At 42.2% G+C, this 239,113-nt stretch overlaps 3 protein-coding genes and 1 pseudogene across 7 annotated transcripts; 1 reads left to right on the top strand and 3 right to left on the bottom strand.

Moving 5' to 3' along the window:
• Positions 1-20,780: 20,780 nt before the first annotated feature.
• Positions 20,781-154,198, bottom strand: SCY2 (SecY protein transport family protein). Of its 5 annotated transcripts, XM_087671147.1 has the most exons (16): positions 153,865-154,198; positions 141,110-141,159; positions 140,307-140,792; positions 130,803-130,891; positions 129,803-129,882; positions 92,274-92,363; positions 91,870-91,961; positions 42,890-42,970; positions 41,957-42,098; positions 41,729-41,845; positions 41,526-41,652; positions 40,954-41,077; positions 40,730-40,836; positions 27,294-27,607; positions 21,530-22,064; positions 20,781-21,445 (listed from the first exon to the last, which is right to left on the bottom strand). In XM_087671147.1, exons 1-14 carry the CDS (start codon positions 153,948-153,950, stop codon positions 27,602-27,604), a joined length of 1,677 nt encoding a protein of 558 aa, XP_087527273.1. In that variant the 5' UTR covers positions 153,951-154,198; the 3' UTR covers positions 20,781-21,445; positions 21,530-22,064; positions 27,294-27,601. The 5 variants fall into 5 exon arrangements, with proteins under 5 accessions (XP_087527273.1, XP_087527272.1, XP_087527268.1 ...); XM_087671146.1 differs by lacking the exon at positions 27,294-27,607 and having other exon boundaries at positions 20,784-21,445; positions 140,307-140,756; XM_087671142.1 differs by lacking the exon at positions 27,294-27,607 and having other exon boundaries at positions 20,785-21,445.
• LOC148010630 (uncharacterized) lies at positions 94,613-110,513 on the top strand. Its single transcript, XM_087671033.1, has 8 exons — positions 94,613-94,760; positions 94,867-95,001; positions 95,548-95,629; positions 95,704-95,800; positions 95,871-95,990; positions 96,236-96,292; positions 109,170-109,922; positions 109,961-110,513. The coding sequence occupies exons 1-8, from the start codon at positions 94,613-94,615 to the stop codon at positions 110,009-110,011; spliced, it is 1,443 nt and encodes a 480-aa protein (XP_087527159.1). The 3' UTR covers positions 110,012-110,513.
• LOC148010629 (uncharacterized) lies at positions 120,108-121,180 on the bottom strand (annotated as a pseudogene).
• A 31,189-nt stretch (positions 154,199-185,387) lies between the features above and the next one.
• On the bottom strand, positions 185,388-238,015 carry NPQ1 (non-photochemical quenching 1). Its single transcript, XM_087671740.1, has 5 exons — positions 237,833-238,015; positions 237,323-237,734; positions 219,527-219,623; positions 186,122-186,513; positions 185,388-185,992 (listed from the first exon to the last, which is right to left on the bottom strand). Exons 1-5 carry the CDS (start codon positions 237,861-237,863, stop codon positions 185,491-185,493), a joined length of 1,434 nt encoding a protein of 477 aa, XP_087527866.1. The 5' UTR covers positions 237,864-238,015; the 3' UTR covers positions 185,388-185,490.
• Positions 238,016-239,113: the final 1,098 nt, after the last annotated feature.

The following is a 239,113-nucleotide window of genomic DNA, read 5'->3' as shown; positions in this document are numbered from 1 at the left end:
ATAGTCATAGCTACTTTGCCTTCAAAGATGAATACTTCCTAGAATTTTCATCTTATGGGTGTAAGAGCAAAGCAAACGGATGTGAAACCCATAACTTGCTATAACAATTTTTACACCATAGAGGAAAGTTACTTGATCATGAAATGGGTGTAAATACTCTAAAAGAACGATGTACATGCTTGATAGTATGATATTTCCATGCCGTGGCAAGTATATGTTACTATAGGCCCTTGCTCTTCCACAAAATAAGACCTATGAATATGAACCATGTGTATTTATAGTGTATATCAATTCTATTTATGTGTCACTACAGTTGTGTATCATAAAATGTGATGTCTTCTATTATTTAAGCACTTTCAGAAAGATGTAAAGGTGCCTCCAAACCTCTATTTTAAGAGTTACAACTCATAATGTACTTGCCACATGTGTCATAATGTCACACAATTCCTTCCCATATCCCCAAATTGCATTCACTCATTTTTTTAAATGGTTTCCAAAAACTTGTCTAGCTTTTGAAACCCCATAAAGACATTTGCTAAAACATCTATTGTTTTCCCCAAACTAGTTAGAGCTTTCGTTGGGTGAACTTAATCCCACGAACATTCATCTTTAATAGTAATGCGGCATATTTACCAAGGTACTAATGTAACAAAGATATTGGTCTTATTGCATATGCATAATCAAGATACAACCTAAGAAGCTTATCAATTATATGAACATTCCTAAGAGAAATTGGAAGAATGGGACCCCATATGTTTGGTTTAGTTTTAAATTTTCTCAATTCTACAAATTCTCTCACTGGGATTCTTCTTTGTTGTCACAAATTTAAACCCATACTTTCCATGTAGTAAATGCAAGGAGGTCTTACATTCACCCCATTGCATATACCAAGCATGCATTTGATGGTCTTTATATCAACACCCATATGCCATTCTTCATTGAAACTGTTAATTTCGTAAGTTGCCAACATTCTTTGGTCTACTCTTTTACCCCACATTGTCCAATTAACTCAATTACATTGTTTATAGACATCTTTCTATCTCTTAATCCTATCAAAGTTTTCTTAAAGCATACTAATGACTCTCTTAATGGTTGATTAGGAGTTTCTAAAACCCCAACTTTGTAAATAAAAGAAAGGAAGGTTTTCTAAGCTATCAATAAAGTGTAAAGTCATGAACATTGAAAAATGAAGGAGCTCTATTGACAAAAGAATCCTTTGCATAAACATTTCAATCTATCTATAGATCTATTTTCCTCCTTTCTTTTAATCGTAATATGTTAAATTGGTCCTTGTCCAACATTGCTCGATGATATAGAATTTGCCAACATGAATATGCTTGATCTATTTAAATAGTAAGATTTTACTTGCATATGCCTATAATTTTTGAAGAGGTATTGATCAACATTCTAGGAAAGTATGATCTATTGGGCAAGAATATCAAGAAGGAAGGAAAAGGAGTAAAAGAGAGAATGATGTAACAAATGACTATGGAGAAAGAAACAAATATAGCATAGTGGAAAAATCTAAGCAATAGAAGATTTAACAAGCTAAAAAAGAAATAATAATAAGCAAAAAGTGGCTCAACATGAGTTAACATAATTTAATGTGGTTGACATCTTAAATGGACTATATATTCTCTCATAACTCACATGTGAATAGCTAAATTTGGACAATCCATTTTACTAAACATCATCTAATTAGAAACTTAATAATTTCCTTTACAAGGCCCTTTTATTTATTTTTGGTCCTAATACTTTTGTTTAAAAGAAAATCACAAGTTCCTTGAGATAGTTTGTTAGATTTATATAACTTATCCAATTTAGCCCAATCCTCCTCATCAAAGTTTTTGGACTTCACACCCTCATGTCTCAACAAAATCAATAGTTCATGTATCATAACTTGTCATATCTTTGACTTTTAGTAGCTATAATTAGTGCCATCTAATTTTTCAATGTTAAAGATAACATTGTCATTCATCCACCAACCATTATGTCTAAATGGAAGAAACACCAAAGTGTAGGACTATCCACTAATTGCCAGTAATGAACTATCAAATCAAATCATCTGCTCTCATAAATAATGCATAAAGTTGCAATTACAACATTGCTATAATAAATCTAGTAGTAAATCCAATATTAACTGTGGGCAATCCATTGAGGGAATCTAAGCTCACACTACTAGATATATCCAAGATATGTAAGAGCAATCAGTAGAGCGGAGATGCATACAACTAGTACCAAGATCTTTCACAACCTCCATGTGTTGATAAACCATACATCTAGTAGGCATAGACATAATGCATGTAGTAGGTCTTAGGAGGAATAAAAGAGAACTGCCAAATGTGCAATCGACTAAGCATCTGTAATGAAGCTCAATACATAGCCATGTAGTGTGTATACATCACTGATATCACTTTGATAGAAATAGGTGATAGGTCCAAAATATGAATCAAATCAGCCCACTAAAAGTTAACTACATCCAAGAAGAATTAAGAGAGCATATATAAAACTTGATGAGTTCCACAATCTCAATAAAAGAAGGTCAAGCTCAACTATATGAATCCAAAGCTCAATGCAAATATCCAAGTGTCAAGTGGCTCCCATTGAAACAAAAACGAATATCAACTGATCAAGACAAGTTCAATAGATCATATACATGACATTTGAGCATCCAAGATACATGAAGTATAAGCCGGGAGCATGAAACCCAATAAAATCTTCAAGCTCATAAATAGCTTTGTAAGCCACTGTAGCAACCAAAGCATGTAGCCACATCCAAGATGAATGCCACCAAGCTCAAAATTGAAGCTCAAAAGCTCTCAAGAGCATATTTGGGTGCATAACATCAATGTCATACATCAATACATCCAATGAAGTACTTGAATGGCACCAAAGAGCAATAGGCATATATTTTCCTTGTGTAAATGCTTCCTACCCTATTTATTATAGCAATGAAAATGATTGTGTAAACTGAGCAATCGAAGCTCAAATCAACATCATATGAGCATTAATAGGCATAGGTATGGCAATAGGTAAAATGGATATCCCTATTTTATGATAGCACATTATCCTTGAGTATCCAACCACAAATAGAGGTCTCGAAGCTCAAGATTAGTGCCCAATGATGAGTGTTAATGTCAGGAGGGTAGGTAAATAATGTTGAATAATCACAAAGTGCCAAAGCAAGCAATAGTGCTACTATGAATGATTGAGATGTTGCCATCTCAATAGGTACAATTCATCCTGAAATGGTTATGCTTGCTTACTACTATGGCTAACCCAAATGCTCACTATAGAGCACTCAAACAAGGCTCAAGAAAGCCCTGGAGAGTAAGCCAATACAAGTCAAAAAGAGGCAGGGATCAAACCATACCTCAAGAGGAAGAAGCCATGGCTACTATGAATGTTTTGACTGTAGCTATTTGAATGCAAGCTGAAGCAATTCTGACTATAGCTCCTCGATTAAGCTCTAATACTAGTTGAAGGGAGAAGCTCAGGTGGAAGTATGAGCAAGTGGAAGTAAGACAAGTGTAAGCTATAGAGGATGGAGCAAGAGAGCAAGAAAGAGAGACTCAAGATGTGGGAACTCAAGCAGTCACAATGTATTATTGACCTTCCCTTATTCATTAGTCAATGAAAGAATAAAGAATGAAGTGACAATGATGGGTGCCCACCACCTCGTATATACATGTATGCGGGTACTTTAAGTGTAGTGAATATAGGGGCAACATAGGCACATGCACCTTTACTCCCAACACTTCCTTGCAGGGTTCAACCTCCATCGATAAAGTTCTACATGGCTAAAATTGAGAGACCCAAGAGACTATACAACCTATAAAAGTAAAACCAAACATATAATAGCCCTCCTGGAGTCTACATTCCCTACAAAATGAGCATATACATATCCAAGAACAAATGCATTCTTTCTTTCGAAGCATATGCATATAGCTCTAGTGCAATTCAAGTATCTCATTATACTATTGAATGTCTCCCAATGCTTCTTGTCAAGATTTTCCATATAGGTGCTAACTACTCCTACTACATAGGTGAGGTTTGGACATATAGTAACCATGGCATACATGAAACTACCAACTATGGATGGATAAGAAACCTTGGCCATTCTAGCCTTTTGCACATCTAACTTAGGGTTGTCATTTTAGCTCAAATTCAAACATGGAGCCAATGGAACACTAATTTCCCTCCCCCTCTCCATGTTGAAATGCTCCAATATCTTCCCAATGTATTCCTTTTGAGACAAATAGATTATCATTTTCTCTCTATCCTACATAATCTACATGCCAATAATGTGATCAACATTGCCAAGTCCTTCATGTCAAAGGTTTCTTGCAACCTTTTCTTCAATACAAATCACATGCAAACTAATCTCCTAATAATCATCATGGTATCCATACAGAGAATCAAAATCATAAGACTACTATCCTAGCATTCCTAGTGTATAGACATTAATCAATCTCACTTCTAGTGTATAGATCCACTTACATGAGAGTGTATGTTTGCCCTTAGAAAGGAACTAACTCCCAAGTAATATCTTTTACCAAAGAATCCATCTCTAACTACATAGTCTTCTTTCACTTATGACTCTCATTCCTAGTCATAGCATCAACATAATAGACATGATAGTGCATGTTTGCCCTTAGAAAGGAACTAACTCCCAAGTAATATCTTTTACCAAAGAGTCTATATCTAACTACATAGCCTTCTTCCCCTTATGACTATCATTCCTAATCATAGAATCAACATAACAAGAAGATTGATCACATTCTGTAAAACCATCACATAGTCTAGAGACAAAGTGCATCTATCCGGTGATCTACAAACCCTCGTAGATAGGAAGAAATGTCTCTTTTCCATAAACCAAATCATATGAAGAAAATTGAGTTTCTTGATTGATAGTTTCATATAAGCCCATATAACCATAGGAAGTTCTAGATCCCAAGTAGTTCCATATCCTTTCATATTTTTAGTAATCATCAAAATGAAATCATTATTAAATCTCTCATTTATGCCATTACACTGAGAGTAATATGAAGTGTTATATCTATGCTTAATCTCGATATTTTAACAAAGGCACGAAGTGAGTTTTCCTCTAGATCCTCTTTCATTATCAAATACAATTTACAAAGGCATACCATACCTACAATATCTTCATAAATAACCTTTGAAACTTGTTTCTCATTGTCTTGATGTACTACATGGGCTTTTGTGCCCACTTAGACAAATAACTTGTAGCAGTGAGAACATAGTTTTTGCGTCTAGCAGTCATAGGCAATGGTGCAATTACATCAATTACCTACATTTCAAAATTTTCAAAGGAATAAGTACCTACCTTAACTCTAATTTCAAAACCTTTTTCCCATTTATTGGCATTGCAAGCAAGTCATACACCATTGAGCAATATCCTTCAAGGATGGCCATACATAACGTTCCATTAGAATATTTTGTGTAGTGGTTTTAAAAGCAAAAAGCCTTCCACATGCCCCTTCATGGTTGGCTTCTAAGATTTGTTTTAGTTCTATGTTCCAAGGCACCCATCTTAGTACAAAGTTTGAACCCAGCATATCCTAGTTAGTAGTCATCAATAAAGGTGCATCTATTTTTGTCCTAAGTAAATGTGATAGTCTCTCTCTGATGCTTAGATTTGAGATAGTTGAAGTAAAATTGATATGGATCATCTCTTAGGAGGTCCCACCTAACTTAACAAGAGGATTCAAAATTCAAATCAAATGTTTGAGCTATTAACATACAATGATAAGTAACAATGTCGATCAAGAGGCTGGGACCCTCAAGTGGTTAGCTGCTATGTGAAACTCCTTCTCGAGTAGGGTTTTATACAAGAGGGGGTGATGCTCTAATTTTGGATGTAGACTAGGTTACATTAGAGAATTATGGAGAGAATAGAGATGTTGTTGCAGTGAGTTGGATTTGATTGAATTGTTTTGGTGGTACATTGCTACTCTACATTGCTCATGATTTGACAATCCCTACAGGCACTGTCAACTCGATGCATATACGATTTCTTCTAAAATAGGCATTGAGAGTTGCATTTTTATTTGATTTCGTTGACTTGAAATTGATCCTGAATTTCTGTGACAAGTTGCATTTTTATACAAGAAGAATGATGATAGGCAAGAGAATGTTTAGGTAGATTTTGACCATACAAATGGAAACGATGATAGGCAAGAGAATGTAGGTGAGTTCAAAGCTTCACAAGAGACAAAGTAAGTATTTTATGAGCTAGATTGCTATTTCTGGATTATGCCAACACAATTTTTGATGCATTTCTCCTGAGATAATGAATATTCCCATGTAGTGTTGCCACCGTACTTTTATTTAAGTGTGAGTTGATAAGGTTTGATGTGGATATGAGATAAGTGTGTTACAATCTAAGGTTCATAGGTTGAGACTAATAGAAAAATGGCGATTTTGTGCTAGGCATTACATTAGGGGGCATGTATGCTAAGTGTGCTACGCTTGTAAAAGTGCAAGAAGTGTTCAAAAAAAGCTAACAGCACCACATGTAGTCTCTCGGATTGTCCTAATTGCTCGATATTTGGACATGGATGCCATGATAAAGCTTTGAAATGCTTTGGGCACATCCAAGGTGAAGGTCTCTCTCTAAAATTTAAATGCTCTTGTGTAGGTTTACACATTTACACGTTTCTAGGTCCATGAGTCAACGAACATAATTACACATTGTCTAAATTAGTGCTCAAACGCGGGAAATGCAAGGGGAGAGAGATAGATAGATATGAGAGATAAGTCTTTGAATGAACAAATATAAACACACATTTTCTAACTTAATGTTCAGGTAGCATAGGAAATGCAAGGGAAGATAGAGGAAGAGAAAGATAGATCTAGAAAAGTGTGTTTATTGAACTTTCCAGTGTGTGTGCGCGCGCGCGTGCACACACACACACACACACACACATGGAGAAGTGAGCTACCCATTCTTGCAAGTTGCAATGGTGGCCCTAAGGCTATTGAGCATGAAAAACCAAGATAGTGTGCAACATGAAAATTAGGTGCTCCTCTGCACTTCTCCAATCTTTGGAAGAATCTTGACAAAGATTCATCGATCAGTTGCCACCCAATGATAAGCTCCAACAACACCATCCCAAAGTTGACAACATCAAATTCAAAGATCCCTTGCAAGAGTGGGACAATCACAACATCAAGGTTAGTTTTTCCTAATATATTTTAGTATGAGTCATGACATATTCCACATCTACAAAACATGAAATCTTGTGAGCTCTCATAGGGACATGACTTTTTCTTTTGCCCCTCTTTAACCACCGGCCAATGCAAGGTCTCCAGTTTTCAAGCACAAAGTGATAGTAGATGCCTTGTGGTTGGATTGCCAGTACAATCCAACCTAGGTTTTTGAAAAGGTCAAAAATTCCAAATCAATGTCTATAATTAAATTGAGCAAAGGGGAGCCTCAAGTGGAAAAGGAGCTGTCTTTCCAAAGGAGACTACTCATGTTGTGGGACTGATGAAGGCTTGTGCAAGGCAAAAGGATCTATTCATGGGCATAAGGCTACATGAGGACATTTGCAAACGAGGGTTTCTTGAAAAAGCCCCTATGTTGCAAGCACTTTAATAACTATGTATGCTAAATATGGTGCTCTTGCAAAAGCATAACAAGTTCTTGACAAATATATTGTTCATGATGGATTCTCTTGGACTGCACTGATTGTTGCAAGAAATGCACAAAATGGTCATGGGTGATGAAGCTCTAAAATGCTTTGATAAGATGTGGCATTACCTTTCTCCATCTCAAAGCCAACATGGGCCCGTAACTAGCATGACCGGCACACATAGGGGGAGTCAGGATCCATGCGTGCATTTATACCCCCCTCTCTCTATACGATAATCAACCCATACACTCCCTCTCTCAAAATTAAAAAACATGAATTAAAAGCTCACACACACAAACACACACACACACACACACACACACATACACACACACACACACACAAACACACGCACCCCTCTCTTATTCCTTTTTTTTTCTTTTTTCGTAAAGTCAAAACCTTGATGGCTTATGAAAGCCATTGATATAGCTTTCTGTGTGTGTGTGTGAGAATCCATGGAATGGGGATGGAATGATCAAAACCTTAATGACTTATGAAAGCCATTTATATCACCTTCTCAAGGTTGTTTTCTAGCCCTTTCTTCCCATTCTTCTCAACCTCCTCTTCAATCTCTAGTGCTCCCTCTTTCCCAATTTATGATGCTTGCTTTAGTTTGATCACCTCATCCTCTCTTTCTATTGATGGTTGTTGACCTTGTGCTCTCCTCATGGTGGTGCTTGATTTTGATGATAGCGGGGATTTAAAAAATTAAAATTTTTTAATTATTTTTCTTCATTCCTAAGGTTTTACTCCTCTTTTCACTGGCCCCACTTTCACACCCATTATGCTTCTTTGTACACCCGCACTTGTGCTTTACTCACTTGGGCCTTTTAGCTTTTCAAGAAAGAGTCCTTGCATGATTCAAGAATATGGTATTGTGACCAAACATTAATCAAATCCTTGCAAAAATATATTTTGATTGCCCAACTCCATAGAACATTACAAAACAACAATCCTTTCCAAACAACATATAGCCCTTATCCTTTTGAAAAAACTTTATGTAACCATATCTTAACCTATCCAAGTGTTTTATTACCTTGCAATCTTCTTGACAAGGATTAGGTCTAAGAAATCTAAGGGTCTTACTAGTCAAGGGTTGCTTTAGAGCTTGTTACTCTAAATCTTCAAGCCCTCTAGTTCCTATTATGGACGTTTAGTCTCTAAGAAAGTATCTTTTTTATCAAGTTAGTATTTTAGAGGTATTTTGCAAATTTAATAATTTTAGGGTCCTAATCCCCCCTAGTATGCAAGGTTTTGTAATTGGAAAATCAAATAAGCTCTATAGTTATTGTTCACTTTTATTCTCCTTTTAGTGAAGGCTTGAGAGTTACTAGGAGATTGGTAGACTGGTAGTAAAAACTATTTAGGTTTTCTATCTATGGTGGGTTTGCATTGGATCTAGGCACACCTTGTAATAATATGATTTATCAATGAGATTTGAATTAATTTCATGGGTGGAAGTTTGCTTGCTAGATTTTCCTCCTTAGTTGGAAGGTTGTTAAGTGAGTAGTTGTACCTTCAAAAATGGAGGGAATAACTATTTTAAAATGTTTAAAAATTGAGTATATGCTCCTGATGTGTTTTAAACTAAAATCAAGAATGTAACATTGTTATTTTGAGTTTAATACACATAGCTAACATTGAACTCTATGGTACTATAGAGAAAGCAATAAGTATTAGTTGTATATCAGGAAGTATAACTTGGCCGGTTGGATGTTGCATTTTAGATTGTGTGGTTTGTTTGGTCCAATTTAGTTTTTAAAGGAAAAATGGGCTCAACTATAATTGGATATCAATGTAATATTTAACAAACATACAAAAGGTTTAAGCATGCTTGCAATGGGGTAAACTTGATTGAAAATTGAACTTGAACCTCCCCCCATTACAATTCAATCAATGACAACATGTTTCAAGGACCTAGACTTCCACAAGAACCTAATGGATTTTGAAACAAGAGCCTTGACTAAACATTCCTTGTCTACCCTCAAAATAGCCTTAGTAAATGACTGGATTGCTCTATTAGTAAAAGCCTGCAAGGAATCCAACACAATTATTGATCAACTTACAAAATTATTAGTTTCACTTCCAAACATAAACTGTGAAGATGCTTGTGACTACTTAGAATTTTATGTCTCCTCAGTCCTTGTCATAGTTAATAAGTTGTATTAGGTTAATGGTCTTCCATTAATCCCACAACCTTTTAATGTTATTGAGTCTCAAAATTTCTCTCTCAGAGTCCTTGATCTTCTTGACCTAAAAGAAGAAACATTCCATCTCTCACTAGAAAGGCAGTTCAAAAAGATACAAATAGAATTATTCCCTTGCCTTGGCTCGAGTGGTACCACCCCTCCTTCCTCCTAGACAATTAGAATTAGATTCTATTAGCTTGAGCACAAGTTGTGGGATTTTGAAGTAATCAATCAATGCGTTCCTTTTGCAAGCCAATCCTTAATATTCATGCAGCTATACCCCACAACAAAATGGAATTGCAGAAAGGAAAAATAGGCATATTGGAGAGGTATCTCGTGCCATGCTCAACAAAAAAGACTTGCCAGATTTTTACTGGGCTGAAGCAGTTGCTACAGCAGTCTACATAATGAACAAGACTCTCACTGCAGCAATACATGGGATGACTCCAGAGGAGAGGTATACTGGTAGGAAACCAGATATTTTTCATTTGAAGATTTTTGGTTGCATTGCCTATGTTCATGTGCCAGATGAGTTGAGATCCAAGTTGGATCCAAAAGCTGAGAAGTGCATCTTTATTGGTTACTCTCTGTAGCAGCAGAAAGGGTATAGATGCTATAACCCTTCTACTCGTAAGTTTACAGTGAGCAGAGATATTGTTTTTGATGAGATGAGTAGCTGGTATAAACCAGTAAATGTGATTGATGATGCAGATGCACAAAATGGTAATGCTGCACAGAATTCACAGCAGCAGTCACAAAATATTAGTGGACCTGGAGTGTCCTCTAGCAGTGGTTCACATTCTTCGCCATGGACAGGCAGATTGAGATCAGGAGAATCTCCTCAAAACAATGCAGATAGTGGTATGTAGGTTTCACGAAAAGGAAAAGAAAAGATAGATCAGCCCATGTTTGATGTGAATACAGGTCACTCTTATGTGGATGGTGAATCCAGTGGCTCAGAACAGAGCATTGATGACGAGTTGGGTATTCCTTCTATTGTTACACCTAGAGTATGGAAGACCAGGGATGTTTTGAGAGCACCTGGGAGTGAACCTACTTTGCGCAGGTCTACCAGAGCTAGGTATCCTGTGGATAGGCTGAAATATGATGGATTTATAACCATTCACTATGCCTATATGGTCAAAGTGATATAGGAACCAGAACCCACTTTTTTTGAGCAAGCCATGGGAAAAGAAAAATGGGAGAAAGCCATGGATGAAGAAATGGATGCCTTGGAAGCAAATGCTACATGGGAATTGGTACCTTTGCTTAAAGATAAGAATGCAAATTGTTGTAAGTGAGTTTATAAGGTGAAGCACAATGTAGATGGTTCTGTGAACAGATACAAGGCAAGATTAGTAGTCAAGGGGTATGCACAAACATATGGCATTGATTATGAAGAAACATTCAGTCTGGTTGCAAGGATGGCAACAGTAAGAGCAATCATTGCTATGGCTGCATCAAAGGAATGGTCTTTGCATTAGATGGATGTAAAGAATGCCTTCTTGCATGGTGATTTGCAAGAAGAGGTATATATGGAGCAGCCACCAGGTTATATGCATGATGTTCATCCTGAGTTTGTTTACAAGTTGAAGAAAGCCTTGTATGGCTTAAAGCAAGCACCTAGAGCATGGTCTGGCAAGATAGGACAGTATCTTGTCACTATTGGCTTTCAGATTTCCAAGGCAGATTTCTCACTTTATGTGAGAAAAATAGAGAAAGGTATTATGCTACTTGTCATTTATGTTGATGATTTGATTATCACAGGTGATAGTGATGAAGATATCCTTCATGTGAAAATGCTATTGAAGTAGAAGTTTGAGATGAAGGATTTGGGAGAGCTGCGTTATTTCTTGGGTATTGAGGTGATTAGATCACCAAATGGGATACGGCTCTTGCAGAGGCAGTATGGATTGGAAATACTATCCAAATATGGGATGACAGGCTGTAAGTCTATTTCAGTTCCTTTGGAGCAGAATGTGAAGCTGAGTACAGATACATGTGAGCTTCTCGAAGACCCTACTATGTACAGACGCATAGTAGGAAGTTTGATTTATATGACTATTACCAGGCCAGATTTGAGCTATGCTGTTGGATTGGTAAGTCAGTTTATGCAGGCTCCAAGGAAACCACATTTGGATGTGGCTCGACGCATACTCAGGCATGTGAAGTCCACATTGCAGTATGGACTATTTTATGAGACTGGGGTTCAGATACAGTTGCATGGATACACTGATGCTGATTGGGCTAGTAGTATTTCTGATAGAAGATCTACCAGTGAATGTGTGTTCTCTTTTGGGAGTGCTGCAGTCACTTGGAGCAGCAAGAAACATCCTATAGTTGCCTTGTCGAGCACAGAGGTTGAGTACAGGGGTGTAGCAATGGCTGCATGTGAGGTAGCTTGGTTGCATAAGCTACTTTATGATATGCATCAGCCTACAGATGGACTAGTTATTATTTATTGTGACAACATGAGCAGTATACACTTGGAAAATAACCCAGTCTATCATGCTAGAAGAAAACACATTGAGGTACATTACCACTATGTGCGGGAGAGGGTTTTACTAGGTCTTATTGATCTAGTTTATGTCAGCATAGAGGATCAGGTAGTTGACATATTCACGAAGGCATTGGGTGTAGAGAAGCTGCGCAAGTTCAGAGACCAACTTGGTGTGCGAGAATTGGGATTGAGCTCGAGGGGGAGTGTTGAGATATCGAGCTCCACTCGTGATATGCCAGGGTGACCGTTGTGCATTTATGTCACCGACTTGTTAGCTGTAGATGCGATTGGTATACTGCCCATGAATAATAGTTAGATGACAGCTATCCTTATCTACTCTAGTTCATGGCTCAGTTAGTATGCCACTGTAGTTAGTTGAGTTTGGTTTGAGACCCATATATAGGGTTCTTCTATTTCTATGTACTAGAGTTCTTTTTGGCTTACACAACTAAGAAGAGGAAAACTGTTTTCAGGTTCCACCTGTGTGTGTATTCCCCCATTGTGCAAGCAAGAAAGCTACAAGTGAGACTCCTTCCTTCTCTCCTACAATCGTGACAGTCCTAGCGCCTTGCCTGACTAGTGATTGTGCCTGCCCAACACCAAGATTCAATCACACATGAACCCAGGTTTGTCGTGAAGTGCTGCTACCTTGTGAACGACTCAAGGCCCTTCTTTTTTTGCCATGGCTTATTCTCATTTTTCCATTTGTGGTCATGGCTTTTTCCATTTTTGTCGTCTTTTGCCATGGCTTATTCTCCTTTTTCCTTCGTCTTTTGCCATGGCTTATCCAAAATTTCACTATGGTTGGCTGCTCGGGCTCAGAGTTGTGGCATAATGCATTTATTTAATGTTTGTCTATCCTGATATATTACGTTGTTCTCTAGGGACCCTTTGCTTTTGAGTACTACACACAGTATGTTACAGTTCTATACAGCCCTTTGATGACATAATCCTCTTCATTCTCAAATTCACAGAATCTATAGCATGATTTCGCTTTTGATAAGCTTATTGTTTTTTAAATGGTTTCTATAGATGGAGTTTCACATTGCTTATTGTCTATTTTGGGGTATTGCTCTCTTTCACCATTTATGCAATATCTGTTAACATTACCTCTCAGCAAAGTGCACTTAGTTTTATGGTTGATGGAATTGTTTTTATTAAAGCAATTGGTTCACTCTGTTTAGAATGCTCGAAATAAAAATGATAGCATATGTTAGGATTTTCTAAGTTCTAACCAGCAAAGCTCATGGATTAAAGGGCTATGCTCTTCTAGTGTCTAGATTGAGGTGCCAACAACCATTCAGTTTCTCATTATTGACCAATTGTCATCTTAGACATTGTCCCAAAGGTGATAGTGCAAGATTGTGGTTTCAATTGAGTCTTCTTTGATTTGTCACTTGGTTGCAAATCTTTTTCTGTATGGTGTGGGGGGGGGGGGTAAGCCTGGGCTCTTGCCCACTTAGACACTTGAAATTCTTAGTAGGGGTATTGAGGGGAAGGATCCCAATTTGCATGTTCATTTGGTTTGTGGTTATCATATCTACATATATAAACAATGCTAGCTTGGCACTTTCCTTGCCCCTTTGCCCTACCAATGTGGGGATGTGAATCTTATTTCAAAAAATGGTACCAGATTGTCTAATTTCTTTGAAAATTTAGGTAGATAGTTGGGGGAGTCTAACAATCTCAATCACTGGGTTCCTGGTTTAGGCTACCCCGGTCTTTCTTGAATCATACAACATGCATCTTTGCAATTATTTGTATATTTTTTCTTTCCAATTTAGGTTATGAAGTGGCACAACAATTGATTATAGTGTTGAATGAATGTTTTGTATGTGAGTTGTGTTTTATCTTTAGACAGCTGATTCAAGTGGTAAAATGTCATAAATATTGGACATTGTAAAACCATGATTTGCATAGTGGGCATGTTTATGAAGTTTGTGAGAATACTAAGAACTTTCTTGGGGACTTTTTTAGATAGAGATTAGTATGCATGTGGTAACTTTGGTTTTTCTACTTTTGGAGCTTCCTTTGAATAATGTGGTGAGCATTTTGTAGCTTATTAGTTAAGTGAGATAAGCATTTTCTACTATGTATAGTACACCTTTTTGCATGTCATATACCATGAATATATTTTGCAAAGCTTTATCATCACTAAAAAGCTAAACTCTTTTATGAACCCTTAAGAGCTAGTTGTGATCAATTCTGTGATAAAAATAGTGTTTTGTATTTATTACATAAGGATTCGCTAAATTCTTTTCTTTAAAAAATAAATTTACAGTAAGGGATTTATAACTTATGGTAAGAAGTTACAAAAGGGTTTTTAAAGAAACACAAAAAGGTTACATAGGGATGTATAAAACATGCCATGAACACACCTCATATATAGGATTCATACATAGTGACCCCCTCGAGAAAACCGCATATAGGTATTGAATTGGGACTTAATGCTAATGCAAGGTGGTGTTTATCATTGATAGTAGGATACCTTACCACATGTCAATTGTTTTCAAGAATACCCTTAAAAAAAGATGTGGTATGGTGCATGTGGTAGGAGAGGTCCATTGATTGGCATGTGTTGTGAATTCGGCATATACATGTCATGAGATAGTCCTTTCTTGTCACGATGTGTGCATGTATGTGTGTGCATGCATGTGTGCACATATTCACATGTGTGAGAGAAGAGGCTGTTTGACTGGCATGCACCATGAATTTGGGATATGCATGTCAAGAGAATTGATAAGGCAATCCTCTCCTATCACTCACTGTGCGAAGGTGTATAGTCTTCACACGCATGTGTATGGCAAGGGATCGTTGACTGGCATGTATGTGTGTCATGAGATGGGTCTCTTGCCATGCATTATTTGTATATTTGATTCTTTGTGCGTATGTATTTTGTAGTCACTTGTGAGATACGTGGATTGGCATGTGTCATGTATTCAACGTATACATGTCATGATACTTGTCTCGTGATGGGTGTGTGTGTGTAGGGCTGAAAGGTGCTTGCCAAGAAGGCACATAGTCGTGAAGTTGGCAAGTTAGTGTCTTTTGACAAGTATGTCACAATTGACTTGGCATTATGTCGTGAACTCGGCATGATGTGTCATTTTGATTGTGACACCCTCCCTTCTCCCTTGGGCATGGATGGGCACTTGGTCGTGAATTCAGCTAGATAGTGTCCTGATGGGCTATGAATGAATAAATAAGTGATGGTCATTTGGTCGTATTCTCGGCTACATAATGTCCTGACATGCTAGTTATTTAGTGTTGCTTGATGGGATGGGCATTTAGGTCATACACTCGACCATAAAGTGTCCTCACGTGTGTAGATCTTTAAAACTCTAGCAATCTTTTTGTGTATTTATGCTTTTATGAGAAAACAACTTGATGCAATCTATTTTGCATCTTCATTGTTCAATGTCTAAATGATATCATGTAACTTTAACTCAATTGAAGTCTACAATACTAGTATAATCGAAGACAAGGATTGTATATCAAATGCTTTTATTCAAGTGATGTAGTCTAACTTACAATTGGGAGGCAAGGTCTCTGGTGCCATGCTTATATGCTTTTTTTCCTTTGTTAGAGACTGGGGGAATCGGCCTTGTTGAGATGGCTCTTAACGTTGCCACACTCCGCATTTGCTTAATAGAGGCCATATCATCCAGTACAGAAGAGCAAATATCATTCATTAATAGCAACGATGTTGCGTTTGTCAACTTTTGCAATCGAGCATGTATAGCTATGTGTGCCTTGTTACAGCAACAAGGGCTTTCACACTTAGTTACTGATGTAGTCATGGATCCAGAGAAAAACTTGCACCTTTGTCTCCCATTGCTCGGAAATGCACCTAACATGCTTGAAGATCTTAGGGAGTTAGCACCATCATTTGTATCAAATGAGAAGTTGGCCTTGTGGAACACAAAGTGGAGAGAGGAGGTGGCATGTTCAAAGCGAGCGAATGACTTGTCTGGTGCCTCCTCTCTGCCAAAGCGTTTGAAGACTGCAATAGGTGCAAGTCCTAGTCCCAGTTCTATAAGATAGCAAGATGATCTGTTGGGGGCAAGAACTATGTGGCGGGCATTGAGGAATCACCAATGTGCACCAACAATTGGCATTCCTTTTGATGCAATAAAGCCAGGCAGAGACATAGGTGAAGGCTCCTTCGGGCAGTGTGTGAAGCCACAATAGATAATATACGTTATTTTCCTTCAAATTTGAAAATTTGTGTCAAAATGTACAAGGGCTCTAATAATGCCAAGTTACAACAATTTCAAGTGGAGCGTGGGATGCAAAAGGTCAATGCATCGATTGTGCGATGCATTGCCTTCACTTTTGAGCCCCCTTGGGTTACAATCTTCCCCTTGTTCAATGGTGGTACATTGAATGATGTATTGATATCCTGAGAAGGTGCCCAATGTAGAGGAGAAAGCTAGGATTGTGGGCATTATCAATAATATGCCGAATATTATTCATACACTAGTGGATGGGATGAAGGCTGTGTACATAGTGCCAGCATTATCCATTCAGACTTACATGTTAAAATCATGGTACTAGACTTTACCAAATAGAATATCCCTAGGGTTGGCATCATAGACTGGGGTCTAATGCTCATTTCTTGCATGACAAGATCAACAATCAATTATGGCGATCCAAATGATCCCATGCACCTCATAGATTAGCGTCAGCGGAAAGGAGAAGACGACCTTGGATTGCACCTGAGATCTACGACCCATTATGCCAGTCTACTTATAGCAAAGAGTCTGACATGTATGAAATTGGTTGGCTTATCATCTGTCTTATTGAGTTTTGGCACCTAGGCCAAAACTTGTGATTGTGCAGAAAGCCAAGGGATGCCCAGATGAAGTGATCATGCATTTGATAGAGTTAAAGGCAAGTGATCACATGTTGGTAGATGATAGGGTTGCATGTATATCCTTTGCAGACCTCGATGACTTTTTGAGGGTAGAGTATGGGATTGATCCTGCAACGGCACAGAGACCCCTTGTAGAGCTTGGTCCTATCTTAGCTCACCCCTTTTGAGTAACCCGACTCGCAGAATCTCTACTTGCATTTTGTAAAACAATCTATCAGTTTTTGGAGTTTCCATGACTTGTGAATCCAAACATGTCTTGAAAAGATTGACAACTTTGTAAAACTCTATATTCCATGGAATGGGACTTGTAATTTGTGCCTATAGATTAAGTAAGTTAAGTGCTTTTAATTGTTAGGAGTAATTATTCCAAGATTGCGTATCTATCTTATTCACGATTTGTTTTGTATGATTGATGGTTTTTTCAAGTTTTAAAATTCACTATTTACAATGTGTCATATTTTATATCATGATGAAGATTTGATATCTATAAATTGTTTCTAGTTAGCAAATGTGAAACACTAGTGAGTATTCCATTGCATATACGAGGTTTATGAGTGCGAATAATCATATCTTGATATTTACATCATAGACCACAATGCTTATCATAATGCACTTAGAAAATTTCATAGTCACTAGAATCACTGAGAGATTTTTATCAACCTTTGATAGCCACTTCGCGATTAATTCCATGATAAACTTGGATATCAAATTATTAACCATATCACATTTTATCTCCATTGAGCTAGTGTTATTATTTAGGAAGGTTTTTTAAAATGTGCAACCATATATGTGTACATGCGTGTATGGGTGTGTGTTATTCCTTTCAAATAAGATGCCTTAATCTAAAAAGCTTGAAACCAATATTTTATGGGTCATTGTTAAGTTGATCATGGTCTATATATTTCTTTCAATTTCAAGTTATACTTGCTTTTATATACAACTAGTACAAAATGTGCAAGGATGTGTATGTGCACACATTTAAGGGTGTTGTTTCTTGTTGCATACAAGGTGATTTAATCTAAAGACTTGAAACCAATCTTTTATGCGCCTTAGTTAAGTTGGTAATGATTTATATGTTTCTTTAAATTCCAAGTTATTTTTGGATTTATGTGCAATTGATATAAAGTGTTGATCATATGTGTGTATGCACGAGTGTGTTGTGTGTGTTGTTTCTTGCAAACAAGTTGCTTTGATCTAAAAGCTTGAAGCCAATCTTTGGTGAGTCGTAGTTAAGTGATAATTGTTTGTATGTTTTTTTAAATTTTCAAGTTATATTTGGATTTATGTGCAGCCGGTATTCTTTAAAAGCTGATATAATTTTATAGTAGCATTGTGAAGAAACAAAATCTTAGGTATTGTTTTGTGTGTTTTTCTTTAGGCATGGGTAGATTAAAGAAACAAAAAATTTGTGAGATTTCAATGAGAGATATTGCAACGTTTTTCGGCCATCAAATAAATACCCCTACAACCACAAATCTGATAAATGATTTGCAAACATCAATAAATCAACTAGATACATCTATTCTTGAAAATGAAGCAAATAATGAGATTGAAACACCATATCAAGAAGTAAGAGATTAACAAATTTGTGCCACTACTAGTGTTGGAGTAGTTGAAACACAAGTTACACCAATTGTACAAAATGCTCCATGTCAACCTATACAAACAAATGAAGAAGAGGTATCAAGTTCCTTGAAAAGCACATAAGCTAGTGAGAAAAAAAATAAAAAAATTTGAAGCCTTGCAAATTGTACATTTCAATTGGATTGGGTTAGTAAATTTCCATTCATTGAGCTAGTTATACCAATTGATGATTCTACTCCAACAAAGGCTCGATATATTAGTTGCTCATGGAAAAAGAGAGCTAATTACACACTTCAGCTCAAAATTGACACTATAGAGAAGCATGTAGGCAAGGTATATGAAAAATCCATTTTTGATGGGCAAGAAGTCAAGTCAAGTAAGATGAAAGTCTAGTGAGGAGTGTCTACATCTAAAGAATGCAATACTATTTGAGAAACATTTGCTTAAGCAAGTGCAACGTGAAAAGTTATCAATTAACATGTTCAAAAAAATGCAAGATAAGATCTTACAAATTAAAATCCTACAATTGAAGGTATTTTTTATCATTTATAATTATTAATACATTCATAATATGTTTTGTATTGTGTGATATCAAATTGTAATGGTTTTTTTTAACGTGCAAACTGTTTTTTATATCTTAAGGCGAGGAAGACCAATGATGGTCCATCTTGAGTATAAGGAATTCTTGTCACAATTTCCTATTGATAATTTTCCACAATCGCATTGGTCACACAGTAGTGCATGGAATTTGACGGAAGCATTAGATGAGGTTGTTAAGAAAGATTTGAGAGAAAAATTTAAATCTTCTTAATTTTTTGCTCTCTCACTAAACGAGGCCATATCTAGAGATAATACTAGTTGGATTTTTATGACTGTTTATATTGTGAAAAATCATGTTTGTTGTGCATATTTTCTTACAATAAACAAAATGCAAAAAGATGCCACAACATAGAACCTATTCTTATTAGTTGAAGAAAGCTTGTTGAGTATGTTGCAATTATCAAGGGTTGAGATTGCAAAAAAACTAATTTGTGTGGGAGTTGATGAAGCAACAGTTATGCAAGGCCATTGCTCAAGAATTTGTGTCCGCCTACAAACGTCTATAGCACTTTTCATGTTAGGAATTCATTGTATGGCACATGAAGTAAACTTGGCCTATAAAATAGTTTATGAGTCTGATAGTGTTGCAAAGGTGGAGCAGTTGGTCAGTACATCTAGTAGTTTTTTATTAGTTCCAAACGATATTTAAAGTTCCAAGAGATGACTAAGGGTTTAACGGAGGAAAGAAAAATATTGAAGCATGTAAATACAAGGTGGATCAACTTGTACTTGCCATCTAGGAGATTATTAGAGGAGTACCCATCTTTAGGACTCATGGATAGATTGGCGGCTTAGAAATCGAAGGAAATTGACAAGGCATTAGAGCTTTTAACAACTTTGACAAATTTAGAGACATTACTTACATTGATAGGTATTTCAATGTTTTTGGAGTCATTATATTGCTTGTACTTTTTTTCCTAATTTTGATATCTAATATTTGGTATCTTTATGTCTCCAGGAAGCGAGTTCAATGATGACTTGTTAGAAGACAGCCTGTAAAGATGGAAACTTTTGATAATGTAGTGGAGAGTGTTAAAATCACATTAGCACAAGTTGCACGGTCTGTGTCATAGGAAATAAGAGAATGATTTCCAAGAGATGAACTATTGGAGGCAATGTCAATAGTTTATCCACAATTTTGGAACCATAAGCAAGACTTGTTTGCTCTTCAAGCAGATTTCAAGAAAAGACTTCATGATCTTAAAGATCACTTTGGGAAAATGTTACAATTGCAAGGGTCTGATGCAACCTTCTCGTTTTCGGATCGTCTTCTAAAATGTTCCACGTTTTCGGATTGTCTTCTAAATTTCTAATTGTGGATAATTGGGGCCAAAAAGTCTCACCCACCCCAAAACGCTTGCCCCCACCCCACCTTAAAGGCTTTCCCTCAACAATATCTCTACAACATCGATCTCACCTCGAACTTGCTCAGGAAATGAGAAACTGTTCCTTCATTGATCCCTGTCTGATACCCATTTGTAAACACAAAAGGGTCTTCTCTGCAATTCTTTTGGGGGTTTTTTCCCTGAGTTTTTGACATGTCGGGCAAGTGGCATCTTGTGGCTCCATTCAGCACTTGTGAGGTATTGTGATATCCGAGAGTATTGGCTACATTACCCTTATGGTGTCCACCACTGTGTTGATGATACATAGTGACAGTAACAAGAAAACACTATTGCAGACAAGGACCTGCTTTCAAAACTTTGGATTTATCCAAATGTGATTTATTACTGCCATGCAAGCTGAATGCACGTAAAGTTCCTGACCCAACATGAAAACTTTGGATTTATCCAGAAGCACATCGAACAACGTGAACATGTTATAGTTAGATGATGGCTATGTGGCTATGTAACTTCTGTTGACATTTGTGATCCAAATGATTTTACATACAGGACCATAACTAGGGGTACATGGACCACCTCTACTCAAATGCATCCACAGGAAGTTGGGAAAAAAACAAGGCCTCTTCTTTGGCTGTCCAAAATGTTACCTCAAAAATCAACAGGAGACTCCCTTCTTTCTCCGATTGAGCCGTATGCTGAAACCCAGAATTCAAATAAAATTTAGATATCCCCTGAGATGTACAACATTTTTCCAAAGCTGTTACATGACTTCCAGGCACCTTGATATGTTGACAGTACGCAGATGAAAACCAGGGAAGCACTTTAACAAAAATTTAGTTCTAATGAGTATGACTCAGGATGTTCATAATGTTCAATCGCCATCCAACCATTACAGTGCCGCCTCTAGATTGGCAATGGCCCCTAACCTAACCAACCAGAGCTCAGTATTAACAATCAACCCCTTTCCAATGGCTCTCCACCTAAACAGTATTATACGGAGTTTTATCATTTTAGTCCATACACGAAGTACCAACTAGACATTTTTAAAAGTCAGTAAAATGAAAAGCTGCGGTTTCTTATTACTCCATTGAAAAAATTGAAACCTAACTGTTTACAAAAGCTTATCTTGAATTATCATGTAGATCAAGAGAAGAGTGCAGAAACCCATTTTAGTTTCTGCTATTCATTTGCATGCCATACTAGGAAAAGAATGGTGCCACTTTCTTATGCCTCAAGCCGCTTTAGAACTTTGCTGAGAGATGGCATAACATTGTAAGCCAAAAATGTTCTTCTTAGATCTAGAATGGCACCAACCTGCGAGTACATGTACCACATTAAATTCACACACACACACACACACTCTCTCTCTCTCTCTCTCTCTCTCTCTTTGTGAAGATAATTGAATTTAGTAAATATTTACATCAGATCATCAGGTCAGCATCGAAAATAACACACACACACAAACTCTCTCTCTCTCTCTCTCTCTCTCTCTCTCCACACACCAGCAGCCCCCCCCCCCCCCCCCCCCCCCCCCCCAAAAAAAAATTAAAAAAAACCAAAACAGCACCCCCATGCCAACAATAGTACATGGCCTATGGAACACACCTCAAAGTCGTGGAATTGTAATGGAGCAATGAGGATAGATGTGGGAATGTTTGAGGAGACCTTCAAAGGGAGGGACATCCTACTTTATGAAAAGACACATTAGGCCCCACACACCCACCTACCAGAGGTGAGAGAAATAGATGGGAGTCCACTTACCGCTCTCAACCACCATCATGAGGAGGCAACGGGGGATCAAGGAAAGGAGTTTTCCTATCCACTGAGGATCTACAACACATTATACAAGTTATGAGGAAGATGAGAACACTCCTGCATGGTGCAGATAAATGTTGCTAGGTGCCTAAGGCTCCCATGTATGCTACTCATGTAGAGAGGGAATACCATACCTATCATCATAGGAGGATATCATGCATTACTCTAGCTTGAGAATGTGTTGCTAGCAAGGGACTTACATGCGTGTACAAAACAACAATCAGATGCTTATTTTGAGAGTTGAGGCCATGTATCAAGATCTAGTGCTAGAGAAGCTGGAACTTGACTGGATCTACTTGAGAATGTACTACTAGCAAGGGACTTTGATGCACACATAAAGTACAATTGGATGCCTTATTTTGAGAGTCAGGAGTGTGAAGAAATACCCTAACATAGAAACACAAATAACACCGTACGACAAAGCATAGACTAATAGAAGAACATAGTTAGGGTTAGGGTAACATCGGAGACAATGAACACAAAGAATGAATGAAGTGATATGACTATTGAATATACAATGCTCATGCAACACACTATGTAGTGAATGAATAATGTACCTCGAACTCCTATATCTCAGGGATCAGGGCAGGGGTTATGAGCTAGAGTGTGTGTTGTACTCTAAACAAATTCCGAATCACAGCAAGGCAACCTTCGGATGTCGAACACCAACAAACGCAGCCAAGGAAGGCTGGATTTGATGCAAACGGCAGTGCAAGAGAGAGAAAAAATAAAAACGCAGGTGAGGAGAGAGAAAATACTAAAAAAACTGGCTGTAGGAGAGAGAAAACAGCAAACGCACACTGCAAGAGAGAGACTAAAAAAGCAGGAAAAATCAGCAACAGCAATCAGCATGCTGAAATCAGCTCCGAACAGTGTGTGGTAGGTCGAAAACAAGCACTAGACAGCTGTAGACAGCAACGGCCAGCTTGGACCGCGATGTCCTTCGCGTCTGAGGGTGTGGGCAGCAAGCTGAAATATCTCAAAAAAGCCAAAACGAGATTAAGGTTGAATGGAGGGCAGCATACCTATTTATAGAAAGTTTGGGCCCTCCTAAGTGTGTTTGTGCTTATGGGATACAAACACTCTCTAGGAACGCATTTCTTTTTAAATAAACAAGGTTTCTTCCTTAATTAAGCACGTTTTGGGGCTGTTTAAGTGAAGCTAATCCATTTTTAGCTCAACAAGGAGGTGATGTATCAAGATCTAGTGCTAAAGAAGCTCGAATTTGATAGGATCTCCCAAGAAGTAGAGTTTGCTAGATTTAGGAGGGGCACATGGACTAGCCACTTTCAAAAGCTTTGCTAGTTGACTAGGATCAAAAGCTTTCACTTGCTTTTTAAATAAGCATGCACATAGCACGAGACCAAGTATAATGGACCTGATAAGGCAATTCTCCCTCATAGCAAACGTATAGTTCTATACAATTTCACCACGTCCTACTGTTATAGCTGTTGACCATGCATACCTCTCCTTCAACATCACGTGCAGCTTGATCTAGCACCGCCACTGAGCATCCCCTATGAGACACTCCCAATACCACTTCACTAGGGTGACCACCCCCAACTATGCTAGCCATCTATAAATTGTTTTGCAAGATATGGATTCCCACGTGCCATTAGAGGGCTCCTCAACACATTTCACAACGCTCCATTTATTGGCTACCATGTATTTTCCCCATATAGTACGCCAACAATCACATCCCATAGCAAACCTCTTTGTCAAGTGGTTCTCTAAGGTTAGCTATGTAGAAAACCTCTTTATCGAGTGGTTTTCTAAGGTTAGCTATGAGGAAAACTTCACAGTTAGACTCATGAAAAAATGAGAAAACAAAGAGTCAAATGTGATTATGAGGCTAGAATACAAGGCTAATTCAAAAGAATACCTACAAGTAAATAGCCTTACCAAAAAAGTTGAATCAAGGGCCTCATCAATGGTATCTGAGATGAGTGGCCATATGAGACCATAGCTAGGAATTCTAGCCTCGTTCAAGGTGGTATGAATAAGGTCTTAAGTTGGTATTGTGATGAACACAAAGAAACTTGTGCCCTTTGAGCATGAGTTGTACCAAGTTCTCTAAAACAGGACAGCAAGCAGCCTTGTGGATTTTCGACCTTCCTCAAGTTCAAACACCTATTACATCACCGAATGCATAGCATAGTTATGCCACCTTGCTCTATCAAATATCAAGGCAAACCTCTTCCTTGACCACTGAAGAATTGACATATCTACTCCATCATCTTTACAACCATTATGACCCATGTGCCAAAAAGGGTTGCTTCGACCTTGCATGCTGTCTAGCAGTGCCACCCCCTGGTCTAGTCACCTCCGCCTCCCAATCCCAACCACCGTCACCACCTTGTCCTGCACCGCCTGTTACTTGTCCCTGCCGACGCCTCCCTATTCGCCAGTTCCTCCTCCAATCACCGCCAGCTCAATAGTCTCTCCCTTCGTCTGCAGCAACATCCCCCCTGGTATCACAGTAGCAAGCTCGGTAGGTCCTTAGTAGTGACACACAATGCAAATCTCTGGTGAGACGCCGGTGCATTTTGCGAGTGCCCTCCAGTCAAACACCTTACACATCGTCCTTTCTGAGGAACAACTCTTATCCGTCCGTGCCACACAACTGGAACTGAAAGAAACATCAATCTTTGGGCAGATTGTAGGACACTCTCCATCTAGGGCCCAGCTTTGGGACTGGCTTTACTCCACGCTACACATTGGCACAACGCAGATTGTGAAGGTAGTTCTCATGGGTCAGGGGATCTTCGTGGTCCGACTCACCTCTGCGGATGCTGCCAGTGAGCTAGTGGATAGCTCATCTTATGCCTCCACAAAGGGGGTCATCAATATGGTTCCCTGGTATAGTGGCTTCACAGTGGAGGACTTCGCACTCCACAACAGGTTTCCTAGATACCTAGTCACCCTTCTATTCCCTAGACTGGCAATAGAGTATCGTCGGTTAGTGGACTTTGGACGGCTTTTCCGTACAGTTCTCCCTCCCTCCTTCATAGCTGCAGTGACAACCGCAGGAGTCCTGAAGGTACGGGTGGCTGGTGAAAAATAGAAAGAACATACCTAAGTTTCTTGAGATTGAGGTAGATAGACACTCTTTCAAACAACAGGTTATTGTGACAGGGCAGCCTAGTTTGTGCCTGCGATGCCATGACTTTGAGCATTAGGCACCAGATTGCACACGTTTTGGAGCCAAAGCGGCTCAACCGAAAGACCCGCACGTGGATGTTGACGGTTTTACACAAGTCACAACGACCACACAAAGGGAGACAGTAGGGAGGCCTTCAACCAGCCCCTCAGACACATCCATGGCAACAGAGAGCAGGAGGGTAGGCGACAAGCCCCCATCAGAGTATCCCACAACCACCCCCCGCCCGATCCACCCAACAGGATCACAAGCCTCCACCCCCACCACCCACTGAGGCATCACAGCCCACCCCACCCAAGATCCCCCAACCCCCTTGCCCTCCCCCATCTCATGGATTGCCTCCCGACCATAGTTACTTGGAGTTTTGGAAACAGTGAAACGGAAACAGTGGGGAAACGGAGTTTCGTCTCTAGGAAGAAACGGGGAAATGGGAAAATGGGGATACAAGGAAATATGTAACCCCGATTTAATATATAATATAGATAATAGATGACAATAAGCCACACTTGTCACTTCATCGAGAAATACTTGACATACAACATATAATTGATTATTGACATTGAAATTTGATACTATCATACTAGGTCGGAGGTCCTAAATCCTAACTTCTATAACCTGTTACCTATAGCCTGCACCAATTTCCAAAATCGAAAGATAGATTAGGATTCATACAGTATACTTAAACTTTGAATTGGCAAGTGCCAAGCACACTCTAAAGATATTCATAGATTACACTTTAAAGATTAGATCATTACAATTTACATGTAACATGATAATAGATATACATGAATCACAAAAACACCTGGAGGTTGGATCATATTCATGAATCATGAAAAAAAGATACAAGAGCATAAAAGATAAGTTGATAACTAATGATCCATAAAACACCACGGTCCACTGAGTCCTCAGTTAATGACCATAAACATAAATGATAAGACACAGACACACAAGAGAGCATCTGTCTGAACTTTGAAGAGTCAAGACTCAAGTCTCATCAGTGATCACCCTCCTCGGCATCTACATCACTACCACTAGCACTGCCAGATGCACTGACAGAAGCAATATCTAACTTAGAGTGGTCATCGGCACTACTAAATGAGGGCGAGGGTACATTTGCTAAAGTGTTGGCACCCTTGCTTGTCGACCTTGACCTCCGTGATGAAGCTCATATAGCATGGTATAAATGTCTAGCTCCTCTCTAGGAATGTTTGGAATGTCCTTCATTTTCTCAATGTCAATCTTGTCAACATTCACTTGGCAGGGCTCAGGAGATGAAGATGTGTGCTCAAGGAGGTGAAGATTGCAATGACAATACACAAGTCTCTCAAGCTGTGCTGTAGTCAAACGGTTCCTCTTCTTTGTGAGGAAGAGGGCCCAAGTGCTCCAGTTTCTTTCACAAGGACTTGAGCTGTAGTCTTGTGAAAGAACTCGAATGGCAAGACGTTTCTCCCAATCACATGACAAAAACAAGAAAAAAATATTATAATTGATTCTTTAATCATGATTCATGTTTGTCTTGAAGCTTGAAAGTTGAGTCTAGACTATGGTTTATGGGTTAGCCTACTTACCAAGGTAGATGCGGATGTCCCATATTTCTCCCACCAAGATAGGCTGCAACTATGTCTCTCAAAGCTTTGTTGTAGGGCGACCAAAAGAGAGACTCCTATTTCGAAAGAGGAGAAGATCATTCTCTAGCCTTCTCAGCATTTGCACATCTCTTCCTGCCCACTTTGAGAAGTACTCCTCAATGCCATGCTCCAGCTCCTCATTCTCGTATTGCATCTCATCACGCCATAGAGGATGCAATGCGTGTGCAACAGCATGGATTGGTCTATGAAACCAATCCCATCGCGTGTTCCACACACATTGAAGCTCCTCAATCCTACATTGACACATGTATAAGTTTATAACAAATTACAATCATAAATACACACACAATTAGTGTCTTCTAGACTCTAAAAATAAGTTCACAACCACAATGGAACTTTAAAAGGAACTTACTTTGAGCGAGAAAGATAGGCATTGCTCTCAAAAGCCTCTCTGATCTTATCCATGTACTCATATAACAATCCCATGGTACTCCCCTCCATGTCAGTAATGCGTAAAATAGAGTAGATAGGCTTGATGGACTTCACAAAAGATTCAGCCTCCAAGAACCATGTCTCATCCATAGCCTGTCGTGCAAAAGCCCTATAGTGTGTATCTTGATGCTTAGGCATGGCTGACCACTCTCTGGACACAACTGTGTGCATCAAGCCATGGTGCACTCGCACAATCCGCTCAACAACTATAAACATATATGCAAAGCGTGTGCTAGATGTCTTCAGCAACTCAAGGTCATTGTGTGCACGATAGATGCTCAACACTTTAGGCCTCTTGGTGACAAAGTTCACCATGGACTTTGCAGTAGTAAGAATAGTATCTACCCAATTCAATTTTTGCAAGTCCTCCATCAATAAATCAAGAGAATGTGATGCACATAGAGTCCATCTAATCTTGGGATAGGCAGCCTCAAGCATTTGCCCCATGGAAACACAATTGGAACCATTATCCGTAATCACCTGCACCACATTTTCTGGCCCTATCTCCTCAATGGTTGTGCGTATATACCCATAGATGTACAAGCCTGTGATCACTGTACTAGGAGCTGAAGCATCAATGGCTCTCAAGAACATTGTCCCTTTGCATGAGGACACTAGAATGTTATAGACACTACGTTTACGTACATCTATCCACCCATCACATAACACAATACATCCATACTTTACCCAAGTGACCTTCAATGGTTCTAACTAAGCCTGTATACGCATCTTCTCATTTTTCAGTTCTCGTGTGCGCATACCATCATAGGATGGACCTTCCCACTCGCATCCAATACGGCTAATGGCCCTCATGGCTGATCTCCATCGTGGCATTCGCAATACATAAAAAGGTATAGCACACTGTATAAAGCAGCGAGTGAGCTCCCTAGTGGGTACATTTGGGCATGGGCATATGTCTTTATTTGCCACATGTGCAAGATGATATTTGATCCTTGTGGCTGCCCCTCCTCTTTCAATGCCACAATAATTACATCTCCATCACGTGGAATGATGCACTTTGATTGCCTAACCGACTGAGCTTCCACGCTTGAACAGAAGCCTTCACGTCTGTGGGTACATTTGGGCATGGGCCTATGTCTTTATTTGCCACATGTGCAAGATGATATTTGATCCTTGTGGCTGCCCCTCCTCTTTCAATGCCACAATAATTACATCTCCATCGCGTGGAGCCACCACCACCTCTATACTCGGTGAGAATCGTCACATGATCCCATGCAGCATCCTTTACCATGATGAGTGCAAGGCCCAAGCTACAGTATGAGATGGTCACAGCTTCTCGAATCAGAATCACGATTCACAGGCTACAACCTACAACCACACAGAAATTTGAGATAGAAGATTTGAGATGAGAGAGAGAGAGAGAGAGAGAGAGAGAGAGAGAGAGAGAGAGAGAGAGAGAGAGAGAGAGAGAGAGAGAGAACGTGCGTGGGGGGGTGTGTGTGTGTGTCGCTCTGGAGTCCTCAGTCGACAAATGAGCAGGCCCAACAGAGTGGAGAGAAGAAATGTAAGTAGGTGAAAAGTCAACTAGAATGTGGGAGTCTGAGGGCACTCACGTTCGGGCCAAAGTTTTGCCCCAGATCGCAGTCTGCAGAAACGCCGTTTCTTGGGCGTTTCCGTTTCTAGAAACGCTGTAGCGTATCTAAAATGCCAGAAATGGCGTTTCGTGTAACTATGCCCCCGACCCTATACCACAATCCGCCCCTTCCGGGCCACTCGCCCCCCCTCACACCCACCATATACTTCTGATCACCCCATCATCCCTCACTCTTCCTCTTCCCCACAATCTCCCCCACCGACGAGCCCCCTCATCAATATGGTTCCCTAGTATAGTGGCTTCGCAATGGAGGACTTCGCACTCCACAACAGGTTTCCTAGATACTTGGTCACCCTTCTATTCCCCGGACAAGCAGTAGAGTATCGTCGGTTAGTGGTGGACTTTCGACGGCTTTTCAGCACAGTTCTCCCTCCTTCGCGGATGCAGTGACAACCGCAGGAGTCTTGAAGGTACGGGTGGCTAGTGGAAAATACAAAGAACATACCTAAGTTTCTTGAGATTGAGGCAGGTAGACACTCTTTCAAGCAATAGATTATTGTGACAGGGCAACCTCATTAGTGCCTGCGATACCATGACATTGGGCGTCAGGCACCAAATTGCATACATTTTGGAAACAAGGCGTCTCAGCTGACAGACCCGTAGGTGGATGTTGACGGTTTTACACAAGTCACAGCGATGACACACAACACTCCTACTTGCTTATGTGAGCTTCTACCAACGCACCCTTGTTCCATCTCCCCCAACATCTCCAGTGCGCCCCCCGCTTTACTGGGACCTGGAGTTTCCCGAACATTTTACATGTAACGTTTTGGTCTCATAGGCCAACATGGCCTTTCGTAGACATTTTATATGTAACGTTTTGGTCTCTCTCTCTCTCTCTCTCTCTCTCTCTCTCTCTCTCTCTCCATGGAGTTTTATCTGCCATAGCATGTTGGTCCATCTTCATGAGCCTTATGCCCAACAGAGGGAGTTTGTCTCCCAAGAGCTAACTCATTCTTTGGGCCTATTAGAGCGGAAGACTCGTAGTGTAATCAAGATGGCATGGGCTATGATGAGGCATCAGTAGGCACCTCAATGTCTTTGGGCCGAAGTAGTGGCCACTGCTATCCACATCCTTAATTGATCCCCTCATTTTAGGGTGTTCAGGTGTGATGCATATGTTCACATCCCAAAAAAGAATAGGGACAATTTTGAGCCAACTTCCAAGAAATAGATATTCATGGAATAACACTCACAGTCCCAAGGATAGAAGCTTTATGATCTTGCTTTCCATAAGGTATACACAAGTCGAGATGTTTGATTCATGGAGTTTTCAACTGCAAAGGGAGGTGTTAAGTATTCCGTTCTCGGAGATCCAAGTGACAATTGGACACCTGCTCCAGTGCCTTTGGCGCATCTGTCGATTGAGGTTCCACCCTCAATGGAGGAGGAGATTGTTTCACTACTAGATTCACCTGTTGAGTTGACCCCGGTAGATATTCAAAGACTTTCGCAGAGACGGAGCGGTGAGGGGACTATTAGCCTCCTCGTTCAACTCATAATACACTTTGTGATTCAAGGATTCAGGGATTCAGGGAGTCCCTGACGAGTGGAAGCTGTAGGATGGTCCACGACGGTCTTTGAGGAACCAAGCTGTGACATTAATGTTACATTAAATATCACTTTAATGTCACATTAAAGTGATAAATGTGACATTAATGTGACATTAAAGTGATATTTAATGTAACATTAAGGTCACAAATATTGAATGTGACATTAAAGTGACATTTAATGTGACATTAAGGTAAATCTAGGGGAATACGCACGAGGATGACCGTCCGGGCTCTTGGGCGCCCGAACAGGGTTAAGGGGAGCCTAGAAATAAAGAGAGTCCAAGAATAGTAGGACTCACCAAGGTTTGACGGCTGGCAATCGGATCACGATAGTCTGGCCAGCAACATAGTAGGCAAGGCTGGGAGGTGAAAGGAAGGACTCGTGCTCACAGATTAGGATTGTTTTTCTTCTGGCTTCATCGTTTTGTTTTGGGCCATCGGACACAAGCACATTCCACCAAGCTTGTTTGTACTAACTATTGTTTGATGACTTTGCCATACACGGTATAGAGCCCAGCTCCATGAAGGAGGTGTTGGGTGTAAAGTCCCTTCGTCTCCGTTTAAATAGACTTACGGGTGTGAACACACCCTTAATGTACCCTAACATATAAATACATTCTTTTTATTCTTTGTGTACCCTCACAAACGGTACACCTATCTTTGCGTTCTCACTCTCGAACTCTCAACTCTGCTCCTCACGCCTCTGCCTCGCACTTCATTGCGCACACTCTCCCCTTCAAACAGGTATCAGAGCACAGAGTGCACGCTTCCCGAGGTCAGAGGAAGATCCAACGTGACCAGCGTGGACCAGCAAGAGTAGGCAGATGTGGGGTAGACAGTTAATGGTACTGTTGACTGACGGGTGCCAGGTGTAACTGACCAACGCATAGAAACTGCATGCGACAAAGACCAGGGAAACGGGCACTGTGGTGCTCCGGGTCGAGCGAGCAGCTAACAACCAGCATGGGCGAGAGCAGGCAATCAACGAGACTTAGTCAACAAGCGACTCGACACGTCACTAGCGACAGACCTGTCGAAAGACGTGCGACAGGCCGGCGGATATCCACAAACGCGACTGAGGGGTCGTACGTTTTGGCACGTGGAGCTGGACGACGGACTGACATCATCTGACAGGCAGGTCAACGGGCATAAGTACAAATTTCAGATTTGTGGATATTTATGCCCAAAAATTGGGGCCTTTTCATATTGAGTGTTGCTCATGCAAAATTGAGGCATCTGCGTCAGAAATTGTAGACATTGTGCACATTTGGATTGGGGACTTCGCCAAATTTACTGAAATTTTACTCATTTGAGTGAAATTCCTCAACATTAGGCCCATAAAATTTGGGGCTTTTGCTGTATTGGTGAAATTTTTGCTCAGATGAGTTAAATTGGCTGACATTGGCGCACATTTGGACCCGAGAAATTTGGAGCTTTTGCAAACATTTGTGAAATTTTGCTAATTTTGACCGTTTTATGCTTTCGAGAATATGAATTAATGCAATTGGGGCAAACTGGTCAATGAAATTTTGGGGCTTTTGCTGAAATTTGTGGAATTTGGCAAAGTTAATGAGTGAAATTCACATTGGGAATATTGCTGAAGCAATCTTGTGGTTATAAGCAGAGTGATTTGAGGATTTTTATCTCCCGCTTGTGCGATTTTGGAGAAATTGTAGAGAACTCTTGGTGTTTTGGGGTATCACAAGTTGATACGAGAACATATGTATGCAATACACATGTTGGGCAACTCCCATTAAGTTGATGTATTGCTGATTATTGATGTTGCAGCAGTCTTAGTGATCATTTGTAGATCTAGGATTGGTGCACATGTATTTATGGTGATATTGCTAAAGTGGGAGTTATCTGGCAGTGATGTATGCATTTATTGTATGCTGAAATTGCAGTCATACTGCTGAAAGTCATTCATTCTACTGCTGTACATGTACTTGGACTGAATCTTGCTATTATTTGCTAAAAAATTGGGCTGAAATCAGCTGAATATTCAGCTCATTTTTTGCTGTCATAAATTGCAGCATTGAATTTCTGGTGTATTGCTGAAAAATGGCTGCAAATGCTTCTAGCAGTAGTGACACAAAATCCCTCTTTGAAATCAAGAGGTTTGATGGCACTGTCTTTGACTTGTAGAAGGTTAGGATGCAAGGCATTTTGTTTCTCAAGGCAGCTATGAGAGATGTGGATTGGGCTAGACTTAAAAATAAGGCGATTGCATACATTAAGACAGCAGTATCTGATGTACTTACAGACAACAAGCGTCTTGATACAGGTTATGCTATATGGAAAAAGCTTAAGGACACTTATGAAAATACAACTCTTGTGAATCAAGTGCATCTTATGCGTAAACTTGTGAACATGGAGTTGGATGAGTCTAAGCCAGCATCTGAGCATTTGAGTACTTTCACAAGGGTTTTGAGTCAGTTGACAGACTCTGGTTTGACAGCTTTTGATGATAAATTGAAAGCTATTTTCTTATTGATGACTTTGCCTAACAGTTGGGAATCTTTGGTTATGTCACTTAGCAACAACCCCGCTTTGACTTTTGATGGTGTTAGAGGTTCAATCCTCAATGAAGAAATCAGAAGAAAGTCTAGTAGTAAAGGTAAAAGCAGAAGCAAAAGCAAGGGCAAATAGCAAGATGTCATATGCTATCAATGTAGGCGTAAAGGGCATAAAAAGCCCGATTTCTAGTACTTCAAGAAAAAGCAAAAAGAAAGAAATAGCAGGGTAAGAAAAAGAAAGATGATGACAACTCTTTCTCAAAAGAAGTTGCAAAGGCAAATGTTGCATCCAATGTGGTCATTGAAGAGCTTCCTGACACCGAAGAGATACTTGTTGTAGCCTCATCTAATGATGCAGATATTATGGTAGCAACAGGTCATATGCACATCACCAAAAAGGAAGTATGCCTTACTTTCAGCTCATGATGGGCTGTCACAATCATGGATAGTGGAAAACGGTGCTTCTTTTCATGTTATCCCCTCTTTGGAGTCATTTTCTGAATACACTGCAGGTTGCCTAGACAAGGTTTACTTAGGTAATAACTATGCATGTGAGATAGAGGGTGTTGGCACCATTCACTTGGCTCTCGAAAATGGCCAAGAGCTGATTTTGCAGTATGTCAAATTTGTACCTGTATAAAGAAGAGTCTACTATCAGTTAGGCAGCTTGATCCTAGGGTACTTTACTACATTTAGTGGTGGATCTTGGAAGGTCCATAAGGGCTCTATGCTGATTGTTAAAGGCAACAAAAGAGGGACTTTATATTACTTACATTGTAAAGCATTACCTGGCTGTGGCTAAAGTCAATTCATAGATGGAGCTTTGGCACAAAAGACTTGGTCATATGAGCCATACAGACCTTCAGGTTCTCTCCTCTTTAGGGAGATTTAATGTAAAAGGCTCTAGTCTCGAATTTTGTAATGATTGCTTATATGAAAAACAAGTGAAGTCTCCTTATTACTCTGGTGTCGTTAAGAAGTCTAATGCTCTTGACCTAGTACACTCTGATGTGTGCACTATGCCTGTTAATTCGTATGGGGGTGCACAATACTTTGTTACTTTCATTGATAATTTCAGTAGAAAGTCATGGGTGTATGCACTTAAGAGCAAAAAGGAAGTGTTGGATTCTTTTAAAAAGTTTCATGCTTTTGTTACCACACAAAAAGAGCTTAAGTTGAAAGCCATAAGAACAGATAATGAGGGTGAGTATATCTCAAAAGAATTCAACAAGTTTTGTGAGATGCATGGCATTAAGAGGGAGTTGGCAGCCCCTTATAATCCTGCATCAGATGGCGTGGCTGAAAGATTTAACCGCACACTTTGTGAGAGTGTCAAATGCATGCTGTGCACAGCTAATCTCCCGCAGCAGTTTTGGGGAGAAGCTCTTAAATCTGCAGTTTATGTATGCAATCGCTCTCCCAATAGTGCATTGGAAAATGGGATTCCCGAAGAGGTTTGGTCTGGCAAACTTGCTTCATATGACCATTTGCGTGTCTTTGGCTGTGATGCCTTTGTGCATGTACTTGTAGAGCAGAGAACCAAACTAGACATGAAATCCATGAAGGGTATCTTCATGAGATATAAAGATGAGGGAGAGATGGGTTATAGAGTTTGGCTTCCTCAAGACAGGAAGATGATACGCAGCCGAGATGTAGTATTTAATGAGGCAAAGTTGCTAAAAAATGATACACATGGTGATTTGGATAAAAAGAAGGTCAAATTTCAGCATGAACAGTCAGCCATTAGCTGAAAATTCTGTCCCTTTTGATGCTGAAAATGAGCAGCAACCTATTGTGCTACAGCCAAAAGATCATGGACAGCAAATAGATGCACAGGATGAAATAGGACAGCAAGAAGAACATGCTGAAAGCAGATTACAGCAGCAAGAAAATATTGAAAATCAGCCACCAAGTGATGGTGTGCACATTCCTCAAGATGTAGGCCCACTGCCTGATAATACAAATCATTGGGTAAAACGGTCTACACGTGTCAGAAGGCAGCCACAGAGGTTTCAGCCACCATCCTTGGATTGCATTTTGTTGACTGATGAGGGTGAGCCTTTGATATTTAAAGAGGCATAGTCATGTGAAAACAAGAGAAAGTGGGAGCTTGCTATGCAAGAAGAGATGAAATCTCTATATGCAAATAACACATGGGAGCTTGTACCTTTACCTAGGATAAGAAAGCTATTCCTAATAAATGGTTTTACAAAGTGAAATGTATTTATGGGAAGCCCAAGTATAAGGCACGTCTGGTTGCTAAGGGCTATACACAAAAGGAAGGCATAGACTTCTAGGAGGTCTTTTCACTAGTGGTGAAGATGACTACGCTCCGTGTTTTGTTTGCTCTCGCTGCATCCTTGGATTTAGAGTTGGATCAAATGGAAGTGAAGACTGCTTTTCTTCATGGTGACTTGGATGAAGAGCTGTACATGAAACAGCTAGAAGGATTTGCTATTCCAGCAAAGGAGCATTTGGTTTGTAAGCTGAAACGCAGCTTATATGGGCTGAAACAAGCCCCTAGACAATGGTACAAAAAATTTGATACCTTTATGCTCAGCCATGGATTTAAACGCAGTCATGCAGATCACTGCTCGTACATTTAAAAGGCTGATGATGGCAGGCTTATTGTGTTGGTTTTATATGTGGATGACATGCTCATTGCTGGACAACATAAGAGTACTTTGAATGCTCTTAAAAGGCAGCTGAGTTCAGCCTTCTCTATGAAAGATTTGGGGGCAGCTGAACACATTTTGGGCATGCGCATTAAAAGAGACAGAGGACAGCATTTGTTGTTTCTCTCACAGGACAAGTACATCAGCAAAGTACTTGACAAGTTTAATATAGCTGATGCTAAGCTTCTTGGTTTGCCCTTTACCGCCACATACAAAGCTTAGCAAAGCGGATTGCCCTAAGGATGATGTAGCTGCTAGTGCCATTAAGGGTATACCTTATGCATCAGCTTGTGGATCTTTGATGTATTCCATGGTTGCAACTCGCCCTGACATTGCTCATACAGTGGGAGTTGTTAGCAGATTTATGTCTAACCTTGCCAAGCCACATTCGGAAGTAGTGAAATGGATCGTGCATACTCAGAATGGCAAATATTAGCAAAACAAGGATCTAATGAAAATGAGTGGGAAGATCAAACAATTCGGAGAAGGAAAAATCTTTTGATTAGACGAATCAACTACAAACAATAAAGGTAAAATAGAGTCAATTATCCACCCAAAAGGATAAAAAATCCCACATACCATTTACAGTCACAAATAAAATTAATTTCATTTGGAATTGAAGCGACAATCCATTGATGTATCGGGTTGGTTACCCTCTCAAAGATACACTAAACTTCCTATTTGAAACCCTGGCAAGAATCAGGACAGAGAGATCGGATTCAATGCTAACAGATGGATTGAACCGAACTCAGGACCTTTATGATATAATTATTATATGTGGGCAACAGTCCGTACCAGCGGGCTCATTGACCGTTCCTTTCATAGAAAATGTAAATAGGTTCCAAAATCCATTTCGACGCCCTAGCCTCTGGGCACGTCGAAACCGCATAGGTTCACCGGGGTTTTTTTTTTCAAGCCAATAAACTTATTCACAAGAAAAGTATATATGCTATGGAAAGGGTACATTAGAGTTGCAGGGATTTTGTGATTCAGACATGGCAGGAGATCTTGACACTAGGAAATCTACCAGTGGGTATGTTTTTACTTTGGCTAGTAGGGCTATCTCTTGGTGTTCAAGATTGCAGAAAATTGTGGCACTGAGTACTACAAAGGCTGAATATATTTCAACCACAAAAGCTTCTAAGGAAGCTATTTGGCTTGGCCGTCTGGTCAAGGATTTTGGACTTTCTTCACGTACTCTAGTGCTTGGTTGTGATAGCTAGAGTGCAGTATGTTTGGCTAAGAATGCCATGTTCCATGCACGTACCAAACACATAGATGTTCAGTATCACTTTATTCGACAGGTCTTAGATGATGGTCTTGCCACACTGACTAAAGTCAAAACCCAAGATAACCCTGCAAATGTTTTCACTACGTCTCTTGCAAAGACTCAGCATGAGCATTGCATTCGTTTAGTGGGAGTTGGTTAGCTTAAAGGTACCACTTCGCACCTTTAAGAGGGAGGTTGTTGGGTGTAAATGGATGTAAAGTCCCTTCGTCTCCATGTAAATAGACTTACGGGTGTGAACACACCCCTAATGTACCCTAACATATAAATACATTCTTTTTATTCTTTGTGTACCATCACAAACGGTACACCTATCTTTGCATTCACTCTCTCAAACTCTCAACTCTGCTCCTCATGCCTCTGTCTCGCACTTCATCGCGCACACTCTCCCCTTCAAGAAACTTAATGGTCAGCATTGGAAGAAGGCTATGAAGTAAGAGTTGGATGCTATTGAGGAGAATAGAAATTGGGATCTTATGCCTAGGCCCGTTCATAGAAAGGTGATTAGTGTTAAATGGGTCTTTAAGACCAGGCACCACAACAATAGCACTTTGGATAAGCAAAAGGTGCGGCTTGTTGCAAAGGGCTTCACACAGCAGCCAAAGGGTGGATTTCCATGACACCTTTGCACCTATACCTCGAATGCCTACCATTAGGTCCATTCTTATCTTAGCTAGCTAGCTATAGGGGATGGCCACTTTATCAACTTGATGTGAAGTTTTCCTTTCTTAATGGTGATTTGAAGAAGGAGATCTATGTTGAGCGACCTCTTGGCTTTTCCTCATCTAATGGACAGGTGTACAAGTTAAAGAAGATCATTTGCATCCTCAAACAAGCTCCACATGGGCGTTTCTCTTCTGATCCCCAATTGTATGTCCATACCTCAAGTGGAGGGCACGCGTTGTTTGTGCTTTATGTGGATGATCTCATCTTGATAGGTGTGACGATGCCCAAAAGCTCAAGCAAATGAAGACAACACTACATGAGGGATTCAAGATGATGAATATGGGCCTTCTCCATTTCTTTTTAGGTCATGAGATTTCACAAACTCCAAGGGGGCTTTTCATCTCCCAATAGCAATATGTGCAAGAGCTCTTGGTCATGTTTGAGATGGAGGGATGTAAGGCCATTTCTACTTATATGGATCCAAATTGGAAGGCTATAGTCCATTCAGATTCCCTGGCGGTAGATACTTTCCACTGCATGCAATTCATTCGGTCATTGATATGGCTTCTTAACACTCAAGTTGATTTGTGTTTTCCTATAAGTTTGCTTGTAGGGTTCATGAGCAAACCAAAGGTGGTCCATTGGAAGGCTAGTATGAGGATTTTGTGGTTCATGAGTGGGATCCTTGATCTTGGTATTCATTATCCAACATTACCGATTGGACGGATTCAAATTGGACCAGAGATATTGACGAACAGAGGTCAACAACAAGATATTGCTTTACTTTGGTGCAGATGTTATCTTGTGGAGTAGCAAGAAGCATCCCACAATTGCCCTTTCTTCCACAGAGGTGGAGTCTCGAGTAGTGTCTTCTACCACATGTGAGTCAATGTGGCCTCGAAGGCTACTAGGAGAGCTTGACTACCCACGAATAGGTCCTATGATACTTCATCGCAACAACTAGATTGCATTGCTTTGGCACACAACCCTGTGTTTCATGCTAGGTCGAAGCACATTGAGATATAGTACCACTTCATCCGAGAGAAGATCTTGGGCGAGACTATTGATGTGGTTTATTGCAAGACACAGGATAATTTGGTGGATTTGTTTAAGAAGGTGCTTCCTCACTTTGTTCTCCGATAACACTCAAGATCCCCAAGCCTTATGCCGCATCCAAGATCTGAGAGGGGGTGTTAGAGGTTAGTCATCCCTTGGACTAGCATTCTTAGGCTACAATTGGTGCAATCAGTTCTCTCAGGTGGAGTTACAAAATTTTCCTGTCAAGTTTGGGTACTTTCAGCAGTCACCAGATGGAGTCACCGTTTCTCAAGCAAGGTAGACATTAGACACGCAAGCAATTATGCTATGTAGCAGCTACAGGACAGTCACTGATTATTTTAGTGTTTTATGCAGCAGTAGGCAGCATTATGATCACATTGGCCAGTTTATTAGCCACCTGCATTATTTTAGTGCCTCTTTTTGTGCTATTTATTGCCCGCACTTGTCTTTCAGGTGGTGAAGAGAGAAATCGGCCTGAGGAGACACTTTGACAGCCCCTTGTATATCTTCCTTCTTCATTTCAGCATTCATTGACTGCAGATTTCTATGTTCTTTTGTATCTTTCCTTTCTCCCTCTTCTCTCGTGTTCATTGTCTTTCAGTCTTGTCCATATGCTTCCGCATTCGCTGCACTTTGAAATTACCTGCATCTCAGTTTCATCTTCTATGATTATAGGCAAACAGCACATTTTGCTCGCACACAAGCTATATCATCCCCTTTTTTCAAGATGTGACCTTATTTTAGCCTTACTGCTTCACCACATGGACAGCCTATTGTTGCACAATTATCCAGCTCCAGCACATTTCTAAAGTAGAAACTATGTGCCTGCTCAGTAAACCTCATGTATACTCTGGAAAGTTACTGAGACGATACAGGCTCGATGGTGCCAGAGTGCTACAGAACTTTCATTGCTTTATGAAGACAGACCAGTCTTGTTGAGCATGTCTACCATATGCAAGAAATAATATCCACCATGGTGGTTATTTCTCCATCTGTTTTACAGTCATGGAATCTTGATCATCCTAGCTGCCCTGTAGAGTGGCTCTAGGGGAACTAGCTTCTTCCATTCCTTTTCAGATGTTTACATAAAATACATTTCTGTTTAAAAAGAAGCACCTCAGCATCCCAAAGATATCCCTTATGGATGGTGGAAGGTTTTTGCAACATAGCTGAATTGTGGGCAAGACAACGACTACAAATGCTGAGGTGAACACTAGAATATAATCTATGGTGAACAAAACAAGACACCTGATAATGTACACACTTCATTAATCAAACAAATAGATGTATGTCAATGTCACCTTACATATGCCCTTATATGTGTCTTTGGTGGCTTCAGAGAACAATTGTGACCAACTAGCATGTTCAGTGAATGCTTATATTCTAGTCAATTAAATGTGCTTCTCCACTGGGTTTGGGAAGGACATACCAATGCAACTAAGTCAGGGACCCTAGTAGCTAAGGCCTAGTTGTGCTCAAGTATTTGATGTTGACCAAGGAGCACATATGAGGAAGATGTTGAAACAGGCAAAGTCAGAAAGAAATGCTTACAATGATCAACATCGAAGTGAATCCAATTGAGTCGCCTTGGTGAAGATGACGGAACTCATTATCAACCAATGTAGATGCTGTGACAAGAAGGCTCAGCATCAATCCTCCTGTGAAAACAAAAATTCACAATGTTTTTAGACCTATATACATCATGTAATGTCAGGCCTTCTAAAACTCAGCATGCTAAATAGCCCAGAGCTTATAAAACAACTCCAATCACTAACCCCAGAAACGTGTTGAAGCTTGTACTCTTGTCAAATATTCAACAGTCTGATGTCCTGGTTTAACTCCAGGAATCCTTGCTCCAATTTTCATTAGATACTGATTAACTTCAACAGGAATATTTCCCTGCATTGAACATGCACACAGTTTATGTCATGAAATATCACCAGCAATTCAGAAAAACAATGCATATTGTTCATGTTCAATCTGAAGTGTTCCATCTTGGATCAGACTGGACTGCCAGTGTGGTTTGGCATGCATAATCTCAGAGAACTCAACCCCTTTTAAGTAAAGCATGCTCCATCCTTTGTCTGCGCTTTAATAACCATACAGGACAGCACGCACACTGGCATTAAAATTACAGGGGGTGTTTTTGCACTCCTCCCTATAATGCTGTGGAACAAAATGCACATGCTGATAAACAGAATTGTGTTCTCCTTGCTTCAATGCAGTTTCATTCCCTTTTTCCCAGAGAATAATCACCCATTTGAGCAATAGAAACAAAGCACAAACTTGAGAAATTTACTTCTGCGGTAATTTATGTCTACCAAAAGAAAAGGTCCTGCAGTCATACCAAATCAAGTATGTTGAACAGAAAGATGAAGAAGATTGTGACTGAATGATAAACAAAAGGATTGCAAGCAGCTGAGCCTGGTGTTAATGCTTCCTTCAGTGTTATCCAGAACTCATTCCTGTAAATCCTGAGTGGATAAACCATGAAATAAGTACAAAATACAGACTGAAAAATAATAATTACTAATGTAACTTTTCACCAACCTTGCAAAAAAGCTAGGTAGAGACATAAGAATCGTTGTGGCAAGCAAAGGTTGCATCCCACTGGGATTTATATTGAAAGGAATGTATGGTTCAACTTCAGTAAGAGATCCACCTGCACTGTGAGAATGGAGCCATACAGAACACATTAATTCAAGTGAAAACAACACCCTCGTAATAAACCTTCTGAACCTACATTCATACAATTTTCAATTACAACTACATACTTACCCTGTACTTGATGCAAGCTCAAAATTGTAATACTGCAATTTGACTTTGCGGTGCCCTGCAGATGTCAATACTGCACAGATCGTGAAGCATAATGAAAATCCAAAAAGTGCAATTACAGTAGGTCCCCAGTTTCCACCTCGATCTGCCAAAAAAATATGAAAGGAAGCGTAGTTAGAATTAGAATAGCTCTACTACTAGTTCCAAATTACCATTCATAAAAGAACTGAAAAACAAAGTGACAAAATGGCCTGCAGTCCTAAACTAACTAGTATACGGCTTAGAGACATATCACAGACAGGAAGTAAGAGATCCTGAAAGGCACACTGCTTGTTCAGGAGCGGGATTTCTCCGCTTATCATGAGTTAAAGTATGATCCTTGCACCAGATTGTCCTATACTTAGCAGTAGATACTAGTTACTACACGTGTGTGTACTAGCAATGTGTGTGAAAACACTAGAAATAATGCAGTTCCATCCTCACTTTGATTTTTCAATTGAGAGGGCTCAGTAAAAGCGTCAGAGCTACACAGCTATTACTTCATTCTTGCATAGCTTTCACTAAGCACGCCCAACTGAAGCGTGTACATATTATTTCCTTTGTTCCATTGTTACTTCATTCTGGGGCAGTTTCCAGTGAGTGCATCATGAGATGTCTGCAACTCATTTGTCCCAAAGTGGTAATTTGGTGATTTGAAATTGGCCATCCACTTTCTGTTCCTTTTAAACCCTTATCCTCTCAAATTTACCAAGTAGTGAGCCACAATATGCAGTCAGATCATGATAAAGCTGGAGAATGGTGTAACATCAGAACTCTACAATGAAATGATAAACAGCCCTTAACAACAGCCTAAAGGATGTAACATTCTGGCAAGTTCCCATGCAAAGAAGTTAAGACAGCTTTTGATCAACAATCTAGAAAAGAGCCAACACTCACGTATACTAGATACAACTTTGTAGAGTGAGTCTGCATAGCCCGTCAGAATGTTGACACAGATGAAGAGTGAAGGCCCCTGTCCTGTGCAACAGAATGCAAAGAAATGGATATAATCAGCGACTTAAATGTGCATCTTATTCCTATAAAAAATACAAATGATTTGAAATTTTGCTAGTATCAAGGCCTTCGTAGATAAATTCAGCACAGCTTCCAAGTATTTTTTCTAAAGAATCATCTTCAAATTTAGATACAGAACTACTTGATGCTAAAATTTAAGCCAAAACAGAAAGGCATAACAAGAAACCACCCAAGGAATCTGTATGTATGGATCCACAAACATCACTTTGTGTAACATGTTTCTTTGAAGCTCATCACATGGAAAAAAGAATCAATGCACCAATCATCCACATGGATGGTGATATGAACAACTAGTCAGCAAAGTACAAAATTAGCCTTGTAAGGGACTTCCAAAAGAATACAAATATAAAACAAAAAGGGAAGTCTATTACACAGCCTCAATAAATAACCAATCAAGACGTCTATAATGCCAAAGTGTATGATGTGAATAATCAGTGAGCACTAGGTACAAGTACTACTACGTAATAACTATCAACATCAATGAACAATCATGATATCATCATGTGCATGTGACATATGTAATGCCATTGGTGATTGGTAACTAGCAATGGCAATGCTAAACAGACCCTTGACTCTTGAGATATCATGAGTCTAATCCCTAGAGTCCATGAGCCATGACTTGTCCGGATTCTGAGGATCTGTGCACACTCTCCTTATCCGACTATGAGGACCCTTGTATCCCTTGATTGGATTGATTGTGCCTCCAAAACAGATGTGGCGCCACGATAAGGTATTGCGAAATAGGAATTCGCAAAGTTAAGAAGTAAAAGAAGTTTAAAGAAAAAGGAGGAGGACGAGGAGCAGGAGTCTAGAGCTGTAGGAGGTAATGTGCTTGAGCGAGAGGAGGAGATGGTTACACAAAAGACCCGAGCAAAACTGAAAACCGGTGTGCTTATCTGCCGCATGGTGCCGAAACAGCGTTTCATTGTTCCCATTTCGGTCGGCCATTCCATTTTGGTGCCGTTTCGAGGTACTATGCTGGAACTGGAATGGCAGCATGCTAGAAACCAAAACACAGGAGTCTTTAGGGCTAGAACTAGTAAACACAGCAATGTAAACTTCCTGAAGATGATGACAACTAATCACAAATGGTAGTGGGAGGCTGGGCGACAGCTGTGGACCATGTTGCAACAGTCGCTAGAGATTGGACAATTGACGGAAGACATTTGATAGCCAAAGCCCACACATAGGGGCCAAAAACCTACATAGAAGGATCGGGCTGAATCATGGGCAGCCTATCTATTTTTATAGATGCAAAAGGATACTCCCAAATTAGGGTATTGCATGTAGGACATAAAAACTCTCTAGAACTCCTTGTTTAATGACACTTTGGTGATTTACATGTTTTGGGGCTGTTTTGAAGAGCTAATCGGTATGGAATGATATTTCAGCTCAACAACCATAACCAATACCTAGCAAAGATGGGAGATCAAACAAGATGCTACCCTTACACCATCTCCATGGGGATGTATCACATACTCTACCCCCAGTCCCCACTAAATGGCTAGCAGATCTATAGATTCCGCCACTCTCTCTTTACTGTACAAACAGTACCTTGTATATTACCATGATCACAAATAACATCTTGCAATTATAGATGACATCTCAGTATGTCACACTTTGATACTCAATGATAATCATTATTGTATATAGTAATGTCTCATATGGCCGATTTTGGCCTTAGTAGACGTTAGATAGAGCTCTATGTTTTACACATAGTCATAGTTAGTTTCCTTTCTTATTCTGCTTGTGCTACATATTTTGCCCAGACAGTTGTACCATTATACACATGATTAACTCATGGTCTCATAGGTCATTTTGGCCTTTTGTAGACGTTAATATATCATTTTATTTCATTTCATCTCTCTCTCTCTCTCTCTCTCTCTCTCTCTCTCTCTCTCTCTCGCCAGGCTGCACACACGCTCACCATCGCTCCCTCTCTCTCTCTCTCTCTCTCTCTCTCTCTCTCTCTCTCTCTCTCTCTCTCTCTCTCTCTCGTCATCACCCGTCCGTCCCGCCCCGTCGTCACCCATCCCGAATCTCTCTCTCCCGTCCCATCATCGCCCGTCCGTCCCGCCCCGTCATCGCCCGTCTCTCCTCGCCGTCCGTCCCTTGCTCTCGATCTTCACCGGACAGGCCTTCAAGAGCTCCTTCACATCGTAGGCGACGCAGACCATCTCTCTCTCCCTCTCTCGCCCGTCAACGCCCGTCTCTCCTCGCCGTCTGTCCCTCGTCCGAGTCCCGCCCTCGTCCGAGTCCCGCCCTCGTCCGAGATCAATGCCCGCCCTCGTCTGAGATCAGCCCCCGTCCGAGTTCCCCCCCCCCCCCCCCCCAATCTCGTCCGAAGTTCCCCCCACATTCGGACGTCTCTCGTTCGAGCCCCGCCCTCGTCCGAGTTCCCCCCACAATCCCGTCCGAGTCCACTGAAAATCGGACGCCTTCTCGTCCAACTCGAACACTGCCACGTGGACTAAACTGTTCGAGTCTCCACAATCGGACGACGCTCGTCCGGGTCTCCGCCCTCATCCGACTCGGACACTAGTCCCTCGTCCGAGTCGCACAATCAGACATGCGCCTCGTCCAAGTCAACGACCCAACCATACCGTCCGAGTCGCCGGACCACGCACGCCAGCCTGCCCCGGCCATCGCCCTCCCTGCTCCCTCGACAGGAGCAGTCGCCATCTCTCCTCTCCTCGCAAACCCCGGCCTCGGCACCCATATCACCCCACCGCCACTAGCCCTGCCCATACCCGAATTTTCCGCCACCTCCCACCACTGCCCATTACGCATCCGCAACCACAACGAGGCCGGATGCCCACATCCCCTGAGCAAGCCCCGGAACCATGAGGAAGGGATGGGCTCGAACAAGACATCCCCGTCACCAAGCAACCGGACAAGGGGGGAGAAGAATGAGAAATACTCAGCGATTTGGAGCAGCATTGACAGGTGACAGATTAAAAAAACAAGGAAAGGCATGGAGGCCCTCCGAGATGTATGCAAGGCGCATGACCAAGACATCAGCAACATCAAGGAAATCATGGCAGCAATGTGCGCGGAAATTGCACACCAAATCAAGGAGGAAATAAGCACGAAAGTGCAAGAATGGAAGAACAAATCTACGCCGAGATCACATCACACTTCACCTCCTAGAAGGTGGACATTGAAACATCCCTCCAGGAGAGAAACAGGGTGATCGAAGAACTGAGGCATGAGCTCGATGAATATAGAAACCAGCTGGACCTACTCAAGAAGGAGGAAGGAGAAATCACCGAAACAACGCCCACCAAGGTGCAATCCGAGATCAACGAGCTGAAGACACAAGTAACAAAGGAGCTCAACACGTGGGCGAATATAGTGAAACAAGCACAAGCCGAAGTGGCCGAGAACTCCACATGGATTGAGATAGCCAAGAAGTCGCCAACAAAGAAGGAGGAGTTTGTGAATGCAGCACTGGAGGAGGAGAAAAGGAGAAAGCTTAGAGCACTCCACATCCGGGTGGTAGCCCCCTGGCAGATGCCCAACAGATATGTGGAAAGCTGGGAGTAGAGGACCCTCAAATAGTGGAGAATGCATGGCGTGTAGGGAAAGACCTCACCAAGGGAAGGCCTCTTATCCTCAAATTTGCCAACTTAGAATCCAGACGAGCCTTCCTCTCTAAAAGGACAGCTCTAAAAGGGAAAAAAGTCTACCTGGAGGATGACCTCACACCCGCACAGGTGGCACACCATAAAGAATACATGCCACAGATCCTAGAGGCTCGCAAAGCGGGAAAATGGGCAGTATACAGAGATGGTCGGGTCATCATCACAGATAAGCACCAATGAGGGGGCACGGCCTATGAGACCCGCCTGAGTTTTGCAGTGTGGAACAAAAACGGAGCTATGAAGACAGATGCAAGATTATTCCAAAAGACCTTCACCGGCAAGGACATCGTCCTCTACACAGAAACCCACCAAAGCCCAAGCACCTACTTACCAGAAGTAAGGGGATATAGATGGGAGACGGCATGCCGCCCTAGAGCCCGAACAAAAGGAGGGACCCGAGGGTCCGGAGGGGTGGCTGTGTTGTACAGGGAGGAGCTATAGCCCATGGTGCAAGTCATGCAGAAAGATGAGGAAGCCCGGTTCATGTGGATCTAGATACACACAGATCGCCCCCGAGACATATACATGGCGGTGTGCTATTTCCCACCAGCACACTCTCCATATGCACCACAAAAGGGAGAGTCACCATACCTACCACTGTACGAAGATATCATGCACTACTCCAGCTTGGGGGATGTCATGTTGGCTAGAGACTTCAACGCACGCACAGCACAAAGGCAGACCCCCTTCTTCGAGAGCGAAGACCACATGTACAAAGAGATTGCATCGGAGGAGATAGGACTCAACCGGGCGTCACAGGACACAGCTGAGTGCACCGAATATGGCGAACACCTACTAGCGTTAGGGGGGGCACACGGACTGGCCATCCTCAACGGCCTCGACAGATGGCCCGGGTCGGATGCCCTCACATGCTTCCCACACAAGCACGCGGCCAACTGCATCGGGCAGGGGGCACATGGAGCACCCACACAGAAACTGGGAGCAAGCACAGTGGACTATATCCTCGGCCCTCTATCACTTATCCTGGACGTCCAGTCCTTTAAAATATCACCTCGCCCACTCGCAGTGGCTGCCGACCATGCATACCTACAATTTGACATAACCTGCAGGTATGACCTAACCCCCCCAGCAAGCAACCCCCCAAGATTCCCCAGGTACCACTTTACCACGCTAACTGCGAGCGCATACTCCGACCATCTCTATTGGAGCCTGCAAGAAATGAACCCCCACGCACCCCTGGAGGAGGTCACAGCACAGTTGGCGGGCACACTACACACCTTAACTGCCGAATACTTCCCCACACATCCCCCTCCCCCCACCCCACCCCTTCGAACAAGAATGTCCCACAGAATAGCTGGTACGACGCAGAGTGCAGGGAAACCCGACTCTGTCTTCAATAGGACGAAGCACGGGGAGTACACACGCATAAACAGACACGCTTGATCTTCTGTCGCCTAGTGCAACGGAAGAAACGAGCCTACCTCTCCAAAGTGGAACACGAATTCTACCAGCTATTCTTAGGACAGGACAGCAAAGAGGCATGGAAGGCGTTTCAGTAACCCCGAGCCTAGACGCCCATCACGTCCCTGGACACTTGGCATGCATAATGCAACCTCACTATACAAAGTACCCAAGCAGCCCCAGCTACCCCGGCCCCCAAGGAGCAAACCAAAATCATCCACATTCTTCAGCATGGGGCGGGTTCGGAACGCCATTGACAGACTCCAAAACGGCCGTGCCTAAGACCACAAAGGCTTGGTAGCAGAGCATTTGACCCATGCTAGAGACATACTGGCACCTCTCCTAGCACACATGTTCAACAGAGCCCTATGCGAAGGCTTCCCAGCGAGTTGGTCAGCCAACACCATAATACCTATCTTGAAGGCCGGAGACCCCATGGTTCCCACGAACTACCGAACAGTCATGGTTGGACATGTACTAGCCAAGCTCTATGGATCCATACTGGACCACGAGCTGAGCAAGTGGGCAGAGCAACACCAACATCGAGCAGAAGGACAAGCAAGGTTTAGGAGGGGGTTCTGCACCCTTGACCATATCCTCACACTAAGAGCCATCATAGAGGAGGGCAGAGCACATGGAAGACAGGTGTACTGCTGCTTCGTGGACTTCCACAAGGCCTTTGACAAAGTCCCACGAGCGAGGCTCACGCAGAGACTACAGGAACTGGAGGTACCAACCGAAATACGATGGGGGATACTGGCACTATACGAATCGATAACGGGCCGAGTTCGGGCACCGGGAGGGCTATCAAAGAAGATCACCAGCACCATCGGAGTCAAGCGGGATGCCCAGTCTCGCCCACCCTATTTGGCCTCTACATTGATGAGATCTCAGAGTACATAGATAGATTGGGTGAGGTGGGATCGAGCCTGGGAGGGATACTGATACCTATCTTACTATATGCAGACGACATAGTCCTCATCTCCAGCACACCCAAAGGGCTGCAGCGCCAACTGGACGCACTACAGGCCTTCTGCCAAGACAAAGACCTAACTGTGAACCTGGGGAAAACCAAGGTCATGGTGTTCAACACGTCAACCCAATGGCTCCGTCGGTCGGTACCCCCCTTCACATATGGTGGAGAAACCGTGGACGTGGTCCAAAGATACGTCTATCTGGGGATTACATTCTCTGGACCGAGATTTACCCTGAGAAAAGCCGCCGAAGATAGACTAACCCGAGGCTATGCAGCCCTCGGGTCAATGGAGAACCAATGTGCCCGCATACAGTTCCAGGAACCCCGGACAAAACTCTGGATTTTTGACACCTTGGTCACACCAACCCTCCTGTACAGGGCTCCCATATGGGGGTCCAATCTCTACCACACGCGGAGGGCCCCACAGGATCAGCCACTGCCTGAGGAGGAGGCCACCTATGAGGGATGGGACCAGATGGAGAGACCCCTAGTACTTATGATCTCACAGATGATCCGAACAAGCCCTCCGTACCACACGAGATCATCCGCGCAGAGCTGGGGGCACCGCCCCTCGTGGCTGAGGCCCTCTTCCAAACCGACCTTCTTGCGCCGAATATAGGACCTGCCCCGGCACCGGTACCCCAGACTCGCCCTAAAGTCATCCAAACAGCTAGCAACACAAGGGGACACTGAGTGCTGGTATGCCCGAACAAAGACCTGGCTACATCTCCATGGCCTGCACATGGACCACCTCCCCCCACTACAATACAGCCTAGATTGCCCACACCTGGAGCTCAGTCGAGAGGTAAATCGCATCACCAGAATGGATATCATCTAGACAAACACCGCCACGACATGGGTGACCCTCACATCGGAACTAGAAACCAAGAAGGCTTTCTACCGAGAACACTTCCTGCATATCTCCCCGGACGGCTTCATCACCCGCCCAAGCTACATGGACACACACCTGTCTCACAGGGTCAGAAGAGCCATCAGACAGATCCGCACGTCCTCACACCAACTACGGGTCGAAACGGGCAAATACGGGGCCAAACCCCTCCCCCCAGAAGACCGAATCTGTCAGCTCTGCCATCTCGAGCCAAAGACAGAGGAACACTATATCTGTAGATGCCCAGTGTACTACGAAATCCGGGGACGCTTCCACTGTCTATTCAGCGAAGGATTCGGACCTCTCTCCAAGGTGATGGAATTCAAAGACCAGAGATGCCTGGGGCTCTTTCTACTGGAAATACGACGCCACAGAGACCACCTCCTACGAACCACAGAGCAAAGACAAGGAGCCACCAACCAACGCACACTCAACGACTTCTACCAAATACCAGCTACCCTCCCCACCACCGAGGCCCCACCAGCCCAACCGGCCTCCCGGCCCTCGAGGACCACCTTAGAAATAGCCACAGCAAGAGGTAAAGCCCGGCGACCACGCCCCGCTGGCCCCCATCCCCGCAGAAGACACTGGTCGAAGATACAAGGGATACTACACCGCCATCGGAGGGCCCTGCCCCGCCGCTTTAGCCTCTCCATGCTAGACTGACCCATGCGGGACATCTTAGGATGAACACCCCAGGAGCAGTTCCACACCGCACTAGGAGTACCTCTAGATTGTATCTAGTCCAGATATCATTTTGTACCTACTCAATTTAGTTCAACATAGCATAAATGTTAGCTTCACTGGGACTTTTGAAATCTCCCAGACATTTGTATGCAACATTTTGGTCTCATAGGCCAACTTGGCCTGTTGTAGACGTTAATATAACTTTCTTTCTTTCTCTCTCTCTCTCTCTCTCTCTCTCTCTCTCTCTCTCTCTCAAAAGGTCATGGTATTAATTATGGAAAAGGTACAAGATTACATGATTACAAAATGCACGATGGCTCTAGACCATTGCACATAGTCATGGTGAAGGTACAAAGGAAGTAGAGTGACTAAAGGGAGACAGAAGAAATTGCAATATCCCAAGCAAGTAGATCCTATCTAGAGAGAATATATGTTAACTCACTCAAGTCTAGCTGCCAATGAAGAAGCCCTTTCAAGCAAGCTATATGACTCCGCATACTCAATGAAGCATCAAAGATAAATGCAATCCTCATGGTCCATATATGCCAACAACCCTAGAAGTGTAAGAAAGGAAAGAGCACTTCCATTTCAATCTACATAAGTTTCACAAACTTGGGATGCTCAAAGACCTTGTTCTTTGGAGATATTGATAGCCCAACCACTCAGAACCAAATGGCCGATAGTAGTGACGAAACCTTCCACACGGGAAAGGAACTGATGACAAGGGGTTTCAACTTGTTAGATATGGAGCTCATGAAGATGGACTAGCACGCTATGGAGGGTGAAGCTCCATGATATGGAGAGAGAGAGAGAGAGAGAGAGAGAGAGAGAGAGAGAGAGAGAGAGAGAGAGAGAGAGAGCTCTTGCAAGTACACAAGCTAAATAGATTGATGTAATAGTTTGTGATGAAACTACAAGTGATAGAGCCTTGTTAAATGCTAAGTGGTGTAAAAGATGTTCACTAATAAACACACTTTCAAGCACAATAATGTGTATTCACACGCAAGGATAAATAAAGCTAACAAACCCCCCTTTGAGTCATGGGTGACTAAACCCATAATACGAATCATGTGAAAAAGGAAAAGGAAATATCTTATCTCAAAGAGAGAGTGTCTAATCCCGTATAATGATTTTGGAAAAGGAGATACATAAGTAACAGAGATACAACACGAGTAGGTCATGACATGATCTATAGACAAGCTCAAGGACCTGAAGTAAGACATGGTCCACAGGTGTGTGTGCATGGCTCGGAGGCTGACCAAAAAGCCGGTGTGGCTCAAAGGCAATAGGCACATGACAAGAGGCTAAATACATGGGTATAGCTTTCAGGATCAACTCCAAGGTCATGCATGAGTGGTTATAATCCCCCCTAAAATATAGCTCCTAATAAAATCATAAAAGAAAAGTACATATCTTTTTGGATAAAAATTTGGCAAGAGTACCCCACATAGTGAATGGATGTGTTTGGAAAGGTCTTAATACATGCATCAGCATGGTCAATGTCTAATTCCAAAACACATTATTTATTTATTTATGATCTGATTCAAAACACATATTGATAGGGTTCAAGATTGCCAAGAGACAATGATTGAACACATACATTAAGAGCCTTGTCAGAACTAGTAGGTTGCTCATCCAGGTCACTATCTATTAGGATATTAGCAACCGCATATTGGGTGTGTTGCTTGTCTTACTGCTTGTCTTCCTTCTTATAGCATTGGTCAATAGTGTGGCTAATACGCTTGCAATATCGATACTTGGGTGATTGTTTCTTGGTGTAGAAGGCTGCCAGTGCTATGTTAGTATCTTTGTTGTGCCTTTCATCATCCAAAAGGATGGCAACCACTTCTGCATATTTCGTCTCTTGAGACACCTTGAGAGCTGTCAAGGTTTCATGGAATTGTGCCTCTTCCATAAAGCTATTAACAAGTACAAGCTTTTTAGACGGCTATTGAGAATGATCATTTGTTGGTAAAGAAGACTTAAAAGATCGAGATGCTACATAAGAGTCTCCGAAGGATTGTAGGAGATACTAAACAATTGCATCTTTACAAATAATTTGGAATTATTACTATCTCCCCCAAATGTGGTTAGAAGGCCATCCCATACCTCTTTTTACGTTTTTGTAAGATCAAGGTGATGACGAAGGTGGTCAAAGAGATCAAACCTGGCGATCGTGAGTGTGCTTTTGACTCCCAATTTCATATGAACAGCCCCTTCATTCGGAGAAGAAATTTTGAGAATTCAGGCTTACATTGAAAAGCCCCAAATTTTGTTCATGAAATTTAAGGAATTTTTTATCACAGCTGAAAACCCCCTCTGTTGTGCATGAACTGCCCCTTAAAGTAAAAGTTTTAACCTTTAATTAATAAGGTTTTGACTAAAACCTTATCTCTAGTAGGACAAAAGGATCAAGTAGCATGTTGACCACAGACTATTTGCGGTAAGGCATGGTGCGTGGGCAGCTCGACAGGCCAAGTTTGTGTCCAACAAATGAAGATATTGGCAGGCAAACAAGCTGGGCGCAGGTTGCAGGGACAGGTCAAGCCACGTAGGCAGATTTGACAGGCACAAGCAAGGCTCACAGAACAATGACAGGCACTGTGGCAGCAGGTGACTATGCAAAACAGGGCATACATCTTCTCTTCTTCCTCTTCTTCTTTCTGCTCTGTGGCAGTAACATCTTGAGTTGTGTGCAGGCTGAGCTGCAGGACAGGGGCAGGTGGACTGCAGCGCTGGAAACTTCTTCTTCTTCTTCAGCAGATTCACTTCCTGTTTTGATACCACTGTTGGGTATGGAGCTCATGCAGACGGACCAGTAGGCTATGGAGGGTGAAGCTCCATGCTATATATATATATATAGAGAGAGAGAGAGAGAGAGCCCTTGCAAGTACACAAGCTGAATAGATTGATGTGATAGTTTGTCATGAAAGTACAAGTGATAGGGCCTGAATATAGGCTGAGGTATCCCATACACCTTTGATCCTTCTTAAATGCTAAGTGGTGTAAAAGGTGTTCACATCTAAACACGCACTTTCACACACAATAATGTGTGTTCACATGCGAAGGTAAATAGGGCTAACACAACTGATGTCTCACAAAAGAAGTAGCAACCATTGGAAATCCTTCACTTGGAAAACACCTGAGGCAAGAGAAAGAGCACCAATCAGCATTCACTAAATGAAGAACTTGGATCAGAAAGGCATGTTGTTAAGCCAACCTATCGTTACCACTATGCTTGTCTTTTCTAGAGACCCTAGATCGTATTGCCTTTTTGGACAAGCTAGTCCTTATCATGAACTAGCAAGTGATATATTTGATTTACCAAAGCAGTCAACCACTAATCATCCAATCTTGCCAAGGGGCCTCTTGTTCCAAAGAGGGGAGAGGCTACATGGCCTGTAAAGAGGTGGAGATGGGGTTCCACAAGCTGTAGCAGCCTCAGGGAACATGAAAGTAGCGCTCAACCGATTTGAAGAGCATAACAACCCCACTGACAAGTACAAGAGCATCAATAATATTGACGAGCCCCAAGTGCGCCATCCTATTCAACATTGGCCTTTCTTTGTCTTTGCCTTGCCAGGAGAGAAGCTTCGAAACTACCAACACTTCCACTTTCAAGGAGTTTGCCGCCTCCTGGTCCGAAGGTGCGGACTAAGAAAATTTAACAAGGACCAATCTCCAAGACTGGACCAAATGATTCAACAACATAGAAGACTTACGATGGATAGCTTGTTCAACATTAACCACATGCCCCCATGAAGCAGAAATCCTAATCTCAAGGAAGATCTAGCAATCAAGGACCAGGGTTGCCTACCCTCACACAAGGCCTAGAACAATTACAACAAAGAGCAATCATGTGTGTCTCCAAATCCAGAACAACCCCACCACCCATTCTTTTGGGAGTAATTTGTTGTAAATGATACTTCAGCCAAGGAAGCAAGGGAAAGTAATATGAAACCATCGCTATCATGATTGTTTACACTATTTTTAATCTCGTGTGAAAAGGCCAAGCTTGTGATTTTCAATATACAAACTTATCCATAAAACTCTAGGAGATCTAATATATTAGCAGTTTACATGAAACTTGCACTCCCAAGGGATAGCTCAAGTGCTTGAAAACATAGCCTTTAAGCACCACCTCACCTTGCCCCGAAGATCACTCTCAGTGCAGCTGATAAGCCACTTGGATGCATTAATGTATAGTCTTGTGGCAAGGGAAAATAAGTCCCATGTGGCCATTGCTCTTTGTATATTATTCGGATAGCAACAAACATATGTTGAAAAACACTTTGATTTTCAGCCCAATAATGAAGGATTGTTGCTTATGAAGTGACCTATGAGAAGGCTGCTATTTGCGAAGCTAAAACGGTCCCTAAATGGCTGTTAAAAACATTATGGGACAGCAAATAGCCCCTTTCTCTTCCCAATAGAACTAGAGCAGCCACTCACCACACACTTCGTAACTTCATTGCACGAGCACTTCTAGCTACTACATACAATGAAGAACCTGTAGGCTATTTCTTTACATGATGCTTTACAAAACGAACATTGGATGGCAGCTATGCAATCAAAGTTAAACTCTATTGATAAAAATGGCACATGGGAGTTATGGAACTTGCCTGTTGGCAAGCGTGCTATAGGTACTAAGTGGGTTTACAAATTAAAACGCACATCTGATAGTAGCATAATGCATTTATCAATACAAGGCACATCTTGTTGCCAAAGGGTATGACCAACAGCATGGGATTGACTATGATGCGATGTTTGCACCCACTTCACGTATGACCACCATTAGCTATGTTATTGCTTTGGCTGCTCATTATGATTGACATATGCATCAATTGGATATGAAGACTGCTTTTCTGAATATTGATCTTTATGAGAGAAGATTTATGTCACTTAACCTCTCGGCTTTGTTCAAAAAGCGTCAAAAAGCAAAGTGTGTCATTTGCATAAAGCCCTCTATGGTTTAAAGCAAGCAACTAGGGCATGGTATGAGAAGATACATGCATACTTGACTGCTCTTGGCTTTAGTAATTCACACACTGAGAGCACACTTTATGTCCTCCGCAAAGATGGGGATAGTCTCTTGATTCTCGTTCTTTATATGGATGATATGTTGTTGACTCGACCTCATGAGTCACATATTTCAGCTTTAAAAGCTGAATTGTAGCATGCTTTTGATGTAGCAGATCTTGGACACTTGCACAACAATCTTGGCATATAGTTTACTGTAGTTCAAGGGGGGCATTATTTTGCAACAGTCTAAGTACATTGGGTAGCTCCTTGAGCATTTTTAGATGTAAGACTACAAGCCTATCTCTACTCCTGTTTGAGACACGGCATAGGATTACACTTGAGGATGTAGGACAACCTTTTGATGCTTCTGCAGTTAAACATGTATTTCCTTATCTCAAAGGCACTCAAACATTAGGCCTTTTCTATCCTACAGGAACTACTCTTTACTTGCATGCATATACACTATGTGATTGGGCAGGTTGATTTGACATGAGGATGTCCACTAGTGGCAATTGTTTCATCCTTGGTGATCCATGCATCTTTTGGTTGAGCAAGAAGCAGTCTATAGTGGCAACATCTAGCTGTGAAGCTGAATACAATGCAACATTTACAACTACATTGGAATGTGTACGGCTCAAACACCTTTTGGTTGATCTTAGTATGGGACAACACTCATCCACTCCTATCTACACTGATAGTTAGAGTACCATGGCAGTAGCAAGGAATCCAGTTTTTTATACTTGCACTAAGCACATTGAGGTGCATTATCATTATGTTAGAGAGAGGCTCCATGCAAATGAGATTGACTTCGTTTATGCCCTACACACGACAACTTGGAAGATGTGCATACAAAAGCTCTTTCTAAAGAAAATTTCAAAGCCTTTCACAAGACTCTCCGATTGATATCGTTTGGAGATTGATCTACCTATTCCTTGTATACATTCACGTCATTCAGTCAAGGGGGGTTTGTTACACTTATCATGTTCCTCCTATGTTATGGTGTGAACGCTCCCTCCATCTCACCACCGTCTCACACTTCCTCTCTCGCACTGGAGAGTCGTGAGGGATGGCTTGGGACTACTCCTTGGCCAAAGGTTTGGAGTCAGAGTGTGAGAAAGAGGATGACTTGTCAGAGGAGTCTACATCCTACCTCCTCTTCTCCTTATTATTTTGTAAGGCTATTAACTCCCCATAGTCCTTCCATAAATGTCCATCCTTACCATAGTGATAGCACTTAGCCTTCGACTTCTTCTTCTTGTCATCCCTCTCTGAAGTTGTAAAGGCCTCATTGAAACCTCCATAATGAGATGGAAGCCTCCCCTATAAATGCAAACATATCAAGTAGCATCGAGGGCATATGTATGAAGCTCACAAGTGTGGATGATGCCTGCACCCTCAAAGCATTCGCCACATGGTCACTTTTTATCTCCTAGTTGGAGAAGGACTTTTTTCCCCGTGTGAACACCCGTCAGTGGGTGTGGTACTTAGTACCTTAGGGATTGTACTTTCATTCATTCTCACATAGTGGATGTGACCTTCCAACACTCTCCTCTCTCTTGTTGTTCACTTGTTCACCATGAGTGTGTGTGTATTGTTGAATCCTAACCTAACATGATGTTCCTCTTAATGTGATGAATAGTGCTGAGGGCAGTTGCATGAATGAAGGTGCGGGTAAGGATCTTCATGATAACTTATCCCCATATCCTGCATTGCAAAAGCAGCAATAGAAGGAAGACTAGAAAATAAAACTTATTTGCATTTCTCCAATTGAGATACAGTTGAATTGAAGAATTGTATGTATTTGGTGTGTACTCCTCCTATTGAGGAATCCGTACTCATATAAGGCTCCAACTGTCTTGCAAGTTCCCTCAGTTTGTAGACTTGGTCTATGAGCAAATAAACCAAAGGTGTTGTATGAGGTAAACTAGGATGGTCAGAGCTTTCTTGAAGGGCTTTCCTCACCTAAAGAATCAATCATAGCTCCTTTTGACATAAGCTTTGGACGAGATACATGAGAGTGCTACTCCTATTCAGCCATTATCATAGGTAGTGGAGACTGCTTTGGTGATAAATTGGTTAAAGATATATTCACTTCTACGTTCTAACTTCTCTTCAATGTCAAGCTTTGAAATCAAGGTTTAGGTATCTTCATAGGGTACCTAGCTCTAATACAATGTAAAGATATACTCTAATAAAGACGATAAACTCAAAAGTATATGATAGTAGCACAATGAACTCAATAGAAGTTGAAGGTGACAAGAACTCAGACTTAATGAACATGAATGATCATTAGACTATGCTGATGCAAATACAATGAACCATGAACCTCTGTGTCATGGGTGGACCAAGACAAAGAAGAGCTGGAAGAGGAATCTCTAAGAGCTCAGAGTGTGTTGTACCTCGAACAAATGCCAAAACACAATACACAGTCTCTAAAAGAGATCAGCAGTAGTAAACACAGAATAGGGTGTCAATCTGTCCAGACCAGGCTGATCAATGCACAAGCAGCATGCAGCTTGCTGGCTGATAAAAATGCTAGGCAGCAGTCCCAAAAGCAGCTACGAAACACAGCACTCCTAGGCTGGTCGACTACTCCAAAAGGTGACACGGGCTGGGCAGCAACTATAAGCTGCAAATGCAGCCATATGCTGATGTGGCAGGCAGCAGCCAAAATGATGGCTGAAAGCTGCAAACAGGGCACCTCAGCTACATATGGCTGGACAGCACTCCATGAACTGGGGTGACCATGCAGCTCATTCATTTATAAACAATGAACCAACCAAAGTTTGTGGGTTAGCTTATGGGACACAGAGACTTTGTAGCATTTTAAGTATTGGGGCTGTTTAGAATGAGGTGGTGAAGGTATTAATGCTAATGCAGCTTTTTTAGCTTAAGACCCTGCCCTCTAATCAATGGTCAAGATCTATGAAACACAATTCCTCTCTCTTTTGCGAGAGGAAAGTCCCCTTCCCCTATTGACTGCTAGGGACCTATGGACTATGCAGCCCATCTATTTAAAGATGATGAACCAGCTAAAGTTTGTCGGTTAGCTTATGGGACACAGAAGCTTTGTAGCATTTTAGGGATTGGGGCTGTTTAGAATGAGCTAATGAAGGTATTAATGTTAATGCAGATTTTCTAGCTTAAGACCCTGCCCTCTAATCAATGGTCAAGATCCATGAAGCACAACTCTCTCTTTTGCGAGAGGGAAGTCCCCTTCCCCTATTGACTGCTAGGGACCTATGAAGCTAAATTTGCTAAAAACTTGTCTGTTGAAGCCGTGGCTAAGGGGCTGACTGCTAGTAGCTAAGGGGAAAGGCAAAGATGCAAGTATATCTCACCTGCCCACTGGTGACTGCGGTGAAGAAGGACGTGTGGACTTAACTGTCTCAATGGTTAGTGAATGGGGACCTTAGGGTGTGAAGATAGCTCTCTCTACCACTGCTACTAGTTGGAGGACTCAAGGAGGCTTCTAGGAAGCCACTAGCTGAGGTGGGGCAGCTGCTGCTATCTCCTTATAAGCAACAGGCATGAGAACTCTCCACCATCTCTCCTGTTGCCTCTTTAATTGCTGCTCCTGTGACCTGTCCCTGTCGATTTTAACCTCCCCCTCCCTTGCCTCTATTGTTGTCTACTTGTGTCCATAGTTGTATAAATACTACACATGGACTGGTTCATTCCATACGGTTCATACCATACCGTACAGTTCATATCTATACCAATTCATACCAAAAAACAGGCTATTTTCTGCCCATGAAGACTGAACCACACAATATCTTCCAACTTCCAAGCCTTATGTTTATTATCATAATTTCAACTCTCCCTCTTGCCACACGTATGCACGGTTGGCCCTTGAGTCCTCCAAGCAGCTTGCCAGAGAGGGTGATACTTCATGTTGGTATGCAGAGATGTCGACCTGATTTGAGCTGCATGGCTTTAGCATGAACAAGTTAACCCCCTTCCAGTACTCCCTTGATGCACCATCTCTTGATCTGAGCAGGTTAGAGATTCGCAAGATCATCAGAATGGATCTTACCCAGTTAGATATCAGGCGGACATGGTTGATGCCAGGGTAGGAGCTAGGGACAAAGATGGCTTTCTACAGCAAGCATTTCCTTCATCCTACAGATGATAGATTTATCGCTCGCCCGAGCTACATGGACACCCACCTTTCCCATGGGATCAGATGTACTATTGGCCAGTTGCGCACCTCCTCACATCAGCTAGAGATTGAGACTAGCACATATAGATCCATCCCATTAGAGGAGCGCATATGCTAGATATGCCAATTAGAGCCAAAGACAGAGGAGCGTTATATTTGCCGCTGCCCAGCATATTATGAGGTCTGTGGTCGTTTCCACTGTCTTTTTAGAGACGGATTTGGACCACTATCCAGAATCATGGATTTTACCGATCAACGATGGCTTGGCCTCTTTCTTCTTGAGATACAACGGCTTCCTGGCATGCGCCTCAGGAGAACAGCTGCTCCAGGACACTGAGAGCCTCCACAGAGGCAGCTCACAGACTTCTTTGCAAAGGAGACTTAGAAGACTTCAATACAGTTATAGCCACAGTCCACACGAGAGTCTCTCTCACAGCCACAGTCCACACACAATCAAGGAGTACTGATTGATCGAGCCGTTCAGCTTAGCCGATCCAGACATCCTAGGCCTTGACATCGACACCGGCGACACCTTCATAGGCAGATACAAGGGATTATTGCTTGGGCTAGAGCTAGGCCCTCCATACCCACATGAGATTGTACCATTTAGAGCTCATTGTTACTAGATAGAGATCTATGTTTTACACATAGCCATAGTTAGTTTCCTTCCTTATTTTGCTTTGTGCTACATATTTTTCCCGGACAGTTGTACCATCATACACATGATTGTAACTCATGGTCTCATAGGTCATTTTGGCCTTTTGCAGATGTTAATATATCATTTCATCTCTCTCTCTCTCTCTCTCTCTCTCTCTCTCTCTCTCCCCAAAAAAAAAACCTCTTACAAACGTGGGAGCAAGCACATGGAGACACAACAGTGTACACTAATAGAGTTCTACAGAGCATTGACCACTTCCTCTACCATAGAGCCCCCATCAGACCAACTTGTGGCCCCACCCAAGGAGTCACCCTAGGCACAGTCATTGAGAGATGCAAACCCCATCTTCCACACCAAGCCTATCCATGCCCCTATAGGAGGCATCATCTGCAAATACAGAGGATACTATGTCGTCATTGGGCAACCATATCTCACTGCTTCCACCTCTCTATGCTAGATAGACCCATGAGAGATATCTTGGGACAAGAGTATACATAGAGCAATTCCAAATTGTATCTCGTTTAGACATTATTTTGTATTTATCAGCTATGTTTTGTTTATTCTCCAGCAGTTGTGTATTGTTTATTCTCCGTTTAGTTAGTCATAGCATTAGATGATAGCTATATTGAGACTTGGAACATTTGCTAACTTTCAAATGTAATATTTTAGTCTCATAGGCTGATTTGGCCTTTTGCATACATTAATATAGCTCGCTCTCTCTCTTTCTCTCTCTCTTTTTTTCGTAAAAGGTAATTGTATTAATTGCGAAAAAAAGATACAAGTTTACATGATTACAAGATACACAAGGGCTCTAAGCCAACGTGTGTAAAATCCCAGTACTAAGCCATGAAAAAGTTACACAAGTCATGGCAAAGACCCAGAGGAAATTGCCATATGCCAGGGAAGTAAGTCCTCCCGAGGGAGCAAGTCCGAGTGTCGAATGAGATCTATCTGCCAATGCAAGAGACCTTTAAGCCGGGCAATGTGTCTCGGTACATTAGAGGCCGAATCAAAAAGAAAGGCATTCCGAGTGGTCCAATTGTGCCAGCATCCCCAGTATCTAAAAAAGTGGAATAAGATCTTCATATGCAAGTGGGGCGGTGTGGGTTATTTTAGGCGCACAAAAACCCAATCGAAAGGGGTTAGTGAGGACCCCACACTGCGCGCCAAACCTGTGACAAGAGCGACCAAATATTCTTGGCGAGTGGGCAAGAAATAAATCGATGTCAGGCCAATTCCACAGTAGTGGTGCAAAAGAAACAATTGCCATTCGAGATTCGACACTTGGAAAGGGCCGAGGCAAGAGGAAGACCACCAATTATCACCCGCCAAAGAAAGGCCTTACATTTCAAAGGTATCTTATTCAACCAGCCCTCCATCACAGTTGCCTTCCACCATGACTGAGATTTCCGCAATCCCCATACAGTATTAGCTTTAACACCCAGCCATTGATGATCTTTAATCAGAAGATGATACACCTGATTAGCAAAGGCCTTTTCCAAACTCAACCGTCCTGCAAGGTCCGAGTACTGCCATGGACGATCCACAGCAAGGGCAAGAAAGGGTTGCCTGCCCTGAAGCACTAACAAAAGCTGTTCCCATAAATCACGGTATCCACGCGGGATTCTGAAAAGTCTCCTGGCAGTACGAAACGATGCGAAGACATTACAACTGGCAAGGGTGGCATCTGCAACTGAAGTCACACCCAAACGGGCCATGCGGTTAAATTTTGGTCTGAGCTCATGTTTGTCTTCCCATGAAAGTAATCTCGAGACTGCCAACAATTCCAGTTGAAAGGAGTTAGTATGCAACGGTCCTCCTCACTGGATGCCAACACGCCTTTTGGAGCACCACTTTCCAGGAGCCAACCAAATGTAGTAACAGAGAGGAGGACGGATTGGAAAACCGAGAGTCTGCATTAAGGCATTAAGGACATGCCACCAGGAGCTCCGAAGTTGTGTATTACCATGCCGAAGCCCATTGTCCTTAAGAAAATAACGGGCTATAATGGTCCACCGGTGATGATCCACACACATAGCGCGAAAAAGAGATCAACAAAGTGCCAGCATATGAGTTTCGGCATCCAAAATAGCTCCACCACCCAGGCGTTCGGGGGTACATGTATGTGACCACAAAATCCACGAAATACCTACATGCAATGAATCCTTCTTCCATAACATGAAACGAATGGGGCGAGTGAGGGCCTTCAAAGTAGTAGGAGTCCACGGCAGCAATGGCAAGAAATATGTGAGCATTGGCAGCATAATTGTCTGAGCCACTTTGAGGCCGACATGGAAGGGCCACGCTTGTGACTTCCAATATATAAACTTAGCTGCCAGTTTCCGTGAAATCCACTCCAGTAGTTACTTTGGCCAAACATCAACACCCAACGGGTACCCAAGATGCTTGACAATGGAGCCACACGGAATAACCTGACCCTGCCAGCCCAATGACTGTAAATCAGACTCCGTGCAACTGAGAATGGCTGACTTGAAGGCATTGATGCGAAGACCAAAAGCATGACCAAAGAGCGTCCAAACATCTAATGCATTGCGAATGTTGTCCTTGTCCGCACGCAAAATCATAAAGCTATCATCAGCCAAGGATTGGCTAATGAAGTGCTGTCCCAAAGAAAGAGACAATCCGGCTAGCTGAGCAGAAGCTGCCATTGAAGATAACATTGAAAGAACCGGGTGGGTCGCCAGAGCAAAGAAGAGAGGACTCAAAGGGCAACCCTATCTCAACGAGCGTGCAAGGACAAATGGCTCTGTAACCCCACCATTGAGCATAATGCGCGAAGAAGCCGCAGCACTAATGGTGTAGATCAATCAGGACATCCGAGTACCAAAACCCATAGCAAACATAAGTTCTGCAATGAAAGACCAGTCTAAATAGTCAAAAGCCTTTTCCAGATCCAATTGAATCAATACCACTTCCTAACTAGAGTGCCTTGCATAGTCAATAGCCATTTGCACATTTAAGATATTATGCAGAATGTTGCGGCCCTTAATGAAACCATATTGAAGAGGATGCAAAATAGCTGGAAGGTGCTTGTGGAGCCGATTCGCCAGCACTTTGGAAAAGATTTTATACATCGAACTCATCAAAGAAATTGGTCTCCAATGTTGCAACATTGACGGCGAAGGAACCTTTGGAGCAATTTGATAAGGCCTTCTTTCCATGAGGAAGGCATGAACCCTGTTTCCCAAACTTGCTAAAACATAGCCGCCAATGGCTTCACCAATTGGGTAGCCGAGCTCTCAAAGAATTCATTAGTGAGACCATCCCAACCAGGGCTTTTATCCTTAGGCAGGTGTAGCAAAACATCCATAACCTCCTCCTCACAAATATCTGCCTCCAAAGTAGCTTGCATATCAAGTGGAACCTGATGGTGGACCAGATCATAGAAGACTGAGCGTGCATGCATAACCTGGTCAGAAGGCGACGGAGAAGAACCAAGAAGATCCAGAAAATAATTCCTGCACATATTGACAATGGTCTGCAGATCAGTGAACCATGCGACCTTCTGAATCCTGAAGTCTAGTCATATTTTCTCGAGCAGGAGGAACATGCAAGGCGTGAAAGAACTTATACGTCTGATAAGCACTATCTTGCAAATTGTCAGTCAAGTTGTGCAGTTTGGCTTGCTGATAAGACTTCAACTGAAATTCTTTAATAAGATCAACCAAATGCATCGCCAGTGACAACAGAAATTCATCATCTGGGGTGTCCACCAGCAACGAACGAACCAAAGCCAGTAAGTCCTCCGCTGCATGTTGACGCCGCCAACAAATAGAGGCATGATGGATCCCATACTACCGAGCAACCCGCTGCACATTAGAGAGCAATTGTGCAAAGGAAGCCGAGCCCTCAGAGGCGAAGTCCAATAAAAACCTCTCAATCAATTGCTGCATATAGCCCTAAAAGATTGGATGCTTCAAATAAGACGAGTTGAAACGTAAAGGAAGGCTATCCAGTAACTGCATAAAAGGTGCAATGGGTTGTGCAAGTATCTCAAGCTAGAGAGGAAAATGGTCCGACAAGGCATATTGCTGCAAGACTTTCATTTCCAGCATCTCAGGAAGAAAATCATCCTCCTGCATGATATACATTCGGTCCAACCGCGACCATGTAGTTGCATATTGTGCGGAATGAAAAGTACACCCTGAAGAAGAAGGGTGGAGCCAAGACCAGAGATCTTGCTTAAGTAACTCAAGAGCAAAGGCATTCCACACCGACTTTCCGAAGCATCCATCACCGAATGCCCTAAAGTGGATTGAGAAGAGTCAACACATATTGAAATCCCCCATCAAAAAACCCCTTCTACCAAGTGACATGGAGCTCTGCAAAGTCTTCCAAAGATCCCGTCGGGATGAAGGGTCATTCGAAGCATAGATGCCCAACAACCATAAGATCTCTCCTTCAAATAAAACTTTGATTACCACAAAGCGGCCCTGTACATCATTTTTTAATAAGAACAGGCCGGTATTTCTCATGGACAATCATAAGCACGCCAGAATAGTGCATAGCATGTGTCCTTGCATAAAACAAGAAAAACCCATGACAATCCACAACTTTTCCTGCTTCACCGTGACTCTTGTGCTCAACCGCACACAAGACATCCCACTGGTTCTCACGCAAGACAGTCCACATGGCATGTTGCTTATGGAGAGAACAAATACCTCGCACATTCCACGTGGCTATCTTCATATATCTTCAAAAAGAGAATTAGGAACGAGACACCGCTTGCCTTGATTTCACCTTTTCCGTGAGAATGTCAAGGACATCTTCATCCAAAAAATCAGCTAACACTGCAAAAGAATTTTGGAGGCCCGCTTTAGAGGTAGATGGAATATCCACTACCTTGGGAGTGGAACGTGGATGACGACGATCCCAAGGTATAATCACATTACCTCTAGTATCAAACGCCAACTTAGCAAGTGGGCCCTTTGGACCATCCGTATATACTTTCCTCATAGACTGATTACGAGGAGCAGAAGGAACCATAGCACGCGCAGCATGCTGTGAGTGAACATTTCTTTCCTACGCATATACGCGCGCACAGAATCCTGTGAGACATTAGGCCCAGAGTCCGCTAGGCCAGCATCCAACTTTTTGCATTTTTTGGGACATGCCTCTAGCTAGTCATTGCTACGGGCATCCAAACCCAGGACGTGTTGTTTACCTTTATCCAAAACATTAGGTGGCTGGGTGGCCTCCTGTGACGGAGCATCAAGCACCATATCATCCATAGGCAGCACAACATGCGCATCATCTGAAGACGGTTGCCTCTCTGGGCATTCGGCCATAAAATACCCCAATTTTCCACATGAAAAGCAGTGTCCGGCAAAGTTGCCCCATTTCAAGCAAAAGTGCAAAGGATGCATGCCAGAGCAATTAAAGCGAAGCCACCCAGGCCTTTTCCTGGCCGTGTCCCATAACATACACAAACGGTTTCGATTCATGGCCCTTAGCCTTGGGGGAACCAGCACCGTTCCCACAACTGCCATCGCATCCTTTAATAATGGCCAATAGACAGCCGGACAATTTTCCACTTCAACCCACACCGGGCATTCACGTTGAAGCAGGCGCTGAAAGTCTGCCATAGGGCGCCTTGGCACAACATGGACCAAACGGCGATCAAAGAACAATGGCAGTTTGGACAGGAGCTCAGCCCAATGCTTCTCCGATTTCAGCAGCACCTCATAGAAGCCTCGGGGTCCAATAAAGATCTCCTCAACACACTCCCCTTGTAGTAAATGGTGCAGCCACTGGCAAATATGGGAAAGCACTGGGATCTTCACAGTGAAGAAGAGTATAACCACACGGTCATAAACACCAAAAAAGAGCGCAAGACAGTTTTCGGATCCACCGTGGCTTCCAGAACTTCTTCAGTTCCCAAGTCAGAAAAAGCTTCATGATTATGCTCGACATAATCGCCAAGTAGAGTATTGGCAAACTCCAGAAAATGCTCCCGGTCAATCTCCTACAAATCCACAGAATCAGAGGCAACTTGCGCATAGGAACGTTCCTGAGGACCCATTGTCTCGTCGGAAGTATGCTTGGAGCATTTGCCCGCAGGCGGAAAGTCAGAACCAGAAGGCATCTCCTCCGTGCAAGGAACCATATCCTCTGGTTCCTCTGTATCAAAATCCGGACCAAGGGCTGCCACCGTCTAGTCGATAAAAGCCATATCCAGGCCAGCCATGCTTCTGTCCTCTCTCTCTCTCTCACTCTCTTGCTCTCCCACTGTCACTAGAGAACGCGTGGGGTTGAGCGCAACCCTAACCATGCAGATGCAGGAGGGCGAAATGCGTGGGGCTGGGCGCAACCCTAACCGCACAGGTGCAAGTGCTGTGGCAGATGGCGGCAGGGAGCAGGCAACGGTCGCAGGGCACAGGTCTGTCAGGGCGTGCAGCCAAAGTCGACATCGCAGGTCAGCAAGGCAGTCAGTCAGGGCGCGCAGCCAAAGTTGACGTCGCAGATCAGCAGGGCAGGTCAGGCGCGGGCGCTCGGCAGCAGGGCGGATCACATGACGGGCCAGACAACGGGCGCACAGAAACAGGGACCCGCGGTGCAGGTCGACGTGCAGAAGCAGGGACTCGCAATCACACACTCTCTGCTGTACAAAAGGCCAGGGCCGTCAGGTAGGGAAAACCGCTCAGTTTCGCCCGCGCTGGCTCACGTCTATTGGCGCTCAGTTTCGCTCTCGCTCGCTCACGTATAGAAGGTCAGGTCGATTGGGGGAAGGGTTCAGGCACGCAGGACAAGGAGGTGCAGGGCAAGACGATGCGCAGGGCAGGAATCCGACATCATCGACTCTCTTTTTTTTTTCGTAAAAAACTTCATCATCGACTCTCTCTCTCTCTCTCTCTCTCTCTCTCTCTCTCTCTCTCTCTTTCGTAAAAGGTAATTGTATTAATTACGAAAAAAGGTACAAGATTACATGATTACATGATTACAAGAGACACGAGGGCCCTAGGCCAATGTGTGGGAAATCCCCGTACTAATGCACTAAAAAGGTTACACCAATCATGGCAACGACCCAGAGGCAATTGCCATATGCCAGGGATGCAAATCCTCCCGAGGGAGCAAGTCGGAATGCCGAATGAGATCTAGCTGCCAATGCAAGAGCCCTTTAAGCCTGGCAATATGTCTCGGTACATTAGAGGCCGAATCAAAGAGAAAAGCATTGCGCGTGGTCCAAATGTGCCAGCATCCCCAGTATCTGAAAAAGTGAAATAAGATCTTCATATGTAACTGTGGCAGTGTGGAGTACTTTGGGCGCACAAAAACCCAATCGAAAGGAGTTAGTGAGGACCCCACCAGTGCACGCCAGATTTGCGACAAGAGTAACCAGATATTCTTGGCGAGCGGGCAAGAAAGAAAACGATGTCGGGCCGATTCCACAGTAGTGGTACAGAAAAAACAATTGCCATTCGAGATTCGACGCTTGGAAAGGGCCGAGGCAAGAGGAAGACCACCAATCATTACCCGCCAAAGAAAGACCTTGCATTTGAAAGGTGCCTTATTCAACCAGCCCTCCATCAGCGTTGCCTGCCACCATGATAGCGATTTCCGCAGTCCCCAAACAGTATTAGCTTTCACACCCAGCCATTGGTGATCTTGAATGAGAAGATGATAAACCTGATTAGTAGAGGCCTTTTCCAGACTCAACCGACCTGCAAGGTCCCAGTCCTGCCAAGGACGATCCACAGCCAGGGCAGGAAAGGGTTGCCTACCTTGAAAAGCTCCAACAAAAGCTTTCCCCATAAACCACAGTATCCGCGCGGGATCCTGAAAAGTCTCCTAGCAGTCCAAAATGATGCGAGGACATTGCGAGTGGCAAGGGTAGCATCCGCAATCGAAGTCATACCTAAACGGGCCATGCGATTAAATCTCAATCTAAGCTGATGTTTGTCTTCCCATGAAAGTAATCTGGATACTGCCAACAATTCCAGCTGAAAGGAGTTAGATTGCAAGCGGTCCCCTACTGGATGCCAACGGGCCTTTTGGAGCACCACTTTCCAAGAGCCGACCAAGTGCAGTAACAAAGAGGAAGAGGGACTGGAAAATCGAGAGTCAGCATTAAGGACATACCACCAGGAGGCCCGAAGCCGTGTGTTACCATGGCGTAGCCCGCTGTCCTCAAGAAAATAACGGGCTATGATGGTCCACGGGTGATGATCCACACACATGGCACGAAAAAGAGACCAACGAAGAGCCAGCATACGAGTTTCTGCATCCAAAATAGCGCCACCACCCATGCGTTTAGGGGTACATGTATGTGACCATGAAATCCACGAAATGCCTGCCTGCAATGAATCCTTCTTCCATAGCATGAAACGAATGGGATGAGTGAGAGCCTTCAAAGTAGTAGGCGTCCACGGCAGCAATGGCAGGAAATACGTTAGCATTGGTAGCATAATTGTCTGAGCCACTTTGAGGCGGATATGGAATGGCCACGCTTGAGACTTCCAATACATAAACTTCGCCGCCAATTTTTGTGAAATCCACTCCAGTAGGTCCTTTGGCCGTACATCCACCCCCAACGGGTATCCAAGATGCCTGACAATGGAGCCACAGGAAACCACCTGGCCCTGCCAGCCTAATGACTGTAAATCAGGCTCCGTGCAACTGAGAATGGCAGACTTAAAGGCATTGATGCGAAGACCAGAGGCCTGACCAAAGAGCGTCCAAACATCTACTGCCTTTCGAATGTTGTCCCTGTCCGCCCGCAAAATCATAAAGGTGTCATCAGCCAAAGATTGGCTAATGAGGTGCTGCCCCAAAGGAAGAGACAATCCTGCCAGCTGAGCAGAAGCCGCCATTGAGGATAACATTGAAAGGACTGGGTGAGTCACCAGGGCAAAGAAGAGAGGACTCAAAGGGCAACCCTGTCTGACCGAGCGGGCAAGGACAAATGGCTCTGTAACCCCACCATTGAGCATAACTCTTGAAGAAGCCGCAGCACTAATGGTGTAGATCAATCGGGACATCCGGGTACCAAAGCCCATAGCAGACATGAGATCTGCAATGAAAGACCAGTCCACATAGTCAAACGCCTTTTCCAAGTCCAATTGAATCAATACCACTTCCTGACTGGAGTGCCGTGCATAGTCAATAGCCATTTGCACATTTAAGATATTATGCAAAATGTTGCAGCCCTTAATGAAACCATATTGGAGAGGATGCACAGTAGCTGGAAGGTGCTTGTGAAGCCAATTCGCCAGCACTTTGGAGAAGATTCATTAGTGAGACCATCCGAACCAGGACTTTTATCCTTAGGCAGGTGCAACAAAACATCCATAACCTCCTCCTCACAAATATCCGCCTCCAAAGTGGCTTGCATATCAAGAGGAACCTGCTGGCGGACCAGATGATAGAAGACCGAGCGGGCATGCGTAACCTGGCTAGAAGGTGAGGGAGAAGAACCAAGAAGTTCCATAAAGTAATTTCTGCACATAGTGCCAATGGTCGGCGGATCAGTGACCATGCGACCTTCCGAATCTTGGAGTCTAGTCATATTTTCGCGAGCCGGAGAAGCATGCAAGGCGCGAAAGAACTTATGAGACTGGCAGGCACTGTCTTGCAATGTGTCAGTCAAGTTATGCAGCTTGGCCTGCTGATAAGATTTCAACTCAAATACTTGAATAAGATGGGCCAAACGCCTCTCTAGTGACAGCAAAAAATCATCATCTGGGGAATCCACGAGCAAGGAACGGACCAAAGCCAATAAGTCCTCTGCTGCATGTCGACGTCGCCGACAAAGAGAGGCATGATGAATCCCATACTGCCGCGCAACCCGCTGCACATTAGAGAGCAGCCGTGCAAATGCAGCCAAGCCGTCAGAGGCGAAGTCCAATAAGAACCTCTCAATCAATTGCTGCATATAGTCCTGAAAAATTGGATGCTTCAAATAGGAGGAGTTGAAACGTAAAGGGAGCCTATCCAGTAACTGCATAAAAGGTGCAATAGATTGTGCCCGCATCTCAAGCTGGAGGGGGAAATGGTCCGACAACGCATATTGCTACAAGACCTTCATTTCCAGCATCTCGGGAAGAAAATCATCCCCTTGCATGATATACATTCGGTCCAACCGCGACCAAGTATTTGCATATTGCGCGGAATGAAAAGTAAACCCTGAAAAAGAAGGGTGAAGCCACGACCAAAGATCTTGCTTAAGTACGCACAAAGCAAAGGAATTCCACACCCGGCTTTCCGGCGTATCCATTACCGAATGCCCTGAAGTGGACTGAGAAGAGTCAACACACATATTGAAATCGCCCATCAAAAACCCCCTTTGGCCAAGTGACATGGAGCCCTGCAAAGTCGACCAAAGATCCTGTCGGGATGCAGGATCATTTGGAGCATAGAGGCCCAGCAACCATAAAATCTCTCCTTCAAATAAGACTTCAATTACCAGAAAGCGGCCCTGCACATCATTTTTAACAAGAACAGGCTGGTATTTCTCATGGACAATCATCAGCACGCCCGAATAGTGCATAGCATGTGCCCCTGCATAAAACAGACAGAATCCATGACAATCCACAATTTTTCCTGCTTCACCGTGACTTTTGTGCTCAACTGCACACAATACATCCCACTGGTTCTCATGCAAGACAGTCCACATGGCATGTTGCTTATGGCGAGAGCAAATGCCTCGCACATTCCACGTGGCTATCTTCAAAAAAAGGAAGTCAAGAACGAGGCGCCTGTTGCCTCGATTTCACCTTTTCCGCGAGAGCATCTAGGACACCCTCATCCAAAAAATCAGCCAATACTGCAAACGAATTTTGGCGACCTGCTTTAGAGGTAGAAGGAAAATCCACTGCCTTGGGAGTGGGGCGAGGATAACGCCGATCCCAGGGTGTAATCACATTACCTTTTGTATCAAACACCAGCTTAGCAGGTGGGCCTTTGAGGCCGTCTGTATAGACTTTCCTTGTAGACTGATTACGGGGGGCAGACGGGGCCATAGTACGCGCAGCCGGCTGTGAAGTGAACATTTCTTTCCGGCGCATATACGTGCGCACGGAATCCTGTGAAGCATTAGGCCCAAGATCCGCCAAGCCTGCATCCAACTTTTTACCTTTTTTTGACGTGCCTCGATCCAAGAAGTGCTACGAGAATCCAAACCCAAGACCTGTTGTTTGCCTTTATCCACGACATTAGGTGGCTGAAGGGCCTCCTGTGTCGAGGCATCAAGCACCATGTCATCCTTCGGCAGCACAACCTGCTCTTCCTCGGAAGACGGTTGCCTTTCAGGGCATTCAGCCATAAAATGCCCCAATTTACCACATGAAAAGCAATGGCCTGCAAAGTTGCCCCATTTCAAGCGAAAATGCAAAGGATGCATTCCAAAACAATTGAGGCGAAGCCACGCATGCCTTTTCCTGGCCTTGTCCCATAACATGCATAAACGGTTTCGATTCATAGCCCTGAGGCTTGGGGAAACCAGCACAGTTCCCACAACTGCCATCGCATCCTTCAACAATGGCCAATAGACCGCTGGACAATTTTCCACTTTCACCCATACCGAGCATTCTCGTTGAAGCAGACGCTGGAAATCGCCCATAGAGCGCCATGGTACAACATGGACCAAGCAGCGATCAAAGAATAATGGCAACTTGGACAGGAGCTCAGCGCGATGTGTTTCCGATTTCAACAGCACCTCATAAAAGCCACGAGGTCCAAGGAAGATCTCCTCAACACACTCCCCTTGCAATAAATGGTGCATCCACTGGCGAATATGTGAAAGCACTGGGATCCTGCCAGTGAAGAAAAGTATAACTGCATGGTCATAAAACACCGAGAAGGACCGCAAGACTGATTTCGGGTCCACCGTGGCTTCCAGCACATCATCAGTTCCCGCGTCAGAAAAAGTTTCATTATTGTGCTGGACATAATCGCCAAGCAGAGTATTGGCAAAGTCCAACAAATGCTCCCAGTCAATCTCCTGCGAATCCACAGGATCAGAGGCAACCTGCGCATAGGAACGTTCCTGAGGACCCATTGGCTCGTCAGAAGTATGCTTGGAGCGTTTGCCCGCAGGCGGCAGTTCAGAACCCGGAGGCATCTCCTCCGTGCAGGGCACAATATCCTCCGGCTCCTCTGTATCGGAGTCAGGGCCAAGGGTTGATACCGTCCTGTCTAGAAAATCCATATCCAAGCCAGCCATACTGCTGTCTTCTCTCTCTCTCTCTCTCTCTCTCTCTCTCTCTCTCTCTCTCTCTCTCTCTCTCTCTCTCTCTCTCTCTCTCTCTCTCTCTCTCTCTGTGGAAAGGCAAGGCTGCACTGTCTCCGTGTGCAGGTCGCAAAACCCAGAGGCGCAGGCTCAGGCACGAACAGAGAATACGGCCTCTCGCTGAGAGGAAGAAAAGATCAGTGCGCCCTGCGAGACGCTGCCACAAACGATGTGTTACCTGGGGCGACGACCACGGCGGCTAACTGGCGAGGGCAGCGTCCTACAGGCGAGGGTGGCGTCCAACAGGCGAGGGCGGACACGTCTGGCAGGAGATGGCGGCTGTCACGCGATGGCCTCTAACAGGCGACAGGGCAGGCAATCGTCAGGGGCGGGCGAGAGGACAGGCAACAGAGCAGGCAGTCGTCTGACAAGACAGGCCAAGCAGTCGTCAAGGGCAGGCGAGAGGACAAGCAACAAGGGCAGACAGTCGTCTGATAGGACAGGCATCTGACAGGCGACAGGGGCAGGCCGCCGTCTGACAGGCAACAGGCTTCTAACGGCGAACAGGACCGCGACGAGCAGGAGCCGCTAGTGTGACACGCGACAGCGAGCAGGAACGATGGCGGGCAGGGGCGGCAGTCGTCAAGGGCGGGCGAGAGGACAAGCAACAGGGGCAGACAGTCGTCTGATAGGACAGGCGTCTGACAGGCGACAGGGGCAGGCCGCCGTCTGACAGGCAACAGGCTTCTAACGGCGAACAGGACCGCGACGAGCAGGAGCCGCTAGTGTGACACGCAACAGCGAGTAGGAACGATGGCGGGCAGGGGCGACAGTCATCCGGTCGACGGCAGGGTGGGACATGCAGGCGGCGTCATCTCTCTCTCTCTCTCTCTCTCTCTCTCTCTCTCTCTCTCTCTCTCTCTCTCTCTCTCTCTCTCTCTCTCTCTCTCTCTCTCTCTCTCTCTCTCTCTCCACCCTGTCCTTTGTACCCCTCGCCTTGCCCACCCTTTGGCACCCCCCTTCCCCCCACAGAGGCCCTACCCACCTTGCCCCAACACCCTGCCTCGTGCTCTACACCCCCTGTTGAGAAACCCTTCACCCGCAGTTTGCATTTTTACGTTTCTGCGTTTAGGGTTTGCAGCCCCAAAAAGGGGAGCCATCCTAGACTGACTATGCCTATTTATAGGCCACTCTCTCATTCATTCCTCACGGCTAATTCATTCAGTCTGTCACCTCTTCTCTCCAGCCTCTCTACTACCCTCATACCCCTTTAGGAGGACATTACAATTCGTGGTTCGTGGCTGTCTTCATCATCTTCCTTGTGCTACAGCACCCTCGTTCCCTTGTATCACATTCACTCCATGATTCAGAATATCATTCCATTCATCAGAGTTTCTTCTCTCTTCTCTTCTCCATGTTTGCCGAGTTCACTCCATGTTCCTCCCCGCCAACCCTACTATCCCGCTAGTACTTCATCTTATGACACCCCCCCCCAAAAAAACCTTGCCCTGCCCTTTGCACCTCCCGTCCTCCCATTATTCTCTCTCCCCACCTCCCTGCCCCTTTCCCCCATCCCCCACGCTTGCAATCCCCTCCTCTCCATGTCCTATAGCACACACACATCCCACAAAAAAAAAAACATCCACACCCACACGTTGAAATGGCTCCACCCTAAAGCACCTTGAATCGAGCACTAAAATGGATGTCCCCCACCATGAAGCACCTTGAATTGAATCCTCCCACAAGTCCAACTCAACTACAAGTTCACCCACAGCATGGAAAAGATCCAAATCGAGCTGCTAATCACAAAGGTTATTAACAAAATCAAAAAAGAATACAACAATGTATTGAGCATAGTGAATTACCAGCTGAGTGATCAGATTTAAAGCAGGCATTAAAGATTAAAGCCCAAGATGAGGAGATTAAATCGTTTAAGCAACAACTCAACAACATATAACTTAGTCCCAAATTAGGAGGAGGAGAAATCCAACCCAATATGATCAAGAAACTTGCCCCCATTAATGAAGAAGAACAACTCCAAAATAAGAAAGAAGAGACAACAAAGGAGACTAGGGAGGACACAAATGGAAAGTGAGCAGGAGCATGCTCTCATCCTCCATGTCACCACCACAGAAGCTAGGAAAGATTTCCTAGCTCAACACTACATGTTGAAAGGTACCGATGTGATTTTGGGCAATGATCTCACACCAACCGAACTAGCCCACATGAGGGAATGCATGCCAAAAATCAAGGCAGATAGGGAGGAGGGCAAGCTAGCCTTCTAGAGAGGGGGAAGAGTAGTGGTCATGGAGAGATGCACCAAATGATGGTGCAAGACCTATGGGACCAGCCTTGCAATAGCAGCTTGGATTATAATGGAGCTCTACGACTAGAATGTGGGAGCATTTGCGGAGACACTCAAAGGGACCACCGTATTTCGCTCAGAGATACATTAGAGGCAACATACTACACTCCCACAAGTGAGAGTTTATTAATGGGAGTCAACGTACAAAAAGGAGACATGCACAATCCAAAGTAGTAGGGGGTCATGAGGAATGGTCGTCCTATTCAAAAAGAAACTCTAGCAACTGATCCAGGTGGTTCGTAGAGATGAGCACCCCACATATATGTGGTCGAGAGTGCAAGGTGAGCACACTCTATATGTTGTCATATGTTCTTTCCCACACACCCAAACCCCCTCCCCCCCCCCCCCCCCCCCCAAAAAATAACATCTTACTAGGTCCCACCCAAACGGGAATCACCATATGTAGCTTTGGATGAGGACATTTGGGAGTTTTCAAGGGAGGGATGAATCATCCTACTAGGAGACTTTAATGTCAAGATGGTCTCCTGTTGAGCTAAATGCATAAGCTTTTAAATAAACAACCCGAAAACTCAATTTATAAATGAGTTAAACCTTTTATTAAAAGAGATGAGTTCCCAGAGAGTATATGTGTTCCATAAGCAAAAACCCTGATTGGGAGGCCTTAAACTTTCTATAAATAGAATTGCCACCCTCCATTTATTCTTAATCTCATTTTTGCAATGTGCAAGTTAAAGCTTTGCTATCCACATCCCATACATGGAGGATATCTCAATCAAAGCTGTCCACCATTATCTTCTACCATCAAGCACTTGCTTCTCAGCCATTCCTCACAGATTAAGACTGTTTCCAGCCACCTCCACCCTGCTGATCATCAAGGCAGCTGCTGTCTACACCTAGGAGTTTGCACTTATTGCTGCCCGCTGCCCGAAACACTGCATTTTGACCAGAAGTGCTGTCGCCTCAACTGGGACCTCCAATCTGCTTGCATTTTGCATCATCTGCTGCCGCCCAGCCCTAAACTTCACCATCACTACTACATTTTGACTGTTCTATTGCCATCTAGTGATTTTGGAGCTCCCTAATGCTGTGTTTTCCTGATCAGAGCACTCGGCCAGCAACCTCGTCATCATCTTGGACTGCATTTGGTGATTGCACACTGTCCTCTACCCGCCTATCACACTAACTTGGCATCCTACAGCTGCATTTGTTGCTATCAAACACGTACAGAGACTGCATTGCTGCATTTTGAGATCTACCACACACACTCCAACACATACTCTCTACCTAGGTCCTCCAGACATGGGAGTTTGGGGGGTCAATATTCTTCATTGCATAGTGTGTTTGCTTCATTGAGCATTGTATTCTATTCAATATTCATTCATTATTATTCACTGAATTCATTGTTTTTGTGTTACCCTAACCCTAACTATGTTCTTTGTCAATCTATGTGTTTACCATACAATTGTTTTCGTCTTTTCACTATGGTGGAGCATTTTTTTACATGGTATCAGAGCTAGGTACTCATTGATGAAACATAGGCCCTTCATTAGAAAGCTCACCTAAAAAATATAAACTACAGAAGGGAAGATGACATCGAACACTTCCACACCTACTCAATCCCCAAAGAAGCCTATATCTAGCATCCACTTCCAACTCTGCGTGGTTCTGACACAACCGGAGATCCTTCTGACTACATTGGAGATACACATCATTATTCCATCACAAATGAGGAGATGCAGTTGATCTTGGCTCACAGAGACAGGAAGCCCCAAGAGCTACATTGATAAGCCTTTAAACAAAAGTTGCATGAAGAAGATATACTTGATTCTTTCTCGTCAGATATCATGCGCCAAATCTAATGAGCTTGCAAGGCCACTGAGACATCCATTAGGGATGGATCCCTCTCTTTGTTTATTTATTTTTCTTCATTGCCTTTGTAGCATTTTGGTAAAGATCAAGATGAAACTCAAGTGCCATATATTTATCGCAAAAAATCTCCCATTAAATATCCACTCATGTATGCTTCGTTGCATTCCACATCGTCATTTTCATCCATTAATGTATCCTCATTTCAAACCCCACCGATCCCACTCACCTCTTCTGTTGCATCACCTTTACCATTCACTCTATTTACCTTTGCATATCAGACACCACATAAAATTGCACACGCCACACGAGGGGGTTCTTCAAACATACGCATAGCATTTAGAACCTCTGCACCTTTAGTTACACACCTTTGGGTTACATCCAGCATGCAGTCCCTCCCCCTGCTTAGCCATGTGTCGACCAATTGATAGCACAATTTGTCTCCATGACAATTCCTAGTGGGCCTCTTGGTTCCACTATTGTGCCTCAACTGACAATTGTGTGGAGTGAGAGAGTCCCTATGTCTACACCACAAGAACCTATGGGTCCCTTTTTGACCTTTTCTACCTGCCTATCCTATCTCCCTCCCTATCCTTATTATCCCCCTTACAATCGACACCTCACAACGCTTCATTCTCATCCACCAAGCATATTTTTACTAACAAGACACGTTTTAATGGGTCTAGCTATACAACTTGGTCAAATTTGATGAGGAATGTTCTTGACTCACAGAACTTGTGCGACCTTGTCCAAGGACTAGAACCCCAGCCAAAACCCACAACTTGTTCCAGCATAGGTTGTCTGCTCATGGAAGGCAAAAAATGCCTCTACTATCATCAAGTTGATGCAAGGTCCCTTATTTGAATTTCACTCAGCGTTACAGCATTTTGATTCTAGCATTAGAGCAATGAAACACTTGACAAACTACTATGCAGATTGAGATAGGACTCGTCATATAAATTGTGACCATAAGCTTCAAAACTTTAAAATCACAGAGCGGGATGACCTTAAGGTCAAGTTGGCTGAGTATTGGCAACTTCTCGCCAAATTCTCCAACCACTACATGGGCTCTTAGGTTCCCTAATGACAAAGTCAAATTGTTTTTGAATAAGCTGCCTAGAAAATACTTTCATTTTGTGCAGTAGGTGATCTCACAGCCCATCATGTATACATTCAATGAATTTGAGTATCAACTGCTGCATTACGCTCAGCTATTCAATCAGTTTCATAGTGCTTCCTCCAAAGAGGGGGCAGCTTTTATTGTTTCCTCTCAGCGAGGGCAACAAGAACAAGGCAAGAAAAATCAAAATCAAAATCAAAGACCATTAAAATCAAAACTCAAATCAAAACCAAAACCAAGCTAGTAAGACCCAACAAAAAGTCAAAAGTGGATACAGCAATGGAAGCATGAAAGAATGTTGAAATAAACTGTTGAACACAAGATCGAAGAGAACGGAAAGAGAAAACAAGAACACTATAAAAGGAGACCTTAGAGATGTGCTCAAGAAATGGAATCCATATACCAAAGACGAGACAGTTGCATAAAACAATGAGTTATTGGTTGCATTGGCATTGATATCGGCTCCCTCTCTCCAACAAGCCATGCATTGGATCTACAAGTGATGAATGACTAAGTGTGAAGGAGGAAGCTTGAATATATAGGCCAACAGTAATGCAATGACTGCATCATGTCGGCCAACATTTTACGCTTGTCAGCCAATAATAAATGCATAAAATAATCAACTCAATGACCACTAAAAAATACATAAATAACTCAATAATGCCTACACATCCCAAACTCACAAATGAGAGGACTATACTGCCGACAAGAAACTCGTATTCATCCTTAAAATGGGGTAGTAAAAGGTACCAAAGAATATTGTCAATATTGTCAAAAGGTAGGCCATTTTGACAAGTGTTGATCAAGGCCAAAGGAATGCAACCTAAAAAGACATAGATGCCGGCCCCTTAGTCAAGTAACCCCCAAGTCGTGGCAACCAAATTTAGCACAATGACAAGACCAAGCCCACAGTGTCACCGGTCAAACATCACAATCAATATCATTCTATATTCCAAAGGGCATGTCTGATTGGTCTACTGGCCACGAGGTTCATCTCATCTCTGTGTAGACATGAGAGGTTTCAAGATTGGTCCACATTTGCAAGTTACCTCTCGACAAGGTGACCACAAAGGCCCACTCTATCTGACTGAGCACATCAGCTCTTGTTTGGATCATAGATAGTGCAACCACCCATCACATGGCCCCCATTCAAGACATTTTGTCTCCTGAGCCCTTGCGATCAAGAATGTTTGTTGTGGAAACAACTTCTCAGTCAAGATCCATGGTCTAGGTCATGTCAAGTTCAATAATAATGAGAGCCAAGATCTCGCTTCATTGGACGATGCATATTATGTTCCTCAACTTGGGATGAGCCTATTGTCCGTTTACCAACTTTACTGATTAGGGCAAGCAATCTTCTTTACAACCACTACAAATGAGATCATAGACTTTTAGATTGATTTAGTGATTACTCATAGCAAGGCACAACATAGTGGCCTTTATGAGGAGATAATTTCTTTCTTGGCCAAACTGCCACAAACTCAAACTTCCGTCGCTTCAAGGCTTTGGCCACCACATGGAACCCTATGAACAATGAATGCGTTTCACACTAGTAGTGCTTTTTTATTGTGGATGATTTCTCTAGATACATGTGGGTGTATTTTTTAAAGCATAAATCTAACGCATTTACCTACTTCTCTTCATGGGCATTGCTTGTACATAATCACATTTATCGTTGAGTAGGATGAATGAGAAGTGATTCTAGTAGTGAGTTTATCTTCCACAAGTTCACGGAGTTTTTACAAGAGTACAACATCTCACACTAGCTCACCTTTACCAACTCCCCCTCCCAAAATAGATTCATAGAGCATAGGAACTGGACTGTGATGAACATGGCACGCTTATGTTGTTCACAATAGAGCTGAAAGGTAGAGCCTGAGTGGAAGCACACAAGTAGAAGCAAGAGCAAAGCAAAAGCTATGGTAAATGGAGCAAGAGAGCGAGCAAGAGAGAGAGACTGTACATGGGAACTCCAACAGTCACAATGTGTGACCGGCCTTCCCTTATTCAAATGTCACTGAATGAATAAAGAATGAAGTGACAATGATGGGTACCCACCACCTGTAGTGAACAGGTATGCAAGTACTATCAATGTAATGAATACACGAGCAGTTAGGCATAAGCAACTTTACCTCCAACAGCCTTCCACTTAAAGGTAAATGTGCCCCTAGTAAGGAGAGAGCAAAGAAAAAAGTGACAAAGTACAAATGTACATGAAGTCCAATAGGATGAGAAAAGACGTAATCTCATCCAATGCCTGTCAACTTCCTAAGGAAGGCAAAACACTCCTCTAAGAGACTTTTAGTAAGCAAATTTGTAGGATTTTGGTCAGTTGGAATTTTAACAAGCTTAATGAACTTGTCCTCAATGACCTCTTTGATAAAGTGGTAACACACCCCAATGTGCTTTGTCTTTGCATGAAAGACCAACGAATTCTTGGCAAACTGGAGGGCACTTATAGAATCCGAATGCAGGGTAGGGATCACATCAATAATACCAAGGTCTACCACCATACAGCCTAACCAAAAAGCTTCCTTGCAAACCTCAGTGGCTGCAACATACATTGCCTCTATAGTGGAAAGGGCCATGCATTTTTGCGCCTTGAACATCCAAGAAACGGCACCTCCAACAAAGGTGAAGACATAACCAAACGTGGACTTTGTACTATTCGCATGTCTTGCATAATCAAAGAAAGTGTATCCCACAACTCTTGTATCCTGGCCACCATAGCATATGTACATATTTGCAGTGCCCTTAAGGTACTGCATGATCTCCTTGACGGCATCCCAATGCCGCCTTCGAGGTGTAGCCATATAGTATGTCACAACTCCCACTACAATGCTATGTCAAGACAAGTAGCTATCATGGCATATATCAAACTTCCCATTGTGGATGCATAAGGGATCTTGGTCATCTCGACACTCTGCTCATCAGACTACGGACAATCAGTTTGACTAACCTTCATATGAGAATATAAAGGACAACCAATAGGCTTAACATTCTGCATATGAAATCGCTCAAGAACCTTTTGGATGTACTCCTACTACGACAAGGATCCCCTTAGAGAGATTGCGGGTAATACGCATCCCAAGAATATACGAGGTGTCATGAGGACATGTATTTTTGAAACCTCACTTAACATGTGGATTAATTCTTAATCACATGATTAAGTAAATGTTGCACATGTGAGGTGCAACTAGGGTTAAAGTAAATTTACAAGCCTGGGATCCGAAGAAATCACGGGATATCAAAGGAAAAAGTTGCTATAAGTTATGCCGCACACGTACTTGGTGGTATCTCGTGCCAATTGTTGGCCTAGGTCATCCATTTGGCCATAAGTGTTAGTTGGTGTGACACTAGAGAAGTGGCGCTTAATGGTACCTAACGTCAATCTTATGGTCAAGGCTGAGAAATTTCAGATTTCTTTGTTGTAAACCCTAATATGCAGCAGAAATTAGGGTTTAGCAACAGCCTCGAGAATCGTGCTAGAAATTGGAAGCTCCAAGACTTATATTGAACAGGCCTGGAGCTATTTTCAGCCTATTCAAGTGGAGGGACCAGCAAATAATTGAATTTGGGGCATTTTCCATCTCCATCAAAACGAGTGAAGGACAATGGAGTGCCCGAATCAAGAGGCAAAATAGATTGAAGACTTGCTAGTCAATTTGGACAGCAAGGGGAGTTGAAATAACGAAAGGCATTGGGAGAATCCCATTGTAAATCAACTTTTTTTTCAATAAAGCTAAAGAAATACCGAAAGGGGCGCTAATTTTGGGACCAATCGGGTGTGCACTATCCAAGATCAGTAGGTAAATTTGTATTTTTCAGACTTGCATTAACTATTCGCTGCTCTAATTAAGTTGTAATTAGGGATTTACCACCCATCCACGGAAGGAAGGCTCGTTACACGAGGCCTATCGCATGTCATTCATCTCAAAGCTCTTCTTGAGTTGACCTTTCAAGGCATCCAGCTCATCATGAGCACTCCCAGCAATGAGCATATCATCCACATAGAGTAGCAAAATCATAAGGTCAGCATCACGTGCCTTCTTCATGTATAAATATGGATTCATATCACTGGTGGTATATTCTTGTGAGTGCATGAAGGCATTGAACTTCTTGCATCATTCCCTAGGTGGCTATTTAAAGCCATAAAGGCTCTTTCTCAACTTGCACACCAACCATTCCCTACCTTCTTCCTCAAAGTCCTTAGGCTACTGTATATAATTCTCATCATACAAGTCCCTATGTAAGAAAGCTACCTTAATATTCATCTAATAAATGATAAAAATCGAGGTAAGCAACCAAAGCCAAAAACTAAGCGCAGGGTAGTCATCTTGACAATAGGAGAGAAGACTTCATCGAAGTCAACACTATGCTTCTACTTAAAACCCTTAGCAACCAATTTGGCTTTATAGGCTAGCTTGGGGTATCTAGGAGTACTCTTCAACTTGTACAGCCACTTACATGGCAAAGCACATTTTTTACTAGACAAAGGAACCAAATCTTACGTATCATTCTTCTACAATGAGGCATTCTTTAACTGCATGGCCCTTTGTCGAGAGTGACTATCACCTCTGCGCATAGCCTCATCATAGGTAAGAGGCTCTCCAACATCTGTCACCATAATGTAATCGACAGGATACAGACCAATCAGGCTAACATCTATCTCTAGTAGACCACCACAAAATAGGATGTCGGATCTATACCTCTTGTCTAACATCACAATCCTAGGCCACTGGACCATTTGTTATTGCGGGTTATCTAGCTGGTTGTACAATAACACGAGGTTGTACCGTTACATAATCCATAGAGGTCGCAAACCAATCAAGCTGACATCTATCTCTGATAGACCGCCACAAAATAGGATGTGGGGCCTATACCTTCTATCTAACATCATGGTCCTAGGCCACTGGATCTTGGAGGCTATCTAGCTGGCTGCACAATAACAAGAGGCTACTCTTGAAATATCACTTTGCGTATCTCAACTACCTGCTCGGGCGGCATATACATTTTCTCCTTATGGAAAACAACATCATGGTTGCAGATGACCTTCCGAGCCTATCGATCCTGTAAGCGATAGACCATTTCACTTGCACCTCCATAACCAAGAAAGATACATTTCCCGAACTTAGGATTCAACTTGTTGCACTTGTCCTTGGGAACATGGCAAAAAGCCTCACAACCAAAGACATGTAAATGAGCATATGACGGAGGTTTTCCAAACCATACCTCCTCTGCAACCTGAAAGTCAAGAGCAGTGCATGGGAATCGATTAATCAAATGTACGGCAGTAATAACACTCTCAACCCAAAAGTATTGTGGTAAGCTTGTCTGACTAAGAATACTACGAACATGCTCATGAATTGTCCTATTCATGCACTCAACCATACCATTCTGGGGTGGGGTGTACGGGGCATTTAACTAACGCTTAATACCCCTCTCATCACAAAATTACTCAAAGGCTTAAAGATGTACTCTCCCCCATTGTCAAAATGTAGACATTTCAACCTATATTTAGACTGGTTCTCAACAAAAGCCAGTCAACATTGAAAGATAGCCAAGACTTCCGATTTTACTTTATGGGGTATACCTAGATCTTATGCAAGCAATCATCAATGAAAGTAATGAAATACTTTGCACCACCTAAAGACTTGAAAGGCCTATATAGGTCCACAAATATCAGAATGAACAAGAGCTAGAGGCTCAGCCATGCACGTAATGCCAGACTTCTTATGCGAATTATGAGTCTGTCCACCATAAGACAATGATCACAAGAATCAAAACACTTATAGTCAAGGGACGGAAGATATTGCAAACAGGTAAGCATTTCCATTTCCTTTAATGATGTGTCCAATAATGCGGTGATGCCATAAAGATACACGTGATACTGCAATCACTGCCAAAATATGATCGATAGACCCAAATACGATTAAGGGGTAAAGAGTGCCAAACTTGGCACTGTGTGCCAAGACAAGATTCCCATGTGTAAGCTTCCATGAGGAAGCACCAAAAGGGACAGCATAACCTGCATCATCCAACTATCTAGCTAATAGTAAGCTTTTAGTCAAAAGCCGAGACATGGCATACATCATGCAAAGTAAACATACAGCCTGAAGGAAACTATAGCTCGATATCTCCAATACCAACAATATCCAATGCGAAGTCATTATCCAATTTGACAAATCTTGTCATGCTACAATGGAAATGGAACCATTCTCAATGAGGTGTGACATGAAATCAAGCCCTTGCCTCAATCAAGCAGCCAACATTGAGCATAGGTAGACAAGGCATTAATCAATTGTGAAACATCAAGAGAAGAAGTTACAAGTATAGTCATCATCAGGATCAGTCTGCATGACATTAATCTCTTCAATCTTGACATTGGACTTGCTAGGGACTCGTCATTCTTTTCCTGCACTTTATCCTTTTCCTCTTCCTTATACTTGTCATCACACATTTTATGGCACATCTACATTCTTTCTATTAACCTCTTCATTCAAAAGTGCACCCTCTACATCTTACAATTTCAACCCATCAATAGGCATATTTGCACGCATAGCAATGCGGGATGTGTCCCATGACTTGAATAATGTGACCAACAAGAACAAGGAATGAAGATTGTTCTTAAATTCCATCCCTTGCAAAGACAAGTGACTGAAAATAAAATGAAACTCATTTAAGTGGATACAGATAGAAGTCCCCTTCTTCATACGAACGTCCATGAGGTGCTTCAACCAATACATTTGAGAGGCAGAGCTCTAGTTATCATAGAAATTACGAATCTTGTCCCATAATTTTCAAGCCATCTGCCCATCAAAGACAACATTATAGTAGACCTACTTAGAGTGACAAAATGATTGTAGATGCACATAACTCATCCAGTTTAGCCCAATTCTCTATATCAAAGCGTTCGGGCTTTACTATTGAGAATAGCAAATGATACTTGCCCATAAAGGCTAGATATATGCTCTAAAGAGCCTAGAAGATAGACAAATAATGTATGCTCTAGGAAGAGATGTTCAGAATCCCATATGCACAGTAAGGAGAGTGGAGAAGCTGGAAAGCTATAAAGACATGTACTCGGTTCACTTTTCAAAGCAATGCTATTGTACTTTATACTTAGAGTCTATAATCATATCCACTCAAGATTGTGTTTATGAGTCCAAGCTAATCTATCTTGAAACCTAATTCACTTGAGTGAAAGTCTGTGTCTAGTCATCACTCTTCATATCACTTGCTTATGAGTTCAAACCTCCATAGCTAAACTGTGTTCAAGTTCCATGTTTCTCAACATTACACCCTTATGTCTTAATGCCAAATTTGTGCCTTCCAATAGTTGTAGTTAGTGCCATCCAACATGTTAATGTTGAAGATAGCACTATAATTCGACCCACCAGCCATAATGGAGTAAATGATAGCACAGTTGAAGACAAATAGGTTGCTGTAAATGACAACAAACTAATCCCAAAATCACAAGCAAATCAAGGGTTGAGCAAGAGAAACTACCATAAAGATGAGCAATCGACTAAGGGTAATCAAGTGACTACCCTCAAATAGAATGCATAAAACCGAAATGACAAGCTGCTGTAATAAATTGCAACAATATGCTAACCACCAACTCTAAGCACCCAAGAAAGAAAAACCAAGAATAACTAGTATCATAGCATCTCTCAATATCTATCAATAATGTCTCACAGTAGCATACAAGACTAACCTGTCAAAAATGCCTCTCAACATATGTGACCATGGATTCCCCGCCTTTGGCCAAACCGCCAAAGTATCCCCTCATGTGAGCTCAAACTAGGAGCCAATCCCATTCTCTAGCAAAGAAACAACGCATCGTAAACTTGTATGTCAATCCGAGCTCCAGGATTTGAACTTGCTAGATTTCAATTGATGCGTCAAGGAAACCCCTCTCAAGAATCTATGCACTAGTATACATGTATAGATGAGGCTCTTTGACCCCATCGCACCACCCTCTCACACTCCCTCTCTCACAAAGGAGAGGTGTGAGGGATGATCGCATCATCTGTACTAGCAACCTAGAAGGGAAGCCCCTACAGCCATCACCAGGGCCACAGACCTAGAGTCTAAACCTAGACCTAGAGAGGAGAGAGACTCATCGAGAGAGTCATCACCCTTTGTCACCGTTCGCACCTGCTCCTGTCGTAAAGTTGCTAATTTCTTGCAATTCTTCTGGAAGCATTCCTTCTTGCCATAATAAGAGCATTGAGATATCTCCTTCTTCCGCCGTATGGCACCCCTCTCTGAAACTCGAACATATGAAGCACCAAGAGATAGCATCCTCACAGAAATCTAAAGTTCAACACAGCAAGGCTTCAACATAAAACTTGTAGATGAGGAAATCATGTCCACGTGCCAACCATCAAGAGGAGATGCCGGAGGATCCACGATGAGGGAGATACAAAGAAGATGAAGAAAGACACGAGATCTTCAGGGAGAAAAGTATGCTGAAAATACAAACTCAAAAGGATTGCACAAGTTCAAGGTAGTAAAGAAAGCACAAAAAAGATCAATAGTAACCAGAGTGAAGTGATGAGAACATGACAACCGGATCCACATGAACCCTCTCTAAAGCTGAGCAATGTATCACAAAAGGAAAATACGGACCAATCACAGCCCAAAAAAAGCCTGAAACTTGTCACCCATCAAAAAAGGAAAAACGCATATGCTGATGGCAAAATGCAGTTAGGAACTGCAATAAATGCAATCAACCTGCAGCAAAACAGGTTGCCTCAGCCTGCTGTACCCAAAACGCAGATTTGCCAAAACTATCAAATGATGAATGATAGATGATGCATGATGATAATGACTGTGAAGGAAGAGCCTAAATAAATACACAAAAATGATGCCACAAAATGATGTCATGTTGACCAGCAATAAATGGTAAAATAGACATCAAAAAATGCCTAAATACAATAGGAAATAACCTGGTGCCCTAGCCTATTGGATCACATCCACAGACTCAACCATGAATTGACATATTTGCTCACAAGTGGATCGTCTCAACCACAAGAAAGCCATCGAGACCAAGTAGATCTTTAGGACCAAATTGAAAGCTAATGAAATTTTGAATAAATATAAGACTTGCCCAAGGTTGTCAAGTACGAAAGGTACAATACGATACGGTATGATAAAATTCGGTACTAATTGGTACCTTATGATTTTATAAGGTATGGTACGATATTAATACGAAAAAAAAAACAAAAATTTGGTTATTTTGGATTATAGATAATAGAATACACGTTTAGAGCTAAAATAGCAATGTCATTTGAGTTTAAAGGATGAATACATGAGGATAACAAGGAAAAACCTCACGCACAACATGCGCAATGCACTACTAGAAGACAGATGGGAGTGTATATGTAATACATCAAAGAACAAAGTAAAGTTTAGGGTGGATGGACAAACAGGCTCTTCATTCTTGTGTGTGTGTGTATGACAAGAGAGAGAGAGGGGAGGGGGGGGGGGGAGGGGGGGGGGGGGGGAGGATCCTCTTGGAATTGCATACTCGTCTTGGAAGTTGGGAGAGAGAGTGTGTGTGTGTGAGAGAGAGAGAGAGAGAGACTTGAAATTATGATAATAAACATAAGGCTTAGGAGTTGGAAGATATTGTATGGTCTAGTCTTCAGAGGCCAAAAATAGCCAGTTTTCTAGTACGAAATGGTATGGATACGTATCGTAGCGTATTGTACGGTACGAACTAGTCCGTACGTAGTACGAATGCAACTATGGGCTTGCCTTGTAGTACAAGGTTTTTGATAAACACATCACATCAATTATGAGGAGACCTTTGAACCCACTACACAATTGATATCATTTCGTTTGTTGGTTGCACTCGTCGCTCATCACAGTTGGCCGATCTATCAAATGGATGTCAGAAGTGCCTTCTTGAATAATTATTTAGAGGAAGAAGTCAATGTGGAGCACCCTCCGGAGTTTCTTCTACTGATCATAAAGATAAGGTCTTCCGTTTATCAAAAGCTCTTTATGACATTACATTATCATTTCATTTTCTCACAAAAAAATGAAGAGTCTCTCTATCCATCCATACTACACTTTGCCTTTTTTGAATGATGTATCATATATACACTCTCATCTATCTACTTGTAGTGCGTTGCACATAAGGTTTTACCTTGTTATCCTCGTGTATTCATCTTATAAACTCAAACAACATTGTTATTTTAGCCTAAAGCATATGTTCTATTATCTATAGTCCAAAATACCAAGTTTTTTTTGTACTGATATCATCTTAGTACCTTATAAAATCCTAAGGTACCAATTAGTGCCATAAGTTATCATACCTAACAACCCTGCTTGTGTCTAACAGCATATCTCATTTGCCTCTCTCTCTCTCTCTCTCTCTCTCTCTCTCTCTCTCTCTCTCTCTCTCTCTGTGAGTCTCTCTCTCTCTCAGAGTAAGGGTTCTACCCCCTAACCCTAGAAGGAAACTTGCCGAGTTACCAGTCTCTGCCAAATCCTGTCGTATCCTAGGATAGTTTGCTACAAGGTGGCCTACCATCCTACAAGTAAAACATTGTAAGCAAAACATTGTCTATAAGGCCAATATATACACCATCTAAAACATATATCCACCAACTACTAGGGAGATCGTAATGGCCCAAAGAAGGGAAACTAGTCATGAGGTAGGGAGCACGAACCTAACTAAAGGGTGCTAAGGGAACCCCTCCAAGAGTGCCTCTACGAAGGTCCAATCCCTCTACCCAAAGGCTCAGCCAATTTGAGAAAACTTGAGGGATGAAGTACTTGCCAAGGCCTAGCCAATCAACTCTAATAGATGTGCCATCCCCAAGCATTGAGTAGTCCTTGCCCTCAACCCACCTATCAAAGAAGGCCATTGAATTCCAAACATCCAATGGACTAGTGGCAAGCACCAGTTCGGATTGCTCTGAAGTGTTGAAGTTGACCCTTAACACTCCTTGCCTGGTGGGTTTACTTTTGTTGCCCTAGCAAGGGCCAAAGATGATGCCTCTAAGGCTGACACATTGTCTTTTATATCTAGTTCAATATCAAGATCAAACTTGATCGGCAGGAAAGCATCAGCCATAGAAATGGTGGGGACTGCATTGGAGTCCCTTGGCGAGCAACACACTTTTTTTTTTAAAGGAAAGGCATGGAAAGCTACAGATTAGAAGGTATGAAGGCAAGAGAAAGCCGGTGTTTGAGGCAAAAGGAAGCCGTCAGCTGAAGAAGTCAGCCAACTAGCACTGGAGGGGCTGTGCAAGAGTTGGGAGAAGGTGGAGGGGAGGAGGCAGACTGTGAAGCTGGAAAGAAGACCAGGAAGCTGGCTGAGAAGGGGCGTGCAGGCTGACAGCAAGCCTGGGATGTCAGGTGGCACCAGGAATAGGCGGGCTTGTGGCTGGAGGAGCTGCACAAAGGCCCCCTGGGTCTGCAAAGACAGTGACAGATGAACCCAGCAGGGTGGCAGCCACTTTAATGCTCATGTAAGCAGTCACATTCATCAGCTAAAGATTGTTTTTAAGTAGGACAGAACAGTTTTAGGTACCGTTGATGATGGAATTGGAGAAAGTGGCAAGCATTCTTAACACACACATCACACTCATTTTTTTGGGGCATGAAACATCCAATATCAAGGAAAGCAAGAATGGGAATGCTCATGACATAAAACACACAAACCTTAAGCTTTCTATTTGGAGTAAGATATGTTTATTTGGGACATGCGCTAGCCTCCCTACAAATATTGCAATGAAGTGAACGTGTGAGATGAAACAAACTGCAAGGAAAGAAACAATGGGAATGCTCATGACACAAAACACGCAAGCTTTAAGCTTTCTACTTGGGGTAAGATTTGTTTATTTGGGACATGCACTTGCCTCCCTACAAATACTGCAATGAAGTGAACATGCGGGATGAAACAAACTGGCAATGCCTTCCAGGGGACCCACACCCAACAGGAAGATGTGAATTCCACTGCTAGATTGAAGCATGGACCCAAGACATTACATGTTCAAAGAAGCCATAACCCCATACACCTGCCTTACTGACTAGCTAATAAAACGCCTCTATGTAGAGCACTACTCTTTTCTTACGTATCCTTGTTAGGAGAGGTTTTGGATAGATCGCTCTACTTCATATCATTGCATGAGGATTTGAGCTATGCAAGAGGGGAAGTGGGAGATGAATTAGGTTTTGTCACTTGGCCTTGGACTAAACCACTTAAAGTGATTGTATTGAAGTGAAGCATAATTGTCAAGAAATTGTGGGTCTTAGGTCAGGTAAAAAACATGGGTACAGACATCAAGTACCATGCTTCCTTGTCCCAACTTGCTAGCCACATATGTAGCTCCTCCAAAGGGAGTTTGTCACACAGAGGATGTTGGAGGGCAAGTTCCACAAGTTTGACACTATGGACAATCGCAAGCACATAGCTAGATAATCGCATGGATCCCAAGACATTACATGAGCAAAGAAATCATGACCTCATAAACCTGCTTTACTGCATCTCTATGGTAGGGCATTGAGCATAATAAAAGCCCTTGCCAAGGAAGATGAAGCTCTAAATTCCATTTTCTTCTGCTACTTGAAGCTTCCTTGGCCCAAGATTAAAACTATGCCCCTGTCAAAATGCACCCCATGAAGTAAACACAAAGATCAAGTTGCTGATTTTCTTTAGAGCTTGCAGTATTGGCCCTCTCAGCAAGTCCCAACATAGTACTGTTCATGTAACTGCTTTTTAGGAGACAAGGATAATCCAGGAAGAAAGGAAGCTTGGTCTATCTAGCTTTGTAACTTTGTCAATATTTAATGCAGAGCAGAAGTCCAGTATTTATTTCTCTATGCCCTACATAGCTCACTTCCTCAGCAAAGGATTACACAGATGGAAGACTTACAAGCCACTGATAACCACAAACTTTACAAACTTACAGCTACGCTTCTGAGTTGTATATGAAGCACATAATGCAGCCAAAAAAAAAAAGGAGAAATGTCCAATTCAACAAATACTGCATCTGTAATATTGTTGCAGATCCAGTTTATCAGAACAGCTCCAACAAACATGCGAACAGTTGTTTGAGCAGCAGTGTTTGGTGGTAACAGAGCTGCAAATCAATTGCAGAAATTTGTATGCAGAATTCGACAAATCTGACACTACAAAACCCCTGCACATACTTCATTTGCATTTACACACATGCACACACATCATGGATGTCAATTTAAAAAAACATGTATCAGCCTTGTACGTATTTGATATTTCTGTGTTTACCCTGGAATTAGAGGAAAGGAAGGAACTTGGGCACAATTGCCATGTGATGTCTATTTTTTGATGCCCTACAAGGAAGGATCTTTAAATAGCGTGGCTGATACTCTTAGTCAAATTAATGAGGACCTCTCAGGTAAATTCTTTCTAACCAAGATACCTTTTAATTCTCGAGAGGGTTTTGCACGACTGATAGATATTTCAATCCTTCTTGCAGAGAGTCCTAGCTCAAAGCTCAATGATTAATAAGAACTAAGGATTGAGCAGCATTTGGTTCAAGCAGCAGGAGATCAGTAAGTAGATGGTTCATAGCGATGTGATCTTAAATCCCATCTTGCCCTAAACTTAGATTTAGCACATCACACACCAAACCCTCCCCCCTCCTCCACCCAACCAACCCCCCCTCTTCTTTCCAAGGTGCTCATGGGCCATTAGTGCTCAATTTTGAATGTGTTGCATAAGAATGAAGTGCCTTACTACAAATTTTCAGCCAGACATCACAAAGATGGAGAAGTCGCAAGCCAATCACAAACTTTGGAAACTTACAGCTACACTTCTGAGTTGCATATGGAGCATATAATGCAGCAAATAAAATAAAAAAGAGAAGGAATGTCCAATTTACCAAATCCAGCATCTGTAATCTTGTTGCAAATCCAGTTTATCAGAACAGCTCCAACAGACATGAGAGCAGTTGTTTTTATCAGATATTCCAACCTATAGACAAAGAATGCATGACTCAGTACAGAAATTTACATCCTACATAAGTTCAAAACTGTCATACACTGCAACATTTGCAGTTTTACACCTTTGTTCAATCACAAATTTCAACTTCAATGTACTAATATCCCCCATAAGAAACTGAACACCTTGAAAGAGTTTCTAAACACTCCTGTTTAATAAATCTCAACATGACAGCTTTCTGTGCATGGAAGAAGCCTTACTAAATGAGCAGCAGTATTTCTATTATTAGAGAAGGTCACACAATTAAGCTTCTCTGATAATTTGGACACATTTTATACCTTGTACCTGTTATTTGTTGCATAAACAGAATATGTAGACGACTGTAATGCAAGGATGAAAGCTTGTACTACTGCAAGTCCAAAGGCCAACCGTTCCCTGGAATGTCAGAGCATGCCTCATTATCAACATTTTGATTTGATTTTAAGGTCCCTATCTGCTTAGGTTTTGATCTTACTCAACCTATACATTGAAATATCTTATTTTCCCAACTGAGATAAGTATTCCTACATGATCAAGATAACTATAACACTTTGATCTAAGAATAAAGATAACTACAACACTCTGTTAGAACGAATTAGGCATACATTTGAACAAGCGGCTGTCTCTTTCAGACACAAATAAGTAGTTCACAGCAACATACGAAATATTCAATCATTTTGTAAATTTTTCTCTCCCAAATCAGAAAATCAAGTGGCGTGCAAGCCCTTCAAGAACTGGTGAATCTCATTGATATGATTCATCCTTAATAGGCTGGGCAAACCATACAAGTCTTTGCTATCCCCATCAACTCAGCTGCAGTTCTTGGTGATACAAAACAAGACAAAATGAGTAGTCTTTTGCATTCAGGCTGATAATCTGCTTCATTGTCAAATTCTTTTTCTTCTTTTCTTTCTATTTTCTCCACCGTGCACTATAAAATGCATAGGAGAAAAACCAAGTTACAGCCATTTGCTTTCCCTTTTTGGGCTCATGTTTGATTTTAACAAAGCTTGCAGGAGCCCCCTCCCTCTTTCCCTGCCCCCTCTCCCTCAATCCATGTGATGCTGACAGTCACCTCAAGGGGATGCTGGTGGTCGCATGTTGCACTGAACACATGAAGGAGATGCCACTGGTTGCGTGATGCTAGAGCTGCCCTGACTGCAGTTGATGCTGATCTGCACCTGACTGACTATTGAACTGAACCTGTGATACTTGGTGGATGCACTGAATGCAATCATGAATGCAGTGACAACAGCAGCATTCACTGGAATGGAGGCAAGGACTGTTGCATTTAAAGCTACCCTAAATTGCTAGATAATAAAACCAACTAGGAATTGTCCCCGTGTGTGCATACTAGACTCCATTACATTGATTTCTCAAAGCACTCCATCCATCAATGGAAAACACAACCCTTATTCAGTACAAATTTTCCTCTCACATGACATGGCAAGTGTTTCTTGGCATGCTACAATATTGCAAGTATAGTGTTATAAAATAGCATTCAAATAACAACCTTCAAAATATGCCCCAACAAAGTCCTAGGTACTCATCCCGAACTTCTCTCAACAAGAAAGGGGAGACCAAAGATTCATGAGATAGAGTGCATGATTTTGGGAAATTACGAGATGATAGTTCTTCCCCCACAAAAAGTACAAGATCCAAGCACTAGATGTTCAAGAAACATACCAAACACTAAATCATCATGAGAGAGACACTAACTGCCAAAGCATTGATACCAGCAAGTTGGCCAAAATGACCACTAGATGTGACGCAGCATCTGCCACTTGAAGTATGAGTGAGGCTGGCCAAGTACAAGGCCATTAAGACTAATAAAGATGCAAAACTGTGACAGAAAACAAGTGCTCGAGCAAGATTGGAACAGTTCTTAATGCCTTTGGATGGCGTCTCAGTAAAGATTCTCAATATTTGTGAAAGTTCAACCTCAGAAGGTCTCAACGCTGACTTGACAAGCACTGTCAGTGGCTTGTGCTGCAGTCACAAGCCCTCCATGTGACAGGCCTCCACAAATTGCACCTTTCAAGCACAATACAGGGCAGGGCGTTGACTTGCAGGGGGTAACCAATTTTCTGGAAGGTAATCTCTGTAGGCAAAGGAAATGTTGTTTAAAACAGTGATTTGCAAAGCCATGAAACAGCCTATTTCTACTTCCTACTATAACAGAAGACAGCACTCAAGTGAGAGCTGAGTTGCGCAGCAAAGCACCCCCAATCAGAACTGAGCGAACAATTTCATAATTTTACCATACATGCAAAGATTGTGAGGACTGAGTAGGGATTAAGGATCTGATGCAACTGTCTGCATAAATTTGATTTATGAAGAATGAGCAATTATTATTGACCAATACGCTATATCTGGTGTCCCTGCCCACTTATCTTCACGTCCCAGCAGGTCTGACACCCCAAAGGTACCCATCCTGCTTGCGGTGAGGGTTGCTGCCACGTGTGCAGCTATTCTGCACACTGCCTGGCTGTGCCACGACACCCAAACCTGTGCCTGCTGTGCACCAAAACCCGCCTATGCAAAACAGACAATGACACAGAATGAGCCGCTAACAGCTCCTACACTTTGATGGAGGGCTTGAAGACAGCTGAGATGGACCAGGCCCTTACACCTTGGATCCAGACATGGACCTGGAAGAAGCTGCAATGGAAGAAGACATGGTGCCCTGCACCAATGAGATGGCTCTGACCCCTCCTGAGGTCCAGCCATTTTTCAAGCACAGCAAGCATCTCCATGAAGTGTTTCCTCCTGCCCCTGACGCCCCTGAACTGGGTGTTTCTTTGCGTCACTTGAACACTCAAGTGATTTCTCCTTCGCAAGATTTGTAAGAACCAAATGAGGAACAATTGCTTTAAGTTTGCAAACACTCTTTTGGGAGAATATGTCAAACATAACCTTCGAGCTACCCCTATCTATGCTGAGAAGGAGATTGTGGGCACACAAGTGCTGACCCAGAAGGTTCTTCGCTCCCTTTCTGATTTTCATGAGTTAGGTGTTATTCTCTTCTTCACTGGTCAGATTCCCCTGCTTACCAAGATTCATCAATGGTTGACATCTAAAGTTAGACCAATTGTGTGGAGGAGATCTTCACTAGTCCATAGAGCTTGTATGAGGTTGTTCTCCTCTCTACTTTGGCACAGCATCTGTTGGGATGTAAAGGTCCTTTATTCACCTCCGTGTATTTTACACGTGTATTGTTATGTTGTACATGTGAATGCACTCTTACGGGCCCTAAGTATAAATACATTTTATTCTTTGTGTACCATCACATTGTTGGTACACCCAAATCAGTTCGTCACTCTTACTCTCACTCTCACTCACCTGCTCACTTCCTCTGCTGCAAATCTTCACACTTCCGCTACCCGCGCACTCCAGCAACTGGTATCAGAGCTTCGGTTAAGGTGCTCGCGCTCTTCGGAGTTCGAGTGAGACATCTCCAGTGTTTCGCTCGGGCGAAATCAGGGACAGGTCGTTTTTTGACCTAGCGGCAGCAGGACACGTCGTTTTTGACAGGCAACAGCAGATTCAGTCAGGTGACAAGTCGTTTTTGACTTGGCAGGCAGGGACAGGTCGCATTTTAACCTGGCGGCAGCAGGACAGGTCGTTTTTGACAGGCGACAGCAGATTCAGTCAGGCAACAGGTCGTTTTTGACCTAGCAGGCAGGGACAGGTCGTTTTTGATCAAGCGGCAGCAGGACAGGTCATTTTTCATCAGGCAGCAGCAGGACAGGTCGTGTTTGATCAGGCGACAGGCTGACGACAGTTTCCGTGGCATCAGGCGGCAGTTTCCAGGTCATGACAGCAGGCAGCTGGTCAACGGTAGCAGATTCGTCACTCTTTTCAGGCATTTTTCCTTCATTTTTTTAAATTTCCTGCAAGCAGCCCCTTACTGATGGGGGTTCGCACGTGGAAGCACAGTTTTCAAATTTGTGCAAATTTGAGCCTGGAAATTTGGGGCTTTTCCCAGATTTGATGCTGTTTATGCTTGACAATGACACCTATGTCAGAAATTGCAGACATTGTGCGCATTGACCTCAATTAAATTGGGGATTTTTCCAAATTTGTTGAAATTTTGCTCATGCGAGTAAAATTTCTTGGCATTGGACCAAGAAAAATTCGGGCTTTTCATGTATTGATGTAATTTTGCTCAGCTGAGTCAGTTTGGCTGACATTTGCGCACATTTGGACCTGGAAATTTGGGATTTTATGCAGAATTTGATAAATTTCTGCATTATTTGCCTGTGCAGTGGCTGGTTTATGTAAAAACAGCAGAGGATTATTGCTGGTTATGCAAGAACAGCAATGTATTTGCTGATTTAGTTTTGTGCTCTTGCAGTTCAGTGCATTTACACTTGCGCTTGTGATAAAAATGGCTGCAACTTCTTCCAGCTCTGACATTAAGAGTTTGATGGAAATCAAACGTTTTGATGGTCAGGGTTTTGATCTTTGGAAAGATCGTATGCAGGGCATATTGTTCTTAAAGGATTGTGAGGATGCTTTGCAGAAGGATAAACCCACACAAATATCTGAGGCAGATTGGGCCAAAGCCAATAAAAAGGCTATGGCTTATATAAAGATGGGTGTCACTGATGACATTTTGACAAACATTAAGGGTTTAGACACTGGTCATGCAATATGGGAGAAGTTGAAGACTACCTATGAGATCACCACACCTGTTAATCAGGTGCATTTAATGCGCAAGTTGGTGAATATGCGGCTAGATGAGTCCAAGCCTGCAGTTGAGTACTTGAGTGCATTTACTGGCATTTTAAATCAGCTCAAGGATGCAAGTTTGGATTTTGATGATAAGTTGAGGGCGATCTTTTTTATCATGACATTGCCTAACTCTTGGGAGACTTTGGTTGTTTCTCTCAGTAATAACCCTAGTCTCACATATGATGGTGTGAGGGGTTCGATCTTGAATGAAGAAATTAGACGTAAGTCTAATGGAGAAGGCAGCAACTCGGCTTATAATGTTAGAGGCAGGGCTGAAAAGAAAAATGCAAATGCTGGACAGAGAAGCAAGAGCAAAAGCAAAGGAAAAGAAAAGAGTGATGTTACATGCTATCAGTGTGGTCGAAAGGGCCACAAGAAGCCTGATTGCAGGTATTACAAGAAGGAACAAGAGAGAGAAGAATGCAAGAGACAAAAAGAAGAAAGAGGAAAAGACAGATGCATCTGAGGCAGGCAAAGGTAAGGAAAAGGCCAATGTGGCCTCCAGTGTTGTCATAGAGGAGCTCTCGGATGCAGAGGCTGATGTATTATGTGCAGTGGATTATGATGCCCTTGTATGTCACATGCAGGATATGCAGATCACCAAGGCTGATGTGATTGATGCACTTTTGTCAGTTGATAATGGTGTCACTCAGACTTGGATTGTAGACTCTGGTGCCTCTTTCCATGTGACTCCATGCTTGGAGTGCTTTGCTACTTTTGATGCAGGCTCTTATGGCAAGGTTTACCTTGGAAATAATCATGCTTGCAGCATTGATGGGATTGGCACCATACACTTGTCTTTGGATAATGGGCAAGAACTTGTGTTGAAAGAGGTCAGATATGTGCCTAGCATCAAGAAGAGTTTACTATCTGTTGGACAGCTTGACTTGCATGGTTACACCACACTGTTTGGTGGTGGTTTGTGGAAATTAAAAATAGGTTCCATGCTGATAGCTAAAGGAACCAAGAAGGGCACTTTGTATTGTCTGCACTGTAAAGCCTTGAATGGCAAGTTTCTTGCAGTTGCTGAAATTGGCTATCATTTGGAGTTATGGCATAAGAGATTAGGCCATATGAGCCAGAAAGGACTTGATGTCCTTACCTCTTTGAAGAGGGTTGATGGAAAAGGCTCTAAACTTGATTTTTGTAATGACTGTCAGTTTGGAAAGCAAATGAAAAATTCATTTTACTCTGGTGTCTCCCGTAAGTCAAATGTCTTGGACTTAGTGCATTCTGATGTATGTAGCATGCCTGTGAAATCGTTGGGTGGTGCTGCATACTTTGCCTCTTTTATTGATGATTGTTCCAGGAAGATTTGGGTTTATTTGTTGAAAAAGAAAAGTGAAGTGTTTGCTGTTTTTAAAACTTTTCATGCATTCGTGACCACTCAGACAGGTAGAAAGTTGAAATGCTTGAGAACTGATAATGGGGGTGAGTTCACATCTAATGAATTTAAGTCCTTTTGTGACTTGCATGGGATCAAGAGGGAGCTTACAACCCCTTACAGCCCTTCTTCAAATGGTGTGGCTTAAAGATACAATAGGATCCTATGTGAGAGAGTGCGGTGCATGCTGTCCACTGCTAATCTCCCTCATGAATTTTGGGGAGAGGCACTTAAAACCGCGGTTCACATTTGCAACCGCTCTCTAAACAGGTCCTTAAATAATGGCATCCCTGAGGAGGTTTGGTCTGGTAAACCGGCCTCATATGACCATTTACAAATATTTGGCTGTGATGCTTTTGTGCATGTTAGAGATGAGTTGAGGAATAAACTTGACCTGAAATCCACCAAAGGCATTTTCATGGGCTATGGTGATGAGGGTGAATTTGGCTATAGAGTGTGACTACCTCAGTCTAAGAAAATTGTTCACAGCCATAATGTTGTGTTTAATGAGGCAAAGTTGCTGAAAAGTACTTTAGCCTCTGATGAAGACATGAAAAAGGTCAAATTTCAGAATTCGCAGCCACCTATTACTTCAAATGATGACCCTCATGGTGCTGTACCACAGGCTGAAACTGATGATCAGCCGGTTATCTTTGAGCCAGATAATGATGGACAGCAAATAGAAGCATAGGGAGGTCATGGACAGCAAGATAGACTTGCTGATTATGAAAATGCAGGTGCTGGAAATGAAAATGAAGGTGCTGTACAGCATGAACAGCATGCTGAAAATGGCTTACAGCAACCAATAAATGCTGAAAATAACATGCCTCCAGATATAAATCCGATTCCTGAGAATGTAGATCATTGGGTATGCAGGTCTACACGCCTAAGAAGGCAGCCACATAGGTATGACCCCTCTTTGCATTATGTGATGCTTACTGATGAGGGTGAGCCTCTGACATATAAAGAGGCTAAGTCATGCAAATTCAGCAATAAGTGGGAGCTAGCTATGCAGGAAGAGATTAAATCTATGTATGCTAATGATACTTGGGATCTTGTGTCGTTGCCCAAAGGAAGAAAGCCTCTTCCAAACAAATGGGTTTACAAAGTAAAGACAGTTGATGGGAAACCCAAGTACAAGGCAAGATTGGTTGCCAAAGGGTATGCACAGAAGGAAGGGATTGACTTCCAGGAGGTCTTCTCACCTATCGTGAAGATGACCACACTACGTGTGCTTTTTGCTCTCACTGTTGTATTGGATTTAGAGCTGTACCAAATGGATGTGAAAACAGCTTTTCTGCATGGTGACATTGATGAGGAGATCTACATGAAACAGCCCGAGGGTTTTGTAGTTCCTGGAAAAGAGCAGTTGGTGTGTAAACTAAAACGCAACTTATATGGGCTGAAACAAGCACCACGGTAGTGGTACAAAAAGTTTGACACTTTTATGCTCTCTCATGAGTTTACACGCAGCCATGCAAATCATTGTTTGTATATGAAAAAGGATACAGATGGCAGCCCTATCATACTTGTTTTATATGTGGATGATATGTTGCTAGCTGGAAGAGATATGTTGCTAGCTGGGAAGAGAAAGACTAGCTTGGATGCCCTCAAAGATCAGCTGAAATCAGCTTTTTTCATGAAAGATTTGGGGAATGCATAGCATATATTGGGCATGAGGATTCGTAGGGATAGAATGCAGAAATTGCTGTTCTTATCTCAAGAAAAGTACATTGAAAAGGTACTGGACAGATTTAACATGGCTAAAGCTAAGCCTCTCGGAGTACCCTTACCTCCATACCTTAAGCTTAGTAAAGCCAACAGTCCAAAAAATGACATGGAAGCCAATGCTATGAAGGGAGTCCCTTATGCATCAGCTTGTGGCTCTCTTACGTATGCTATGGTGGCTACTCGTCCAGACATTGCTCATACAGTGGGAGTTGTCAGCGGGTTTATGTCAAATCCTGGCAAATCACATTGAGAGGCTGTCAAGTGTATTCTTAGATATCTGAAGGGTACACAAAGAAAGTGAATTTGCTATGGGCAAGGTGCACTTAATCTGCAGGGTTATTGTGATGCAGACATGGCAAGTGACTTAGACACTCGCAGGTCCACTAGCGGGTATGTCTTTACAGTTGCTAGAGGGACCGTCTCTTGGTGCTCCAGGTTGCAGAACATCGTAGCACTGAGTACTACTGAAGCTGAATACATATCAGCTACTCAAGCGTCTAAGGAAGCTATATGGTTGAGCAGACTCGCAGAGGATCTCGGCATGTCTATGAGTACTCCAGTGTTGGGATGTGATAGCCAGAGTGCTGTGTATCTGGCTAAGAATGCCATGTATCATTCATGCACAAAGCATATTGATGTGCGATATCACTTTATCAGACAGATTCTGGAAGATGATTTAATCACATTGGCCAAGATCAAAACACAGGACAACCCTGCAGATGTTCTCACTAAAAGTCTAGGCAAGGCTCAGCATGAGCATTGCATACGCCTAGTAGGAGTTGGTTAAAGGTTCACTCTGGACCTTTAAGTGGGAGGTTGTTGGGATGTAAAGGTCCTTTATTCACCTCCGTGTATTTTACACGTGTATTGTTATGTTGTACATGTGAATGCACCCTTACGGGCCCTAAGTATAAATACATTTTATTCTTTGTGTACCATCACATTGTTGGTACACCCAAATCAGTTCGTCACTCTTACTCTCACTCTCACTCACCTGCTCACTTCCTCTGCTGCAAATCTTCACGCTTCCGCTACCCGCGCACTCCAACAGCATCTCCTTCTAAATAAGCAACCTCTTTTCTTTGATAAAACAGTTGGTGCACATTTTGTCATGGCAACCACTGCCAGATTTTCAATGTTAACTCGAGCAAGAATGTCCCGTATGGGTGGAGGTGGAGAATTTCCCGGCTGTTTCTTGGGCCCTTCTCAAAGATACAATGGCTGCCATCGGCCATGTGTTGGTACCCCCAAGTCTGAAGGCAGCCAACAAAAATAGATTGTGTATACTTTAGGATACCGCCAAGATGGCTCCACCTTAATTGTACTGGTATGCGGCCTCTTTGCTTCCATCTAAAGTGGGGAACTTTTGGTGGTCACTGCTTCTCATGCAGTGCATTGGGTCACTTCATGGCTGAATTCCCAGACTGCAAGCACACCCTGCTAGATCAGCCCATGAACAAGGACCAAAATATGACTCCAGCCCCTACTAAGCAACAAACTCTTCAGCCCACTCAATCTAAAGCCAACCAGCCACCTTCTTCTTCAGATTTGGAAACACAGGTTGGGATGCAATAAAGGGAAAGCATAAGAGACCTATGCACCCACAACATCTACTGGTCCTTCTTCACAAAACCCCCTCTGCACCTATTCGCATCGCAGAGATAAATCTTATGATGTGCCTACTCGAGTTCCCACCCCTGCCAAGGACCTACCAACCCCCAAGCAGCAGCTGCACCAACAGCCATTGAGCCACAGAGAGAGAAATAGAGAGAGAGAGAGAGAGGGATAGAGGAGAAGTCAAATGCTGAATGCTGAATATGAGAAGGCAGAGTATGTACAATGGAGTGTAGCAATCTCTCTCTTAGAGAACCTCACACTATTAACTGCAACAGCAGAAAACACAGCTATAACAGACTGCAACAGCAACAAATGCAGCTGGTGTTGAGCTAAAAATGCATTAGCCTAACTTAAATAGTGATCCTAGAGAGTTACTGAAGAAACCTTATTTTAAAAAGAAATGTGATCCTAGAGAGTTACTGTGTCCCACATGCAAAACCCTAATTTGGGTGTCCCAAACTTTCTATAAATAGATATGCAGCCCACCACTATCTCTTAATCTCATTTTTGCAGGTTTCAAGAGCCGTACCTTTGCTGCCCACACCATGTTTGCAGAGGAAATTGCGGTCAGAGCCTTCCATCGTAGATTGCTATCACTTGGTGCCTATTTCCAACCTCCATACTTGTTGCCTAACTCCTATAGTTGTCACCAACATTAAGGAATTTGCCTTTGCTGCCACCACGACCAGTCACCATCATCTACATCCAACCACCATCATTAGGAGCTATCACCATCATCATCGTGCTTGTGTTTGCAATTAGTCTCTCTCCTCAAGCTATTGCCATCAGCATCTACACTTTGCCATTAATTTCCCCTATCACCCAACACAATCAAGTTGCATTTAACTGTTCTACACAGCCGCCAGTTTTCTCTCTCCTCAAGTACCTACATTGTTAGTCTTTCTCTCTCGTGCACGGCTGTCTACATCAGATCCAGCCTTCCTTGACTATGTTTCCTCGTATTCGATACTTGGAGGCTACCTTTGTTGCGATTTAGGATCCGTTCAAAGTTGGACATACTCTACAGCTCATAACCTCTGTCTTGATCCCTAAGATATGAGAGTTCGACGTTCAGTATTCATTGCATAGTGTGTTTGTTGCATGGAGCACCATATATTCATTATTCGTTCACTTTATTATTTATTGTGTTCTTTGTCTCTGAGTTACCCTAACCGTTGTCAGAGGGGTTTTTGTTGAAAGGTCGAATCCACCGGGGATGAGAAGTAGAAGGAAGTAGAGATAGGAGATGGAAGAGAAGATAGAGAATACCCAAGTAATAAACACTACAAAAACAAATCACAATGAATTGAATCAATATGTATTGAAAAAACCTGGAATCTTCGCATTACTCAAAAGCAATCTCCAGGCATTACATCTCCTAGAGCTTCTTCGTAGAACAAAACGTGCATAAAAATTACAGCTCCTTCTCTGCTGCTCGGAACGCAAATCTGATAGCTCCGTTGGCTCTGAAAGGGGGGGTAAAACTGCAGGACACCTGCTAGGACACCTGATCACGGATCTCCCAGATCACTCCTTCTTTCCGTTCAATCTACAGTTTTCAACCTGTTTACAACGATCGCCACCCGAGCAATTTCGTCAATCTGTCTTTTTATGAAATTTCTCCTAACTGGTTGAAAAAGCAACTAGCTTTTTGCATGCCATTCTAATCTAGAAGCTTTTTCTAACTTTTTCGGATTTATACAATAAATAATATCAAAAATAGACTAAAATTATTCAAAAAACTAGTATTTTTGGATAATCCATGCAACTCACACTAATACTAATGACTCTGATCACATTGACTCTCTAGATTAATAAAGAAGTCGGATGATGATGCATTCCATACTTTTTCACACTGTGTCCTCATAATATCACGACATCCACCCCCTCTGAACCTACACATCCTCCGGTATGTATCAAAATCCTAGTTGTCACCAGATTCTGAGTCCTCCTCATCCTTTGCAACCATATCCGTTACTTCTTCATCTTCCATATCTTCCTGGCTAGCCCCTGTATTATGACCACTATTTTCTTTCAATTCTAGCAACTCATAGGTGGTAGATTCTTGCCTTTTGAATAATTTGATTATTTTCCCTGCTACCAGAAGTTTGATGGTTGTCCCATCCAGCTCATTTAATGCATAAGTAGCATTATCAAACTCATGTCTTACCACATAGGGTCCAAACCATCTTTTGGAAACTTTACGCATGGCACTATGCTGGTTATCTAAACTGCTATCATAAACCAATACCCAATCCCCATCTTGTATGGTTCTTGGTCTCAATCTATGTTTTTTGTCAAACCGTTTCTTATTCTGTATCCTTGCTACCCTTAACTTTGCAGTTGCTGCCTCTATGTCTTCTGACTTTCTTTCCAACTGTCTAATGCGTAAGGCCAACAACTCCTATCAATTCAACTCCTCCTCCCAAGGTAACACACTCCATGTAACTGTCATCTCTCCTATCGGCATGATAGGTTTTTGACCATGCATCAATTCTGCATGCATATATCCTGTAATAGTACTATGAATTGTTCTGTCAATCCACAAAGCATAAGGAAGCAATCGTCGCCACTCTTTTACCTTCTCTCCACATGCTTTTGCTAATGCCTTCACAATAGATGGATGACCTCTTTCACTTTTGCCATTTCCTTCAGGTTATAGGCTAATGTTAAAGCAAGCTTTATCCCCAACCGTACAAAGAAATCATGAGCCTCATCTGCATCTAGCTCACCCCTGTCTGCTGTAATTTTTCCCACACAGCCATATCGACAAAAGATCTCTTCTAAGAGAAAATTATATACAGCATTTCTCGTCTTAGTACGTAGAGCTCTCCCTTCCACTTGATTAGTCAAGTCTTCACGAGTAAGCACAAGATACCTCATTTGCCAAAGACCTGTAGGCATTGTAACCAAATCTACCACCCACTTAAAATGAAGAGACAATGGATATGTGGGTTGCAATCCATCCCGATGTCTCACAGTTAAACACATTTGACATGTCGTGCATGTTTCCACAAAGTGAGCAACATCCTTATACATACCCTGCCACCAATATCTTTCTTTGATCTTTGTAAAAGTACCCCAAACACCTCTATGACCAGCCCATAAGCTGTCATGAAATTCTTCCATAAAAGTCACTTGTGAAGCTCTATCACCCAAAACTCGCAATGGCATACCTTGTTTCTTTTTAGCATGTTTCCATAAGTATCCATCTTTTAAGAAAAATCCATAGGCTTTCCTCTTGATCTTTTTAAACTCCTCATCTGACCATTCATCTCTCTTTGTTAATGTACTGAGATATTGACTAATTCTCAGCCACTCTCTTGCATATTTGTCTTCCAGAAACACTTCTGCACAAGATGCAAAACATCTAAAGTGTCTTCTCTTTGTTGTCCAAGCTTCTGTTAATGTTGTAGCAATACCTTGCATTGCTAAATTCACTCTTGCAACATCATTTTCAGCCATAAGAAATTCATCTTCTTCCTCCTCATCCATCATCCCATCTTCATTCTCATAGCATGCTCGAGATAACATGTTTGCCACTGGATTATCTCTTCCTACAATATGCTGAAATTCAAGGTTCAAAGATTTGATGTATGCAATCCACCAGAGCATAGCAATGTCCGGGGTAGCACAACTAGTAATCATACCCAATACCAGCAAACAATCAGTCTCAATGACTACATGAGCACCCATAAAATACTCCTTATCACATTTAAGGGCTGTCACAATTCCCCATAATTCTCTTTTTACCTATGGATATCTTCTCTGTCATTCAATCAATACTTTTGTACCAAAGTGTATTGCATATATTTGCCCTTCCTCATCATCTTGCCCAATTGCCCATCCAATCCCGATTGGGCTTGTATCAATAGTAATAATGAAAGGCTTTCCATCTGAATAGTCTGCCTTTCTCAATGTAAGAGCAGATTTTAAAAGTTGCTTTAATTTCTTCATTGCTTTTTGATGCTTCCTTTCCCAATGAAATTTCTGACCTTTCCTTAGAAGCTGATAAAGAGCATCAGCTACATGTGCAAAGTGAGGAATCCATATCAAATAGAACACACATGCACCCAAGAATCTACGCACCTCTGATACATTCGTGCATACATCTCGCATTCTATCAATCCCATCTATTTTTGCCGGTGATGGCCTTCGCCCATAAGACATATGCCCAACAATCAAAACCTCTTCAACTCCAAAGACAAGCTTTTGTCCAGAAAGAGTTAACTGCACCTCTTCTAGACGTGTCAAAATCCTCTCACAATCCACAATATGATCTGCAACAAACTGTCTGCATCCATGAGCATCCATCTCTTCATTCTTTTCATCCACTACACACTCTTTGATTGGAACATCATCCAAGAAGAGCATAGTCAATTATGGTATAAAATCCCTGAGTACCCTATTCATAGCATTTGTCATGTGTGCCGCTGAGTTTATTGCACCTTGTGGAAGACTACACATCCGTACTAACCCCAAAGGAGTCTTCATGGTTATGATATCCCTGCTTTCAATTGCAAGCTGAAACTGATGATAATCCGAGTAAAGATCACCCAAAGAATAGATCACTCTGACTACAAAAACCTCTGCAAATTCATTAACCACAGGACCTTCACGCACATTTCTTATGGCCACTTTATTGACCCGTTGCATGTCTTGAATAAATCTTAAAGCCCCATTCTTTTTGGGCAAAGTAAACCAACGATTTAAGTACAGGGCTGAAGAAGGCTCCAAGATGTTCATGCGAATCTTTTCATTTAGCAAATCCATCAGCTTTGGCAAGTAAGCTTTAGGTATTGGAATAGGCCTCAAGTTCCATGGTACATGTGGCACAGTAAATATGACCATAGGAGAGACAACATTTGGATCCACACAACCTATTTCACTTGGCTGAAATGCAAATGCCTTCCCATGCCTAGACAACATCCGCATAAAACAGTCTTTCTCAGTAACCAAAAGAAACCCTTCTGCACTAACTTTCAATTCCTGTAATGTTTCAGATGTAAACTAATGACCTATATCTTTGGGATCCCGTAAGCTTGGCTGCCTTGACACTTTTTCATACATACCCTCACTCTCTTGTGGAAGTGGCAAAGCAATTGGTTTCACCTTTTTGTCAACTGTCTTATACTTTGTCTCCACAAGTGCTTCAGCCCATTGTAATCCATCCTGCTGAGCAAACAATGCTATAACATCATAAATATCCAAAAAACATAATGACAACACTCTATTTTCAGCCTCATTTTCTACATGTATAGTTGCTGAAATTTCAGCCATAGTGTCACTAATATTCAGCCCATAAAAGATGCCTGAAATGCCATCATTTTCAGCTAACAACCCCAATGCTCTCAATTTCTTAGTAGCCCATTTCATAGATATGCGTTCAACCCTACACATAGCTTCCATAGGCTTAAACCAACATGAGCTGTTTGCTATAAACTGAGAATTACCAATAGTAAATACATGCTTCATTTCATCAAGAGGCGAGTACACCCTCTAAAAAGCACTACAGCAGTGCTTAATGAAAATCCAGGTCTTTGAATTCCCTTGCATTTGGAACCAAAGGAGACTCTCGAAGCGTATCCCAATTTCTAGGATGATTAATACAAACAGTAAGAAATTGGACTGCTTTTCTCCCATCCTTGCTTCTGACTCTTGCATAAGCAAAACCATCATCAAGCACCTTTGTTTCCATACGCACACCTGTAATATAGGGCTGTCCCAAAATCACTGCATATGAAGAATTATCTTGCACAAAGAAGTGTTGCTCTTCCTGTACATCACCAATCGTCACTTTTACATTAGGACATGCAGCATAGAGCTCCCCTGAAGAATTATTTGCAACCCTCGTTCGCCAACCATGATCAGTGTCTACAGGCCATGCACCATTTTTATACAATCCATGCTCAATGGCATTTATCTCAGACCCATGGTCAAGTAAAGCAACACAAAGAGTTCCACGCTCCCCTATTTTCACTACCGTTTCAATGGTAGCTCTAGCCCAATGATTTCTCATGTAGTGACTTCGAGGAATATATCCTAGAGTCTCTTCTCCATATTGTTACATTTGCCTTACTCCACCATGCATATTGCTACAAAACAATGCATTTTCAGCCACTTTTTTCTCTTTTTCACATGCTGTCCATTGATTAGTAGCATCCTACATAGACAATCCTATACTACTTCATGCTCATATTCAGCCCGAATACCCAACAAACCAGTTTCCTCTTCAAATTGCAGCAATACACTAGTGGTATCACCAAGAAACTGGCGCTTCCTTTTAATTATGTCAATGATCTCATCGTGAAATTCTCGCTTGGCAATGCCAATTACCTCTCCCAAGGTAAATTCCACCCGACTCTTTAAGATCCATTCTTCAAGAACCTTCTTAAGATCTATAGCTGTCTCAATGTCAGATTGCAACTTATATCCTGGCTGCTTGCCCTTCTTTTTGCCCTCTTGTTTGTTATCCTGTTTTTGCTCTTGATTAACCTCTTCCATAACATGCTCGGGAGGCGGCTGATTTGCAACTTTAGGCTGATCCACACTTCTTCTTGTCATTCTTTTAGATGTCCCTACAATATCTTCATCTCTTTTTCGTTTTTCTTCCACAAGTACATCCGTGTTTTGTACCTTTGCTAAATATGCATACACTGAATATGCATCTACCGGTGATTCCCAACTAGTTATGCCACGAATCTCTTGCCCTAAATGAGACATTTCACTATCAGTGGCCTGTCTCTTTTCAATTGCATGTAAAGCATGTATCCATATTTCAGCCTTTGGACCAACCATCACTTGGCCATGCATTCTATCCAACTGTAGACCAAAAGTAGAAGCATGTACCGCCGCATAAGCATTTCGGACAGCCAAGTCTTCCAACAACTTCTGCATACCTCCCTTTCCAAAATTCAAAGCAAGAGGCAATCCCATTTCTTGTGCATGGATCTTGCCATCTTTCCAAAAGATGAGTTGTCGTGCCAAGGCCTCCTGATAGGCAGCATAATCATTTCTCTCATGCTGCTAACTGTCACACCACATACATCTTTTTCCAAGTTTAGGGGCTGCTGCCGGTCCCCTTTCCTCTTGTCCCTTTTCATCCAATTTTGCAACCTTCAATTGAAGATCCCGCATCCCTTTGACCAATTCATCCAAGACATCTTCCCTAACAGAGGAAACAATAGCAAGTACAGCCATAGGGTTAGCCACAGAAGCGGGTGGCTTACTAGATACTTCAATTGTTTTGCTCATAACAGTGGGCAAGCTAGAGACATGCAATCTTTCTCTTCTTCTATGCTTCTTCACAAGCGCACTAAAAGCTTCCTTGACATGTCTCCACTCTGTTTTCAAACCTGTCTCTATAATCTGATCCTCCAGCAAATCATCAAGCTTCTCTTGAAGCTCAGGATCAACTGACTGTAGAAACAATTCAATTTTCTGACTTGCAAGAGCTTGCTGTTCTGCGAGATTCAACTGTTCAAATCGAGTTTGAAATTCCCTTAACAATTCTGTAGCCACAAGACCCTGATTGGGTTGTATAACCCACTCCTGAAAAGTCTTGCGCGTAATTAAATTGGTATCCTCAATATAAAATTCTTCCCTAAGTGTCTTCTTGAAGGCTACCCAGTCAGCATCCTGTTGGGTATCTCACACGCCTTACTTACGCCTACGCTCATATGGGAGTGTGCGGGTGATCACTAGGACACTGGGGCACTTTTTACTCTCGGTAGGAGAGGTTTTTTCCCCCAGATTATGTGTACTATTTTGTATGTGCTTGTGGTGCACACTTACGGGCACTTACTGTGTTCGGGTGTGAACAGCCCCTTATAACCCTAAGGTATAAGGGTTATCATTTGTACTTTCAGCTTACACTCTATTCAGTACTATTGCATTGGGTGTCGTGCTCAACTCTGTCTCTCACTCTCACACTGTCTACTGCACTTCAGCTGCACCTCGATCCTCTCCCATCTGACATTTGGTATCAGAGCTCAGCTCAGAGCAGTCTTCAGTCTGCAGTCTGCAGCCCACTCCAGTTCAGCCAGCCCCCGCCAGTTCTGCCCCAGCCGCCTGTACCTGTGCGTGTCCTGCACAGCGTGCTATCTGTCCTGCACAGCGCGCCCTGCCCAGCGCGCCACCTGTACCTGCGTGCTGCCACCTCTGCCCAGCGTGTCCTCTGCCCTGTGTCTGCCCAGCGTGCCCCTTCGCCTGTCAGTCTGCCTGCGCAGCCTCCCTGCGCTGAGCTAGACTGTGCCGTCAGCTCCAGCTGCCAGCGCGCCACCTGTTTCCACCACCCAGTCCTGGGTACCGCCTCCTCTGCCCAGCGCGCGCCCAGTCCTGCCTGCGCGTGTCACTGGACCTGCACGCCTGTACCTGTGCGTCAGTCCGACTGTACCCAGCAGTCATTATCTCGGGAATCGTGCCCGTCGTCAACACGCAGAGGTAACATTCTGCACTTTTCTTTTACACAGGAGTTCGTGCAACAGGTTCAGTTTTCAGCATTGGGAAACGTGCTGAACAGCAGGTTCAGTTTTCAGCATTGGGAAACGTGCTGTGTCTGTCTGTGACACATTGAATGCACATTTTGGGGCTTTTGTAACAGACATTTGTGACAGAAATTTTGGGCAGAAAATTTTGGGGCTTTTGATGTTTTAGTGCTGCTGAGCACTAATTGCACCTTGGGAAGCGTGCATCAGTGACAGTTTTTTTTGACAGAGTACCCTTTGCACATTAATTGCAGACTTGTGTTTGCTGCAATTTCTGGAAATTTGCAGATTTCCAGCCCGTACTGCATTGACATTGCTCAATTGCCTTTTGGGAAATAATGGCAAATCAGGGAGGAGATGTATTCACCTATGTGTCCAAGGAAGACCGATTGGATGGGAACAATTATTCCCTTTGGTCTTTCATGATGAAGAATGTATTAGTGGCAAAAAATTTGTGGGATTATGTCAGTGGAGAGGAAGCACGACCGGGAGTTGTGGCTCCCGCTACTCCTCCTCCAGGAGGACGTGCAAGAGGGCAACCTCAGCCCCCTCCACCTCAGCCCGCTCAGCCACTTCCCCCAAGAACTGCAGCTCAGAAAACTTGGGATACACGGGATGCACAGGCTATGTCGCTGATTGCATTGGCAGTTCAGCGTTCTATCATTCCTCATATTCGTTCAGCAGCTTCTTCACAAGAAGCTTGGTTGATATTGGAGCAGATGTTTGCAGGAAAGAATGAGACTCGCATCTCTTTCTTGAAGAAAGAGCTAGAGACTCTAAAGATGAATGAGGGTGATTCTATGTAGGATCATCTCAACAAAATTCAGGACTTGCGGGAGCAACTCATGAATGTGGATGAGTACTACTCAGATGCGCAGCTGATTTCTACGACATTGAATTCACTGCCTCCCTCTTACTTGGCTTTTCATACTGCCTTGAACCTCACTACGAGGATTTCGAAAGAGCCCATCACTTTCATTCAGCTTGTCAGTTTGCTTCTAGAGGAGGAACAAACTAGACGGAACAGTGGTGTGGATGGTATAGCCTCTGAGCAGGCTTTTATGTCAAGGCAGAAGGGTAAAAACAGCCAAGGGAAAAATGCTTCGCAGAGTTCTGGTAGTAGTAACACTTCACAGACAAGTCAGAAACAGGGGGGCACGCAAGCCAAGAAAGGAAAATGCCATTACTGCAAGAAGCCTGGCCACTATATCACTGAGTGCAAGAAGCGCATCGCCAAAGAGAAGAAGAAGGAGTCAGGGATGTCTGTTTCTGCAGCTCCTTCCACTGCTAGTGAGTCCGCGTCCTTTGTTGCAGACAGGGACTATTGTTTTTACACTTGCAGTTATGATGTCTCTTGGGCTGATAGAGCATTTAGCTCTACAGAAGATGCTGACACTTGGTTCTTTGACAGTGGTGCTTCACGGCATATCACATCTCGTAGAGATTTGTTTGCTTCTCTTGGTGCACCTCCCGTTGGGAAGTCTGTTCAGTGTGCTAATAATGCATCATACCCTGTTCGTGGTATTGGGGAGATTCAGCTTACAGCCATTGATGGCTCTATTCTCCGCCTACAGGATGCTTTGTATGTGCCTGGCATTAAGAAGAATCTGCTTTCCATTTCTTCTATGGCACGTTGTGGTTTGCAGGTCACCTTTGATGATGACCGTTGCATGGTCCGTGACAAGGAACACATGACATTGGTCTTGACAGGTTCTCTGTGTCATGGGTTATATGAGTTGGATGCTCTTTCGGTAGATCAGTCTGCATATTTGACATCCACTCTTACTCCTGCTATGTTAGAGGCAGAGTTATGGCATGCTCGTTTGGGGCATGTAAACTATGGCAGCTTGATGCTATTACAGCGTACTCAGATGTTGGATGGATTACCTCTCTTGGAGAGACCTCCTGAGCATTTATGCGAGGGTTGCATTTTGGGGAAAATGCATCGTTTCTCTTTTCCCCGTGATGTTGCTTTTAGAGCAACAGCCAGATTGCAGCTTGTGCATTCGGATGTTTGTGGGCCCATGCAGACACAGTCATTGGGTGGTTGTTACTATTTTGTAACATTTATTGATGACTTTACACGTTTGTGCTGGGTCTACTGCTTGAAAAAGAAGTCTGAAGTGTATGATGCATTTTTGGCTTTCAGTGCACTTGTGGAAACTCAGTCTGGTTGCAAGATTAAGACTCTCCGTTCGGACCGAGGGGGGGAATACATGTCCTCTATGCTGAATTCTTATTTGCAGCAGAAGGGCATTATCCATCAGTACACTACTGCATATACTCCACAGCAAAATGGGGTAGCAGAGAGGAAAAATTGGTCACTCATGGAGATGGCCAGATGTATGCTGAAGGCAAAGAGTTTGCCTCATAGTTTTTGGATGGAAGCCGTCATGTGCGCTTGCCACATTTTGAACAGATGCCCTACCAAGGCCTTGAAAACCGTCACACCTTTTGAGGCTTGGCACAGCCGCAAACCTTCTGTTGGCCACTTCCGTACTTTTGGGTGTCTTGCATATGCCCATATTCCACAGGTACTTCGAAAGAAGTTGGACAACAAGGCTGTAAAATGCATCTTTATGGGATATAGCAGCGAAAGCAAAGGCTACAGACTCTATGATCCCGTGACCAAGAAGGTTTTTGTCAGCAGGGATGTTGTATTTGATGAAAAATCAGAATTATCCTTGGCTGGTTTTGATACATATCAGGCTGCCCGTGATGTCTTTGAAGGGCTGCTGCCCATCACATTTGGTGATTCAGCTGGTACTTCAGCAAATGAACCTAATGTTCAGCCAGCTGCTCCTATGGAACATGCAGTAAATCAGCACATTGCTGAAACTGAAATTCAGCAGGAACTTGTACACAGTCAGGAAGCAAGACAGGTGCCTAGATGGTACACGCAGACTATGAGAGATAGTCATTTGGAAACACCCTTGGCTGGTCGTACTCGAAGGCAAACTCGACTGCATGATTCAGCACATTCCATGGAGTTTGTTATGGCAGCATGTACTCATGATAATGAGGAGCCTAAATGTTTTGAGGATGCACGACATAGTGTGCATTGGATGGCAGCCATGCAAGCTGAATTGGATTCTATTCATAAGAATCATACTTGGGATTTGGTGTCTTTGCCAGTTGGCAAGCGTGCCATTGGTACGAAATGGGTCTACAAATTGAAAAGGAATGCAGATGGATCCATAGATAAGTACAAGGCACGGCTGGTAGCTAAAGGCTACGCACAGAAAAAGGGCATTGACTATGAGGAGACCTTTGCTCCTACCTCCCGTATGACGACCATTCGGTCTATGATTGCCTTGGCTGCACATTTTGGTTGGAAAGTGCATCAGCTGGATATAAAGACTGCATTCTTACATGGGGAACTTCAGGAAGAAGTGTATGTACAGCAGCCCATTGGTTTTGCAGTTGAAGGCTCAGAAAATTTAGTATGCAAGCTGAAAAAAGCTCTATATGGTTTGAAACAAGCTCCACGAGCTTGGTACGCAAAGATAGATGCTTTCTTGCTTAGTCAGGGGTTTGTAAACAGCCCATCTGAGTCTACCCTTTATGTACATAAAGAGGGGGGATCCATGCTGATTTTGTGTCTATATGTAGACGACCTTTTGCTCACTGGAACACGTGCTGATCAGATTTCAGCATTCAAAAATAATTTACAGCAAACTTTTGACATGTCTGACTTGGGTATTTTGCACTATTACTTGGGCATCCAGTTTGTACATGATGCTAGAGGCATTGGATTATGTCAGTCAAGGTACATTGGGCAACTTCTTGAGAAGTTTGGCTTACAGGATTGCAAGCCAGTTTGTACACCCATGGAACCTGGGCTCAAACTGTCATTACATGATGACAGTGATTTGTTTGATATCCATACTTATGCTCCAGCAGTGGGATGTCTCATCTATCTATGCCACACTCGGCCAGACATACAGTTTGCCGTTTCAGTTTTGAGCAGGTACATGCATCAGCCTCGTATGTCGCATTGGCAAGCTGTGAAGCGTGTGTTTCGTTACTTGCAGGGTACTAGAGCTCTTGGATTGCTTTATGCCAAGGGGGGACCACTGCAGTTACATGCTTACAGTGACTCTGATTGGGCTGGTGATTTTGATACTCGTCACTCCACTAGTGGCAATTGTTTCTTTCTTGGCTCGTCATGCATTTCTTGGCTTAGCAAGAAACAATCCACTGTTGCCACGTCGTCATGTGAAGCTGAGTACAAGGCAGCCTTCACTACTGCAGTTGAGTGCGTATGGCTTAGACGCTTACTTGCTGATTTGGATGTATCTGTTACGGAGCCTACTCCTTTATATACTGACAGTCAGAGTGCCATTGCAGTGGCACGGAACCCTGTGTTTCATGCTAGCACGAAACACATAGAGATTCACTACCACTTTGTCAGAGAGAGGCTACATGCAGGTGATATCAGCCTTGTCTACTGTCCTACCACCAGCAATGTGGCAGACATCTTCACCAAAGCTCTTCCACGAGACAAATTTGAAGCATTTCGCGATGCTTTGAATTTGACGCCCTTTGGTGGCGGATGATCCTTGTATACTTGATCACTCTTCACTCCAGGGGGGTTTGTTGGGTATCTCACACGCCTTACTTACGCCTACGCTCATATGGGAGTGTGCGGGTGATCACTAGGACACTGGGGCACTTTTTACTCTCGGTAGGAGAGGTTTTTTCCCCCAGATTATGTGTACTATTTTGTATGTGCTTGTGGTGCACACTTACGGGCACTTACTGTGTTCGGGTGTGAACAGCCCCTTATAACCCTAAGGTATAAGGGTTATCATTTGTACTTTCAGCTTACACTCTATTCAGTACTATTGCATTGGGTGTCGTGCTCAACTCTGTCTCTCACTCTCACACTGTCTACTGCACTTCAGCTGCACCTCGATCCTCTCCCATCTGACACATCCTGCAAGTATAATTCAGTAATCCGTGCTTTCAGTTCATGAATAGTAACACGTACAAAATACCAGCTCCATGCAGATTGAGCCACTCCAAAGAATTCCATCTTCTGAGCATAGGTATGTACATATGCAGATACATTCCTGCCATTGAATAACTTCACCTCATGCTCAACTGCTTGCAAAGCATTCATCACAACACTTTTTATTTGAGCTGAAGCTTGCATCACCTGTTGTTGTTGTTGTACCTACATAAGCATATTCATATTTTGTACCAACTGTTGCAAAACATCACTGGAGATTGTATTCGAAGGTTCTGTTCTCTCATCTTATCTTTCCTTCTTCTGTGACGACCTTTCACGTTGGATTAACCAATGTCGGAGGAGTTTTTGTCGAAAGATCGAATCCACCGGGGATCAGAAGTAGAAGGAAGTAGAGATAGGAGATGAAAGAGAAGATAGAGAATACCCAAGTAGTAAACACTACAAAAACAAATCACAATGAATTGAATCAATATATATTGAAAAAACCTGGAATCTTCGCACTACTCAGAAGTAATCTCCACGCATTAGATCTCCTAGAGCGCTGCTCAGAATCCAAATCTGATGGCTCCGTTGGCTCTGAAAGGGGGGTAAAACCTCAGGACACCTACTCACGGATCTCCCAGATCACTCCTTCTTCTTTCCGTTCAATCTAAGTTTTCAGTCTCTTCACAGCGATGGCCACCCGTGCGATTTCGTCAATCTGTCTTTTTATGAAAAATTTCCTAACTTGCTGAAAAAGCAACTAGCTTTTTGCATGCCATCCTAATCTAGAAGCTTTTTCTAACTTTTTCGGATTGTTACAATAAATAATATCAAAAATAGACTAAAATTATCCAAAAATCTAGTATTTTCGGATAATCCATGCACCTCACACTAATACTAATGACTCAGATTACATTGACTCTCTAGATCAATAAAAAAGTCGGATGATGATGCATTCCATACTTTTTCACACTGTATCCTTATAACATCACGACACCGTGTTCTGTGTTTATCAATCTGTGCTTTGTCGTACGATTGGTTTTGTATTTTCTACGTTTAGAGCATTTCTTCACATGGTATTAGAGCTAGGTACTCTCTAAGAAACCTTGACCTTTGATCAGAAAGCTCATTGGCAAAAGCGGAAATAACAAAAGGGTCAGATGACTTTGAACCATAGCTGAGAAAAATGAAAAAACGGAAATAAAAACAAAAACGTCAAATTTCAAGGAAGGGCAAACGGAAATGCCACATCATCTGGTCCGGCGTCCATTTGGGGGGGAGGGGAGGAGGGCGAGATGAGCTTAGAGTCTAGGTGCTTAGAAGCTAAAACTTAGAATACAAGTTTCATACTCAAAATCAAAGCTTTCTAATTTCCAAGCTTTTAAAGAGTTCCATAAAAGACATAAGCTCAAAGGAGCTTTTTGATGCATACAAGAATTTTGGCATATCATTAATATGTTGATAACTCCCTCTTCCTCATCCATCTCACAGTCTTCAATCGTGCTGAAGGCAAATCCTCTTCATTCTCATCCTCCTTATTAAGGAAGACACTTGAAACAAATAGAAATTACTCTAAGCTTAATTATTTTAAATAATTAAACATTAAATATTTAATGATTTAATCTTAATCAAAAAAGCATTTAATATTTAAATATTAAATATTTAACATTACGAGTTTTAAAGAAAAGGCTACATTAAAACATCGAATATTTAACAATCAAACACTAATAACACTTAAAGAACATGACAATTAAAAAGCACAAAGAACATGAGATTAATAATGCTTTAAACACTATGTTTAAAGTGTAAAACATGACGATTACTAACGCTATGCTGAACAAGCGTAAAGAACATGACGATTAATAATGTTACATTTAAAGTGTAAAGAATATACATTTTACTAAAAACTTTTCAAGCTTATTGGGAAATGAGACGAACCAAAACGTTTTCCCAAGGGGCAATGCCACGCGGCAGCCATTTTCCCAAAGGAGAAACGTTTCCCACAAGGAAATGCGTTTCGAGTCTTCCATACGTTTCGGCCTTTCCAGTCATGTAAAGGAACATTTCCCACTGCTATGTTTCAAACACATTCACAACACAACTCCAGTCTCCACAGCCAAACATAGACAAAGACGATCAAGAGTGGGTCTCTCAGCTTACTACTGCCTAATCTAACATGGGCAAAGAACTATCGGACTACCATGGAGTCCACAGACCATATCAAATTTTTGTTGTTGAATATGATCTAACCCTTATGCATAGGGCTCAACAAAAGGTTTAAGGTAATCCTAAGTTTTCTCCTTTAGATTCGGTACACAGAACTAATGATCTTGCACGACCTTCGAAATCTCTACTACGGAACAGCCATCTACAAGAAGAACCTTGCTCGATTACACATCACCATTGTACGGGGGAGTTTCAAAAATGCGGAAAACAAAAACGGAGAAAAACCGAAGTTTTAGAGTTTCGGCCAAATTTTGGAAATAGGAAAACGGCGCTTCGGATTGTACACTAAAATAAATATGTTATTGCATGGATATGTAAATATATCAATCCTACAACAACATGCATTCAAATTTTATACAAAACTTTTGAGTCTTCATGTCATATGATTAAAATCATAATTCATTGCATGTGTCACAAGTGAAGACTCAATAATTAAGACAATTTAACATAGTTAAGACACAATTTTGAAAACTTTAAACAACAAAATATATTATAATTTATGACTCACGAACCATCTAAAGATTGATATCAAAAACGGTGGAACCAAGATGCATAATAAGTAAAATTAATATGCATGTAAGTGTGTGATGTGAATAATTAGTGTAACTACTGAGTAATAACTATCAACACCAATGAGCGATCATGATATCGTGTGCATGTGACATGTGTAATGCCATTGGTGACTGATAACTAGCAACTGCAATGCTAAACTGACTCTTGACTCCTAAGATATCATGAGTCTAATCTCTAGAGTCGATGGGCCATGACTCATTTAGATTCTGAGGATCCGTGCACTATCTCCTTATCCGACTTTGAGGACCCTTGCATCCCTTGATTGGATTGACATGCCTCCAAAATAGATGTGGTGCCATGATAAGGTAATGCGAAATAGGAATTCGCAAAGAAGTTAAGAAGTAAAAGAAGTTTGAAAAAAGAGGAGGAGGAGGAGCAAGGGAGAGGGGGCTTCCATTAAGTGCACCACATTATCCACCACACACCACACCAAGGGATTCTGCACATTTAGACAAAGCCTTTAGGAGCTCTACATACCTGTATCCAGGTGGTGTATATGTGATGTAGGCTCGACCTCCCACACATACACTTTCGGGTTATCCCTCTAGGAGTGTATCCCAACCATACTTGAGTGTGGATCATTTGGTATCGCAATTTGCCTCTATGGCATTACCTAGTGGACCATCTGATCATTATCTTGTGCCCTAGCTAACATTTAGACACGGCTATCATATCCCAATGCCTCCACCTACACATATGGTATCATATGGACCTATGTCCATTTTGATACCTTTGCATCAATTGACACTCATTGGATATCAACAACCTATTTCTATCTATCTACCTTTAACTTCCTCGTCCTTTTTATCCACCCCTACCACCACCATCTTATCCCATCTACCCATCTTCCAAGACACCTAATGGTTCTAGCTCTTCATCTACCAAGCATGCCTTTAATGACGACTCATTTCAATGGGTCAAACTACACCACTTGGTCAAATTTGATGAGAAATGTCTTAGACTCTCAGAACCTATGGAATTTAAAGCAAGGGTTGAAACCCCAACCTGATCCCGCACTTGTTCCATATGAGATCATCCGCTCATGGAAGACTCATAATACCTCAGCTATCGTCGAGCTTATGCAAGGCTTATTACTCAAGTTTCACTCTTAGCTTCAGCAATTCAACTTAGCATCCAAGCGTTGGAAACACTTAACACAGCTACATAGTTTGTGATAGGACCCATTGTATCACTTTGGATCATGAGCTCCAAATGAGCTCCAAAACTTCAAAATCATATACAAGGATGACTTGAAAGTCAAGTTGGCTCAGTATCAGCCTCTACTTACCGAGTTTAACCACTAGGGCTCCTAAGTCCTCTAACGATCAAGTTACCTTGTTCTTAATAAGCTGCTAAGAAAATATTTTTATTTTGTGTAGCAAGTGATTTCACAGCCTCAGATTGCCAACATTTTTTAAGCTTGAGTGTCATCTATTGCGTTATGCATAGTTGTTCGATCAATTTCATAACACGTCCTCAATCGAGGAGACTCTAGTTATATCTTCTCGAGGGAGCAATAGAGCAAGGGCAAACAAAACTCAAATCAAAATCAAAATCAAAACAAGACTGTGAATCCTTGGCAAGCACTCAATCTATACTTAAACCTAGATGGTAGAATATACCTTTTTAAAAAAAGGTATTGTTAACATTGTCAAAAGGCTAGCCATTATGACGACGAGTGTTGATCTAAGGCAAGAGGCACACAGCACAAATCCATGAATCAAACCCCCACACTCCAATCTAATAACCCCAACAGGAGAAGGAGCGTGGTGCCAACCCTCAGCAGGAGCAATGCCAAGACCAAACCCACACTGCCACCAGTCAATCATTATTGTTGGCGAACCACTCAACTCTAGAGGGTTTGTTTGACTGGTCTGAAAAGGCCCACATCGTCTCTTTAGCATAGTACAAGGGAGTTTCGGAAACGGGGGAAACGAAAACGGGAAAAATCGGAGTTTCGGAGTTTCCGCCAAATTTTGGAAACACGGAGATGGCATTCCGAATTGTACACTTTAAAAAATACAATATTATGTGGGTATATAAATGTATCGATGCCTACAATAACATGTACCCGAATTTCATACAAAACTTTGAGTCTTTATATCATATGATTGAAATCATGATTCATTACACATTTCAAAGGTTACGAGTCATGACTCACGAGTGAAGATTGAGGAGTCAAGACTGAGGACTCAATGGTTGAAACTCAAGAGAGCTTAACACAATTAAGACTCAATTTTCAAAACTTAAGGCAACAAAATGAATTAGAATTTATGACTCATGTGACATGAATAATCTATGATCTAAAGAGTAATGAAGATTGACATCAAGAACAATGCAACAAGAATCAAGATGCATAACAAGTGGAATCAAGATACAATAATAGTAACTATGTCATGTGAATAATCTATCAAAACTCCAAAGTCCAGTGAGGCTATAAGTATCAACATCAATGAACAACTAGCAACTCTAGTGTGAACTCTGCACTGCTAAACTGACTCCTGTATATCACGAGTCATGACTCATGACTCATCCGAACTCTGAGGATCTATACACAATCTCCTCATTTCACTCCGAGGACCCTGATCGAGAAGTTGATGAAGCAACCTCAACCTCATCCTCAAACTCTGGCTCTGACTCTCTCTGTGATGCACGACCACGTGTGGCCCTCACTCTAACCCTCCTTTTTCCACAAGTCTCATGCATCTGTGCCAATAGCTCCTCATAGAGCATGGAGTAGATATCCCGCTCCTCCTGTGGTATCTGCAATGTCACGCACCTTCTCTATATCAATCTCGTCAACATTCACCTGTAAGGGTGAACGAGACAAAGATATATTATATGAGACGAGATTCAATAAGTTCAATTTCATACATATCACAATTTACAATCCAACTTCCAAGAAAATTAGAAATGTCAAGTGTCAAGAACACAAGCAAATTAGCAATGTCAAGTGTCAAGGACCCAAGGTTAAAAAGTTAATTATACATAATACTAATCATTACCAATTTAGCTATGAAGGCTCAGAGGATAGACCAATCCTCTCAAGAAGCTGGAGATTACAATGGCAAAACACTAAACGCTCTAGCTGGCCAGTTGTGAGCTTGTTTTTCTTTTTGGTGTGAAAGAAGGCCCATGTGCTCCAGTTCCTCTCAGCAGGCCCAGAACTACAATCTTGCGAGAGGACTCCAAGGGCAATGCGTTTCTATTCAAATTTAAGAGATTAAGGTTAAATAATTGGCAATTGCTAATATGCATGCTGCAAAATCAACATTTGAGTGGGCAATAGATTATAAAACTTGTTATGTAGGTTGCATAATGCATTAGATAATCAAGATTCAAAATATAAAAGGCACCATTCACATACCAAAGTAGAAGCACAATTGCCGTATTTCTCCCACCAAGAGATAAGCTGAAGCTGTCTCTTGAAGCTAGCTGTGGGTTGGCCAAAATGAAGAGAATGATTGCGGAATACCAGCAAATCATCCTCTTCTCTTCTCATCATATCTATTGTCTGTTTAGCAGCTTTGCCAATTGGGGAGAGCAATTTTCTTCAACACGAACACACTCAAGGTCCTAGACTCTCGCACAAATTTAATGATAGCTCGCAGCAAGGCCCAATCTAATGGCCTTTGCAACATGACACACTTGCTTACCGAGCGGACTGTTGATGATTCGGAGTTCCATTGCTTCCACGCTTTGGCCACCACACGGAAGCCCACTGACTCTGAGTGTCTATGACATTTTTGCTTAGGACATCCTGGCAATGACTCTCTTTATAAGCTATTGCATCAAGGAATGGTTGAGGGCCTTCCATGCCTAAAACAATCTCGAGAGGTCTATAAAGCATGTCAACTAGGTAAACAACATTGTACATACTTTCCCTAAGAGTCTATCACTTGTGTTGCTAAGCCTAAGGCCTTAGGCTCTTTCATGTAGATCTTTGTGATCCCACATCCACTGCTACCTTAAATGACACACTATACTTCTTTTTCATAGTGGATGATTTCTTTGGATACATATGGGTATACTTCCTAAAGCACAAGTCCGATGCTTTCACTTATTTCAATGCTTGGGAACTGTTGGTTCACAGACTGTCGTGTAAATAATATGAGGAGTGATTCTGGTGGCGATTTTACCTCTCACGAGTTCTCTGAGTTTGTACAAGAGTAAGGTAGTGCACATCAACTCACCTCTATCAACTCCCTCGCACAGAATGGAATCGTAGAATATAGGAACTAGACAGTCCTGAAAATGGCACACATTATGCTCTTCACAACAAAGCTCCCTAAGCGCCTTTGGGTCGAGACTATTAACTCTTCAATGTACAACCAAAATCGATCCCCGCCGACTACGGCAATCCCTAAAAAGACTCCATATGAGGCATTTTTTGACTCTTGGCGTGTTATTTCTCACTTCAAAGTTTTCCGTAGTCATGCTTATACGCACACTCCTAATGACAAGATATGAAAGCCCACTCCTTGAGCATATCTCTCGTTCTTTGTGGACTGTTTTTCCAAAGTGAAAACCTATCGTTTGTTCAATCCTTGGACAAACACGATGATTGTTAGGAGGGATGTCGTCTTTGATGAGAGGGACATAGTGCAGTCCTTTGCACTAAACCCTTCGTCCTCACCTTCGCTCAGATCATTTGAGATCATACCTATTCAGCCGGGTCTAGTGCCCAGTCCTAACCTTCCTACAGATACTTCCAACTCCCTAGACTCCTCTGCAAGACCCGTTACCTCACTCATACCAACAAACCATGTGGGATCCAGGGATCCTTCTACCTAATTTCACTCCTGAGGACCCTAGAAGGTTTGCTCGGCTCACCCCTCAAGCTTCATATGCATCGTTGTTTACAGCTGATTACATCGCACATTCTGAGCCAAACAATTGGCAAGAGGCTCTCTAGAATCCTGTGTGGCATGAGGCTATGGAGAAGGAATTAGATAGTATTGATCGCAATAGGACTTGGACATTGGTGGATCGTCCTCATCACAAACGGGTCATCGAGGCGAAGTGGATTTTTAGGCCCAAGCTAAAGGCTAATTGCACTTTAGACAAATACAAGGCTCACCTTGTAGTGCAAGGTTTCAGGCAAAAGAATAGCATTGACTATGAATAAACCTTTATACCTACCACTCTGTTGACATTATTTCATATGTCGGTTGGGTCTGTCGCCTACAACAGTTGGTTGATCTATCAGATAGACATCAAAAGTGCATTTCTGAATGATTATTCGGAGGAGAAAGTCTAAAGCAGCCTCCCGGTTTTTCTTCCGCTGACCGGACTAACAAGATATTTTGCTTCTAGAAAGCTTTTTATGGAAGCAAGCATTGAGGTCTTGGTACCATAGGATGGACAAGTACTTACGAACTCATGGATACCATTCTACCCCCTATGATCCAAATTATATGTGTGCATCACTAGCACACAGGGTCAACTATATCATGCTCTATATTGATGATATATTACTCATTGGCTTAGCTTGTGCCACTCTAGCTGAAATTAAGGCACAGCTTTATTCTACATTTGAGATGGCTGACTTAGGTTTATTGTCTTATTTCTTGGGAATGGAGATGGTTAGTTCGAGAGAAGTATCTTTTTGTCCCAACAAAAGTACGCCCTATAACTAGTGAACTAGTATTGCACTGATTAGAAATAGGCAATAGCTATGCCTCTAGATCCCATTGTCCATCTACACGAGGATATCTCGGATCAGTCTTTTGATGCTCATATCTATCATTCTATTGTAGGGAAATTACTTTAGTTGATTTATTGTGACATTAATGCGACATTAAGATGTGACATTAATGTGACATTAAGGTCACATTTCCTTTAATATCACATCTTAATGTCACATTTAATGTCACATTTATACTAGGCCACATTTTGCATTCTCAGTTAATTTGCTTAGTCAGTATTTTTATGCATCTAGAATGTCTCATTGGATTGCTTATCTTCGTGTATTAAGATATTTAAGGTGTATATATACTTTATGGACTAACTTATGGTCATGGCTTATGCTTACACGAGTATACTAATTCTAACTGAGCGAGTAATCTTGACACCCAGCGTTCCAATGGAAGCAATCTCTACACTTGGGCGTGGCACCCATTTCCTGGGCTAGCTATAAGCAGGAGACGGTGGCGGCTTCCACGACCGAGGTAGAGTATCAGGCTCTCTTCAATGGCACTACCAAGGCCATCTATCTAAGAAACTTCCTAGCCCCTCTACGACAACCAGAGTACCGTTGCCCTAGCAGGCAATCTATCATCCCCCCTCAAACACGGCACGTGACGGTTCACTACTACTTCACCAGAGAGCAGGTTGAGTAAGGCACCAAATGCCTAGAGTTTGTGCCGTCTAGTGACAATTTTGCGGATATTTCGACCAAGGCGGTCAACAACATGGTTCTACAGTATCTTCTACTACGGATCGGCTTGAGCACACCCTCCTCTACTTCTTTCGATTGACAAGGAGAGAGTGCTTCCTTCTCACTTCTCCTTCCAATTTGAGAGGGGGTAGCTTGCTTCTCTTAATAGTGACAATGACGATACTTACAGTTTTTTATTTTCAAATCTTCATTTATTTTGTATTGTATATTATGAACATTTGCAACTTCATCCACATTGTCAGCATGACATGATTGTAAAAAGGGTACTTGGACAAGTTAACAATTCCCTTGTGAGGGCACTGTCCAAGTGGCACCGTTGCATCGCATTTTACATGAGCATGAATAATTACATCGTCCTTTGCATTACCCCATGTATTGGCATTATCTTCATGTAAATATGCATCTATGTGCATTTATCCCCTTTATGTCACCCTTGGAGTGGTCGACTTTGGATCCACCATAATCATCGCATTGCACATGGTAATCTCCAAATGCAATTTTTTCATATGCTTGCATGCTGGCTTTACTTGTCTTACTTGCTTACCCATCTTGTCTTTCTCTCCACATATTCTTCATATGATTCATACATACATACCCTTAGAAGTCTCTAAACACTTACCCTAGTAGTATGTGGGATTCTTTTGCTTGTTTTATGAAGGTAGTGGGGCTATCCATCCTTCTTTTCCCCTAGTTTGGACACAATGACTCAATGGGACGAAAACTTATTTGAAACCATCACTTAATGCTAAATCTTTTGAACAAATTACACCAAAAGTCTTTTTTTTAATTTAAAAACAAACAAAAAACAAAAAGTCCATTGTCAATTTCATCTATCTTTGCAGGACTTAGTAGGCCCCAGGCAACTGACATGTATGTAAATGTTGGATCTAGAGCATGGCAAGAGCTATAGAGGTTGAAAGGTCAAGACTAAATTCATGTTGACATGGACAATGAGTAGACGATTGTTACAGAAGTAAATTAAATTCCAAGATGGAAGCTTGGACTCATAAAGACAATCTTGTCTATTAGACTAACAATGACAATGACACTAACTAAAAGAGGAAAGCATCATGATATTGTATTCATCATTATGAAAGTGATAGTCAAGTATAATGCTTTATAGAAGTTAGGTTATTCCACTCTCCTCACTGTGAATATGGGATTCTGGACATCTCTTCCTAGAGCATACATCATTTTTCTATTTCTCAACATCCCTCCTCAAATGATGAGTCCCTACACTTGCTGGCTTTTGTCCCCCCCTACATGGTGGCATGGCCCGAGAGACTAGCTCATAGACAACCTAGTCAAGTTAAAGCTTGAGACTACATCTTTGGCAAGGACTTTTACAAAGCAATCCACTATGAGAAAAACATATGAAAGATACAATGAAAATTATTTACAACAATCTATCAGAGTTGTTGATGGTAGCGCAAGCATCTTCTTCTTCTTCTTCTTCTTCATTCATGAACTGGTTCTGATGGTGATCATGTTGCATCTGTTGTGCTCTTTTCTTGTGGAAACATTCACAGGCTATATGGCCATTCTTCCCATAGAAATGACATACAATCCGATCCTTGTTGTTGTTGGTGTTGAGTCCTCAACCACAGTCTTTTGCTCCATAAGTGCCCTTGGTGTACAAGAGACTGTTGTTGGTTGTGTGTTCCTTGCATCCTTGCTTTTAACTTTGCTTTCTTCATCAAGTAGTGAATGCTCGATATCTTTAGGTGAGCAACTTGGAACATTACTTAGGGTGGACACAAGATTCTTATATGGATCCTTATTTACACTTGCAAGCAATACAGCTATTGCTTCATCTTCATCAATATTCTTCTTAAGAATTGCAAGCTAGGTTTTTAGGCTCTTAAACTTGTTAATGTGTATGGTCATGGAAGCACTATCTTTTATTTCCAATTTATAAAACTCCATGAGTAATTTTACCTTTGAATTCTTTGCTTGGATACCAAAGATCTTGTCAAGTTCCTCCCAGCAGTTCTAGCGTCTCTAATGCCAAAGATATGATGTAGCATATCATCACTTAGTCCCCTCGCAATGATGCTTAGTGCCTTATTATTCATCTTCTTCTATTCTTTGGTTTTTGGTCGAGCCACTGCAATGATCCCACTTTTTGAATCTTCTTTCCCTCCATCTGCATCACCTTCATCATCTTCAAAGAGATCCCAGAGGCCTTTCCTCATGAGGTGGTACATGGTCTTTATCTTCCAAGCATGGAAGCCTTTTCCATTGAACTTTGCTATTTGTTCCATTTCTGTCATTTTTTATCAGCAGCAAATCAGCCAACAAAAGAGATGTATTTCAATGTGTCAAGAGACACAAGGTGATTAGTGTTTAACAACACTGCATGAGTATCTTGGAGCTCAATGTTGGATGTCGATGCTTGATCTTCTTCTTGCTTGCTGATTTAGTGTGATGCTTTGCTGGAAATCACAGATCTCAGTGGTAGGAACTTGGTTCAAGGGGCAGGAAAGTGAGAAAATGTAGGAAAGATGAGCCTGAAGGTTGAGTGGCTATGGAGTCCACAGTTAGGGTTTCTATACCTAACTGGTTTTTCTCATATTTCAGCGCATACAGGAGATCATTTACAGAATCCTCTGAGCTGGAGAAAGCTTAGAGGTAGAGCTTCAATTGCCCTATGGTCACGGCGAGTATTGCACTGCGTGCACGAGGAGCAGGCCATACAAACGTCAATAGGTGCAGTTTCAACAGCGAGATCAAATTTCGTCAATGCTAACCTATAGCCAAAGCAATGTCACTGTTTAAAGTAGAAAGTTGCCCAAGGAGTCAAGGGATAAATCTCCAAAAGAGAGCTTAAATAGATATGCTCTAATTTGAGAGCTCCAAAAGCTCAAAGTCAAGTAGGTGCTGTTTTGGCTATGGTTGCCACAAGGTCAAGTGGAGATGGAAGTGAGAAATGGAACCATGAGCTGGATTTGAGCTAACCTGAGATTAACAAAGACTGAGAGAGTAGAGAGGAGAGTTATGCCATGCTCAGCTGTGATACCATGTGAAAATGTTGGATCTAGAGCATGGCAGTGGATAATGAGTAGACAACTGTTACATAAGTGAATTAGGTTTCAAGATGGAAGCTTGACTCATAAAAACAAACTTGTGTATTAGATCGACAATGACAATGACACTAACTAAAAGAGGAAAGCATCACAATATTGTATTCATCATTGTGAAAGTGATAGTCAAGTACAATGCTTTATAGAAGTTGGGTTATTCCACTCTCTTCACTATGCATATGGGATTCAAGACATCTCTTCCTAGAGCTTACATCATTGTCTATTTCTCAACAACGCGTACCCTTGGTCTAAAGCTCGGGCCTATCTAGGGTGATCACTTGGGCTCCCTTAGTAAGATAATCATTGCTTCTATAGTCTTGGTAGGTTACTGGGCAATCAACGTACACCCTTTGTCAGTTACCCTCAATACTTTGAGGTGGGATGCCTTGGGGTAAAAGAAAAATTCATATCAACGAATTATTTTTCATGGCTTAGTTTTGAGCTTGAGAGGGGTGTTTAGCTAAAAATGCATTAGCTTGACTTAAACAGTCCCAAAACACACTTAATAAATGAAAAAACCTTCTTATTTTGAAAAAAAATGTGATCCTAGAGAGTTACTATGTCCCACATGCAAAACCCGAATTTGGGTACCCCAAACTTTCTATAAATCAGTATGCAGCCCACCACTCTCCCTTAATCTCGTTTCTACAAGTTTCAAGAGTCATGTCTCTACTATCCACACCCGGTTTGCAGAGGACATCATGATCAAAGCCTTTCATTGCAGTCTGCTATCACTTGGCACCTCTTTCCAGCCTCAGTACCTATCACCTACCTGCTAGAGCTATTGCCAATATTAAGGAATTTGTGTTTGCTGCTACCAAGGATAGTCACCATCATATGCATCTAGTCACCATTGATAGGAGCTATCGCCATCATCATCCTACTTGTATTTATAGTCAATCTCTCTCCTCCAGCTCTCGCCATCAATTTTCACTTGTTGCCCAGCACAGTCAGCTTGCATTTACCTATTCCGCACAATCACCAGTTTTCTCTCTCCTCAGATACCTGCGTTTTTAGTCTCTCTCCTATACTGCCCTTTGTATCAAATCCAGCCTTCCTTGGCTGCGTTTGCTAGTGTTCTACACTCAGAGGCTGCCTTTGCTATGATTCAAGATCCATTCGGAGTATGACACACTCTGCAACTCATAACCTCTGCCTTGATCATTGAGATACAAGAATTCGAGGTTTAATATTTCACTGCATAGTGTGTTTGCTGCATGAGCACTGTGTATTCGTTATTCATTCACTCTATTATTCATTGTGTTCTCTGTCTCTGAGTTACTCTAACCCTAACCCTAACTGTGTTTTGTGTTTATCAATTTATGCTTTGTCGTACGATTGGTTTTGTATTTTCTGCGTTTAGAGCATTTCTTCACAGCTGGAACTGATGCTGAAGGGTCACAAAGATTCACGGCACATGCGAGGCTGGACAATGATCTTGAGGTGCTGGCAATTGGTGTGCAGGCTGGAAGCTGCAGAAACTGCATCAGATATCAGACAGTCTCACAGAGCGTAGCAATTATACCATGTTAGGATGAGAGCAGAAGCAGGAACTCGTGAACAGAAGACTAGAAACTGAAGAGCAAAGATGAAGGCAATGAGAAAAACAGAGCTCATGATGAAGAAGGATGATACAAAGCAAAAGCCCCTAGAAGTGTGAAAGTGTGTGACTTTAGTTAGGCCCATGTGCATATGAAGACTGCAGATGAAAGAATTGAGACTGAAGAAAAGAAGTTGCCCAAACTGACAGGCTTCCCTAATACAGGCGCATGACCTGACATGAGCTAGAGTGGCACAAAATGTGTCCAGGACACAAATAACATGGGTGACCCCAAAAGAAGGACACTGACCACAAAATGGACAAAATAACCCAAAATGACCACAATTGGACAGAGCTCCTAATGGCCCTCACTGACCCAGAGTGGGACTCACAACCAAGAGATAATGACCATTAACAAGGGGAGGGGTGTCTTTGATAAATGGTGGATATATATGATCAAGGTTTCCCAAGCTGGTGCGGTGTTATACACAGGGTTAGCCACCGTTCAGTAGTTAGGCAAAGCTTCAATTGACAGCCAAGCTAGAAACTAGATTCTACAATTTGGCTCTCCAAAAATGTTTTTCCTTGGCTAGACAATTCAATCCTGCTCTTAAGTTGCTTCTATCTTTAGACGATAGAGACACTTTGTCATTAATAATAGTAGTTTGGCTGTAGTATTGAGCGAGCAATGGCAATTGTGTCAGCTTCCTTGTCCGATATGTGAAGCATTATCCATGCCGAAATATTCAACTTTGTGATATGCCTGGTAATTTGCAGCAACAAAGAACTTACACATAATTGACCTGGTTCGACCTTGCTAATGGGGCAGCAACAAATAAGAAATCAACAAACAATAAGTTCCTTAGAAGATGTGCCCACAACCTCCATGATTAAACAAACATCCAACAATTTGCTTGTAGGTATTATACTAGTCATGGCTTTGTCTGCTGCTAGACTTGCCATCACAATATGACCCTGCATCTTTAAAACAGGGTTTGTGCCAACCACTCTCTTCAAAACAAATTACAGAAACAATCTGCGGGTATTTCTTCTATGTCCAAAAAAATGATATCCTTTTTTCCCTGCCATAAATTTACTCACGTGTACTGTTTGATCCTTTTAACTCCTTCAGATCCTTCCTTTCGGAGACGTATAAAATGAGGAACAATGTAGCATAGCACCTACTAAGACATGGAAAAGAAACAAAATAAGGTTTGCTTTCAACATATATGTGCTTTCTTCATAATGTAGCTAGCAATTGAATAGAAGTGTTTCATTGATCATGTCCATCTCTTGAACCATATCTTATGCATATTTTCCAACTTATATTTTGAAAAGCAATAAGAAGTAATCCTGCAGTCAATTCTGAACATGGCTAATGCATAACTAACAGAATCTTAACAGGAATGTGCCAGATGCCGATAAAGGCTTTGCAAATACATGAAAAGCAAAAGACACAATGCCAAAATAAACAATTTAAAAAAATCATAACACCTTCACTACGAAACGACTGGTTGAAATGTCTTGATGATGAGGAAGAATATTGTTAAGGAAGGTAGATAAAAGTGGCAGGTATACACTTGATACTCGAAGACAATCATGCTGTTTTTTATGCTTAATAGCATTCATCTGCATGATTACACATATATAGACACACTCTTATAGCAAAAACCTTGTCCCTTTTCTCAGCGTTGTCCCTTGGTGCAGACTAAAGTCAATGGAGATACAAAGTATATAAATTCTCAACAACCAAATTCATGTAAGAAAGTTTGAGTGATCCTCTTTTTTTATTTTTGGCAAAATAGGGTATGACTCATTACAGTACTCAAAGAAAAATACAACAAAGTACAAGTGCTTGACAACCTAGCTGGAACTGAATGCTGGAATGGGAGAAAGAAGCCATGAACATATACTACCTAGAGACTGCTCTTCTTTAACTTAAAGCAACCCCTTCAGTGATCTGCAACTTGAAAAGATGTCTCTTATTTTTTCCAAAGCAACTTATGCTGCAATTGTAAGAACAAATCAAGACTGAAAAGCTTGCACCATTCAAAGGCACTAAGTATAAATGCCCTCCAAACCACTGTGTGAGAGATCCAACCTGCATGATTATCGATGCTCCCATATATGGACCAATTCCAAGCTGAAAGAGTGACATTCGCATTTCTGATACAAACTCGCCAGACTCTTCTGAAATCACATTTATAAATGGATCGCGGTTAGAAATTTTAGCAATAGATTGTAACTTTGAAAAAAAGGCTTCATAAAAATACTTTCAAGCTATGACTTCAATATTAACACTCGGAAAAACTTCTGACACGAACTCCCCCTCGTTTATGTGTCAAATATACAATTGGCAAGTTCTGGTTATTCAGTCAAATATAAAAAGAGTGCCTTTTCAATTAGCAATTCAATGCTTCAACAAAACACCCAACCTTTCTTTTTCTAATTCAAACTGAGATCCACAGAAGCTTGCAATTGAACTTAATTGCTTGCAACCCTCCATCTCCAAAACTTCAAAAAGAATATGCAAGAGGCTTCCCTTTGACAAGCTTCTTTCTCCTTGTTAAAAACATCCATTTTCCTTTTTTGTTCAACTATTTTGTCACTTCAAACGTATTCAAGCTCCTTTGCAAAAGCACTTTTCAATGGCTTGAGCAAAGTCACATGGAAAGTATTATGGATCATCCACTTTGGTCGGCGCAACCTAGAAGCCACATCATTATATCTATGTGAAAGCTTTATACAGTGGCCGGCCTTCCCCTTTGCAGATTGCTTTCTTCAAACTTCCTTCATCAAACTTGAACAAAACTCACATGCCCATGAGTTAGAGTGATAAGTCTCTCAAGCCGTCATTGACATCTGCCTGCCAAAAATTCCAAGCTACAGTCAAAGGTCTAATTTGTTGTCACATCATATTTTTTCCTTTTCTTTTCTTTTTTTGTGTTGGGTGAAGCAAGCCGAGGGGAGGTAGATGTATGGGCTGGGTTGGCAAAGAGGGAGAGGGAGGGAGGGAAGGAAGTCATCTAACATCTAGAAAAGGTGAAACTGATTTGAGACCAAAATGGTTGATACAGCTAATACATTTATTGTTAGAGATTAGTCATCCCCTGGACTAGCATTCTTAGGATACAATTAGTGCAGTCAATTCTCTTGAAGGGACTTACACATTTTTCCTCTCAATTAGTTAGCATTTTCAGCAGTCACAATGTACAAGCCCCTTATTGCACGATGGGGCAATACCACGTGGCAGTCAGGCATCAAGATCGCTGATTATTTTGTGCATTTATGAGCAATCATCAGTTTTGTTGATCAGGTCAGCCAGTTTGCTGGCCACCCAGCATATTTCATTGCTTTCTTTTGCGCTATTTATTGCCCCTTTCCAGCCCGGCCTCCATCACTTGTCTTCCAAGTGTAGGTAAGATAGATCTGGCTGGAGGCGATACATCAACAGCCCTCGTACATCTGCCCTCTTCATTTCAGCATTCATTGACTGCATATTTCTGCATTCTTCTGTCTCTTTTCTCTCTCCCTTCTCTCATGTTCATTGTCTTTCAGTCTTCTCCATACGCTTCCACATTCGCTGCACTCTGACATTTATGTCCCATCATAAGTGAACATATGCTAAGTTCCCTCTACAATTACCCCATGTAGCTCTTGTACATACAATTTATGATGGTATATTTTGCTGTGCAGCTCCTCCAAGGTGTCTAGGTACTAGGTAGTGCTGGGGTACAATAGTGTGGGTCCTCGTATAGACTTGCAAATGACACCAGGGGGAGGAAGTACACAAGTGCAAGAGAAAAGACAACAGAAATGCATTCACTCACTCTCTCCGAGACAACCAAATCTGAAATTCATTGAAGGGACACCACACTCAACAAGAATGCTTGAATCGTATTGAATGTATAATGATGGTCTTTGTACACATAGTTGATGGGAAAACACTTTTTTTGGGCAAAAAAATGGCGCTAATTATATTACTCAGAAGATGTTTACAATGAGGTACATGTGCTCAGTAATCTACCTGGAGCTGAAACAAGATCACAAAATAATCAAATGTACAAACCTCTAAGGCAATCTGGGGGGTATCAGGGCAAGCAGCCAAGTGGAAGGAGTATATTGCCACCTCAGCCTCGTACAAGAGGTGGCAGCCTTGACTTACAACCTACCAACAAAATGTCCCCCACGATATGCACCCTAGGTTGGGTGCAACTTGACGAAGCATACAACAAGCTCCTCTCCACACCAACTACACTGCCTTGCATGACCAAAGGCAATGCTTTGGAGTTTCCAAATGCTACTGTGAGCAATGCTTGCAAACTCCATCCTATTGCATCTAAGTCAACCAGCTTCCAACAGCCAGACCTCTGTGGGCCAGAAGCCAAATGAAATATGAATAATGACACCCTTTGAGGCCTCCAGCTATCCCATAGGCGTCGCCCAAAAGTCCATCAGAAGGGCGCCCAATGCTTCCTACATGATGCCACCCAAACCATGTCTTCCTGCATCAAAACATTTTTGCCGATCCTAGTTGTGTAGGCCAAGAAGCTCCACGGCTCCTTGGCGAGTGCTATGGCCAACCAAAACCACTCACCTAGGTCCCACTACAGCTCATCTTGAGGTTGGCTCTCCCAAATGCAAAAGGGTCACTCCTAGAACTCCACTAAGGGTACCTAAGGATCCAACCTCCAAACTTCCCCTACAATCCTATAACCCAAATCCTCCTCTAGGGGATGGCTAATAACATCTCATCCTGCAGATGTCTATCAAGGACAAGCTGCCCACCAACTTGCACCTTGAAGAAAACATTGTGGGAGGCACCACCTACTCTGCTTGCCACCTACAAGGGGATGCCCACTGGTGGCAACATAGTTGCCCACACCTCTCCAAGATTCGCCAGCTCTTTGACTAGAGGATCCAACTGTCAGAGTGCAGCAGTGCGGAAGCGTAGGACTGAGAGAGAGAGAACGCAGAGAGAGAAGAGAGAGAAAGAGACAGTGGAAGATGAAGATCTGCTGTATAAAGTGTGCTGAATACAAAGATATGCAGATATATACACGGGCGCAGTGCGCTGGACTGCGTGTCTCCACCTCGACGATACAACCTGCTGTTCACCTTGAAGTCCGCTGCAGTCTGCACTGTCTCCTGTCTGAAATCTGCGAACAGAGACGGAATCTGCGCGTGTCACCGGTCTGTAATCTGCGAGCAGAGAAGTGTAGGAGACTGCTGGAGATGTCGGCTATTTATAGCTAGAATCTGGACAAAACAGGGCACAGAAAATATCCTGTCGGCTGCATTAAATGCAGCCAACTGCCTGCACTGGTCAGACTGCCACGTGGCAGTCCGACTGCCTGTCTGACTGCACTGGCCTGACCAGCCTGGCTGTGATCTCTAACACCCCCTCTCAGAGCCGGGGCAGGGCAGAAGCCTGAGGGATCTGGAATGTCTCCGAAGAAGAGCCTGGGGAAGTGCCTTCGTAAACAAATCCGCAAGATTGTCCTCCGTCTTGCAGTACTCCACAGTGATGGTCTCATCCAGAAGCTTCTCTCTGATGAAGTGGTACTGGATCTCTATGTGCTTCGTCTGGGCATGAAAAACAGGGTTCCGTGCCAAGACAATGCAACTCTCATTGTCACATTGCAGCAAAGTAGGACGAGTCTGGGGGAACCCAAGCTCCTCCAATAATCTCCGAAGCCATATAGCCTCACATGTGGTGGAAGACGCGGCCCAATACTCCGCCTTAGTAGACGAAAGGGCTACCGTGGGCTGCTTCTTGCTACTCCAAGAGATAACACCTGCACCCAAGGTAAAACAGTAACCTGTAGTAGACCGCCCGTGGTCCACATCACCGGCCCAATCCGAGTCGCTCCAACCTGCAAGTACAAGATCTGAACCATCTGTCCCTGCGGGGTAATGAATCCCTAACTCAGACGTCCCCCTCAAATACCGAAGTATCCTCTGAGCAGCCTGTCAATGCACCGTCTTAGGTTCACTCATGAACCCTGCCAAGAGCCCAACAACAAAACAAAGATCAACCCTAGTGTTGAGAAGCCAAATCAAGGATCCAATCAACTGACGATAGCGGGAAGCATCCGCCATGGGAGAAGCTGAATGGGAAGTGGCCTTCCAGTTCGGATCCATAGGAGTAGAAAGGGGCCGACAATCCTCCATCGCAAAAGAAACCAAGAGCTCCTGTACATATCTCTGCTGAGAGATGAAGATCCCCCTCTGAGACTAATAAATCTCATGGCCCAAAAAGAAATGAAGTAGACCCAAGTCCGTCATCTCGAACGTCCGATGTAAAGCTAACTTCGTCTCTTGGACCTGCTGTGCATGATCACCTGTGACAATCAAATCATCAACATACAACACAAAAAGCACACAACCATCCTCGGAAGTGTGAACATAAAGCTGCGGATTGGCCGTAGAACGTCGATATCCCAACTGAGACTGAAGGAACGAATCAATCTTCTCGTTCCATGCACGCGGAGCCTACTTGAGACCATACAAGGCCTTCTTCAACCTGTAGATTTTCCCATCTGAAGATCCAAAGCCAGGAGGCTGCTCAACATAGATTTCCTCCTTCAAATCACCATTGAGGAAGGCCGACTTCACATCCAACTGGTAAACAAGCCATCTCCTATGGCCAACCAAGGCAAGAACAGCTCTAATGGTCGCCATACGAGCTGTGGGGGCAAAAGTATCATGACAGTCAATCCCTGGGCGCTGTGCAAAACCTTTAGCAACAAGGCGAGCCTTGTGCTTATCCAAAGAACCATCGCTAAGGTATTTGGTCTTGAAGACCCAATCACCTTCTTATTTGGGGGGGGGGGGGGAGGGGACACGAGTGACCAAGTGTCATTTCTCTCAATAGCCTCCAACTCGACTTCCATAGCTTTCTTCCAAGGTGCGGACTGTAAAGCCTCCTTCACGGAGGTGGGCTCTCGATCCGGCATAACACGGGTCATCAAACAATAGTTAGAGCAAACAAGCTCCATAGAATGTGCCTGGTGCCTCCGTGACCGCCACGGACCATCTTGCGGTCCCTACTCCTCAGAAACCCCCTCCATCCCTGAATCACGGAGTGTGTCACGGGCCCGGCGAGGAGAAGGCCGAACCTCCCCTCGTCTCTCTCCATCAGCAGAAGACTCTAGAATATCCACCGGTGGTAACTCCACAAGGGTGTCCGGTGGAACAGTAGACTCTGTGTCAGAAACAAAATCATAATCAAAAGGCACAGGCTCCAGTGGAACTGTAGCAGGAGCCCAACTCTCCCCTGGATCTCCAAGAACAGGATGCTGCTCATCCCGCTGATATGGCCGGAACCTCCACAAACTGCACATCGCAGCTAGTGTACACATCCCGCTTGACGGGATCATACAATCGATAGCCTTGGGACTGGGAGCTGTAGCCAACAAATACCTGCCTTCGGAAAGCTACTTCAAATTTATCACGGTGAGCCTCGGGAACATACGCATCACACCCAAAGACCCTAAAGTAAGAAACATCTGGCTTCGTCCCAAAGTAAGACTCAAACGGGGTCATCCCTTCCACGGCCGAAGTAGGGAATCAATTAAGGACGTGGACTACAGTAGCCACAGCCTCGGCCCACAGAACCTGAGGGGTCTGTCGGTGCTCCATCATGGTGCGCGCCATCTCCATCACACTGCGGTTCTTCCGTTCAAGAATGCCATTTTCTTGAGGAGTGTTAGTATTAGCAAACTCCTGGTAAATTCCTTTATCTGCACAAAACCGAGCAAACTCATTAGAAACAAATTCACCGCCCTTGTCGGATCGCAAGGTCTTCAACTTCCGGCCCGATCGGTTCTCCTCAAAGAGAAGCCAATCCTGGAAATGTGAGAAAGCTTTTGACTTTAATGCCAAAAAATAGGCCCATGTCATCCTGCTGTAGTCATCTACGATCAGCATGAAGTAAGAGCTCCCACGCAAGGACTCATTCCCCATAGGGCCACATAGATCCGTAGATACAAGCTCCATCGGTGAAGTAGACCGCCGCGAAGCTGTGTGGGGAATGGCATCCCTATGCTACTTCCCCCGAATGCAGGAGACACATGGCTGCTGGCTCACCACTATATCCGGCAACCCTCGAACAAGCTGTCCGTCCACGTGACGCCCTCCGAAGATAATCATAGTTGAGGTGACCAAACCGAGCATGCCATAACTCTGACTATGATTGAGAGGTAAGAAAAAGAGTAGAGAGGGCGGTGGAAGACTTCCATTTATAAATGTTCTCCTCATATTCGGATGATAGAACCTTCCTCGATCCACAATCAAGGACTCGCACCGTAGTACTGTCAAACTCCACCAAAAGGCCAAGGGAGCAAATCTTATGAACTGACAGGAGATGGTACCCTAAGCCTAGTACATGCAAAACCTCTGAGGTATGGGTACCACCTCGTCCATCTGCAATAAGCTGCATCTTACCCCGACCTGCAATAGATACTGAAGAGCTATCTCCAATGAGAATCTGCCCACGCGAAGGTCGCAATTGGGCAACACCATCTGATGAAGGAGTCATGTGCCGGGAGGCACCACCATCAACGATTCACTCTCGAGCCTAGGGAGCCGTCATCGCAGCATCAAAAGCATTCGGTGAAGCGTCCTCAATGACAGCTAGATGAAGAAATGCACCTGATGAGGATGCAACCACCGCTCCAGAATCCTTGGTGTCCTTCTTGTTGGTGTCCTTCTTGTCTTTGTCAAGGCAATCCTTCTTCCAATGGCCAGTCTTTCCACAAATATGGCATGTGGAGTCTTTGTTCTTGTCCTTCTTGGACTTGTTATCCCCCTTCTTCTTCTTTTGGTCCTTCCCCTTCTTCTGAGAGGCTTGACCTGTCAGCGCCTCCGACTTGGAAGCATTCTGTCCCTTTAACTGTTCCTCTTGGTCCAAGACCATAGGAACCAACTCTTCCCACCAAAGAGTAGACTCTCGCTCCGAAGCAATAAGGGCAGAGTAAAATGTACCGAATCGTGGCGGCAACTGGGACAAAAGTGTGATCGCCATGTCTTCGGAGGAAATCGGCTTCCCCGCATTCTGAACCTGCATCTGAAGCTGCCTTAGCTTATTAATGTGCTCCCGTAGCGAAGAAGACTTGTTTACGGACAAGGTCCGCATTTGTACCTCCAAAGAAACCCACTTCATAAGGGTCATCCGATTGTACATCCGATCAAGCTCCAGCCATATCTCCCAAGCCACCATCAAGTGCTCAATGTGAGCGATCACGGCTATAGTACATGATAGAAAAAGAAAGGAACGAATCCTGGCATTCAGTTTGTCCCAATGAGACTGAGCCTTGGCCAACTCCGCAGGAGCATGGGAAGAGAGTTTGACTCATCTCTTACTGAAGGCTGGTCGATGTCCTCCTGTACCAGCTTCGCCAAATCATAGGACTCAAGGATGGCCAACATCACGACGCGCCAAATGCGGTAGTTGTCGCTGTCGAGCTTCTGATCTGCAGGAAGAGCCGGTAAGATAGGCACCTTCTGGTCCATAATCGACTGGAACTCCAAGTCAATCTCTGTAAACATCTTCACCTGTAATGCCTTCACAAACGCAAAAGCAGCCCCCTCTGACTGTGAAAACTCAGCCTGCTAAGGCTCTTCCGCGTCCTGAACCTTCTTCACCTGCCGGAGGCGATGAAAAAGCAAAACCTGCACTTGTAGGCTGAAAACTCAAACTTCCTCCGCGTCAAACAGCAATAAACAGCAGCAAATCCACCACCTGGACTCTTTTCCTGTGCGCCCACACTCGCTTCAGCCTTGTTCCAAGGCGCAGCCCTCCTGTCTGCCCTCAAACGCAAAAACGCAAATTTGTGTCGCGATAGAAACTCCTCTTCAAGTTGATTCTGCGCTCAGTCAGCCCTCTAACACTGCTCTGATACCATGTCAGAGTGCAACGGTGCGGAAGCGTAGGACTGAGAGAGAGAGAACGCAGAGAAAGAAGAGAGAGAAAGAGACAGTGGAAGATGAAGATCTGCTGTATAAAGTGTGCTGAATACAAAGATATGCAGATATATACACGGGCGCAGTGCGCTGGACTGCGTGTCTCCACCTCGACGATGCAACCTGCTGTTCACCTCGAAGTCCGCTGCAGTCTACACTGTCTCCTGTCTGAAATCTGCGAACAGAGACGGAATCTGCGCGTGTCACCGGTCTGTAATTTGTGAGCAGAGAAGTGTAGGAGACTGCTGGAGATGTCGGCTATTTATAGCCAGAATCTGGACAAAACAGGGCGCAGAAAATATCCTATCGGCGGCTGCATTAAATGCAGCCGACTGCCTGCACTGGTCGGACTGCCACGTGGCAGTCCGACTACCTGTCCGACTGCACTGGCCTGACCAGCCTGGCTGTGATCTCTAACACCAACCACTCCTATGGGATCACTATATCAATCTCCCTCCTCCTAGCCTCAACTCCATGCTAACAGCTAGATGCCTACTATAAAGCCACCTGACTTGCTGTCCTATAAACTTCTTGCCACACCGTAACAATGAGGGCAAGGCAAGCCACCCAACAACCCACTGGATGTGAGAGCACTCTCCAATCGAAGTCCTATCACGGTCTCGGACCTAGGCGTTCCAAATGACCAGCTGGCACTCTATCTCCTCTTGACACTTTTGGGGTCTCTAAACAATGACCTTGCATAGGCCCTACCACACTCAGAGCAAGCTTAAAAGGAAGGAGGCTATAGGTGGCATGACCTAAGCTTTCATGAAGATCCACCTCAAGGATGGTCTCCACTGCCCACCTAGCCTCGGCTTGCACTCCTAAAACCCCTCCTAGAGAAGGAATTTCCACCTCTAACCACCTAGTGTAAGCCCACAAACCACTAGCTTGCTAGACTCTACTACTCTAGGTCAATGATCCCTAGTCCCCCCCTTAGAGCGGTGTCACATGGTAGTCACCCATGCCACCTTGGCATGGGAATCCTTAGACCCGTCTATACCGGCCTAGAGAAAATTTCACACAAGGCCGTGTAGCTGTCCCACACATGACAAGGAGAAACACCAACAAGAAGCAATTTACCGAGCTATACTTGGTTGACCACTAGGACCCTTCCCCTTAGGGACATGCAGACCGTGCTCCAGTAGGTTAGCTTCCTCTTGATGGAGTCAAAGCACCAAAAGGAACTGTTGGGCTAGTCCCACATAAAAACCAAGATATCGGGCCGTCTATCCTCTGGTCACCCATCTGAAACGAAATCTTTTAGAGAAGACAAGCATGGAAGCATTTGTATTTAGACAGCCTTGAATTTTACTAAATACAATTCATCTGTGAGCTTTCCTATCTGGATATGTTATCCACATGTTATGGGAGTTCTATTTTGTTCCTAATCTAGAGGATAGCCATTTCAATCCAAAGTAAGACTTTCTGGTATTCCCTTTTACACTAGCCACTTGTACTTTGATATATACACATTTCTGTGGTTGATTATCTATTGGCCTAAGGTCATGTGCATCAGAGGCATTCCACTCATGTAAAAACAGACAGGTTGAATCTCAAAGTGCCAAACAAGCAATAACTATGGATATCCTTCATATGAATTGCTACTAAAGAGGTAAGATCGGGTCAAACAACCAACCTGAGGTTACTGAAGTGTAAGCCAAATAATCTCCAGGCATAAAACGTCTATCAAATCCTGGAAGTGGTATAAAATGGCCCGCTCGCACAGCGATAAGCATCAATAAAGTGACAAGTGCCCTTTGTCGAATTTCACTCTTGAAGAATGACTGCAAGCTCTTTTTGATAGTTGTACCCAGTTTGGCCAGAAGAAGGAACCTGTTCTTTGAATACTTTCTGTGCATCACGTTGAATTGCAACAAAGATTCTCCTGATGCATCATCCCGGTTGAAAGATGTAGAAGTTTCTGCTTCCTGTCTATCCTGTCTGTTTCCAAATGTTCTCATATGTGAGAAATCTTCCCCTCTAGCCTCTAAGGGATGACCATACAAATGATGAGATGCAGATGTTAAGCTCGGTTCAGAGACGTTGGTTTCATCCCAGTTGTTAACTAGACTCCCATTCGTATCACCTGAAGCATGCATGTCTTTAGCTGCGAAAATCCGACCTATAAAAATGCAAAGCAAAGAGTATCTGATGTAAGAAGGGATGAAGCAAAGCATGACAAACTGCAGGACCTTGATTTGGACACAGTTACACACTCTTGCCAACTAAAGCAAAGTCTACAAGAATGCCTTCTTCTTCCAAATGTGCAAGTGCAATTAAGTGTATTAGAAATTTCTCTCAAGTTTTAAAAATCAAAGTCTCATGTTTTCAAGCTATAAATATGCTGGCACCATTAACCACCCCTGTTATAGACATATGTAGTGAAGGAAGAAGACTATAACGTAATTGCAAACTGGCAAAGAGAATGAAGTACAGTACAATGGTTGGAGTCTTGAGTGTAACAACTGAATAGTCGGTTGCCATGTGACCTACATAAAAAAGAAGAAAAACAGAACCAGACTTAGAAACAACAAGATTAACTGATCTCAATCCGCACTAAAAAATCTTCCAAATACAATCATAGACCTACATAATAATTGATAGCTTTAATTAATTGATCCCAGAGAAGGACATTAACAGTGTGACTTCAAGATAAAAGACTTTACTTTTACATGAAGCCCAAGGAAACCTACATACCACAAACAGTATGTAGGCCAAGGGCTTTTAGCAACACAATGATGTAAGACACTAGGTCCTGATTGCATGCATGCAAACATGAGTGTGTGTTTGTGTGTGTGTGTGTGTGTGTGTGTGTGTGTGTGTGTGTGTGTGTGTGTGTGCACATCCGGGTTCCCCATAGATAAAACAAATGGGTAACTCAAGAAAGAGGAGAGAGCCCAAAAGACCAAAAAGATCCCCAAAACTTATATTACAGCAGTTATATTATCGGCTCCGATATTCATATCTCAAAAAAACACCTTTCACTTTGCAGCCTTGAAGCCCCCTCACTATGAACAGTTCCTCTCCCTTCATAGATCTCTCCACTGCTCCCCAACTCAGTAGAATCTATAGAGGAGAAGATGCATTGTCCTGATCTGATCTCATGATGCCTTGCAGCCTGTTTTCTAGTTGCCTTTGACAGGCTGTTCAATTGTGCACCCCATCCTTCTCGCAAAGGGTGGCGAATGACCTGATTATACACTAATTACAGCAAGAAATAAATTCACATAAACTGAAAATACAAATGTTACTGATTAATTTTGGACACTAGACTCCTAATAGACCCCAAAATTGCAATTTGGAGGCCCTGGCTAATGTCATCATCCTAGATAGACTGCTGGCTGCATTTTCATTAGATCTGCTGTTGTCCAGAGGCTGATTTTGGTGCTAATCACTCCTCTAGAATTGCTACAGCTGTGTTTTCTCGATCTCTTCGGTGAAGTGCTCCAGTTGTGTTTTAAAAGATGCTCAAAGGCAGAGCTGCCCAACAGCCAATGACTCTCATGGGAGCAGCTGAGGGAGTACTCGGACTGTCAGATCACTCCCGAGGGCTGTAACCACCAATCTGAGCAGGCAAGCAACAAAACATAGCATGTAAGTGTGTGTTGAGTCGAACCAGACCTCCAAGAGCAAGACGACAGCAATTTGACCTGCATTGAGCAAAAACGCAGCTGTCCAATCACCAATCTGATCAGGCGGCAGCAGGGAAGGCTAGAACAGGGTGTTGGGAATAAAGGGCCCTCATGCCTTTTATATGTGCTCGGGTGTGAACACAGCCTTAGTATACCTATACTTTCATATATATATATATATATATAAACCTAAAGAGGTACACTCATTATTGTACCCACAAGTCGACCTCACTCTCTCTCTCTCTACTCTGCACTCTCTCTCTGCCTCTCATGTTAGCAAACACTGCGTGTCTCGATCCTCACGCCACCTCTGAGCTCAACAAACTGGTATCAGAGCCATCTAGTTCTGCACGCTTCCCAAGATCTGATGAGACCAACAGATGGCTGGAGTTCTTGGCGACCTGTGTTTCGGGCTAAGGCAGAAGACCACGTGCACAGAGGGCGATTTTAGGAGGAGACATCAGGTTGCAGGCAAAGGCTAGTAGTCAAGTCAACGGACTGCTGGACAGCGTGCGACACGTTTTGTGTAGGCAAGAGGTGTAATGGGCGACTGCTGCACGACTACTGCATTCACTGGAAGTGTGGACAATCGACGACCAGTCGAGCAGGGAAGCAGCCGTGCAACAACACGCGACGGGACCAATTCAGCAAGGCAACAAGCACGCAGGCAAAGGCCACATGACAAGAGTCATGCAACGGGCTGGAGACGCCAGCGCCACCCAAGTCGGCGGGTCAACACAACCCCCTCCCCGTCACATCTTTCAAAAAAACCACGTTCTTTTTTTATTTAAATCAACTTCTATCCCTCTTTCTTAATGGGGTTTCACACGTGGAAGCACAGAGTGCGGATTTGCGCAATCTTGGCCCGGGAATTTCGGGCTCTTCCCGGATTTGGGGATTCTCATGCAGAGCAACACCATTTGTCTCAGAAATTGCAGGAATTTGTGACATTTTGCCTCCAACCATTCGGGCTTTTCATGTACGTGCGAAATTGGGCTGAAATTTACCCAATTTCTCGGCATTGATGCACATTGGAATTCGTGCAATTTGGGTTGGACACCTAGCACTTGGAAAAATTTGGGGGTTTTGCTGAAATTGCTCTATTTTGGTAAAATTAGCATGTTCTATGCACGTCAGAGACAATGCAGATGTATGGTTGATGCTTTGAGCACAAAAATTTCGGGGCTTTTGACCGTGCATGTCAAATTTTATGCCCGTGGGTACATGTATAACAGAAATTGAAGCTAAAATTTGGGACTTCTCAGGTAATGTGATGTATTTGCCCTTGGAATCAGTTGTGGAGTGCCATAGCACATGGTTTGGTGCCTCTGAAAATTTACTTACAGATCTGAAATTTCTGCTTCTATGTGGTCATTTATTGCTGGTTAGTACTTGTTTGTACCTTGGTCACTTGTGTGACAGTTTGGGCCTGCATTTGCTGAATTTTTTGCCACATTTGGGCTGAAAAACATGGCTGGCAGCAATGACAACAATAATCTCATGCACATTAAGAACCTTGAAGGAGCACATAACTTTGTTGTCTGGCAAAAACAATGCTACAATATCTTATTGCAGAAGAAGCAAGCAAAGCCAATTAAGACCAAAGGGACAAAGCCCGCAAACATGGAACAGGAAGATTGGAATGAGTTAAATGAGCTTGCATGCTCAACCATCGAGCTATTGATTTCTGATGCCTTGCTGTTTAACATTGAAGGTTTGGATTTTGCATATGCTATTTGGACTAGACTGGAAGAACTGTAAGCATAGAAGAGTGCTGCAAGCAAAGTGTATTGGCTGAAAAAGTTTACGGATTTGCGTATGAAAGAGGGTACAACAATGTCTACTCACTTGAGTGAGTTTAACTCCATTTTCAACCAGTTGGTTGCCTTGAAGTTCTTGATGGATGAAGAATTTAAGGCTACATTCTTCCTTTGCACTCTGCCAAAGAGTTCGGATACATTCAAGACTCCTATGAGCAATTCTAATGCGATTCTTTTGTATGCTGATGTAGAGAGTGCTCTACTCATGGAAGAAATAAATTAACACAACAATGCATCCAATAAGTCTTCCAGTGCTTTGCATACTAGGGACAGATCACAGCAAAAAGGCAAATCTGATAGCAAGGGACGCACTAAATCACATGGCAAGGATGTTGAATGCCATCATTGTGGCAAGAAAGGTCACTTTAAACATAACTCCTACAAATGGAAGAAAGAGAAGAGAAAGGGCAAGAAGACAGATGATAGCAAGGAAGAGAAGAAAGAGAGTCAGCCTAAGAAGAGCAGTGTCAAAATTGAAGAGGTGAATGTAGTCACTCATGACAATGACAGTGGGAATGACGTACTCTTGGTCTCTTCACACTTTGGTGCACATACTTTACTTTCAAATACAGATGATGACATACATACTTGGATTCTAGATTCAAGTACTTCCTTTCATGTCAACCCTCATCGTGAGTGGTTCTCTAACTATATAGAGGGTCAACATGGTGTTATCCATCTTGGGGACAACTATGCATGCGACATTGCAGGTATTGGCAGTGTGCAGTTGCAATTTCAGCATGGTCCTGTCTTCACACTTCCACATGTACGGCATGTACCTCAACTCAAGAAGAGCTTGATTAGCACAGGGCAGCTAGATGACGATGGATATCATACCACTTTTGGTGATGGAAAATGGAAGATCTGTAAGGGATCTAGAGTAATTGCCATAAGTTGTAAAAGTGATACCTTATATCCTCTCCATATATCTAGTGTGAGTGATCATGTTGTTGCCGTGATCAAGCGGCCAAGTATTTCTTTGTGGCATGGCTGGTTGGGACACATGAGTCAAACTAGAATAAAAGTACTTTCTCGTTTGGGTTACTTGCCTTGTCTTCGTTATGCTGATTTTGAGCATTCTAATCATTGTGTTTAAAGCAAACATGCACAGATATCTCATAAGAAGTCTCTTTCGTTGAAATCTTCTCCTCTATAGTACATTCTGATGTATGTCACATGCCAGGATTATCTTTGAGGGGAAAGAAATATTTTGTCACCTTTGTCGATGATGCTACACGGAAGGTATGGGTTTATCCTATTCGTAGCAAGGATGACGTGCTTGACAAGTTTAAAAAATTCTTCGCATTGGTTGAAAATCTGACTGATAAGACACTTAAATGTCCTCGCTCTAACAATGGTGGAAAATATATGTCCAAGGCCTTTCAAGCATTTTGTGACAACAAAGGGATAAGAGGAATCTCACTACCCCTCATAATCCACCCCAAAATGAAGTTGCAGAGAGTATAAATTGAACCATACAAGATAAGGTCCGTACGATGCTATCTCATGCTGCATTACCCCATGGTTTTTGAACAGAGGCAATTATGACACTACACTTGACTAATTGGTCACCAAACAGGTCTTCGAAAGGGGGGGGGGGGGTGGAGTGGAGGGGAGAGGGAAGTTCCCCAAGAAGCTTCGTCAAGCAAGCCACCTTCGTATAAACACTTGAAAGTGTTTGGTTATGAAGCATTTATACACATTCGTAAAGAAAAAAAGCAGCAAACTTGAGCCAAAGTCCTGTAAATGCATTTTCCTAGGATATGGTGACGAGGGAGAAATAGAGTATAGATTATGGAACCCCGAGAAAAGGAAAGTAATACGCAGCAATGATGTTATCTTCCGAGAAGATCGCATGTATAAACAGCCCGAAAAGACTGAGGAGGTCCATAAGGTTGTATTCCGGGAAGAAATACCTTTTGGACAGCAAAATGTGCCCATTGTAAAGCAACAAATACCTGCTATAAATGAGCCTGCAAATGCAAAAAATAATGCTGGAAATGATCAGCCAGCTATTGCCCATGATAATGAGCCACTACATGTGCAGGAACAGCTAGGACAGCAAGCTGTTAATGCTGATTTGCAAGCTGAAATGCCAAGACAGCAAGTTGAACATGCTCAACAGCCAGCAAACAATGATCATTGGGTTAGGAGATCATCTAGGGCTACTAGACAACCTGATAGATTCATTCCTCATGCAAACAATGTGGCTAATTATGTCATGTTGACAAACTGTGGTGAACCGTCTTGCTTCAAGGAAGCAATGGACAGCAGACAAGACAGCAAGAAATGGTATAAAGCCATGTTGTCAAAGATAGAATCTCTTGAGAAAAATGGCACTTCGGACTTGGTGCAGTTGCCTAAAGGGCAAAAAACCCTTCCATGTAAATGGGTTTACAAGATGAAGGTCATTTCTAGTTCCTCGCCAAAGTACAAAGCAAGATTGGTTGTAAACGGGTACAAGTAGGAACATGGAGTTGACTACGATGAGATCTTCTCTCCTATAGTCAAGATGACTACATTGAGAACCATTTTGGACTTGGTTGCAGCTGAAGATATGGAGCTCATACAAATGGATGTAAAGGCTGCATTCTTACATGGTGATCTACATGAAGACATATATGTGCAGTAGCCTGAAGGGTTTGTGGAAAAAGGGAAAGAGAAGATGGTCTGTAAACTCAACAGAAGTTTGTATGGGCTGAAACAAGCACCAAGAGAATGGTCTCATAAGTTTGATACATTTACGCAGTCTCAAGGTTTCCATAGAAGTCAAGTGGATCACTATTTGTACACCAAGAAGGCAGCAAATGGCAACCTGATTATCTTGGTTATGTATGTTAATGACATGTTGATTGTTGGAGGGGATACTCATCCCTTGGATTCACTGAAACAGTGTCTTCATGGCAGCTTTGACATGAAGGATCTTAGTGATGCAAATCACATTCTTGGCATGCGAATACTCAGAGATAGGTCAAAAGGATTACTCTATCTATCTCAGCAAGAGTATATCTCCAAGGTTTTGCGACGTTTCAATATAGAGGGGGGAAAAGCAATTGGGGTTCCATTGCCTCCATATGTGAAACTCAGCGTAGAGGACAGCCCTACATCTGATGATGAGAAGGCTGAAATTGACAAGATACCATATGCTTCAGCTATTGGCAGTTTGATGTATGCTATGATTGCTACACGTCCTGACATTGCCTTTGCAGTGGGAATGGTTAGTAGATACTTGACAAATCCTAGTATAAAGCATTGGGAAGCAGTGAAAGGTATTATAAGATACCTCAAAGGCACAAAGTAGTTGTGCATCTACTTTGGAAAGCAGAAGGCATCTGTTGTTGGCTTTACGGATGCAGACTATGCTGGTCATGCGAATTGCAGAAAGTCCACTTCTGGGTATGTGTTTACCTACACAGGAAGAGCAGTCTCTTGGATCTCCAGGCTACAAAAGAGTGTTGCATTATCCACTACAAAGGCAAAGTATGTGGCTGCCACTGAGGTATGCAAGGAGGCTTTATGGCTTTCATGTCTAGTGGGAGAGCTTGACATTACAAAGTTACCTGTTCTCCATTGTCATAGTCAGAGTGCTATCATGCTAGCACGGAATCCCATCTTTAATGCAAAGACGAAGCACATACATGTGAAGTACCACTTCACTAGAGATGTACTTGACAGCAAGAGCATTGAGCTTATCAAAGTGCATACAGATGATAATCTTGCAAACCTTTTCACGAAGGGTCTTCCAGTAAAGTGGTTTGCTCATTGCCGACAGATAATGGGAGTTGGATAGATATATGTATTTCAGCTTTGTACATACCTAGACTTAGCTGATTCTTTTCATCTCTTAAGGCACATTGCCTTTAGGTGGGAGGTTGTTGGGAATAAAGGGCCCTCGTGCCTTTTATATGTGCTCGCGTGTAAACACACCCTTAGCACACTTGTACTTTCATATATATATCTTTCTAAAGACCTAAAGAGGTACGCTCGTTATTGTATCCACAAGTCAAGCTCACTCTCTCTCTTTCTACTCTGCACTCTTTGTCTCTCTCCTATTAGCAAGCACTGCATGTCTCGATCCTCGTGCCACCTCTGCACTCAACACAAGGGCTTCAATTGTCCAGGAGTTTATCCGAAGCATACAAAGCAAGCAACCTGTCACCAAGTAGCAAGGGCTGACGTTAGGACTTAGTAGGCACGCTGCAAACACAACAGTAGGGCCATGGATTTCATCCATTTTCTCACGATGGAAGCCTGAATTTTCTGTCTATTCAATATTCTCTCTCATTTTCCAGCCATTTTCCAACCTTGCTTTGAACATTTCAACTCATGTAGGATCGGGAGCCCACCTCCGTGAAGGAGGGTTTATAGCATGATCATTGGTGGAAAGCAACGGAGTAGACGCTAGAGTTGATTGAGAGGAATGGCACTTGGTATCTTGTGCCGAAGCCTCCCCATAAGAAGATCATTGGAATCAAATGGGTCTTCAAGATCAAGTACCGCAGAGATGGCACGTTGGACAAGCACAAGGCCCGCCTTGTTGCTAAAGGTTTTGCACACTGCCCACGCATTGATTTCCATGATACTTTTTCCCCTACAACTTGGATGGTCACTATTCATGTAGTTCTTGCCTTGGCTAGCCATAGGAGATAGCCGGTCTATCAGCTAGATGTGAATTTTGCCTTTTTGAATGGGGAGTTGAACGAGGAGATCTATGTTGAGTAGTATTCACGTTTCAATTCTTCTGATGGTAAGGTGTATAGGTTGAGGGAAGCTCTCTATGGCCTTAAGAAGGCTCCTCATGCTTGGAATGAGACGACTGACTCATTTCTCCAAGAGAAATTGGGGTACACACCTCAAGTGGAGGTCGGATATTGTTTGTCCTTTATGTGGATGACTTGATTGTGACAGGTGACCATACTCAAATGGTCGAGCTAATGAAGGCACCACCTCATGAGAAGTATGAGATGACAAATATGAGACTTCTTCACTTCTTTCTAGGTCATGAGATCTTTCAAACTCCGAGGGGGATCTTTATATCCCAACAACAGTGTACAAGAGCTCTTGACTACGTGTAAGATGGAGGGATGCACGTCTTTTATGACTCCTATGGACCCGAATTGGAAGGCTACAACTCATTCCGGTTCTGGCAAATGCTACCCGTTATAGGCCATTGGTTAGCTCCTTGCTCTAGCTTCTTAATACTCGTGTTGACTTATGTCATGTTGTAGGTGTGCCGGCCAGGTTCATGAGTAAACTCAAGATGGTGCATTAGCAAGCTGCTCAGAGGATTTTACAATTCCTACAAGAAACTCCTGATCTTGGGATCTATTATCCCGATAGTACATGTGTTACAAACTTTGTACTTACAAGATGCAGTGATTTAGATTAGGTTGGCAATGTGGATCATTAGAGGTCCACCACACTTTATTGCTTTACCTTGGATATTGGTGTTGTTTCATGGAGCAACAAGAAGCAACCCACACTTGCCCTATCTTCGACTGAGCCGAAGTATCGAGCAGCATCTTCTACTACATGTGAGACAGTGTAGCTTCGTAGGCTCTTGAAGGAGCTTGGCTCCCTACAAAGAGGTCCTATTGTTCTAAAGTGCGACAATGAGAGTTGCATTGCCTTGGCCAAGAATCCTATGTTTCATGCTCGAAGCATATTGAGATCCAATATACCATTTCATTCGGGGAGAAGATTTTGGATGAGACCATTTCCCTAGTCTATTGCAAGACAAAAGACAATCTTGCAGACTTGTTTACCAAGGCGCTTTCCTAGGCTTTACTTGATCTGGAAGGGGGTATTAAAGCTGGACAATTGGACATTCCCTAGACAAGCATGAGCAGCAGGAGCATGTGACACGTGGCAGGCGACAGCTGACATGGCAATCGGACAAGCTGGTCGGACTGACCAGACAGCTGCATTTAATGCAGCCGACTCGGTATTTTTTGCCATTTTCTACTGGCCTATTTATTGGCCCTGGTTTTTGCAGACCTCCTCAGCTATGCTCCCAGTTTTCAAGCTGCAGACCGTGGAGACTGCCCTCACGGCTGACAGAGACTGAGAACTTCGAGGTGGAGACATTCGTTGGCATTCCCTCTGCACCTGTGTATATTTCTACGTCCTTATACAGCATTCTTCACTGCATCCTTATACAGCATTCTTCACTGCATCCTTATACAGCATTCTTCACTCCAGATCTTCCGTGTTTCATTGTCTCTTTCTCTCTCTCTGTTCACTTTTCATTCGCTTCTTCATTGCTTCACTCTGACAAAATGTCACAATTTCTTCTAGCTCATCCACAATCAACAATGGATCTTCAGGTCTTGCTCCTCCTACACCTCCCAGAGTAGATCAATTTAGATGTGACGAGCGTGATACCCGAGCTCATGCTTTGATTGCACTTTCCTGCAAGCGACAGATTATCCTCCATTTTCAATCATGCATAACCACCAAAAATGCCTGTGATAAGCTTGCTTCACTGTATCAAGTGCACAATGAGGCTCCTGTAGCCTATTTGCATAAGCAACTTGAGATGGAGCACATGACGAAGGATGATTCTATGAATACCTACATTACACATGTCAAGGACATTACAGAGCAACTTACTAATATTAATGAAATCATTCTCAATGTATCTCTTGTATCTACGGTCTTGGGTAGTCTACCTGATACTTATCAAAGTTTTTCCATTACACTCCATTTACTTATGAAAGGAGATGCTAATGCTTACACATTTGATGCATTGGTATCATTATTGTTGCAAGAAGAGAGTGGAGGATCTTTGCCGCTATTTGAGCAAATCCAGCTCTGATACCATGTCAAAAGATAACATACCAGCTAGACAGTACAGTTTGCGGGGAGGAATACGAAGTGAACTCGCCAAACATGGAGAAGAGAAGAGAAGAGAGAAGAAACTCTGATGAATGGAATGATGAAGTTCTAAATCATGGAGTAAATGTGATGCAAGGGAACAAGGGTACCGTAGCACAAAGAAGATGATGATGACAACTACGAACCACGAACTGCGATGTCCTCCTGAAGGGGTGTAAGAGCAGTGGAGAGGCTGGAGAGAAGAGGTGACGAACTAAATGAATCAGCCGTGAGAAATGAATGAGAGAGTGGCCTATAAATAGACATAGTCAGTATAGGATGGCGCCCCTTTTTGGGGCTGCAAACCCCAAACGCAAAATGCAAAAACGCAAAAATGCAAACTGTGGATGAAGGGTGAAGGGTTTCTCAACACACTTCTCTTCAAAGCTTCGGCTCCAATACCTTTTTCAATGTTTGCTATATAGTGTACACACTATGATTCTCCCTGAAAACCCTACTGTCTCTCTAGTTTGCTTTCACAGCAATCATATTTTAACATGGTATCGAAGCATACATGCGAGAGCAGCAATATCTTCTGATTACCCCCCATTTCTGCAACATCATCGAGAGTTATCCTCATCTTCTTCTCCCTCCCACCCTCCCTTTTACAAGTTGACACTCTCGTGCTATAGATTATCCTAATGGACACTCTACTAGGTGCTCCTACTGAGGCAAGAAAGCCATACCACCGAAGATTGTCGGCTTTGACCTTTGCTCCCCACACCACGTGTTTAGTCATGTTTGTACATTCTCTATTTTCTCAATGCAAACCCTAGCCTTACGTCACAATATGATCCTAAGCTTCCAATTATCTTCAGAGCTTCGGCTCCACTGTATCACCTTGATTCACTTAGCATAATTCAATGATTCATCATTCATTCTTCTTCAGTGTTTCTAAGTTTCTCTTCTCTCTCAATGTTTGCCATGCACATTGTTTCTCCTTGAAAACCCTATTATCTCTCTAGTTTACTTTCAAAGTAGTCATATTTTAACATGGTATCAAAGTATACCTATGAGAGTGGCAACATCATCTGATTGCCCCGCATTTCTGCTACATCATCAAAAATTATCCTTATCTTTTTCTACCTCCCACCCTCCCTTTTATAGATTGACACTCTAGTGCTATGGATTCCCTTGACAAACACTCCATTGGGTGGTCCTACTATGGCAAGAACAATCATACCACCGAAGACTATCAACTTCAACCTTTGCTCTCCACACCATGTGTTTTAGTCATGTTTGTACATTCTCTTTTTTCTCCATGCAAACCCTAGCATCACTTCACAATATGATCCTGAACTTCTAACACAAAGTGTAGATCAAGCCAATGCCGCTCACAACATGTCTTTTACTTTGCTAAATCCTTGCATCTACCTAGACAATACATTCATGTGGTTGAGATCTAGCTATCCTCCTTGAACCACCTTATGCAATGTACATCTAGTCTCATCTCTTGGGGTTATCCTAACTTTGTCACTTTTAAACAAATGACAAGTCATTTACTTCATTTCCAATTCCTTTTATGGGTGGCCCAAGTTTCCTTCATTTCATAGTGAATAGTGCACTCTCACCCACAAAATTATTCCATACAGTGTCCATATCCAGCATATACTTCATATCTTTGCTTGCTTATTAGATCTCCCACAATCTCCATGTAACTATGCATACTATTGATTGTACACAATCTCATATGTGGGAGAGTCTGATCATCATCTTGGTTATAATAAAAAAGTAAAGGTCAAAGTTATATGATCTAAGTGCCTCCATCCATACCAAACCGAATACTTATATGGAACCAAGACTGGCTAGCATGCAGTACCATCTGCCCAATCTTGCCTTAATGGCATACTTCTCCATTGCACCATCTTAATACAATGCTGTACGAATACATGGATTTATAATCTCCATCCTAACATTGTCACACCCCAAAACTTGCAAACTTCATTGGAGTTGTTGTAGTAGGTAGGTAGGGAGTAACAATGCAAAAAGATAAAAGGCTGTCTCAGCATGCAAAGCCACATATGCAAGTGGGAATCCACAATCTCAATTTCCACCTGTGTAAGGCACCCACATACCAAGGATGTTAAATAATCCTTCTTCATCACCTAAGGAAGTAGATGCACTCTGCATATACAAAGGCTGCTTTGTCAGCAGCACTCCTGAAGAATAAACTCACTGTGGGAATCCACAATCTCAATTTCCACCTGTGTAAGGCACCCACATACCAAGGATGTTAAATAATCCTTCTTCATCACCTAAGGAAGTAGATGCACTCTGCATATACAAAGGCTGCTTTGTCAGCAGCACTCCTGAAGAATAAACTCACTGGACAAAAATAAATCTTGAAATATATTCTGCAACCAAGCCCTTACAACAGATGCAACGGGGCATTTGACCTGCCAAAAAAAATCTACCCCATTGTCTGTGACTCTGCTAGTATTTGGAAAACGATACTAGAAGAGCGTCAACCATCCACCCTTCTGATCATAACGCCAGTAAGTCAACAATCACTCTGATCATAAACTCCAATAAAACAAATGATTTCAGAAGGTGTCAGGATGCTAGTCAAATTTAGCTGCTCTCAGCACAGATGATTTCAGAAGGTATGTGGATCCCTATCAAAATGATCTGCTTTCATTATCATGTTTTTCAAGATCCTGCAAGCCTTGCCGACATGTGTGTAGGCACCCAAGGTGAAAAGCACAGAATGCAGGCGCGCTCATCCACATACACCGAATACATACATACATATACCCAGGAAAACATTCTAGCTAGCAGATATTACTTGTTCAACAAGTATTCTATTAGACAGGGATGCACAATTGCAAATCAAGTGTAGCGCAGATCAAAACGCAAGCAGTTGTACCTGGAAATTTGGACAGGCGTGCGATGCCACGCAGTCTGGAGGTGCATGGTGGGGGATGAGATCGAAAGACATCCCATGCCAGACATTATTTCGGGTCGAGTATGAGCTCTGCTTCAAGAGTGATCTGTGATCCTTTGGGGGATAGTAAGCTGATGGTAGAGTTGAGCATCGGGCAATCTGGTGTGCAAAAGAAAGTCCATAAGAGAGGAAGACGCTCTGATAATTAACAAGCAGTCGGAGCACACGAGCTCCGACCCCAGTGCAGGTAGAGCAGTTAAGGAAATTAGCGGAACCTCTCCCTCCCTCTCCCCACTCTTTTTTTTTTCGTAAATCCCTCTCCCCACTCTCTCTCTCTCTCTCTCTCTCTCTCTCTCTATATATATATATATATATATATATATATATATATATATATATATATTTCCACCAATCAAAACATCAAAACATTTGGATTACCTTTCATTTTCAAAGCTTTAAAGGTAAAAGGGTCAATAGAGTGTCGTCTAATATTTATTTTTCCCCAAGTGAGCTTTACAAATACTTTGCAATGGTCAAACTATTCATATCATATGGAGCTCAAAGAAAAAACATTGGGACGGTTCTAGAACGAGTGAAAATGAGGGGGCAATAGAGTCACACTAAGGATGCATTGTTTCAAGATTTTACAAAATCCAAACTTTTTTTAAAAAATTTTACATGACTCACATTAAGCTCATCTATGATTTTTAAAAAATTATATCATAATGTAAAGTAGCCAAAAAAAGTTGCATCTTCTTTGTAACATTGTCACTCAATTAGGGTGGGGTGCATTTTCCTTTTTGGGGAGTCACTTTATTTGCCCCTTTACCCTACCTACATGGAAACTACACACTACATTAATCTTATCCCCCACCATATCATAAAAGGGCCTTAGGGTCTATTTTGATGGCCCTACATTGGGTAATTGTAGAATAGTTGTGGAAGCCAAGAAGAGCCCTGGTCTATTCCTCTCTATGTATGTTATAGGCACAAACTTATATGGCTTTTTTTTTTTTTTGGAATGTGAGTGTATGTTATTAAAAGAAATGTTTACATCAACCCACATAAAGTGTAATGACATGGGGCTGCCCTATTTTGGGTTGCATGTGGACTATGTAAAATAGTCAATGGCTGAGCAAATTCAGCCCCAAAAGCATCTCAAATCATAGGCATACATTCCCCTAGCATTTGGGACCAACGAGGCATCAAATGTCAATGCCAAAATGATCCTGACATAAAATGCTAATGTAGCACTACCATGGGCTGCTTGTAAAATGTGTATAACAATCCCAAACCTGAAGTAAATCACATCAATGCTGAATGCTAAGGCTTGGGATCAAATGCCAAGCATAAACAAAGTGTGTATAGTGCCCAAATGAGGCTGCCAATGAGTGCCAAGGGAGGGTTGAAGTAAAAAAACGATTATTTTTTTGCAGTCCCTTCCTACTATACCCTGCAAACTGAAATAAACACTGAAAAGAATGCTTCAATACCTTTGAAGGAATGCCTTGAGGGTGGCCAAATGGACCGGGTAGGTGTTCAAGAAGCCAGGGAGTGACGGAAGCTCGAGAGAGTCGAGTATGGCTACCGGGAAGGAGACCCAATGAGTGTAGGTAATCAATAGGAAGCTGAAGGAGTCACAGACCAAGAAAAAATGCACAAGAAACCACGTTCTGATACTAGTTGAAAGGTGAGAAGGATCAAAGCTTGCTTGGAAGAGCTATGGTGGGAGAGCAAGAGCAAGAAAGAGAGAGACACAAAATGGGAACTCCAACAGTCACAATGTGTGACCGAGCCTTCCTTTATTCAAACTATCACTAAAAGAATGAAGAATAAAGTGATGAGGATGGGCGCCTGCCACCTCAGTGTGCAATGGTGGGTATTGTCAGTGTAGTAATACATGGGGGGCTAGACAGAGGCGCCTTTACCCCCAACACCTGAGATGCCATGAGTGTGGAAACACACACCTGTATGCCGAGTGCCCTAGGCAAAAACCTTCCACTAGTTCAGCTATCATGCCATCCATACCATTGGGGATGTTTGGAGTTGAGACACTTGATGGCAAAACCACACCAATTTCATTGAATGTCATGACGCAAGCATATGCAAAGTAGGCTGATATTTCATTACCCAGACCTAGCAACCTGGATGCAGCTTCAATAGGGCAGAAAAGCCATAGAAGAAGGAAAAAGAGGGCTGAGACAAGGATTACGCTTAAGACAAATAGTGCCACCACGTTACCAAAGGGGAAAGTAAGTCACAAATGCAGAAGCAAAGACATCTACTCTTAAGACAGTAGAAAAGGGTAGTGCCAAGATTGGAGAATATTGTGATCTAAGGAGGCACCAATTAGAAGTGGTTGATAAGGTCAAGGAGTAGTTGAGAGAAGCCCAAGCACACCTAAAGGATGTGAAACCTATTATCAAAGATGAGATCGATGAGCTCTCTAGCATGAGCACACTAGTCTTGCCTATTCATTGAAAATCAAGAGGCACACTTGCAGCCCACGTAACACCGCATGAACAGAGCCTAGATGCCACAAGTAGGCAAACTTCCCAAGATCATTGGCAAAAGGGTGTAGAGGCTAACAAAAAGCAGTCGGTTGGCAACTTGCTCATGACATTGATATCGGCCCCTGTGACTTTGCCTTTGGGAGAACTACTCAAGAAGAATCCAACCTTATGGCAAGTGCTGAAGCAGGGGTAGAAAGACCAAATGAGCTTGGAGTGATCGACTTGCCCAACCACAATGCAGTTTGTTGATACCTAGCTTGATCCTAAAAAAGAAAGGGGATCATGGGCACAGGAGCAGGAGTCAGTGTACTCAGCCATGTAGTCCTATAGGATTGGGGTAACCCACCTATGGAGGCCACAAGGTTTAATGTCGTGTTGGCCATGGAATGAAAGTTAGGCCATTTGGGGTACTAGAAGACTGGCCCTTGAAAATAGCACAAGTCGAGTTCTTAGTGATCTTCATAGTCATGAAGGGAGTGGGGGACTACGATATCTTGCTAGGTGGACCTTGGATGCAGAATGCATGAGTGATAGAAGATTAGGGCAATAGTCTCATATTCTTAGACAATAGTTCGAAGGTTATAAGAGTCAAGACGTATACCTAGAAGACCATGCCGGTCAATCTAGATGCCATCTCCACTAACTTGAAAGGAGATTCACAGGTTAAGAATTCTTACAGGCCACTAACAAAGTATATCCTTGCCCTAACGGACAAGCATGATTGGATGCATGTGCTAGCCACCATCAACCTGCCATTCTTAAATGATGAAGAGCATTATAAGCAGGCTACAAGGATAGCCAATGAGTTCCATAAAGCCACAATATCTCAGCTACCGAAGAGTAAGATCTAATCATCAGTGCCACTTTGCATGATGGCCAAGAGCACCCACCAATACTAGCGCACCCACCACATGAGCCTCCAATGCCGAACCTGCTTATAAACGTAAGAGTAGCCACCATCATTGAGATTGAGGATGAGGATGAGGAAGAAGTGGCACTTACCTACCTACACATATCAGTGACTGCCCAGAAGACACACACCTTTGACACAGTTATTAATGAGGGAGCTGACTTTAATATCCTTACACGCAATCACTAGACTCTCATTGGTCAATCCCAACTACAACCTACTAATGCTAAACTCAACCCTTTGGGGGATAGTCTTACTCAATACTAGGAAAGTGCAAAATAGCAGTCTCTATCGAGACTAAAATGCTACCTATGATCTTCTATGTGTTTCCTAACACTAAGGCCACCACCCAGTAAGGAATCACTGTTAGGATGTGCATTTAAGAAACAAGCACACTACAATGTCGACTATGAATCACATTGCATTCACCTCACCATTGGCAATGTTCGAATAGTGATAGCTTAGCAAGGGCAACATGGCTCCATCAAAGCCTACATTGCCATCAGTAGATGAACCTAGTGCACAGTCTAAGGAGGGGTCCCACCTTGCCAAGAAAAATCGCCCGCAACCCAAAGGAGACACATCCAAGACCATTGAGTAGCAGCTCAAATGGGTGCCCAAATGAAACTGCGGCCACCAAGAAAGTAAACCACAAGAACCCCTAACCGCAGAACCTCACATCCTAAGCCTATGAGACAAAACTGGTGACACAGAAATAGAATGGTCAAAAGCCGTGATAGGTGCCCAAAGACCTATTATACACTCAAGGCTACCACGAAGGCAACAATTGGATTTGATTGCGCAAGACTACAAATGGAACACATGTCCCTCAATCTAGGTCCCCCAACCCATCTCCACAAAATGATAACCTAGCCCGGAATGAGAAACCAATTGACTCAAAAAGTATCAAACCCATAGAACCTCAATGAGTTTATCAACCAAAACCACAACCAACTCAACCTAACACTTTGAGTATCCCAATTGCTCCATAAGCAGAAAGCAACTTATCACATGCGCCCCAAGACCAACCCATCGCACAAGTGGTTGCTAAATGCCCTACTCACCAATCCATGAAGAAAGCATTAGTTCCTAAGTTATCCAATCCAACCAAACTCCAACCTCTCACATGCCTTAGACCCTCCTATGAGCATAGATCTATCTTTGCCTTGGCCTTGGACCTAGCCACGAATACATTGGACAACTTAGTCACTTTGCATTAGATGACTAGAGGCCATCTTCACATTGCTAGCTAAGAGCTATAAATGGCTGGACTTAGGCCTCCTAGACGAGCCATTAGCAGTAGATGTACTCCTTTCCATGCATTGGGAAGATATCTTTCTTCATCTTTTTGAGTTGGCCTAGGAGCTCCTGCACATATTCATCATAGTTGGTTGGTGCTAGTAGTTCTCTTTGTCCCTATTACTAGGGCTCCACCACTTGTGGCACCGGGCCAAGTTGCTTCACCGAGTTTAGCAAGTTCTACACCCATGCCAGCGCATTGCTTTGGTCCACTCCCACTTCTTAGGTCTCCTGGGTGGTGGCTGGCATGGCAATCAAGGCTGATGGTGGTGGGTACATGGGGGTCTTTCCCTTACTTGGTACAATGGGCCCTTGAGCTCTTTCCTATGCTCTGCAGTGCTCGAGCCTCGTTCGTCACCTAAGCTTCTCCTTGTCAACTCTTTGGGGTGAGAGGCTTGCTCTATTGCCAACCGCAAGGCTAGGGCCATTTGCTCATCATCTTCTCTTGTCAGCCTTTCCTTGTCCTCTATTTGCTTTCTTCTTCATTCCTCTTCCGCCCTTCTAGACTCCTCTTCCACCTTTCTTAGTCGCTCCTTTTCTTCTTCCTACTTTTTTCGTTCATCTTCTAGCTCTTCCAACTTCTTCTGTGTGCAACTTCTGATTCCTTGTCTCCTATTGTGGTTTTCTTCTTCTTCCCTGGGATGTTCAACTTGATTTTCCTTTTTTCACCTTGGCTCAATGGGACTGAGCCCTCCTTCCCTTCCCCATTAATATTTCTCTTGCTCGAAGCCTCTTGTTGCTTGGTAGACTTGGAGTAGAGCTTCCTTCTTTTTTGTAGCTTGCTCCACTTCTTCCTTCGGCACTCTCATAGCCTCGTCATCCCCCAAGTTTCCAGTGGAGAAGGAGATTGGGGTGCTCATCTTTATGGGTGTGATTGCACAGGCGATTTATGGGATGGTGAGTGCTGAGGGGTTTCTTCCACCACTTCTTGTCTTTCTAAGTCTCCAACGGCTCCCTGGATGATGGCGGTGAGCACATCTCCAAACCCTATGTTGGAGGTATTGGGATGTTGGCTTCCTCCTCGCTGTCTTTGCTATGGAAGCCGAAGACTCCCCACTTGCTGCTCTAGCTCCTATGGCTAGCACTTTCGTTGAAGATTCAATAGTCTTACACACATAGCCATTCCATTTGATTTCATCTAGAGACATAGCCACGAGGATCTAAAGCAATGGCACTCAAATCCTGCTTATCAAGGCATTGTAGAATAGAGCATGGATTGTCTTTGCCTGCAGCCTAAGAGCTGATGTCGGGGTCGGGGATGTCAGCTAAGCTAACTCTATCATTCATCTATACTTGGGCCTTGTCCATCCCTAGCATACTGTAAACATCCCCTTTGGGCCACCTCTTGAGCTTGTTGACTAGCTCTAGAGACCATGTCAGGGCTCAACTCCACTTCTACTTTGTGAGTCTCTCCTCATTGCCTCACTATCAAATGGTGCTACGATTCATGTGAGTATTGAAAGTTTGTAGGAACTCCGTGTACTTGTTGTAGTCAATGGCTTGGCCAAACTTCTCCATATATTTACTAAGATTACATTGGTCGACACTTTATTTTACTACTTGCTCTTCCATCGCCATGCCTTCTAAGTTTTGGATGCTTTTAAATTTAAGCTAATTAAAGGCCCTTGTTTTTATCTTAGGCCGTATTTGGCCTGCTCTTCTTCCGTGAATGGAAGCTTGCTACCTTTGTCATGCCTTGCCATCTAGGGTTCCTGACATGATGCAACAACTCACTATTAGTTCACTTGAAATGGATTTTAGCAAAAAATATAAGGGGATCGTGAATATATGCTATGGAAAGATGAAACACTCAAGTACAGAATGAAAATTTTTGCTTCAAGTAGTCCACACAGTCCAAATAAGAATTTCATGAAATTTTTCCTTAAGTAAAATTGACTTTTATCCATCCTTTTTGCTTTTAAAATTTGGTTTAAGATTCAAGTCTTGTCCTCTTTTCCACCTTACCCCCTCCCCCTTGGGAGTGATGAAAATCCTTCCTAGGATTGGAAGATGAAGGGTTAAGGGCTTTAAGCACATGCTTGTTGTGCTTTACTTCATCATGAGCCAAGTGTAGAATTTTTGGTTGTACTCCAAGTGGGCATGATAGTCCATGTCATGAGATCTAATGCTTACGTGTGTAATCTAGGTCAGGATATCAATGAGGAAGTCACCAAAGTTCATCCTGCTACTAGCAATGTACAGTTCTTACTCGACCAAGTTTTGATTGAAATAGGGGTGGGCCATGACGTGTTCCTCTAACGATTGATTGCAACTGATGGTCAACACTCTAAATGAGGTAGCAGCCGCATAGGTTGGATCATACTTGGAGGTTTTGATTGCCCGTCTTTGCTTGGCATTAGTCATAATTTGCCAGACCTCTTGTTCACATTGGAGACATACCATACCATTTACATAGAAAATAAGAGTCAAAGCCAGCTAGCATTTTTAGCTCTTCTAGCTCCTGGCTTGCATACAAAGATATTGCTCTTGCTTTAGAATGTGATCAACCATTGTTTGTGAGTTTGCTCTTGAGAGATCTTGTGTGGTGATCAATTCATAGTAGTTACACAGAAAATAAAGCAGATAACCATCTATCAAAGGTAGGTGAATGATCTAAAGAAGGAACTAGAAGCAAGGAAGAAAATGGAGGTGGAGAAGAAAGGAGAGAGTGCAAAGGAACTCCAAATGGAGAAGGTAGAGGGAGAAATGGGACTAGAAATGAATTCCTCAAGCCTAATACAGGGGCAAAAGGACATGGAAGAGCAATTTGAATAACTCAAGAACCTTAGAGAGGAGCTCACTGAGGAGCTGAAAAGGGTGAAGACACAGGCCCATGCAGAGTTCCATAAGGAGAGATGGCAAAAGGAACGACTACTGAAGGAACTACAAGAGGCTAGGGCACAGAAAGATGAGAAGTCCAACCAAAAAGCTGCTAAGAGGTAGAAAACTGACTCATTGAGACCCTCAAAAGTAGAAACAACTGAAAGAAGAGCTGAATCATCGCAAATAAGACAAGGAGAAAATGTTGGAAATTTGGAAAGAACAAGAGGAAGTGGTGACAATGCTATCATAAGAGAGCCAGGGTCAAGGAAAGATGGAGGAGAAGGCCGAGGCCTAGGAAGAGAGGAATCTTGGAAGGGTTAGAGAGCTAGGTGAATGCCTTTCCCTAGTGGAAAGCGGAGAATCATGGTGAAAGAAAGGGCTAAAACAATTGTGGTAGGGCTACAATTCCAGCAACATGCCTTCCTGGGGACACAGTGCTTCACATAACTCGGGTTGGAGATCTGGAATCTATGGAAGGGCTAAAGAGGAAGCCAGTGATCTCAAAGAGAGCTATAAGGTATGGGCTCTAGGAGCACATCCCTAGAATCGGCACTAGCCCAAGCTTGATGCAACAAAGGCAACTTCTGATTCAAGTAGGGCTCTCAAAAGAAGAGTTAGAGAAGCTTGGAATTGGAGAGCAAGAGTGCCGAGAGCAGCCAATCACAACAACCCAAGTAGAACCACCAAAGGAAGAAGGGCCCAATTTTGAGCAACTTGATGACACGGAGGCATAGCAACCCGGTGAATGAAGCCTGCCCCCACCTCCATCAACAAAAGCGAAAGGCCAAGCAGAGGAAAATCTTGCCACCACAGAAAGAAGGATTGAGGCCAAAATGAAACACATGGAGTTGGCTAAATTCATGAGGAGGAAGTTTAATGCCAAACCACAAGAAGTGCGCGATGTCCAGATGCTACAAATTGAGGAACAACTGCCTATTGATTGGGCACTAGAATTGAACCATTAGGAGTAGTGGGAGAATGGGTGTAGGCCAAATGAGTTTGAATTCTTCTACCCTTCTACTAAATGGAGTGCTGCCTCCACGAGTGGTTGAAGGAGCCATCCAGGTCCTCGAAGAGGTTAGGGAAGTAGTGGCTAGATGAGAGGGTTAAAAATCCCACATTATGGAGAAGTGAGCCTGCAAAAGTACCTGGAGGATAAGGTCATGAAAGAGCAAAAAGGAAAGTCAAAGTCTATGAATCCCAACCTAAATGGTGATGAAAGATCTCGGATAATAATTTTGAGGCATGGATGGCTTTTTGTAACACACTACCATATGAAGGGGATGACCCCACCTACATGGCTAACCCGAGGCACCACAAAAACCTATAGCCCAAGAAGAGTACCTACCACCCCTCTATTTTGATATCAATGTAGGAATAGATAGTTGTGCAATGACCTCTTCCCCATGTTAAGGGCTGCTCTCTTGCCATCTTTGTGCATACACCTTTTGGAAGACATGAGCAACAACATGTTCTCAAAGTGTAATCACCCTTTCATGTCTACTACCCCTTGTTAGAAAGATGGATCTAGAGCATGGAAAGAGCTATGGAGGTTGGAAGATGAATACAAGACTCATGATGTCATAGACAATGGACTGGCAGTTACACAAGTTAATTAGGTTCCAAGATGGAAGCTTGGACTCATAAACACAATCTTGTGTAAGACACTAACAATGACACTAATTGAAAGAAGAAATCATCATGATATATTTCATTCAACTCTTCAAAGTGATAGTCAATACAATGCTTTATAGTAGTTGGATAGTAGCATTCTGCCTCACTGTGCATATGGGATTCATGGCATCTCTTCCTGGAGAAAACACCATTGGTCATATCTTTAAACACCCCTCTCAATGTAAGAATTAACCAAAAGAGCTACGTGCAAAGCCATGCATTCCTTAGCACATCTCTTAGGCCCCCTCAAAATATGTAACTATGGAAGAGCACCAAGATGATATCTAGCATGTTCCCTCTTAATGTGTCTCCAAAAAAAGGGGAAAAATAAATAAAGAAAAATAAATTTAAAAACAAAGAAAATACCCACACAAAGCAAAAGAAAAGGAATAAAGAGCTTTCCCATGTAATATCAAAGTGCTACAAATACTGCACCTACGGGTTCTAAGTTTGGTGCGTCTAGTGGCCTCAGTCAATCGGCTCTGTGCCTAGCCCCCTAGCCCTCACTGTCCCCCCACTTCATATTTAGGATGACACAACAAGGGTAGGATACACCTAGGGAGTTTGCACTCTCGCCTATGGGTAGAACTATTGCCCTAAGTCACACCCATTGCACCTCCCCTTGTACACAAACTGTGTCCTCAAGTGTAGAACAATACCCCAAGCTTCCCTAAGGTTTGACCCAACTAGTCTCACTAGCGTGGACACCCCACACTACATGGTGAGGCAAGCACATCCCCCAAGCAGTGTACTTCCTTTTCCTTTCCAAGTACATTCCACAATCCTCGACTGACCACCAACTTCGGAGGTCCTCGTCACCCACTCAATCTACTCTTGGCCTCCACAACCTCACATCCATTTTGTGATGCATCTTTTCCACATCCAATCTCGACGAAGCCCCATCATTGATCCACATGGCAACCCTTTAACTACCTAAGCCCTCATCAATAACAAGTGCCAGCAAGTGCCATGGGACTGGCACTCGACTAGGAGGGAGGTAATGTCAACCCTAGTGCAAAGAACATTAAAAATACATAGGGCAAAGTGGAACAAGGTAGCCCACTAAAGAAATAGGAGGAAAAATGCAAAAAACACAAGGACAACCTTAAAAGTTTAGGGCAAGCGCAAAAGAGGGAAGGTGCATTTTAAATGCAAAGGTATGCCCTAAATTTTTGTTAAAGGGTGCCAAGCTCCCTCTTGTGCAATTTGTAAATGTAGATGGGCATGGGTGAAGGCACAATGTAAATAAAAAGAGAATAGGAAAAGAGGACCTAGGCTAAAATGTCCAGTGATGTAAAAAGGGGGATTAGGGCTTGTATAAAAGGCAAAAAGTGAATGAAGAAGCTCATTCTTGTGTGTGGCCAAAACTAGATCTCTTCTTCTTGTTGTTGATTGTGCTTGTGCTTGAGAGAGGGAGAGTGAGGGAGTGAGTATGTGAGGGTGCGAGACCGTGGTGGAGAAGCTCTCCATCTTCTCCTCTCTTCTTTTTCTTGTCTTGTCTGTCTTGTCTTGTCTCATGCACAGCAATGGAGCTTGGAGCTTGAAAATCAAGCTTGCTTGGGCCTGCACCTTAGATCGTGGAGCTATCAAAGTGCTTGAAAGAGGAGGCAACTCAATCGAGCATGGAGGTATGTTCAATACACTTGTAGGTGTGAGAGTGCACACGACTACGTAGCCATTGCACTTGGCTTGAAACACTTGAAGAAATAAGTAGTCTGGGTCTTGTTGGTTGAGTGAGAGCTCCCACGAAGAAATAAGTAGTCTGGGTCTTGTTGGTTGAGTGAGAGCTCCCACACCCTCCCTCTCTCTCTCTCTTTCATTGATGGCAACTAGAAATGTGGTCAAGGTGGGTCTAACTGCAAAGCCTACCATGGCCATAACCTCTCTCTCTCTCTCTCTCTCTCTCTCTCTCTCTCTCTCTCTCTCTCTCTCTCTCTCTCTCTCTCTCTCTCTCTCTCTCTCTCTCTCTCTCTCGTTAAGTTTATGCTTTGATGACTAGAAACGTGGTCAAGGTCGGTTCTACACATGAGCATGTCTATGTGGATGTACTCTCTACAAGAGTGAGAGTGAGAGTGGGAGTGAGATGTCAAGTAATCACGAGGGATTTTTAAAAATTTTTGAAACTTGATCAATTAATCAAATATTTTTTTTTTGGTGAATCTTCAATAATTACCTATTCTATGCCTTGATTGAGTTTGATGATGCAAAGAGGACTTGCAAGAAGAAATTGGTTGTACATAATGAGAGGCACAAAAGTCATAGTCAAATGTAAGCACTCCTCCACAGCCTCCATTTCCCAAGGTCTAGAATCACTGCTCCTACTATGCAATATTCATTTTGTTTTTTTGGGTGCTTCCAATATGCATACAGTGTGTGTGTGTGTGCGCGCGTGCGCGTGCGTGCGTGCATGTGTTCCCCCTTTTTACATAACATAGTCTCACTTGAGTTGATGTTTAGGTCAAAGTTGTAATTTCATCAAGTGGAAAACATGCAAGTAAAAACTATTATTACAACAATGATGCTTTTTGACATTCAACTTTACTACTTGCATTGTTCATGCAAGTATATACAATGTATGCCATCATTGCCATGAATGTAGTCAAAAGATGTATGCATTCAAGTGGAACATCTCACAATGTTTCTCCATATCTATATTTGTTGCAAATTCACTCCTTCAACCAACTAGCTAGCACGGTGGCATTTTGGTTTGTTGGAGTGAGTGGGGGGTTTCTATGGTGGAATATACTACTTTGATTGTGCTTAGGGTTCAATTTCACTTACCTCAATGTGCATATTTGTAGTGGGTAAGCATGCATATCTATCTGTATTGTATATTTACTCCTTCAACCAACCAACTAGCGTGTTGGTTTGGTTAGAGTGAGTGGGGGTTCTCCATGGTGGGCATACTACTCTGGTTATGCTTGGGTTCAATTCCCCTTAGCCCAATGTGCATGCATAATGTAAAGAGAGTGGACCTATATATGCTTATGACTCTATAAGGAACATGACTTATAATTAATTCTTGGAAATGTCATGACAAGAGAGTTGCCTCATAAACATTACAATTACTAATGATAGAATGTAATTTATTAAGAAACTGTGTAAATAATGAAATATTATAATGCCTTATAATCACTTATGGGTTATTACTGATGGTATAATGTTATTTGGATTTAGAGATGAAGTCTTTATTAGATGGAAGATGTTGAATGGGAGAAAAAACTACTACATATGAATTTTATGAGATATATTCATGAGCCTTTTGTGTATGGTGATTTGTGCTAGACCAATGCTAAGTTAGGGATGGGATTTATGTAACCGAACATATTATGCCCACCAATTTTAGATGTTGATTTTATCAATATTGATAAGCAACCAAGGAACACAATAGTTCTTTTTAGGATTCGGTTGTGAATTGCAATATTTCATAAGTGAAATTTTTTCAAGAGTCTTCTAAATATTATGATAGTGGTATGTGATTTAAAAAATGCATATTGTATCTCCTTTTAGGTCAACTAAATGGTGCCACAAGTCGTGTGTGTTTCCCTCGTATATACATGTGTGTGTGTGTGTGCATAGATGTTGTGAATACATGTGTGCATGCAAACATGTGTGTGTGCGTGCGCGTGCGCGCGCGTGTGCGTGTGCGTGCGTGCGTGCGTGCGCGCATGTGTGCATGCTCACTATCTTGCTTTTATCTACTTGCGCTTGGAGTAACTTGTTGAACAAGGTATTACCCCCCTCTATATGGAGATTATGCTAGGTGAAGTTGTGGGTGTCCATGGCATTGTTTTCTTTGAAGAAGAAAGTGCATCATTGCTTAAAATCGAAATGATTTTCATGTTGGGTAGCTCTAGGTGAATGCGTTGCATTTTATAATCAATCATACATTTGGTCTGTTGTTGAAATGGTCATCCCAACAATGTGTCATTTCCAACTCTTCCTATATTAAAGTAACATATAAATATGGGAGGCAAACTTTCAAGATCAACAATCAATATCACTTAGCATTTTCCTAACAATGTATAAGGAGTGCATCCATATGGACTAAGTGAAGGTTGCCCACAACTGGTCCAATTATTGTGTATAATGACATTACAATCAATTCCTCCATTAATTAGAGCATCGATTGTGTCAATTTCTTTACTAAGAGCTTCACCCTAAGATAGGTAGCAAGTATCGATTCATCATTTTTGAGGTTTAGTTCACTGATTTTTATGGTACACACAACCATCAGTGGTGGGTGGCAACCTCATTGATGGTTCATGTAGTGGATGTACTAGTGGGTGATACATTTTAATGTGGCTACCATTTAAGAAATTGATGTCTACACCATCAAAGTGGCTCAAGTAAGGCATTGCTTTTTTCCTTATTAAGTGTACATAAAAAGGACCCAAGCCTTTACACTTCATCTTCTATTTATACCCTTTAATAGAATAAAGCAACACCAAGTCACCTTTTTTCAATTCTCTTTTCTTGACACGCTTCTCAAATCAAGCCTTCCATCTAGCTTTCTTGTAGATAAGGGCATGCATCACTAGTTTGAAATAATCAGTTTAATTTGATCAAGTGGCTAGTCTAAGCCTCTTGACCTTCTCATTGTTATTGCACAGCCACTCTTAAGCTTCAAACAAAGAATTAAATTGGCATGATGGCATCAAAACCATAAACTTAAATAGGTTTTTGGCCAGTGGTAGTCACTTCAAAAAGTTGAGACTATCTTGATCATCACATTTCAATAGATGACCACAAACATGGATAGTAGGTGCACAAGTAAATGTGTGCCTTGGTCATTCACAATATTTTGAAAGCAACTAAATTGAGAGATGTCACAACTCTATAGAAACAGAATTTGTATCATTTTTCATTAATTTGTCTATATAATGATTTATTAAATTTATTTCCTTTGCACTAATTAGATATAAAGAAAAGTGCATTGGAGCTGGCCACTGATGAGTGGTCACAGGTTATGGTGGACCCACACGGTGGGTTAGAGAAAAGATAGTTCACACTTCCACCTATATGACCCGATTGGGCGCCTGTGACTAGAACTCACGCATATCAGGGTTAGACTCGCACACAGAAAGGATTGATGCCTTGAAGTGTGGGCTAGATCCACCAGAACAAACAGTTACAATCAACAAGATGGCATGATCATGAAATGCTTGTATAATGTGTATGTGTGGACTGAAAGCTTGAAATGCACATTTCTTTGCATAGGAAAGTCACATGAAGATTCAGATACCATTTTTGCGATGTACACGAAAAAAGCTTTCATATGACACCCATATTGGGGGGTCCCTAAATTTTAGGAGATTCCTAAATTTCCTAAAATTTAGGAGCCTCGAATTAGCCTAAAAATGCTAGTCCTACAAAATAGGGATGTCATTCTAAAAATAGTAAGTTCTGTACTTTGACTGTGCTTACTAAATTTGGTTGTTTCTATTCTTGACAGTATTCAACCCAAAAAGGAAGGCCATAGAGAAGAGACAAGTGTCAAGACACTTGTCACACAAGTTTCCAAGTGTCCCACCACTTGTCACATCTCATGACATGTGGCTGGACACTTGTCTTGTGCTACTCCACTTTCCCCTTTTGTACTAGCTCTCCCCTCTCCTATAAATAAGAGCTCGTTTTTCTTCATTCAACATCATTTTTCTTTGCTGTAAACTCATGTACAGCACCCACAGATAGCCAGAAACTGGCCCCATCCATCCCCATCATCATCCCCCACTTCTCCATTATCAAATTCCTCCATATTCCCTCTTCTATCACTGCTGTTTTACAAGACAGCAAGCCTGTAAATTCATTACAGCACCTCCTTCTTGAGCTCTTTCTTCCATTTTAGCTACAAGAAGCAAGCCCTATCCATGTACTGCTGATTAACGATGGAGAAAGGTTGAATTCCCCTTTTTCTTCTCTCATACTGTAAAGACATCAGTTCTTATCATTGCATAATAGATAATGCATGTGTGTTTGTACATCTTTGCATGATCTTGTGAGAGTGAGAATTACTTCTTCTCACTCTCAGGTTGATTGTAACTGAGCTCTTCCCTAAGGGACTTGGGTTGAGCAGAAATACATTCCTTCGGGGGGGGGGGGGGGGGGGTTGCCCATCTTCAACCCTCAATCTTGTCTCCATTACTTTTACATTTTCATGGCTGTAATTTTGTGAGTAATTTTCATTTTCAGCTTTAAGTGTTCATTCTCTTTTATATTAAATCTCGAAAACAAGCGAATATCATAATTGTTAAGCATACTACGTTGTTCGGGGCGTTTACAAGAGATTACCTACTCCCACTAGAATTTTATTGTAATCTTAGGTTCATTCTTTTGAGTGGCTCAAGCCTCATCCAACTTAGTTAGGTAATTAGTTGTAGCAATGATATACCTAGCCTATGAATACTAAGTTGTAGGACTTATAGACCTAATAAAGTTAATTTTCCACTTTTGAAAAGGTTGGTGTACTATCACCAATGTAAGTTCCAATTTGTCTTTCCTCACTGGTACATTCATGTGTTGGTACTCATCTCAATGTTTTACCAATTTAGCAATATTGCAAATGAGAGTGAGCCACCACAATTGAGACTAAAATATATTGTGAGCAATGGAATCTATGTTGAAGTGACCCCTTGCAACTCCCATGTGTGCTTCAGCCAAAACTTTATGCATCTCATGATCAGAAACACACCTTGTCAACAAGTCATCTTGGGCTAGCCAATACAACTACACAATAATCAAATGATAGGTTGCACTTTGATTACGAGGTGATAGAGCTAAGTATTCTCAATTTGGAAATCGGGTATTCCTTTTTCTAACACTTTGACAATGTTATTAGCACAATACGGGGCAAGTTCTACTTTATAAAGTTCCTCCTCTCTGAAAATTTTCAAAAGTGTACATCTAAAATATCATTGACAATGTCACCCGCTATAGGTTCTCCATTGGATATTCAAGATAAGTGATCAACCATGTAGTGTTATTTTCCTTTTCTCACAGCCACTACCAAATCGAATTTGAGTAATAGTAACCAATGAGTTATGCATCTCATAGCACATGGCTTATTCACTAGGTACAATAGAGCTTGGTGGTCCACAAAGAAGGTGAACAATGTTGCCAATAAGTAACTGTGAAACTTGTTTACAACATCAAACACCATTGCTAGTTCTTCTCTCTTAATGGTAGAGTAATTCATCTCTCTATATCTGCTAGCTATCAGACTAGGTAATCCACGTTGTGCTCTCCAAGCTAGCATAACACTACTCCCATAGCAAACTTTGAGATATCAATGTGCACATGAAAGGTTACATTCTAGTTTAGGACTCATAGAATCTGTGTTGATGTCAAATTCTTTTCCAATGCCTCAGAGGCACATTAGAATTCCTCAATCCATTAAAAAGCAATCAACAATTTGTACAAAAGTGAAGGGATTAGTCCATAGTTAGCGCAAACTATTGATAATATCCTATGTAGCCAATAAAGCACTAAAATTCCCTTATAGTTCATTGGTGGTGGAAAATCTACAATAACTTTGACCTTTGAAAAATTAGTTGCAATGCCATTCTTAGAAACTACATGCCCTAAGATACAACCATGCTTTACCCAAAATTGGCATTTGAAGGTGTTCAGATAGAGACCATATTGCATACAACATTCAAAGACAGCTTAAAGTTTTTCCAAATATTCAATCAACTTGGTGTGTACATAGACATCATCTACGAATACTTCCAACCATTTACAAAGTATGTTCTTGAAGATACTACACATGAGTTGTAAATGTGTGTGATCAATTTCATAAATAAATCTTACATTTAGGTATTTTTTTGTTTTCTCCTTAATAATATGCACATACTTAAGATTCATTGCATAAAGGTGTTGTTTTATTGGTATTGCACATTTGAATATTATAGGTGATGATGCTAGGATCTATTTGTTTGAGCTCTTCTACTAGATAGACAAACACATCTCTAAATTTTCTCAAGAGATTCACAAGATTTGTTGTCTCGTCCTCAATAAGGTCATCAGCACTACAAAGATAGGTCGAGGTTTTTTCCCCTCTTCATCTAGATCGACTTCCTTTACTTTGTCAAGACCTTCTATCAGCTCACTAGTCTACCCTTGATATTTTACAACTAGCAATACCATTATTTGATCCCCTTTCTTAAACTTTGTGAAACATTTACAGAGATCTTAGAGTTTTTTTTATCATTCAACATTTGAATTCTTAGCATCTTTTTTCATTTTCTCATTTAACCTTTTATGCTATAGGCATACTTAAAAAATCCCCTTTGGTGCATTGAGTCTTAGGTGAAGATGGAATTTCTAAGTCATGGTTACCTAACATCCAATTCAAAGTTGAAGTTCCTTTCATGACTGGATGGAGGTGTTTCTCCTAGCATCATAGCTCAAATTCAACCGTCACTTCATAGAATGCCATTGGTACTACTTGGCCGAGTCTTGCTTGCTCATAATCCAATACTTTAAGGTACTCTAGTAGGTTTAGTTCTATCACAAGACATTTTGACTATCCCATCAACGAGCAACATATGTGTCTCTTTACATTTGGGATCAACAATAATTTGATGTATTGTGTGTCCATTAGTGTCATAGTTGATTGTTTCAAGCCCTACATCTGAGATTCTCTCTTGGATTCACAATTAGTGTATGCACTTTCATGTCTGCCCCATTGGAAAATTCATCATCAAACATTACTTTGTCATCTAAGACCATGCTCTTTTCTAAAATGGCCCAATTTAGAGTAGATTTAGGTTGTGTACTTTGGTCCACTTCCACCATCAAGCTTCCAAGAGCTCCTCAAGTGATTTCATGTTTGCACCAAGGTTGTTTCATAAATTTTTGCCTGAAAAATCTAAAATTTCCATTAGCTCCAATTTGTTTGCAGGCACATGATAGTTCATGCAAGGAAGTACTTCTATACATCTTGCCACCACATAAATTGGGGTTGAGATAGAGTTTATCTCAAGGGGTTCATCACCTTCCCTTGTTTTTATATATTTCTCCTTCTATTGGCTGCTCATTTGTAGTCACCCTTGTTGTTTGAGAAGGATAAGTTAATGGTTGCAACAATATGCATCCCATCTCGATCATTTTCAAGAAGGAATGTATATCATGAGTAGGCCATAGTTTGATGTGGTTTCAGGATGCAAAGAATCAAGGTAGATGAAGAATGGAAGGGAGGCAAGTAATAGATTTGGGGCTCCATCCATCTTCTTCTTCATTCTTCATTCTTCTCTAATTTCCATTCTCTACACATATGATGAGTATCTCAAAAGTGAATAGATATTCCTTTGATCTTTAAGTCACTCTACACACAACCTATTGTATTTTATGTATACATAGGACAATGTACAACATGTGTTCAAGCTCACAAAGAGCTTAATCACTCGTAGTCATCTTGGTGACTTAGGGCATTTCCCTATCATGGGTAGTTAGTCATGGAAAGTCCACAAGGGCTCACTTGTAGTTACAGGAGCCAAATGTGGAACCTTGTATTCTCTTCATGTGTCCACGTAAAAGGTCATGTAATTGCAATAACCAAGTATCCAAGTGTATCATTGTGGCACCTCCTATTATATCATGTGTTTTAAGGAATGAAAGCGGTTTCTTGTTTGGGTAACTTACCAGTATTTAACTTTTCTAATTTTTCCTTATGTGGGCATTGTATGGTAAACATGCTCATTTAGCCCATAAGAGGAACTTAAAACCAAAAATTATAAGCCATTTGACTTACTACATAGTGATATATATGGGCCTATGACTACAAGGTCTTTGGAGGGGCATATTATTTTGTTACAATTCTTAATTATGTGATTAGGAAATGTGGGTTTCTCCTATGACCATGCATTGTCTTACTTCCAAATATTTTTGGCACTTATAGAAATTCGGAAAACTACAAAGAGACAAGTATATCTCTCATAAATTAAGAACTTTTTGTAAAGCGTGTAGCATCAAAAGAAAACACCCAACACCTAGTAATCTTGATTAAAATGGTGTAGCAAAACGCATGAACATGAGCATGAATGAAAGGGTGCTAAGTATACTTTCAAATTCTTTTCTTAATCAGGGTTTTTGGGCTAAAGCTATGGAAATGGATATAGATTTGATAAACAAGTCACCAAATACTACATTAGATAGCGGCATTCCAAAGGAGGCTTGGACATGCAAGAAGCTTTCATAAAAACACTTAAGAGTATTCAACTGTGAAGCTTATATGCATATGTCAAAAGATAAGTGTTGTAAGCTAGAGAAAAAGTCAATAAAATGTATCTTTATAGACTATGGATAGAATGGCAAAATGGGTTACCATCTCTTAGATCTAGAAGCTAGGAAGATCATAGATAGCAATGATGTGATCTTCAATGAAAAGAAAATTCATAAAGCAATCCCTTGAGGAATTGAAAACAATAAGAATTACTTTTCTCGATGCATGGCCAACTATTGTATTGCCACAAAAGGAAAATTCTAGTGTGGCAAGTGTATAGATAGAAGGCTCAAGTGGTGCCTTCACTAGTGAGCAAGAAGTAGACAAATTTATTGAGAAGTAGCTTGAGAGCCCTATGATGCCTCATGAAAAAATAGTAGAGATGGTGCTTTTGCTAGTGAGCAAGAACTAGACATATTTACTAGTATTTTAAGAGTCCTATGGTGCCTCATGAAGAAAGAGTAGAGGATAAAATTTCTACTCAAAGTTAACCCATTGTATTACAAAGATCTACTCTAGTCTCTCATTCTCTTAAGAGACTCTAGCTTGGGCTTAACTATGTGATGCTTAAAAATTGTGGAGAGCTATCCTACTATAGAGAGGCCATGCATGAGTCATGATGGCAAGCTTAAGTGGGAGCTAGCTATGCAATTAGAAATGGATTTATTATGAAGAATCAACATTAGGGGATCTTTTGTCATTCTCAATTAGGTAATCTTCGTGGCTAGTCCTATGATAGGGAAGAAATCCTCATCAGCATAGGCAGGATGCATGGTGATAGCCATTGTGAAGACTCCAATTAGAAGAGAGAGATCAATCAACCTAATGTAGGGTGGAGTTGTCCATTGATGGCAACCAAGGCAAAGGAGAAAATTGGGATCAAGTTAAGGTATCCCAACAATCTCGATTGAAGATTGATTAAATAATTTTTTATAGAACTTATTTTAGAGAATATTATTTTCAATGTCTTCATGCCATGCATAAAGGCATTCAGTGAATCTTATGTAATGGGAAAATTAAGGAATCTATTTTTAGATGTTTCATAGTATGATAGAGTCTTATTAAATAAGTAACCGTGCTAGGTATGTGCATAGAAAGGAGATGGACAGTCATCATCATGAGACAACACTATCCCATGGATGGGTAGAATCCAACTAGTCATGTGCTTTTCAAAAGAAAGAAATAGGAATAGAATAGCTCTTGGGAATCCTCCTCAAAATAGTATGGTTGACAAGATGAATAGGAACATTGAGAAAGGATCCATAGTATCCTCTCTAATGCTTGTCTCACTAATGGATTTTGGGCTAAATTGATAAGGATAGTAGTGCATTTGATCAATAACTCTCCTAGCAAGTCATTGGATGGCAAGATACTAAAGGAGTTATGGTTTGGCAATAGACCTAGTTATGATCAAAATAATTGAGATGTGCATAGTGGTATTTCAAGAGAATGAGCAGCTAGCAGATGAGTAGGTTGCACGACCTATTTCACATCATGCAGGGTTTGGACAACCTACTAATGTTGAGGTGGGAGTGCCATGGGATAATGAACAGCCTCATGTCTTACAAGATAGACACGTGTGATAGACAGAGGCTCCTATTGAGCTAGTTTTACACAAGTATATGAGGGTTTCTAGACTGCATATAGATATGTCTCTAGACTACGTCATGGTCATGGATTATGATGAGTCTTCTTATTATGTTGATGCTATGACTAGGGATGACAAACGTAAGTGGCATAGGACTATATAGTTTAGATTTATTCTTTGGAAAAGAATGCTACATAGGAGTTAGTTCCTTTGCCTATGGGCAAACATGCACTACCATATAAGTGGGTCTCTAAGTTGAAAGTATCTCCATTTCATACATTGCCTCTATACAAGGGTAAGATTGTTGGCCAAAAGATTTAAGCATAAGAAGGGAAATGAGATCTTTTCACCAATAATCAAGATGACCACTCTTCATATGATCCATGCTTTAATTACTAGAGAGGATATTAAGTTGGCTTAGATAGATGTAACAATCACTTTCTTGAATGGGGACTTACATGAGGATATTTACATGCAACAACCAAAGGTGTTTGTTGTGGAAGGCAAGGAGAAGTTGGTATGTAAGTTACAATTAAGCTTATATAATTTAAAACATTTCTGTGAGAAATAGTATCATAAGTTTGATGCAGTTATGCAATCTCAAGAAGTGAGATTGATTACTACCTATACACTAGGAAGGCTAGGGATGATAGCCTTGTAATCTTGATCCTTTATGTGTGTGCATGACATGTTGATTGTTGGAAATTCCATTATGAATGTGGATGCTTTAAAGTGAAACCTTTTGACATGAAGGAGTTGGGAAATGCTAGTCACATTTTTTTATGTGCATATTATGCGAGATCAAGGCAAAAAGTTACTCTATTTGTCTCACAGGAAATACATTGAATAAAATATTGGAGCATTTCAACATGGAGAGGCGACGGCTATTAGTGTTCCATTGACTCTTTATTTGAAAGTTATCTAAGATGTTAGTTGCAGTATCTGTTTTGCAGGTGAATTACTAAGGACACGTTTTGCAAGGGGCGTCGTCACGACCAAAGGTTGTGACTACTTTGATTCCTGATTGGAAGTAATAGTAGCGGCTAGTTTAGTGCACTGGCTACTGTTGGTAGACTGCGGTGTCAAGTCCTAAAGCAAATCAAAAGTGGTCGTGTCTTTTGTTGCCCTTTGTGCATTCACTTCTATAGATCGACGAGCATCAGTTGAGCTAGTCACGGTGAATTGCACAAGCATATCCTTAGGCTAAGAATTGGGGGTGATGTCATGTCCTGCACCTTGGTCATTTGGAAGCTTAGATGGAGATAGAGATTGGGATTGAGCAGCTGCACTTGACGACTACTATTGTGCTTCCTGTGTCCGTTTAGGGAAAGAGGGTCTAGGAGATTTGGGACTTCTAGGTGGACTTGGCACTGGCTGGAAGATTTTCTCATGGGCAATCAGCCTTATCATGAGCAGTGTTGTGCCTGTGGTGCTCATTATCCTCTTGGGAAGTCAAAGGCTCCTTGGGCACTAATGGTCTTTGTGCACACTCAACAATTACATATGACATCTGCTTGTTAAGCATGCTAGGCTGAGGATCTACCTTTCAAATAGTCATGTTTGGTTTCTTGATTTCAATCGTGAGGGGCTATTCCTTTGAAGAGATCCATTTTCTAGGGTTGTCCATTGCCCCCCTTGGTGTTTGCATTAATTATTGACCCCTTGTTTCTCAAGATAGACATGAAAGTACACATTGGCACCATCAAAGGCCTCTCAATGCCAAATGGGTCAACAACGGTGTCTCAATTCTTTGCAGATGATAGTGGGTCCATAATAACTATTAAGGAGTTTGTTAACACTCTGCTAGACACATTCTTTGAATATGGTGTCCTATGTGAATCTGTTGTTAGTTAATAAACTCTTCCCCCTCGCTTGGGATAGACAAATTGGGTGGATGCTCAACTATGGATTTAAAGTAACTAGACATGGGGAGATAGTGAAATATTTAGGGGCCCTTCGGCTCAGAATTAGGTAGATATTTAGGTGGTATTATGAAAAGATACAAACTAAAGTGCCTAAGGGGCGTAGTGCATCCTCTGTAAAAAGGCACCTAGAGGATGAGAAACATCTCTTCTGCGATTGCCTTTAGTAGTCAAACCTATCTAGCACATGAGAAGAAAGTGGCTTAAAGGTGCCAATCTAAGGTTTTGGCACAAGCCTTTTTGGTGACTTGAGTACCCTAGATGATGCTTCTTGGAAATTGATTGTGCTCCTATCTGTTGTGGCATTGAAGTTTATTTGGGCTAAGAGGAATAGTCTATACTTCAAAGAGAATCCCCAGTTGTTTCCTATTGAATGTAATTAGCTCTCTACATGTTGACTTGGGCTCGCTAATAAAAGCCTTTGAATCTTGCAATTTTATCTTCAAATTATTTGGGAAGAAACTCAAGTTAATGCCTTAGTCGTAATGCTAATTTTATATTTGGCCTTTAGCCTACTACACCTTTTACTCATGATGTAAATACTCACTTTTTGAATACAATATCTCGCATTACAAAAAAACTTTTTGTACTATGGATAACTTGGAGGCAAATTTGCATCAAACAATAGTATTAGAAGCTAGACTATTTACCTTGCATTTGATATACTTATACTTTTAATCATTTTGCGTGTCCAATCGATAAATAGTCTAGATTTTTACATTCAAAATAGGTGAAGATGGTATTTTCAAACCTCTGAAATGAGTTTTTTTTTCCAAGTACAATATTAATGCTTAGAAAATAAATATGATGGAAGGAAAGTTGTTGCTTTTGAAAATGCACCATTAATCCCATTGAAACATGGTATTGTCTCCTTCAATTTCAAGCTAACTACGATAGATTCAAAGCCTATATAACATCTCTAGTAAATATTTTTTAAATGTTTCTTTGTTCATGTAAATTATGTAAAGCCTCATATTAAAATAATAATTTTTTAAGCCATATGTACAATTTTACAAAATTTTGCTCAAATTTTAAATAGTATGTTATGAGCGTCAATTTTTAAATGAATGGAATGACTAATATAGGTCCTTAATGGGTCTTATTATGGTCTATTGTACAAGAGAGCATTCCTAATAAAAACCATCTTTTTGAGTGCTTTTTATTTAGAATACTCTCTTATACCTCACAAAATAAAAAAGAGGGTTCATAAAAAAAGGAGGTTAAAATGAATGGCACTACTTAGGAAATGGAGTGCATATATTTCTTATATTTGGCACAAGTTTCTATAGTTTGTATTGATTAGATGTAAAGAAGTATAATTAACATAATAAAAATTTTAATATAGTATCAACTACATATTCCATGTAATTGTAATAAGATAATTTTTAAGTAAACTAAAAATGAGCATACTTTTGCATAGCTCATGAGTTTGTGAGTACTCACATTTGATGCTTCTCAAGAGATAAGACAAATTTCTAAGATTTTTGAGGAACTATTCTTAGAAAAAACACACGCCTTACCCAAAAGGTTTGTAATTATGCTAACAACGAGGTTGTTCTCTCAGTACACTCAAAATGCATTATTGTAAGATTCCAACCTTCTTTTGCATGGATGCAAGTAACAAGCAAATCCGCATATGTTAGGCTTGGCAAGGTATCTCCCCAAGGACTACAATCAATTTGACAAGTTGTTCTTCTAATGTGTTATTCAACTTACTAATAGCCACCTCTTGTTTGCCTATTACCTTGCATGAGAGAGAGAGAGAGAGAGAGAGAGAGAGAGAGAGAGAGAGAGAGAGAGAGAGAGAGAGAGAGAGAGAGAGAGAGAGAGAGAGAGAGAGAGAGAGAGAGAGAGAGAGAGAGAGAGAGAGAGAGAGAGAGAGAGAGAGAGAGAGAGAGAGAGAGAGAGAGAGAGAGAGAGAGAGAGAGAGAGAGAGAGAGAGAGAGAGAGAGAGAGAGAGAGAGAGAGAGAGAGAGAGAGAGAGTATATTAACGTCTCTAAAAGGCCAATGTGGCCTATGAGGCCAAAGCATTACATACAATGATGGTGTGTTTCTCATCTGGAATGAGAAAAAAGATGAAAAACATGCCTATAAGACTGAAAAAGAAATGAAATAGTGTCCTATAAAAGGAAAACATGTCAATGATCTGAAAGTGAGAGTAGAGAAAGGAAAACTCTCCATCAATGATATGTCTGTCCTCTAGGGAGGTGTATCTCTGCATGGCTGAGGCGTCTCGGCATCTGTCTCCTGTGGCGCTCAATGATGGCTTTAATTTGTCTGTGGTGTGGATGTCTAGGCCTTCGTCCGGGTGGACGTGGGTGCCAAGACCGGCTAAGTGCCACTGCTCTATCCAAAGGGACACCTACAAAGGATGAGGTCCAATGATGATGTACTCCTGTAGGCTGTGTGGCAGTAATAGTGGTATCTGCCATACTCTGTCATGTATCAGTGAAAAAGTCAGTGACCGCTCTCTGTTTATGTGAGCTGAGCTGTGGGGGCCTCCTCCTCCGTAGAATTGTTGCTCTACGTCTCTGGAGCTCCAAGAGGAAAAATCCCAAGCATCTCTGATCCTCAAACTGCATGATCCGTCTCAAGGGTCCAAAACCCTCTCAAAACAGACAGTGGTATCTACCTCGTATGTCATAATATATAGTGCATCGGCAGATGTAGTGTTCCTCTGTCTCTGGCTCTCTGTCGCATAGTGGGCATATGCGTTCTTCTGTCTGTATACCCTCCCATCTGCCTGTCTCAATCTTCAGGTAGTGAGATGAGGTGCGGATCTGACCAATAACTGTGCGTAGTCCATGAGGCAGTTGTGTGTCAACGTAATTGGGTCGGGTGATGAAACCATCCTCATATACCTGAAGGAAGTGGGTCTGGTAGTGTGCCATCCTCGTGCCATGGGGGGAGGGGGGTCAGATCCAGGTCTTCTCCGTATCTAACTTCAGTATGTCTGCTCTGATCACATGGTTTAGCTCTGATTGGCTTAGGTCAAGTGTAGGGCAATCCAGGCTATAGTCGAAGGGGGGTAGTCTATCAATCTATAGCCCATGTAGACTCATCCATGTACTCATCTGAGCATACCAACAGTGTCTGTCACCGTTTGCTGCTAGTTGTCTAGAAGAGGCCAGGGCTAGCCATGGGTATCTATCTTGGGGGATAATTCCTCCTTTAGAAATTATGCACCTTGAACACGTTTCTAAACAAGATTTAAAGACAAATTATCCAGCCATTTTGGTCTTCTATCCTCCCTTTCATTTTCTTTTGCCCCCTCAAATGCTCTTATTTTGTGCCCTTCAACTTTCCCTTTGCTTTATTTTAGTTTAGGTCACAAGATTGCACTCTCAAGCCTCTTTACCTCCACTTTAGTGCTACATCAAAAGAGGTTACAAATAGTTACCCAAAAATCAAAACTCCAATAAGCATTGTCCCAAATTGCAATGGCTCAAATCTCATCCATACAAATCGATAGTCAAATTTCAATTACACAATCCATTAAGAGCTCATTATGACAAGATGTTTATACTTCAATTATACATCCAAAACTTTGATTTTAATCATTGCTTTTTACAAAAGAAATTCTAATGTAACTAGAAATGGATATGCGCTTATTATGATTAAGATTATAAAATCAATTGTACAAAATGATTTAAGTTTTCTACACTTGATTTATACATCTAAGATTTGAAGTTAAACCACCTTACTCGCTTTTACAAAATAAGTATGATGAGTAATTAGTAATGTAATATTGTGGTACAATAAGAGTGGAATCCTTGCCTCTTGTAAAGCCTTTGCAAGTGAAGATAGGGTTTTAAATGTCTTTCTTATAGAAAGAGGCTAAGGAATCCCACCCTCTGAAATAGTGACTTAGTGGCACTTTGTATATGCTCAAAGTTTGTTTATTTGATATACTTAATAATAAATCATTAAAAACAACTAGTGATATACTATAAGTTATTGTGATTAAGATTTCAATGTCCAATTAATCCATAAGATACTTTAATTGCTTGTGAAAACATAGATTTTACACACACATCTACTATTCAAATTATTCTCTCGAATACGACATACAGTTTCTCTATAATGAGCCTTAGTTTTACAAGTTGTCATAAGAGTTACATAATGAGTTTTCCTTTGTATGTTGATAATGTAGTGCTATTGTTAAGAGTAAAAAAGGTATTTACAATGATACCAACAAGCTCCTTGAGCTTTTTGTAAAGTGTTTATGGAAGTTAAAAAACTGAAGAGTAAAACAATGATCTTACATTACAAAACACAACTACAAATGCTATGCCACCAAGGGGACATTTTGGAGAAAGAAAATAATACAAATATATGGGAGAAGGCTTTGCTTCATAGCATAAGTAGGATGACTAGGTATAAAAGAGTGGTCGGGGCATGAGGGACTTGTATTTACATGGTTATGGAAACCTTTATATATTTAGAAGTGACACATGAGCAAAGATCTAGATGTAAAAGATGACAAAAATAATCATGTTTGTAAATCCCAACTTTGGGACCAAGTATATTATGCGATAAAATGGAAGGGTTCAAAAAAGCATGTACATTTGTACAATTGTGCTCATCTAGGCTTTAAATAATATTGGTAAGCATATATATACAACTTTTGTGTGAAACAAAACTAGATGGATCATGAATATTTTGCACATGATGTGTTTACATTTTGGGAAAAAAGAAGTTATTAAGGAGTGCTTTTTATTGACAATGGTCTTTGGCGCATATCGACTTCAAGTTTGGTAGTGACCAAATTTACTCAGTGGAGGGTGTAGGCACAATGTGTTCTCTACACATGGAAACTTGAATGCCCTAATGGTTCTTGAAAAATCGAAATTTCCAAAACAAAATGAGGTTCCTTAGTTGATTTTTCTTACATAGCTACTGGTGGATTATGCATAAATTATACTATTTCCTTAGATAATATACATCTTGTGGAAGTGACAAACACTCACTATGGTGTCAAGATATTTGATGAGAATATTTATATGCTTAAGGGAATGGGGAACTTCTTAGGGGAGTTATGGCATTTCTACATGAAGCTATGATATCTAACTTCTTTCTTTTGTCAAGATCTCCCTTACAATGCTTAGAGTTGAAACACTAGTGTGGAGTATATAGAACCATGACAAATGATTACAAGAAAATGTAAACAATTGAAGGAAGTTATTGAGGATTATTTCTTAAAGTAGATTGGTGCATGCACGCATGCACACACATTATGTACGTATGTATGCGTGTGTGTACATACATACATACATACGTATTAAAAGGCACTCTAAGAGAAATATCAACTCTGAGAAGGACCTCACATGAGTGGGTTAAGGAAGAGATTAGCTAAATTAAACCTATTGAGAAAATCATTCTTTTGGCCAACTGTGGTTTTGGTTGCCACATGTGGACTGTGGGTCATTTTTCTTTAAATTGTTGTATTATCAATATTTGTTATTTCATCCCCAATTTTGTACCTAAATGCTTGGCTTAGTGGTAGTGGCTTACAATGATAGGGTAAAGGGGTGAAATCCTAGTTGCACACAATCGTTACTTGGCAACAACATTTTTGAATAAGAAGGGTCAATCCATACACGTGGTACAAAAAGACTACATGGGACACTTAGCGCAATCTTTTTACAACTTGAAAATCCAGTATGGAACCATTGTGAGTTCTCTCCTTCTCCAAACATGGAATTTTTTTATTAAAAAAATCGAATTGTAGGACTTGCAACATGCCACCATACTTTTTGTTCTTGTGCAAGTGGGAGCTCCATAAAACCATTTGACAATGGAAAACTAGTCACCTCCTTACAAAACTAGGTAAATTGCGAATATGACACCCCCTTCCATTGCTCCACTACCAATCCCTCTTGTTTTGCAAGGTGATTAATTCACAATCTAAAGAAAGGAGTTCGTATTTCCCCTAATGTGAGTTATGGAAGAACTTGCAAACAAAATATCTTAAGAAGGCACAACCACCACCAAAGAAAGAGAAGTATGTGAGTTTTGAAGTATTATTTCTATTGTGAAACATTGGTATTTAGGTTGAACCTAGAATAATTAAGAATATTTAAGCTCTAGGACAATATTCCTTCTTTCCACTCTTGATACACATAAACATGCCACCATTGAAAGAACAAAAAGAAAAATAATAAGCAAGCATGGTTAAGCCCTTTAGTTGGGAGACTGAGTTTAGATTTATGCAAATGAGCTTGGCAAACTAAAATTTCTTCAAGCATCTAAAGATAGAGGTTAAAAGGTGTGCAAATTTTGAGTGCCCAAATTCAATAGGCTATTTTACTAGGCAAGACATCAAAGTTCACTACTAAGCATTGTAGATCGTAAGACCTTGGAAAGGCACAATTACATTCAACTTGACATCTCTTTTCTACCAAGTAGTGGGAAACACCAACGTAGAATACTACGCAGAGCATATGTAAGGACCTTACAAAGATATACTCCAATTCAACATGATGCATCTTTCCTATCAAGTAGGGGAAGAGAGACATCAAAGTGCAACACTAAACACCATGAAAACCTTGCAAACACAATCAAAATCAACTTAGTGTTTTAAGAAACAATTGTTTTAGTAAATAGCAACATTTCAATGTCAGCAAGATGAGCCATTGCTCCACTTGTTTAAGGTGGAAAATAATTAGAGACTATTCCACTTGCTTAAGGTGGTGGAGCAAGCTAATGAGAAGAAAGTTTGCACAACATTTTATCAAAAGTTCATGCATATTTTAACTCCAAGGGGGAGTGTTAACATGATAAACTTGTATTATTTTTGCTTATGATGTGAAAGGTGTATGTTGTATAATATAGAGCATGATACATGCACACAAAGAATGTCTAAATTTCAAGATCATTAAAGGTTGCAACTTAAGTGACAAGAGGCTACCATTAAGATGATGGAGGTTCTATATGAGAAGGATATTCACAAGCTTTGAAAATGCTCTACAAGGGAGACCACAAAACACTTAAAAGTGAGAATCAAAACTATTGTGGTCCATAAACAAATATTGTTTTTTTTTTCTTTTTAAAAATTCCCAATTACCCCTCGAATTTCAAAAATCCTCAACATGTCCTAAAACTTCTGATATCTTCTTTTTTGGTTGAAATTCCCAAAATTCCCTTCAAATTGGGCTAGAGTTCCAAATACAACATTCACGAGGTGAATGTTCATTTCATAAATCATACTTTGGATGGTCTTATGAGGATAAATGTTTTCCATGCAAAAGATAATAGAATGAGGAATTATTATGCTACTATCCATCAAGGAGGTGAAATAGTCCATGGTTCATGTACAAGAATGCCACCATTCATGACCTCATTTTGGACATTTGTTTCAAGCACTAACAATAGATCCTTTAGTGCCTATAGGAAAGAGAGGAGCTAAGGATAGATCCTTGGAAAAGAATGGACTAGATGGCTTTAGACAAAAAACAGTAAATCTTAAGACTTTGGTAATCTTGGAAATTTGAGGAGCATTTTAAGAACTCAGAAACATTAGGTGCAAAATAGGAAAAGGGGGAATGTTTGGTTTTGGGGGCAGATTCAGGGACCAGGGCTATCTTGTCACCATAGTGCACTTAACTTCCACCTGAGGTTTCAGTTGATTTGACATTACAGCTCTAATCAAATTGCCTCTCTGTCCAGCCCAGCATCTGATTAGCAAAAATCAGATTTCCTCAGCAATACAAGGATACTGAGTTTCAACCTACATCAGATAAATGGCAAATGATATGTTATGTGAAGACATATTCAGCCTCATGTACATGCATCACTTCTCGTCCCTCTTCAGACATCCACATTTGATTGCACCATCTTCCTCTAGAGAACTTAAGCATGTAGAATAGACTCCTCATCAAGAAGGGTTTCTAAACAAAAATAACACTTCGACACATATTCCTATTCATCTAACCCACGATAACTTAACACATACAAAGTTGCCTCAAGTCTTATTCCCACTTGATTGCTTCCTACACAACCTGCACAGACAGCTCCCTGTAAGCTTCATTTCTTGGAGCTATACACCTCAAGGAGGTTTTTATACAAGGATAACACCTTGCACTTTTTTCGTTTTTCATGTTTCCCAGACAACTGGAAAGGCTGTAAAACTTCAGGAAGGGATCCGATTTTACTCCTGACTTTTCTTATCAGGTCATGATTCCTGTTTCCCCATAAACCATGCCCCTTTTCCTTGAAGTCCCAAGTTTCGCTATTATATAGGGACATCTGTTCTACGGTATCAAAGCACATTGCCAAACATGTAACATGGCTTTGTTTGCTCACTTGGTGAAAATGGTACCGCCCATTTTATTTGTGCACTGCAAAAGCTCACTATTTCAACTTATCTGTGCCAGTCAGTATAACAACTGGCTCAGGCTTCTGACCTTCCCTCAGTCTCTATGTCTGACTTCCCACCCCATCCTGTCACAGAACCAGATCATAAGTGGCTCCTGCCCAATCATGTCAAACAAGGTGACAATCAGACAATGCCAGTCAGACTAAAAGATTCTCTGGAGCACGATATACAACAAATGGACTGGAAGAAAGCTCTTGTATTGATCAATGGAATATATGCACACCCAGGATTACACTCCTGTTAAAATATGCTTAGGAACTGGATAGACAAAGTAACCCATTATCGAAGTTTTCTCAAAGGGATAGCATTTCCAAAAAGCCTTTCAACTTCTTCTGCCTCCATTTTCAAGTCGCTCAAAAGCGCCTTCTCCTCTTCTCCTAACTCTTGTAGAAGCAAATCCTTGTCTTTGTTGAGCTCTTCAACTCCCTTGCCAAGCCTACCTAGTAAAGTCATCTCAGTCTTTCCCACTTTCACAACTTCCTCTTCAATCTCTTTCACTTCCTGAACGAGCGCCTGTTCACCCTCTTCAACTTTCTTTTCCAATCTTGCAAAGAGAGGGGGCTCAGGCCCACACGTATTATCAGTAGACCTGAATTTTTTGAAGTCTAATCCAGCATTACGAGCTGCAGCAGTTAGCTTTGGAATAATACTTTCAGGGAGTGTTTTGCTGCGCGTATAAACAACTGCACCTCCATAGCCATCCCAGGCATCATTCCTTCCTCTGTAGTAGACAAAGATATAATCATCTGGCTTCTGTTCAGTCTGGGCTGATAAAATGTACCTAAAGAATCATGCATAGAAAATTACTATAAGCAACCAACACTGGCAACACATTTGAAGAGAAAAGGAGCAGGTCAAAAGAAGGTCTCTCAAGTCTTCCAATTTATTGTGAGACATTGCATTTTCGTACCAGTCATCTTGGTAATGTAAAAACTCATTGTTATGATTGTAGAGTATTCCAGGCTGTTCAGGATCCTGCAGAAAATTCTGAACTGTGGACCTAGTGAAGAAGCCCCCATCTGGAGTTTTGATCCTCCATGAGATCTTTCCTGTTAGTTTGTTTGGGGAACCTGAAAACTCATGCAGTTGACAGTCGAAAGTATCGAATGTTGGGTTGAGCCCACTGCTGATGTACCATTTTCCACTGAAATCCAATGTGTTGAACCTGTTGACAAGTGCTGTCGGCGAGGGAATGGGATATTCACCCTGATCAGACTTCTGAGGAACACATACTTTCCTTGAAACAGCACACTCATTGAACTGGTCCACCACTGAATTCTCAAAAAGGTCTCCACAACCAATCTGCAGCAATGAAATAGAAGGGTGTAACCTTACATATTTGCAACAAGAATATGACTCTAACCTTCAAAACGTTAGAAGTCCTAGTATTCTCTATGATGCATCATTCCTGCTGTGATCACAAGCACAGATTTACACCATGATCAAGGTATCCAACAAGCACCATGTATAAAATGTCGAGTCACACAAATACTCTATATATGCATCCCTTTCATAGGTTGTATATCTCAACTAAAATGGCACCCCTTGTCTGACCTAGCACTAACATTCGTGAAATCTATAGTTTGTATGAAGTAGCACCTTTATCCAGCTACTTTATGTATTGCCATTAAAGGATGGCCATATGGAATGGGGAATGGGGAATAGGAACAGGAACAAGGAACACGAATAGGATGGGGAGGCCTGATTTTGGAAATAGGGAGGGAATGGGAAATTAAAACTAGGTAGATTTAGGATTTTTTTCAAATTTTGTAGAACCAACTTCAGAAATGTATTCAAAGACACTCCAAAAGCACACTTTCAACATCATATTGCAAATTTGCAATACTCCAAACAAAATGAAAGATGCATAAATACCTACATCACTCTCACATAATAGAGTGAGTGATTAGCTTGTGCTTTGAGAAATTCAATGTTGACAAGGAATTTTGCAATCCTATCATGCCATGCCCTAGGTGCTTGCTTCAACCTATACAAGGCTTTACAAAGTCTACATACATAATCTGGATGACTCTCATCTACATAATTAAGTGGCTGCTCCACATAAACTTCCTCTTGCAACTCCCTATGCAAAAATGCATTTTTTATATCCATTTGATGCATGATTCAATTCTTTGATGTAGCCACTAATATGATAGCCCTAATAATGGCCATTTTAGCCATTGGAGTAAAAGTCTTCTCATAATCAATACCATGAGCCTGCACATACCCTTTGGCAACCCATCGTGCCTTATAGTGCTCAATAGATCCATCCGACTTATTCCTTGACCTTATAAATCTATTTGTAACCAATAGCTTTCTTGCCTTCAGGTAAGGGCACCAACTCCCATGTGTCATTATCCATAAGTGCAGCCATTTTTTCATCCATAGCATGATCCCAATACTCAATAACCACTACATCCTCAAAACAAATGGGTTTCACATCCTACACAACCTTAGCCATGTATGCATGGCGATGAGCTACATAACTATCATATGTCAATCGTTGGGTTGGCTTTCTCACTCGACTTGACTTGTATGGACCTAGGTTACTATTAGATGCTTTAGCATTCTCTTGTGCCTTTTGCAAACCAAGTGTTTTAATAGACGGAATCCCAAACTCCTCATCCAAGTTCTGCTCAGAGCCATCTAAATTAGAATCAACATAAGAGAAACTTGATAATATTGTTAGTAGTCATGTTTGTCATGCCTTGTCATCTCCTGCCTGTGAGCCTCAGTATGAGTCAGACGAGGACTTTAGGAGCTCTGACTTGTCTATCACTTGTTTTGGCGGAGGAGGTAGCTCATTCTAGAACACTCAATTTATTGCATTTCAATGCATTTTCTCCTCTAGCCGAGATTTTATGTGCATTTTTCGGTGCAGTTTCTACATTCTTCAGCTTGTCTCACCTACCGAACATTGTCCACCCTTTCCGAGATTTTTTTGAGCATTCTTGGCATTTTTACCGGCATTAAATGCTGGTCGACATATTTTTTGCCTCAAATTTTAGATCCGCCAGTTTTTGGGTTTTTTGGCTATTTATAGTCATTTCCCACTTGGCAGTCAATTGTATTATTATCTTCCCTCCTTCCTTGGCACATACACACTCCGGACTCCGTCATCTTCTGTCACGAGGACGTGAAAATTTGATGCTTTGCTTATGTTTAATTGACATTTGATTAAAGGATTAATCAAATGTGTAATTAAAAGATGCACATGTATTGCACATGTGAGATGCAAGCTACTTTCTCATAGTTGAAGACCGAAGGACCCTGTGAAAAAGATGGATGTCAAAGGCAAAAGTTGTAACAAGTTACACTTGTTAGATTCTAGGTGAATTTTGGTGTCAGTTTGCCCCTCGAACCATTAATTGGCCATTAAGTGTCAGTGATGACACTAGGAACTAGGCATTAATTAATGGATTAATGCTTGTCCAAGGGTCAAATAATGCATGGGACCACTTTGGGTTGCAAATGGCCTAGCCAATTAATTTTTGGATGGGCAAGATCAATTTTCTGGGCATGGATTAAGGGCTGAATTAATTTTTAGAATTAATTAATTCTGAAAATTAATTAAATGGCTGAAAATTGCTGAAAATGGATTAAGAAAGCTACCACTTGGCAAAACTTTCCCATGCAAGTGGGGGAAAGGCTAAATAGGGCTGAAGGGAGAGGGAAATCTCGTTTTTTCATTTTGGAGCTGTTGGAAAGAGGTGTTGGACTGTTGCTGCCAGCTTTTGGGGCCAATTCCCAGCCATTGGAGACTATTTTGGTGATAGAGATTGCATATTCTTGACCTTGGGAAGCTGACAATTGTTGCTGATGCACTTTCTCCTGGAGATCATAGTCTCTGATGCTCCTATTGTTGTTGGTGCATCCGTTTGGGGCTGGTACAATTGGGCAGCACAACTGATTTTGATCAGTTCTTCGCAACAAATCTCAAAATTTTCTCTCTACAGCATTTTCTCATCTCCTTCAGTCTATGCTCAGCCATTCTCAGCAATTCTCAGCCATTGGGAGGAGATCTCTACCATTTTTGGTGGGCTGATCTGTAATTTCTACAATAAACCCTAATTCACAACAGAAATTAGGGTTTAGCAGCCACCTTGGGATCCGTGCCAAAGATTGAAGGCTCAAGGGACTGAAATCAACACTTGATGATTGAAGATTATCAAGGGATTTCAGGAGCTAGCCCATCCCGAATTGATTTGGGGCAACATTTGGCCAGCCAAGGGTCAAATTGGAGAAGAAGTCTTGGGTGAAACAAGGGGCAAATGACCCAAAAGGCTTGCTGGATATTTATGACAATAAGAGCAATTGGTTAGCAGGAGGAGATTGAAGAATCTCAAGTTGTACTCCCTCCAATTGAATAAAAGCTAAAGAAATACCGCAAGGGGCGCCAATTTTGGTAAAGTGTGTATGGTAAAGTGTGTATTTCATTTTATGTGCATTTATTTATTGCTGTAATTAACTCTTAAATCAGGTTATCACCACCCATTCCAAGAGGAAAGGCTGGTTTCACGGTTTCATTGCCGGGATACATCAAATCTCTTGATTTGGTGGGCCCGAGGCACCTCATTGCAAGCCAAAGCTTTGTGCTAATACTAATCTTTGTGCTCAGTTGAGAAATTACAGCAAGATGTCTTCATACAGTGGGATGCAATCAAGCAGTAATGATGCCTCTCATAATGCACATTCACATAGGGAAGAAAGAAATGCAATGATTGATCTTGGACAAGGCACAAATCATGGACAACATGCTGAAAATGTGGCTGAAGGCCAAGATGTTGGACCATCAATGCAAAAAGAGGATGATGATCAACAAGGGGAAATGAAATTCGATGATGCATTCAAGAATCAAATGAGGGCAACAACCAATATCTTTGTTGAATTGGCAAAATATCCTCAGTTTACTCGGTTTTTGAACACTCCTACGAAGGACAACAAGGGCAAGAAGAGAAAGTCCTCTTCTAGAACTTCGGGACAGCAAGATGCACTGAAGAACAAGCCAAAGCCTTCTCAAGATGCTCCTAAAGATGCTAATGGTGAAAAGCAGTTGGTGCCAGTTGGGCAAGAAATGAAAACGCAAGTTCGTGATGTAAATGCTAATCCTGTGGTTTTTGGACAGCAAGGTTTGCATGAGAATTTGGGACAGCCAGCTTACTTTGGTGGTAGCACAATTTTTCATGCTATGGTGGGTGAGCGACTGAATGTGGGAATGTATGGCACACCTCCCCATAATTTTCAGCAACCAATGCATGGCTTGCATAACCCAATGCACTCGGGTATGGCTCATGGAATGCATAATCCAATGTATGGCGGCATCGGTATGATGCCTGGTGTGCAAAATCACGCATATGGGCAAGCATCGGTACCCTGTCGTGCTTTTGGGGCTCAAGGAATAAGTGCTGGTCATGCAAATGCTCCGTTTAATGCTGCCTATCATAGAAATTGCCTCTACACGAGCGGATACACTATGCCTTTCATGTGAGCTTGTTGAGACCTTTTCGTGGTGATGTGCCAGAAGATGTATCTGCTGAAATTCAGCCAGAGGTTGAGGAACTAGATGAGATTTTGGTACCCGAGCAGATTTTGGCACATAAGGAAAGGAAGGTTAGAGGTAAAGTTTCCAGAAGATATTTTGTGAAGTTTCAAAATTATTCACCAATGGATGCAAAATGGATGAAAGAGGATGACTTGGCAGACCATCCTCAGTTGTTGCAACTTTATCTCGATGCCTTTCAGTTAGAGTTGACTTTGGATTGGGCTTACTCAAGTTCAGCAGAGTGAGCATCCAGAGCATTGCCTGATGCTGAAGGGGGAGGTAGCACTTCCACTCCATCGGTTTTGGATAGCTCTCGTATGTAGCGGATCTCGGATGTATTCAGCATGCATCCAAGGTACTATGCTGACAGTAGGTTTGCCATGAGGTCACTACTTGGTGTACTAGTCACTGTGAGATACATGTATATGAGTATGGTTGTCACCGCGGCTCTGAGACTATACTTATGCATGAGTTTTTGGACCAATTTCGCATGAGTTTTTGCCCCGGTTTTGAGATCGATTCCTGATTAGTGTCAGCCTAGTTTTTGATCAGTTTGAGAACCGTTTATGATCACTTTGGGATCAGTTTTGCATCAGCTTTTGCATCAGTTTCTGATCAGTTTTTTTTACCATCAGCTTGTGATCAGTTTGGAGTCACATTTGCGGCCATTTGTGATCAGTTCTCATATCAGTCCATGATCAGTTTATGATCAGGTCATGCTCAGTTTTTAATAGTTTACAGTGGATTCCATGGACAGCCGCATTTAAACGAATGTCATTGACAATTCAGCTATAGTTTCGGCTCGGTTTATGCTTTACTATGGTTGTGTAGTCAGCACTGTTGAGAAACAAGAGTTTGGAACGCATCCGATGAGTTTCTGGCAACAGTTCTTGACTATTGTTGAGCTTTATGCTATGTTTATGCTGGCTGGAAATTTTCAGCAAATGGTGGGCATATGAGATAGTTAGTCCGCAATGGCCAATGTTGTGTTGACTATGATGCCTTGTGAAAATTCCAGTACAGTATTGTTTGCTTTGACACATTACAGTGCAATCGAGGACGATTGCAAGGATTTCAAGGGGGTGGTCTATAACAAGGACATGAAAATTTGATGCTTTGCTTATGTTTATTTGACATTTGATTTAAGGATTAATCAAATGTGCAATTAAAAGATGCACATATATTGCACATGTGAGGTGCAAGCTACTTTCTCACAGTTGAAGACCGAAGGACCCTGTGAAAAAGATGGGTGTCAAAGGCAAAAGTTGTAACAAGTTACACTTGTTAGATTCTAGGTGAATTTTGGTGTCAGTTTGCCCCTAGGACCATTAATTGGCCATTAAGTGTCAGTGGTGACACTAGGGACTAGGCATTAATTAATGGATTAATGCTTGTCCAAGGGTCAAATAATGCATGGGACCACTTTGGGTTGCAAATGGCCTAGCCAATTAATTTTTGGATGGGCAAGGTCAATTTTCTAGGCATGGATTAAGGGCTGAATTAATTTTCAGAATTAATTAATTCTGAAAATTAATTAAATGGCTGGAAATTGCTGAAAATGAAATAAGAAAGCTGCCACTTGGCAAAACTTTCCCATGCAAGTGGAGGAAAGGCTAAACAGGGCTGAAGGGAGAGGGAAATCTCGTTTTTTCATTTTGAAGCTGTTGGAAAGGTGTGTTGGATTGTTGCTGCCAGCTTTTGGAGCCAATTCCCAGTCATTGGAGACCATTTTGGTGATGGAGATTGCATATTCTTGACCTCGGGAAACTGACAATTGCTGCTGATGCACTTTGTCCTGAAGATCACAGTCTGTGATGCTCCTATTGTTGTTGGTGCATCCGTTTGGGACTAGTACAGTAGGGCAGCAACTGATTTTGATCAGTTCTTCGTGACAAATCTCAAAATTTTCACTCAGTAATTCTCAGCCATTCGGAGATCTCTGCCATTTTTGGTGGGCTGATCTGTAATTTCTGCAGTAAACCCTAATTCACAGCAGAAATTAGGGTTTAGCAGCCACCTTGGGATCCGTGCCAAAGATTGAAGGCTCAAGGAACTGAAATCAGCACTTGATAATTGAAGATTATCAAGGGATTTCAGGAGCCAGCCCATCCCGAATTGATTTGGGGCAGCATTTGGCCAGTCAAGGGTCAAATTGGAAAAGAAGTCCTGGGTTAAACAAGGGGCAAATGACCCAAAAGGCTTGCTGGACATTTATGACAGCAAGAGCAATTGGTTAGCAGTAGGAGATTGAAGAATCTCAAGTTGTACTCCTTCCAATTGAATGAAAGCTAAAGAAATACCGCAAGGGGCACCAATTTTGGGGCCAACAGGATGTCTACTGTCCAAGAATGCTATGGTAAAGTGTGTATTTCATTTTATGTGCATTTATTTATTGTTGTAATTAACTCTTAAATCAGGTTATCACCACCCATTCCAAGAAGGAAGGCTAGTTTCATCTTTCTCCGTCTTCGGTGCTGCCATCATCATCAACCTGATCTGGTCCCCTCACTGGGACTTCAAGCTGCGTGCAGGGACTAATCAGTCCACAACTTTGTATTCAGCATTCATTTCAGTCAGTGCAATATTTCTTCTTTTATTTTCTACTCTCTCTCTCTCTCTCTCTCTCTCTCTCTCTCTCTCTCTTCGTGTTCCTTCTTCCATTGCACACTCTCACATGGTGTCAAAGCCAGCTTGAGATCACGGAGGAGAGCTTCTATTGCGGAGGAGGACACCATCAAGTGTGGCCCTTCTTCCCTCCTTTCCAGGTGCTATCCAGGCTAAAACACAGCCTTCCATACCTGCCTTTTGCTGTTTTGCAGCATCAGGAGTAGGCGACAATTTGCTAGGTGTTTGCAGCCTGCGTTTGCATCAAACGCAACCAACAAGAGGTCGTCCACATCAGCAGAGGAGGAGGCGTCATCATCTAGAGAATAGGCGGCAGTTTTTCTCTCCAAGCAGCAGTATTTTCTCTCTCCTCTTGCAAGCGACAACATCTTTTGGGTCTTTTCTGACATAGGCAGCTCTATCTTGACTGTTTGTTGGTTGTAGATTGTTTGGTGATTGCAAATATATACGAAAATGTCTTATCACCAGTTCTTTGCTAACTCAAGAGGATGAGATCTCTATTCCTTCCTCTCACAAACGGAGAGACTTTCGTGCTAGTTCACACGACCGGAGGTCACCTAGCCCATTTGTACGAGACCCCTCTATTCCCCATTCTCTTCATGTTTCACAGAAGGCTCGTTCTGCTGGCCTTCATACGCCTTCCATGGCACCCTCTATACAAGTGCCCATACTCCCTTCTTTGCCCAAAGAAGACCAACTTGATGGTTCCAACTACTCGCTTTGGTCGTGTAAGGTGGAGTGTATTCTTGACACCTTCGATCTTTGGGAGTTTGTTACCCACCCTATTCCCCATCCAGTGGAGGATCCCACCGTTGGATCATCAATGGATCCTATGGCCTTATGGGATCGGCTCAACTTGAGAGCTTGATCTTTCCTCTTTATAAGCTTACACGATTCTGTCCTAGTGCATGTGCGCAAGTTGCAGAAAGCAATGGAAGTGTGGACAAAGCTTGCTTCTTTGTACCATCAAAAGACATTTGCCCATCGTTGTTGATGATTCTTTTTCCATGAAGGATCATATCTACAGATTGGAGGACATAAGGGATGAGCTTGCGTCCCTTGGCAGGATGATCTCTTCCGAGGATATGGCCATGATTCTTTTGACTCAGTTGCCATCTTCCTACTTTGATGTCTTCTACACTAGCCTTCTTACATCAAGGACCCGTGAGAAGCTTCTATGGGAGAGGATCTATGCCCTTCTGAGGGTGCAATCACTATTGGTGACATTGTTTCAGTGCCTATTTGTGGTGTTGGCACTTTGCCTTTATTTCCCGACTGCGCGTCAAGCTCCCTTTCCTAGGCTCGTTATGTTCCTAACTTGGGCTTTCCACTCCTCTCAGTCTATGGCATTACAAGGCTTGATACCTGGGTTGTCTTCACCGAGCAGATCGTTTGTATTGAGGATTCTTCTACAAGGGTTGTTATCGCGACAGGTTGACAGGAGAGCGGACATTACAAGCTCCATCCCCCTTCTCTTATACAAAGTCCTCCGAGACAGTTGTCTATTGCTACATCCGTTCCCACTTGTACACCCTCTTTTCCACAGGTTCCTTCCCATCCCTCACTCTCTCCTCTGGTGGTTTCCTCATACCCCCCATCCCTTTCAAAGGGGGATGATCTCAGTGATGTGGCTGTGGATTTCCTAGCCCCTAGTGTTTTAGAGAGGGTTTTCCAGGATCGTGAGGAGCTTCTTCATTGGCAATCTTCATCGACAGACTTCATCAACATTGGCATTTCTCTTGCTACCCCAGGATCCGTTTCTCCCTTGGCCTTCCACCACATCCACGATCTAAGAGGGGGTGTTAGCAATCATGTTTGTCATACCTTGTCATCTCCTGCCTATGAGCCTCAATCTAAGTCAGACAAGGACTTTAGGAGCTGTGACTTGTCTATCACTTGTTTGTACAGAGAAGGTAGCTCATTCTAGAGCACTCAATTTACTGCATTTTAATGCATTTTCTCCTCTAGTCGGGATTTTATCTGCATTTCCCAGGGTAATTTCTGCATTCTTCAGCCTGCCTCACCTACCGGACATTGTCCAACCTTTTCCGGGATTTTTCTGAGCATTCTTGGAATTTTTACCACCATTAAATGCTGGTCGGACATATTTTTGCCCTCAAATTTCACGTCTGCCAGTTTTTGGGTTTTTTAGGCTATTTATAGCTATTTCCCACTTGGCAGTTAGTTGTATTATCATCTTCCCTCCTTCCTTGGCAGATGCATACTCCAACTCTGTCATCTTCCTCTGTCTTCGGTACTGCCGTCATCATCAGCCTGATCTGGTGCCCACACTGACGCTTCGGATTGTGTGCAGGGACTGATCGGTCCATAGCTTTGTATTCAGCATTCATTACAATTAGTGCAGTATCTCTCTCTCTCTCTCTCTCTCTCTCTCTCTCTCTCTCTCCCCCCCCCCCCTTCCGTTGCGCACTCACAAATATGTATATCACAATAGGCGAGTCCCTAACTTTCTCTTTACCTTTTTCTGACATCTATGATTTACTTGGTGGAGTAACCTGTGACCTCAATCTACCACTCCAAGGTCTATCAACAAAACCGTGACTAGGTGACTCTTATGTGTCAAAAGATGACGTACCAGCAAGACAGTAGGGTTTGCGGGGAGGAACACGGAGTAAACTCGGCAAACATGAAGAAGAGAAGAGAAGAGAGACGAAACTCTGAAAAATGGAATGATGAAGATCTGAATCATGGAGTAAATGTGATACAAGGGAACAAGGATGTTGTAGCACAAGGAAGATGATGATGACAGCCACGAACCATGAACCACAATGTCCTCCTGAAGGGATGTGAGGGTAGTGGAGAGGCTGGAAAGAAGAGGTGACGGACTAAATGAATCAGCCGTCAAGAATGAATGAGAGAGTGGCCTATAAATAGGCATAGTCAGTCTATGATGGCTCCCCTTTTTGGGACTGCAAACCCTAAACCCAAAATGCAAAAACACAAACTGCGGGTGAAGGGTTTCTCAACATCCCCTCTCAGGCCCAAAAAGAGAAACAAGAGAAGAGTGAAGTGGAGATGCAATGCTACATGCTAAAGAATGCTCATGCAGCAGGTTCCACTTGGACAGTGTCCCCCGTGGGGAAATTATTCACTTGCCCAAGTGCCCTAGTACAAAGATGATGAAAACATGCAATGTAGAGGAGGAGGAAGATGTAGAGGATCCTGAAGATCCAAGATTTCCATTGAAAAGGGGAACCTGCAATAAAGAACAATAGACAGAGTGAATTGGAAAACCCGAAACTCAATCTTGGGAGAGAAGCCACTAACTCCGTGCATCCATGCTAGAAGGAATACGAAGACCTCGTCACCAAGTCACGGCTGAACCTTTGAGGTCCTGATCTAGGTGGTACCTGAAGATCCTGGATATCAGTAGAAGAGATGACTAGTCGAAGACAGCCACCCCAAGAAAGTAGAGGATGGCTAAAGAACTTCATGTGGAGTAGGTTCCCCCTCTGAGGTGGGAGATGGAGGCGCCCCCGCTGAAGTCGAAGAAGAAGTAGATGCCCCCTCTGAAGTAGATAGGGAATCCAAAAACTCATGGATCACAGACTCCGAAATGTCTGATGACGAAGGAAGTGCCGCCGATCGTGTCGAACAAGGTATCTAGTATGCTGAAGAGCTCCCAGAGGTAGCCTCTCGAACCTGAGTAATTGAGGGTGGGGAAGGGTGGGGCTAAAATTGAGCAAGAGGTGGGCAACAATCGCTATCTCTCAGTAGAGTAGAATGGGTAGCCGAAGAAGAGAAAGGAGTCAAGCAGCCACTGTCTCTTAAAGGAGTGGACTGATGAGGAGATGGTATCAAACAATCACTGTCTCTCAATGGAGCGGCCTGCAGATCTATAGGTCGTGGAAGCCACTGTACCTGAAAATAAGTGAAAGAAGACCGCCGCTGGCATTGTGAGGATCTCCACGAGACCGTAGCGCTAATCGATCCTCCATGTGCTTGAAAGGACTTAGTGTGCATCGGATGCGTCTTATTGCCTTGAGCATAGTACTCTGATAGCCGATGTAAAATGATCTCTGTGGCCCAGAAAGGGGAGGTGGCACAAGGAGTGCCTGGTGGAAGACGCATATACTCTGGGGAGGTGGGGAGCAAAGGTCGAAGTCAACAAGCATCGATGGTGTGTCCGGTGATGCCACAATAGGAGCACCCAGTAGTTTGAATATCTGTTGGTAAGGAAGCCATGGATACCAATGTGCCTTGCTGAAGAAGGAAGAGGTCAGCCACCATGAACCATGAACTGCAATGTCCGCCTCAAGGGGTGTGAGGGCAGTGTGAAGCACGAACCGCAATGTCCGTCTCAAGGGGTGGGAGGGTAGTGGAAAGGCTGAAAGTGAACTGCCAATGGGAGGAGGATGCGGCCAGCAGTAAGAGGTTGCAACCAGTAGAAAAACGTAAGTAAGGAGAGAAAAAGACTAAAAAAGCAAGCAGTAGGTGGAGAAAGACGAAAAACGTAGGTAGGACAGCCTGCAAGAGAGAGAAAGACTAAAAACGCAGGCAAGACCGCCTACAAGAAAGCCAAAAACCACGAACCACAATATCCTCTTGAAGGGGTGTGAGGGTAGTGGAGAGGCTTGAGAGAAGAGGTGACGGACTGAATGAATCAACCATCAGGAATGAATGAGAGAGTGGCCTATAAATAGGCATAATCAATCTAGGATGGCGCCCCTTTTTGGGGTTGCAAACCCTAAATATAAAATGCAGAAATGCAGAAACGCAAACTGCCAGTGAAGGGTTTCTCAACATTATGGTCCACTCAATGTCTGTGAGACTACTAACTTGTTTTCTACACTCTCATACTCATCAACCCCAACTGCATTCTATACATTACTCTGCCAGCTACTCATTCCATAGAAAACAACCTCCTTGCTAACTCTCAGCTCACATTTGACAATTATAACATCTATATCCCTTCTACTCAAAAGAATATCCAACAAATCCACATTTTTCCAATTTACAACGCAACTCATCAAGAATATGGACATAAGCAATAGATACAAATACTTTCAAATGGAACAAATTGACTTTCTACCCATAAACTTCTCTTCAGGTGTCATACTATGTACATCAGCAGTGGATGTCCTATTCATAATGTATACAGCAGTAGCAACCACTTTAGCCCAATACTAATGAGAAAAATTCTTTTCTAACATCAATGCATGAGCCACCTCTACAATATGCTTGTTTTTTCGCTCAACAACTCTATTTTGCTGTAGAGTACTACCTTTATATACAATTTTTCTACAAAAAAACAGAAAACTCATTGGAGAGATATTTTGCCGCTCCATCCGATCTTAGGCATTTAATATACAACCTTGTCTCCTTCTCAACCAAAGCCTTAAAGCTTTTGAAGTGAGTGAACATCTCACTTTTCTCACACATAAAGTAAACCCATACTTTGCGAGTATAAAGTAAACTCAAAGTTATAGTCATTGTAGGATCCAATACATCAAAATGTATCAATTCAAGTGGCTTCTTGCATATATGCTTTTCATATGCATACCTTGCTTTCCAAGTTAACATGCTTCATATACTTTATGCATCCTATCAACTCTAAACTTAGGCAAGCCATCCACAAAACTATTTTGACTACATATCTTTCAACCGCTACAAATTCACATAACCAATTCTCTTATGCTAAATTTTAATATCAGCAACAATATCTGAACCTTATGTAAACATGGCAACGTTTATTTCAAGGAGACTTACATCAAAGAGTAAACAATCTACTAGCATGTTTCCATTTTGCTATCAACCTACAATCATTTTTTAGATCTTCTAAATTACAATTATCAAATGTGAACCAAACTTGCAATTCCTATTCTATCATTTGAGCAACAGAACCAAATTTTTTGTAATATTTGATACATATAACACATTAACCCAGTATTTAGTTTTGCCATCTTGCATACTCAATGGAATATTTTCAACATGGGTAATGAGGTGAGATATATTATCCCTTGTCTCCACAAACCCTGAAGACTCTGGACTGCGCATCTCTCTAAACCACTCTCCATGAGAAGTCATGTGGTTAGAAACACCCAAGTCTATATACCATACATCATTCTTTGACGAATCATCAACAGTCATACATAATAAACAATTGTCAACTTCTGCATCATTGTTTCTACTACCGGAAGCATAATTGTCTTGTTGCTTCTTTCCATTTCTAACTTCAGCTTTCTTTTTAAAGCAATTTTTAGAAATGTGGTCTTTTTAAACACAATGCTGGTAGTCCGTGCTATCACCAAAATTGTGTTGCCTATTTGAATCTACAACTTGTCTTCTTTGACTCTCCCTTTCTTGGGACTATCCACCTCTATTTTGCTATGCATCATAACTTAGACTACGGCCACCACCTTAGTCTCTACCATGATCTTTACCTCTACTGGTAGAGTAAAATACATGTTGAGACTTGTTCTTGCTTTGAGAGGAAAAGGAATCAAAGCTAAAATTCTTATCCTTAAGTATCAACATAGAAATGAAATTTGCAAAATCAAAGATATCATCCCTCGTATTCATAGATAACCTGAAGCTCTTGTATTCATCTCCAAGTTTATCTAAGCATGCATGCACAATATCATTATCATCAACTACCACACCAATAGATTCAAGAGCTTCCACGATACTCCTGATCTTCAAGGCATAATCATTAATGGACAAGTTCTCTCTTTTCACTTGGTTCAACTCTAATTTAAGCTGCAACTTTCTAACCTTTGAGTTTTTACTTCAAACAACCTTGCCAATTTTTCCCGTCCAATGGCTAAGGTTTCACATTTTTGCAAATAGCCCATTATGCCATCTGTGACACTAACAGACAGTCAATACATGACTTACTTTGTGTCTACTCCCAATCTTTCTTAGCCTTTACCTATTCAACAGTAGCATTTCATGTAGCAACTTCACATGCTACTACAATGTCTCCTTCAACATAATTCCAAACACCTTTGCCCTTCAAGAAATTTGTCATCCTAAACTTCCATGCAAGATAATTGTTCTTATCAAACTTCTCACTAGTCCGACATAAATTTATACAACTTTTACCAATGTCACCCATTGATTACCAAGGTTACTAGGGTATCACTGTCATTTCATTGACTTACATTTCACATCTGTAGCTCACATGTGCATAGCTTAATAATGTCAAAGCTAAACATTAAAGTTTCACGTCCTCATGACACACCTCTCCCTTGAAAGCCTTGCAATCGTCCCCAATTGCACTGTTAGGTGACAAAAGCGAACTAATACTAAATTAGAAAAAGCATAGGCATCATAGTCAAAGAACATTAGCTACTACTGTTCGACTATGCTTCTGCCCAACTCATGCTGAAATTTCTAGACCTCACAACTAAATCATAAATGACCAAAAAGAAACTCTAACTATTTACTATCAAAACCACTATGGTTGAATCGATTAACTTTATCTCACATGTATTCTAACCAAACAACCGTAGCAAAGCATTAACAATGGTTGTACTATCAATGGCACACATGCTGTTGTCCATAAGAAAATTGTTTGAATACCACTAAAAACTAATAATCATACACTTAAAAACAGCAATAATACTCAATCTTTGATAATCATAATCTGATAACCATAATCTAATAATCTTAGACAGACGCAAATGTATAGTTTTAGAGCTGCAGGGAAAAGCATACCCATCTGCATATCAAGTACAGTGACTAATACACTGAAAAGTGATCTCCTAGCAAATATACTATCAGTAAACACTACCCTAGATGCATGTTGAATACACTCGACATCCACTATTTACTAAAGTTGTCCATCACCACAGGAGTGGAAGTGCTACCTCCCCCTTGATCATCAAGCAAAGCTCTCGACCTTCTATGCTCTATGAAGCCTTGCTGTTGGCTCAAGCTAAAAGGCTTCTGGATAATGTTGCAACAACTTAGAGTGGTTTCCCACGTCACCCTCCTCCATCCATTTGGCATCCAATGGTGAATAATTCTGAAATTTCACCAAGAAACTCCTAGAAACTTTAATCTTCCTTATCTTCAACTTCGTGCCCATTGGAACAATCCCTTGCCATGTGCTTCCCATGTTCACATACAAAGCATTTATTTGCAGCCATTAACTCCTTGCACTATGCTAGTGTTTTCCATGCTTTTTTTGCCTCTTCTCAGCCCCACTTTCAGATTAGCCCCTCTTTTCAGCCTTTGAAATCTTCTAGGATGGCTCCTCAACATGAAAATTTCTTTCCATGCAGAAAAACATCGGCTATACTTGCCGTCTCTATGAGTTACTGGTCACAATGGTCTTTATGCAAAAATCCATGATTCCTTTAGGCAATCCACAACAATACTTCTCCGCTTACCAAGGAAAATAACATGATAGGAGGTAACGGGCAACAATGCATCCCAAAACTTCTTATTATATTACTCCAAAGTTTTACATTGTGATGCATCCAACTTATTCCAAGCAATCATTATATCCACTTCTAAGATGCTTGTTAATCAATTAGAAGCAAACAATTTCTTAAATTGTACCCATGTTGAGATGCTCTTGTGAAGAAACTACTAGGGTTTGCACAGAGGAAACTGAAAGTGTACAACCACGATAGAAACACAAAGACACAAACAATGCCATGCAAAACTCTAACCTTGAACGCAAAACCCAAAACACAAACATAAATAGAGAGAGGACTCTGAAGTGAATGAATCAATGTAGTAAATGAATGTACGAGTATACAAAATGCTCAAGGGCGAAGTGATGAGTATAGAAGTGTGATGTCCTAACTGAAGATGGATCCCGAGTGCTATAACCACCAATCGGAGTGTGTCGGAGGGTGTAGAACACCAAAACGTAGATCACCGAAGTAGTAGGATGATGCCTAGCAATAGACAGTGCAAATGCAAGAGGATGTTAGTTATAGCTGAAACTGCCAAACACAATAGAAGAGATGCTGACTGGAACTAGCAATGGCTATGTAGGGCCAAACACAGTAGAAGAGATGCTGACTGGAACTAGCAATGGCTATGTAGGGCCAAACACAGTAGCTAAAGAAGTGCCATGCAGCAAGCTACAACCAGAAGAACAATCACCACGGGTTGAAGCACCAGACAAAGTGATGTGGCAGCAATCACAAGGGCTAAACACCCACTTGGAAAAAGAATGATGGCGAAGATCTTCACATGAATGCAAAAAACCTGTATAAATGGAACGAAGACTTGAATGGTAGCAGCTTCTCTATTTATAGATCTGGATGGACCCTCCCAAATTAGGGTTTCACAAAAACTCTCTCAAACCATGCATTGATTTTGCATTTTCAATTAAATAAGCATATTTTGGGGTTGTTTAAGGGGCTAATCAACATGGAATGCATTTCTTAGCTCAACACCCTCTCTCACTGCCAAAACAAGGCGAGAAAGGAAGGCCAACCCAAGTTTATCCAAGACATCCCACCCCAAAGCATCCAGGGCATTGGACAAAGGGTGCATGATGGCTGCCCAATGGCCTATCAAGACTACAGAGGCAATGGATATCTTACCAAGGGAGTCCAAGTAGTCACCCTAGAGAGGACAGGGCATCAGACGAAGGGTGCATGTCGGCTGCCCAATGACCTACCAAGTCCTGCAAAGGCTAATGGAACCAAAATAAATTGTGTGGTTTTTGTTGTTTTTTTTAAAGAAATAAATATAAAGATGTTTGGAGAGATGGTTGGCGGTCAATGAAATAATTATACGATATGGAAGAATGAGAAGGGATGGTTAGGTCCAACCCATCACAAAATAGACTAACTACCTATCCACTCAATAATATCGATGATGAGGGAAGGGATGATGGAGGACAATGTCCCTTGTGGGAAAATTGTTCACTTGCCCAAGTGCCCTTCACAAAGATAATGAAGTCATGCAATGCAAAGAAGAAGGTACAACAAGGGGGAAAAAGCTAGTGTCGAAGACAAGTGCTGAAACCTAGAGAATACCAAGAAGAGTAGCAATCCCCTCTCAACCACGGATGTCGATGCCAAAGGAGAAAGAGGAGCAAGATGTCGATCATTGTATGGTAGCGAGAACCATGATGTAAGAAAGCATCCCAACTGGAAGAACAAAATAAACATCATACAGAGTCTATTATACCACTCATTGGAAAGCTTAAATTTGGCAACTCCTAAAATTTATGAGGTTACTATTTTTTGACAATTACTCAAATGGAAATTCTATTTATGATAAAGGATTCAAATTTTTCAAGGAACAAATTTGTTTTCGATAGCTATCTCAAATTGTTAATCGTTTAAGAGATTTTTAGAGTAGAAGATTTAGAAGCTCCTTTCTCTAGAAAAGTGACATATGGCATCTAGAATAGGACATGTGTCATTTTGAAGAGGCAAGTGTCTCTAGTCATTTCCAATAAACACGTCATTTGTAGCCTCTACTTTACACTTTTGAGCATCCAAACCCCACATCTATAGATTGGAGATCTCTATCTTTATTTTGAATAAGCTCTCGCACTGAAATTTCAGCCACATCCTTTATACTCTTCTTTCTATTACTCATCCAAGAAGCACTTATTACATAGCTTCATCTAATCCAAGCACTAAAGAATAAAATTAGCTCGCTACTCTTTTGAGTATACAAAAATTAGAGTTTCAAGACCCTAATTTTCAAAATTGCAGCAAATCAACCCTTTTTATATGGTTCAAGCACTTGGTGCTCGTGTTTTGTTTCAATAAATTCCTATAAAGGAAAAGGGGCTAGTTCCCCCTCTCAACATAGTGTTAACTCTTTTCTTTCTCTCTCCCTCAGACTTGTCACTTTCATGGTGATAATTGATCAGGTTGGTTAAGTTCAAAGTATTGTCACTCTCACGTTCTTCCTTGCACTTGCATTGATATCAAAGCGATGACTTCTTCCCTACAAAATCTTTTTTGGGGTGGCAAGATCTTTACACCTAACTTTCTCATCGTGTAAAAGAGGAGAAGAGGAGAATTTGGGTGAACAACCGGAAGGCTCTCGACACTCTGTATCTATATGCTTCTCTGATTATAAAAAGATACAAAGATACAAGGAGCTAGAAGCAGATTCAGAAATTCAAGCTTTGGTGGAGAGAAGGACTAAAGCATAGGCTGAAGCAAAGGTATTTCAAGATTTCCTTATTGAGAAGGCTTTGGAGACAAATGGTATTACGGTTGTGAATGCCTACCTCAACATAAAAGATATTAATGTTATTGATACAACTAAGTCTATGAAATAACACATCACCTATCATTGAGGACCCACCGAAGTAGTGACTTCAAAGTCTCATCATACACAAGCAGGCCTCTCTTGTCCCAAGAATCTTTCCATGGAGAAGGGCAAGGAGAAAGTCAAAGAACTGGCTATTTCCATGGCAGGTAAACCTCTAAAGATACTTTTAGCACAGAAAAACAATGTTAAAAGAGACTTCAAGTATGGTGGGAAAAGCATCAAGTTTGATATTTTCTATGATGAGAGAGATTCTACAAAAGCTATGTCTTTTACAAAACAATTTGATATTGCTCTTGGTGGTGAAGTTAAACAAAACAAAGATTAGGATGGTTAAAATGCATTTGAAGAATGCCACTTTAAATTGGTGGCTCAAAGTTAATCAAGAGGAAAAGGAACCCAAGTCTCAAAAAGAGTTTTCCAAACAATAAGATTATATCTTCATCCTTGAAGCCAATTTGCAATAAGAATGGGATGAGATGAACTAAAGCCAAGGAGACAATGTTGAAACATATATCAACAAGTTTACAATTGTTTCTCTTAAACTTACATAACTTAATAAAGTTTCTTCCAACATGGAGATGAGAAAGTTTACTGTGGATAACATCCAACGGTACGATGAGCTGTCAAGATGACAAAGCTTGATACATTGGAAGCAACCCAAGATGTGGCCCTAGAAGCTAAAGAACTACATATGCCATGGATGCTCGGTAGAGCCTCCAAAGAAGACCACAAAAGAAAAAGACCAAGATATTTGAACAAAAGAAGTCTAATAGCAAAATATACAAGAGAAAGGTGATGTTTCTCTAGTGGAGAAAAAGGACACATGGCTAGGCAATGTCCTAACAAGACAAAAGAAGCAAAAACAGCCCCAAAAGGCACCTCAAGCAAATACTATACCTAAGAAATCCTTACACTAGGATAAAACTCCATCAGAGAAAAAGATTCCTAATCAATCTATTCTCATTCATTTTGATACAAGGGCTACATATCATGATATCCATCCTCTTATTGTTGAAGTTCTACATCTACCAAAGGAGAGATTTGGAACACCAGAAATGTTAGGTGCTGCTTTTCAAAGGACCAAGTCTCAAGTTACTCTTCTTTTTAGGAAACTACGAATTGAGATAGGAGACTATGTACATCATGAGAGTTTTTCATTGGAGATCTTGGTCATTGTCATGTTGTATTGGGAATACCCTGGAATAGAAGAGTTGATCCACCCATTGACTAGAATCAAAACAAATTTGCATTTCCATTGAGGGAAAAAATGTGCCTTTTGATGTGGGAGTGGAAGGAGACTACTCTCCCACCTTATCCCATGTACAAATTTGTAAAGCGATGAAAAAGTCTATGTCCTCGTACTTCATTTTTGTCAAAGATTCTAACAAAGAGTTTAGAATTGAAGTGTCTATCTTAGATATGAACAAGAAGTAAGCAGAAACAACTATGAAGATTGTTTTGCAAACACTTCACCTAACGAGTTACTACCAAAAAGGCCAAAAGATTATCACATTGACCTCATTCCTAGGAGCTCACCTCCAAATAGCCTACTCTATAGTGTGAGTCCAACACAACAAGAGAAGATTATGAAGCAAGTGAATGGCTCTTGGAGAACCATCTAATAAGACCGAATTCCTCGCCTTTTCGCTCTCCAATTCTCTTAGTGTAGAAGAAATATGGATCTTGGAACATATGCGTGGACAACAAAGCCCTTGACAAAATGACAATTCAGAATGGGTTTCCCATTCCAAGAATTGGAGATATCTTGGATAGATTGGATGGATCCAAAATATTCAGCCAGATCGACTGCAGGAGCAACTACCATTAGATAAGAATTGCTCCTCAAGATATTCATGAAATAGCATTCTGGACAACTTTTGGTTTGTATGAGCTTCTTGCGGTACCATTTAGTCTCACCAACGCTCCTACGGTCTTTAATAGAATGATGGAAAGAATCTTTAGAGCACACCAAAAGTTTACAAGTACTTTCTTTGATGATATTTTGGTTCATTCAAAAGATGATGAAGACCATAAGCTGCACCTAAAAATAGTGTTTGAAGAACTCCGTAAACACAAACTTTATGTGAATAGCAAAAAGAGTCAATTTCTTAGAAGAGATCCACTACTTGGGCTATATTGTATCCAAAGATGGGATTTGGATGGACCTAGAAAAGGTCAAGGCTATTTTAGAATGGCCAGAATTAACCACTATTCATGAAGTTCGAAGTTTCTTGGGATTATACTCTTATTATAAGAAATGTAATGCTTCTAGAGAAGCATTGATGCAATCTTAAACCAAGAAGGACACGCAATTGCTTATATAAGCAAAAGGTTGCAAAATGTAGTAAAGAATGCTACAATCAATGAAAAGGAGTTGATGGTCATTTCTCAACCAACCAAATATTTATGAGAATCATATTTTAATATGCTTTAATCATGTCAATAACATTTGGAAGTTATTAATTAAAAGTGCAACATTGTTTAGTGTATGTGATGCACATGGCAATTATTCCATGATAACAAGCCAAAGATCTCAAAATGCAGTGGATGTCAAAGGAAAAAGTTGTAATAAGCTATGCTAGCTGCGCTTTGAGAATCAGCTGGTGTCAATTTTGACCTTGAGACAATTGTTTGGCTAATAAGCATTAGTGGAGTGACACTAGGGACTAGCATTAATTAATTAATTAATGCTAGTTTAAGGGTCAACACAGGTTGGGAACTACTCCATGTTGCAAGTGACCTAGCCAATTAAATTATGAATGGGGACATTTAATTTTAGGCATTTTTAGGATTATTTAATTCTTAAAATTAATTAAAAGGCTGAATAATGCTTAAAAATAAGTTTAGAAGGTTGTCCCTTGGTAAAGACGCCCATGCAAACTGAGAAAACGTTTTTAGGGGCTCCGTCTTAACCATTCAAAGAGTTTACAGCTTGGGAGTTGCTGATCCATTTTCTAATTAGAGAACAATGGTTTATTGCAAAAGACAACCATATGGAGCCCTCAGCAAACAAGAGACAGCAGGGAGACGCCTTCCAAGCATGTTGGCGACAACATTGTTGATCAAGTGACATCATTTCAAAGGTGCCTGGCAATAGGTGACTGCATTGAATGTAGGCTAGAGCAGGCAGCAAGCAGATTTTAGGGTTTTCCCACAAAGATAATCAAATTTCTCTCTCATCTTTCTCTCACCTTCTCCAATAATTTCTCAAAAGATCTCATCATTTCTCAGCCATTCTTAGCAGATCTCAACAAAATTCGGTGGGTAGCAGGAGGATTTCTGCTGTATACCCTAAATTTTTTTAGAAATTAGGGTTTGATAGCCACCTTGGGACCCATGCCAACAAAAATAGGCATCATATACTGAAATCAGTACCTGAAATTCGTGGAATTGACAGGGATTTCAATTGGGGTAACATTTGGCATGTTGGTGGTTCCATTTTTGCAATTCTTGGGTGAAAATCAAGGGGCCATAGATCAATCACTAAGCTCCATAGAGCTAGCAGGCCCCTTTCTCAGGCCAAGTGGTACACGTTAGCTTACAAAGGATCCAAGCTATCATCTCTCACCACAATTGGACATTGTGAGGACATTCTTGAGGGGATTCACCTTATCAGATTCTATTATAAAGAACTTGATATGCCTTTGGCACATGATGATTGTTGTATGTGGTAGGAGAGATCAATGCTCTTATATACTTTTATGCAATCATCACATTGAATTTAAGGTTAATTTTCATTTTTCTTTGTTTATCCATGATGAGACATACCATGGATCAATTGTACTTATCATTTCAATCTTGTGGATTCTTTGGCCTCTACTCTCTCTCTCTCTCTCTCTCTCTCTCTCTCTCTCTCTCTCTCTCTCTCTCTCTCTCTCTCTCTCTCATGTGCATGTGCGTGCGTGTGTATGTGTATGTGTGTTTGTATGAATGTTATATAAGTCTTGGGATGAATTTTATGGCAATTTCTTCTTGAGCTCTCAATAGGTTTGTGAGCTCAAAAACTATGTAAACTTGGACTCATATATCTATTTAAGCTCTTTCAAGCTTCCTAGTAGCCTTCAAATCCCTTAGTGGTTGAGAATCTCGTTCTTAAAAGTCAACATTATATCGACACTAACATGGCCTTCATATCCATAATATCAACAAATGCTTTGTCATAATGAGTGGTTGGTTTCTCTATGGAAACCACTTTCCCAAAAATTTCAAAGAAGAGTGGCTATAATTTTGCTTTTCCAAATTGGGATACAAATTCCCAACTACACTTGAAAAAGAGAAGGGACTCCAACATAACTTTCTAAAGTATCATAATGGATGTCATAGAGCAACTCCCTCCTGTTGGGGTAAAGGCCAACGGCATATAGTCAAGCAGCACCCCTTGTATATTTATACGTTGTACAATCGCATATAAGTGAAGATAACAAAGAATAAGGGTACCATCCCACATAACTCTCTTATGTTCTTCTCGCTCTCAACTAGCATAATTGAAGATAACAAAGAATAAGGGTATCATTCATTTTGTACCCACATAATTCATGTTCTTCTTTCTCTCAACCCCTTTGTACTCTATAGCTTCTACCTCACATCCCGCCATTTCTTTCCTTTCAACTAGATCAAAGCAACATTCAACATTTATGGGAGCTCATGCTTGGAGCAAGGAGCACAAGGAATAAAGCTTTGTTTACAAAGGTAGAATTCAAGCTCTTCTTCAATCTTAGTACTTGTTATCCATATCCTGATAGGGAAACTATTCTCATCACCGAGCTTTACATGTAAGGCAGACAAGTGCTTTGACATGAGGAGCCATTGAGACTCTATTCAAGGGCTCAATTTGGTTGCGTTTAGGAAAGTTAGAATTGAAGCAAAATAGCTTGGGTTTGGATACTTAGAAAGAGATTTTGGATGCTCAAAGAAATTGGACAGTATTAAAACTTTCTAAGAGAAGAGAAATTAGAATTCCTTTTTATTTTCTTCTTCTCCTTTTGGATTCTGGTCTATCATTTATTTCACTTTGCATAAACAGTGGTTTACTACCTATGATGCTAGAAAGAGAGGATATATTCTTCTTGGAAATAACTATGTATACTACATTGTTGGCATTGGGGATATACACTTGTCACTGCCAAATGGTTCTTCTTTTGTCTTGCAAAATGTATTGTACGTTTTAGGCTTGGCAAAAATTTTAATTAGTATAGGATAGCATGATGATGGTTGCTATAGAGTGATCTTTGGTGATCTTCTGATTTGCAAGGGATCTCTTGTTGTGGCCAGAGGACTGAAATCTAGTATCACTCTATTTCTTTATAGTGTTGCCATTTGGGGTATATATCAATCACTGGAATGAAAACCTTTTGCCATTTGAACCATCTTGCTTGTGTAAATTTTTCTAATATATATTTTTGTGAGCATTGTTTATTTAGAAAGCAAACAAAAATGTTGTATCTGAGAGAGGTAGTGGAAGTAGAAGATCAAAGTATATTAATTTGATTCATAGTGATTTATATGGACCAATGCCCACAACTTCATTGGGTGATGCATCATACTTTGTCACTTCTATAGATGATGCCACAAGGAAGGTTTGGGCTTATTTTATTTACAAGAAGAGCGATGTGTTGGATGCATTTCAAAAGTTCTTGGCATTTGCAAAGAATCAATTAGACAATAAGTGCTTGAGGACAACGGGCAATTGGCCCAACTTGCTTGCTGATTGTTTGTACATCAAGGGGCTTTTGGATCAACAAAGGGGATTGTGGAATCTTAACTTGTCCACTGCTCATTAGCAATTAAAGATAAAGAAATACTGAAAGGGGCATCCGATGTAAATTGGGGTATCATTTGGCTTGTTGGTGGTTTCATTTTTCCAATTCTTGGGTAAAAATCGAGGGGCAATTGACCCAACTTGCTTGCTAATTGTATGTACATCAAGGGGCTTTTGGACAAGCAAAGGGGATTGTGGAATCTCAACTTGTACACTGTTCATTAGCAATTAAAGATAAAGAAATACTAAAAGGGGCGCCAGCTCTGGGGCCAACCGAGTGTTTATTGTCCAAGATTGTTAAGGTAATGTCTGCATTTCACTTTATGCTCAGTTATTAATTGATGTAATTAAGTGCTTGATCAAGTTTTACCACCTTATTGTCAAAGTGCAGCGGTGCGGAAGCGTAGGACTGAGAGAGAGAGAATGCAGAGAGAGAAGAGAGAGAAAGAGACAGTGGAAGATGAAGATCTGCTGTATAAAGTGTGATGTATACAAAGATATGCAGATATGTACACGGGTGCAGTGTGCTGGATTGCGTGTCTCCACCTCGACGATGCAACCTGGTGTTCACCTCGAAGTCTGTTGCAGTCTGCACTGTCTCCTATCTGAAATCTGCGAACAGAGACAGAATCTGCGCGTGCCACCAATCTGTAATCTGCGAGCAGAGAAGTGTGGGAGACTGCTGAAAACATCGGCTATTTATAGCCAGAAAAACAGGGCGCCAAAAAAGACCTGTCGGCTGCATTAAATGCAACTAACTAACAGGACAGGTCGGACTGCCACGTGGCAGTCCGACTACACATGGACAGAAACTGTCCGACTGCACCTGGTCAGGCTATGATCTTTAACACCCCCTCTCAGAGCCTGGGCAGGGCAGAAGCCTGAGGGATCTGGAATGTCTCCAAAGTAGAGCCTAGGGAAGTGCCTTCGTAAACAAATCTGCAAGATTGTCCTCCGTCTTGCAGTACTCCACAGTGATGGTCTCATCCAAAAGCTTCTCTCTGATGAGGTGGTACTGGATCTCGATGTCCTTCGACCGGGCATGAAAAACAGGATTCCGTGCCAAGGCAATGCAACTCTCATTGTCACACTGCAGCAAAGTAGGACGAGACTGGGGCCAGCCAAGCTCCTCCAACAATCTCCGAAGCCACACAGCCTCACATGTGGTGGAAGACGCGGCCCGATACTCCGCCTCAGTAGACGAAAGGGCTACCATGGGCTGCTTCTTGCTACTCCATGAGATAACACCTGCACCCAAGGTAAAACAGTAACCTGTAGTAGACCGCCTGTGCTCCACATCACCGGCCCAATCCGAGTCGCTCCAACCTGCAAGTACAAGATTTAAACCATCTGTCCCTGCGGAATAATGAATCCCTAAATCAGACGTCCCCCTCAAATACCGAAGTATCCTCTGAGCAACCTGCCAATGCACTGTCTGAGGTTCACTCATAAACCCTGCCAAGAGCCCAACAGCGAAACAAAGATCAACACGAGTGTTGAGAAGCCAAATCAAGGATCCAATCAACTGACGATAGCAAGAAGCATCCGCCATGGGAGAAGCTGAATGGGAAGTGGCCTTCCAGTTCGGATCCATAGGAGTAGAAAGGGGCCAACAATCCTCCATCGCAAAAGAAACCAAGAGCTCCTGTACATATCTCTGCTGAGAGATGAAGATCCCCCTCTGAGACTGATAAATCTCATGGCCCAAAAAGAAATGAAGTAGACCCAAGTCCGTCATCTCGAACGTTCGATGTAAAGCTGACTTCGTCTCTTGGACCTACTGTGCATGATCACCTGTGACAATCAAATCATCAACATACAACACAAAAAGCACACAACCATCTTCGAAAGTGTGAACATAAAGCTGCGGATCGGCCGTAGAACGTCGATATCCCAACTGAGACTGAAGGAACGAATCAATCTTCTCGTTCCATGCACGCAGAGCCTACTTGAGACCATACAAGGCCTTCTTCAACCTGTAGACTTTCCCATCTGAAGATCCAAAGCCAGGAGGCTGCTCAACATAGATTTCCTCCTTCAAATCACCATTGAGGAAGGCCGACTTCACATCCAACTGGTAAACAGGCCATCTCCTATGACCAGCCAAAGCAAGAACAACTCTAATGGTCGCCATACGAGCAGTGGGGGCAAAAGTATCATGACAATCAATCCCTGGGCGCTGTGCAAAACCTTTAGCAACAAGGCAAGCCTTGTGCTTATCCAAAGAACCATCGCTAAGGTATTTGGTCTTGAAGACCCATTTGACGCCAATCACCTTCTTATTCCGGGGGCGGGGCACGAGTGACCAAGTGCCATTCCTCTCAATAGCCTCCAACTCGGCTTCCATAGCTTTCTTCCATGGTGCGGACTGTAAAGCCTCCTTCACGGAGGGGGGCTCTCGATCCTGCATAACACGGGTCATCAAACAATAGTTAGAGCAAACAAGCTCTGTAAAATGTGCCTGGTGCCGCCGTGACCGCCGGGGACCATCCTGCAGTCCCCACTCCTCGAGAACCCCCTCGATCCCTGAAACACGGAGTGTGTCACGGGCCCATTGAGGAGGAGGCTGAACCTCCCCTCATCTCTCTCCATCAGCTGAAGACTCTGGAAGATCCACCGGTGGTAACTCCTCAAGGGGGATCGGTGGAACAATAGACTCTGTGTCAGAAACATAATCATAATCAAAAGGCACGGGCTCCAATGGAACTGTAGCAGGAGCCCAACTCTCCCCTGGATCTCCAAGAACGGGATGTTCCTCACCCGTTGATATGGTCGAAACCTCCACAAACCGCACATCTCGACTAGTGTACACATCCCGCTTGACGGGATCATACAATCGATAGCCTTGGGACTGGGAGCTATAGCCAACAAATACCTGTCTTTGGGAAGCTGCTTCAAATTTATCACGGTGAGCCTTGGGAATGTGAACATAGGCATCACACCCAAAGACCCTAGAGTAAGAAACATTGGGCTTAGTCCCAAAGTAAGCCTCAAAAGGTGTCATCCCATCAACGGCCGAAGTGGGGGATCGATTAAGGATGTGGACTGTAGTAGCCACAGCCTCGGCCCACAGAACCTGAGGGGTCTGTCGGTGCTCCATCATGGTGCGCACCATCTCAATCACACTGCGGTTTTTCCGTTCAAGAATGCCATTTTCTTAAGGAGTGTTGGTATTAGCAAACTCCTGGTAAATACCTTTATCTGCACAAAAACGAGCAAACTCATTAGAAATAAATTCACCACCCTTGTCGGATCGCAAGGTCTTCAATTTTCGGCCTGATCGGTTCTCCTCAAAGAGAAGCCAATCCTTGAAGTGAGAGAAAGCTTCTGACTTCAATGCTAAGAAATAGGCCCATGTCATATGCTGTAGTCATCTACGATCAGCATGAAGTACGAGCTCCCACGCAAGGACTTGTTCCTCATAGGGCCACATAGATCCGTAGATACAAGCTCCATCGGTGCAGTAGACCGCCGCAAAGCTGTGTGGGGAATGGCATCCCTATGCTGCTTCCCACGAATGTAGGAGACACATGGCTGCTAGCTCACCACTATATCCGGCAACCCTCGAACAAGCTGTCCACGTGACGCCCTCCGAAGATAATCATAGTTGAGGTGACCAAACCAAGCATGCCATAACTCTGACTATGTCTAAGAGGTAAAAAGAAGAGTAGAGAGGGCGGTGGAAGACTTCAATTTATAGATGCCGTTCTCCTCATATCCGGATGATAGAACCTTCCTTGATCGTGGATCAAGGACTCGCACCAAGTTACTGTCAAACTCCACCAAAAGTCCAAGGAAGCAAATCTTATGAACTGACAGGAGATGATACCCTAAACCTGGTACATGCAAGACCTCTGAGATATGGGTACCACCACGTCCATCTGGAATAAGCTGCATCTTACCCCGTCCTGCAATAGACACGGAAGAGCTATCTCCAATGAGAATCTGCCCACGCGAGGGTCGCAACTGGGCAACACCATCTGATGAAGGAGTCCTGTGCCGGGAGGCACCACTATCAACGATCCACTCTCGAGCCTGGGGAGCCGTCATTGCAGCATCAGAGGCATTCGGTGAAGAGTCCTCGATGACAGCTAGATGAAGAAATGTAGCTGATGAGGGTGCAGCCACCGCTCCAGAATCCTTCGTGTCCTTCTTATTGGTGTTCTTCTTGTCTTTGTCAGGGCAATCCTTCTTCCAATGGCCAGTCTTTCCACAAATATGACATGTGGATTCTTTGTCCTTGTCCTTGTCTTTCTTTGACTTGTTATCCCCCTTCTTCTTCTTTTGGTTCTTCCCCTTCCTCTGAGAGGCTCGACCTGTCAACGCCTCCGACTTGGAAGCATTCTATCCCTTTAGCTGTTCCTCTTGGTCCAAGACCATAGGAACCAACTCTTCCAATGAAGATTAGACTCTCGCCCCGAAGCAATAAGAGCAGAGTAGAAAGTACCGAATCATGGCGGCAACTGGGACAATAGTGTGATTGCCATGTCTTCGGAGAAAATCGGCTTCCCCGCATTCTGAACCTGTTTCTAAAGCTGTCTTAGCTTGTTGATGTGCTCCTGCAGCGAAGAAGACTTGTTTACGGACAAGGTCCGCATCTAAACCTCCAAAGAAACCCGCTTCATAAGGATCATCCGGTTGTACATCTGATCAAGCTCCAGCCATATCTCCCGAGCCACCGTCAAGTGCTCCTTGTGAGCTATCACGGCTGTAGTACAAGACAGAAAAAGAAAGGAACGAATCCTAGCATTCAGTTTGTCCCAATGAGACTGAGCCTTGGCCAACTCCGCACGAGCATCGGAAGAGAGTTTGGACTCATCTCTTATCGAGGGCCGGTCGATCTTCTCCTGTATAAGCTCCGCCAAATCATAGGACTCAAGGATGGCCAACATCATGACGCGCCAGATGCAGTAGTTGTCGCCATCGAGCTTCTGATCTGCGGGAAGAGTCGGTAAGACAAGGCACCTTCCGGTCCATAATCGTCTAGAACTCCAAGTCAATCTCTGTAGACATCTTCACCTGTAATGCCTTCACAAACACAAAAGCAGCCCCCTCTGACTGTGAAAACTCACCCTGCTAAGCCTCTTCCGCATCCTGAAACTTCTTCACCCGCCGAAGGCGATGAAAAAGCAAAACCTGCACTTGAGAGCTGAAAACTCAGACTTCCTCCTCGGTCAAACAACAATAAACAGCAGCAAATCCACCACCTGGACTCCTTTCTTGCGCGCCCACGCTCGCTTCAGCCTTGTTCCGAGGCGCAGCCCTCCTACCTGCCCTCAGACGCTGAAAACGCAACCTTGTGTCGCGATAGAAACTCCTCTTCAGGTTGGTTCTGCGCTCAGTCATTCCTTCAACACTGCTCTGATACCATGTCAGAGTGCAGCGGTGCGGAAGCGTAGGACTGAGAGAGAGAGAACGCAGAGAGAGAAGAGAGAGAAAGAGACAATGGAAGATGATCTGCTGTATAAAGTGTGCTGTATACAAAGATATGCAGATATGTACATGGGCACAGTGCGCTGGACTGCGTGTCTCCACCTCGACAATGCAACTTGCTGTTCACCTCGAAGTCAGCTACAGTCTGCACTGTCTCCTGTCTGAAATCTGCGAACAGAGACGGAATCTGCGCATGCCACCAGTCTGTAATCTACGAGCAGAGAAGTGTGGGAGACTGCTGAAAACCTCAGCTATTTATAGCCAGAAAAACAGGGGGCCAAAAAAGACCTGTCGGCTGCATTAAATGCAGCCGACTGACAGGACAGGTCGGACTGCCACGTGGCAGTCCGACTACACATGGACAGAAACTGTCCGACTGCACCTGATCAGGCTGTGATCTCTAACACTTATCCGAGGAGGAAGTCTAGTTTCATGGTTTCATTGTTGGGATTCCACTCAATCCTAAACTGTTAGAAAAATGAATGATTCAACCCAACTCATCTGCTTTTTGCTCTTTAGCACTTTTGGTGTAAAAAAAGGATGGTTCATGGCGTATGTGCATTAATTATCGTGCTTTAAACAAGATCACAATAAGCAATTGCTTTCCAATCCCTAAGATTGATGATGTTATGGATAGATTGCAACCATATTCAGCTGTATAGATTTGAAAAGTGGGTATCATCAAATACGCATTAGACTGGAGAATGTGTCTAAGACTTCTTTTAGAACATCTTTTGGGCTATATGAGCTTCTTATCATGCCTTTTGGACCTACAAATGCTCCTGCCACTTTCAACCGAATGATGGATCGCATTTGCAGATTGCATAGAGGATTTGTGGGCACTTTCTTTGATGACATGATTGTCTATTCAAAGAATGAGACACAGCATAGAAGACACTTGGACATTGTATTCAATGAACTGTGTAAGCATAGGTTACTTATCAATGACAAGAAAAGTGAATTCTTTTTGCATAAAATCCACTTTTTGGGATATATTGTATCGGTTGATTATGTTCGCATGGATCCTGCAAAGGTTGAGACAATATGATCATGCAAACCTTTGAGAAACGTGCATGAGATTCACAACTTCTTGGCTTTATGTTCTTACTATAGAAAGTATATACACGGATTTTCCGAAATTGCATCTATCATGGGGATGTGAAATTTTGAGACGCTTTAATCTCACCGATAAGATTTTATTAAGATATTAATCAAATGTGCAAGGTTGTTTAGCACATGTAATGCATATGGCAGTTATTTCATGGTAACAAGCCAAGGACCCCGAGGATGCAACGGGTGTCAAAGACAAAAGTTGCAATAAGCTACATCTGACAGGTACTAGGTAGTACATAGTGTCAAATTTAGGCCCAAACCAATTTATTGGCTACTAATGTTAGTGGTGACATTAGAGACTAGGCATTAAACAATCAATTAATGCCAATCTAAGGATCAATAGCTACTCAAGGATACTTGGAAGACAAGACAAATTGACCTAGCCAATTTAATTATAAAAGCACTAGAATATTTATTAAATTAATTTTTTTAAAATATTTTTAGCACTAAAATAATTATTAATTAATTTTTAAAATATTTAAAATTAATAAAATAATTATTACATTAATTTTCAACATATTAATTATTTTCACTATCTAGTGATTAAATTGGCTAGGCTAATTTATTTTCCAAGTATCCTTGAGTAGTTATTGACCCTTAGACTGACATTAATTAATTAATTAATGTCTAACCTCTAATATCACAACTGACATTAGTAGCCAATAAATTGGTCTTGGCCTAAATTTGACACCGTGTACCATCTAGTACCTGTCAAACATAGCTTATTTCAACTTTTACCTCTGACATCTACTACATCCTTGGGATCCTTGGCTTGTTGCCATGAAGTAACTGCCATATGCATCACATATGCTAGACAACCTTGCACATTTGATGAATATATTGATCAAATGTTATTAGCAAGATTAAAGGATCTCAAAATTTCACATCTGTGTGACAGTATCTCCATTGCATGCCTTGTAAAAGAAGAATGTGCCATTTAGATTGACAACAATGGAAATTTCAACATTTGAAAAGTTTAAGGATAAGATGACTTCAGATCCTGTGCTTCTGTTGCCAGATCTAAGTAAGTCGTTTGTGGTTCAACGTGATACTTGTGGTAACAGCATTAGAGTTGTTCTTATGCAGGATGGCCGTGTTGTGTCTGATAAGAGTCGAAATCTCCATAGTGCACAAAAGAATTTGCAAATCTATGAGAAAAAGCTCTTGGCTATAATTCATGCACTAATGTGGAAACATTATTTGTTGGGGAATGATTTTATAGTGCAAACAAATCATTAGACTTTAAGATACTTTCTAACGCAGACAAAGTTAATAGAGAAGCATATGAGTGGTTGATGCACTGTCACGTAAGCCACAAATTTAAACCGTCAACATGGTTTATAACATTGAATCGGATACCATAAAAAAGCAATATATTGTTGATTCAAACTTTTTTCTCCTCTAATTCCTCCAAGCACATAAGCACTTTGGCAAGTGAGTCTTTCAAAACTACATTCTTTGCTTCCAAGTTGTGAGTTTATTGATGTAAATACTCCTTCCATAGGCTTGGCTCTCTATTTGCCTTAGGCAGTGATGTGAAGACCAGTGAGAAAATATTTGGGTCCATCTCACTATTAGGGTAAGAGCTTAGACCTAACCTCACTCCTATGTGCGACCCTTACATCCTAGGGGGATAACTGCTCTTTGGTAGTGCAAGACAATTACAATCTTTAACAAAGCCACATCATGTACATGGCTTGAGGATAACTGCTTTGTAGAAAAACTGAATCTTATTGAGGTTAATCATGGTTAAATGCAGTCCAACCCATCAAAGCTAAAAGCACAGCCTTAGCTCCATGCTATTCTAAATGTCAAGAGGACAAGGAATGGGCATGGAAATAAGAACTGAAACTGGACAGGAATTTTTGAGAGACCAGCACTCAAACAAAGATTGCCGTATTTTAAAAAAAACAGATGTTGGGAAGGAGTGTGTGGGACAATTGGTCGTCAAAAAGTTGCAAGGGTAAAAGTGAATATTTCAAAAGTCCTATCTGTTTTCACTCCCAGAAATCATTTCCAGATGCTGTGTACTTGAGATGGCCCCTTAGAACCTTTGAATGCTGAAAGCAACCTTTGCTGCAATAAAGTGCAAATGCAACACAAGCCTAAGACAATTAATCCTGTCAGGAACTCACTATGGCAAATATCAAGTGCAACCTGTATTGAGGTTGCTGCAATGATGGGTGTCAACTGGAGGAAATTTTGGTTGTCAATAATGCACACATTGTCTTTGGGTTCTAGCGAGTAGAAATTTCCCCAGGGTTACCTCATTCAGCAACAAGCAGGCAAACAAGACTCATTAAAAAAAGATGAATAGAATAAAGATAAGAACGAAACTGTATGCTACACAAGATGAGGAACTTGTCACTTCCCTCCATTTCAGTGTCCTTTTCTATTCCTTGTACATTGTGGATGTAAAAATCTCATTTTCTCAATACACTAGAAAAATAAGTGAACTATCAAGCCACAATAGTAAAAATTCATGCAGCTTTCTCAAGTTTGTTCCATTACAACTATCGCAATTGAAAATATAAATGATTTTTCAATGTAGCAAAGGAATACCATTCACTAAATCATACAATTAGTTTCTAGTAGTACCATAAAAGTTCAAGTACCTGGCATTGTGTCTCATCAGGACGATTGTTGCAAGTTTGCAAGCAAGCAACATTTGCAGCACATGCAGGATCAGCAATGCATCGTGCCAATTCTACCCTTTTAGCAACAACAGGAGGCTCAGACCTCTCTCTCTCTCTCTCTCTCTCTCTCTCTCTCTCTCCAAACACTTTATAGCCGATCTATGTTGGATATTCTCCATCACAAACATGGCGATCGTCTAAGCTTGTATAAGTTCCACACTCGGGCTTTGTCATATCTAACAGATATACCAAATCCATAGTTTCATATTTTCCAATTATCTGTTATTCCCAGCTAGATGGTCTCCTTTCTTCCAATCATGTTTCCTCTATTCTACTTGGGAACATAATAATCCCTTGAGTTTCAAAGGTGTTTATCTTTTTCCTCATAAGTGACTAGATTGATTTGGCCTCTTGTTGATGTTAATACGACTCTCCCTCAGTGTATTCTTACAAACTTGTTTAGAGCTACAATCACATCAGATACATCAAAGCATACCTCAAATAGACCTATGGATCCACCATTGGTAGTCACCTTGGATAAAGCCACAAAGATGCAAATTGCCCTACCATAGCTTCCTGATCAACACCCTTGCTTGAGGTATCATCATAGAATACGAATGATACCATCACAACATTGAGCAGCCCAACTTCTATGCTCTAGCTGATCTATGTTGGATATACCCATAAGGGACATCATGAAATAAATTTCGTACTCTTCTTCCCTCCATAGGCTATCATACAAGTTCATCCACTTTGCCATACCAACAAATGTATTAGATCCCTGGTTTTCATTTCCCCAACTAGTTGCTGCTTTTCAACTACATATGGATCTATTTTGTCTCATAGGCTGAATTGGCCTCTTGTATATGTTAATCTCCCTCCCTCTCCCCCCCCCCCCCCCCCTCTCTCTCTCTCTCTCTCTCTCTCTCAAGTTAGCATACATGAATGTGTAGATACATCATGCTAGTGGACAAATACAGAAGGATTGAGATAGCATGGTATATATCACCAGGTGGTGATACTTTTTGCAATTGCTTTCCTTATTTACTTAAATATTTTATTTTTCTTTTCTTTAGTTGTTGTTGCTTTTTATCCCTAGAGTTCTCTTGGATTAAGCCAGGATCTTTGCATGGCCAAAAGAGGTAGCCATTGGGACAAATTGGACTAATGGTTTGTCTGAGCCTTGGGACTGGATTGAATAGGCACTGAAGAATAGAATGCCAATGGGTTGGGACTATGTGCTTAGCCACTAGAGATGGTGCAAGACAATGAGCCTAGTGGCCAAGATAGAAGATGCACATGTGAGAATGCTCACGGAATAAAAGTCACCGTAATTGAGCCACATTACACTTTTAGATGTGGTTGCAATGATAAAAGTTGCTAAGAACAACTTGAGCAATGCAAGGGTCACCATCCCTAAAATTTAGGGAGTTACTATTTTTGGACCATTAATTCTCTGGTCTATGCCGAGGTCAAATTTTGCACCGATCATGGAGAATTTTAGACCAGAAAGTTTAAACGAGAAAATTGTTACATGTATACCATGTGTCACAATTTGGGCACAAATTCCCAAAAGAGAGAGAGAGCATTTTTAAAAAACGTAATAGGTAGGAGGGGCTGATCAAAGAGTAAAGTTTTCAAGGGCTGAGGGTTGATTGCTGCAAGTACATCAGCTATGGAGAGTACTTCTTCGTCTCTAACTCATGTACGGAGGTAGAGCTTGCTCCCTCTAGTCAACCCTCTCTTGATTCTCAGAGGAAATGCTCTGCATGATGGGCTGATTCAATCGAATGTAATGTACAATTCTGTGTTTTCTTTGCTCTTCTGCTGGGGTAAGAGCCGCACTGTTCAAGTTCAGGAGCAACTGATTGCTCCTCCAATGCAAGAACTAAAGAAAGTGTTGACCACGCCACACAAGAACAGGGTTTTCAGCTCTGATTTAGTGCTGTTTGTGGGACTGTTTAACTGCTAGAATGATGCCAGGGTTGAAGGGTTTGTAATCCAATTGGTATGAAACAAAACTGGAATGGGATAAGGCTGAGAACGGGTCAAGAAACAAATGAAAAACAATAAATACAAAATTTCGCAGATTGCAATTCTGCACCTGAATTATTGAATCATGCTCACAAAAAGTGTTTTCCTACTTGGGATGTTGTTCTAGATATGTTGTACTGTCCTTATGCAGCTGAAATTTACTCAAAAAGGGATGTTGTTCAGGATATGTTATACTATCCTTATGCAGCTGAAATTTACTCAGAAAAGATAAAAGCCAACTGTTCACTGGTTTTGTACTTTGGAACATTTCATTTTTATAACTTTCCATCTTTTAATTGATAAAGAAATACAGAAAGGGGCGTCGGACTTCGGGGCCAATTTGGTGTTGATCGAAGGAGTGAGGTTTTTGTTTATGTGTGTATGTGAAAAGACCAGGTATTAATTTAAGAGACTGCCGCTTTATGTGAGCCATAGACTAGTTTCAATATATACATGTCACAAGGACATGAAATTTTATTGCTTTGCTTAGCATTTAATTAAAGCTAATCAAATGTGCAAATGTGACCTGCACATGTGAGATGCATGTCAATTATTTCACAATGTGGAACTTAGGACCCCAACTAATGAGCTCTCAAGATCTTGCATTTTGGAGCTATTGGAAAGAGAGCTTGAGCTGCTGCTACTTGCTTTTGGGGCCATTTCTTAGCCAATTGAAGACCATTTTAGTAAAGTCAGTTGCATGTTCCAAACCTAGGGAAGTTAATGATCGCAGCTGATACATTTTCTCCTAAAGATTATAGCCTTTGATGCTCCATTTATTGTTGGTGAATCCATTTGGGCCTTAAAAACTAGGTTTGCAGCTCAATTTCACCAAATTCTAGAGACAAATCTTTGAATTTTAGTAGTCTCTCTCTTTCTTCAGCCATTTCCCAACTTTGCTCCAAGTTTTACAACAATCCAGCCATTGAAATTGGAGACTTTGGTGAATCTCTGCTGTAGACCCTAACTTACAGCAAAAATCAGGGTTTGACAACCACCTCAAAAGTGTGCCCAGATTAGAAGGCTTCAAACTTGAATTTTCAAAGCTGAATTCGGTGTATTTCCAGAGGATTCAAGAGGCCAATCAGCCAACCAACATTGAATTTGGGGCTAATTTATTTTCCAAGGAGCACGAGCAGAGGCCAGTCACCTAACAAATCAAGGGGGAAATTTGATTTAAAGGTTTGCAGGTCATTTATAATAGCAAGAGGCCCTTGGATTAGTGGAGAAGGTTGAAGAATCTCAATTATACTCCATCCATTTGCAATACAAGTTAAAGAAATACCACAAGGGGCACCTAGTTTTGGGGCCAACAAGCTCTCCCATGTCGAAGATTAAGTGGTAACATTTGCATTTTCAGTTTATGCTTGCTGTAATTGTTGGTTAATCAAGTCATTACCACCCTTCCCGAGGAGAAAGACTGGTTTCACACATATGTTACCAAGAGGTTGATTCTTGTTAGCAATTGGCACTCCCTGGGTGGCAGTTCATGTCATTTATAATAGCAAGAGGCCCTTGGATTAGTGGAGAAGGTTGAAGAATCTCAATTATACTCCATCCATTTGCAATACAAGTTAAAGAAATACCGCAAGGGGCACCTAGTTTTGGGGCCAACAAGCTCTCCCATGTCGAAGATTAAGTGGTAACATTTGCATTTTCAGTTTATGCTTGCTGTAATTGTCGGTTAATCAAGTCATTACCACCCTTCCCGAGGAGAAAGACTGGTTTCACACATATGTTACCAAGAGGTTGATTCTTGTTAGCGATTGGCACTCCCTGGGTGGCAGTTCATGAGCAGTTTTTTGCGGTCGCATGTGGCTGGCCGTACAGGTGATGTCAACAGGCGGCAGTCAGCGCACGACACATGGCAGTCTGGTAGTGCAATTGGACAGTACCTATGCAGTCAGCTGCATTAAATGCAGCCGACAAGATATTTTCTCCTATTTTTGGTAAGCTATTTATTGCTTGGCTTCAGCACACTCTTTCACAATTCTGATCTTAGGTTTCCAAACTACTGATCGTGGAGACGCCCCTCAGGATTCACAATGTGAGATCTTCGACGTGGAGACATACACAGACATACACTCTGCGTCCGTGTACATATCCGGTTCCTTATATAGCATTCTTCCTTGCAGATTTTTTGTGTTCCCCTGTCTCTTTCTCTCTCTCTCTCCTCTCTCTATTCACTCTCTGTCTTGGTCATATGCTTCCACACTGCTTTCCTCTAACATGGTGTCAGAGCATTGAAGGATTGACTAAGGGTGGACCAAGGGTGAACCTATCTAAAGGGTAGGGCTGCGCATCAGAACAAGGCTGAGGCAAGCATGGGTGTGCAAGTAAGGAGTAGAGTTGCTGAAGCTGCTACTGGTTTTTGTTGGCTGAGAACGAAGAAGGCGGTGTTTTGGGCCTTCAAGTGCAGATTTTACCTTTTCATCGCTTCCGGCGGGTAAAGAAGCAAGACGAGCGGCAAAAAGCCCTAGTAGGCTGCATTCACAAAGTTAGAGGGGGCTACTTTTTGTGTTTTGTGTAGGCATTGTAGGTGAAGATGTCTTATGAGGCTGAGATAGAGTTTTAGGCAATCATGGACCGAAAGGTGCTCATATTACCGTCTCTTCCATCTAATCAAAAGCTCGATGGCGAGAAGTACCCCATCTAGTGGGTTATGATGCTTGCCACCTTGGAGTCCTGTGATTTGGCGAAGCTTGTTATGGAGGCTATTTATCGTTCTTCTTCGCGAGACGAGTCCAGACTCTCTTCAAGTGATAAGTTGGAGTTGGCAAAGGCTCAGGCACATTGGGACAAACTAAATGCTCATATCCACTCATTTTTATTTCTCTCACGCACTACAGCTATGATCTCCCATACATAGCATTTGACAGTGACCCAAGAGATATGGTTGGAGCTTGATCAAATGTATAATCGTATGACCGTCATGAAACGAGTTTCTTTCAAAGTGGAGTGAGGATCATGAGTGTCAACAAGTCATCTTCTATGCGGGAGCATATTAACAAGCTAAGGCAACTTCAAATGCAGGTACAAAAGGCAGGGAAGGTGATCACTTCTAAAGACATGGCAATAACTCTCCTTTCATGGTTACCACTCTGTTTCAATGGTTTTTATTCCACCTTGATTGCATCAAGGCAATTGGAGACTCTCAATTGAGGAGTTGGTTCCTATGGTCTTGGACCAAGAGGAGCACTTAAAAGAAACCAATGTTTCTAAATCTGAGGCATTGGTAAGATAGTCCTCTCAAAAGAAGGGGAAGGACCAAAAGGAGGAGAAGAACAAATCAAAGAAGGACAAGGAAAAGCAATCCACTCGTCATACATGTGGCTAGATAGGTCACTCGAAGAAGGATTGCCCCAACAAGGAGGAGGAGAAATCTTCAAAGGATTTTGGAGTGGTGTATGCTCCCTTATCAATTGCTTTCCTCGCCTTAGAGGTGGTTGAGACATCGACCCTAAAGCCCTCTAATGCTGTGTTGACGGTGTTGGGTATTTGACTCACGCCTTACTTACGCCTACGCTCATACGGGAGTGTCGATGATCAGTAGGACACTGGGGCACTTTTTACTCTCGGTAGGAGAGGTTTTTTTCCCCAGACTTATGGTCTTATTGTCGTATGTACTTATGTGCTTATGTTACACACATTTGGGCACTTAGTGTGTGTCGGGTGTGAACACCCCCCTACAACCCCAAGGTTTAAGGGTTGTACTTTGTACTTTCAGGTTACACTCATTCAGTCTATTCTCTTGGGTGTCGTGCTTCAACTCTGTCTCTCACACTCTCACACTGTCTACTGAATCTCTAATGTACCTTGATCCTCTGTTCTCACATTTGGTATCAGAGCGGTCCTCAGTCAGCAGCCAGCAGTCCCCGCCAGTTTTGCCCCCGTGTCGCAAGCTCCAGTCGCCAGTCTGTCAGCCCGTCAGCGCCTGACAGCCCGTCGTCAGTACTGTCAGAAGTTCGTAGTAGACAGTCCGCCCGTCAACGTCATATGGTCTGCGCAGCCTGATTCCTCCCACAGCTCGAGACTGTTCGATTGTCCGCCTGCAGTCCGACTGTCTGCGTAGCCTGTCGTCCACGTCAGCAGCTGCGTCGCCTGTCGTCGTCACCTGTCGTCCACGTCAGCAGCAGCGTCACCTGTTTGACCACGAGCAGTCCTTCGTCAGACGACGCCCGCCAGACGACCTCGCCTGGTAGGTCGTCAGCCGTCACACGCGACTGTCTTGCGCCGCCAAACTGCCCGCTGACTTAAAGTCCACGTCAGTTCTGCTTGCAACCTCGGCCGCCTGTTTGACCAGCACACCATCAGGTAAAATTTTCAACAAATTTTTTTAATTTTAGCCCAGAACACTATTCTAGAAGCGGAGGTTCACACGGAACAAGCACAGAACAAGTGGGGGGATAAATTTCATGCAAATTTCTGGACTGGATCGTCAGAAATTTTGGGGCTTTTGTGTATTTGGAGGACAGTTGCATTTGAACTGCTGATACAATCACAGAAAGACTGTTTTTTACAGAAATTTTGGCAAAAATTTTGGGGATTTAGACATAATAGTGTTGCAGTGCACTGTTTGCACCTTGGGAAGTGTGGATTAAAAGACAATTTTCTGACAGAGTACGCCCTTGCACATTAATTGCAGAAAGGTATTTGCTGCAATTTCTGGAAATTTGCAGATTTCCAGTTCGTACTGCTTTGACATTGCTCATTTTGTCTTTGGAAATTTGTCATCATGGCAAATCAGGGAGGTGATGTTTTTACGTATGTATCCAAGGAGGACAGACTGGACGGAAACAACTATTCCCTTTGGTCATTCATAATGAAAAATGTATTAGTGGCCAAGAATTTATGGGGTTATGTCAGTGGAGAGGAAACTCGACCGAGAGTTGTAGCTCCCGCTACTCCTCCTCCCCATGGCGCACGTGGACAACAGGGACCTCAGCCCGCTCCACCTCAGCCACTTCCTCCAAGAACTGCAGCTCAAAAAGCTTGGGATACCCGTGATGCACAGGCCTTGTCGCTGATTGCTCTGGCAGTTCAGCGGTCCATCATACCTCATATCCGTTCGGCATCTTCTTCACGAGATGCATGGTTGACTTTGGAGCATATGTTTGCAAGAAAGAATGAGACTCGAATCTCTTTTTTGAAGAAAGAGTTGGAAACTCTGAAGATGCATGAAGGTGATTCTATGCAGGATCACTTAAACAAGATTCAGGACTTAAGGGAGCAGCTCATGAATGTAGATGAGTATTTTTCAGATGCACAATTGATATCCACCACCTTGAATTCCTTACCTCCTTCGTACTTGTCTTTTCATACTGCATTGAACCTCACCATGAGGATTGCTGAGCACCCACTCACTTTTATTCAGCTGGTTAGCTTGCTTCTAGAGGAGAAGCAAACACGGAAAAATAGTGGTGTGGATGCTATAGTCTCTAAGCAGGCTTTTGTGGCAAGACAGAAAGGCAAGAACAGCAAGGTTAAAAATGCTCCACAGAGTTTTGGCACTTCTAGCACATCACAGAATCAGTCACAAGGGGGGGACGCAAGCAAAGAAAGGAAAATGTCATTATTGTAAGAAGCCCGCCCACTATATCACTGAGTGCAGAAAGCGCATTGCCAAAGAGAAGAAGATGGAGTCAAGAATGTCTGTTTCTACTACTCCTTCCATTGCTAGTGAGTCCGCGTCCTTTGTTGTGGATAGGGACTATTGTTTTTACACTTGCAGTCATGACATCTCTTGGGCCGATAGAGCACTTAGCTCTACAGAGGATGCTGACACTTGGTTCTTTGACAGTGGTGCTTCTAGACATATCACATCTCGCAGAGATTTGTTTGCTTCGGTTAGTGCACCTCCCGTTGGGAAATCGGTATAGTGTGCCAAAAATGCATCATACCCTGTTCGTGGTATTGGCGAGATTCAGCTCACAGCCATTGATGGCTCTATTCTCCACCTGCAGGATGCTTTGTTTATGCCTGGAATAAAGAAGAATTTGCTTTCTATTTCTCCTTTGGCACGTTGTGGTATGCACGTCACTTTTGATGATGACCGTTGCATGGTTCGAGAAAAAGAATGCATGACATTGGTCTTGACAGGATCTTTGTGTCATGGTTTATATGAGTTGGATGCTCTTTCAGTAGATCAGTCAGCATACTTGACATCCACTCTTACTCCTGCTATGATACAGGCGAAGTTATGGCATGCTCATTTAGGGCATGTAAACTTTGGCAGCTTGATGCTTTTACAGCGTACTCAGATGTTGGATGGCTTACCTCTCTTGGAGAGACCTCCCGAGCACTTATGCGAGAGATGCATTTTGGGAAAAATGCATCGGTTCTCATTTCCTCGTGATGTTGCTTATAGAGCAACAACCAGGTTGCAATTGGTGCATTCAGATGTTTGTGGGCCTACGCAGACCATGTCATTGGGTGGTTGTTATTATTTTGTGACATTCATTGATGACTTCACACGTTTTTGCTAGGTCTATTGTTTGAAGAAGAAGTCAGAAGTGTATGATGCATTTTTGGCTTTCAGTGCACTTGTTGAAAACCAATCTGGATGCAAAATTAAGACTCTCTGTTCGGACCGAGGGGGGGAATACATGTCCTTTATGCTGAATTCTTTTTTGCAGCAGAAGGGCATAGTACATCAGTATACTACAGCTTATACTCCACAGCAGAATGGGGTAGCAGAGAGGAAAAATCGGTCACTCATGGAGATGGCCAGATGTATGCCCAAGGCAAAGAGCTTGCCCCATAGTTTTTGGATGGAAGCAGTCATGTGTGCTTGCCATATTTTGAATAGATGCCCTACCAAAGCCTTGAAGACCATCACACCATTTGAGGCTTGGAATAGCCGTAAACCTTCTGTTGGTCACTTTCATACCTTTGGGTGTCTTGCCTATGCCCATATTCCACAGGTACTTAGAAGAAAATTGGACAACAAGGCTGTTAAGTGCATTTTTAAGGGATATAGCAATGAGAGCAAAGGTTACTCACTCTATGATCCCGTTACGAAGAAGGTTTTTGTCAGCAGGGATGTTGTTTTTGATGAAAAATCAGAATTATCCTTGGCTGGTTTGGACACATATCAGGCTGCCCGTGATGTTTTTGAAGGGCTGCTGCCCATTACTTTTGGTGATTCAGCTGGAGGTTCACAAAATGAACCTAATGTTCAGCCAACTGCTCCTATGGAAAGTGCAGAAATTCAGCCATTGGCTGATCGGAATATTCAGCATCATGCTGAAACAGAAATTCAGCAAGAGCTTGCACACAGCCAGGATGCTAGACAGCTACCTAGATGGTATTTGCAGACTATGCAAGATAGTCCTTTGGATGCACCCATGGCTGGTCGTACTAGAAGGCAAACTCATTTGCATGATTCAGCACATACCATGGAGTTTATTATGGCAGCAAGTACTTTTGATAATGAAGAGCCTGAATGTTATGAGGATGCACAACACAATGTGCATTGGATGGCAGCCATGCAAGCTGAATTAGATTCTATTACTAAGAATCAAACTTGGGATTTGGTGTCCTTGCCATTTGGAAAGAAAGCCATTGGAACGAAATGGGTCTACAAATTGAAAAGAAAAGCAAATGGATCCATTGATAAGTACAAGGCACGGCTGGTAGCTAAAGGCTACGCACAAAAAAAGGGCATTGATTATGAGGAGACATTTGCTCCTACTTCCCGTATGACGACCATCAGGTCTATGATTGCTTTGGCTGCACATTATGGTTGGACAGTCCATCAGCTAGATATCAAGACTACATTTTTACATGGGGAACTTCAGGAGGAAGTTTATGTACAGCAGCCCATTGGTTTTGCAGTTGAAGGCTCAAAACATTTGGTATGCAAGCTCAAAAAGGCACTATATGGTTTAAAACAAGCTCCTAGAGCTTGGTATGAAAAGATAGATGCTTTCTTGCTTGGTCAGGGGTTTCTAAACAGCTCATCTGAGTCTACCCTTTACGTATGTAAAGAAGGGGGATCTATGCTGATTTTATGTCTTTATGTTGATGACCTTTTGCTCACTGGAACACATGCTGATCAGATTTCAGCATTCAAACAAAATTTGCAGCAAACTTTTGACATGTCTAACTTGGGAGTTTTGCATTACTACTTGGGCATCCAGTTCATACATAATGCTCGAGGTATTGGGTTATCACAGTCAAAGTATATTGGGCAGCTTCTTGAGAAATTTGGCTTACAGGATTGCAAGCCAGTTAGTACTCCCATGGAACCTGGACTGAAACTGTCATTACATGATGACAGTGATTTGTTTGATATACATACATATGCTCCTGCAGTTGGATGTCTTATCTATCTATGCAATACTAGGCCGGACATACAATTTGCAGTTTCAGCTTTGAGCAGGTATATGCATCAGCCACGTATGTCACATTGGCAAGCTGTCAAGCGTGTTTTTCGCTACTTGCAGGGTACTCGTTCTCTTGGGTTGCTGTATGCCAAGGGGGGACCATTGCATTTACATGCTTACAGTGATTCTGATTGGGCTGGTGATTATGATACACGTCACTCTACTAGTGGCAATTGTTTCTTTCTTGGCACTTCTTGCATTTCTTGGCTTAGCAAGAAACAATCCACTGTTGCCACATCGTCATGTGAAGCTGAATACAAGGCAGCTTTCACTACCACAGTTGAATGCGTATGGCTTAGACGCTTGCTAGCTGATTTGGATGTATCTGTTACTGAGCCTACTCCATCGTTCACTGACAGTCAGAGTGCCATTGCAATGGCACGGAACCCAGTGTTTCATGCTCGCACGAAACACATTGAGATTCACTATCACTTTGTCAGAGAGAGGCTACATGCAGGTGATATCAGCCTTGTCTATTGTCCTACCACCAATAATGTGGCAGACATCTTCACCAAAGCTCTTCCTCGTGACAAATTTGAAGCATTTCGCGATGCTTTAAATTTTATATCCTTTGGTGGCGGATGATCCTTGTACTCTTGATCACTCTTCACTCCAAGGGGGTTTGTTGGGTATTTGACTCACGCCTTACTTACGCCTACGCTCATATGGGAGTGTCGGTGATCAGTAGGACACTGGGGCACTTTTTACTCTGGGTAGGAGAGGTTTTTTCCCCCAGACTTATGGTCTTATTGTCGTATGTACTTATGTGCTTATGTTACACACATTTGGGCACTTAGTGTGTATACACACATTTGGGCACTTAGTGTGTGTCGGGTGTGAATACCCCCCTACAACCCTAAGGTTTAAGGGTTGTACTTTGTACTTTCAGATTACACTCATTCAGTCTATTCTCTTGGGTGTCGTGCTTCAACTCTGTCTCTCACACTCTCACACTGTCTACTAAATCTCTGTTGTACCTTGATCCTCTGTTCTCACAAACGGAACCATACACTCAGGAGTGGTTTGTTGATAGTGGTGCCTCACAGCACATGACTCCTTTAGCAGGTGTTGCTCATTTGCGGCCTTCGCATGGCCAAATTTTCATTGATAATAGTTCTTCTATCCCTATTCAAGGACAGGGTAACATGCATCTTGTTCCAGATGGGCAAGGTCGTACCCATACATCTGAGGTGCTTTATGTGCTGGCCTTGGGATACCATCTACTTTCAATGCACAAGATTTATCCCCTTAGCCTCTTGGTCAAGTTTGATGTGGATTCTTTTTGGATTCTTGATCGTAAATCGAGACAAGATCTTGCTTCAAGTTATGAGGAGAATGGTATCTATAAGTTGTAGTCTTCTTTTGCCCTAACTTCTCTTCTTCTTACCTCTCAGACGCAATCCAAGCTTTGGCATGCTCGGTTTCGCCACCACCTCAACTATGATTACCTTCGAAAGGCGTCTCAAGGACATCTCATTCAAGGTTTGCTAGATATTGTGGTGAGCCAACAACCTTGTGTATGCTACATCTATGGGAAGTAAACTAGTGATGCTATTCCCAACAAGGCTTCGAGGCAGTCTTTAACACCCTTGGAGCTTATTTCTATTGATCTTTGTGGACCAATGAGGATGGAGTCCCTTAGAGGAAGCTTGTATATCATGCTAATTGTGGATAATTACACCAGGATAACATGGGCTTATTTTTTGAAGTTGAAGTGGGAGGCTTTCTCCAACTTTACAGCTTGGTTGTCCCTTGAGGAGAACCGATCGAGCCGGAAACTAAAGATCTTATAATCGGATAAGAGCAAAGAGTTTGTTTCTAATGAGCTTGCTCATTTTTGTGCAAATCGTGGTATCTACCAAGAGTTTGCCAGCACAACCACCCCTCAAGAGAATGGCATCTTGGAGCAGAAGAATCGTTGTGTGATCGAGATGGCCCGTACCATGATGGAGCATCGACAAACACCTCAGTGTCTATGGGCTAAGCCTGTGGCTACTACAGTCCACATTCTTAATCGATCCTTATGAGGTGTACTTTGAATCTAAGCCAAATATTTCTTATTTGAGGGTTTTTGGGTGTGACGCCTATGTTCATATCCCGAAAACACAATGTGACAAATTCAAAGTGGCTTCCAAAAGACCAGTGTTTGTGGGCTATAGCTCATAGTCTCAAGGTTATCGATTGTATGATCCCATTAAGCGGAATGTCTACACAAACCATGATGTTCGGTTCGTGGAAGTTCCAAACTCAAAGGGGGGTGAAGAACACCCCATTCTTGGAGATCCCAATGATAGCTAGGCACCAACGACTATCCCTCTGGAGCCTGTGCCTCTTGAGGACTCTTCTTCAGATGAGGAGCTTAGTTCTCAACCACTAGACTCACCGATTGAGACCCATCAATCGGTGGACCTTCCAGAGACTTCAACAGATGGAGAGTGACGAGGCGAGATCCGGCCTCCTCCTCGTTGGGCTCGTAACACTCTTTGTGATGTAGGGATTGAGGGAGTCCCTAAGAAGTGGCAGCTGCCGCAGGATGGCCCACAATGTTCTCGGAGGACCCATGCACACCACATCGAGCTTGTGGACACTACTTACTGTTTGATTACTCGTGCCATGCAAGATTGGGAGGCCACCTCCGTGAAGGAGACTTTACAGTATGATCATTGGCAGAGAGCGGAGTAGGAGCTAGAGTCAATTGAGAGGAATGGCACTTGATACCTTGTGCCTAAGCCTTCTCATAAGAAGATCATTAGAGTCATGGATCTTCAAGCCCAACTACTGCAATAATGGCACATTGGACAAGCACAAGGCCTGCCTTCTTGCTAAAGGTTTCGCATAACACTCGGGCATTCATTTCCATCATGCTTTTGCCCCTACAGCTCGGATGGCTACTATTCGTGCAATTCTTGCCTTGGCTAGCCATATGAGATGGCTGGTCTATCAACATAACTGGATGTGAAGTCTCCCTTCCTAAATGGGGAGTTGAAGAAGGAGATCTATGTTGACCAGCCTCCAAGCTTTAGTTCTTCTAATGGTAAGGTGTATGAGTTGAGGAAAGCTCTCTATGGCCTTTAAGCAGGTCCCCCCATGCTTGGAATGAGAAGATTGACTCGTTCCTCCAAGAGAGATTGGGGTATCGACATTCCAAGGCCGACCCCCAACTTTATGTTCACACCTCAGGTGGAGGTCATGTGTTGTTTGTCCTTTATGTGGATTACTTGATTGTGACAGGTGACCATGCCAAGATGGTCGAGCAGACGAAGATAGCACTCCATGAGAAGTCTGAGATGACGGATATGGGACTTCTTCATTTGTTTCTAGGTCATGAGATCTATTAGAATCCGAGAGGGATCTTTAATTACTAGCAGCAGTATGTGCAAGAGCTCTTGGTTATGGGTGAGATGGAGAGATACAAGTCTATCATAGTAAATTCTGCGCAAATCCCCAAAATTTCAAGTCCAAAATTGCATAAATGTCACCCAATCTGACCCAACTAAGCAAAACTTTGGCAATACATGAAAAGCCCCAAGATTCAGCGATCCAATGTCAGGAAATTTTGCTCAAAGAGGCAAAATTTTGACTAATTTGGCAAAATCCCCAAATTAATTTGTATCACCGCTCGCAATGTCTGCAATTTTTGACTCGATAGTCACTGACAAGCATGGGCTATGTCAAATCTGGAAAAGCCCCAAATTTCAAGCTCGAATCCTCACAGATCTATGATCTATGATCTGCGCTTCTGGCGTCTGAACTCCCGTCGATGACAAGTGGTTATGAGGAGATTAGAGAAAATTTTGATTTTTAAAAAACAAAAGAACTGACCGGGGGGGTCCGTTGACCCAGCCCTATCACGTCACGTCGCTCGTCTGTCCAGTCGCGCACCGCCCGTCGCTTGGTTCCCCGTCGCATACCGCCCGCAGAGGTCGCCTGACTGTCGCCTGCGTGCCCTACAACTAGCGTCCATTGCCCCGTCGTCGCTAGTCTACAGCAACATGGTCTCTCCACATGCCTGCCTGGTCACCTCAAGTAGTATTCTGCTCGTCTTCTGCACGATTGCTTGGCTGCTGGTCTTCTTCACGGGAAGCGTGTACAAAAGTTAGCTCCGATACCAGTTGTTGGACCAAGAGGGGGCACAACACAAAGAGAGAGAGGGAGATCCAGCTGGAGTGAGCGTGAGAGTGTGACAGTTGAAGAGAGTGTGAGCAGAGTGAAAGTACGAGTCGATTAGAGTGTATCGACAATGTGTCGATACACAAAGAATAAAATGTATTTATACTTGGGGCATGTAAAGGGTGCATTCACATATACAATGTGCATGTACTATACACAGATGTTGTTGGGCCTTTATATCCCAACATATTTTGGTCTAAACCAACATTATCCACTTGATGTCCATGTTGCGTGCCTTGTCTAAGATCAAGCATTGCATTTTCCCCAACACTTTGTCAATTTTCAGATAAAGAGGCATCTTCCCTTCTTGATCTATCTCACCATTTGAAGACATTCTTGCTATAATGCTCAGCCGAATATAATTTTAGCACCACAGCAAAGCTTCTGACCTTTAGTTAGGTGACTCCCAGAGATCTCCTTCTAAATGCTACTTGGCACGGGTGCCTTGTTGGCTCCTTGATCTAGCTTATCTATACTAGGCCAAACATTTCTTTTATGGTGGCATTGCTATCTTCTTTCATGAAGACACATACTTGCTCATTGGACAGCTACTTTGCATGCGTTGCACCATTTATAGGGGACTCAATCCTATAGGATCATGTATGAAGAGGGAGCCACTCTTGTTGAATAGTGACTTAGATTCGGCAAGAGTCATGGAATCTAAATGCTCCAAACAAGTTTTGCTTTCTCCCTAGGGAGTTATCTCATGGAGCAATAAGCAGCCTACAATGGCCTTATCTTCTATGTGTTGAGAAACCCTTCACCCGCAGTTTGTGTTTTTGCGTTTTGTATTTAGGGTTTGCGTTTAGGGTTTGCAGCCCCAAAAAGGGGCACCATCCTAGACTGACTGTGCTTATTTATAGGCCACTCTCTCATTCATTCCTCACAGCTGATTCATTCAATCCGTCACCTCTTCTCTCCAGCCCCTCCACTACCCTCACACCCCTTCAGGAGGACATTGCGGTTTGTGATTCGTGGCTGTCTTCATCATCTTCCTTGTGCTACGGCACCCTTGTTCCCTTGTATCACATTCACTCCATGATTCAGATCTTCATCATTCCATTCATCAGAGTTTCTTCTCTCTTCTTTTCTCTTCTCCATGTTTGCAGAGTTCACTCCGTGTTCCTCCCTGCCAACCCTACTATCTCACTGGTACGTCATCTTTTGACACTATGGTGATAGAGTAACATGATCTTTGTTCCATAACACAACAGGCCATTTGGCTCTAGCAATTGTTAAAGGAGATTGGCTTTCCAAAAACAAGATCCACTCAACTACGCATGGATAACTAGAGAGCTTTAGCTCGCATGGATAACTAGAGAGCTTTAGCTCTAGGAAAGAACCCAATGTTTCATGCTCACACAAAGCACCTTGAGGTCCAATACCATATCATTCGGGAGGAGCGGATTGTGGGTTCCACGTTAGCGGTGGACTACTGTCAAGACAATGCAACAAACCTCGTTATGAAGCTTTTGTCTCAAGCTTTTATGCTTCATCACATGAGGTCTTTGGGTCTTCTAACACTCCCAAGATCTAAGAGGGGGTGTTCTATAATTTGTCAATCTATCATCTCCTAGTTGTGAGCTTCATCAAAGTCTAATGGAGACATAGGAGCTCTCACTATTTCAGCCCATTCTTTCTGTGTGCATTTCTTTTTCAGTGTGTTTAGGGTGTGTTTGCACTGGCAGAGGTTTACAGCCTCTACATTTCTTTTTCAATGGACAGAGTGGTGGACAGAGTGCATTTATGATGGGTGGCCTGTTTTTGACCATCACCAGCTGCCATCGCATTTATTGCAGCTGGTCAGCCAGCAGATTTATGGCCGACTGCACCTGGTCGGCCAGTTTTGGCTAATGCCAGCTATTTATGCCCACCCTTTGGCTGGTTATTCTCTTTCTACAGGTGGACAGCACACTTTGTCCTCAGCCTCTCCTCTGTCTTAGTGCTGCCATTGTCACATCTGCCTGATCCAGTGCCCTCATTGGCACTTTGGGCTGCACGCAGGGACTAACCAATTCATCGTTGTATTCAGCTTTCAGTGCAGATCTAGCCATCTATCACTCCATACACCCACCAACATCCCCTTATTGTTGTATCCCTATATGGGCACTATATTGTACACTTTATATTTAAATGCCTTGCAAGATATGTCGCTGATCATCATTTAGCACATCACACTTTGATGTCTAGTGATGATTATCATTGTACATGGTTTTATCTCATAGGACATTTTCAGCCTTAGCAAACATTAATATGTGTTTACTTGCCTATATCAACCTCAGCAGACATTAATATTTCTTTCTTTCTCTCTCCCCCTCCCTGCACCCTTCCCTCCCTCCCTCCCTCCCCAACCCCCCCAACATGTATGTGCCTGGTCATGCCTACACACTCGCGCATGCAAGAATCAAAGCACAAAAGAGCTCATCTTCTGCATGAGTGAGTGTAGAAGTCTCCGATTAAAACATTTTCATTTTTCCTTATCAATGCTCAGAGTTCAGAACCTGAATAGGTGTTTCAATGTTTTGAATCTGTTAGGCAGTGTGAAATTGGTTGAATTCTGCATATAGGAATTTCTGATATGCTTCTCTTAGGGAGCTTCTGTAGCTGTGGAATCTGAACCTCAACTGAATTGAAGGTGACACTCATATTTTGAGAATTCAGCCTTCTGAACTCTTTGAAGCCTTGTGTGAGAAAGAAGAGGATAGGGTTTGATGACGTGGAGAATTCATGAAACAACATGTTCCCCATAGCTTCTGCTCCTTGTCATTTCGACTGGAACTGTGCCATTTGATTAAAGGTTCTACAGACAACTGACTCCTAACCTTCATTTGGAAGGTGAGATTGTAACAGATATTGCTCATTGTAATGCAAATTTTAAGCTTGGGAATCCCAAGGTTTATGATGCTTTCAACCAGAAACTGTTGGAATTGAATTGAATGAATGCACGGTGTCTGAAACAGAGGATCTAAGACAGATAACTTCACCTTCATTTGGGAGCTGAGATTCCAACACACATTGCCCTATGCTGTGCAAAAATTTTTGAGCTCACAAATTCCAAGAATTACAATGCTTTAAGCCAGAAAGTGATAGGGTTGAATAAATACAGTGTGCTGCAAACTGGTATGTAAATGAAAATGCAAGTGAGATCTTAGCTCGTCCTGCATCCAGTGAGATGATCAATCACCTGCATTCCTTCAACAGACATGCACAAGTTTTGAGGGCATCCACGGCTTCGCTGGAAGGAACAGCCCACACAATATGTACGCTCAATGTAAGGCCTGCAGCAACTTTGATTGTATTGGCTGCAATCACATCCCAGTTCCAATGTGAAGGAATTACGCAATTCCTTTTCTCCGGCACATCGTGTGCAGCACCATTAATTGAGAAAGAGCTCCCACTCTCAGACAGTGCCCCTTTGCCATCCCTGCTGCTCCCTGATGCAACCACTCTCAGTCTACGAATACGCATTGAGTTCGGCGCCTGCAGAATTGCTCCTCCCGGATGCGAAGCAGTCAGGGAATAAGAGCTATGGTGACCTTGATGTGCTGCTGGCATGGCCTGCATTAATCCACATGCTTCTAATGATGCGCAATGAGCTGCAGCACAGATCAGAAAATTAGTTGAGCGAATTCACTCTCAAAAACTGCACGAATTTGCGAGAAAACCAGGTGAAAAATGAGGGGAGGAGTATTACCGAAGCTTGAGCTGGGCATGGAGGGGAACATGACGGAAGGCAACGTGGGGAAACCGAAGAAGAAGCAGCAGAGAGACAGCTCCCTGCCGCAGTGCTGAGTCGTATTATCTTACCTAGTCTTTCGTTTGTGCCTTTAGCTTGGTGTGATTCCAGACTCCAGAGCCTTCTGGTAGGATGAGAGGAACTCTTTTAGCCAGCCATTCCTTTGCTCTTTTTGCCACATGGCACTCTCTAGAAGTCTTCAAATTTGACAACTGCCTTTGACCTTAATCAAAATTTAATTAATGCCACATAATTTACCTCACTATCATTGTTCAAGGACCATTTAAAAGCAAATATATTTTTTATTATGTCTTTCGCCATGCGCGACACATAAGATTTGAACTCATGCACCCCTATAAGGACGTGTCTCCACCAAGGCAAGATTTGCAACCAGGTTGTGCACTTCTTCCTCAACTCGCTGGTTCACATGCAGTAGAGTTGGAACCCCGAACCTTTTCAGGCCAAAGGTGAAAGGCTTGTCCATTTAGGTTTGCTTCCAATCAACTGAACACGTGCGATTTTCTATTGGCTCAAATGCATGGAAATGACTTTAAAAATATTAACACTGTATTTTATTTATTCTCATTTCAACCATGCATGCCCTACATGTCTCTATTGGCTCGCAACCAGCTCAAAAGTAGGTTGCGAGCCATTCTGCAGCAGCGGGTGGAGACAAGTCCTAACTCAACCCACACCCAAACCATTACGCAATATCCATTTTTATTACCTATAAAATATCCATTTTGCGTTTGGCAACCATCCCTAAGTGAGGCAACCCAGGAAAACCCATGAGTCCCTTTCATTCTATAATGTAGTGAATTATTGTCATGCGCTTTTGAGGGTCATGGACCACTAAACTACATGTGGCCCATCTCCCCTTGGGTGATGCTATACGTCACACCACCTCTTGCCTTACATATTCGGACTTTTCTCCTGCATTTCCTATATAACAAGCACTTTGAAAACAGGATACTTCAATTGTGCCATGCACAAACCCTCATCATCAACATATATACAGACATGTTGCTAGGAGCATTGCCGCAACCCAGCCAACATCTTAAAGAAGAAGAAGAATGTAATTTTAGTGATATCAACGTGCCAACAATTGGGCGACTGGAGAAGCTAACATGATCTCCACATTAATGGCTTTGTTCTTAGAACTATCTTAGCCTCTTGGCCAAGGTAACGATGAAATGTTTCACACCCAAAAGGTTGCATTTCAATGTTTGACCCTTGGGT

The sequence above is a fragment of the Lygodium microphyllum genome, chromosome 29 (genome assembly GCF_053477565.2).
Source record: "Lygodium microphyllum isolate KBCC chromosome 29, Lygodium_microphyllum_v1.1.10, whole genome shotgun sequence".
Taxonomy (NCBI): Eukaryota; Viridiplantae; Streptophyta; class Polypodiopsida; order Schizaeales; family Lygodiaceae; genus Lygodium; species Lygodium microphyllum.
Note: the sequence above shows the minus strand (reverse complement) of the source record. Positions and strands in the feature narration are given on the sequence as shown.

Coding starts and splice junctions, on each gene's coding strand:
- NPQ1 (XM_087671740.1), bottom strand. CDS start 237,863: ATGTTCCCCTCCATGCCCAGCTCAAGCTTCG. Junction 186,514..219,526: donor CTGATGAGACACAATGCCAG/GTACTTGAACTT, acceptor TCATTGCTGCAG/ATTGGTTGTGGAGACCTTTT. Junction 185,993..186,121: donor TTACATTACCAAGATGACTG/GTACGAAAATGC, acceptor ATGATTCTTTAG/GTACATTTTATCAGCCCAGA.
- LOC148010630 (XM_087671033.1), top strand. CDS start 94,613: ATGGACCTGGAAGAAGCTGCAATGGAAGAAGACATGGTGCCCTGCACC. Junction 95,002..95,547: donor TGTTATTCTCTTCTTCACTG/GTCAGATTCCCC, acceptor TTGACTTGGCAG/GCAGGGACAGGTCGCATTTT. Junction 95,801..95,870: donor GTCATGACAGCAGGCAGCTG/GTCAACGGTAGC, acceptor TCCTGCAAGCAG/CCCCTTACTGATGGGGGTTC.
- SCY2 (XM_087671142.1), bottom strand. CDS start 153,950: ATGTCTGGCATGGGATGTCTTTCGATCTCATCCCCCACCATGCACCTC. Junction 141,160..153,864: donor ACGCCTGTCCAAATTTCCAG/GTACAACTGCTT, acceptor TTTTTTATGTAG/GTCACATGGCAACCGACTAT. Junction 41,078..41,525: donor TGTTCAACATACTTGATTTG/GTATGACTGCAG, acceptor TGTTCAATGCAG/GGAAATATTCCTGTTGAAGT.